The sequence below is a fragment of the Castor canadensis genome, chromosome 13 (assembly GCF_047511655.1).
Source record: "Castor canadensis chromosome 13, mCasCan1.hap1v2, whole genome shotgun sequence".
Classification (NCBI taxonomy): domain Eukaryota; kingdom Metazoa; phylum Chordata; class Mammalia; order Rodentia; family Castoridae; genus Castor; species Castor canadensis.
In genome coordinates this window covers 125,857,256-126,138,481 of record NC_133398.1, presented here as the reverse complement: position 1 = coordinate 126,138,481, position 281,226 = coordinate 125,857,256, and the positions used below count along the sequence as shown (strand labels likewise).

Genomic DNA, 281,226 nt, shown 5'->3' with positions numbered 1-281,226 from the left:
CACACAGATGGCCAGTCCAGTACAAGTCAAGAGAGTCACTTTTTCTTGCTGGAAGTTAAGCCACCTTTGGCTTGCTCACTGTTTATCTGAGAATCTGCAGGAGAAAGGGGGAGGGAGGAACCCCAGCCCCCACCCCCGGGTGGATAAGTGCAGGGTCCCTACCTTTAGCCAGAGCCGTCAACCGGTGACCACTGCAGTGCACCACATCCTGTGGGGACTCAGGATCAAGGAAACAGGGGACAAAGCAGTGGTGTTCGAAGCTGGCTGGGTGGAGAGCTGCAAGAAACCCTCGGTCATCATTTCTACATCAAAGCCCAGACAGCCAGCAGAGGTGACTTGTTGAAATGGCTCCAGGTCACTGTTGACCTCCTGCCCCTAATCTGTCCATCTCTGCAAGGTCCTAAAACCTCTACCTACATCTACATCACCTTAAGGTATGAGGACAAATAAGGTTATTTGAATATCACTCTGACATTCCAAAACACGACCAAGGAAAATAATGGTGTTCCCATCCCGGACTGTTTTCTGTTCACCTGTTGACTTGTTCTGTATCTCTGCCCGTCGCCATTGTGCTCACCGCTCACCTTTCAGCTCCTTCCAGAACATTTCCTCACATTCACAACTTGGCTGACTGTGGCACAAGAGGCCTTGCTCCCGCCTCAAATCATGACATCCTTCCTCACCGAGCTTGATCAGGTCCGGCTTTTGACGTAAAGTGAGGGACGTGCAACTGGTCCTCTCATTTGAACACTTAGGGGCCATGGCGGGGTTCTTAACTGGGCAGTTTAATAGCGAGGTGTCTCAGGAGAGGGACAGAGCTGGGGGACGCGCCCATTGCTGGAGCAGGCAGATCACACACCTTTGTCCGTCAGCTCCATGGGGCTCTGTGCTGGGGACCGTGCAGGGGGGTAGCGGTGGCGTTCATGGCTCCCAGAAGCCACCAGAACACGCACATCGGAGATCACTGATCACAGATCTGATAATCATGAAAGATCTTGGGATGCGTGGCAATTACCAAATGTGACAGGGAGACACGAGGCGAGCACAGGCTGTTGGAAGAGTGGTGCTGAGAGACTTGCTCTGTGCGGGATTGCCACAAACCTTTACAATACCTGCAAAGCCCAGCAAAGCAAACCCGATGCAGTGATCATGTCTGCATTGTCAGTGACTTAAAGTCTGCGGCAGTTGACTGACACTTGAGTCTCTGAAGCTGTTTTGTCTCCGAGCAGCCGGGGGATGTGACCCAGTCCTCACAGGTACTGAAAGACGACTTTGTGGCCATTTTCACCTGCTTGCCTCATCTCCTTCCTGCTCCAGGGCACAGATATTTGGGTCAGGGATGCATGGTTTACTGTACCATGTTCCCAGCTGTAACAGACGCTCACAACACTGCTTTGTAGACAAGTGACCATTGCTGCTACCATCATAACCCATCCAGCCGGTCTCCCTCCGTCACTGCTGTCTTCATCTCAGGCACTGGGAAAGGGGACAGTGTCTTGTGTGATCCACACATGGCAGTGACACCGATTGCTGCCTCTCCTTGTGGAGTTGTGGCTAGACTGACTCCTGGACATCAACAATGTGGTTTAGTGTGAAATAACCAGCTGACTGTTGGAGCGTTCTGCAAAGAATCGCGTAGTTGGAATGTGAGGAAGGTCTGGCACCAGCTGATAATTTCCTGACACTGCTCGGGAACTGTTCCCGTCGGACTTGTGCACATCCTAAGACAGAGAAGGGAAGAAAATTTGCTTGAATTTATAATTTGCTCCTGTGCACCTGGCCACCCATGAGAAAACGTGACCTCCCAGGTGCTTACATTTCTACAAAACCTTGCCCAGGGTGTTAAACTAGTTCCTAATATCACAGACCAAAGCAGCAACCCTCAAGAGAAGAAGTGAATTCCACCCTACAGAGCTCCTTCTAGGAGTCAGAATTGTAAATCCTCAACCGACCCATCCAGGACTGGCTAGGGTGGGAGGAAGACAGGACCCTCACTCGACCTTGTCTGTGAGAGTGTGCATGAAATCAGTCTTTTACGGGGTAGTCTGGGAATTTCTGTGAACATGTCAATGAGTTCACCAATTGATGTAGCAACTCTCCCAAGGATCTAATGAAACATCCACACCAATATGGGAGACTACACGCCATTTCCAAATTTATAATAGAAAAACAAGCAAAGGGCACCAATAGGGAGATAGGCCAGGTATTTACCAGTAGGTAGGAACACGTGGTGGAAATTTATATGACCATTGCAGACAGAAGGAATGAGCTCGAGAGACATGGAGACTGTCATGCAACTGCAGCTCAGAATAACAGCACATGGTACGTCTGAAAATTGCCAAAAAAGAAATAGGGTTTTGTGTGTTCTCACCACAGATTTTAAGTATATGGAGTAGTGCACATATGTTCAATAGCTTGGTTTAGCCATTCTTCAGGTTACATAGATCAAAACATAATGTCACACACCATAAGTGTATATAATTTTACCACCAATAAAGTACGTAAATATTTTAATAAAGAATAACACAGATCTGTGTTTGCCGATATAAGTGACGAATGTGATGCATGATTGAACGAAAATTGTGGCATGCAGATTTTCACCTGATATGAATAAAAAAAGGAGGAAACCACTCGGGTTGACTTGTTCTCTCCTTAGACACCTCTGTCCATAGAAGAGGTGAGAACATTGTGGGTTGCATTTGTCTTTGGTTCTCAGTGGTTTCTCCATGTAAAGGCCTGGAGTTTCAGGATCACTTCAGCTATCTTCCCCTCCAATCCTGCTGGGAGGGGACAGCAGCCATCTTCATGCCTTCCCTTGTCTGAAAAGGAGACCAGGAGAGAGGCACTGTGTGTCCACTGTCTGCAGAGCTTTGCTGTCATAAGGAGTGATGTGGCATGGTGGACCCTATGTGTCCTTGTCTTCATCCACACTAGGCAACATCAGTCTCCACCTCCTTCAGTTTCGTATGGATTCGCTGAGACCTGGTCACTGCCAGGGCTGTGGCTTCACGGGCAGTAGTACAGTTTGTGGCTCAGACCTCTCTCTTCTCGTTCCTGCCTTCAGAATCAGAACGGTGGACTTTGGGAGGTCAAGAGGCATGGCCCAGCCTCCCACACTGATGAGGAGGCTGTCGGCCCTGGAACCTGCACTCGCCCCCCGATGGCCTCTCTCATTACTTGGGAATAAGCCAAGGAGCCCAGGTTAATTCTGTGACCATCTGTGGAGGCTCTGCCCACTACCTGGTGGCCAGTGAGTCAAAGAACCCAGAGAGACCTTTCCTCAGTCATTTACACACTTGTACAGATCCCAGGGTCCAGGGAGTGACTTGTGCTCTGCAAAACATGAACCTATTTCCCGTGGAGGAATTGCTTCTTCAGGATCCTGAAAGGTCCCCATCCACAGGCTCCTGTGAGGACACGGCAGCTCCCACAGCCCCTCACCTGGAAATGCACTGCGTGGTTCCTGGGCAGGTGCTTGACAACTGCCCAGAGACAACTGTCCACACCTGGTGTCCCATGGGCTCTTGCACAGCGACCTCACACTCCTTCCACTGCAGGGCGGCCTGTGGACCCCCTTCTTCAACACTATTTCCTACTGAAATTTTGTATCCTGTCACTGACATCTTGTGTTCCCCACCCTCCACCATCGGTGCTTGGCAAACTCACCTTCCTCTCTCTACTTCAGGAGTTCAACTTTCTTGGATTCCACGTATAAATGAAGTCCTTCAGCACTTGTCTTCTGGCGCCTGGCTTAGTTATTTAGCTAACGACCTCCGGATTCCTCCATGTTGTCGTAAATGACCAGAGTTACTTCTTCACTAAGACTCAGGCTTCATCGTGTAAGTACCACATTTTATTCACCATTGATGCATCGAAGGGCACTCAGGTGGACTCTGTGTCGTGCCAGTTGTGGTAACGCGTCAGTGAACTTGTGCTGGGATCTCTTTGACATACCGATTTCATCTGAGAAGTCTTTATATAGACTGGATTAAGACTCTCTGTCATATGGTATTTTCTACCAATTTGTAGCTTGATAGTTCTTTTTTATTTCAAATGACAGATAAAATTGAATGTGTTTGGTGTATGGACGATGTTTTGAAGTTGTATCTGCTTTGCAGAATGACTAAATGTAGCTAATTTTTTTGGCTTTTCTTTTCTTTTTTTTTAAAATGATTTTACTAGCAAATAATAGCTGTATGGGGGGAGACATTGTGACATTTACATAGGTGCTTACAATATATCTTAGTTAGATTTACCCCTCCATTGTTCTCCCTCTCTCTCCCCTCCTTCTCAGAACAATTTCAACAGGTGTCATTCTTCTATTTTCATATATGGATACAAAATACATCCACCATCTTTACCCTCATTCCCCCTTTCCTGTGCCCACCTACATCACCCTGGTACTTGCCACCAGAAAAGACCTATTTTTCCTTCCTGCCTTTCATTGTTTATTATATAACTTTTTATTAGGATATATTCATTATACGGGGGGATTCATGGTGACAGCTCTGATCAGGCTTACAGTGTACATTGGTTAGATCGTCCCCACTGTCTCTCCCCCTCAACCCTCTTCCACCCCACTTAAAGCAATTGCAAGAGGTTTCTTTATCCTATTTCACGTATGTATATGAAGCTTATCCACTATATTCCCTCACCTTAATCTCCTTCATTTACCCCCCACATTATCCTCCCACTGTACCTATTTTACAGTCCTGTCTTTCATTATTAATATTTAAGTTGAGGTTGAAAGGGGCTTTTAACATATGCATGACCTGTTTTGGCTTCATTTAATCTGGCGGCTTCTGACTGACACAGTGAGCTTCATCCAGTGAGCTGCTCACAGAGCTGGTTTGCTCTGTTTTGATTTCTGAGTATGACAATACTGCAGTGTGCTGTTCCATTCCCTGGGGACGGCCACCTGCCCATCTGTCTCCATTGAAGCTGTCATGAACCAAGCTTCTGTGAACACTGTCCCCTGATTGTGCACCTAGGACTAGCACTGCTGGGACATTGGGTGGGGTCCAGTTCAGTTTATAAGAAATTGGGGATCACCTCTCAGAGTGGTCCCACATTTTACACTCCCAGCCGTGGTACTTGAGAGTTCCAGCTGCTCCATGTCCTCACCAGGGCTGACCATTGCCATGATTTTAAATTTGATCCATTCTGGTGGGTGTGGATGTCCTCTCCTTGCAATCTTGACCACTTATAAGAATCCTTCAGGTGGCCTCCTAAATCCTGATAAGGCCAGGAGACTTAGCTCTAATTAAAAATGCTCTATCTCTCTGGGTACAACCTCCTCTCACCTGAGACTAACATTTCTCACTGATATTAATGTCAAAGGGATAGAAAATATTGTCAAAAATTTGAGACAATAAAAATGTGCAGAATATATTGTTGACTATATATTGTTGAAATACCAAGCAGAATATCATGTGCTGACTTTTGGAAAAGGAGAGGATAAAAACTTCTGACTTCTTAAACATGTAAGTTTGATTTTTAGATGTGTACAAGGATGCAGAAGAAACTAACAATGGATGTTATCTGGAGTGGGGTGTAATCTGAGATGGAAGAAAAGTATTTACTGTACTCCTTCTTATATTTGGAGGGTGTATTTAATTGTGTTCATTCCCTGCTACAAAAATTTTCACCAAAATATCTTAAATAAAATAACACTGAATAACAAAATGTAACATAAATATCAGTTTCTCTAAAACAGCCCACAACTCTTTCCCATTGCCAAATATAACTGCTAATGGTTTGCTGCATATTCTTATAGGCTTTATAAATAAACCTATGTCTGTTTCATGTAATATGTAGACAAAGCTTTTTAATCTTATTTTGGGCTTTAATATGACTATACTATGTATACTTCTGAAATTTGCCTTTTGGAATTAATGGTATAATGCTGGATTCTGTCCATGTTTGTACACATGTAAGCATAATTAAATAGTCCCTGATCAAAAAATATTTAGGGTTAGTTAAAAATGTTTGACTATGTGAAGTTTATAACACCCATGCTTATGTGATTATTTTTGAGGAAGAAAAGTATATATAAAGTATATATATGGTGAGAGAGAGAACAAATTGTCCATCTGGGGGAACTACAGGAGGTGAGACAGATAAAGAAAATGTTAGAGAATGAAAAATATTGAAAGAACCCATTTATATGTGAATATAATATAATGCACTGTGTTGTAAGTTGTTGAATATTAGGGGAGCATGGCGATAGAGAATGAGTAAATAATGGAGGACTTAATTTGATTAAAGCGCGATGTATACAGACCTGAGTACCAAGGAGAAACCCCCCTGCACTATCAATACACACTTAATCAAAAAAATGAAGGACAGGATGGAAAAATAGGTCTTTTCTGGGGGTGGTCGTAGTGGGAGGGGGTGAGCACAAGGAAAGTGGGAATGAGGGTGAAGATGGTGGATGCATTTTGAATTCATATATGAAAATAGAAGAATGAAACCTGTTGAAATTGTTCTAAGAAGGGGGAAAGGGGGAAGAGAGAGAAGGATGAAGGGGGTAAATCCAACAAAGATATATTATTAGCACATATGTAAATATTGCATGTGTTCCCATGTACAACTATGAAATGCTAATAAAGTCTTAAAAAGAATTTGATCATATGTACATGTGTAGATATTACGTTTGTGATAGTGGGACTGTTTGGGGAAAGAATACTAGTGAAAATGAGACACGCTTCATCTGTTTGAAGATGACATAGTGAAATGCACTGAAAGCTGCTGAATAATGAGTGTGTAGGGGAACAGAGAAAGAGTAATAGAGGGGGTTAACCTGCCATTTTGAAGGTCAAAAGAATCAAACGTAGCAGTCTCACACAGATCAAGAGTTTACCTGGAAGTGCATTCATTCCACAATCAATCGACAGTAAACTCTCCAGACCTTTTCAGGAGGCAAGGAACATGGCGACAGTCCCACTGAAGTGTTGGACTTCTCATCAATTCAAGCTTTTGCTTTTATTGTCTGACTCAGGCTCTGCTTCATCTTTCTGTTCATTTGATTCTCAACAGTGGTGGGAGTTTGGTAGCAGTTTTGGTGGCCCTGAACCAAAGGAAACAACTGTCCCTCACATGAAGGGTCTGCCTTCAGGGTCCTGGGTTTCCACAGCATTTCACTCCCTAGGAAGATTTATGACAGCATTGCCTTGGAAACCTGAAACTGGAAACTGTGAGTGCTGTGACCCTAACCCATGTTCCGCGAGGTGGGTGGCAGTAATCAAACCTCTTCCCTTTACTTTTCAAAGAGCAGGGGCCAATCCTGAAGGTACAAACCTGAGCGTTCTGCCGCTGCAGTCAGTCATCATTGAAGGTTATCTGGCGAGGAGGCCCTGATGATGGCTGTGGCAATGGTGGGGCTCATCTCTGGCAGTTTTGATTCGAGTCTGGATTCCTTCACATTCCATAAGAAAGGTAAGGTTCTTTGTAGAAACTAATGCAGAAGAAGTTGTAAAATTATCTTGACATGTGGCATGATTAAGCCTTCAGTTTGTAAGTGTGAGCATAAATATTCTAGTGCATGGCTTGCACATCGTTTTGAAATCTGTGTATGCGATAATTTGTGCCTCATGTTTCTATGTGCCATTACCTCGTGTGTCCCCATGTATGCAGCTCATGAAATTTCAAAACAGCCACACCGTTGAATGTATAGCCAGTTACTAAGATTTTCTCTGATTATTGGATACTTTGGACATTTCCAAAGATTTAAATTCTGTATTTAAATCTGAAAAGATCCTCTTGATTCAAGGAAGTCTGCATTCTATCCAACTTCCTGCAATTCATCTCCTGGCAGTAGAATGGTAAGATTTCAAGCAGAGGTCTCCCATGCATTTAACAAGCCTTTTACCTAAGAATGGATGCTACTTGGTATTTCTGCCCACGTAAGAGGAGTCTAAATCCCTAGCCTTGAAATGATAGCTCTTAGTCTAAGTCTTACCTGGAGTTTATGTCATTTTGGTGAATTACTGTTTCTCACAGTGGGTCACTCTCAGCTCCCCGGAGGCCCTCACCCAATCTGTGGTTTTATTTTCCAGGAATTTATTATATCCAAAGTGTAAAAGCAATGGCCATAGTTATTCTGTTCTGGTGGACTATGGCTTTGACAGAGCAGAGTCAGACAACAATAAATACTGGCTGGTCAAGAACAGGGAGAAAAATGCCACAAATATTTATACTGGAAATTCAATCGGGAAGAGTTGTGTGGAGCGAGTATTTGCATACAAGTCCCTGATATCGTTATCCCCCTCAGTGTTAAGACAGAACTATGAAGGTGTGATTATGACATTAGATTCTGTCACATGCTTGCTGAGGTAACGACATGGCATTTGTACCACTGTGTTTCTAAGTTCTGAAAAGTTTCTTACTTCTCTATCAGATGTGGCTGGAAAGGCATCCTCTCCTTCCTCTGTCTCTGATTTTGGAATCCTTTCTAAGGTAACCATTTTGGAGGCAGGATAAAGTTATGTGCAGATGAAGAGTAGACTATTTACAAAGGATAAAGGAGGACATCTGCCTTTCTCAGTTCATTCTTCTAAGCCTCTGTCACAATTGAAATCACAAGTCAGTTGTTACTCTTATTAAAGTCAATGTGCTTCATTCTTTCTATTAAATGGAGAATTTGCTCTTTTTATCACCTGGGGTAAGAAATGGGGCATGGATGGCTATGTTAAAATTGCCAGAGACAAGAACAACCACTGTGGGATTGCAACTTGGGTCAGCTATCCCAAGCTATCTTGTCTGAGCTTCTAGATGCTGATAGGAAGGACTTGACAGAGGACATCATGCTCAGAGGAGGGACTTTGTCTTCAAAGTGACCAGCCTCTACTGCATAGGATCCAACTCTTGAGTCATCCGTAAGTTGTGATGTGAATTCTCTGACATTTTTGTAGCAGTAACAGGATACCACTACTCTAATAATTGATTGGTATTACTGATTTGCCTAAATAATGCATTGATTCATTTGATTAATAAAATTTAAATTTTGTCAATGTTGAGACATCTTTCTGTTTCTAATGCACTGTCATTCTTCTGTGAAGACAGAACTGAATGTGCCAATGCTTCACCAGGAGAAAGAATGGGTGGCCTTCTGGCTCTTGCAGTCAAACATATGCAGACATTATTTCAGGTGAACAGAGGCTCTGTCTAATCCAATCCTTGATTAGAGCAAAATTTGACAAAGGATCTATGAGTAGAAAAGAAAGTTTCTTGAATTAAAAAAATCACTTTTTAGAAAAGCAAACAGAAAGATAAGTGATTTTACTACGCTAAAAGGAATTGGGGGATCATTCTTATTACACTCAAGATGGTTGCAGCCATCAGTTTTTGGGAGTTAAAGACTTGGATCTAGCTTCTGGAACATCTTCACAACATTGGATGAAAACCTGGTGGCCATGCCCAAGTCAAGGAAGAAAAGGACACTGGTGGGTTGTCCAGGTTGATTATCATTCAAGAGATAAGATATAATTCCTGGGTGATGGCAGGGCTTCACACATGGCGCCATGGCCTTGTAAGGTAGAAGACGGATGGAAGGATCAGAAATGAGAGTCTGAAGCTGCATTAAACCAAGCTGCCTTGAAAAGGCATTAAGCCAACACTTGAAATGGACAAAAAATACTCTCCATACTGCATTGGTATAGAGCACATAGTTCCATCAAATGCGTGTCTCCAAAGTTAATGAGGGGGGAGAATATTTAGTGAATAGACTCCATCATCCCTGAGGAGGGAGTGATATGGAAACTAAGTTTGCAACCGATAGAGGCTACAGATTCTATCCAAGTCCATCTGCATTGGACCTTGTGCCAGGCTGGAATTTTCTCTCCCTTCTCTACTAGTCTACATTTAACAAAAGTGACAAATGTACCATTAGGATCAAATTTCCTTGGGTTTTGTACATAAGTGTAGAGTATGATAGGAAGAAAATGTGAGATTCCCTTACTAATTTCCCTCTCCAGGGTGGGGCCTAGATTTGATAGGACTACAACTAATGTAGTGCCTACTATGTGCCAGTCATCCTCACTATGGGAGAGATAGTTCCCATCTCATTGAGTGAGTGCTCGTGGGAGAGTGAGGAAGTCAGGGAGGACTTCCAGGAAGAAGAGATGTCAGAGTAGACAGTCACTGAGAAAAGGAGAGCTGAGTGTCTTAGCAGAGACCAGAGGACAGACTCTGAGACAGGAGACCAAGTTTAAAGACCCTGTGAAAGAGACTGTGTTTCTAAGACGCTGGGCCATGAGGTTGGTGAGAGATGCATTTGTAGGACACAGGGACTGCAATGGGTAGTACAGTGAAGAAAACAAATTCCAGTTATCTCTTACTGTTCAACAAATGACCTAGACACACAATCACTTGAAAGAAAACATCTTTCACATTTCTTGGCTGGACTCAACTGTGTGTTTGTCATTGGGAGTTCTGTCTTTCTGGTGGAGACATCTGGAGGTTTGGCTGGGCTGGACATCCATGAGCGATCACTTAGTGGAAAGTTGTGGATGGTGGTGTTGATGGGACTTCAGCTCTAGCTGGTAACCAGACTCCACAAGAGGCCTCTCTGTGACTGGCCCCCGCAGCATGAAGCTGTGGGAACTGTACCTACTTGTGCATCTACTCCAAGTGGAGAAACTAGACGAAGGCTCTCATGATGAGTATGATCTTCTCTATTTGGAACCAGTAAAGAAAAATATTACCAAAGAAACACAGCCTCTCTTCTCTATTAGGACATTTTACACTTTCACAATTCATGTATTTAAATGGCTATCCTTTTTGCTTGTATGCATTCAAAAAGTGTCCATAAGTCACCTTCATGAGGTGGTTGTTGCTGGACCTGGGGACACTAAAGTGAACCAGATAACCCTGGTCCCTCCCTTTGGAGCTTCCATTCCCCTGGGGCAGCCCGCACATCCCAGCATGGCGGGAGTCCAGGTGCAGTGGTCATAGGCTCTGAAAGGAGGGCAGAGGACACTGTGGTATGCGTTAGGGATCAGTGCCCTCTAGGGGTTGGTGAAGGAGTGATTAAGTGCCATGTATTAGAATTTCAAAAGTCCTGTGTCATCTGTAATACTTGAGATGAGGACAGTGTTTCACTTTGTGCTGTGTTATTTTCATTTCGAAATAATGAACTCTGTTTTATTTCATGGGATAATATATTCAGAAATATGCACTTCCAGAAAATAAAGAATTGATAAACCAAAGAGGAAGAAGAGATAAGGACAAAAGTGTCCTTAGTTCACAAAGGCAAGTATCCCATCTGACAGTTTGTTCCCATGACTCACAGTGACCATGTTCAGCCATTCTATCACAGCATGGACAGAGGGACCTCTAATAGCCAGATTACCCCAGTGCAGCTATGCAGGTGTCAGCACCCGTAACTCCCCGACAATGGGGGTCTGAGGCTTCCAACTTACTATTCCCAGTCAAGAAAAATAGGGACAGAGCTTTGCTAAGGGCTGAAGGAGGGTTCTAACAGGACTACTTTACTGGTTTTGCTAGTGCTCTCTTTGGTACCAATCAGAGTTAAGTAATTGTCTCATTTTCTCTTGTAAAAGGTGAGTGACTAGTTGTGGCTGACTCAATGAGTGCTCAAAAAATATCCATCTTTCTGGGCATGCTGGCTCACACTTGTCATCCTAGCTTCACAGGGTAGATCATGGTTCCAGGCCAGCTTGGACCAAAAAAGTTTCAAGATACCATCTCAAAAAAAGAAAATAGCTCTTTGGTGGCAGGTGACTGTCATCTGTACAACAGCAGGAAGTACATCATAAGAGGACTGTGGATCAAGCGGCCTGGGAATAAAGCAAGACACTATCTCAAAAATAACCAGAGTTAGAGGGTTGGAGGCACGGCTCAAGTGGTAGAGGGCCTGCCTCTCAAACACGAAACCTGAATTCAAGCTCCAATATTGTAAAAAAAAAAAAAAAAAACTAAAACAAAAAAAGCAACTTTAGTTAAATATCAGAATCGTGGCTATACACTGTCATAGGGCTCTCACCACATGACAAGGTAAGAGTGGAAGTAGCTACCTCTCCAGAGAAATTTCTGAACTACCATCAGAGGTAACATCAGTGTTACAGTAGAAATCTTCCTGTCATAATGGTCTAACTTCATCAAGGGAAACCTCTATGCACCCACACCCTATATTTGGTCCCAAGGGATGACTTTAAGTCATGTGATTGAATTCTAAATGGTAACAGCGTCCTCTCTCCCTCTGAGGGGGGAGATGGTCTTCTGTTAGAGAAGCTGTCCCTGCAATGTCCGGCAGCCGCTGGCTTCCACTCAGGCTTCTTCCTTATAGATGGAGGCTGGGCTCCCAACACAGCAAAGATGCTTTAGCATCATGGCCTCCTCAGGACTCCTGCCTCAGGGCCAGGGAAAATGTTCCCTGCCACCTACTCCAAGTCAGTTTCTCTTTGTGGCAGGTCATTCCATTGGAATTCACTTTTTTGACATATTTTATAACATTTTTAACCAGGAGGCTCCATAATAGTGAAAATTTTTTTTAATTCTTAAATGTGTCATTTAATTCATTTCAAAGATAAAGCAGCTCATTTTACTAGACTACACAGGCTTATTGGAGGTCTTTTTATTTCTGCATTTGCTGATAGGGTCCCAGAGAGCAGGCCTTCAAAGGAAGTTGAGGGTTCTCTTCACACTGAACTGTCACCTGACATAACAGATCTCTATCACTGAATTTTGAAAAGAAAGGTCTTTAAGTAATTAAAGAGAAGAACTCAAGGAAAAATGACAATGTGGGAGAATAGATGGACAAGGTAAAAAGAACATGGAAAGTTCTCCCAAAACTTCAAGCACAAATGGTAATCCCGAAAAAATAAGAGAGGGGCACTTCCTCAACATGATAAATTACATCTGTGACAACCCTACTGGCAACATCGTACTTGATGGGAGAAGCTAGACGCTTTCTCACCAAGATCAGGGGCAAAGCAAGAGTGGTGCCTTTCACACTCCTTTCAGCACAGTACTGGAAGTCCTGGCTAATGCAATAAGACGTGAAAACAAAATAAAGTTCCACAAATTAACAAAGAAGAAATAAAAGTGCCTTCTTTCACAGATGACACAGTGGTCTAAGCACAGAATACAAAAGAGTCAACCATAGACAAACCCTAGAACTCAAGACAAATTATAGCGAGGTTGCAGAATGCACGATTAATATGTATAGGTCAATTCCTTTCTCATGTATCAGCAATGAGCAAATGAAATTTGAAATAAAACTACAGTACCATTTATATTAGTATGAAGATAAATGTTAGGTATTTATTTATTTAGCAAAAAAATGTACAAGTTCTATATGAAGAAATTACAAAACTGACAAAATGACAAAGAACTACATAAATGGAGAGATGTTCCTTGTTTCCTTGTAGTGGATAAAAAAAAAATCTCATTAGTAGGAAGACATTCATCCTACCTAATGTGAAAAATCAATGCAATCCCTTGCTTGGCAAACTCAACTGTGGGAGCACAAAGACAGCAGAAGCAGAATGTGACTGCTGAAGCCATGGGATGGATGGAAGGCCCCAAGGCTCCCTGGGCCATTGTCTCCACATTGACACACATGCTGGCTGTATGTGGGAAGGAAGAAGACAGGTGTGACGCGTCCAAGAAAAATTATGAATGACACTTGTTCAAGCACAGCTGGGAAGGCCTTATAGGACCTTGGAAATAAGTATTATAAGGATCACTGCAATGGGGTCCTGAAGTGAGGAAGATTGAGCTCAACTCCAAATACAGTGTGGTCAATTGGAAATTCATAGCCAAGCAGCAGGTTGGGGGTCAGTGGATGTAAAATGATTAAGAAGAAATCAGGGTAAGTGGGAATCCAGCTAAACAGACCTAACAGGATCCTTGCTGAAAGACAGACCAAGGTGATCAGATGTCATCTGGGGCTTAGTGGAGGAGCAGGAGGAAATTGGGCAGATATCCAGGGCGACCTGATATCCAGGATCAGATATCAAAATGACTTAGCAGGTTTCTGTGCTAAAACTGGATGTTACAAGGAAATGAACAGACAGGGAATGAACATGCCTTTGTAAATAAGCTGGTGTTTTTTTCTTTTGAGCTTTCAATACTCCTTCTTTAGTCTTAGTATTTTGAGTACAATGTGAAATAGAGAGATCCTTTTCTGCTCTATTTCCTGTATTTGGATATCCATAACTTTCCCTGGATTTGGGACATTCTTTGCTACAATTTCATCGAACAGGGTTTCTGTACCTTTAGTTTGTATCTCAGCAACTTCTTCAACTCCTAAGATTCTTAGGTTTTATCACTTGATTGTGTTCCAGGGATCTGGAAAGGCGTGATCATGCAGGTTCATTTTTTTATTGTTACCTGAATGTAATACCTCTTCAACTTTGTCCTTAATACCTGATTTTCTTCCTTCTCCTAGGTGTAGTCTGCTAGATGAAATAATTGGTAATAATTTTAATTGATTGAGTTTCCCATTTCCTACATTTCGGGATTACCTTTTTTTTTTTTTCAGAATCTCAATATCCTTATTGACCTTCTTATCAATGTTGCTGACTTTGTAATCCAGGACTTGGATTGACTTCCTACTTGATTCAGCTATTTGTGTGAATCCTCTTTGAGGTTATTGATCAGTTTTTGAAGTAGACATTTGAATTCTTTGGCATTTCAGAAATCTCAGTATCTTTGATTCAGTAATTAAGAAGTTATGGGCATTTGAGGACTCATGATTCTGCTGTTTGTATCTCTTGTGTTTCTAGGGCTGTGCTTTGGGTGTGTATTGCTATCGGTTTCTCCTCCAGTTTTATTTGGTTGTTGTCTTAGTGACCACTTTTTTCTTGAGGGCTCAATCTCCAGTACCACTCAGAGAAGTAAAATAAACCACCATAGCAGTGATAACTGCATTCACTTTAGAAGCTTCCTCTCTGTTTACTTCTTTGTGTACCAGGAGTCGCAAAGATCTGTAAAGCCCGTGAGCTAGGCAAGTTCCCACTTGTGACACAGCAAACCCAGTAGAATATGCTCCTAGGGGCAGCAAGTGTACAAGTCCAGGGGTGCCCCCAAGTGCATCAGAGTTGTTGAAGAAAGCAGAGCACTGACTTCTGCACTTAATGGGGTTAAATAAGGGAACCAGCTCACTCCTTGTCAGAGACAGCAGGGCCACTAGTTACCATTCCCAACAATGCCTCAGTGCTCTGCTGCTTACACTTCTCAGTGCATCTGTGTCAGCCCTTCCTGTGTCTGTAACCACCTCCCATGGCCATCTCTTATCCAGACACTGTAGCAGGGTGCCACAACTGTTCTTTGTTTTCAGATCCCCCTAATAGCTCAGTGTCAAACAAGATACCCTCTCAAAGCTGTGCCTGATTTTAGCACTCAGAGATAATGGGGGTGGGGGTGACAAAACGATTGCTTATCCAATGCTAGTCTTCAGATCGAAGGAGTCACTGCCACTCTAAAGGTTTAAGGCTAGTAAGAGGTGTGGGCTTGTCTGCCAACCCATACTCCACAGGTTTGCCTAGCCATCTTGTACTTGAGGCTTTGGGTTCTAGGCCCATCACAGAGCCAGGATTTCAGCTTCTCACTGTTCTTCTTTGCCTTTGTGTCATGTCTGTTTCTCCATGCTGTCAGCAGCTCTTCTTTGTTACACTGATTCTTCTAATTCGCAAGTTACATGGGAAAAGTATCAAATCAAACCCAAATCTCTTGCAACTTGTCCTTCATCTCCCAACTTTTATGCACCAATATGTTTTTGTGTGTAGTCAAATATGCGACTACGTTCTAAAGACTGAACTCAAGGTGCCAATGGTACACTAGGAGAAAGACTGGAAGTCATACTGCCTCTTCTATAACGAGAAATTCAAGATCAAATTACCAGCACTGGATGAGGACCTTCTTTCTGGGTCATAAGGGCACAGGGAATCATATGGAAAGGACAGTAAGAGGGTGAGCACCAGACACAGAGGAAGGCCTGAACAAGTCCTTGTGAGGAACACATTCTCTAGATAACAAACCATCCAGGGACAGGCTGCCTATAAGCTTCACAATGCCCAGGAAGCTAGAGGACACAGAGACTCTGCCCTGTGTCCAGGGCAGCCAATCCCAGTTTAAGAGGTAGGGAAGGAGGCAGGCCTGATCTGAGGCTTTAAAGCCTGAGTCCACAAAGCAAAGCCAGATGCTTGCAGGATAGCCATCTTGAAGAACTGAGTCTTGGGCATGCACCTGCACCTGAACAGCTGCAGTCAAATCAGGTGAGCCTCCCCAGCTCCACTGAGTCATGGTGGGAACAAGGAATGGAGCAAGGGACCTCTGCAGGGGTGGTCAACCAGGCAGATGCAACCTCCAGAAACAAGAGTATCTGGCCCAGCACTGCTAATGGAAACTGGGAAAGGATGGGAGGGGAACCCAAGGTGGTGTCATCAGCACCCAAAGGATCCTGAGTTGTGCAATTCCCTCAGGCTCATGGTCTGACCAGATGGGATAAGGCAGCTGGTTGCTCAGCCCTTCTTCCACCACCAGGTCTATCCATTGTCTCTCTGTACCAGAGAATATTCTCTGAACTCTAAGGGATATTCTGAGGGCAGAAAAATTGGTAGTATGTCCTTTTACAGTCTCTGCCCAGAATCCCACAAGGGAGAGTTGCCTGAGACTTGAGCCTGAAGCTCTGGGAGCTACCTGCCCCTGTTCAGGTGCTGGCATTGGTGACTTTGACTTCCATTTTCTTGGCCACATAACTGTGTCCCTGGATGGGGCAGCAACTGGGGAGTTGGAGGCTGATGTGTGGAAATGTGGGAGTGCTGGGTGCTATTTTTCGAGTTTCTCTAGGAAGGGCATTCCAGAAGGGTTTCACTCAAGAAGGGGAGGTTCCAAGACATAGCTAATTCACCTTGATGTAAGTGTGAGGTGTTCTCCCAACTCTTGGGGATATCTTTGCCCATATGTGGAATCAAACATCTCTATTAGGGAGATTTTCTTTGAATGACAAAAACCTGAACCAACCATTTCCTACTTGTAAGTCATTGACAAGCTTCTTACCAATGGGTGCATTCCTGCTATACTCATATCCTAAATTATCACTACATACTCTGTATATTCTTAGAGATCTGGGCAGGCTGCTCTTCATTTTGGTGTGTCAACCATATACTTCCATATGGCTATTTTATTATTCATTTTAATACCCATCTATTAAGGTCATTTACTTTCTCAACACAGATACCAAATTTTGAATTGTCCCTTTGGATTGCCCTGAAAGTTTTTTTTTTTTTTTCCTACATCTTGGGTCACCTTAGTATTGGGTGAGTATTTTGACTTTCTTTTGAACAGAGATGCTGGATCCTCAGCTGCCTTCTCAAGATGAACAATTTTAGAAGCTACCATAGTTCATATGGTAGTGGAAGATCTGGAAGTAAGTTCCTTTAAATGTAGTCCAAAGCCTCAGGGCTCAGGGAGCACCACTTTGAAGATGACAGCTTCAGGGGCTTTCCGGTAGAAGAGAGACGGGATGGGCTATGATGGCAAGGGCAACCTGTGACTGGGAGAAGGTGTGTACAGTTTCTGGGCAACACTACCTAGGAAATAGCTTAGAACTGTCTAATCACTAGTCTTGGAGGGACCCTGATGGCAGTGTTTCCTGATTGGTCAAAACAAATCAAAAACAAAAACAAGACCCATGTAGTTAGTATGTATCCTTCTGGAACTTATTTTAAGAAATAGTATTCTTTGCTTTACCACTGAGCTACACCCTCAGCCTGACACTTTTTAAATTCCAAAAGAAATGCACACGTCCTATGAAATTATCAAATAAATTAAGTAGAAAGTCAGAGATTATGCTTTTCCCCACCCAATGAACCTTTTTTTCTACTTTGGTTTTGGTTTTGCTGGGATGGAGGCCAGCCAGGCCTACACCGCAAGCTACTCCCCCAGTCCAGGCAACCTCCTTAACCTGTGCACAGGAGCCTCCAAAGTCGCTTCCAACTCGGCGATTCCCCTACCTCTCTTCCAACGAGAGCCACACGCCTTTCGTGACAGCTGGCCAGGCTCCTGGCCCGTGCAAAAGTCCCTGCAGTCGAAACACTACGGAGTCCGTGATCCGGAGCTGCCTGGAAGGGAAGGAAGGTGCCGCCATCGCCCGTTTCTTCCCCAAGTGCAAGTCTAATTCTTGTGCCCGCGCAGGTCCTAGGCAAAACAGATACCACGCTGAACTCCCTCTCCCGCTCTGCTCAGGTACTCTTTTGCAAAGGGATGCCATTTTGCATGACGTCACCCCGGCCCGGAGCCTCTCAGCTTGGACCCGCCCCGCCCAGGCCGAACCTCACAACGGCTCCCGGACGCCCGCAGCCGGCGAGCGCCTGCGCAGTGCGACCCCAGCGGCTCTCGCGGCGGAAGGCGGAAGCGGCCGGGGGAAGAGAGGAATGCTGGGGCAGGTGCCCGGATGTGGGCTGGGCGCGTGCGCAGTGGGCTCCCGCGCAGTGGGCTCCCGCCCTGGTAGGTCGAGCCCATTACCCCAAGCCGTGGCTCCGCGGCCGTCCTGGAAGCGGGAGCTGGTGCGGGAAACCGGGCGTTCCGTGAGAGCTCAGCGGGTCTGGCCTGCGCGGGAACCACTCCGAGGAGGGGCGGGGACGAGGAGTGCGCGGAGCTGCCAGGAAGAGCCAGGTTCGTGGCGCGGACGAGCAGCTGCGGGACACCGAGGCCCTGGAGCCCAGGTGCCGCGCCACGTTCCCGGCCCCTTCGCCGTCAGGCCCGTGCGCCCTCCGCATGGCTGGGTTAATCCAAACGACACCCTCAGCCTTCTCCACGGTGCCTGGGTCAATACTTACAAGACCAGTTTGAATATTGCTATTCCTCCATCATGGCTTTAATTTCTCAGGTATAGAAAAAATGCTGTTTCAGAAGCATGGGTCTAAATGAGATTCTCATTTCTTTCTTTTTCTCTTCTCGTTTTTCAAACAGGAATCCTTTTCTCTTCCTCGCCATCCTTTGCTTGGGAATGGCGTCCGATGCCCCAACACTTAATCACACTTTGGATGTGCAGTGGGAGGAGTGGAAGACAAAACACAACAAAATCTACAGCAAGGTTGGTGACATCAAAAGTGTTCCTGGGAAACAGAGAGAGACTCCATAGCTGGGGAGGAGCTCCCAGAAGCCAGGTCAAACCAAGGTAGTAACCTAATGACACCTGTTTGAGCACCATGTGGAAACAACCCTGCTGTTTCTGGACATTTGTATCTCCTAGGAAGTTCAAAGCTATCCCTGGCCGTAGTGTGTCTTCATCTTTTGGGGTGGGTTTTAAAAGCAAGAGAGACCATCACTTGTACTTATTTCTAGAATGAAGAAGGAAAAAGGAGAGCAGTATGGGAGGAGAACTTGAAAATGATTGAGCTGCACAATGAAGAGTACAGACAAGGGAAACACGGCTTCTCCATGGGACCTGGTGAGTGTGGTGTGCATTGTGTAATCTGTGCTTCCTCTCCTCTGTTTCCTACAAAATGCTCTCTGCTCTGAACATGTTCTTTACTCTTCCTTGAAGACCCATGAAGAATTCAGGAAGACAAGACTTGGCTATCAAACCATGGAGGACGATTGTGTGGATTGTCAAGGTGATGTGACTGGTGTGAAGGATCAGATATGACACTGTCACATTCAGCCCTTCCAGTGCCCACAGGAAAGACAAGAAGGTATTGCCATTTCCTTTAGGAGACTACAAAGTGACCTTAGGTTTACCTTTTCTTTTTAGAGAATAGCAGACATCAGAGCTGCTGTTCAGGTCTTGGTATTTGCTTTGTGGTTGATGCCTTTTATTCCCTTTTTAGGGTTAGTGTGTTTCTTGCTAAGCTTTTAGTGTGATTGGGACCCTAGGAGGACAGATGTTCAGGAAAACTGAGTGAGTAGAACCTAGGGGATGTTCTTCCTCTCAAGGAGATTGTGACTGCACAGATGGGCAAGTCAATACACACTTCCTGTACCCGATAGATGACGGAGGGCAGGACACAGAGGAATCACCTCTTTAGGACTGCAAAGTAAATGGATCTCTTCACTTTGGTGTCATTCCTGCTCTGGTTGTGCAAGGTGAAACAACCTCAGAGATAAAAGACTCCTTCCTCAGAATTCCCCTCTAGATGGGAGAATCTGGATATGTCCTAAGTGAGTTCACTCATGAAAAATTAACCTGGCAGAGCTCTAGGGCGGTATGGGTAGCACACAGGCGATCTTATTTCCCTGTAACACAGAGCACATGCACACCGTGTATATGTAATGTGTTTCTCCACTGTGGAAAAATTCCTATAAAACGGTAGATGAAGCATGTCTTATTAAAGACATATTAGCTATGTTTCAGTATCAAACAGCAGCACGGGATGATTTATAACAGCATTGATTGGAAACCCTAAGCTGCAAACTTCTGAGTCCTGGGAACCCAACCCATGTTCAGCAAGGTGGACAGCAATAATTAAGTCTCTTACTCTTTACTTTTAAAAGGGCCGATCCTCAGATTGTTTATCTGAGATCTCTCTAATTTGCTCTTGTGGGTGCTCCCGGCTGTGTACTTCCCTCTTAAGTTAGTTACTTTTATGAACACAAATGCTTTGTTCTTCCTATTAAATGGAGAATTTGCTCTTCCTTTAGCTGGAGTAAGAAATGGGGAATGGACAGCTGCATGAAGATCTTAAGAGACCAGGACAACCACTGTGGTAGTGCCACAGCTATCCCACTGTGCAAGCTCCTCGTTGGCGATAGGAAGGTTTCGATTGCGGACATCATGCCCAGAGGAGGGACTTTATCACCAAGGTGACCAGCTCCTACTGTGTCGGATCCAACACTTGATAAGTTGTGAGCTCTGACATCTTTGTAGAAGTAAAATGATACCACTACTATTATAACTGATGTAAACACAGTAGTATTAGTATACATAATGCATTGACTCTCACTTGATTAATGAAATTTAAATTTCGTAAGGATGATACAGCTTTCTCTTTAATGCACATTCCATTCTTCTCTGAAGGCAAAATTGAATGTGTCAGTGGTACACCAGGAGGAAGAGAGGGTGACTTCCAGCTCCTCCAGTCATACATATGCAGACCTTATCTCAGGTGCCCTGTGTCAAACCCTAACCTTGAGTGGAACAAAATTTGACAAACGATCTATGAGGATAAAGGAAACTTGTTTGAATAAAGAAAAAAATAATTTTTAGGAAGCAAACAGGAGGATATATGATTTCACTACTATGAAAGGGCCTGGGAGATCGGGTTCATATACCAAGATGGTTGTAGCTGTTGTTACTGGAGTTCTCGTTCCCTGCTGGAGACATCTGGAAGTTTGGCTTCCAGACTGGACATCCACCAAGATCACACAGAGTGTGGTGTGGGTGCTGATGTAGTCTGGTCCTCAGCTCAAGCTGGTGATCAGAGATCCCCCAAGAGGCCTGTCTGGGTCTTTGACTCCCACAGCACGGAAATGTGGGAACTCTACATACTGTATACATCTGTTCTAAGTGGATAAACTTTAAACAGAACTTTTATGATGTGTATGAGATTCTCTATTTGAAATGACACGAAAAAGTATTACTGAAAAACATAGCCTCTTTTCTCCAGTAGTGCGTGTTTAAAGTTTCACCATTCATGTTTTTAAATGGCTTTTGTTTTATATATATGTGTTAAAGATATATTTAAATGGCTTTTGTTTTATATTTATATAATCAACAAGTGTCTGTACATCACCTTTATGAGGTGGTGCTTGCTGGATCTAGAGACACAAAAGTGAACCAGAAAATTCTAGTCCCTCCTCCTGGAGCTCCCATTCCCCTGGGGCAGCCAGCACAACCCAGCATGGCTGGATTCCAGGCCAGTGGTCATGGGCCCTGAAAGGAGAGCAGAGGACTCTGTAGTATGTGTTAGGGACGCAGTGCCCTCTAGGGGTCGGGGAAGGTCCCAGCAAGTGACACCTGGTCAAATTGCAGGAGTGCTGTGCCATCTCACCTGAGATGAGAGTGTTCCCCTGATTCTCAGTGGCCATGCTCAGTCAGTCCATTCACATAGCATGGAAGAGAAACCTCCATGACCAGCTGACCCCAGTGCAGCCATGCACGTGTCACCACCCAGAACTCCTCTGACAACGTTGGATTTGAGGCTCCAACTTACTGTTCTAAACCAAGAATGTTTTTCCCTCACGCTCTCTGGAGATCAGGTAGTTGGCTGTGTCAACGAGATTTAAAAAAAAAATACCCATTTTGCCTAACACAGTGCCTCGCGTGTGTAATCCTTGCTACTCGGGAGGCTGAGATGTGGAAGATAGTTATTTGAGGCCAGCCTGGGCAAAAAGAACAGGCCTCTATCAATTCTTTCTGCTACCTTTGGGGCCTCTGGTACCATGGAGCCAGGCATCTGTTAATAAAGCCACATGCTTTATATTAAATGGAGAGCTTGCTCTTCTTTCAGCTGTGGGTAACGCTGGGGTGTGGATGCCTACAAAAAGATGGCCGGAGGTCAGAACAACCACCGTGGAAGGCCTCAAAAGCCAGCTTTCTCATTCTGTGAGCTCCTGAAGTGATATTACCTGCTTTTTCTTATTTCTTGTGTTTCTAAGGAGGGATTTGTGTGGTGTAGGAATGGGTGTTTCCTCCAGTTCATTTGGTTGACCACTCTTCTCTTGAGGGCTCACTGTCCAGTACCTCCCAGGGAGGAAGGAATAACCCACCACAGCAGTGATAACTGCATTCATTTTTGAAGCTTCCTCTTTTGTGAACCTCTTTGTGTGCCAGGGGTCACTGCTGGTCACAAGGAGCTTTAAAGACCATGAGCTGGGGAGGAACCCAGCTTGTGCCCCTGGGAGCAGAAAGTGTCAAGCTTCAAGGTGACCCCAAATGCATCAGAGAGATGGGGAAAAAAGCTGAGCACTGACTTCTGCACTGGATAGGCATAAATGAGGGAACCAGGCTCTCTCCTGGCCACAGAGAGCAGGGCTACCAGTCACCATTCCATCGCTACCTCAGTGCCCTGCTGCTTACACTTCTCAGTGCACCTCTGTCAGCCTTTCTGTCTCTGGTCCATCTGCAGAACCATCTCCCACCCAAACACCATGGCAGGGTGACCCGAGATCCTCATCCACAATTGTTCTCTGTATCTTTTTCAGGTCCCCAAAATAGTTCAGTGACAACAACAGGCCCCTCTCAAGGCTGTGCCTGGTGTTATCACTCAAAGATGTTGGGAGTGACAAAATTGTATTTCATCCAGTGCTAGTCGTTGGACAGGAGGGGTCACGAAGTGTAAGTTGTCCTCTGGTTAGATCTGTACATCTGTTCACTCCAGATTTGCCTGGCTGTCTTGTAGTTGTAACCCTGGATTCCAGTTCTTTATGAAGCCAGGATTGCAGCTTCTCACCGTTTCTTCTTTGCTTCTCTGTCACATTTCTGTTTCTCCATGCTTTTCAGCATTGCTGTCACCTTTTGTCTTAATTCTCAATGCTCTTCCTCTCTCCCTGTCTTTGGAGTAGAGTTCCTTCTTTGTTACACTGAGTCTTCTCATTCACGAACCACATGGAAGAAGTGTTGAACCAACTCTCTTTCCACTAGCTTACCATATTTCTGTTTTAAATGCACCAATTTTCTTTTGTTTGTGTTTAGAACCCAAACATGCAATTGGGTTCTAAAGACAAAACTAAAGGAGTCATTGGTACACTAGGAGAATGAATGGGTGGCCTTCTGACTCTTCCAGGATGAGAAATTCAAGGTGAAAGCACCAGCATCTGATGAGGGCCTTCTTCCTTGGTCATAGGGGCAGGAGGGCAAAAAAGAAGACCACCAGATACGAAAGGAGGGCTGGACTTGTCCTTGTAAGGAACACATTCCCTAGATAACAAACCATCCTGGGATATGTTGAGTTCAAACTTCATCATGTGTATGGAGTCAGGTGACCCACAGACTGCACCGTGTCCAGGGTAGACAATCACAGTTTAGGAGGTGGGGAGGGAGGCAGGCTTTAAAGCTTCTGAGTCCAGGTAGCAGGGACAGATGCTTCCGTGATAGTCACCTTTGAAGAGCTGGGTTTTGAGAGTGCACCTGCACCTGGCACAGTACACTGGCACAGTCACGGCCTTCTCAGGTGAGTGTCCCTAGCACCACTGAGTCACGGAATGGAGGAAGGGACCCTTCAGGGATGTGGTCAAACAGGCACATGCACACTCCATGAAGAGCATCTGCTCCAGCACTGACAATGGGACCAGCGAATAAGGGTGGCAGGGGAACCCAGGTTGTGCAATTCAGTCAAAGTCATGATCTGGCCAGCTGGGGTAGATGCACACCAGGCTGTGGTGCTCTGCCCATCTTACACCACCAGGTAGTATGCACCTATTGATCACTTCCAGGTTACATCCTCTGAACGCTGAGGGATGTGCTCAGGGCAGAAAACTAGGTTGCATTTTTCCTTCAGAAACTCTTTGTAATGCAGCCTTGTGGACATGAAACTACTCTAGCTTGTACTTGTGTTGAAAGGTCTTTATGTCTTCATCGAGGCTGAAGGACAGCTTTGCTGGATAAAGGACTCTTGGTTGGCAGTTACTCTCTCACAGCTTGAATTGTTTGCTCCATGCTTTCCTGGCTTTTAGGATTTGTGCTGAGAGGTCTGAGGTGATTCCTACGTGTTTACCTTTGTGTGTGAGCTGGCATTTTTTTTTTCTTGATGCTTTCAGTTTCCTTCCTTTGTTTTATAGATTTGAAATTTTAGTTTTGATGTTTCGTGTTGGTGTTCTTTTTCTGATCATGTCTATTTGGAGTTCAAAATGCCTCTTGCACATGGGTGTCTGCTTGGTTACATAAATTTGGAAATTCTACTAGAATTCATTGAGTAGATTTCCTGTGCCTTTAGTTTGTATTTTACCTCCTTCTTTTAACCCAGAAATTCCTGGGTTTGGTCTTTTGGTCATGTCCCAGAGTTCTTGTATGTTGTATTCATGTGTATTCATTTTTTTCTTTATGATTGTTTTCATGTCCTCCATCTCTGATATTTTCTTCTGTTTGATCTTATCTACTGATAATACTACCTGTTGTGGTTTGTATTTAATTTATTGAGGTTTTCTTTGATTATATCTCAACTTGATTATTTTTCATAATTTCTATTTCCTTGCTGAATTTTTCTTCCATTATGCTGACTTCATTTTATAGGACTTGTATTGATTGCCTAACTTCATTTATCTGGTTTTTTTTAGTCCTCTTTAAGGTTTCTGATCATTTTTGACAGTAGGCTTCTGAATCCTTTGTCTGACATTTTGGCCAATTCATTATCCTTGGATTCAGATGTTGAGTTGTTGTGGTGGGAGTTTGGAGATAAAACATTGCCTTGATTTTTCATATTTAAATATCCATGCTGTATTTTGCTCATCTGTTGGTCTTTTGCTTCTTTGTGTGAGTGGAGAACCTACTTCAGAATCAAGGTAAACAAGTCAGCACTAAATCAGGTATTTGATTCGTGCCTGAATCTATCTCTCCAGTAAGGCTGTATGGGAGCAGAATTCTTATTTCTAAGAGGATCATCTGGGAGCTTAACACTGGCTGAAGGATAGAGGGATATATGGATTGAGTGTTGTGGGGGTTGGATGGGGGAAAGAGGAGGGATGATGAGAAGAGAATGGAGGTGTGGAGATAGCATGAGAGGGTTCTCTGTGTTAATAACTATGAAACAGAGAATGAAAGAAACAGGAGAGAAGAGTCAAATAAGAACAAATTGGCAGAGAGGAAATAAACAAAGAACCCAAACAAAAACAAGATCAGATCAACAACAAATAAACAGAAAAAGAACCAAACAGATTAAAATTTTTAAAACGCACATTTCTTGTCCCTGAGGGCACTTTTCTCTTGGTCCTTCTTGGCCTGGTTGTTACGGGAACAGCTTCAGAAAGGCAGAGGTGAGCTTTTAGCTAGGGCCACAGGGCAGGACAGCTGAGACAGTTAATTCTCATAAAGAATCCGAAGATAGGGTGCTGAGACTTCCCTGCCCAAAGTCCCTCTGTGCAGACCTGCCCCAGACCTGAGCCTGGAGCTCTGGGAGCTACCTGCTCCTGTTCAGGTGTTAGCATCGGTGACTCAAACTTCCATTTGTTTGGCCACATGATCCTGTTCTGAGTTGGAGGTTGATATGTGACATGTGGGAATGTTGGATATTGTCCTTCCCAGTGTCTCTAGGAAGGACGTTCCAGAAGGGTTTCACTCAAGAAGAGGAGGTTCCAAGACATAGCTCTTCTCCTACCGGATGTTAGGAAAGATGATGGTGCGAGGTGTTCTCCCAACTCTTGGGGATACCTTTGTTCCCATATGGAATAAAACATCCCATTAGTGAGGTTTTGTTTGAGTGACAAAACCTGGACCAAGGGTTCCTACTTCTAAGTTGCTGACCAGCTTCTGACCCCTGGCACATTGGTACCATACTCACTCTAAACTAACCCTGCATTCACTGTTCAACTCCTAGACATCTGGCAGGTTGTTCTTCATTTTGGTGCATCAGCCAAACACCTCCATGTGTCTGTTTTAATCCAAACCCTATCCTCAGTCAATGGGCCAATACTTATAAGAACAGTTTAAATATTGTAATTCCTCCATGGTGTCTTTCGTTTCTCAGGTATAAAAAAGAATGCTGTTCTAGATGCACTGGTTCAATGAGATCCTCATTTATTTCTTTTTCATTTCGCAGCTTCAAAATATGAATCCTTTTCTCTTCCTCGCCACCCTTTGCTTGGGAATGGCCTCAGCTGCCCCAAAACTTAATCACTCTTTGGATGCACAGTAAAAAGAGTGGAAGACAAAACACAACAAAACCTACAGCAAAGTTGGTGGCATCAAAAGTGTCCATTAGAACCCCAGAGAGACTCCATAGCCAGGGAGGAGCTTCCAGAAGCCAGGTTTTACCAAAGCAGTAACCTAATGACACCTGTTTGAGCACAATATGGAAACAACCCTGCTGTCTCTGGACATTTGTAGCTCCCAGAAGTTCAAAGCTATCCCTGGCCAAAGTGTCTCTTCATTTTTTGGGCGTGGGTTTTAAACAGAATGAGAGACCATCACTTGTGCTTATTTCTAGAATGAAGAAGGACAGAGGCAAGCAGTATGGGAGGAGAATTTGAAAATGATTGAGCTGCACAATGAGGAGCACAGCCAGGGGAAACACGGCTTCATTCACCTTGTCGATGAAAGGACATGGTGCGTGTGATATGCTTTGGTTTTCTGCATTTCTTTCCGTGGTCCTTAGAAAATCATCTCTTGCATTCAACATGTTCTGTACTGGGCTTTGGAGACCACAGAGGAATTCAGACAGGTGAGGAATGGCTTTGAAATCCAGAAGCACAAAACAGAGAGAATGTTTGAGGAATTATTGCACGAGGAACTTGGCTCCTGATGGTACATTTGTCACTTTTGTTAGAATGTAGACTAGGCACCTGACATAAACTCTGCATATGTATGACGGAGTAATATATTCAGGTCTATGTAGTTTCACAAACGTAAGAAGAATTGACAAGCCAAAGGTACAAGAAATGAGAACAAAGGTTCATGTTCATACAGGCAAGTGTCCCACCTGAGAGAGTTTCTTCCCGTGCTTCACAGTGACCGTGCTCAGCCGGTCCATCCACACAGCAAGGACAGAGGAAGCTGCACTGGCCAGGCGACCCCAGTGCACCCATGCAGGTGCCAGCACCCAGAGCTCCTCTGAACATGGTGGCCTATGGACTCCAACACATTGTTCCCAGACAAGAAAAACAGGAGAGAGCTTCACTAAGGTCTGAAGCAGGGAAGGACAACTAGAGAGTGCAGTGTTCTAATAGACCACTTTGCTGGTTTTGTTAGTGTTTCCTTTGGTACCAAGGCAGGATTAATTCTCATTTTCTCATGTGAAAGATCACTTAGTCATTGTTGGCTCACTCATTGAGAGCTTGAAAAAAATACTCACCTTGCTGGGCACAGTGGCTCACTCCTGTAATCCTAGTGACTTGAGAGGCTGAGATCCAGAAGACAGCTGTTTGAGGCCAGCCTGGGCAGAAAGATCTAAAGGCCGTATGTCAACCAACAGCGAGGCATGGTTAGCTCAACCCACCATCCTAGCTTCACAGGTGGCATTATGGTTCCAGGCCAGCCCAGGCCAAAAAATTTGCAAGACGCCATCTCAACAGAAAAATGCTGGGGTCAGTGACAACAGCCTGTCATCCTAGCAAGAGCAGGAAGTAATCAATAGAAGGATTGGGATTTAAGGCATCCAAGACATAAAGCAAGACCCTATTTCAGAAAAAAATACTGCTGTCCAAGGGCTGGAGGCATTGCTCAAGCAGTAGAGTGTGTGCCTCATGCGCTTAAAGCCATGAATACCAATTCCAGCACTGCCAAAAGCCAACCAAACCAGAAAGCACCTTCAGTGCACTATCAGAAGTGAGGCTATGCCCTGTGACAGGGCTCTCACCACATGGTGAGGTAATAGTGGAAGTAGCAAACCAGTAAGAAAAAATCTCTGAAAGTTGAGAACTACCCATCAGAAGTAGCATCAGTGTTACAGCAGAAATCTTACCTGTCATACTGTCTAATCAAGGGCAACCTGCTATGCATCACCATCCCAGATTTAGTCCCAGGGGATAAGAATAAGTCCCAGGATTGAATTCTAAATGGTAACAGTGTCCTCTTGAAAAAAGGAGATTGGTGACGTATAAGACCACGTCATCTGCAAATAGGGATAGTCTCACTTCTTCATTTCCTATTTGAATTCCTTTTATTTCATCTTCCTATTGTATTGCCCAGGCTGGGAATTCCAGGATTATGTTGAAGAAGAGTAGAGAAAGTGGACATCTTTGTCTCATTGTGACTTTGGAGAAAATGGTTTCGATTTGTCCCCATTTAGTATGATATTGGCTGTGGGCTGTTGTATAGAGTAGCTTTCTGTTTTTAATGCACCGATTTAATGAATATGTTGTTCTTCTCTGAAACAGAATGGAATGTCCTAATGGTGTGCTAGAAGAAAGAGTGGGTGCCCACTGGCTCCCCCCAGTATATATGTGCTGACCTTATGTCAGGTGCCCAGTCTATATTTTAGCAAAAGTGACAAATTTGCCATCAGGACAGAAGTTCTTTATGTTTTATACATAGAATGTGGGGTAGTGGGAAAAAGATTCCTCTTCCAGGGTGGTACCTAGATTTGACCCAACCACAATTTATGTAGTGCCCACTATGAGCCCGTCATCTTCACCGTGAAAAGGCAGCTCCCCACCTCATTGAGTGAGTGCTGGTGGGAGAGTGAGATGGTCAGAGAGGAACTCCAGGAAGAAGGGATGCAGACACACCAACCTGTCATTGAGAAAAGAAGAGCTAAGTGTCTTAGCAGAGACCAGAGGTCAGCACCCTGAGAAGAGACTGTGGTTAGGGACTCTGTGGCAGGACTGGGGTTGTTGAAGTGGTGATAAATGTTTACTAGGACACAAGGACCCCTGGGTAGTGCAGTGAAGAGATCAAATTCCAGTTATCTCTTCCTGTACAACCAATAACCTAAAATCACAGCATCTTGAAAACTGTCTTTCACATTTTCTGACTGGACTCAACTGTGTAGTTGTCATTTGGGATTCTGTTTTCCTGCTGGAGACACATGGAGGTTTGGTTGTGTCAGACATCATTGAAGGATCACTCAGTGGTGGTTGAGGATACGGTGTCTATGGTCTTTCAGCTCAAGCTGGTGAGGGGACCTCCACGAGGGGCCTGTCTGTGGCTCTGTCCCTTATGGCATGAAACTGAGGGAACCATACGTAGTATAAACATACATTCCAAGTGGAGAAACTTTCAGCAGTGACTTGAAAGCTCCCAGTGTGTATGAGCATCTCTATTTGAAAATAATAAGGAAAAGTCTTACCGAGGAACACGACCTCTTCCTCAGGAGTTCATTCTTTTTTTTTTTTTTTGGACTCACTGCACACATCCTCTTCCAGATCTTTTATTTAAATAGTAAAAAAAAAAAAAGATTAGCTGTAATTCTTTTGGAGCTTACATCCTCCCTTCTCCCTATCCAGAAGACTGTTTAGTCATTCACACCTTTTGTTTCCTGTCTTTGTCAGCTCCTTATCGATGAGAAAACAGTTGCTTCAAATTCCAGATGAATCCACTTCTAAGATACACTTGCACAGGAGAGTCACATTCCAAAACACTTCACACACCCACACTTTATCAAAAGCATCATTTATACAGATGCTGGCATTCTCAACCCATGCTTAGGTGCACAAGTATTTACCACCAAACCCACGGCTCCCTCCCAGCAGTCACACACCTGTGTGTGACTCAGGGGCTATGCTCTGAAAAGCCCAGTTATTTCATATGTTTGACAGGAGGGAAGGGGATGGAGCCAGGCAGGGAAATGCCAGTACAGGAGAGAAATGCATCAGGGGCTGCAAAGCATCTGGAACTGTTGGGAGAGGATCAGGGAATCTCCTGAAATCAGAATTCGATGGTCAGAGAATCCTGGCTGAGGACCCCTCTCGGTCACAGGCGGGGACCAGGCTAGCTGCCCAGCACCCATGCCATGGAACATTCTCTTAAAACAGGCAAGCCTGGCAGGTGGCCCTGCATGCCCCAGGGCTGGAGCCTGCTTCCAAGCCTAGCCATGCAGCAAGGGCACAAGTGTCCTTGGTCATACTAGTGCCCATGTCCAGCTCTAGGGGTACAAGCCAGCCTCTGGCCAGAGGCCCCATCCCCAGACTCACACACTGACAACACCTGTCACTCCAACAAGTCATACTGAGGCCACCTCTCCCTGCAGATTACAGGGCCTGCCACCGCGCCTGGAATTTCTGAATCCTTCCACGAGATGCAGCTGTCACCCGCAATCCCAAAGGGGTGCAGCCCCACCGGCCTTCCCACCCCAGAGTTACGCAACACCAGCTGGGGCCGCGCACTGCTGTTCACCTCTCTCACGCATCTGCCTGTGGCTGCCATGCTGGCTCACCCCCCTCTCCACCACCTGGCACAGGATGGGTCCAGCCTGCCGGCCACTGTGGCCCAGACACTGAGGCTGGTCCCCACAGGAACCCTGACGGCCAGCGTGTGGCTCCTCGGGAACCTGGGAGGCGAGGGGGAGGGACACTAGCAGATTGAGTTGTAATCGGGGATGTCATCTCCCAGTACCTGGGGACAGCTTCTCCCTGGGAGGCAGGAGGCTGGCGGCGGGGTGCGCTCTTGTTCCTGGAGGGCCACAGGCAAAAGGGTGGGGGGAGGGGAGCAAGAGCCCTCAGAGGACACAAGGAAAGGCAAGGGGACATTTACACCGCAGGACAAAGGCAACTCGGCAAGTGGGCCCTGCTCCCTTCTGCATCTGTCCGTCTGCTTGGGGGTTCTGAAGTCAGAGCTGTCTTGTTCTTTTTTCTCATCTCCTGGTATTTTTCTTCCCTCAGGGTCCTCAGAGCAGAACAGATTCCACAGAAAGAGCTTTAAATGAATGGCCCCTCCCGGGCCCTGGGGAATACATTAGCGTCTGAAGTGATGACCAAAATGTGGCAAGTGATCCAGGGAAGACAGGGAGACACATTGGGCGGCCTGGGCCACTAATGCCGACCGTGGGTCTTGGCAGGGCCACTTCTCACATGCAGACAGCACAGGGATGGAGAGGAGAGAGGAGGGAGGTCCTGTCTCAGTTGCTTTGCGTGTAATTATTTCATTCCTTCATTTGGTCGCGGGCGCGGTGCCGTCGTCTGCACTGGAGCATCAGCTCCACGAGGGCACGCCTGCAGCTCCGGCAGCCCTGTGTGCAGCTCGGAACCCGGCGCAGACATGGTACCCGACACACGGGTCTCAGCAGACGTGCCGGAGACGTGAGTGGATGCGTGGAGAAGCCCCACGCCATCCCAAGCAACGGCCTAAACATTCTTGCCTTGGACCTCTCTACTGCGCCTTAGCGTCAGCTCCACGGGTTCCTGCTGTTCCCTGGGCCTCAGTCCGTCACCCGTGCCCTGCGCGTGAGACTGGACATAGCACATGCCGGGACCATGACTGGCGCTTGGCAGCAAGGGAACCAGGCGGCGAGGACTATGCCCGGGAGTGCTGGCCACAGGCCGGCGGGCTGCTGGGCGCACGCGGCGCGGGGCTCCCCTGGGCACCCGGAGCGCAGCAACGCAGCCGCCGCCGGGAGTTCATCCTTAAGGTTTCACAACTCATTTATTTAACTGCCTATTATCCTCTTGCATATCTGCATTCAGCAAGTGTGTATAGGTCGAAGCTCCCCTTTGCTTTTAAAAGAGCAAAATCTTAGATTATTTCTGAGATCTGGTTTTCTGATGTGGGTGCTCACAGCTGAGGCCTTCCCTCAAGTCAGGAGTTAGTCTTATCAGTGTCGATGTGCCTCATTCTCTCTATTTAGTGGAGAATTTGCTCTTCCTTTAGCTGGAGTAAGAAATGGGGCATGGACAGCCACGTGAAGATCTCAGAGGCCAGGACGACCGCTGTGGGATTGCCACATGGGCCAGCTACCCCACTGGGTGAGCTCCTGGATGGTGATAGGAAGGCCTCGACTGTGGACATCATGCCCAGAAGAGGGACTTTTTCTTTAAGGTGACAGCTCCTACTGTGTAGGATCCAACACTTGAGTCACTGATGAGTTGTGATGTGAATTCTGTGACATTTTTAGAGCAGTGAAATGATTCCACTACATAGTAACTGACATAAGTAGATTGGAATTATTGATTCACATAAGGAATGCATTGACTCATTTGATAATAAAATTTAAATTTTGTAAGGGTGATAACAGCTTTCTCTTTATAATGTCATTTATCTCTGAAGACAGAATTGAATGTGTCAACTCTGCACCAGGACAAAGAAGGGGTGCCTTCCACCTCCTCTAGTCAAACATATGCAAACTTTACGTCAGGTGCCCAGGAGCTGTGTCAAACCCTGTCCTTGAGAGAAGCAACACTTGACAAAAGCTGTGTGAGAACAAAGGAAACTTGTTTGAATAAAGAAAAAAAATCAATTGTTAGAAAAGCAAACAATAGATCTATTATTTTACTACTATAAAAGGGCCTGGGAGATCCAGTTGTAGCAAGGTGGTTGTAGTCCCGTCAGGTTATGGACCAAACATGTGGATCTTGATTCTGGGATATCGTCACCAACTGTGGGTAAAGACCTGCTGGCCATGTTGCAGCCAAGGAAGGCCAGGACACTGGTGGGTGGCCAAGGAGGATAGGATTCCTGGGTGAAGGCCGGGCTTCAAACATGGTTCCATAGTCGTCTTAGAAGGTGGAAGACAGATGGAAGGATCAGAAGTGAGGGTCTGAATATACATTAAACCAAGCTGCAGGTAATCTTAGAAAAGTGCATCTGTATTTGAACATAAATTAATAAGTGCTGCCCAGAAACACGGCCTCTTTTCCAGTGAAATTTGTAAAGTTTCACAATTCGTGTATTTAAATGGCTGCTATTCTTTTGCACATGTACATTCAGCACTGTCTATTGCTCACCTTCATGAGGCGGTACTTGCTGGGGCTGAGGACACAAAAGTGAACCAGATAACCCTGGTCCCTGCCCTTGGAGCTTCATTGCCCTACAGCAGCCAGCACATCCCAGCATGGCAGGAGTCCAGGGCTCTGAAAGGGGAGCAGAGGTAACTGGAGCACGTGTCAGGGACACAGTGCCCTTTTGGGATCACAGAAGGTTTGACAAATGCCCTCTGATCAAATCATAAGAGATCTGTGTCATCTGTAGTACATGAGATGAGGAGGAGGTTTCTCTTTGTGCTATTTCAATTTTGAAATAGTGAACTTTTGTCAGTTTCATGAGCTGATCAGCTCAGAAGTACATAGTTCCAGAAAAAAACATGAATTGGTAAATCAGTAGGAACCGTAGAGGGAGAACAAATAGGTCCTTAGTTCATAAAGGCAAGTGTCCTGTTTGTTCCCATGTTTCACAGTGACAGTGCTCAGCCAGTCCATCCACACAGCAGGGACAGAGGGACCTCCACTAACCAGATGATGTAAAAAGACAAAACTACAGAGTGTGGTACAAGAAAGTGTGTCTTAGTGTACTTTAGGATGCTATCAGAAAATGCCACAGACTGAGATTGACAGGAGTGATTCTATTGAACAAAATGGTGAGTTTCCCAGTTGCAGAGGCTGGGGGTTCATTATCAAGGTGACAGCATTTGGCATGGGCCTTCTTGCTGGGTCCTGACATTAGAGGACTGTATGACAGCAGGGAAAAGGGAGTGATCACCAGAGACAAAAGGATCCTGATCTTGTCCTTGGAAGAAACCTATAGACATGATAAGAAACCCACTCCCCTCCCAGGATGGAACAGATCCTTCTAAATTCCCAAACACCCAATGTCTGGGGCAGGTGACGGCAGTGCAGGAAGCAGGCCATCCCCAGACTCTGGGCCTTAAAACCTGAGTCCAGGGGTTGCCATGACAAATGTTTGCAGGATAGTGGTCCTTTCGAGAGCTGTGTCTGTGGAGGCACCTGCAGCAGCTGAGGCCACACCAGGTGAGTGAAACCAGACCCACTGAAGAATGGCAGGCCCAGGGACTGGGAGAAGGGGACTTCTGCAGGGACAGGGTCTAGGTGGCAGATCCAACACCTGAGGAATGAGAACTTCTACCCCTGCCCTGCAGCTTTGTGGTGAGGATGCAGAAGAGGGTGACTGGGAACCTAGGGAGGCTTTGGGACCACTCAGTTGATCTCAGCTTGTGCACGTCACTCAGCCTCTGGATCTGGACAGGCCAGACAGGGCAGCTCCACTATGCAGACCTGGCACTGTTGCCATGCTCCCTGCATCACCAGGTAACCATACCTTGCCTTTAGCCTCTTGTAAAATCCTCCTGCCTCAGGGGGCACATACAGAGGGGGGAATCAGGGGGTGTGTCTTATTCCAGACCATCAAAGTACATCCTGAGGGACCCAACCCAGACCTCAACCAAGGGTACTGTCCAGAAGCTGAAACTGGTGGCACTGGCTTCCTGTGGCTTGGCTACATGACCCAGCACCTGGTTGGGACAGTGATGTAGGAGGCCTTTTCTCAAGTGTGGGATGGACAGACTACCAGATGCTGTCCCTCCCAATTTTAATAGGGAGAAAGGTTTCATCCAGGAAAGGGGTTTTTGCAAGAACTATCTCATTCTTGGTATATGTTAGCCAACAAGAGGACATCAGGTGTCTGCCTAACTCTGAGTCTGTTAGGATAAGACACTCATTAGCCAAGTGTGTCCTGGGTGATCTCTGCTCCATTGGTACAAAACCTAGAGCAACAGTTTCCTTGTGTTCTTGTACGTTACATTCAGCTTCTGACCCCATGGGAACCTTGACACCCTTCTCATCACACAAATTGTGATTGCATGCACTGTTTCAACTCCTAGAGTTCTGAACAGGTGCCCTTTATTTTGGTGACTTGACTAAATACACCTACTGGCTGTTTAAAACCAACAATATCTTTAACAGTTGGAAGCCGGTGGGAATCAGAAGGCTTACAAGCATCGGTCTAATCAGATCCTTATTTCTTTTCCCTTTCTGGGTTTTGAAACATGAAATTTTTTCTCTTCCTCACCATTGTTTGCTTGGGAATGGCCTCAGCCACTCCAGCACTGGGTTGAACCCACCTTGTGCCTTTGGGGGCAGCAAGTGTCAAGCCTAGGAGTGACCCCCCTAATGCGTGGGAGATGAGGGAAGAAAGCAGAGGACAGTTTCTGCTCTGAATGTGGATGAATGAAGGAGCCAGGCTCACTCCTGGCCACAGAGAGCAGGTGCTGCCTGATCTCCCTCCTGCTTGACTTCTCAGTGCATCTATGTCAGCCCTTCCTCTCTCTGCGACCACCTTTCAGGGCCATCTCCCATTCAGACACTATGGTCTGTGCCCCAAACCCCGAATCACATTGTTCCTGGTTTTTAGGCCCCCAGAATAGCTCAGTGTCTAGCAATAGGCCCCCTGTCAGGACTGTGCCTGGCGCCTGGCATTAGCACTCTGAGATATGGGGAGGGACACAGTGGTTACTTTTCCAATGCTAGTCTTCAGAAAGGAGGTGTCACAGTCACACAAAATCTACACGGTGAATTTGAGGCTTATAAGAAGTGCAGGCGTACCCTGTAGCTTGGTTTACCAATCCATTATTTTCAGGTTTGCCTGGTAGGGCTAGAGTCACAAAAGCAACACAGTTGATGCTGGTCCTTCTCTCTGGAGATTGCATTCCTCTGGGGCAGCAGGCACATCTGAGCATGGCAGGAATCCTTAGCGTGAGCTCTGAAGGGGGCATGTGTCTGGGACTCAGTGCCTGCCAGGAGTCACAGAAGTTCTGAACAGGTGTCATCTGTTCAAATCTCAAGAGTCCCGTGTCATCTGCAGGACACGAGATGAAGAGGATGTTTCTCTTTGTGCTGTGTTACTTCAGTTTAGATAATATGCTTTCCTCCACTTCACAAGCCAATCTTTTCAGAAGTGTGCAGTGCCCGAAAAAAATAATTGATAAACCGAAGGAAGAGGGAAAGGAGCTGAGAATAAAGAGTCTGTAGGTCTGAAAGACAAGTGTCCCATCTGCAAGAATTTGTTCCTATTATTCACAGTGACAACACTCACCAATTCACCCACACAGTATGGACAAAGGAACCTCTGCCGGGCAGGTGACTTGAGTGCAGGCCTTGCAATTGTCATAACCAGGAAATCCTCCCACAGTGTTGGACTGTGGTCTCCAACTTATTGTTTCAAGCCAAGAAAAACAGGGAGAGAGCTTTGTAAGGGCTGAAAGAGGGAAAGACAACAAAGGAGTGCAATGCTCTGATAGACCCCTTACTGGTTTTGTTAGTGTTCCCCTTGGAGCCAAGAGAGAGTTAAGTAATTATCCTTTTTCTCTTGAAAAAGGAGATCAGTTAGTTGTTGTAGACTGACTCGATGAGGGCTTGAAAAAAAAATCCATCTTGCCAGGTACAGTGGCAAACTCCTGTAATCGACCAACTTGGGAGGCCAAGATGGGGAAGACAGATGTTTGGAGGCCAACCTGGGCAAAAAGATTGAAAGATTCTACCTCAACCAACAGCTGGACATGGTGGGTCAAGCCCCCTCCCTAACTTCATGGGAGGCTGAGATTGGGAGGATCATAAATCCAGGCCAGCCTAGGCCAAAAAGGTTTCAAAACACCCTCTCAACAGAAAAACGCTGAGCGTGGTGGCACATGCCTGTCATCTCAGCAAGAGCAGGAGGTATAGCGTAGGAGAATTGGGGTTTAAGACAACCAAGGCATGAAGACCTCGTCTCAGAAATAACCAGAGGAAAAAGGTCAGGACTCATGGCCCCAAAAGTCGAGTGCTTGCCTCACAAGTATGAAGCCCTTGAATTCAAATTATAGTATTCTCAAAAAAGAAACGAAAATCCATCTTTAGTGTAATATCAGAATTGTGGGCATCTGTTACAGGGCTCTCACCCATGGAAAGGTAGAAATTGAGATAGCTCACTTGTCAGAAGAATCTCTGAGAGCTCAGAACCGCCATCAGAGGAAGCAGAGGTGTCACAGCAGAAATCTTCCTGCCACATCTGTCTGATGTCATCAAGAAACCTGCTACACACCCCCACCCTGTATTTGGCCCCAGGGGATGACTCTAGGTCATGTGATTGAATTCTAAATGGTAACAGCGTCCTCTCCCTCTGAGGGGGGAGGTGGTCTTCTGTTAGAGAAGCTGTCCCTGCAATGTCCGGCAGCCGCTGGCTTCCACTCAGGCTTCTTCCTTACAGATGGAGGCTGGGCTCCCGACACAGCAAAGATGCTTTAGCATCATGGCCTCCTCAGGACTCCTGCCTCAGGGCCAGGGAAAATGTTCCCTGCCACCTGCTCCAAGTCGGTTTCTCGTTCTAGCATGTCATTCCATTGGAATTCATTTTTTTTAATATATTGTATAATTTTTTAAGTGTGAAACTCCTTAAGTGTGAAAAAATTTAAAAACTTCTTAACTGTGTCATTAAACTCATTTAAAAAATAAATCAATTAATTTTACTGGACCACACAGGCTTATTGGAGGCCTTTTTATTTCTGCACTTACTGCTTGGGCCCCAGAGAGCAGCCATCAAAGGTGGATGGCAGGTTCTCTTCATCCTGAGTTGTCACATAACATAACAGATCTCTAACACTGAACCTTCAAAATAAAGTCCTTTCACTTATTTAAAAAAACTGAAGGAAAAGTGACAACGTGGAAGAACAGATGGAGAATGTCAAGAGACATGAAAGTTTTAACAAAGCTTCAAACACAAATGGTAATCTCCAGCAAATAAGAGAGGATACATCCTCAGTGTGACAAATGACATCTACAACAGCACAACTGGCAGCATCACAGCTGATGGTAAAAGCTAGATGCTTTCTCTCCGAGATCAGGAGCAAAGCAAGAGTGGTGCCTTTCACACTCCTTTCGATATACTTCTGGAAGTCCTAGCTAATGCAATAAGACATGAAAAGGAGTTAAAGTTTCACAAATACACAAATTAACAAAGAAGAAATAAACCTGCCTTTGTGAACAGATGACGCGGTGTCTACATACAGAATCCAAAAGAATCAACCCCAGCCCAAAAGCTAGAATTCAAAAGCAATTATAGCAAGGTTGCAAGATCCATTGTTAACATGCAAGGTAAATTGCTCTCTCGTGTATCAGCAATGAGCAAATGGGATTTGAAATAAAACCACAGTTCCATTTATATTAGCATCAACATAGATTAAATGACTAGGTATTGATCTAGCAACACGTGCAAGGTCTATGAGAGGAAGCTACAAAACTGATAAAAACTCAAAGAACTAAAAAATGGAGAGATGTTTCATGTTATTGGGTACGAAACTCATTTGTAGCAGGACAGGGATTCATTTCACCTCATGCAAAATCAATGTCACACCAGGGATGCAGATCATATGGGATAAGGGAACTCTACTTTGAGAACCACTGCCTAGAAGATGGGTTCTTCTCTGCACCCCCATTTTATAGGTGAAGTAGGTCATGGCAATGGGGTGAACAGAAACAATGGTAAGTGCCTGGTTCCTTCCTTGTGGTCCGTACAAGTCAGGCCAGCAGGGCTTAGAAATGGAAGCTGAGCTTTGGGGCCATCCTTTTCTACATATCTCAGTCCCCATCACTTGTTTGGCAAACTCCACTGTGGGAACCCCAATGCACCAGGAGAAGTAAATCCTTGGCAAGTAACACTTCAAGGCTCCCAAGGGCTATTATCTCCACTTTGATACAGATGGTGGCTCAGCTGTTGTCATTAGGAAGGAAGAAGAGAGGTGTGTCACTGTTAAATAAAACTTATGAAATGACACTTGTTAAAGCAGTAAGGAAGGCCTTGTTTGGACCTTGGAGATAAGAGTTATAAGAGCCATAGCAGTCGTGTTCTGAAGCGAGGAAAGAAGATTGAGCCCAACTCCCAATACAGCATGGCCAAGTGGGAATTCATAGCCAAGGACAGAGTAGGGGTCAGGAGGTGGAAAACTAGTAGGAAGACACATAAAAGGGATTCCAGCTACACAGACCTAACAGGACTCTTGCCGAACACACACCAGGGTGTTCAGACATCATCAGGGGCATGGTGGAGGTGGAAGAGGAACTGATGGAGGATGATTAGAGGTAAAGGAAGAGGGTTCCTGCTTAACTGAATGAGCAGGGCTCTTTGCCACAACAGGACGTTACAAGGACGTGCCCAGATGGGGCAGCAGAAGGTTCAGTAGCCAGATGGGTTTGCTGTAGTAGAGAAACTGAGTTTTTCTTTTGAGCTTCCCATCTTCCCTCTTCAGTCTTAGTATGCTGACTGTAATGTGACACAGGTACTTTTCTGGTTGTGTCTATTTGTGGTTCTATAGGCCTCATGTATTTGTATATCCATATATTTCCCTAGATTTGGAAAACTGAATAGGTTTTCTGTGTCTTTACTTTATATCTCAGCTCTTCTTCTACCCCTGTAGCTCCTTACATTTTAACTCTTGATCATTCACAGAGTTCTTGAAAGTCTTGGTCATGCAGATTTATATTTTTGTTGCTGCCTGAATATAATATCTCTTTAACTCAGGCTAAAATAATTTCTAGAATAATTTCTTCTACTTGTTCTAGTATTTTGGCAAAAATTTCCACTGGTTTTTATTTGATGAATTGAGCTTTCATTTCCTACATTTCTGGGTTGTTTGCAGAATCTCAATATCCTTGGTGAATTTCTCATCTATGTCACTCACTTTCTAATCTATGCCTTCAGTGAATTTCCTACTTCATTCAGCTTTTTCTTTGAATCCTCTTTGAGGTCATTGATCATTTTTAGAAGTAGGCATTTGAATTCTTTGGCATTCCGGTCACTTCAGTACCATTGGATTCAGTAACTGAGGACCTATGAACTTTTGGAGGAGTCATGTGACCTCATTTTTGCATACTTCTTGTGTTTCTGGTGTGTGATTTCTGCCTGTAGTGGGATGGGTATCTGCTCCAATTTTACTTCATCGACATCTTAGTGATCACTTTTCTCTTGACAGCCCAATCTCCAGTACCTCATAGAGAGGATAAAACAAGGCACCCTAGCAGTGGTAACTGCACTCACTTTAGTGCACCAGGAGTCACTGCTGGTCACAAGGAGTTTTAAAATTCATGAGCTGCACAAGTGACCTCTAGTGCCACAGGAACCCAAATTTTACCCCTGAGGGCAGCAAGTATTCAAGCCTTGATGCGTCTGCCAAGTGCTTCAGAGAGTAGGGAAGAAGGCAGAGCACTGATTCCTGCACTGAATGGGCACACAAGAGGGAACCAGGCTCACTCCTGGCCACCAAGAGCAGGGCCACCATTATCATTTCCAATGTTGCATGAGCTCCCTGCTGCTTACACTTCTCAGTGCATCTATGTCAGCCTTTCCTGCTTCTGTAACCAGTATCATGGCCCACTCCCACCCAGACACTGTGGCAGGGTGCCCCAGAACCCTGAGGCCACAACAGATCCTTGTTTTCAGGTCCCTGGAATAGCTCAGTGTCAAACAATGAAGACTGTGCCTTGCGCCAGCACTGTGAGATATGGAGAGTGACAAAATGGCTGTTCATCCAATGCTTGGCTTCAGAGAGGAAGGGTCGTGGTCACACTAAGTCCACACACTGGGTTTAAAGTTTGTAAGAAGTGTGGGTTTTTCCTGTGGTTAGGTCTGCCTAGCCATTCTCTCCAGGTTTGCCTGGCTTATCTTGTATTGTGCTTTCGGATTCCAGTCCCACCATGGAGCCAGGATTGGAGCGTCTCACCTTTTCTTCATTGCTTCTCTGTCACGTTTCTACTTCTCCATGCATTTCACCAGTCCTGTCACCTTTTCTCCTAATTCTGAAGGCAGTTCCTCTCTTCCTGTCTTTGGATTACAGTTCTTTCTTTGTTACACTGAATTCTTCTCATTCACAAATCATGTGGAAGAACTGTCAAACTAACTTTCCTGACACTTGTCTCCTAACTTTCTGTTTTTTAATGCATTGGTTGTTTTTGTATGTAGTAAAATACTCAATTAGGTTCTAAAGACAGACCTAAAAGTGTCAATGGGACACTAAGAGAAAGCATGGGTGGCTGTCTGGCTCTTCCAGGATGAGAAGTTCATGAGCAACATGCCAGCACCTGATGACAGCATTCTTTCTGGGTCACAGGAGCACAGGGGATCATAGGTCAGAAGGGCAAAAAGAGGGTGAGCACAAGACACAGAAGGAGGGCTGAATTGTCCTCGTAAGGATCTCATTCCCTAGATAACAAAAGATCCAGGGACAGGTTGGCTTCGAGCTTTATCAGACGCAGGGAGTCAGAGGTCCCACAGATGCCACCCTGTGTCCAGGAACGCCAATCACTGTTTCCAAGGTGGGGAGGGAGGCAGGCCAGCTAGCAGACCTGGGGCTTTAAAGCCTGAGTCCAGGTAGCAGGTCAGATGCTTGCAGGATAGCTGTCATTGAAGAGCTGATTCTCAGAAGTGCTCCCACACCTGGGGAGTGCATCTGCAAAACTATGGCCAACTCAGGTGGCGTCCCCAGCCCCACTGAGTCATGATGTGAACAGGGAGTGGAGGAGGGGATCCCTGTAGGGACACAGTCAACCAGATAGATGGGACCTCCAGAAACAAGGGCATCTGTCGTGTACTGGCAATGGGACCAGTGGGTAAGCATGGCAGGGGAGCCCAGGGTGACACCATGGCCACACAGAGGTTATCAGATTGCACAATTCAGTCAGGCTCATGTTCTGGCCAGGTGGATAAGACACCTGGATCTCTGTGAACCAGACTGTGACCCTCTTTCGTCCTGCACCACCAGGTAACATCCTCTTGTCTGTCCCTTCCAGATAATATCCTCTGAACTCTAAGGAATGTGCACAGGGCAGAAACTGTTGACATGTCCCTGGACAGTCCCTGCCCAAGTCCTACGTGAGACACCAGAGCTCTGGAAGCTACCTGCTCCTACCCAGGTGCTAGCACTGGTGGTTCTGGTTCTAGTCGCTTGGCCACGTGACCCTATCCCTCAATGGGGAAGTAAGAGGGAAGTTGGAGGCTGGTGTACGAAATGTGGAAGTGTTAGGTGCTGTCCTCAGTTTCTCTAGGAAGGACATTCCAGAAGGGTCACTCAAGAAGGGGCAGTTCCAGGACACAGCTTTTCTCCTGCTGGGTATTAGGAAAGATGAAGGTGTGAGATGTTCTCCCAACTCCTAGGAATATCTGTACCCATGCATGGAATGAAACATCCCAGTTACATTTTGTTTAAATGAAAAAACCTGGACCAACCATTTCCTCTCTCCCAGTGTAGACTTAAGCTTCTGGCCCCTGGACTCAAAGAAAAAAGCAAGAGAAATTACTGGCGACACAGAGGGATTGTGTAATGATAACAGGATCAGGTCACCAAGAATACATGGTAACCCTAACTGTGCATCAGTGTCAGAGCTTCAAATTAATGTGAAAGGAAAATAAAGAGAAATTTAAAAATCCATTGTTGGCTGGAGAGCTCAACAACCTTCTCTTCATGACTGGTAAAAACAGACCAAACATCAGTAAGACCTCATTAACACCACTGACCAAAATTATCTAGTCATTTATAAGATATCTCACCCCACAATATCAAAATGCATATTCTTTCCAAGTGCCCATGGAAACATGCAACAAGATAGATATGTCCTGGGACATAAAACACAAAAATCTGTCTACCATAACAAATTAAAAAAACCTGAAATCATACAAAGAGCTTCTCCAGTCACAATGGAACCAAAGTTGACATCAGTAAGAGAAAGATAACAGGAAAATCTCTACTGTGTATACATCAAAAAGGACGTCTCGAGGGGAAATAAGAATGAATGAAAATTTAAATATAGTATATTAAAATATGACCTAGAGCAAGTGAAGAGAGGAAAACAGTGCTGAGAAAAAAGGAAAAGTCTCAAGTCAATAATCTATGCTTCCACCTCAAGAACCTAGAAGAATAAGAATGGGAATGGTGGCTCACGTGTGTAATTCCATCTACTCCAGAGGTGGAAATTGTCTGAACTACTTTGAGGCCAGTTCAGACAAAAAGTTAGTGAGACCCCATCTCATTCACTAAGCTGGGCACAGTGGGGTGTGCCTAGCTGCATGGGAGGCTGTAAGTAGGACAAAAATGGGAGACCCTGCCTGAAAAACAACTAAAGTGGAAAAGGTCTGGGAGTGTGGCTCAAGTGACAAAGCTCATGCTTAGTAAGTGTAAAGCCCTGGGTTCAAACTCTAGTACTGCAAAGGAAAAAAAAAATCCTGGAAAAATAAGAGCAAAATAAGTCTTAAGTAAACAGAAGAAAATGACAGCTTGTGGCTCTAGGGAGAAATCAGTGAAACTGGACGACTGAGAGTAAAGTCAATGAAACAAAGGAATACTTCTTTGAAAACATCAGTAAAGTAGACAGCTCTCCAGCAAGACTAAGGAAAAAGAACAGACATAGGTTATGAGTATCAGGATGGCACAAGGTGACCTTGTGGCCACCTTAGAGGTTTTAAAGAAGGCAAGTTTGCTCTTATTACCAACTTATTTGGGGAAACCCACAAATAATCTGAGAAATGTGCTACAGTCCTTTCCATAGTGTGTCTGGCCAGAACTGCTATGGCAAAGATGTAACTCCTGTATGTTGGCTCTGTATATTAATATCTTTCCAAATCAGAAAGCAATGAGCTTAGCCTAAGAACCAGTCAGTTAAATAAATATGGCTGTTCCCAAGAAAAACCTATCGGCTGAGAGGGCTGCCAAGAGGACAACCCTGACACTGTAAGTGCTGATCTGCCCTACTCTGCCTGCTTGAGCTTTAGGACTAAGAATTCCCAAAACCCTTGTAATATGAGAATGGGTAACAGAGAAGCCCAATCCTTTTATAGCTGATAAGAAACTGTCTGTTTTAGGAACAGCTGTTTTAAAAGTATTATTCATACACTCACAAAATCGTACTCATTTTGCTATGACTATATTCAGCAAAGTCAATGTCATCATTAACTGAAAGAATTCTAGATGCAAAATGCTGAAGAATGCTAACCAGATTCTTTGTTTTTATTGTTTTATTATTCATATGTGCATACAAGGCTTGGGTCATTTCTCCCCCCTGCCCCCACCCCCTCCCTTACCACCCACTCCACCCCCTCCCTCTCCCCCCACCCCCTTAATACCCAGCAGAAACTATTAACCAGATTCTTGATTTAAACTCTTTAATACGTTTAAGTATTTGATAGTCTTTTTGTAAGCTGACATCCCATACAAAAAGTGATTACCATATATAGTTATTTGTCAGTTCTTTAAAGGATTCAGGCATTTGAGACAAGAAAACTCTTTTAGGATAGTCTGTTTGTTTTCTTAAACAGTATTGGTTTCATTCAGACACTTTCAAAGCCAACAAAGCATGTCAGTTTTAATTATCAACTTTACTTGGCAGTTTGGACAGTTGGTATTTGTAAGTTTAGTTTGAATTACTCCTGTCCCTCTGTAGTGGAGAATTACTAAGTAACACCAAAAGTCAGAAAGCTTCAGGTGACAGATGAGAAGAATTTGAGTTGTTTTTGCTTCCTCTCTGTGAGTGGCTTTGAATGACTGAAACTAGTGTGGAAGTAGATGTTAGTCTGCCTGCCTCACCCCAATTGAAGGCTGCTAATTTCAAATAACTCATGATTAATTACTTGTATCAAGTTCTATACAAATTTATGAGCTCTATAAGCCATCATTTAAGCTTCCAGTAAAGTTGGTTTGTAGAATGCATTCTTCTTCAAATTAACCAAAGGACTTTTTATTCAGTGTGCTCCATATGTCACATAAGGAAGCTTTGTGCCTTGATATGGCAGGCGAAATAACACTGTCAGTTTCATTGCTGTTTCAAGTCTGTTTCAATCAGAACTACTGGGTTGTCTGAGGAACTGAGCAAAGCCAATTGGTATTATCGTAATGTCATCTGAAAAATGATTTTTCATTCAGAAAATCCATGAATTGTTAAGGCGGTAAAATGCTTCTGATATGGAACAAAGAAAGTGCAAACTGATACTCAGCAGGGGAAATAAAGTTAGCTTGGATTAAAGTGGGCACGTTTAGTTTTGAGAATTCTACTTAAGTCCCCCTGTCCACAGAAAAGCTAGTATTGCTTGAACATAAGAAAGTTCCTATGGTAGCCATACCTTGAAGCACAGTATTGTACATAAGTAAGTACCTTGATTCTAAATTAAATCCAGATTTAACTAGTATATATTATTTTATATCTTTGTTGTATTAAAATATTTAAAAACACTAAAAATATTTATAAGAAAAAAATAAATTATCAGCATTATAGCCACACCTTCACCGAAGACAGTATCATAGTTTAATTAACTACTACTATGTAACAAACCATCTCAAAACATAGTGACTTCAAACATTGCAACTTCAGTGCTCATGAGTCCTGGTTTGGTTGAGTTTCTTTCAGCTGGTCTTGCCTGGGCCATTCATGGAATTACATTCAGTTGGTGGACTAGCTGAACCTAGATGTTGTAAGATGACTTCACCCACTTCTATGGGGTTTTGAAAGAGTTGCTGGAAGGCTGAGGTCCATGTTTCTCTATGATCACTCATCCTCTGCCAGGACAGACTGACCTACAACAGATGACAGCAAGCCCAGTGTGTAAGCTGTTTTTTAGTCTCTTTTCCATTATAGTGTGTGGTGGCCCAATGGCCAGATAAAAGCATGTGTTCAAGCCAGAAGTCACTGTGTCGGGGAACCACAGAAGCATGTAAATACTGGGAGGAATGAGTCATTGTGCATCATCAGTGTCACAGTCTACCCTGACCACATCACATATGCCAGGCAGCCCTAAGAAGATGAGTGACGAGTCCTAAGTCATGGGGGAAATGAAATAAACAATGTGTAAAACATGACAGGAGTACCTCTGGTTTCAGTCTTGTATATAAAGGGTGTAGAAGTTACCAATGTCCTAACAACATGTAAGAACCTAAACAAACTGAACAACAGGACAAACTCTTACCACAAAACTTGGAGAGATAAACAGGTACATACAGATACAGTTTCTTGGAGCAGAAAGCCACTAGCAGAGATATCTTTGGGATACAGTACTAGAGAAGGAAAACCTTCTCTAATAGCCAGAGGCTCAGTGTGGACAGGCTGGGTATTTTAAAACTTCAGGAAGATCCAACCTTATAGGGCTCCTCACAGTTAGGTGAATTTTGCTTCCAGCTCAGTCAGGTTCTCATGGTAAGCATAAGGGAAAAGTAACCAATTCTGAATCCAAAAACATTCCATTTGTAAGGTCTGACTTCAGGAGAAACTACTTTTTAAGGCGTAACTGACTGAAGGTTTATCACAGCCTGAGTGACCCAGGGGAAGGGGACTCCTGAACTCAACCTGTTCAGGGTTTCATTTGGGAGAGGCCCATACTTAACCCCAGATGCCCCCTAGTCTTCCCTGTGAATGTGGTGGGGGTGTGGAAATATCTAACTACATGCCTCTAGACATCCTGTTCCAACAAAAAGGGGGGAATGAGGAACGCTTTGCTGTTCGGTCACAGAGCACAGATTCACTAAAGGTCTGAGACCTCATCAGAGAACTGGAACTATTTCTCTTCCCCCAACACCCAACCACCACAATACTAAATGTCTATTTAGCACAGTTTCTTTCACACAATACAGCACGTCTGGCTTTCAACAAAAAATTAGCAAGGTCTACTGATAGACAAAAATTGTGTGAAGAGACAGAGTAGAAATGTTGGAATCATCAGATCAGAAATAAAAAGTACCAATAATTAATAAGCAAAGGGTTCGAGCATAAAAAGTGGTCAACATGCAAAAGCAGATATGTAAACAAAGGGATGAAAATTCTAAGAAAGAATAAAAAAGGCCTACTAGAAATTAAAAACATAGTGACAGAAATGGAGACTGTCTTTAGGGTCATTTATAGACAGAACTCCAACAGAAAAAGTCTGAACTTGAGAATATGCCAACGGGAACTTTGAAAACTGATAAGCAGAAAGAAAATCAAAGACTATGAGATAACTACAAATGAGTACAAATCAAAGACTATGAGATAACTACAAACATGCATAATAGGAAACTAGAAGGAGAAGACTGAAAGGATAAAGTATTTGAAGGAGTACAACTGAGAACGTCCCCCAAAATTAATGTCAGACACAAAACCATAGATCCAGTAAACTCTCAAAGAACAATAAACAAGGTAAATTCAAAACCACAAATGAAACAAAAATAATACCCACACATACAAACAGAAAATCATGAAAAAAGCCAAAAGAACAAAACACTTTACATAAAGAGCAGTAAAAAATTAAATCCAACTTCTCTTCAGAACCCATGCAAGTAAAAAGAGAGTGAAATAAAATATAAGGTAGAGGGTTAAAAAAGAATCTAGAATTCTGTATCTTGTGCAATTATCCTTCAAAAATGGGGAAAAATAAGGACTTTCTCAAACAAGCAGTGTTTCTTAGTACACTGGCCAGCAGCAAATGTTAAAAGAAGTTCTTCAGATAGAAGGGACATGATAATAGTCAGAAATTTGTAACTACATTAAGAAAAGAAGAGCAAAAGGGAGAAAAATTAATGAAGACAAAATAACAACATTTATTTCCCATTTGCTAAAAACAATAGCAGCAACAATTTGTTCTATATGTGTATAGATAGGTGATAAGCAGGTAAGTCGATAAGTAGATAGAGGTTGTGTTTGCTTGCATATAAGTGAAATGAACAACATTAATGGCAGAAGGAATGAGAAGAATGAACTGTGATTATTTCTAATAAGTTAGTTTTATTGCATGTGAAGTGGTATGGTTTTATTCCAAACCAAACTTGGATTAGTTGTAATTGCAAACTCTAGAGCAACCAGTAAAGAAAAATGAAAGAAAGTTAGCTGATACAGTAAGAAATAAGAGAAAATGGAAATATATGAAATGGTCAATTGAATCCACAAAAGGTAGAAAATGAATACAAAACAAAAAAAGAAACAAAGACAAAGACAAAGACTAGAAAATGGTAACAAATATGGACATATTAAAATACATTTGTCAATAATCATTTGAAAGTTCAATGGTTTAAAACAATGGATCTTACGGGTACATAGATCATAATTTTACATTGTACTTCATGAGCATACATGATCATTATTCATCAACTAAAAATAAAATAAAATGAAAACTCAAACAATCAATAAGACTCTAGACAAGCTAATAAAAAGATATAAATCACCAGCAATGAAATTAAGAAAGTGACATCAATAATTATCCTATGGACATCAAAATGATCATAAGTGAATACTATGAATAACTCTGCACACAAATTCAATAAAGTACACGAAATGGAACAATTTCTTGAAAGACAAATCTGCCAAAATTCACACAAAAAGAAATAGACTATCTGAGTAGGAGTATATCTATCAAAAAATGGAATCAATAATTAATAACCTTCCAAAACAGAAATCACTTGGCCCAGGTGAGTTCTGGTTACTCCTAACAACCATTTAATGAAGAAATTATATTAACGCTGTACAGTATATTCCAGAATACAAAAGCAGAGGGATTACTTCCTAGCTCATTCTATTGGGTCAGCATTGATCTAATACAAATCAGACCAAAATATTAGAAGAAGAAAAAGTAACAACCCCATAAAAACTCAACAAATTCTTAGCAAATATCATTCAAACCTAAATAATAACAATTATATGGTACAACCAAGGGCAATTTTTCTCTAGTGTGAAAGGCTGGTTTAACATTTGTAAATCAATTATTGTAATATATCATATCAGCAGTCTAAAGAAGAAAAATCACACGATCATACAAATAGATGCAGACACTCTCAGTGTACAAGCTTCCTCACCTGAAAAAATAAAACATGTAGAAGACACTAAAAGATAACACCATCTTGAATGGTAAGAAACTCAAAGGTTTTCTGCTAAGATCAAAAACAAGGAAAAGATTTCTCATCATTTTTTTCAACATCATACTGGAAGCCAGAGCTTATAAGATAAGGAAATTAAAAAGTATACAGGTTTGGAAAGGAGATATATGTTGACAGATAACAGGGATGTCAAGGAAAATCTGACAGAATCAGTAAGCAAACACCTTGCATGAATAACTGATTATAACAAAGTTCTAAGCTATAAAATTAATATGCAAAAATGAATCTTATACACCAGCAATGAGTAAGTGAAATATGAAATTGAAAACATGAAGCCAAAATTAAATACTCTAATAAGAATATAAAAGCTGTGTTTGAGGAAAACCATAAAACTGTGATTAATAAATCAGGAAACTAAATATGTGGTCATATATTTCATGATGTTTGCAGGAATAAGAAGATTCAATCATTGTTTATTTATTTATTTTTTAGCTGGAGAACTTACTTTTATTCTTGCAGTTTTATACTAGAAAATCATTTAATAATCCACTTTCACAATTGATTTATAAAAAATTGAATCCTTAAATTGTACATTAACATCCTATGATTCCAAGTTGTATTATCACTCTCCTTCAAGTCTGAAGAAAATGATAAATTTACTAAGTTCCACAGACAGCACAGTCCCACCGACACAACATTTAGTGTGAAGTTCTACACTCATATGAGAATTAAGAATAGCCAGTCTCAAACTGGCTTGAAACCTGATTGTGTTCCTGGCGCGGGATACCTGCAGTAAGTCTGTGAGTCCACACTAAGACACAAAATTAAAGTAGGGTATATGTATCTCAGAAAAAAACTTTTCACAGCAGATTAAAAACTTTCCCAAATTTCAACTGTTTTATGGTGTTTTATCCAATGAAACTTTCAAAATGCCAGTAACTTTGAATTAATTACAAATAACCTTAGATAGAATTTATTTTTTAAAGTTTGCCCAGCATTTCAAAATGATTGTGGCATTAATACAAGTTTTAAAATGTCAAAGTGTGCTATACATATTGCACTTTTCTACTGGGACTGGGCTAGAATCTTCTGTGGCAAGATACCAAAACTACAGAACAAAATACATTTTAAAATCAATAGGTACTTGATTAATTTCCCTGAAATTATCAGAATCATTACCAAAATCTTCCAGGATTTTGTAAGATTTGATTACTTACACAGTTTTTTAAATTACTTACGGAGGGAATAAAAAAACAAAACCCTCATTTAATGACTGTTTATGTCCTTTTTTGGTTCCTCAATGACGAAAGAGAATTTTAAACAAATTACGTTTCATGTTTCCTGACTTAATAAAAAACTAAAAATTTTCATTATCCAAATCAATAAATACAATAATCAGAAACTATTAACTTTGGAATGTCTATGTCTGTCTGCCTGTAGGTCTCCTTAGAACCCTTCCAAGCTTTTATAATCAAGAAATTTTAATCAATTATGTACTAGAATCATTTTAGGTAAAGAAAAACTTATTTTGCAAAAATAAAATCCCAATATGCTTGACAAAAACAAGCTATTCGTTGTCATTTGTGCGCCCCTGAAGACATTACTGAAATCTGTCCAATGGTTTATTTCCAAGGGGTCCACCATAAACTTCTTCGGAATGTTTTAAGATTGCCTGTAGCTAGAGTGGACCCTGCTCTCCTTCACTGTTTGGAGGTGGTTTTGGTCTTGGCATCTTACTAAGAATAGTTGCCATCTCCTTTCTCTCATCAAAATTCTTCCACTGCTCATATAGTTTTAAAATAACCCTGATCATTTCCAAAATCTTCTCCATATCCACAGAAAGCTCAACAAAGCACTGCCTGGCACCTTTCTGCTGCACAACACAGGCTAGGTGTAGGCAAGCTAAAGCTATCATGAAAGGAGGATACAGTAGGCAAAGATCCGTTCGGCAGGTGCCATTCACTATCCTCCATGCAAGGGAAGCAACATGTCTTCTTGGCCCATGTCCTGCCCCTGCTGGAGCAAAGGTCTGCAAGGATGCTACACTATCAAGCCACAATCCATTGGTTCTCAGAGATGAAATTCACATTCTGATAGATGATTCATCCTATAAGGAAATTCCTTTGGAAAGGCATATGAAAATCTAGTTTTTAATACAGATGTAGCAGCAGAAATCAATCTTGTATTTGAGACTACTCCAAATTCCTCTACTTGGATGCCAAAAATACACACGCAGGAGCCATTAATACAGGATCTACACTTTGCGGAGAATACCTGGCATAGAATCTCCTGAAATCATCTGTAGCAGTGGCAATAACTTGTTGTCTTAACTTGAGATGTTCACCTAATGCTTGAATAACATTTGTAAAAAAAAATTTGTAACTTCCAGTACTCTTCTTCTGAGAGAAACTTTAACTCCTTTTGGCGCTCCTTCAACAGATCTTGTTTATCCAAAATCCATTGCAAATAATGGGAGCGCTGCCAGAAGTTCCCTGCCATGGAACACAGCTCGCCGCGATAAAAAAGCACCAGCCGGCGGAGCGGCCCGCGGCGCGACCATAGACCCGGCCCGTCGTGTACCCGCGACCCCGGATCAGATCTGCTCGACTCTGCTCCGCGACGGCGACCGGCGACCGAAAGAGCTCAGTCATTATTAAGATGCCAGTTGTTTCCAGCCTGCTCTGTAGAGTGAATGCATTCCAGCAAGTTAATTGCTGGATATAAACAACAACAGAAAAAATGGTTATGAAAGTTTATGGAGACACAAAAAAGACCCCGAAGAGTCAAAACGACACTGGAAAAGAAGAAACTTACAAGATGGTAATACCAGACTTCAAGACTTCTTATAAAGCAACAGTAATCAAGACAGTGTGATTTTTGAGAACAAGACAAGAAAATCAGTGGAACAGAAGACAGTCCCTTAGTAGACCCATCTGAATGTATTAACTGATTGTGAAGAAAGGAACAAGAGCAATACAGTACAACAGGGCAAAGATCCTTTCTGCAAATGATGCTGGATCACCCAAATAGTCATATTATCAAACAGAATCTCAGAAAGAAAATAAATATAATGATTGAAAACCACATTTGATGTAAAACATTGATCTATAGATTCGATGTTTCCCCTTAGCAAAACAAAAACAAATATATCCATTCCTAGATATATCATAGTTAAACTGTGAAAAAAGAATGTTAAAAGCAACAGAGAAAAACTCCACTTCATGTATAAGAGGACAATAGTGAGATTTCCAACTGACTTCCACTCAGAAACAATGCAAGGATGTTGGTGTGATGGTATATACAGAGCTAAAGAAAAAAAAAGTTGAGAAAAGATTCCAAAGAAAAAATGAGGATATTCCAAGATAAACAAATTGAAAACATTTGCTGTTAGCAGTACTACCTTACAAGCAACACTAATGAAAGGCATTTGAATGGTAAGAAATGGTTAATTCTCTGATTTGAGTATAGTGGATCGATTAGGTAAAGGTGTGTGTATGTGTGCACAGAAGTTCCCAAAACTTCTTTTGCAGCTTAAATTTGATTTTACAAGCAAAACTGCTAGAAACAAGCACAAATATCCCTTGAAGGTTTATTTTAATTTTTATGAATTTCAAATAATAATGTTTTTTGCTTAAGAACTTTTAGCTGAAGATAGTAAATTAAATACAAAAACAAGATTTTTATTAAAAATTCACAAAACTATAAGAGAAATTGCAGGCTGATGTCTGAGTTGACACAAGGCAAGAACATATCGTGTGGGAATGTTGGAGTTGTACACAGAGCTCTTGAGCATAGAAAACCATGTGAAACAACAAAATTTCCAGAGACAAGTCAAAGTTACAAAATCTATGAAAGAGATGGTCTTCAGAGATCTCCAAGGAAGCAGCTAATGTCTGGGATCAATGGAGAAGTAACAGAAAATGAACAGAGGTTCGTCTCTAACAAAACCAGCAGGTAGAGTTGGAGGTAGGGGGGATGTGCTGGGCTGGAGGCTGGGGGAGGGGCTGTGGTGCAGCTTCTTCTTCCCCTTCCCCCTCCCCCCTCTCAGCACCCCTTTGTGATGAGGGCACAGCTCTGTGATGCAGGCCTGGAACCTTACTGCCTATTCCCCAAAAGAATTTCCAGAACTCAGTTGCTCGAGAACAACAGTGCAATGCAGATGTTGGAGAATTTTCTCTTTTCTCTGAATAGCATTAGTGCCACATGGCTGATCCCCAGCTCCACCACTTGGGCAATGGATATGATCCTTGCCTTTGTGTGTGGACTAGGACTTTTCTTACTATTAATTCCTTACCTCCAGAGTAAGCCACCCTCACCACCAGTTGGGAAAAAGAAGAAACTGAGGAAGGTAAGAAACCTATAGGCCAGACCCAACAAATGATAGCTCTCTCTTTTTTTTTTTTTACTATGTTCACTTTTCCAAATCAAATACAGACAATGTCAGAAGGGAAATCTCAGGACAGAACATCCTTCTCATAACCATTGACAGGTCAAGGCAGGGCTAGCATGAGAACGCAGTCATCTACTTGAGCTCTCAGACCCATCTGTGTAGCGTGCTGCAGGTGCAAGAGTGAAGTCAATCACAAAGACTCCTGAGGGAATAAAGGCCCCAAGCACTGGTTCATCTGTTCACTTCTCATGGAAGGAGCCTGTGGGCCACACCAATCCTCCATGTTGGCCTGATTCAGAGGGCTGTGCTGAGTCCCTGAGAGACTCTCATCAGTGAATGATGAGTCAGAGAATGGTCTCATGAGTGAATGATGGTCTCATGAGTGAACGGTCTCATGAGTGAATGATGAAGTCAGAGAATGGTCTCTGACTTCAGGAAGATGACAACTGGCAGCTGAGAGGCACCTACAGGGCTGGGTCTGTTGCTCTGAGCAGCAAGACAGTGACTGAGTATATCCATGGTGGATCTCATGGAGAAATCCCATGTGTGTTGTCCAAGAAAGACAGAAAACATTTTTACCCATATTAAAAATAAGTAAAAGGAAAGGCAAGGATATGGAGTTCCCATAGGTAAATGTAGTAGCGTTGTATTATCCAGGACAGGGAATGTCTGCACCTTGTTTAGGGAGAGGAGAGAGAGAACGAAGCCATAGCCTTTTTATTCTCTTTCAGCATCAGGTAAAGTGGGCACAGAGCAAGAGGAAAAGGAAGACTGGTGGCCTGAAAGGTAGGCTCTGTGCTTCCTTTCTTGAGGGGACTTTATCTCACCTGTTGCTAGGATCTCATCCAAGTCTCCTAGGATGTCAGTTGCAGGGCCCTGAGACAGAGTGTCCTGGGAAGGAAATCAGATTATGGGATACTTCCCATGTCCTGTGAATACACAGCTGTGATGGTTCTGGGGATGGTTGTGACCCAGTAGAGGTTGGGTTGGGAGGCTTTGGAGCAGTATTTCCTTGATTGGAGGTAGGACCTGCAGGTCTACCAATGGACAAACTCCTACTCCATTAAAGACTCATTCTTCCTTGAAATGACCCACCCTTTCTCCCTCACAGGGCTGTTATAGAGGTAATAGAGGGTGGATAGGTGCGAACACCCTATCAATGATGAAATGAGTTCACTCTATGTTTGTTACTAGCACTCTCACCAGTCACATGGCCTTGGACACTGAGGCTTGAGCTGCAGAGTTTAATATCCAGTGGTCTCTACCAAGTGGACATTTCATTCAGCCTTCTATAGGATCCCAGGTCCTTCTGTTCCCCACCATAACAATTCTGTCTCCATTTCCAGTTTGCAGACATTGGAGGAAAAAAGTGCACAAGATTCGGGACCTGGTTTCACTTCTGCACAGGTGAGGACTTTCCTCTTCTCCTTACCCTCATTCCTACCTCATGGAATGGAGTGGTAATGGGGTTGGATGGTACTCAGATTTGGGGGGATATGATAAAAGCTCTGAGTTGTAGGATAGCAAGGGCTCTGTAAAACTCAGGATGGTGGGGCAGTGGAAGGGGCATAGAGTACAGGTGCCTATCTTATCCACTCTGCCCGGTCTTCTGGCCCATCTCCTGCTGACTTCAGGTTGTACCACCTGTTTCCTGCAGCCACCTAGGGAAGCTCCATGAGAACAGCAGCTTTCAACTGCCATTAAGAGGAAATGCCCTGGGTGAAATACTCATACAAGAGTCTGCTAGAATCCACCAGCCACCTGGACAGCCTATGGAGGATGGCTTTGTCACTACCTTGTCCCCTTTGGCTTCTCCAGCTCCTCTGACTGAGTGTCTACTGCCTCTGGCCTCTACCTTGTCAACAGTCGCACTGACTCCCCCAGTTTCTTTTGGATCACACTCATTCCAGAGTGCCACTAGGTCACCAGAGACTTTGATTCCTCTAGGAAGACTTTCACCCCAGCCACCTGCACATCCCCCACACCCATCTCATTCTAATGAACACATTACCTGCCCGCTGTCCATGCCAGATCCAAGCCTGGCTCTTCCTCCAGGTGCCTCAAAGGAAATCCCACTGACGACCATCCCAGAAACCTTCTCTCCATCCAACAGCTCTTGGTTGCCTTCTCCTAATCCTGACATCTCAGGCCCTGGTCGCTCTAGCTGTCCTATCTCAGCACCCTCTTGGTGGCAGGTGGCTGCCAGAACCTGGTGCTTCTCCAATTCATCACATCGTGAATCCCAAGGAGTCCATCATTCCCACCACCCACTAGAGGACTCATTCAGGCAGATAGAGGTTGGGGGTCCCTTTTTCATTAATCCTGATGTCCAGAAGCTGCTGGAGATAATGATAAGCAAGAGAGCCAAACTTAAAGTTTGTAAGGGAAGAGGAAAGGAGGGATCAAACGAACTACTGGAGTCACTGGGTAATACATTAAAGACACTCAGTGAGCAGGAAGCTATGACCCCCCAACCCTTCTGGAACACAAATGGCAAACCAGAGCAGCTTCTTGGTTCTCAGCAGCAATTTTGCCCCAATCTGTTAGGGAACCATTTACAGCAGAAATGTAGCCAGCTTTTCTGGGGCTTGCCCTTTCTACACAGCGAGTCCCTGGTAGCTACCATGTCTGCTCCCCCACCAGAATTTCCCTGCATTTTATTCAATGGACTCTCTAATTACATTCCATTACAAGTTCAAGGTAATGGACCTCCACAACTGCTTTCCCCTCAGCCCTTACTCCACCACTTGGTCCAGCCTCAACATTTGACTCCAGTCTTACCCTGGTCCCAGCCTCCATCAGTGGCTGTGAGCCATACCCAGACTCATCTCCCATCCTCTCTCTCAATCCCACCATACCACTCATTCCCAGTGAGAGCCTGTGGAGTTTCTTGCTCTATAATCCAGAATGGGACCCAATTTCCTATTCCAACTACTGTTCAACATCTAGAACGTCACTTTTTGAAGAAGCGTCTAGAAAGTAAGAGGGTTTTACCCTCTGTGATCAAAAAATCTCAGGATGTCTTTAGCCAATACACTCCCAAAAATTGGGCTTCCCAGGACCAGGGGTCCACTGTAAACCTCCCAGGGGATTTTATCAACCCAGAGCTCCGAGACCATTTAGAGCAACACCTTCGACAGAGGTTCACACAACACCGGTACAGACTACCATGCAAGATCCAGCTGTCTCCGGACTTGATGGATTCCAGGGGCAAATTCCCAGGGGCAGGTCAGGCAAAGAATAACAGGGGGACTTCGCAAACCTCCATGTTTGCAAATGACAGCAGTCAGAATATACAGAAGACTATCTCAAGGGGTCCAGAAACTCTCCAGAGATGGGAGAACTCCAGCAAGGACCTGGGTCATTGTCTGGGGAGGGTAACAAAAGGTCTATACAGGGATCCAGAAAACTCCCAAGTGAGGGTTCTAGAAACCATCTCTGAGATAGAGTCAGAAAGGGACTTTATGAGACTCACAAGAAGTGACTCAGGTAATGCTTCCTTGATGGGTCCAGACAAGAAGCATTTAGAGGACCTCTTACATGTCCATTTAAACCCAAAGATGGGGCAGATCAATACGGGCAGGATGCCTGTGGGTGTTTATCATTCTGGGCACACTATGGACCATGCCTTGTCCCCTTCTGAAAACTCAAACATTGACATGGGAACTGGGAATGAACTGTCCTCAAAGGTTTGGGAGACCTGCAGAAGCCCATCCCAGAAGCTTTTCCTTCTTCACCCTGACACTGAACAGGTGCTGGAGGCACATGTTAAAAGGCTTTGGGTGAGGCACAGGTGGGGCCTACTCCTCAAGGTCCTCAACTCCATAAACCTCCTCACCCTTAAGAAGGCTCCAGCCTTGCCCCCTCCACAGCCTGCCTCTCCCTACTTAACCTCCTGTGACTCCAGGGCAGACTCCAAGGCCAAGGTGTCCAATTTCCTAGGAGACGCTCTTGAAAAAGGTCCAGAAGAGGAGGTGACAGGAAAAACTGCAATTACAACCATGCAGAGTCCTTTTCCTGCCTTCCCACTCAAGTCCCCAAAAGAGACATCATCTAGTGACAACTGTGAACTCTCTGAGACCCCTGTAATTGCACAGGAAGGGAGCCTTCTTTCTCAACCCAGAACTTGCAGCCTTGTGGGAAGAACCTGGCACATTGATACTGTCCCGGGGTCTGGGAGAGGCAGTCCCAAACCAAGTCCGGGCCCAGTAACAGGCATGCATGAGCTGCAGGTGAGAAGACGCGCGCTCTCTCGAGACTCCTTCCATGGTGTATCCATACACGAGAGGTCTGTAGGACCCAACTTGTCAAGGCCAGAAGACATCAGGGAGCTAGTGGAGGACAATGAGGAGCTGTCCTCTGATTGGGAAGTCACATTGGGGACCAGTGTGATGGCAAGCTCCCGATCCAATAGTGTGAATATGAGAAGTTTGGAATTTCTGGGGAGCAGCAAAAGCCCATCCCTGTCCAGAATATCTAATTCCCAGAATCCATTAGACTCATGCCTGAAAGAACAGGCAGGGTCAGTCAACACACCACATGGCCAGGCTGCTGGTGGTGTCCTGCAGGACTGTGCCACTAGCACGTACCTGCAAAAGTCTGCTCCTGAGGTGCTCTTTACTGCAGACATCCTGGCTTCCCAGGGACCTCAGTCAAGTTCACAGAACATTTCTGGTAGCAGCACACACATTTCCCAGGGGCTGTGCCCTCCCTTGTCAATGAGAAGTTACAACCGGGAACAACAGGAGCTCAAGACCTGCAAGTTCCAAGACCTATGGTATAACAAGTTGTTTTGTTCACTTGAGAAGAAAGAGAGCTGTTGGAATCCCATAGCAGGAGAGCAGGAAGACAAGTTGGCAGGGGTGAAGCTCTTCCAAGCCTCAGGGATGAATTCTGCTGACCAGGTTAGGGAAATAAATGCCGATGGGAGCAATTCCTCCCCATGTCCACCAGAGCAGGGACAGGATTCTACAGAAAGGCATTTCATGAACAGGATAAGGAAATTTCTGAAGTCAATTTTCCCCAATAAAGGCAAAGAGCAGGCAAAATCCATGAAAAATATCAAGGACCCATCAGCTGCTCCCAAGACCCAAGGGTCAGTCACAAGCAGACACATGGATAGTGGCGGGGGTGAAGCCCAAATGCTCATGACTACTACTGGATTGATGCTAGAGGAGAAAATGAAGTTACGCCATAAATCTTCTGGCTCCAGGAAAAATCTGCCCAAACAAGAATCCCAGACTCCTTTGGGTAGGTGTTCCCACTATCACAGGACTCCTTCCTTCCCTAAGCCAAGCAGAGTGATGAGTAGGGCCTGTGATCCCCAAGCTAGCCCCAAAGGTAACAGCTATTCTGTCAGCAGTAGGTGGATCGGTCCCTGCCAACATAGGCCAATGGGGGTAGTTGCCTCAGGTTACCTTGTCCACTGTCCCAGGCATTGTCTTCTTTGGAGAGGGGTGTTGTACGATCACCCACACCATTCACCTCACATAAATGTTGGTAGGAAATCTTTTCCCCAAGAAAACATTCAGTCCACACAGAACAAAACTGTTTTTTCTCACATGTGTGCATCTGCTGTGTAATAATGGCGTCTTCCTATCCAGATGTCTATTGCTTTCTAATAAATGTTTTTGTCTCATCAGAAGTACTGGCTTTTGTCTGCACTGTGCTGGGCATAGGGAAAGGTCAGCAACTGGTCTACCTCAGAGAGGTTCTAGAAGGAATGTTCACATACAGAAGGGACAGTGGCACTGAGGACTCACCCTCACCCCAAATTCCCTTACTGCACTTTAAGTGTCCATCATTTGGTAACTATAGAAACATACTATATATAGAAAGCCTTTAGGACTTTTGGATTCCTGAGGAATAGAAGATAACTGACTGCTCCAGGAGCCTCTGCTGTCCCTGATGGAGACTAGGATGGCTGCTCAGTACTGTGTTGTCCCCGGCCATGGTCACCTGCTTTCTCTTCTGGGCACAACCTATCAGTAGTGGGACATGCTGGGGTATAGAAAACAATTGAAAGAGAACCAAATGGTCGCACCTGTTCTCTTAGCCTGGAGTGATAAGACCACAGGGACTGAGCCACTCATTCTGACCCCTCGCCAGGGCTCTCTGCTCTGGGGCCACAGGCCTCAGGAAGCCCCTTTACTTTCAACACAGACTGGAAAGGAAACAGAGACTTGAAACAGGGAAGATTAATTTCCTAACAGTTATTTTAAGATGTTTGTTTGGTGTCACCTCTTGAATTCCAGGAAGGAGTTGACAATTGGTGGAAAAGTGGGGTCCAGTAAATTCTGGCTGTGATTCACAGGCTGGTGACCTTTATACACACACATGGCCCCAGCACTCTTCCCAGGGGAAAGGTTGGGTAATAAATTGGACCAATCGGCTGACCTGGGGTTGCACAGCACATCTGTCCTGGCCCCTAGCCCTCATTTACCCCAGAGACTAAGCTGGGGAAGAGGCATTAGAGGGAAAGTGACTTATCTAAGATGCCTGAGCTTCCAACATTGGTGGCAAGACAGGAATGGCACTGCTTCCAGCTTGGTTTCCTCATCAGGTGACCTGTCTATGTGGGAAACAGGAGGGGCCAATGCAGGGAAAGTAGCAGCCAATCCTCCAAAGCATACCATGCTGTGTCCCATGAGAGGCAGATAGGGTCGCCATTCCAGAGGCTTCCTTTTTCCCAGTGGAAGGCCCTGTGCCAGGAACCACTACTGACACAAATGAAACGGCATAGCCCTGCTCCCATGCCTGCTTCAGACAGGGAGAAAGGGACAATGGGCCAAGACTCAGCCTACTTTCTCCCCTGGCCATGAAACCCACTCCAATCCAGTTGGGCCTATAAGAGGCTCTCCTACGGTCATTTCTTGAGGGTTAAAGGATCTGGAGTTGGTGGGCGAATACAAGGTCCAGGCTAAGATGGATAAGAGGGCGGCTTTGCGGGCTTGGCACTGGGTATCAGCGTCGGGGCAGATTCCTCAGATCCCTGCTGTGGGGAGAGGCTTATTTGGTCTCATTGGGCATTTCCCCCTCTCGCTCTCCCCGCAGAGTTCCTGGTTTTTACAGGAGATTTGATGCACCCTTGCACCTTGTGCAGTTAACACAGTGTTATCCTTTTCATTATTGTCACTCACATTTACTTCTTTCTGTTTCTTATATATATAGAGACTGATGCCCCAGAGATGCATCCTCACGGCTCTGCCATGGACAGTTTGCCCCAGCAGAATGCCTGAGCATCCCTAGCACTGCTTCCTCCTTGATTTCCCCACCATTCTCCAGACTCTTTCCCTGCTTGTCCAGTGGGATGGTAATCTGGTGAAGGGTTCTGTTGACTCTGCACTAAGGCAGAGCCACTGGCCCCAGGAGCAGAGGCCTCGGCCAGAGTCTCTATCTCAGTGGCCTGGAATATCAGTACAACATGCTGAAATTAAACAACTACCAGCGATTGTTTAGACTCTGTTAAATTTTTTTCCTGTTTTGTTACCCATTTAAAGTACTTTCTAGAAAAGAATTCCAAGTCACAGCTGCTACAAGTGTTGATCTTCAAAGCAAAGGAATCATTAGAAAGGACTTGGGCAATGGAGATTATTTGTGAGATGCATTAACCAGAGAAATACTTTAAAACATCAGTCAACCCGCTCTTCTGGTTCTGAGTCCACTTAGCCAGTGGCTGGAATTCTGTATCACAGGTGTGCCTTTATCTTTTGTTCCTGATTTTTTTTTTTTGAAACAGTACCTGGCTATGTAGTCCAGGCTGGCCTTGAACTTGTCATCCTCCTGCTTTAGCCACCTGAGTTCTGACCTTCTTCACCCGAGAGGACTTATTGCTGACAAGAAGTAGGGATAAACCATAACTGAAATTGAAGTACACAAACAATGCTGCAAGGTATTTTAAACTGCTGAAGGAGAATTTCTATAAGCCAAGTTTCATCTAGAAAACATGTCTTAAATCTGCATAATTCTGAATATGAAACCCATTTTTTTAGAGAACTTAAGCATCCAATGGATGCTCAAAAAAATTCCAGGAATGTCTTTTTTGTTACAAGGTAGTAATGAGTTATTGGTTATAGTTCAGGGAATATTTTGAAAACGTATAGTAAGTAGGAGTTAAGACTTGACTTTCATTGACATTTATAGGCAAATGTGAATGAAGTGGAGTGAGAATGCATTGAGATTACTTACATTTTTCCCATTTTCATTGTATTCATGAGCTTTTATAAGGTTAGCAAGATAAAGGCATGAAGGTTGGGAAAGATGGTGAACTGCTGATAATTGCCACATCCAGGAACCTCCACAAACCCGAAAGAAACACTCAGGTTCATAGCTTCTAGGGTTGTTTTTTGGATTAGTTTCCTACTAATGAGGGAGCCAACATAAAGCAGACCATAGCTAGAGACACAAGCCTCCAAATAAGGCTTCAAAAGCACAAATTCACCACAGCAGGCACAAGGTTCTTGGTACTGACTGACCCCACCCCACACCACTGCTACTGGCAGGATTTTTCCTTTTCTTTTTTTCTTCTTTTCTTCTCCTCTGTTCAGACCTGAGCTGCCTCTAATCCATGAAGATCACGAGGAGGATCAACATCAGCATTCAGGGCTAAGAGTCTAGAACAGGTCAATAGCTGAGTTACATAGACAGAAGACATTCGCTGACCTTAGCTCTGCACTCCTGCCCATACCAGACAGATGAACCTGCAAACCATTCAGGTGAGATAGTTGTTGCTCTCAGTCCCTGAGGGCTACCACAGGGGTCAGCTCAGCTCTCTGGCCTGGCTCCCCCCACCACCATGAAACAGGCTTTGGTCACAAGGATAGAGAGAACAGGCCCACAACAGCCTAACAGGAATGCACCTGCTGACCTGCCTGGTGGGAGGAAGGTCACAGCCTTGCTGCCAAGTCCAGCTCATCTCTTATCCGTAGGACAGGCAGGGGTCTGAGAGAATGCATCCACACCAGCCCAGCTGGAACAATTCTGCAGACTTGCTTGACAGGGGAAGGGCACAGCCTGCTGCTGAGTGCAGTTACTTCCTTGTCCATAGGTGGAGCCAGGCGATAGTGGGCAAGCCACTAGAACACATTCAAGTCTCTAACCAAAAACAAACCATTGCAATACCTTAACAGAAAAGAGGGAAGACACTGAGAAATCAGAAAAGTGCTTTCTAACTTAGTATGTATGCTCTAAGAATCCACAACTAACAAAAATTGGCTACCTCTCATAGGCAACAGCTCACAGAATAGGGGGAAATCTTTGTCAACTATACATCTGACAAGAGATTAATAACCACAATTAAAGGAAGCTCAAAAAAAAAACCTCCCAAAGAATTAATGAGCCATGAGGAAATGCATAAATGAATCCAACAGAAATTTCTCAAAGGAAGAAGTAAAAATGGCCCAAAAGCATGAAGAAATTCTCAACATCCCTGGCCTTAAAGGAAGCACTAATAAAAACCGCATTAAGATTCCACCTTACTTCTGTTAGAGTAGCTATCATCAAGAACACAAACAACAACTAATGTTTGCAAAGATGTAAGGGGAAAGGAACCCTTAACTGGTGGTGGTGGTAATGTAAATTAGTACAACCTCTATGGAAAGCAGCATGGAAGAGCCTCAAAAAGCTAGAAATAGAGCTGCCATTTGATCCAGCATTACCACTTCTACACATCTATCTGAAGGAATGTAAGTCAGGGTACAGTAAAGACGTTTGACACTTATGGTTTTTGCAGCATTAGTCACAATCGCTAACTTAAGGAAAAAGCCCAGATGCCATACAACTGATGAAAGGATTAAAAAATGTGGTATGTATATATAATGGAATATTTATTCATCCATAAAGAAGAACGAAATTTTCTAGTTGCAGGTAAATGGATGGACCTAGAGAACATCAAGTTAAGTGAAGTAAGCCAGGTTCAGATAAACAAAGGTTGCATGTTTTCTCTTATATGTGGAAGATAGATCCAAATATAAATACAAACTTTATTTTATATATATCATATGCCATATATCACATACATATATCATATAAATATTGTATATATGCTACATATATACAATAATGTCTGTATATATACATATGATATATACAGAGAGGGAGATGACCAATACAGGGTAGGTGGAAAGGATGATATTAAGCTGACTAAAGTATAATATATTTGCAGGTAAAATACCACAGCAAAACCACACTGAAAAATGAACAGAACAGGAATGTAAAACAGGTCATGTTACAGAGAGGCTAAGAACATGAGTGGAAGAGTTAATGAGGATGTTAAAGGAGGGTGAATATTGTAGAGATACTTTGTATACATGTATGAATATGGAGAACTGAAACTTGTCAGGCATTTTAAGAAGGGGAGTGGCAGAAAAGAGAATATTCGAGGACATGAACCAAAATGGGGTACTATACATATATGTGGAAATATCACAACAAAACCCTCTGTTAAACTATCATATACTAATAAAAACATAAAAAAAAGTAAAGACATCAGAATTTACCTCTTGGTTATCAACACACTTCAGTAAGATAGAAATTTACTTGTTATTTTAATTAATATCATCAACATTTATGTTATTTATCATTTATAGGCTGCCAGATAGAAGATATTGTGTTTTGTTAATGATCCAAGTTAATTCCCGACTGATTGTCTCAATCTCATAATAATTATTCACAATTCCATAGAGATGGGCTTTACTTTCCTTTGTAGTAGAAACGATGAAGAAGAAACTGACATGGTTCCAGTATTTGTTTCTGGTACCAAAAAATTCAGACAGTGTGCACACTCTTGAATGTTCACAATTGTTAGTTGTAGATCTTAAAAGTTGCTATAGTTTCAATTGCTGAAAACCAAAAGATTCATCTGCAAGCAAGTTCTCTATAATTAAGCACACTCTACTGTGTGCTTTATATCATTAATGTGACTTTCATTGTCTCTGGAGTCTTGTTTCTTAGGATTTTTTATGGGGAAAATTCCTTTTAATAGAACTACTGTTATATTTTATCCACAATATTTTAACTTACAGAGAAAGGGAATGTACTCCCAGATATAAATGAGATAGGAGGCAATAGAATTTATAGGATAAAAATGACTAAGGAGGCCAAAAATAAATACAGTTATGGTTTAACCAACGGAGGGTCTTGAGAAAGAATGTCAGTGCATCTGGTAGGCACCACCCCGCTTCCTCTCATGAGCAGTTCCAAAAGCATCAAGGTGCCTTGGGATGGCCAGGAGTGACGAGGACTGAAGACTTTGTTCAGGAAACACCATGTGTTCAGCCTCAATTAGGGAGGCAAGACCATATCTATAGCTCTGCTCAGGACAGGATCTACATCCCAAGCATCAGCTTTTCTTGAAGATTTTTCACAACTTCAGGTTTCTTCTGCATTTGAAGTACACTCTGGCTGTACAAACACATGCTTGGTATATAAAACTTTTTTAATTTAAAAATTTAAAACTATCATTACGTTATCTTCTTTAAAAAACTGAAAACTACATATTAAGTCGTAGAACATACTGCACATGGCAGGTCTGCATTTTCTGGAATGTCAGTGCGGATGTTTGCCTTAGCACCTCGCTCTAGACCCTGTGAAAACAGCACTAACACAGAACAATGAGAGGACTTTGGTTTATAGGCCAATGCACGTCATAATGAGACTGTAATTAGCATTTAGGATTCCACAGCTGGGGATGTAGCTCAGGGAGAGAGGCCAGCCCAACGTGTCCAAGTGAGAAACTTCTGCCATGCCTGGTTCTCTGAATCTTACTGCTCATAGATGTGCAATCTCAACAGACCAGAGATGTTACTTTCTTGTAATGAGGAAGTGTCCACAACTTTCAGTCTGTGAATGGGTGGATTGTTGAAAAATGTTCTTGGGCTGCCTCGTTTGAGCAGGAACAGGATTGTCTCCTGAAATGAGCTCTGTGGGAGTCTTTCCTGATAGCCAGGGTGAAGCCCAGCTCTCAGCCTGAGGTTTCCTGAAGCCTGTTGTCCATTCCTCATCCCTCCCCTGCCCTCTTAGGATGAATTTGGGTTCTATAAGTGCTTTACACCAATGTGTGTCAGGGGTGAAATGTAACTTTTAGGGGGAGATTTTAGAAAGTTTGTTGTCAATGACTTTAGGAAACAATGATCAAATATCAACTGTATGCCAGGTAGGCTAATAAAGTTGAGAAAATAAAAATCAATACCGGTGCTTTACAAAATTATGTGGATCCTATAGGATAAATGTGTTCATTTACTTAGGAGCACTGTCTGTGATTATAAAACCACCTGGACTGTTTGCATCCTGTTCCTTTTGCTGAAAAGGTTTCAGTGACCATTTGGGAATGATAAATGGAATGATTAACATTTGCCTTTCAGCAGGACTAAATCCTTTTCTTCTCAGCTAGACAGTCATTGAGGACACAGGGACAACTGTCTCTCCCATGTTTTGATTCCCTGCCGGTTTTGGTAGAATCACCCAGCTTTTTAACACTTTGAAAGAATAGATTTGAATCTTTCTGTTGTGTGGCAAGGTAAGTTCCTAGACATCAAGATGGAAAAGCAGCAAACAGACATAGAACTTCAGGTGGTGAAGTTAAGTTTTTCCATCCTTCCTCTGTAAAGTGGTTTGCATTATAGCATTTTTAAAATTTATTTTCTTTTTCTTTTTTTTTTTTTGTACTGTTGGAACCCAGTGCCTGGAGCAGGCCATGCATTCTCTACCACTGAACCACATTCTGGTATCTCTTTTTTTAAATGAATTTACAGGGCTGTAGATAAAGAGGAACCTTTTAAAAATACATACCTGTTTTAAAACACAGACGCTGAATAATTGTTTCACTATTCAGTCTCAAGCTGTTTTATGACAGGTCAAACAATAGACTATTGATTGAAATGGATTCACCATTGCTTTAGAATGCATGGGAGAATGGAAACATCACAAAAAAACCTTTGGTAAAATTAATCTACTCTAATGAAACAATGTAAAATAAAACAAATGCAGACCGAAGGTGTGGCTCAAGCAGTAGAGGGCCTGTGCTGCAAACATTGAGCCCTGAGTTCAAACCACAATCCTACAAAAAAACCGCATGCAAGGATATCCATGGCAATCTGGTCTGAATCATTATAAATCATGAATGATTACAATGCAATTGTGTTGTCTATAAAACACCTTGTAGCAGATCATTACTTTCCCTTTATAATTCTTAATCTTTTCAAAAACCTGATCTGAGAACATTTGACTCTGTGAAGGAATAAGTAAATTTTGAAGTTGAGAATTTTTCCATAAGATCATTATATTTTAGGCATTTATATTATCATGTATTAGTTGTACATGGTTGTATTGTGACATTGCCATGTTTGCTTACAATGTACCTTGGTTGCATTCATCCCCACCACCATTCTCCCTCATCCCCCTCCCCCTGAAAAACAATTTCTACAGGACACAATGTTCTTTTTTTCATATAAGCACGTAAAGTACATAGACTTCTCCATTCCTCTCTCCACTCTCACTAGTACCTGTCCCTGAACAGGACGTGTTTTACATTCCTGTCCTGTATTATTTAAGTGCATATTCATTGTTCACAGGGGTTTTACCCTGTGAACTTGAATCCGTCTAAGGGCCTCTCTTACACTTCCTTACCAGTTTTCTCCCATCCTCTATTATTCAATGGAATTCAGTGTGATTTGTCATCCCTTCTTACTCGTTCTCTGTTACTGTCTTTTCCTCTCCCTTCTCTCTCTACTGCCATGAAACAGTTCCACTATTGTAAACATGAACTCTCCCCCTATGTATAGACAGACAGATAGATAGACAGAGAGATAGATTTAGACCTGTACAACTATCTTTTTGATGGTAACGTAAGTGGTATTATTCTTTTAACTTTGAGTTCCAGTTGCTCATTGCTGGTATATAAGTAAGCAACTCGTTTTCACTTATTAATTTTGTATCTTGAGATTTTACTATAATCTTACTTCACAGATTTTTTGGTTGAGTTGATAGGCTATTCTACATAAACTATCCTGTCACCTGTGATCAGAGAGTCTTATTTCTTCCTTCCAGTTCTGTGCTATGTCCTGTCCTTGTCATGGTTTACTTCTTAGCGAGGGCCTCCAGAATGATGGTGACAGGAGGCAGGAGAGCAGATGTCCTCCTTGTTCTTCATCTTACTGGGAAAGCATCTAACTTCTCACTTACACAATATTAGCTGTGGATCTTCTGTAGATACTTTTCTTCATTTTGAGGAAGTTCATATTTTTTCCATAAATTTTGATCATTAACGGATGCTGGATTTTGTCAAATATTTTTCTATCAATATGATCCTGTGATTTTTTTTTTCTGTGATGGTTTGCATCAATTGCTTTTTGATGTTGACCCAGTTTTGCCTGAATTCTTTCATTCTTATTTTATCGTTTTTACACTTACTCACCTGTGTGTACATTGTTTGGGCCGCCTCCCTGCCTTGTCTCCCGGCCAGAATTCTTTTTATACATTGTTGAATGCAATTTGCTAACATTTTGTTCATGATTTTTGCATCTATCTTAATCAAAGCTATTATTCTGTAGTTTTCCAATCTTATAATGTGTTTGGGTTGGATACTAAGGTAATGCTGACCCCACAAAGTGAGTAGTAACCCCCTTTGTCATTTTTCAGTTTGTGACCTAAAATGTCTAAAATAGACTTCTGCTATCTTTTGGTTTCTGTTTGCATGAGATATCTTTTTCTGTTCTTCACTTTTAGCCTAGCAGTGTCCTTTAAAATTAAGTGAGTCACTTGTAGGGAGCATATAATTGGGGTTTGTATTTTAATCCATTCAGACCTCTGCATCTTGGTTCACACATTTTAATAAACATTAGCATCCAATTTAATTATTATATAGGTAAGGACTTACTTGTGTCATTGAGTTATTTTATTTTTTTAGTTTGATGATACTTTGTTCCTTTGTAATGTGATTATTTTCTTTAGTGGCGTGCTTCAGGTATTTTCTTTTTATCCTCTGTGCTTGAATATTGCCCCAAGGCTCACATAAAACATCTCAGCATGTACAACCAGCAATTTTAAGAAGATAACTTTGATTGCATAGCCACACTTGACACTCTTACACCCCCTCCTCCCCATCACGTGTTTTAATGTCACAATTTGCTTCTCTTTATTATTTGCATCCCTTAGCAAGTTTATTGTAGCTTTAGTTGTTGCTAGAATTTGCATGTCCTCCAAAGTTCTGGTTGGTTGTGTTTGGAGGAGTGGGTGTAGGGGGCTTTAGCAGGGAATTGGGCATGGTCATGAGTGTGGGCACCCATGGTGGCATTGGTGGCTGTATATAAAGGACGAGATCCAACCTAGCGCACTTGCTGTGTCTCAGTGTACAATGCAGCAGGAAGGCTCCTGCTAGAGAGGCGAATGCAATGCTCTCAGACTTCCCATCCTCCAGAACCAAGAGCTAAGTTAACATCTTTGTAAATTATGCAGTCTCAGGTATTTTGTTACAGCAACAGAAAATGGGCTGTGATGGTTGCTTTGGATAGTTTTGCCTTTCTTTTTCCATTGCTGAGGATTGAACCCAGGGCTTTCTGCATGTGAGGCAAGCACTGTCCCATCGAGCTATATCCTAAGTCATCCCCTTATTGTACAGCATGGGGTTTGAACTTGGGGCCTTTCCTTGCTAGGCAGGTGCTCTACCACTTGAGCCACACTTCCAGCTCATTTTTGCTTTGGTTATTTTTCTGGTAGGGTCTCACTTTTGACTTGGGCCGGCCTTAGGCCACAATCCTCCCACCTATACCTGCTGTGTAGCTGAGATTGCAGGCATGCATGACCACACATAGCATCAGCTTCCCCTTGGCATTTTGAAACGGGGCCTTACTACACCAGCCCAGGTAGGCCTTGAACTCATAACCCACCTGTCTCTACCTCCTGAGTGCTGGAGTTACAGGTGGGCGCTACCATGCCTGGCAAAGTTTTGCCTTTTCATCTTCACACTAGCAGTGTAATTGATTTATCCACCAACGCTGTGGTATCACAGTGCTTGGAGTTTGACAGGACACTAACTTTTACCTGTGAGTTTTGCACATTTTCATGTAATTAGCATCCTCCCCCTTTAGCTTGAAGAACTGTTAGCATTTCGTATAAGGCAAGTCTAGTGGTGATAAACTCTCAGCATTTGTTTTTCTTGGAAAGTCTTTAATATGCTATCATTTTTTGAAAGACAGACTTGCTGGGTATAGTATTCTTACTTGGCAGTTATTTTTCTTTTAGGATGTTGAATTTATCATCACAATCCTTCTGATCTGCAAGGTTTCTGTTAAAAAAGAAAAAAAGACCTGCTGGTAACTTTTGGAGAGGTCCTTGCATGCAACACTTTGCTTTTCTCTGGCTGCTTTCAAAATGCTCTGTTTGTAACTGTTAACAACTTGATTATTCTGTGTCTCAGTGTGGGTCTGTTTAGGTGGATCTTATTTGGTGTCATATGGGCTTCCTGGATTTCTATTTAATTCCCCAGGCTTGAAAAGTTTTCTATTGCTACATTTTTTAATATGTTTTCTGACTCTTTTTATCTCACTTCCTCTGATATACCAGTAAGGTACATGCTCCACTCAATGATGTCCCATAAGTGTCTTCAGCTGTTGTCACTCTCACTTCATTTCTTTTTGTTTTGTCTCACCAGCTTATTTAGTTTCAGAGTTCACTGATACCTTTTTCTTCTTGAGTCAGTCTGCTACCGAGCTCTCTATTGAGTTTCTCAGTTTAGTTATAGTGTTCTTCAGCTCTATGATTTCCGTTTGGTATATTTTCATACCTTTTATCTCACTGTAGAGACTTTCTGTGTTTTCTTTTTTCCTTGCATTGCTTTCTGACTTGGTGAACACTTTTATGGCCAATGTTTTCTTTCCTTGTCAGGTAAGTCAAGGGTCTATTCTTCATCACAATTTGTTTCTCGAGATTAATTTTTTAAGATTAGGAATATATTCCCCTGTTTCTTCATTTTCCTTCACTTTTGATGTCAGTGTGTGGGCATTTGACAATACAAGTGCCTAGTCCCATCAGAGTTCCTCATGTAGGAGAAGGATCTTGCAATTTGTCTATCTAGAATTATTAAGGGGACTTTCAGATCTTTGTGTCTGTCTAAACTGTTGACTTTGTGTTTGATAACCTCCAGACATTAAGATGTGCCATATCTTGTCTGTGCCCTGAGAACAGTAACATAGAAGCCAGACTCTCTAGATATACCTGGAAAATTTATAGCATCAGACGTGTGTTCCAGTTCCTTTTATTTTTACAGAGAAGCTGAGCATAGACGTTTATCTTCTACATTAAGGAGGGAGGGGAGAAGGTCTGAGTCAAATACCTGTACTCATATTCAAGTTGTACCCTCTGTCCCTGGGGAGAAGTTGCTGGAAGAGTGCCCATTGTAACCTTCACTTTTTTGAATTCTGTGGTCCAGGAACACTTAGGGATTCAAAATCCCATCAGCTCCAAAAGATAGATATTTAAGCATAATTTGGTATAGGCTGTAGAAGTTATAGTTGTCCCTTAACACATGGATTAACACATTCTAGGACAAATAGGTAGACTCGGATTTATCATTGTGAGTGACCCCGAGGACAGGCTTGGGAAATGCCCAGCTTTTGATCAGTTTGCCAGAAGGCTGATGTCTGTGCACCCCGGTACCCCCAGTGCAAGCTTGTTAGAGCCAGGTTATCAAGTGGAAGAGGGTGCTGCACAGGCCTGACAGACACAAAGTAGGGGCTGTCTATACCTGTCAAAGGGGCTGCAAGTCCAGATATGTGTGTACCTCTATTTAAAATCACCAATTTGTTATTTGTGACACAGGGAAACTTGGATATGCCTGCTCCTCCTATTCCAAGAGCCAGCAGATTTGGGATAGTTTATTGGGACGGAGCTGTAAATGTTCGGGTCCTTGATGCATGACATACACCCCTTCCAGGAAGAGGGAGCTGCAGGTTTTTTGTAGTCCCTTCTCTGCACTGGTGAAGGAGAATGAAATCCCTGGAAGTACTTGTGTGCTTATATCCCTGTGGTTTACAGAGACTTACATATACTCTCTCCCCTCTGCTTCCAGAGCTGTGAGGTTTTGGGTGTGATTCCTTCTCGTGGAAGCCAAGAAAGTTGAGTGCTCAATGTACAGACAAACTCATTCGCAGAGGTGGAGTTTTCACTGGGCTGACAGGCCAAAGGCTCAGGACTTGCTGATCTGCTTCTCAGGCTGCTGGCTGATTAACATTTGTCTGTCCACAAACTTCCTAAGGCAAGTTAGAAGCCAGGTGACCAAGTAGCCATTGGAAGAGGGTGTCCTAGTTCCCACAGGAGAGGAACATAGGGCTGCATTTTAATGCTACTTACCTGCATTGCTCCTGGAGGATGGAACCTCCTGAGGATGTAAAATAAAACTTCTGCTAGTTTCCTATCGTCTAGAGACTCTAGACTCAGAGTCCTATCCATTCCCAGAGTTGGTGAATTAAGAAACAAACCATGAGCAACCTTAGTTAGCATGGGATCTGTGAGGTCCAAATCTTTGCTTTGAATAGTTGGGAATTTTTTTTTTGTAACTTCCTTCTTACCTCTTTTGATCTCCTTATTAGTCTTTAAACTTTTTAGAAATACTAGTGGTTACTTAGGGTAGATATGTTTATTTAACTTAATCCCTTGTAGACCCCTTTTCATTTCCCTGTCCCTTTCCTTCCCCTTTCCCTTGCACTTCTCTTCCCCTTCCTTTCCCTTCCCCTCCTCCACATCCTGTTACCCTTCCCTTCTTTTCCTTTTGGTGGGGCTGGGGAACTTTTTCAAAAAATAGGCTCCTCTCCTCTTCTTTCCCCTCCCATTCCACTCCCCTCCCCTCCCTTCTATTGGGCTGGGGATTGAACTTGCAAAGTAGGTGCTCTACATTTTGAGTCACACTGCCAGTTCCGTTTGCTCTGCTTGTTTTGGAGATGAGGTCTTGTGAATGATTTAAGTGTGCTGACCTCAATCCACCATCTTCACCCTCATTCCCCCTTTCCTGTGCCCACCTACGTCACCCTGGTACTTGCCCCCAGAAAAGACCTATTTTTCCTTCCTGCCTTTCATTGTTTATTATATAATTTTTTATTAGGATATATTCATTATACGGGGGGATTCATGGTGACAGCTCTGATCAGGCTTATAGTGTACATTGGTTAGATCGTCCCCACTGTCTCTCCCCCTCAACCCTCTTCCACCCCACTTAAAGCAATTGCAAGAGGTTTCTTTATCCTATTTCATGTATGTATATGAAGCTTATCCACTATATTCCCTCACCTTAATCTCCTTCATTTACCCCCCACATTATCCTCCCACTGTACCTATTTTACAGTCCTGTCTTTCATTATTAATATTTAAGTTGAGGTTGAAAGGGGCTTTTAACATATGCATGACCTGTTTTGGCTTCATTTAATCTGGCGGCTTCTGACTGACACAGTGAGCTTCATCCAGTGAGCTGCTCACAGAGCTGGTTTGCTCTGTTTTGATTTCTGAGTATGACAATACTGCAGTGTGCTGTTCCATTCCCTGGGGACGGCCACCTGCCCATCTGTCTCCATTGAAGCTGTCATGAACCAAGCTTCTGTGAACACTGTCCCCTGATTGTGCACCTAGGACTAGCACTGCTGGGACATTGGGTGGGGTCCAGTTCAGTTTATAAGAAATTGGGGATCACCTCTCAGAGTGGTCCCACATTTTACACTCCCAGCAGTGGTACTTGAGAGTTCCAGCTGCTCCACGTCCTCACCAGGGCTGACCATTGCCATGGTTTTAAATTTGATCCATTCTGGTGGGTGTGGATGTCCTCTCCTTGCAATCTTGACCACTTATAAGAATCCTTCAGGTGGCCTCCTAAATCCTGATAAGGCCAGGAGACTTAGCTCTAATTAAAAATGCTCTATCTCTCTGGTTCTGATGCCATACCCATAATCCCAGAGGTAGAAGGATGCAGCAAGACCCGACATAAATAAATAAATAAATGCCATCTCTCTGTTAGGACTGGTCACACAGGTTACAATGGATTGTATTTTAGGTTCTCTGGGTGAATTTGTTGCACACATTTTCCTAATTCGATCAGAGTGGGAACATGATTTAATAATAATCTTAACTAAATGAGTGTTTGCTTTTAGCATTCATGCTTACTCAAACCAATGACTTCATTGAGTTCACCAATTTGATACCCTGCCTCATGACGTTAGTATATAAATGAGATTTTTTTTTTGTTCTGCATTACTGGGGCTTGAACTCAGGGTCTACACCTTAAGCCACTCCACCAGCCCTTTTTTGTGATGGGTTTTTTTGAGATAGGGTCCCACAGAACTTTTTGCACAGGCTGGCTTTGAACCGTGATCCTCCTGATCTCTGCCTCCTGAGTAGCTGGGATTACAGGTGTGAGCCACTGGTGCCCAGCTATAAATGAGATTTGTATGTACACCCAATGCTGAAATAAATATTCTCCTAACCAAGATTTGTGGAAGAATTTGATCTTTGACTTCACAATAAAGCAATATTAAATCAGCCCTACTATAAACTCAGACTTTACCTCTGTCATTTTTCTTCATGTCAATTTTATGAGGAAAGTGTAATTTTTACCCCATTTCCTGCGATGAAGCTGAGGCTCAGGGGGGGTCTATAACCGGCTGGGGTCCACTGCCGGCTGCCCACGTCCTAACCTGCCCTGTTCCCTGCTGTGTGGCCCAGAGCAGAGCTTAGGGCAAAGGGAGGAAAGAGCCATGAGTGCTTCAGGAGAGGAATTTCAGGATGAGAAGCCTGGAGGTGTGGAATGGTGTCCTAACTGGAGAGAAATCAGTACACAAGGGCAAACGTGTCACGTCCTGAGATAACGTCCTGCTTGAAGGGCTCTTTTTGCCTCAGTGTAACCACTGCAGCCCACACCCTGCTGTGCACCTCTCCCGCCCGCCCGGCATGCGACACCCCTCACTGAAGTTAATTCCACAGGGATATAGAGCGACGTGAACTATTTCACCAGTAATTCAAAAGTGCACAATATATTGCTGAGTGGGGGAGACAGGGTGGGAAGCAAGACACATCTGTCCTAGTGCTTTTTTTGGAAAGAAGGAAATAACCTATAACTTCATTTTATTTATTTAATTTATTTATTATTATCATGATAGAATATGAGACATTGTAATATGTACAGAATACTTACAATGCATCTTAGTTGAATTCACCTCCATCACTCTCCTTTATCCTCCCTCCCCCCATTCCTGGAACAGTTTCAACAGACTCATTTTCCGTTTTCATTCACGAGTGCATAATATTCCACCATATTCACCTCCCACACCCTTTCCTTATGTCCTCCTCCCTTCCATTGGTGCCAAGCCCCAGACAGCACCTGTTTAACTTCCTGTTCTCCGTTTTTGGAAAAATAAAATGACATTTTTGTTGTTTAAGGTAGTTCTGCAGGAAGTTTCATTGCAACATTTCCATGTATAGATGTATTATATCCCAAATTGATCCCTTTGTTTCTCTCCTTTCTACCTTAGTCCCATTCTTATGGTGATTTCAGCAGGTTTAAAATCTTATATTCAGCCGGACACTGGTAGCCCACGCCTGTAATCCTAGCGACTCAGGAGGCAGAGATCAGGAGGATCCAGGTTTGAAGCCAGCCCAGGTAAATTGTTCACAAGATCCATTGCCAAAAAAAAATTAAATAAATACATAAAAAGGGCTGGTGGAGTGACTCAAGGTGTAGGCCCTGAGTTCAAGCCCCAGTACTGCAAAAAAAAAAAATTCCATATTCATTCTTGAATAGAAAGTACATCAACCATATTCACCTTCCTAACTTCCTTCTTTCACCTCCCCCTCCCCTGTAGGTGACATCCCATTAGTGTGACCTATTTTTCATAATATTGCTGCATTTGCATTGGGTCTGTATTCCACATATGAGAGAAAACATGGAGGCCTTTGGCTTTCTGAGCCTGGCTAACGTCACTTAAGTTGATGTTCTCCAGTCCCATCCATTTACCTGCCAATGACCAAATTTCGTTCTGCTGCTGCAGTAAACATGGGTGTGCAGGTGCCTCTGGAGTAACCTGACTACATCGCTTTGGCTTCATCCCCAGGAGTGGGTATTGCTGATCATTCGTGAATGCATGAACAAGTGCAAGTGTGGGGCCGAGGTGGAGGGAAAGGTTTTACAGTGCACCTTCTTGCATTTAGGACAGAACAAAGTCCTGACTTTATTCCCAATCACAGAGATTGTAATTTAAATAAAGAATACTGAATAACAGAAGAACATAAAAACGTTAGTTCCTTCCACACAGCTCCTGTTCATTCCCATTATCCAAGAAAACTGTGAAGAGTTTCTTACACATTTTCCTAGACTTTCTGTGCACCCAAACCTATGTCTACATATCAAAACATAGGTGATAATGATTTTATTTGGGATTTAATTGGGTTATGCTATGCACGGTATTCTGGTATTCACTTTTTGTGCTTAGCAGCATAAACTGACCGCCTCCTAATTAAATATTCCCTTGTTGATAAATATTTGGGGTGACTTAAAAATCCTCGAGTATGTGACGTTTTTAACGTCCATACTTCCATGATTACAAAAGTCGATTTGCTGGGCCCGAGAATATGTTCATCCAAAAAATGTGGTAGCCCCAAAAACTCACACCAATCTCAAGAGTAAATATAGGAAGTCCAATTCTCCACGCTCTCACCAACCCCAGAGAAGACCAGTCTTTAAATCTATGGCGAACCGAGTGGTTAGAAATACAGAGGTTTTACTTCATTATGGGAGGGCTTAGTTTGTCTCCTGCTCACACCTGAGAACAGCCACGACCTGGAGGAGAAAGGTGCAGAGGGAGCACAGGTCCTTCCGAGGCTTTGACCTTGAAACTTTTCATACATTGGAGGAGCCTCGGGCATCGCGTCCTCTAAGGTGGAGCTGAGTCTGTGGAGAGAGGAAGGCCTTGGGGACCAGAGGATGCAAACAAAGTCGCCTTTCGTAAGGAGCTCTTCACTGAGCAGACTGAACGCCACCTGTCGTGAGTCAGTCGGGACCAGGTGGCACCTGGAACTAAACACAATCTCGTTGACCAAGAAAACACATACACCATAGATTAAAAAAAAATGTCATGTTCAAAATTCTAGTTTTCAACCTTTTTTTTTTGTTTGAAGTTAGCGTTTTACCTTACTGCTAAGATTCTAAAGTTAAACTTTAAACACATGAAAAGTGTAACGTTTATCTACCTCACCTTGACTTAAAACGGAAGATCTAGAAAGAGTAATGGTGAATTCACCATCCTTTCTGTCTCTACCTCAGTGGTTCTCTTCACACTGGAGGAACACGAGATGTCAGTGGTCCCCCACAGACGCCCCCAAGCCTCCTGTGAACATGTCCACTCCACACTTTATTGAAAAACGACCAGGCCTCTGCACAGGAGGTGTCATTTCCAAATGATACCACTTTCATGGTGGGCCTCCTCCCAACCTTTGCTTTATTGTCTGAGTCAGACATCTCCGCCATCTTTCTGTTCATTTGCTTGTCAACAGTGGTGGGAGTTTGGTAGCAGTTTTGGTGGCACTTGAACCAAAGGAACCAGCTGTGTCCGTCACGTGAAGGGTCTGCCTCCAGGGTCACTCACGGGCTTTCAGAGAGGGGTTTTGGACTCTGACTTCAAATAGTGACTAAGCACTGAAGAAGACTCTGTGATGCCTGAATGGCCATTTGTGTTGAAACACAGGGTGAAGCCCATGCTCCCCCCCACAGAAGATGCTGGAAAAGGCTCCCAGTCGCTTTGGGGATCTCTGAATCAGAATCAAGGTTTGGAAGGGCCTTTGTTGACCTAGACAAACTCTCCAGATCACTCTTATGATGCCCCTCACCACTGAGTGACTGTCAAGTCTCTAAAGATTTGGGGAATTTGCAATTTTGGGGAAATTTCCATAGATTTTTTTTTTTAAATGGAAATTTTTGGAGCGTTCCATAAAGAAATTTTGAAAAGGAAGCACAGTGGGAATTATTAAAAGGAAGACCATTACATAATCAGTTTCCACTTAGCAGCTTGGATTAGAGTTTAGATGGGTGTTGGAGTCAGACCAACACTACTTTCGTCCAAAGTCACCATCCTTGTTTCAAATTCATTTCCTTCCTGCTCAATCAAGGCAGAGTAGAAGGAAAAAAAAAGAATAACAAAACCCATTTGTGGCTACTTGGGAGTGTCAACCCCTGTCTGAGAAGCTCATTCCAGCTCTCCACCAAATTTGACAGAAACATCAAAGTTTGTAAACAGCGTGTGTGTCCTGAGTGTGTGGCCAGTCACTGTTTGGAAAACAAAAGGGGATTTCCCAGACTCTGTGTCTTCTCAGTGATCTTCCTCTTCAGGTTCCAGGTCATCACAGGAACAATGCACAGGTGTCTTAAACACCTGACAGCATGGGAGGACTTCAATTTTTGACATATCCTGTACATAGATATGATCATTTATATTTCTCTCTTGGAAAATTGCAAACACAGAGTGCTCACTACTTGCACATGGGCACATGAGTAAGTTACCTTTTGTTTTTCAACTATACAATGGATTTGTCACTTCTGCTTCATGGAGTAATGGGAGAAGGTAAAGAAAATTCAATAAAGCCTGAATGGAAAGTACCCGGCTCGTGGGCTCTCAATACAGCGGGTAACATCAGTTTTTGTATGATAACAATCTTGATAACAAGCATGATGGTGTAAGCAGTCATGCTTTGAATTTGTTATAATAATACTTTTGAAATTAGGAGAAATGAAATTCAAGCCCATTGGACTACATTTTGCCTGTAGAATGAGATAACTTACAAATTTTGTGAGGAATTGGACACCCTCTCTCGCTGCAGGTGTGAGCATCCATTGGAAGGATTTTCTTCAGCAGACAGTTCCATTTCCAAGAACTCACTTTATTACAAGATTGACAAAGATATGTACTGCATACTGTAATTTTTTAAAAAAAGGCTGAGTATGGTGATGCATGACTGTAATACCAGCAGTGCAGGAGATTAGGTAGGTAGATCAAGAGGGTAAAACCTGAGATCCTATCTAAAAAATAACTAAACCAAAAAGAGCTGAATGGCATAGCTCAAGTGGTAGCTTCAGCAAATGCAAGGTCCTGAGTTCTAACCCTGGTATTGTTTAAAAAAGTTGTCACGTCCATCAATAGGTGAAGAGGATGTTTTCAAGTGGTTAAGATTTGGTTTAACAATGCAATGATGCATGAATTGGCAAAGGACACCCAAGCTGCCATATTGGATCTAAAGTTGAAGAGTTTGCATCATCTGATGTCACGTAAGACCCTAGACATTTTGCTACTTCCTTTGGTGGTGGACAGGGATATCTTCTGTACCATTCTGCGAACATGAGCACTTTGGGACCAGAGAAAGCCCTGTAAGGAGTATGGTGTCTGGGTTAAATTGCAAAGGCTGCAAGCTTCCAAGAGCTGTGCCATCTCCTCCATCACCTGCTCTCTCTGAGAAGGACAGCTCTCTTTTTCTCGATGTCATCACCAGGACTCTCCAGGATCCTGAGGTTCAATATGCAGGAATATAACATCAGGTCACAACAGGGTGAGTTGGGCAGAGCCAAGTGACAACCCTGGGCTCTTATGGTTAGGACAGAAACCCCTGAATGAGCAGACACTGTCCATCTGTGATGAAGGGCACCAGGTAGCCTTGGTCAGAATGTCTGTTGAGACAATGACTTACAAGGGGAACTTTTATGTGATGTCATTTGGGATTTCTGCTCCTGATGAAATCTGGAGAAGGGAGTGGTCACATTTTCTGAGGTTCCCTCATTTAGTGTGATGAGACTGCTAGGTGAGCCTTGAGGACCACAAATAAGAAAACAGTCCACATCATCACATCTGAGGGGGACCAAGGAAGAATTGCAGAGTCCCTATATTCACTGATTCCCCCTACCTGTCAATCTGACGGGAAGTTCCTCAGTACAGGGGATTTACCATGTTGGTTCACACTGATTCCCTGGCATAGGGTGTAACATGAAAGGGACTCAAGCATTTCAAAATGAACAAGCAGGAAGCCATCTTCACCTGTGTCCACCCATCGTGCCTCATTTCCCCTACTCTGCCCTGCCCTTCCCACCGAACACTCCATGGGATTCCCTTAGGAGCAGAGTGGAGACCATTTGCAAAGGAAGAATTGGAGCTGACATTGAGTCCCAGAGATGTGACTAATGGGCTGGGTGTAAGGGCAAGACCTGTCATTGGAGTCTGCATGGACTAAAGCCAGGTCCCCTTGCTCAGCAGTCTCTGCTGCCTCACACCTGCCACCTTTGCCACGAGCGATTGGATGAGCGTTTACAATTCCATCGCCTTCTTAGACGATCTCAAATCCATTCATAGGTATGTGTACTTCCAGGAAGGAAGAATTTCCAGTGACAAAAAGGTAAAAACAATGGGAAAACACTGGCAAAGACCCATCCTAAATGGGAGTGAGTCAGCTCCTGTGGTTTTATGGTAATGGGGACTGTTTCCTGGGGACCAAGATAAACACTATAATGCATTACAGTAGGATTCCAGACTGAAAGAACACTCAGGTTCCATTTACGGTTCCTCAATGTCACCAGTTCTTGCGGCAGTGTTAATATGTCTTTGGCCTGGATGTCATTTCTCAAGGAATTTCAAGTGAGAAATTCCAGAGTTGGCTGGTTACAACGACTCCCCGTGTTAGCTCCTTTAATTTTTAACACAACTTTGTGAGGGTGTTCTCCACATTTCATATTGGATGAAAGCAAGGTTTGGAGATGGTACATCATTTCCCCAAAGCTTGTGCTTACCAGAAATGAGGTAAAGCCAGTGATGGAATAGTGTATAATTTGGGTTATCAAAGGTTAGTATTTATAGCAAAATAGTCTTATTTGTCAAGTCCATCTCAATAAAAATAATACACAGGGTTTTTCCTGCTGTTACAACCCCAAAAGAAAACCAAAAAGGATCAAGCAAATGAAAGTCCAGGGAAGATACCAATTTTCTTCCTTTTCATCAACGGTATTTGGAAATAAAACAAGTTAGCCATTGTGGAGCTAGTCTGGTAGTTTCTCAGAAAGTTATACATATCGATATCTTGCTGTGTATTTGTCCAAGAGAAATAGCAATTCACATTTATGCAAAAAAAAAAAGAGCATGTTCACACGTGTTCAAAGCATTGTTTGAACACATATAACAGCCCAAGTGTGTGAGCAGAGAGCTGTTCATCAACTGAAGAATGGTCAACCAAGATGCTGGGCACTCAGACAAAGTGTGGGTATCCAGCCATTTATAAAAAAGAAGGAATCACTCATACGTGCCACCAAATGGAAGAACACTGAAAACACCACAGTCAATTTAAAAAAGTCAGACACTTTTATGCTTTTTACGATTCCGTGTATATAAAATATCCACCACAGACAAATCCATAGCGACAATAAGAAGGTTGTGGGACTGGAAGTAAGGGGAGTTGGAGCTGAACTAATACATATGGGGTTTCTTTCTGGGGTGTTGGGAAGGTTCTGGAAATAGATGTGATGGATGAATAACAGTGAGTATACTAAAGACCACTGAAACATTCATTTGAAATGGTGAATTTTGTGTTGTATGATGTATAGCTCAATGCAATGATTATTTATATATGAAACATGCACGAGTAAAACCCAACCCATGTGTCGTTATGGTCAATGATAAAGACAGGGAAGACTTTGTACTGAGGTTCAAGTGCATAGGCACCTGCCATGGGGTTGTGCAAGAGGAAGGGTGACCCCATCTGTGAGCGTTACTGGAAGATTCCTGCCATGTTGCTCTCGGTGGTGGTGATGCTCACAGCTGAGTGACACCGAGGTGACAGCACCGCTCTGAGCACCTCACATCCCCCGTTCACACCATCTTCACAGCCTGAGACAGTGGTTCTCACAGTTTGCCATCAGAAGCACCGGGAAGGCTCAGGGAAAACTCAGATTGCTGAGCCCACCCCGTCCCCTATCCCAAGCGTCCCTCCTTGGTCAGGGACAGCGATCCAGAATTTGCTTTTCTGACAACTTCTCAGGGGATGCAGAGGCTGTGGGACCAGGACCCTACTTTGAGAAGCACTGCCCAGGAGATTGGTGCTCCTCTGTGTACCCCATTTTACAGGTGAGGGTGGTCATGGCAGGGGGGTGAGAGCCAGGTCCTTCCTACTGTGAAGGAAGAACGCCAGTGCAAGTCGGGTCAGCAGGGTTTGTAAACGGAAGCTGAGAGCCATCAGAAAGTGGGCATCGTCTCCACCTCGGTACTGATGCCAGCTCACCTGGTATCTCAGGTGAAAGGCAGGTGAACAACTGTTAAGGAAAAATTACTCCACGGTCACTCTGAAAGCATAGAGGGGAAGACTTTATTCAGGACCATGGAGGCAGGGATGGGTTCCATGGCAATGGAGTCTTGCAGTTGGGGAGAAAGAGGGGCTCAGCTCTGAACTCAGCCCAGGCAGAGGGGGTCATTGAAGGAAAGCGACTAAGAAGGAACAATGGGGTGAAGGGCATTCTAGCTAGTCAGAGCTTAGAGGGTTCTTGCAGAAGACAGGCCAGGGTGATCAGACACCCTCGGAAGGTGGCGAAGGAGATCAGATATGGAGGATGGAGGTTCTTGCTTAACTGACTTAGTAAGTCTCCTTTGTGACATGTAAACTAACTTTCAGGTTCAAATCGACTAATAGCACGTCACTTCCTGAGATGACGCATGACAGCATTGACTTTGAAGCAGACCTGCTGAGTGCTGTGATTCTAACTCGTGTCCCAGGAGATGGGTGTGAGTTCCCAGCTCTCTTCCCCTTACTTTTTAAAGGATGGACCCTGTAGGTCCGGTCCTGAGGACTCTCTTGGGCAGTGGTTACATTCCCCAGGACGAGATGCCCTCACGAAGGCAGCAGCAGTTTTAGGGTCCATGTCGATACAAATCATGATTCCTTCAAGTTCTGTACGGAAAGAAAGCAAGTTCTTTTCTGAAATTGTCTCTAGTGACTGGGTAGCTAACAACTTTGCAAAGAGTTTTACTTCTGTATTTAAATCTGAAAAGCACCCATTGATTCAAGTGATGTTTTGTTCTGTGCTGTTCTTATGTGGATGTCATATGAATGGAATTATAGGATTGCAAAGGGGAATCTGGAAGCTGGGAGGGGTGGGTTCTACTCCAGAGAGTGAGGCAGAAGGACCGCTTGGGCCCAGGGGTTTGCTCCCAGCCAGGGACAACATGGTGATGCCCATCTTAATAAATAAATAATAAATACCAAAGAGCTCTCTTTATATCTCTGGACAAGCGTTTGGTACCAGGATATGCTAACCTGCATTTCTGCCAGTTTTAGATGAGACCCTAAGTCGCTAGGCTTGAGAACAATAGAACCTGAGACTTAGGTCATTTCTGTGAATTTAAGGATGGGGGACAGAGTGGGTCTCTGTCGGGTCCCTTGAGCTCTCGCCCTGGCATTTTTTCACTCTGCAGGCATTCATCATGAGCCAGCCTGTACCGATCACTGAGTCGAGCTCTTCTGGTGGTTGTCTGTGGCTTTGATGGAGCAGAATCAGAAAACAGAAAATACTGACTGGTCAAGAACAGGTAGAAATTGTCAAAAAATATTTGCATTTGAGTCTCAGAATGCATTTCTCGCTTGTCGTCAGCATTTGGGCACACGTCACAGAAGTCTGTGTCCCACTGGGTTGTACTCAGAACTAAGAATGTGTGATTATAACAGATTCTGTCACAAAGCGTCCTAAGGATACGACTATGGTATTTGAGCCATTGTATTTCTAAATTCTGAAAAAAAGTCTGACTTCTCTGCCAGATATGGTTGGAAAGGCATCCTCCCCTTTCTCTGTCTCTGATTGTGCAACCGACTATAAGGTAATGACTTTGGTAGCAGGGGTAGAAGTGATTTGCAGATTAAGACTCAACGATTCATAAAGGATGAACAAGAGTGTCTCTCTTGATTCTTTCTGCTAACTCCGGGGCCTCTGGCGCCATGTTTAACAAAGCCGTTGTGCTTTTTTCTTTGTATTAAGTGCAGGACTTGCTCTTCTTTCAGCTGTGGGTAAACGTTGGAGCATCAATGGCCACATGAAGGTGGTCAGGGATTTTAAGAACCACCGTGGAATTCAGGCTTCTCACTGTGTGAGCTGCTGGATGGCGATGGGAAGGCTTTGCTGTATTTTGACTGCAATGTGACATAGATTCTCTTCTGGTTGTGTCCATTTGTAGGTTCCACAGGCCTCTTGGATTTGGACACCCAGGTCTTTCCCTAGATTTGGGGAATCCTTTGCTACGATTTCACTGAGCAGGGTTTCTGTGCCTTCAGTTGGTCTCTCAGCTCCTTCTTCCAGCCCCACGTGCTTAGGTTTTATCTCGCGATCACGACCCAGAGTTTCTAAGAGACGTGGCCAGGCGGCTTCATTTTTTAAATTGCTGTCTGAATGTAGTATGGCTTCAACTTTGTCTTCCATACCTGAAATTCTTTTTTTCTGTTTGCTTTTTATTTGATTTATTGACGTTTTTCATTTCCAATATTCCTGGTTGTTTGGTTTTTTGTTTTGTTTTTTTTTCCAGAATCTCGATATCCTTGTGGCCCTTTCTCATGAAGTTCCTGACTTTCTAATCCAGGATTTGAGTGACTTCTTACTTCCTTCAGCTGTTTGTTTGAATCCTCTTTGAGGTCATTCATTGATCAGTTTTACAAGTGGAGGGTTGAATTCCTTGCCCTTTCAGTATCTTTGGATTCAGTAATTGAGGAGTCATGACCTTTGGAGGACTCATGTGATCGTGCTTTTCATATCTCTTGTGTTTTTAGGGTGTGACCTGTGCATGTGCTGGGATGGGCATCTCCTCCAGTTTTATCTGATTGACATCCTAGTGACCACTCTTCTTTTGAGGGCTCAACCTCTGCGACCACTGAGAGAGAGAAAACCAGCCACCCTGGCAGTGGTAACTGCATTTGCTTTAGAAGCTTCCTCTCCTGTGTAGCTCTCGTGTACCAGGGGGTCACAGCTGCCTGGAGAGCAGGGCCACCAGTTTACTCCTCCTAACGCTGCCTGAATGCCTGCTGTTTGAACTTCTCAGTGCATGCATGTCAACCCTTCCTGTCTGCAGTCCACTCTCGTGGCCATCTCCCATCCAGACACTGTGGCACAGGTACCCCAGAACCCTGTGTCACAACCATTCCTTGTTTTTGGGTCCCCAGAAGAGCTCAGTGAAAAACCATTGCCCTCTGCCCCTTACCCACCCCCCCAAGGCTATGTGTGGCTTTAGCACTGAGAGATATGAGGAGTGACACAATCTTTGCTTATCCAAAGCCAGCCTCCAGGCAGGAGGGGTCACTGTCACACTAAACCCCTGCAGTTGCTGTGAGGCACACATGAAGTGTGGGGTTTTCCTGTAGGTAGGTCTGCCAAGCCATTTTCTCCAGGTTTGCCTGGCTTATCTTGAACTGCAGCTTCAGATTCCAGTCCTTCATGGAGCCAGGATTGCAGCTTCTCACTCTTTCTTCTTCACCCCTCAGTCACGTTTCTGTTTCTTTGTGCTTTTCAGCAGTCCTGTCACCTTTTTTCTTAATTCTCAGTGCTCTTCCTCTCTTTGGGCTATGGTCCCTTCTTGTTACATTGAGTTATCTCATTCACGAGTCATGGAAGAAATGTCAAATCCACTCTCTTGCCACTTGTCTCCATCTTTCATTTTTAATGCACTAAATTTTTTGTGAGTTACAGTCAAACATGCAATTAGGTTCTAAACACGAAACTAAAGGTGACAGTAGTTCACTGGGAGCAAGAGTGGGTGGCTTCCTGCTTCTTCCAGGATGACAAGTTCAGTATCAAAATAGCAGCACCTGATGCCAGCCTTCTTCCTGGTCATAGGGACAAAGGAGATTATAGGTCAGAAGGACAAAAAGAGGGTGAGCACCAGACACAGAAGGAGTGTGGAGCATGTCCTTGTAAGGACTGCATTCCTTAGATAACAAAAGATCCAGGGACAGGTTGGATTCAAGCTTCATCACGTCCGGGGGCGGGGGGGGGGTCAGAGGACCCACAGACCCTTTCTGTGTGAAGGGCATCCTGTCACAGCTCAGGAGTTGGGGAGGGAGGCTGGTCAGCTAGCTGACCTGGGACTTTAAAGAGTGAGTCCAGGTAGCAGGGTCAGATGCTTGCAGGACAGCCATCTTTGAAGAGCTGAGTCTTGGGAGTGCACCTGCATGGCTGCAGTCACCTCAGGTGAGCGTCTTCAGGCCTGTTGAGTCATGATGGCACCAGGGGATGGAGAAGGGGACTTCTGCAGAGATGTGGTCAATCAGGCAGATGCAACCTCCAGGAACAAGAGCAGAACTGGCCCGGCACTGGTAATGGGACCTGTGGGTAAGGGTGACATAGGAACCCAGGGTGGTGACATGACCACCCAGAGGATCCCAGGTTGTGCAATTCAGTAAGGCTTAGGGTCTGGCCAGGTGGGATAAGGCAGCTGGATCTCTGCAAACCAGACCGTGATGCTCAGCCCTCCTGTGCCACCAGGTAACATCCTCTGAACTCCAAGGGGCGTCTGAGGGCAAAGCAGACATCCCCGTCCATGGACAGTCATATGGGATGCCTGCCCCAGACCTGAACCTGGAGCTCTGGGAGCTACCTGACTCTGTCCAGGTGCTGGCACTGGTGGTTCTGATTCCAGTCCTTTGGCCATGTGACCCTGTCCCTCAATGGAGCAGCAACTGGGGACTTAGAAGCTGATATGTGGAATTGCAGGAATGTTGGTGGCTGTTCTTCCTGGTTTCTCTAGTAAGGACATTCCAGAAGGGTTTCCCTCAAGAAGGGGAGGTTCCAAGACATAGCTAATTCACCTTGATGTAAGTGTGAGGTGTTCTCCCAACTCTTGTGGTTATCTTTGCTCCTTTAGTGAGGTTTTACTTGAGTCACAAAACCTGGACCAACCATTTCCTCCTTCCCACTGTAGACTTAAACTTTTGGCCCATAGGTGCATTCATCCCACTCATACCCTAACTTATCCCTGCGTGCTCCATTTCATGTCCTACAGATCTGGCCGGATGTCTTTGATTTTGGTTTGTCAGCCAAACACCTACACATGGGTGTTTTAACCCAAACCACAGCTCAGCCTTCAAACAGTCTCTGCAGGAAGGCCTGGATTGGGGACAGCCTGCCCAGAGGAGGGACAGTGTCTTCAAAGTGACCAGCGTGGGATCCATCACTTGAGTCATCAGTGATCTGGGTGAAGCTGAGATGTGAATTCTTCACATTTCTTACTTATAACATGGTACCACTGCTGTAAAACTTGCCATAAACAATCTATTATTGGATCCCTTAATAATTTATTGACTTACCTGATTAATAAAATTTAAATTTTGTAAAGGTGAGATATCTTTCTGGTTTTTTAAAATTATTGTTGTACTAAGAATACATTGTGACATTTATCAAAGTTCTTACAATATATCATAGTTGAATTCACTCCCTCCCTCATTCTCCTTTATCCTCCCCTCCCCTCATTCCTGGAATAGTTTCACCAGGTCTCATTTTTCCCTTTCCACTCATGAGTGCGTAATATTCCACCACATTCACCCTCCCACACTCTTTCCTTATATCCTCCCCCCTCCCACTGATACCAAACTCCAAAGAGGACCTGTGTTACCTTCTTGTTCTCAGTTTTTGAAAAAAGACATTTTTGTTTGTATAACATAACTACACAGGGAGTTTCCTTGTGACATTTCCATGTATATGTGGGTTATAACCTGAATTAGTTCATCCCCTCCATTTTTCTTCTTTCTACTTAGTCCCCTTCTAAACCTGTGCTTTCAAAAGGTTTAAAAAATTCTACATTCATTCTTATATAGAAAGTAATTGACTGTTTTCACCTACTTAACTTCCTTCTTTTACCCTCCCTCATATGTGACCTCTCTTAGTGTGACCTGTTTTTCATAATACTGCTGCATTTGTGTTAGGTTTATATTCCACATATGAGAGAAAACATGGTGACTTTTGGCCTTCTGAGCCTGGCTAACTTCACTTAAGATGATGTTCTCCAGTTCCATCCATTTACCTGCAAACGACAAAATTACATTCTTCTTGATGACTGAATAAACTTCCATTGTATTTAAACACCACGTTGTCTTAATCCAGTCATCAGTTGTGGGGCATCTTGGCTGTTTCCATAGCTTTCTGGGTTTAAAGCACTGATGTGATGAACTTTCCTTCTTCTCTGAAGACAGAACTGAATGTGTCAATAGTGCACCAGCAAGAAGAATGGGTATTTCTGGCTCTTCCAGTCAAACATAGCTCAGATGTCCAGGGGCTGGTCGAACCCTATCCTAGATGGGAGGAAAACTTGACCAAAGATCTATAAGGACAAAGGAAAATTGTTTGAATAAAGAAAATAATCTCTTTTTCGAAAAGCAAATGGGAGGATATGTGATTTTACTACAGTAAGAGAGCCTGGGAGATCAGGTTGATTACACGCAAGATGGTTGCAGTCCCGTCCACTTATGGGACAAACAGTTGAATCTGGTTTCTGGGGCATCTTCACCAAGTGTGGGTAGAGGCCTGCTGGCCGTGTTGCGCTCAAGGAAGGACAGGACACTACTGAGGTGACAAGGCTGATGACCACACGAGATAAGATATAAACTCCTGGTTCTTCACACATGGTTTCGTGGCCTTGGAAGTTAGTGAGACCCCATCTCATTCACTAAGCTGGGCACAGTGGGGTGTGCCTAGCTGCATGGGAGGCTGTAAGTAGGACAAAAATGGGAGACCCTGCCTGAAAAACAACTAAAGTGGAAAAGGTCTGGGAGTGTGGCTCAAGTGACAAAGCTCATGCTTAGCAAGTGTAAAGCCCTGGGTTCAAACTCTAGTACTGCAAAGGAAAAAAAAAATCCTGGAAAAATAAGAGCAAAATAAGTCTTAAGTAAACAGAAGAAAATGACAGCTTGTGGCTCTAGGGAGAAATCAGTGAAACTGGACGACTGAGAGTAAAGTCAATGAAACAAAGGAATACTTCTTTGAAAACATCAGTAAAGTAGACAGCTCTCCAGCAAGACTAAGGAAAAAGAACAGACATAGGTTATGAGTATCAGGATGGCACAAGGTGACCTTGTGGCCACCAAACGGATATATGGGAACATTAGGAAAACTCTGCACCTCGCTAAATTTGACAATTTAGATGAAATGTACTTGAAACACACATTCTGCAGTGACTCGCTCAGTCTGAAATAGGTCATTCCAAGTGTCCTGTAACTATTAAGGAAGTCCAATTTGTAATTTCCGAATTCCCACACAAGAAATCTACGTGCTCGGATGATTTTTACTGTGGAATTCTGTCAAGCGTTAAAAGCCTGCACATTAAAAAAACAAAGAACAAAACACAGACTCGGAGGGAACAGTTTCATTCACTCTGTGAAGCATGCAAAAGATGACTGCGGGTGATCATCTGTCATGAATGCTTACGTGGACATCCTTACCAAAATATTAGCAAATGCTTCAACTATGTATAAAAGCAGTTCTTTACCATTGCACACCGGCTCTGTAGGGAGAAAAGGCTAGCTCCATTTTGGGGAGTCCACCATCTTAACTGGCTAAAGGTGAAAAACTACAGTTAAGTCAGTCGATGCAGTGGAAGCATTTGACAGAATTCAACAACCATTTGTCTAAAAAGAAAGAAAAACTCGCTCCCAGGAAAGTTGGAACAGAGGAGAAATTCTGTACAAAAAAGTCTGCATCTAATAACTGTTAAATTGCGGGAATACACAACATACCATAAAAGTTACTATTTTAAGTGTACAACTTAGTGGCAGGAGGTACAGTCACCGTGTCATGTACTGACGATTGAGGTCTGTTCTTAGTCTTGCTAGAGTTGTCAATGTCATTGATGTTTTCAAAGAAGTAGCTCTTTGTTTCATCACCACTAGCCATTTCCAGAAGGTTTTCATTATACCACTGTGCCCGTCGATTGGTTGAGATGGGGTCTCACACACTTTTTTTTTTTGCCCAACCTGGCCTCGAACAGAGATCTTTCCAATCTCAGCCTCTTAAATAGCTAGGATTATAGGCAGGAGCCACCAGTGCCTGGCTTTGTCTCTCCTATTTGTCTGTGTCTCCTGCAGTCAGTCCATCTCTTGTTCTCCCACCAATTCATTTACACCTGTGTCTGTATGCCAGCAAACATCCTAGATGTTAACATCTAGGTACAGACATGCTGAATATATCCAGGTCCTGTTTTGCCCTGGAATGGTTTCCTTAGCTTCTTTCCCTGTGGATAGAGATAGACACCCCCATCCACACCCCTCAAAGCTGCCCAGTGTTCCCTGGTACCTGTGGACCAGGTTTTTCCATCCATAAACTCCACATGGATGTTGCTGAGGGGTCTGTTTCCCAGTGCTTCCACAGTGCTGTGAAGAAGTCTTGCACAGACCTCTTCCAAAGTTGTGCAACCCTAATAAATCCCTAGCATCAGCACTGCTAGGTAGGTAAAGAGACACACTGGGAACTCTGATGGCTTTATTAGTACTTCCACACAGTTGTCATAAGAGAGAGGAACTGGATACATGACCCTGTCTGCCAGGGGATCTCCCAGGACCTGTGCCTAATACATTTCTAACCAGTGGCTATGAGGACCTGCCAGTCTCTTGGGGACAAATGACTTCTAAGGATGGTGTGCATTGCTGTGTAGTCCTTGTCAGGAGGATGGTGTGGTGTTTGCCAGCCATCTCTGGTGATCCACTTTTGAATAGCAGGAGGTTGTCCTTTGTCCTTCTAAACAAATGGACTCCTGAGTGTTCTACATGGCCCAGCGTAAGGACCTTGGTGGGCTGTGGGTTCTGCAGGACACTGTGACCACTGGGGTTTGTCTGTCTACCTGCTCATGTTGCTCTGGCATGTCGTTTGGCAGTGGCTGAAATCAGACATTGCATTTGTGGCTTCTGACACTCATGTCCTAGAAAATACTTCCTGCCCGAGGAGGATGAAAATACCCACCAAGCTATTGCTTTTTTGCATAAGGCCTTTATTTCATGAGGGCTTTACCTTTGCAACAAAAGGAAAATGGATCTGGCTCTCCTTTGTGGCACTTTGGGGGCCAACAGAAATCACACAATGGTGCAAAAAATGCAGAATAGGGAAATGACAGAGAAAGAAAGGCTCCTGGCTGTCAGGGACGAGGAGGGTGTAAGAGAAGGAGTGCTTAGGGGGATGAAGATTAATTGTCCTCAATCCTCATGCCCGCCCAATCTGAGAATGCCTTCATGTTGCTGAAGTGAACATTTGAAGAGAGGCATGAATTAGGAAGCGCGTGCTCCAGGTGGGAGCTGGCATGCTGAGCTGCATCTTGTCAGGGTGACTTTTGGGGTTGCAAATCAAATCCTGATGGAACTGCTCTGTCCTGGACTCGTGGGGCAGGTGCATCATCAGAAGGAAGCCATGGGCCGGCAGGGGAGAGGCCTGGTCCGTTACCCCACTTGCCTGCCCGGGCGGGGCCTCCTGCGTGGCCGGGTCAAAAATTACTTGTGGTGACCATCGCGCACCAATGTAATTTTATAAAAGGTGAAAACTGGGTCTTGAATTAGGGACCTGCGCAGTGTCACAGCTAGCAGCGTTTTGGTTGCCTCATCCGTCATCATAAGATCATTTCAACACAGCAGGGAGGTGGGGAGGCAAGCGGTCCTCTGGAGTCAGAAAGATCTCAGGCCCTTGCTTGATCCCCAACTGCGCTCCTGAGGTCAGACAAGGGCGTTAACGACCTTCCTCTGGGGCTCTGTGCCTGCCCCTCGCGCTCGCGAAGCCACGCCCGCTGCGCCCGTCACTCACGTGGCAGGACCAATTGCGGCCCCGTGTCGCGGGCCGAGAGGCGGGACCTTGGGCGCTTCTGCTTGAGCCCCGCCTCCAGCCCTTTTCCATTTGTCTTGCCTGGGCTGTTGAGAAAGCCACGCCCACTTCCCCCGTCAGTCACGCGGCTGGACCAATGGCGGCCTCGTGTCCGCCGGCGCGGGGCGGGGCCCGGTTCTCCGACTGCCGCGCGGGTCTGGGTGAGAGGCTGAGGTGCCGGGCTTTGGGCACAGACACCGGGCGCCGGGTCGGGAAGATGCGGGCTCCGTTGTCCGGGCCACTGTCGGGGCGGCGGTGCGCAGAGGAAGCTGCAGCCGCCGGCGCCCTCGCTCTGGTGAGCGTCCATGGTGGCGGCGGCGGGGACGTTGTCCGCTACACCGGCCGGCGGGATGGGGCGGGGCTGCTCCGTCCTGGGCGACCCCCATCTCCGTGTCCTGCAGGCCGTGCGCGGCGGGCGGGGTACGGGGTGGGGAGTGGGGTCAGCGCGAGGACAGCGACCCCTGGCCGCGGGTTCCTCCCGGGTGTCGTGGGCGGTCAGGCCTTTGACATGGCCGCGAGAGCCCGCAGCCCGGGTCTGCAGAGGACCCGGGAGCGGGTGTCCCCTCCTGACCCCGCCATGTCTTTAGGCGGGAATCCAGTTTCCAGAGTGCACGTGGTCCAGCCTTGGCCTCAGCCGCGGCCACTGCGCACCAATGGCGCGGGCAGCAGAGCCGCGGGGGCGGGGCGGGGCGGGGGTGGGGGTGGGGCGGTGCTGGAGGGGAGGGGCGAGAGGGGGCGGGGCGGGGGCGGTGCTGGAGGGGAGGGGCGAGAGGGGCGGGGCGGGGGCGGTGCTGGAGGGGAGGGGCGAGAGGGGCGGGGGTGGGGGCGGTGCTGGAGGGGAGGGGCGAGAGGGGGCGGGGCGGTGCTCGAAGGGAGGGGCGAGAGGGGGCCGTGGGGGAGGGGTTATGTGGGGGTTGGGGAGGAGGAGAGGGAGGCTAGATGGGTGCAATGCTGGAGGAGGGGGAGGAGGGCGACTGCTTCCTCCTGCTGGACAGTGGGTGGGTGACCCTGGAGTGCTCAGCACAGGTGGACCCGCGGTGGCCCAGATCCGGAGATGCTGCAGCTGAGCCTGCACAGGAGAGGCCTCCCGGTGCTGGGCTCCCCGTGGGCCTACCAGGGATAACACACACGACACACACACATGCACACACACATATACACACACATACACACACACAGAACACACACATATACACACACACATATACACACACAGAGAACACACGCACACATATACACACACATACACACACACAGAACACACCAATACAGACACATACAACACAAACATACACATCACACACAATACACATGCGCACGCAACTAGGCATACACAGAGACACATACATGACACTCACATGCACAGAACAAAGATACACAGCACACATACATAGCACACACACATACTTACACAAGACACACAACACACACATTCACACATAGAAACACAACATACACACAACACACATATACAACACACAGATGCACATGCACACACACCTCCTACACCCACAACACACACCACACGAACACATATACAAAATACACACACAAAACACGTACATACACAACAATACACATAAATAAAGATGCACAAACATACAGACAACACACACAGACACACACCTAATATCCCCACAAACCTAAACACATACACACACTGGCTGAACACAGTAGACACACACACCAAACACACACACCTGACACACACACCAAACACACACAACACACACATACAATTCTGCTACTGGTACAGCCTGCATCTGTGCTGTTCGGAGCCCAGGTGCCTCCAGGAGCCCTGCAGTGCGTTCAGCAGATTATTTCTGCAAGGCAGAGCTCGCCACAGACTGAGCGCCCTGCCTGACCACACAGGCAAGGATGGCTGTAGGGCGCCATAGCCCAGGGACATTGGACCCAAACAGGACAACTCTGGTGACTGTGACCCACATGGACTTCCGGAGCAGCCAGTGCTCTCTGGAAACCTCATCAAGAGGCCTTTGGGAGGATACAGGGAGCCGGTGCCCAGGTTGCAGACACGAACACTGCGACCTCCTCTGGAGGGGGTAAGGGCATCTACAGTGGACCAGACCAGTCACCCTACAGACCTCAGGCATTGCTCTGACCCAGGCCTCTGGGGGAGGAAGAGGACCTCACTGCTCAGACCCCAACAGGGTTCGGCTCCCATCAACCCTCAGACAGCCCACACTGGGAGAACTATGGCAGCTACTTGCATGGACCTGTACCTGACCTAGCCCTTGGGGACTTTGTGTGCTTGAATTGTCTAAAGATGGGGTGCTGAGGGGCAGGAATGGTGAGGCTTTCTAACAATACTTGAAACCTAATGACAAGCAACACTTCCTCATTATTTTCCAGTGACCGACCTTACTGAAATGGTGCCACAGTTGCTGTGCAAAGAAATTCTGGGGTGAAGAAGCATGCAAAAATCTACCTTCTGTGGTTCAAGGTCAGGTTGGGTGTAAGTGGGAGGCTGTGGGGTTCCTGGGAGAGCTAACTTAGCAAAGCTGTCTTTAACTTTTTCTTGCTCCAAGGAGCACCCTGACTGCTTTGCCACTCAGGCAGAGGGGACATGTGGGGAGAATTATTCGATTTTTTTTGTGCTTTTTTCTTTCCAGAAATCCACAGCCAAAGTATATGTCTTGAGCTCCAGGTTCTGCTCTTGGATCACCTTGCTCAGAGCTCACTCCATCTCCCTCTCACGGAGTGTACTTTCTGCTTTCACTGTCAATAAAACTTGGCTGCTGCTTTGCAATCTGTTTGTTCCCATCCAATTCTTTGTTCAGGATGCCAAACACCTGAGATCTTCTCAACTAGGGTCTTTTGCGACCACCCTCTGGGAACACTATGAATACATCTGGGACACATTCATCTAGAGTGCCTTTCCCCACAATTTCTTTCCTTTTTTTTTTTCTTAATTTTCATTTTTCTCTGTTCTATTTTATCACCTTTACATTTATTTACATATGTATACATTGTTTGGGCCACCTGCCCCTCCTCCCACGCCCCCCAATACCTCCAGTCTGGGCAGAACCTGTTCCACCGTCTTGCTCTCCGATTTTGTTGACGAGAAAACATAGGAGATAGTAAGAAAGACATAAAGTTTTTGCAAGTTTGAGATAAAGATGGCTGTACAGAGAGATTCCTAGTGTTGCTTCCATGCACTTGTGTATTATAACCCACATTGGCTCATCTCTGCCAGACCTCTTCTCTACTTCCTGGTCCCCTTCCCATACTGGCCTCTGCCAGGTTAAGATTACTTTATTTGCTCCTCTACAGAGAGCACATCAACCACATTCAAATTTTAGGTTTCCTTCCTTTTTCCTATTCCTCCCACGCACGTTCTCCCCTTATTGTGTGACCCATGTCCAATAATAGTATTGAATTTATTTTGGGTCAACAATCTGCATATTAGGGAGAACCTGTGATTTTTGGTCTTCTGAGCCTGGCTAACTTTGCTTAAGATGGTGTTCTCAACATCCATCTGTTACTTGTGAATGACAAAATTTCATTCTTCTTTGTGGCTAAGTAAAATTCCATTGTGTATAAATACCACATTTTCTTAGTCCATTCATCCACTGGGGGGCATATTGGCTGTTTCCATAGCTTGGCTGTTGTAAATAATGCTGCAATAAAGATGGGTGTGCAAGTGTCTTTGAAATAACTTGAGTCGCATTCCTTTGGGTATATTCCTAGGAGTGGGATTGCTGGATCATATGGCAAATTTATGTTTAGTTTTTTAAAAGCCTCTATATTGTTTTCCAAAGTGGTTGTACTAGCTTGCATTCCTACCAGCAGTGTATGAGGATAAATGTATGCATGCTTGCTGGGCACCATTGGGTCATGCCTGTGATCTTAACTGCTGGGAGGCTGAGAACAGGAGGGTCAAGTTCAAGGCCAGCCCAGGTGAATAGTTTGTGTGAGCCCATCTACAAAACACTCAGAGATAAATGGACGAGAGGTGTGGTTCAAGCAGTAGAGCATGTTGAATTCAAACCCCAGTCCCAACAAAGGTATCCATGTCATATTTTGAAAATAGCATTCATATTAGTGAAATTTTAAGAGGTAACAGCTAAGCATGTGGGTTCCATTTATTGTCTTCAACAGTATTTAGGACAACTTGGTCCTAGTGTATGTGGCCCACCCTAGGTGCTGTGAGACCAAAGTACGAGGGCTAGACATATCTACAGTTGCACAGAGTAGAATTTATTTAGGGGAGTTACTGCCAGAAGCATGGCTCTGGGTGGCAGCAAGACCACTTGGATTCCCTAAATATGGGTTAGAAAGAATGGCATATTTGTGAGTTAGGACAAAAGTGACTTCATTCTGGCTGGAATGCTCTCAGTTTATCTTAATATTGAGAGTCAGGTGTATCTGGGAGCCAGGATCCCTATTTAAAGCTCCATGAATGTCTCTAATGGTTTTGTCTAATAATGATTGTTGGAAAAACTGACTAGGGTTACTCTGGGACCACCATAGTGGTTATGAACCAGGATGGCTACAGTCATGTCAAGCCAAATCCATACATGAACAAGATAATGATGACAAACAGAAAAGAAAGAAGGACATCAAACAGTGAACATGTTTCAAACTTACTTAGGGTTTTCTGTGTATATTTCTGTTTACCTTGACTGTTGGTATAATTGAGCACTAGAAGTATAAATTGATATTGATCCAATTTTGTAAGGCTAATCAATTTGATATATATTCTTCCAGATTTTTAAATACAATTGGTAATGTACACTTTCATATTTCTATATATGTTGTAGATACTCATACAAAATAATGGATATCTGAAGACAGTTGTTGTTTGCATATAAAATGCTTGTTTTTCTAATTTACAGATGTGAAGAATGTTCTACAGAGACACCGATTATCAGAAAGTGGCCACATGGTTACATTTCAACTTGAATTTCAGATTCTGGAAATGCAGGTAAATTAAGGAGCATGTTGAGATAACAGAGATCTTTCTTCTATGAGAGAAACAATTCCCACACCCCAGCTTCTAGCAGTGACTGAGCTGAGGAGGAGTCCATGAGGCAGAGCTCCCTTAGCACACTTCATCACTTCAGTTTTGTTAAGTATCAACCCCCATCAGATGCACGTGGTAGGGTTGTTGCTGAGGCCATAAGCACTTTCTTGTAGAGCAGGTGTCACGATGAACCTGGGCTCCCAGTGTGAGACCCTGAGGTTGCAGAACAGTGCTGGATGCCACCAGTAGTTAGCATATGGCCTGCCATCTGTTATCTGTAAGTTCCCTATAGCTGTGTAAGAGATTTCTCTAACTTTTAGCGTAGTAACACAAGAAAAAATACTACTTCACTCATTTTCTGTGGGTCAGGAATTTGGAAGCAGCCCAGTTGAGTGTCCATGCTCAGGCCTTCTCTTGAGCTTGTAGTCATCATCTAGGACCATAGCCTCCGAAGGCTGCTTTGGCTGGATGACTCTGCAAGTCGTACTGGAGTGCTGAGACGCAAGACAGGGAGGGAGACACCTTTATTAAGATATTAATACAAGATCATGAGGCAGACAGAATAATAACACATAGCCCTACTGACTGGGGATGGGCAGTGCAGGCTGAAGCATCTTCAAAGGCTGTTTCAGGAAGGGCAGAATTCAGGCATAATTTTGAGAACTGACAACGTTTGATGCCTGAAAGCAAGTTTCAACCAGTAGATTTTACCACTTGGAAATGTGTACAAAGAAGAGGAATAAAACAAGTCCAGGAAGGCTGACTTGGCTTCAGCTTTTCAAATGAATGTAAGTGTAGAGCAGATGTTAGTCAACCTTATGGACAGGCTGCATTTTTGTACTCAGGCAGCCAGAATTCCTCATCCTTGTCTGTGTCCTCAGCCTCCAAAAAGACCCCCAAGTTGATCCGTGTTGTATAGGACAGGAGTTGTTCAGGGAGTCAGGACCCTGTGTCTCTAGGTGTCAGGTACCCACCTCATCAAGACATCTAAGGGTGAGGTCCAGGTATTTCGGCTTGGAGGGTTTGCTTTTCTTTGCCCTTGAAGTATCCATTTGATATCACTGCCCTGAGTAGGCCTAGGATGGGCTGGAGGATGTCTGTCTCTCATTTGATGACAGAGCTCCTCGCTTGCACTCAACCTCAGTATTATCTTTCAACACTGCCAAGGTGACTAAGACATTGCAGTGTGGCCTTCCAAGTACTGTTGAACAGGATACAGCACATAGTTCAGCATTTTCTGTGTCAAGGGCATGGATAGTGGCCTTGAAAGAGTTATAATGTTCCTAGATAAGGCCTTAGGGCCCTTCAGGGTCACCAAGGTGATATCACTGCTCTGCATGACTGCAAAGATCATCTGTTGAAGGTTGAAATTGAGTAGATTAGTATAATTGACATGTCAGTCTATACCAGGAGCTCTGTCTGTTTCGAGGGTGGTCCATGGATTTCTGGGTTTTTTTACCCCACTGTAGATGGTTGTACAATCTGACAAACTGTGGTTTGTTTTTTATTGTTGTTGTTTGTTTATGGCTGACATGATCCTGACCTCAGACTGGTGTACACCATTTGTTCTCAAGCATGCTGGCATCCATTAGTGTTCTATGCCTGCATCCCAAGGCAGGTGGTGTCATAAGCCTGGAGTCCACTGGCTTCTCTGAGAACTTCTGTACTCTTACTATATACATCGTCCAGAAAACCACTCAGAGGCAACCTAGCAGTTTTTGGACTTTCAGGTCCTTTCTGTAATAGATATTCATCTTTTTCACAGTTGCCTCATGAATTATGTGGAGAGAAATTAGTGGAAAATTCGTCTGAGCCTTATGGAGCTTGTCCATGAATCCAACTAAAAATAGAAAGACTGTCCTCAGGTTGAGTTGAACAAGCTGCTCAGGGGAGTTGCACTTCCCAGCATGAGTTGTGCCCAAAGATTGTTTGCTATGCTTATCAGTGGGGCTGTGGCCTAAGAGATGGCTAGTCTACAATCTTTTAACCACACTCTGTTTAAATTGCATACTTCTGTCACCTTAAGACAGGGCAATTTCGATGTAAGGAAAAGAATATGTATTGGTGGCAACTAATGGTTTCTGTCTAATATGCTTTAGGGGATACAGGAAGAAAATTCTGAGAAATGTTGATAGTCTTTGAATGAAAGGACACTGTAATTACTGGATGTCTAAGAGACTTGAGTTGCTATTGCTCACTTTATTCCCTGGCCCTGTGAAGTGGAGTTTGAGCTCAGGGCTTCATGCTTGCTAGGCAGGTGCTCTGCCACTTGAGTCTATCCTCCCACCCTCCTTGTTCACATGGAAAAGTTCATAGGTGTTGTGGGGCTGCTCGGTTCTACTAAGTCCATGCTGCTAAAAACATAAGTATTGTTCACCTCCCATGCATGTGATTAAAATACCTAAGAACTAGATTAAGTGCATGCATAGGGTAACTGTTAGTCACCCTAGAGTTGTGGTCTGTGCCATCCTCCTGACCTCTAAGGACAATTGTAGTTAACTTGTGGTTGGAGTACTCCTAAGTGCTATAGTTTTTATAGAGAGAAACTAGGGTGTTTGTGTGAAAGGGCTGTTGTAACCTACTGAAGAACAAAAAGTTCTGTTGAGTTTGACTCTTTGGAAAACTTACCTGACTAATCTGCTACTAAGAATGCTTCAATTGACATTTTGTCATGCCTGAGTTAGAACATCCTTGGGACGGTTCCTAAACTACTATTGCACAGTAATGTGTAAAGTTGTTGTCTCTTCAAATGTTATCTAAAATTCTTATCCTGAGCAGGCCTAACTAAAATACATACCTTTGCCTTACGACTAAAGGAGAATTCATGAAAGAAACCTTAATCTGTTCATTCTATCATAATCTTGGAGAAGAGGAACCAAAATGCCCAGTGGGCAAAAATCTTCAGAGCAACTGACTGTGCAGAAAAAAGACTGTTTACTAGAACTATAGCTTTAAAGGACAATACAAAAGCAGTGCCATCCTCTGGATCTAATTATCTCACACCTCTAAAAAAATTATCAAAGCTGAGAGATTTGAAGAAGGGCTTTTTATCAATGTGCTATCTGGCAAAAGGCAATCTCATGTCTCTGTTAAGGCAGAAGTAGTATGAGTATTTGTACTGGCTCCAGATCTTTTTAATAGTTCTCATGGAGTTTTTTTTAAACTCCTCTTGTATTCAACTTGATAGTAGTGTTTAATTTCTACCTACAGACACCAGGGCTCTTCTTTCAGTGTGGGACTGGCTCCTAGTTATGTTCACTATTGTGTTACTAGGTGCATCCATGTGCATTTGCTTGTGGGCCTGTATTCACATACATGCTCATGCATGTCTGTGAGTCCATGTGTGATTGTCCGTATATAGCTCTCTGTCCATGTGATGTAGATGTTCATAATAAGCCTGTGTGTCTGTACGTACACATCCCTATGCATACAATTATGATTTTCTCTAGATAGCCCTGTGGTATTCAGGTCTGGGATGAGTTGTGTTTCAGTTTTATTTTTATAAGAGATAAGGACTGGTTATGGACCCCAGGCAAGCCTTTGTCTAAAGATGCTCTTCCCTTAGCCTCTTAAGTGTGGGCACCACCACACTTGTTCCTCATTATATTTTTTTCCTCCTTGTTGTCATTGTCCCATCTCTAAGTTAGTGCATGTGCATCAGGTGGCAGCTCTCTCTGAGTGTTCCAAACTAAGAAAGTTAAGACAGGCATGGCTGAGGCCTTTCTATGAGAAAGATAGTAGGCTCCCAACAATACAGGTAATGGAATGAGGAAAGGCATGAGAGGCAGAATAACCTGTCTGGGGTCACATGCCTTGTTGGAAAGATGCACTGGGTGTGAATCTAACTTGATCTCCTCAAAGTTGGGCACTGGCACCTTCAGACCCATCTGGAGACAGTGGTGTGGAGGTTGTGGGTGTCACAGTATCTAGTTTTCCACATGGACCAGGTCAATAAGCATTTAGCAGCATAGTGAACCTAGGATGTCTTGTCTGAGATAAAGGGACAGTTGAGGAGAGCTTCAGAGATTACCTCATTTCCTGAATACGGGCCAGAGAATTTAGAATCCTGTTGGCCAGGCAGCCACTGTGCTGATCAACTGTAGTAAACTCATATCTCTCTAAACCTTATAGAGTAAATGATGTTTTCTCGATGTCTCCCATTGCTCAGAGCTCACGTCCCAGGAGAACCAACCCCAGAGGCCAGCCTCTGTCTGGAGAAACTACATCAGTACTTGATCACAATGCCAGTGGAGATTATTCCAGAGGACCACAAAGGTGAGAGAGGGCAGGTTGGGGAAGTTGAAGGGATGGCATCCAAACCACTCTAATCTTCCAAAGAACACAGCTGATCCCGCCTCTTTTTATGTATGTGTGTGTGTGTCTGTGTGTATAGGAAAATTCTATTCTCCTGTTTCCTTTGACTCTATGGCAAAGTCCTTTTTCTAGGTAGCTACTGTCTTCCATGTTTGATCTGTCCCTGTTTGGCCCCTAATGAAGGGAGAACATGTGTCAGCCAACTTCCAAGATGCCTACGGGAAGAAACTCCTCAAGGCAGAAATTCTGGAGAAAATGGTGCCTTCCATGCTATTCTGGGACACATTCTTCATCCCCCCCTTCATCCCCACCTTCCTGGGCATCAACCAAAATTGCACTGGAACAGAGCATGAGCTTGATAGACTGTTCAAATGGTGAGCCCAATGGATTTCCACTGCTGTGAAAATGCAATGCAGTGTCTTGCTCTTGGCCCAGTTTGCTTGTCCAGAGTAGGTAGCTCAGGTTATTACGCCCAGAGGATGATTCCAGGACTCAGTAGGATGATCCCTGTATGTGATAGCCTAATGCCTAGTCCTACAGAGTCAACTAACTAAAAGTAGTGGAAGGCAAGGCAGAAATAGGGGTTCTTGTCTCTTCCTGCAGCTCTCTCACCAGATCAAGGTGTGGAACCAACTTCAGAACCTGAGCAAGCTCCTTTAGAGGATGCAGAACTCAAATTAGCTCATTCAGAGGCTGTGGAGTTCGAGACAGCTCCTGAAAAGGACTCCAGAGCTGCAGAAAGCAATGATGTGGTTCCATCATGAGAGTCTACCTGGCCTCCACCTGTGGCCATGGAAAAGGTGCTGATTAAGTATAAAATTCAACTCTTGACATTCCAGTCCAAACTGGTGGCAGAACAGTTCATGCTAACAGATGTAAGTGGTTGTGCAATCATAGTGGAGGCAGGCATTCTTGTGACCCCTTCTGCCCAAATCTGGCATTCTCTGGTGCAGGGAGATTTTTCCCATTCAAATCCAGGAAGCAACCTAAACAGGGCCATTTTCTTAACCTGAAAATTCAACTGCACTTTGTACAATGCACAAGGCCTACCCAGTTAGTATATAGATTTAGGATTGGAAAAGAAAAGCCAGTCCCTGATTGTTCACCTGTGCCAGAACTCTGATTGAAGCCTGAATGATTGGCCTCACTCCTTAGTAAAAGTGAGAGGGAGTTTGAGTCTGAGGGTTTGTGTAAAAGGATAGGTTTGGTAGTGGGTGGACCAGGCCCAAGAAACTGAGCATGACCGGAAGCTGGAGAACTTCCTGATGGCAGAAAAGCTGACTTAGAGTCACCATGGTAAGTCTTTGGAGTGTGAATGTGCAGGGCATATGACTGATTGGCACTACAGGGTCCCAAGGTTCTGGAACAGCAACCTTAACCTTGATCCCTAGAGCTGACAGGTCAGTTTAGCTTTCAGGAGGACAGGAATGATAAGGGAACCTGAATCAAGGAAGCCATATCCCATACAGCTGCCAACTTGTGCTCATGGCACCATTCATGCAAGGGTGGTTCTGGGTAGTGCAGGTGCCCTCCTGGATGACACACCTCCTCAGAATAGCTTAGAACACAGCCTACGCAGAATCAGTTGAGTGATGAGTTGCAGGTCCATGAAGCCATCTAATTGTCCCTTCTCCATATTAGTGCATATTAGTGCTACATCTTCCAACTGTCCCCGAGGGTCATAAGTACTACAGATAGCTACGGCATGTGAAAGCAAACCCTTCCAGCTAGCAGGTGCTAGGGTGACAGCTCAACAAGAAAGAGGGGTAGTGTGGAGGATGTGAGAAGCACAGTGACCTGTCCAGGGTAACACACTTGGCTGGAATAGGGCCCAGTTATGAACCCAGCTCTATCACCTCAAAATTGGGTTACTGTCTAGCCAGGCACGTCCGAGGTCATTGTGGGCTAGGGTGTGAGTGTGGCTGTGTGTAGCTTTCCACATGGTCTGGGTAGACAGGTTGGTCAGAGTACCAGTGGACCTGGGGGAAGTTTTCTCTGAGGCAGAGGTTCAGTGGAGGAAACCTTCAGAGATGACCTCACTTACACTATTGAAGACTCAAGACAATGCAGAACTTTGATGACCTGAACGTACAATGCAGAGCAAATACAGCAAGCTCATTTCTCTGGAGGCACTAAAGAGTGAAGGATGTTCTCTTTGTGTCTCCTGACTGGCATATGGTCAGGCCCCAGGCGAGGCCAGAATAGAGGCCTCATCCACATTTTGAGACACTGGATCAGCCCAGGCACACACAGCCTCTGGTTTTCCCCAGAGGATGCCAAAGGTGACACAAAAAGGATAGATGATACCAGCTATCAAATCTACCTGTTCCCCCCACATAAAGCAACAGATATCTACTGATATGTCTGTTTTTGTGGATGTCCACGTGTATGTGCCTGAGTGTGAGCAAAATTCTTTTTGGCAAGTTTCACTTCAGTATAGGGTAATATTTTGCCTGTTGCTGCTGTTTGTTTAAATTACTTCCTCCTTTTTCCCCACCCAGAATGAAAATAAATGAGCCTCCATGTTGGATGAGCCCTGCAGTGAGCTGAAATTCAAGGCAAGAATTCTCAAGAATTTGGTGACCAACCTCTTGAACTGTCCCTCAGGTGAGGACACTGTGTGTGTCCACAACTTTCTGGTAGGGTATAGATGCTTTACTACGACCAAGCAGGTGCTGGACAAACTTTTCAATTGGTAAGCTGTACTTCAATTCCCAGAAGACAAACCAACTCCTAGCTGTGACTTGGCAGTGCCCTGCCTTGCTCTTGTCCTGGTTTAATTGTGGAGACTGGGGTCCTCAGTACAAACCCCTCTTAAGGACCAAGAGGAATGAGCCATAGAAGTGCCTCTGCTGGGCATGATCCTGTGAAGTAGGCCACTCAGGTCTGTTGACTATGCTGGGTATCCCCAGCCCTCCTTGGAGAATCTCTCTGACCTGGTTCTCACTTACCATTGTCCTCGGCACAGCAGTCTCTGCATTTTTAAAAGGAAGTTTCCCATTTTTTGAAGCCATATCAGACCTAGCTGTAGCAGATCAGGGACTGTTCCAGGTTTCGAGGAACCTAGACCCAGTGTGGCATGTGTAAAGGAGCTAAGTGACTTCATTCCTTGCACAAATATACATGAGTCACCTACTGTATGGGATTGTGTTTCCAGCCACTTTGCACAATTCAGTGAAAGAGCAGGCAAATTGCTGAAGTCCTGGGCTCCATTCCCCTGGGAAGTCACCCAGTAACACTGGGTGCCATAACAGGTACAGTAGATGTGACACTTTTATGGACTCCTCTAGGTTTGATGACAATGCAAATGACAGACCAGAGGAAGAAGTGAAAATGTAAGCAGATGTTGGGTCAAGTTGGGTGGGCACCTGTCTAAAGAGTGGGGACATTTTGGGGCTGGATTTGGTTAGTTATGGACACACTCTGTGTTCCAAAACTATTGTGACTCCAAAAGAGGGCTCAGGTCTAGGGATCCACTGAATACAGTGAAGCCAAAAGAGCTGTGAGTGTCATTCTGAGCATTTGATTGGTAGATGAGGTGTAGGACCTGGAACAGAACCCTATGTTAACACACCATCCAAATCCCTGTAGGGTTTGTCCACCCTGTTGCTTGTCAGGTCCACCGAAAAGGTTTTATGTCCTCATTCCTCAGTAGTGGGAGTTTAGCTGACACCCAGGGACCAAATGTGTGCTCAGAAAGTAGATTTTGTCAATCAGGAGAAAAGTTATGGATAGACAGACCACACGCATGGTCCTCAGGGTATTGAGGCAACTGGAAATACAATCTGAGGGTTCCTAGAGCGATGTGGGTGCCAGGCAGGAGTACATGCCCTAGTGGACTTGGCATTCCAGAGGGCAAGGGCCCCAGAAACACATGGTGCTGTGTGTGGAGAGTCCCTGGAAAGGAAGAAGTGCTCAAATTATTTAGTTTTTGCTCCCTCCCATATAGGAGAAGTGCAGCTCCTGCTTTTTTTTTTTTTTAACCCTGCCAGCCATGGCCTGGACAGACATATAGCATAGTCTAGAGTGTGTAGTACTCTGGGTGAACAGGGGCAGGCACAGGAACCTTGCACCCATAAGTCCACTGTGGCAGGGAAGGGAAAGGCAAGAACAGGCGTGTGATTCTATTGTCCTTCCATTTGCCTACAGGGCCTTGTCATTAATACTTGGCACCTGGCTGGATCACTTCTCTGAGGATTTCTGTGAAACACACTTTCCATGCCTGAAGTTACTGCTGAATTACCTGGTGATTTATATGCCAGGACCAGAAGATGAGGGCTGAGTGTTCCTTCTCCTGGAAGAGTGGGAGAACATAGAGTCCAATGAGACAGAAGCTAAAAGTGAGAAGGCTGGGGACAGAGAGCACATGAGGAGGGATGTGTGCACACAGCCCCACCTTGTGTATATTCCTAGTCTAACACTAGAGCAGGAGTAAGGATGAGCTTTGGACCCCACAGGGATTGGACCACAGTCTAGGAGGATGTCCTGCTGTGGGTTTAGGGCTCTGACTTCTCAGGGAAGCTGAGAGATCATCTCTGAATTTCCAAAGCTTCAGGGCAAGGTGGTCATGTGGAGTTCTTATCTCCTCTTGCAGATCTAGCTACAGCTCCAATTTTGGCATTACAACCAAATCCAGAGCTTGAGCCAAATTCCTCAGGAGCACCAGAGGTGGAGCTGCCTCCTGTGAAGACCACAGAATGTGAGAAGTTTGGTCCCTAGGAGAGCCTTCAAGGACTTCATCCTTGGACATGGAACCTGACATAGTCAGGGAGAACCATTTTTCTTGGCTTCCCCTCATGACCTGGTGAATCACCACTTCATCCTGATGGAATCTGTGAGTGGCTCTGCAGGGCAGGGTGGTGGCAGGTGTCCTTCTGACTTCCTTGTGCAGACCTGGTGTTCCATGGCTCAGAGCCATTTTTCCCCATTCAGATTCTTAGATCTACATGAACATGGCCATTTTCTTAACCAGACCTCATTTCCTCCCTTCAGTGCCTGAAATTTGGCCCTCTGCAGTAATAGAATCAGGGTTGAGAAAGAGGTGCAGCAGAAAGGACTTCATTTGTACATGTTTTAGAGCTTCAGGCATTTATGTGAGTTCCAGGGGCCTGCCCCTACACACTTTGAGCAACACATGGAGGTTATACTCTAGAGGTTTGTGTTAAAAGTTAGCATTGCTCAATTCACCAGACTAGGAGTCTATGAGCCAGACCAAGAGCTGGACACCACCCCAAGACAGAAAAGGATGATTTAGAGTCATAATGGGAAAACTTTGAGGTCAGAATTTATAGATCCAGGTGAACTGGAAGGACCCACAGTTCCTCAACAGCATCCTTGACCTTGAGCTGACTTTGGCACAAGGTCAGTTTAGCCTTCTTGAGGAAGAGAGCAATGACAATGGAATCTATATCCACAAAGCCATATCCCACACAAATAGTGTCAACTCAGCTTCTCTGAATCTTTGATGAAAGGAAGGGGCTGGTCAGAACAGGGGCCCTCTTTGGTGACCAACCTCTAGGAGATTGGATTGCCCCTCACAGCCTACTCAGAAGAAGCAAGACCTGAATGCTTGAAACATATAGCATCGAATCCAGGACTGACTGGATCACAATGAGCATGGTGTGACAGGTCAATCCCCATCTCTGTCTTCTGTGGCTTCTGCTTTGTCCTCCTGTCTCACCCTCTTACACCTCAGTGATGAGGACTGACCTGGTGAGGATTGATCTCTCCAGGGCCGTCAAAGTTCATCAAGATTTTAGCTCAAAACTTTGGAAAATTCATTGTTTCTAAGAGAGAGCCAAATGTGGGCATTTCATTGGCTATAGAAATTCTTGATACAGTCTTATCTGATGACCTGACAATTGGGCCGAATGACAATCAGATGTGTGTGTGTCATGACTGGCTTGACCTAAACTACAGACATTCTGTGGATACCTGCTCATGTAAACTATTTTTTCTCTCCCAGTGAAATGATAATCAGTATTGTCTTTTGGGACTACTCAGTACATTCTCCTCTGTTAGGGTGAACCTGTTTCATAACGTAGGACATCCTACCTATATTTACCTGTTAGTAAATCCAGCAGACTGATATCACAGGACAGGGTCTTGACTTTGGAATCTAGAGTCAGATGCTCATTCCTTCACTGGCCTGTCACCTCCTCCAAGAGGATATTAGGAAGTGGAGGCAGTGTGGCTCAGCCACAGAGGGAAAACAGACATGTGATCAACAAGAGCACTTCCTCATCTTCAGTTCTACCTCAAGGCCTTTCTGCAATTGCCTGTAGTTGATTCTGCTGTAAGGAGCACACATCTATACCTGTGCAAAAGTCCACCCTCCATTGTCTGGCTGTGAGGATAGTTTAGTTGGAATGGATATGAAAAAAGAGGCCTGATTTGTGAAGTTAGCCATCTTGAGTGCTTTGATACTCTCTGAGGAGTCCTTGAACAAGAGAGAGATTTGTGAGAATGTCAAGTACTCTACTAGTGATTGTGGCACCAAGAGGATATAGAAAGGTCACTTTGTGCTCCCTGACTCCTAACAATGGAGGTTCAGTGCTGGGCCTGAACAACACTCCTGGAGGCCCTGGTCCAATCCCAAGCTCTGGTCCAACCATTATTGGAGTTCTAACACCCCCTAATCCTGAAGATCTTCAAGTAACAGGTACATCTCCAAATACCTCCATCCATACCTAGTGTTAGAAATGTGTGTGTGAATGCTCTTGATCACCTGAAGTATTTTGACAACATGTGTGTGTGTGTATACACACACAGATGAATATAACATGCACTTGTCCTTATTTCTCAGTTCCATTGTGGAACTCAGGCTTCGATTGAGTCATCTGCCATTTTTGCAGTTGAATGACTGACATGTTCTGGGTGTGTGGCCCAGGCTGTCCTTGAAGTCAACATTCCCATCCATTAGCTCCAGTGTATGGAACTTACAGGCAGGCATCACCACAACCTCATCTACATTATATTCTTTTTTTCTAACTTCCTGCAGCTATTCCTTGTCTGTGATTGTGCATTAGCTTCCTGTTCCACATGTCCCTAAGACTATCAGGAAATATGAAAGCAAAGACTTCCTAGGCATCCAACACCAGGGTCATGTATAGCAAGCCATGGGGAGAGTGTGGAGGACAGGAAATGTGCGATACCTGGCCATAGTCTCACACATGCTTAAATAACAGTCTAGGTGTAAACCCAGATCTGTCCCCTCAGATTTGGAAAATGGGCTACCCAGAGCTGATGTGGCATAGCGTGTGGGTATGACTATGTCTGGTTTTCCACACAGACTGGGCATGCAGGTTGGTCAGCGTACCAGTTATCCTTGTGGAGGTTTTGTCTGAGGGCAGAGACTTGGTAGAGTAAAACTTCAAAGAACAAACCACTTATACCACTGAGGACCAATAACATTGTAGAACCCAGGGGAACAAGCACCTGCATTCCAGAGCAACCTCAGCAAACTCATTGCTCTGTAGAACCTCCTGGAAGAAGGGGATTCAATGGGTTTCTTGTAATTTGCACTTGCTCAGTACCAAAGAGCACCCAAAAGGAGGCCTAGTCCAAATCTTGAGACTCATTCTCCATAAGCCCATGATGCCTCTCTATTTTGGCAGGTGACACCAAAGATTACACAGGGATGGGAGGATAGTTAGCAAAGGACATCCAGAACAATTTGATCCCCCACCTAAAGCAACAGATCCCTACCAATGTGTGAGTGCATGTGCATGTGTTGTTTGTGGGGAATACCTTTGGGTATTTTTTGAGTACACTCTAAAGAAAATCCTTTTGCTATTTGATACTGCTTTAGTGTATGAACATCTGGTCAATTGTGCCCACCTAGATTGAAACTACACCAGTGTCTAGCTAAGAAGAGTCCTGCCACAATGAAATTCCTGAGGCAGACATCCTGGGGAACTTAATGAACCAAATTTGGACTGCCCTGCTCTTTGGGGACACTGTTTTTGTGTACAGTGTCCTATGGAATTATGGATGTTTCACTACCACCAAGCAGGTGCTGGATGTTCTTTTTACATGATGAGCAATACTTCAATACCCAGAGAATCCCTAACTGCTGGCTGTAATTTGGTCATGCACCATCCTGCTCTTTTCCCCCATTAGATTGTGGAGACTGGTGGGCTCCCTTGGTAGAGCCCTCTTAAGAAGTGTTTCCAGGATGCAGAGGAATGAGCCACAGAAACTCTTATCTTGGGCCTGATGTTTTGTAGTCAGCTACCCAGGGGTTTGGCTCTTCTGTGTGTCCTTTTGTTTCTCTAGCAGAATCATTCCCCTTGTTCCTCACTTATCCTTGGCCATTTTTAAAGGAACTTCTCCATACTATGGAGCAGTCTCTGACCACGGAGCTCTCAGGTATGGGTGTACACAGGCCCAGCAAAGTACCTGGGAAAGAGTCAGGTGGTCTCACTCATTTCTGATTTTAACATGTGGCTTTACTGTGTTTTGGCAGGATTCCAGACACATAGTGTATTTCAGTAAAAGAGCAGGCAAATCAATAAATTCCTCAGCATCATTCATTTGGGAAGTCACCATGTGTCAGCACTAGGTGTCATCCCAGGAACAGTAGATGTGACAGCCTCATTAACTCCACAAGGTATGACTCCAGTGAGGAAGAAAGACCAGAGCAGAAACTGAAAAAGTGACCAGCTATTGGGTAAAGAGGGTGCACATCAGTCTCCAGAGTGAGGTCATTTAGGGTCCGCATTTGGGTAGTAGTAAAGATGCAGTAGTAAAGATCAATGTCCCCTCACAGCCTGCTCAGAAGAAACAGAGCTGAATGACAGACAAGGCACACACACCATTGTGAGTGGATCACAATGAGCATGATGTGACAGCTCAATCCCCATCTCTGTCTTCTGTGGCTTCTGCTTTGTCCTCCTGTCTGACCTCAGTGATGAGGACCTGGTGAGGGTTGATCTCTCTGGGGCTATCAAAGCTCACCCAAATTTTACATCCAACCTTTGGAAAATCCATTGTTTGTAAAACAGGGACAATTGTGGGCCTTTCTTCGGTAATAAACATTCTCAATAGAATCCTATCTGATGAAGATCCAACGATTGGGCTGTTTGAGAAGCAGGCATGTGGGTGTCATGACTAACAAGACCTACGCTAGGGACACTCTGTGGATACCTGCTTATTTAGACCTTTTATCTCTCACAGTGGAGTGACCATCATATATATGTCCTTTGGGGGTCACTCAGATGATTCTTCTGCCTCCCAGTCCTTGCAGACCTTCCAGCAACAGGCACAGAATCCATCTCCTCTCCAAATGCCTCCATCCATACCCAGTGGATGAATGTGTGTTTGAATGTTTATGTTCACATGAGGTATTTTGACAGTATATGTGTACATGCATATATGTTTATGGATATGGATATATATGTATTTATGTGTGTGTCTGTGTGTTTGCACATTTTTCGCAATTCCGTTGTGGAACTCAGGCTTGGTTTCAGTCGTGTGCCATATTTGTACTTGAATGAATAACATCATATTCTGGGTGTGTGTCCCTGGCTGTCCTTGAAGTCATTATTCACTTCCATTACCCTCCAAAGTATAGAAATTATAGGCAGATATCACCACAACCTTGTATGCATTTTATTCTTTGTCTTGCAGCTTAATTTGTTCTTTCTCTGTGATTGTGCATTAGCTACCTATTCTACATGTCCCCACAGTCACAGGAAAAATAGCCTCTTTGGGATATGTAAAAGCAATGATTTTGTACACGGCCAACACAAGGATCATGTCTAGGAAGCAGGGGGAAAATGCAGAGGACAGGAAATGTGCAATGCCTGGCCATAGTCACACACCTACATAAATGATGGTCCAGGTGTAACCCAGCTCTGTCCCCTCAAAATTGGAAAACAGGCTGCCAGATTTGCCTGGGGCTGATGTGGCATAGCATGTGGGTTTGACAGTGTGTGGTTTTCCACATGGACTGATAGGCAGGAAGGTAAGCATACCAGTAGACTTTGGGGAGGTTTTGTCTAAGGGTAGAGATTTGGTAGAGTAAAACCTCAGAGAATAAACCTCTTACACCACTGACCAAAAACATTGCAGAACCCAGGGGACCAGGTACTTACATTCCAGAGCAACCTCAGCAAACTCACTGCCCTGGAGGACCTCCAGGAAGCAGAGTGTTCTCTTGGGGTCTCTCAACTTGTGCAAGCTCTGTCCATATCACCACCCCAAATGATTCCTAGTGCAAATCTGGAGACTTCGGTTCACCCGATCCCATGATGCCATTTGATTCCCAAGGTGACACAGTGATGCCAGGATAGGTGGCAAGGGTCCTTCACACCATACTGAACCTCATTTAAAGCAAGTGATTGCTACCAATGTGTGTGTGTTTGTGTGTGGACTATATTTTGGATATTTTTCTCTACGTTCTAAGGCAAATAGTTTTTCTGTTTGATAGAGCTTCAGTATTTGTAATACACCTAATTATCTCCAACCAGATAGAAAATGCACCACTGTCCATACAAGATGAGGCCTGGAGCATGAGATTCCCGTGGTTAACTCACTGGAGAATTTATTGGAGGAAAATTAGATTGCCCTGTTCCTTGGGGACATCACCTTTTTCAACCACTACTTAGGCGAGTATGGCCACTACACAACTGCACGGTATGTTCTCAATGTCCTCTTTATGTGGCGAGCAATGCTTCCATACCCAGTGGAATCCCAAACTCCTGGCTGTGATTTGGCCATGAAGTGTCCTGCTCTTGTCCCAGTTTGACTGTGGAGACTGGTGTGCCCAACAGAACACCCTCGTGAGGTGTTTCCATTGCCTATGGGGATGAGCCATAGAAGCACTTGTCTTGAGCCTGATGTTGTGTAGACAGCTAGCCAGGGCTGTGGCTCCTCTGTGCGTCCCCAGTCCCCCTGGGAGAATCATGCTACCTTGGGCCTTGCTCACTCTTGGCCTCAGCAAACAGTCTCGCCAGTTTTAAAAGAAACTCCCCAGTCTATGGAGTACTATCTGACCTATCTTAAGCAGATTGGCAGCTCTCAGGTTCTGAGGAACACAGGCCCAGCAAACTGTCTGGGAATGAGCCAGGTGGTCTCCTTCCTTGAACAGCATAAGATGAGGCACCTAGTTTCTAGGAATGTAGTATATTTCAGCAAAAGAGCAGGCAAATCACTGATGTCCTGAAATCCATCCCTTTGGAAAGTTACTCAGTAATGCTATGTTTCATCGCAGGTTCAGTAGTTGTGATAGGTTATGTGATTCCACATGGTGTGACTCCAACGAGTATGACAGGCCATAAACAAACTGAAAAAGTGAGCTGCTGTTGGGTAAAGTGAGTGGGCAACTGTCTCAAGACTAGGGACTTTCACTGGCTGTTTTTGGGTAAGAATCTGCACACCCTGGGTCCTCAAACTCTTGTGATTCTGACTAGAGGGCTGAGGTCTAGATCTTCACCTGAATTAAAAGAAATCCAAGAGAACTGTGGGTGGGGCCCTGAGCACCTGAGAGGGAGAGGGGTTTCGAAGGCCTCAGTGACGGCCCCTTTCAGCATTCATCATCACTTCATAGCCTGTCTCTGTGGGGCTTGCCCATCCTGTTGCCCATAAGGTTTCAGAGAATCTGCGGGGGCTTCCCTCCTCCCTAGTGGACATTCCTTGAGTGCTCACAGTCAGGCTGGGCATGTCAATTGAACAGTGTAATTGGTGGGCAGCCGACACCCATTGCTTAGGGAAATGAAACAGCTTATGTATTAGGGTCAATATATGAGGGACAATATCTGAGGGACGCTAGTGCCCTGTGGAGGGTCATCATGCCCTAGTGGAGTTGACATCACAGGCAAGGGGGCCCAAGACACACAGAACAGTGTGTAGAGATTCCCTGAAGAGGGGAGATGTGCTCACAGCACCTAGCCCTGCCCCTCTCCCATGGTGGCTCCCAGCATCTCCCCCTTCTTTTCTTTTTGTCACTGCCTGCACAGACAAAAGCTTTGGTCTGTCTTTTGCTGTCCTCTGAATAGATAGGGACAGGCACAGGATGTGATGCCTAACAGATCCACTCTGCCAGTGCAGGGAAAGGTAAGGCAAGTTCTCTGATTCTGTGGCTTGACATGTACGGGGAGGATGTCTATGAACCTCATGAGTTTCCATGCCTGAAACTGCCGATTGCATACTTGAACTCCATATGCCTGGTTCAGAGGCAGAGCACCTGGCCCAACGTCTCCTGTTGCAGTGGGTCTTTCTAGCTCCCAATACAACAGCCTGTGAAGGCGAGGAGCCTGGGTATGAACCTTGAGCATGTGTGGAGTGGTCTGTGTAGGCCCCATGTTGTGGCTTGTCTATTTCTGGAGGTGGGCAAGGAGGAACGAGGAGCCTGCAACCCACAGCAATTGTTCCACAGTCTAGAAAGTTCTCCTGCTGAGAGGTCAGAGCTCTGGCCTCTCTGGCAACCTGGGTCATTTCTGATTTTTGGAAGCATCAGGGCAAGGAGGTCATATGGGGGTCTTGTTTCCTCCTGCAGGACTTTTAACCTCTCAGGTCCTGATGCTACAGCCAAAAGCACATCCTGAGCCACCTCCCTCAGAGGCCCAAGGATATGAGCCAAATCCTATGCCAGGACCAACAGTAAATTCTCCCAGGCCTATGCCTGAGGACACAGAGCTGGAATTCTTCAATGAGGACAGCCACCTCTTTGCTGTGCTGCAAGACCATGATGAGCACTTCATGCTAATGGGTGGTGTGAGTGGCTGTGTGGGGCAGGATTGTTGTAGGTTCTCCCCTGTGCTGTTCAGATGTGGCATTCTTCAGCTCACAGTCATTTTTCCCTCAGAAGATCCTTCCTGCCCTTTGCATATTGCCATACAGAATGAGCCAGTGGAGAAGCTTTACTCCATTTTCTCTTAGTTACTTTGTTTTATTTGTTCCTTTTGTTCTTGTTATGTAAAATATGAGTCTATAAAATTACTTACATGCTCTCCACTGGCTCAGTAATTCATTAAAATGTTTACATAGTTTTCAAAATGAATATCATCCTTTGGCGTAAATAACCATAATTTACTGTACTCTTTGATTGACATTAGATGCCTCACTCCACAGCATTTCCTCCAGACCTAGTAGCATAGCACTTCATGCTGACAGATGCTTTGAATGGCTGTGCAGGGCAGGGTGGTAGCAAGTGTCCTTCACACTTGTTCTGCACACCTGCATTGCCTGGCTAAGAGCCATTTTCCCCATTAAATTCCCAAAAGCACCTTGCAGAGGGCCATTTTCTAGTGCAAAATTTCAGGTCAACCTTTGCAATGTGGAGGTGGGCTCCCTACAGTTACTGTGTGGTTTCAGGGATGGAAGAGAGGTACAGCTATGCACACATTGATCTTCTGCACTGAGACCTCAGGCCTTTGTTTGAGGCCAGACATGGCTGACCCACTCCTTTTGTAATATAACATGAAACTTAGAGTGTAGGGCTTTGTGTGAATGGGTAGAGATGGCTGCTGTGTTCACCAGGCCCAGGAGTCTGTGAGCATGGCTGACAAATAGGCAGATCCCCGAGAGAGGAAAGGACTTTTGAGTCATACTGGGATGACCTTGATGTCAGAATTTATAGACACCATGTTGGGTTTGTCATTAGAGGGAATCACAGTTCCTGGACAGCATCCTTGACCTTGAGCACTGTTTGGCACCAGGTCCAATTAGCCTTCAGTAGGTGGACAACAATGATAAGTGAACCTGCATCCAGGATGTAAGACCCATATGCCTACTGTCAACTCAGCTTCACTGCATCATCAATGGATGGGAGGGACTGGGCAGGACAGGGAGCCTCCTGCAGGACACATGCTTGGAAGAGCTCAGCCCAAGGGCCCCTCATAGGCTGCTCAGAATGAGTTGATTGCTGAAAGGCAGGTCCATGTACCGTCTAATATTGGAGTCAGTGGAATATTGCAATCTGCACTGTATGACAGGTCAACCCTCTTCTCTGTATTCTGTGGCTTCTGCCTTGTCCTCCTGTCTCCCACTGTTACACATCATTGAGGAGGACTGGGTGGTAGCTGTTCTCTCCAGGGTCATGAAAGCTCATGTCAGTTGTTGGGCAAAAACCTGTTTTAGAAATTCAGTGTTTGAAAGAAATTGCCATTATTGAGCATTTTCTTGGTAATTAAAATTCTGAATAGAATCACTTCTGAAGAAGAGAAAGAAACTTCTCTGGAGCCTACAATTGAATAGAGGGGATATCAGGAGTGTGAATGTCAGGGCTAGCAGGACCCTGATAAAGGACACGCTGGCGAGGCCACCTTAAGCCAGCCCATGTTGCTCTACCATAGGAGGAAAAAGTCAGTGTGTGTCTTCAAGGGACCACTCAGCAGCTCCTCTTATGGCAGGCCTACACAGTTGTCATAACACTGGGCATTATACCTATGTCTACCTGTGACTCCTATCCACCAGCCTGAGATTATGACCCAGGACAGGTTTCTGACATTGGAATTTCACATCCCACCCTCATTCTGTCCTAGGGTTGTCAAGACATAGGGCAACAATGGGAGGTAGCATGGATCAGTCACAGAGGAAAGCTCAGCCCGACAGTCAGCCAGAGCAGCTGCCTGGTCCCAGTAGAGCCTCTGGGTCTTCCTGCCACCTGCAGCTCATGCTTGTATGTGGCTCTGAACAGGACCTCCCTCACCTGCACAGAAGTCCACCCTCCATTGTAGGACGGTGTGTAATTCATTTGAATGGGTATGAATGGATTGCACTAGTTTGTGGCATTAGCTATCAGGTAATTATCAATCTTTCCCTGGATCACCAGTTACCTAATATCACAAGCTGTCCACCTAAGTGATATGCTCAATTTCTGACTTTGAAAGATGAGTGCTGCTACATACTCCAGAGCCCCTCTCAATGTTTTTTCTCCTGCCTGGAAGAAGGGAGTTCATGCTGTTGATGCTGCCATCCCTTCAATCCATCTTTACTTTAGCCTTTCCTTGTCCTCGTGCCTTCTGTTGGTTAGTGATTTGAGCTTGAGGCATTATGAAATGTAGAATAACTGATATGGCACAACCTGACTGATTCAAAAGTGCCCTAACATAATCTAGAAGCATGGTGGTCTCTAGGATGCTGGCCAGACCTTTACCTGTGTCAATCTTTTGATTGCTGGACTGTAGAGAGGTGCTGAGGGTCCCATGAGAGGCCACAGCAAGGGTATGGGGCATTGCACAAGGCCAGAGAGTTTCACCAACAGTTTCAATGTTTGCAATAAGGCTTTTGTACACTCGTACAAGTGGCTGAATATCAGCTCTATTTCAGGATCTTAGCTCCTGGCAGCTGGGATGAAATGAAAAGACCATAGTCAAGGCAGGTTTGGTAACCTAAAGTTCTCATCTGCTTGAGAGAAGCACCAGGGATTTTAGCGTGGTTCCCAGGATGTAGCCTTGGGAGGAAGAGACAGTGATCCCTCTTTGTTTAATGACTTCTCACTGATGTTTACTAGGTGGCTGAGTGCACAATCTCATTTTGGTTTTCACTCAAATAAGATAATACAGAGTATAGAACAATTTACAGGACAAGAAGCTTTCCAAAATGTCCATCAAAGGCCAAACAAAAGGTATGGAAACTCTTGTAGAAGAACAAGCCTAAAGATTTCTGATAGCCAAATGTAATGCTTGATCCTTGATAGGATAGTAGAACCAAAACAAAAGTTGACACAAAACTCATCCCCTAGGTTGGAGGCATGGCTCAAGCAGTAGACCCCCTGACTCAAAAGCATGAAGACCTGAGTTCAAACACCAGTTCCACAAAAACAGCAGAATGACAAGAACAAAACAACAGTTAGAAGGCATATCTTGGAACTACTTGAAGACATTGGGTGTTGGAGAGAATATAGGTCAGACTACGTGCTGGTGTTCAAATTGTGTGTATTGTGGCTATGTAGCCAAATGCCCTTAGTCTTAGGCAGTAACTTGTTCAAGTATTTACGAGTATTAAAAATAGGTAATTCCTGTTGGAAGATCAATTAGATAACTAGATACATAGTTAATTTTTCTCTTTCTACAATTTTCTGCTTTTTGATGGTTTTCTAAATCAAGCATCAGGGGTAAAATTAAGCTATTCTCATGTAACCTCAGCTACATGGGAGGCTGACACTAGGGCAGTATGGTTCAAAGCCAGCCTAGCAAAAGGCCCCATCTCAAGCAATAAGCCAGGTGTGTGGTGGTATCCTCCCGTCATCCCAGCTGTGTGGTAGGTATAAGGAAGATCACAGTCATGGCTAACCTTGGAAAAACTTGATAGCGTATTCAAAGAAGTAACTACAGCAGATGGACTGAGGGCTTAGCTCAACCAATAAAAGTGCCTGCCTGGAAAGGTTGAGGCCCTGACTCAAACCCCAGTACTGCCAGGTAAAAACTAAACAGAAGAAAAGAGTTTTCAAAATTATTCCACCCATTCAAGCACATTGCAGAAATGGTTTTGTGTTACTAGAATGCAAAATAGAGCAGTTTGAAAAGACAAAAGTTATTTAAAATAGCAGTGTGAAGTATAGACAAAGCTCAAAGCTAATGTCTGGCATATAGGAAAAACAATAGAGTGAATTCATGGGAGAAAGAGAGTATCAAGAATCTGCGTGTGTACAAGTTCTCAGACCCCCATGGTACCCATTATTATTGAACCAGTGGCCCTCTGTGAGATGAAGGGTGAGGGGAAAGCCTGACCTTGGTTTATGGACCAGCATTGTAACTGAAGGGAAAGTAGTGTACAGAAACGTTTTAATAGGGCTGTCCCTAGGACCTACGCCTTCTTCCCTAAGAGTAGGAAGCTTGTGGTGAGAGGGTGAGGGTAGCAGAAGGGAAAGGGAAGGAAAAGGCAGAAGGAGGAAGTATGAAGTTATTCTGTCAGCATTCTCTGCTTCTATTAATTTGTCTGACTGCTGGGAAGTGATCCCTAGACACAGTGCAACATAAAATCCCTTTGTGCATCTCTGCATGGGGCTTGATTCTCATCCTTGGGACCAGAGTTTGATGCTTTTTTTTTTTTCCTCCTTCCTACAAAACTCAAAGTTCCAACCACAGAGCAACCACAAGATCGAGGATCATCCTTTTTTTTCTTAAATGGTAACAATGTTTCTTTCTCAAGCCTGAAGAGAAGCTCTGAGATGCAGGCCATGCATGATTGATGTTGGGGTCATATTTTTGAAAACTCAGCGTTTCCTAAGCAGTGGAAGACAGAGGTTCCTAAGTATAGAATAAATTTTGGAAAATCATAGAGCTTCCTCTAGACAGGAAACAAATTATGATTCATTCACATCTAATTTATTTTCTTTCTGCTGCATAAGTAGTCCCTTCTCAGCATCACATTTCTTTCTCAACAAATCAAGGAAAATTTAGCAACCTAAACCTCTGTTTTTGCCCACCCCAGGGGCCATCACATGCTTCAGTATTGATAGTCCATCTGAGGAAGATGGGCTCTTTCATCGGGAATTGGAAACGGTCTCATTAGTCACCTGCGCTTAGTCTTCGGGTGAATTTTTTTACTTATTTACACATAGGCACTGTATTTCTCGGGCATTGTGCTTCTTTAGTGTTCTGGACACTAGCTTTCTTCACCACGACACAAAAGATTTTGACCCTGGCCTCACGCCTGGGCTGTGCCCCAGTGGGCTCCAGATGCTCCAGGTGGGCATGAATTAGGAAGCGCGTGCTCCAGGTGGGAGCTGGCATGCTGAGCTGCATCTTGTCAGGGTGACTTTTGGGGTTGCAAATCAAATCCTGATGGAACTGCTCTGTCCTGGACTCGTGGGGCAGGTGCATCATCAGAAGGAAGCCATGGGCCGGCAGGGGAGAGGCCTGGTCCGTTACCCCACTTGCCTGCCCGGGCGGGGCCTCCTGCGTGGCCGGGTCAAAAATTACTTGTGGTGACCATCGCGCACCAATGTAATTTTATAAAAGGTGAAAACTGGGTCTTGAATTAGGGACCTGCGCAGTGTCACAGCTAGCAGCGTTTTGGTTGCCTCATCCGTCATCATAAGATCATTTCAACACAGCAGGGAGGTGGGGAGGCAAGCGGTCCTCTGGAGTCAGAAAGATCTCAGGCCCTTGCTTGATCCCCAACTGCGCTCCTGAGGTCAGACAAGGGCGTTAACGACCTTCCTCTGGGGCTCTGTGCCTGCCCCTCGCGCTCGCGAAGCCACGCCCGCTGCGCCCGTCACTCACGTGGCAGGACCAATTGCGGCCCCGTGTCGCGGGCCGAGAGGCGGGACCTTGGGCGCTTCTGCTTGAGCCCCGCCTCCAGCCCTTTTCCATTTGTCTTGCCTGGGCTGTTGAGAAAGCCACGCCCACTTCCCCCGTCAGTCACGCGGCTGGACCAATGGCGGCCTCGTGTCCGCCGGCGCGGGGCGGGGCCCGGTTCTCCGACTGCCGCGCGGGTCTGGGTGAGAGGCTGAGGTGCCGGGCTTTGGGCACAGACACCGGGCGCCGGGTCGGGAAGATGCGGGCTCCGTTGTCCGGGCCACTGTCGGGGCGGCGGTGCGCAGAGGAAGCTGCAGCCGCCGGCGCCCTCGCTCTGGTGAGCGTCCATGGTGGCGGCGGCGGGGACGTTGTCCGCTACACCGGCCGGCGGGATGGGGCGGGGCTGCTCCGTCCTGGGCGACCCCCATCTCCGTGTCCTGCAGGCCGTGCGCGGCGGGCGGGGTACGGGGTGGGGAGTGGGGTCAGCGCGAGGACAGCGACCCCTGGCCGCGGGTTCCTCCCGGGTGTCGTGGGCGGTCAGGCCTTTGACATGGCCGCGAGAGCCCGCAGCCCGGGTCTGCAGAGGACCCGGGAGCGGGTGTCCCCTCCTGACCCCGCCATGTCTTTAGGCGGGAATCCAGTTTCCAGAGTGCACGTGGTCCAGCCTTGGCCTCAGCCGCGGCCACTGCGCACCAATGGCGCGGGCAGCAGAGCCGCGGGGGCGGGGCGGGGCGGGGGCGGTGCTGGAGGGGAGGGGCGAGAGGGGGCGGTGCTGGAGGGGAGGGGCGAGAGGGGGCGGGGGGCGGTGCTGGAGGGGAGGGGCGAGAGGGGGCGGGGGGCGGTGCTGGAGGGGAGGGGCGAGAGGGGGCGGGGGCGGTGCTGGAGGGGAGGGGCGAGAGGGGGCGGGGTGGGGGCGGTGCTGGAGGGGAGGGGCGAGAGGGGGCGGTGCTGGAGGGGAGGGGCGAGAGGGGGCGGGGTGGTGCTGGAGGGGAGGGGCGGGGGGGGCGGGGGTGGTGCTGGAGGGGAGGGGCGAGGAGGGCGGGGCGGGGCGGTGCTGGAGGGGAGGGGCGAGAGGGGGCGGGGCGGTGCTCGAAGGGAGGGGCGAGAGGGGGCCGTGGGGGAGGGGTTATGTGGGGGTTGGGGAGGAGGAGAGGGAGGCTAGATGGGTGCAATGCTGGAGGAGGGGGAGGAGGGCGACTGCTTCCTCCTGCTGGACAGTGGGTGGGTGACCCTGGAGTGCTCAGCACAGGTGGACCCGCGGTGGCCCAGATCAGGAGATGCTGCAGCTGAGCCTGCACAGGAGAGGCCTCCCGGTGCTGGGCTCCCCGTGGGCCTACCAGGGATAACACACACGTCACACACACATGCACACACACACGCATATACACACACACACATACACACACATACACACACACACAGAACACACACATATATACACACATATACACACACACATATACACACACAGAGAACACACGCACACATATACACACACATACACACACACAGAACACACACATATACACACATATACACACACACATATACACACACACAGAACGCACCAATACAGACACATACAACACAAACATACACATCACACACAATACACATACGCACGCAACTAGGCATACACAGAGACACATACATGACACATGCACAGAACAAAGATACACAGCACACATACATAGCACACACACATACTTACACAAGACACAGAACACACACATTCACACATAGAAACACAACATACACACAACACACATACACAACACACAGATGCACATGCACACACACCTCCTACACCCACAACACACACCACACGAACACATATACAAAATACACACACAAAACACGTACATACACAACAATACACATAAAGATGCACAAACATACAGACAACACACACAGACACACACCTAATATCCCCACAAACCTAAACACATACACACACTGGCTGAACACAGTAGACACACACCAAACACACACACCTGACACACACACCAAACACACACAACACACACATACAATTCTGCTACTGGTACAGCCTGCATCTGTGCTGTTCGGAGCCCAGGTGCCTCCAGGAGCCCTGCAGTGCGTTCAGCAGATCATTTCTGCAAGGCAGAGCTCGCCACAGACTGAGCGCCCTGCCTGACCACACAGGCAAGGATGGCTGTAGGGCGCCATAGCCCAGGGACATTGGACCCAAACAGGACAACTCTGGTGACTGTGACCCACATGGACTTCCGGAGCAGCCAGTGCTCTCTGGAAACCTCATCAAGAGGCCTTTGGGAGGATACAGGGAGCCGGTGCCCAGGTTGCAGACACGAACACTGCGACCTCCTCTGGAGGGGGTAAGGGCATCTACAGTGGACCAGACCAGTCACCCTACAGACCTCAGGCATTGCTCTGACCCAGGCCTCTGGGGGAGGAAGAGGACCTCACTGCTCAGACCCCAACAGGGTTCGGCTCCCATCAACCCTCAGACAGCCCACACTGGGAGAACTATGGCAGCTACTTGCATGGACCTGTACCTGACCTAGCCCTTGGGGACTTTGTGTGCTTGAATTGTCTAAAGATGGGGTGCTGAGGGGCAGGAATGGTGAGGCTTTCTAACAATACTTGAAACCTAATGACAAGCAACATTTCCTCATTATTTTACAGTGACCAACCTTACTGAAATGGTGCTACAGTTGCTGTGCAAAGAAATTCTGGGGTGAAGAAGCATGCAAAAATCTACCTTCTGTGGTTCAAGGTCAGGTTGGGTGTAAGTGGGAGGCTGTGGGGTTCCTGGGAGAGCTAACTTAGCAAAGGTGTCTTTAACTTTTTCTTGCTCCAAGGAGCACCCTGACTGCTTTGCCACTCAGGCAGAGGGGACATGTGGGGAGAATTATTCGATTTTTTTTGTGCTTTTTTCTTTCCAGAAATCCACAGCCAAAGTATATGTCTTGAGCTCCAGGTTCTGCTCTTGGATCACCTTGCTCAGAGCTCACTCCGTCTCCCTCTCACGGAGTGTACTTTCTGCTTTCACTGTCAATAAAACTTGGCTGTTGCTTTGCAATCTGTTTGTTCCCATCCAATTCTTTGTTCAGGATGCCAAACACCTGAGATCTTCTCAACCAGGGTCTTTTGCGACCACCCTCTGGGAACACTATGAATACATCTGGGACACATTCATCTAGAGTGCCTTTCCCCACAATTTCTTCCCTTTTTTTTTTCTTAATTTTCATTTTTCTCTGTTCTATTTTATCACCTTTACATTTATTTACATATGTATACATTGTTTGGGCCACCTGCCCCTCCTCCTACGCCCCCCAATACCTCCAGTCTGGGCAGAACCTGTTCCACTGTCTTGCTCTCCGATTTTGTTGACGAGAAAACATAGGAGATAGTAAGAAAGACATAAAGTTTTTGCAAGTTTGAGATAAAGATGGCTGTACAGAGAGATTCCTAGTGTTGCTTCCATGCACTTGTGTATTATAACCCACATTGGCTCATCTCTGCCAGACCTCTTCTCTACTTCCTGGTCCCCTTCCCATACTGGCCTCTGCCAGGTTAAGATTACTTTATTTGCTCCTCTACAGAGAGCACATCAACCACATTCAAATTTTAGGTTTCCTTCCTTTTTCCTATTCCTCCCACGCACGTTCTCCCCTTATTGTGTGACCCATGTCCAATAATAGTATTGAATTTATTTTGGGTCAACAATCTGCATATTAGGGAGAACCTGTGATTTTTGGTCTTCTGAGCCTGGCTAACTTTGCTTAAGATGGTGTTCTCAACATCCATCTGTTACTTGTGAATGACAAAATTTCATTCTTCTTTGTGGTTAAGTAAAATTCCATTGTGTATAAATACCACATTTTCTTAGTCCATTCATCCACTGGGGGGCATATTGGCTGTTTCCATAGCTTGGCTGTTGTAAATAATGCTGCAATAAAGATGGGTGTGCAAGTGTCTTTGAAATAACTTGAGTCGCATTCCTTTGGGTATATTCCTAGGAGTGGGATTGCTGGATCATATGGCAAATTTATGTTTAGTTTTTTTAAAAGCCTCTATATTGTTTTCCAAAGTGGTTGTACTAGCTTGCATTCCCACCAGCAGTGTATGAGGATAAATGTATGCATGCTTGCTGGGCACCATTGGGTCATGCCTGTGATCTTAACTGCTGGGAGGCTGAGAACAGGAGGGTCAAGTTCAAGGCCAGCCCAGGTGAATAGTTTGTGTGAGCCCATCTACAAAACACCCAGAGATAAATGGACGAGAGGTGTGGTTCAAGCAGTAGAGCATGTTGAATTCAAACCCCAGTCCCAACAAAGGTATCCATGTCATATTTTGAAAATAGCATTCATATTAGTGAAATTTTAAGAGGTAACAGCTAAGCATGTGGGTTCCATTTATTGTCTTCAACAGTATTTAGGACAACTTGGTCCTAGTGTATGTGGCCCACCCTAGGTGCTGTGAGACCAAAGTACGAGGGCTAGACATATCTACAGTTGCACAGAGTAGAATTTATTTAGGGGAGTTACTGCCAGAAGCATGGCTCTGGGTGGCAGCAAGACCACTTGGATTCCCTAAATATGGGTTAGAAAGAATGGCATATTTGTGAGTTAGGACAAAAGTGACTTCGTTCTGGCTGGAATGCTCTCAGTTTATCTTAATATTGAGAGTCAGGTGTATCTGGGAGCCAGGATCCCTATTTAAAGCTCCATGAATGTCTCTAATGGTTTTGTCTAATAGTGATTGTTGGAAAAACTGACTAGGGTTACTCTGGGACCACCATAGTGGTTATGAACCAGGATGGCTACAGTCATGTCAAGCCAAATCCATACATGAACAAGATAATGATGACAAACAGAAAAGAAAGAAGGACATCAAACAGTGAACATGATTCAAACTTACTTAGGGTTTTCTGTGTATATTTCTGTTTACCTTGACTGTTGGTATAATTGAGCACTAGAAGTATAAATTGATATTGATCCAATTTTGTAAGGCTAATCAATTTGATATACATTCTTCCAGATTTTTAAATACAATTGGTAATGTACACTTTCATATTTCTATATATGTTGTAGATACTCATACAAAATAATGGATATCTGAAGACAGTTGTTGTTTGCATATAAAATGCTTGTTTTTCTAATTTACAGATGTGAAGAATGTTCTACAGAGACACCGATTATCAGAAAGTGGCCACATGGTTACATTTCAACTTGAATTTCAGATTCTGGAAATGCAGGTAAATTAAGGAGCATGTTGAGATAACAGAGATCTTTCTTCTATGAGAGAAACAATTCCCACACCCCAGCTTCTAGCAGTGACTGAGCTGAGGAGGAGTCCATGAGGCAGAGCTCCCTTAGCACACTTCATCACTTCAGTTTTGTTAAGTATCAACCCCCATCAGATGCACGTGGTAGGGTTGTTGCTGAGGCCATAGATGCTTTCTTGTAGAGCAGGTGTCACGATGAACCTGGGCTCCCAGTGTGAGACCCTGAGGTTGCAGAACAGTGCTGGATGCCACCAGTAGTTAGCATATGGGCCTGCCATCTGTTATCTGTAAGTTCCCTATAGCTGTGTAAGAGATTTCTCTAACTTTTAGCGTAGTAACACAAGAAAAAATACTACTTCACTCATTTTCTGTGGGTCAGGAATTTGGAAGCAGCCCAGTTGAGTGTCCATGCTCAGGCCTTCTCTTGAGCTTGTAGTCATCTAGGACCATAGCCTTCCAAAGGCTGCTTTGGCTGGATGACTCTGCAAGTCGTACTGGAGTGCTGAGACGCAAGACAGGGAGGGAGACACCTTTATTAAGATATTAATACAAGATCATGGGGCAGACAGAATAATAACACATAGCCCTACTGACTGGGGATGGGCAGTGCAGGCTGAAGCATCTTCAAAGGCTGTTTCAGGAAGGGCAGAATTCAGGCATAATTTTGAGAACTGACAACGTTTGATGCCTGAAAGCAAGTTTCAACCAGTAGATTTTACCACTTGGAAATGTGTACAAAGAAGAGGAATAAAACAAGTCCAGGAAGGCTGACTTGGCTTCAGCTTTTCAAATGAATGTAAGTGTAGAGCAGATGTTAGTCAACCTTATGGACAGGCTGCATTTTTGTACTCAGGCAGCCAGAATTCCTCATCCTTGTCTGTGTCCTCAGCCTCCAAAAAGACCCCCAAGTTGATCCATGTTGTATAGGACAGGAGTTGTTCAGGGAGTCAGGACCCTGTGTCTCTAGGTGTCAGGTACCCACCTCATCAAGACATCTAAGGGTGAGGTCCAGGTATTTCGGCTTGGAGGGTTTGCTTTTCTTTGCCCTTGAAGTATCCATTTGATATCATTGCCCTGAGTAGGCCTAGGATGGGCTGGAGGATGTCTGTCTCTCATTTGATGACAGAACTCCTCGCTTGCACTCAACCTCAGTATTATCTTTCAACACTGCCAAGGTGACTAAGACATTGCAGTGTGGCCTTCCAAGTACTGTTGAACAGGATACAGCACATAGTTCAGCATTTTCTGTGTCAAGGGCATGGATAGTGGCCTTGAAAGAGTTATAATGTTCCTAGATAAGGCCTTAGGGCCCTTCAGGGTCACCAAGGTGATATCACTGCTCTGCATGACTGCAAAGATCATCTGTTGAAGGTTGAAATTGAGTAGATTAGTATAATTGACATGTCAGTCTATACCAGGAGCTCTGTCTGTTTCGAGGGTGGTCCATGGATTTCTGGGTTTTTTTACCCCACTGTAGATGGTTGTACAATCTGACAAACTGTGGTTTGTTTTTTATTGTTGTTGTTTGTTTATAGCTGACATGATCCTGACCTCAGACTGGTGTACACCATTTGTTCTCAAGCATGCTGGCATCCATTAGTGTTCTATGCCTGCATCCCAAGGCAGGTGGTGTCATAAGCCTGGAGTCCACTGGCTTCTCTGAGAACTTCTGTACTCTTACTATATACATCGTCCAGAAAACCACTCAGAGGCAACCTAGCAGTTTTTGGACTTTCAGGTCCTTTCTGTAATAGATATTCATCTTTTTCACAGTTGCCTCATGAATTATGTGGAGAGAAATTAGTGGAAAATTCGTCTGAGCCTTATGGAGCTTGTCCATGAATCCAACTAAAAATAGAAAGACTGTCCTCAGGTTGAGTTGAACAAGCTGCTCAGGGGAGTTGCACTTCCCAGCATGAGTTGTGCCCAAAGATTGTTTGCTATGCTTATCAGTGGGGCTGTGGCCTAAGAGATGGCTAGTCTACAATCTTTTAACCACACTCTGTTTAAATTGCATACTTCTGTCACCTTAAGACAGGGCAATTTCGATGTAAGGAAAAGAATATGTATTGGTGGCAACTAATGGTTTCTGTCTAATATGCTTTAGGGGATACAGGAAGAAAATTCTGAGAAATGTTGATAGTCTTTGAATGAAAGGACACTGTAATTACTGGATGTCTAAGAGACTTGAGTTGCTATTGCTCACTTTATTCCCTGGCCCTGTGAAGTGGAGTTTGAGCTCAGGGCTTCATGCTTGCTAGGCAGGTGCTCTGCCACTTGAGTCTATCCTCCCACCCTCCTTGTTCACATGGAAAAGTTCATAGGTGTTGTGGGGCTGCTCGGTTCTACTAAGTCCATGCTGCTAAAAACATAAGTATTGTTCACCTCCCATGCATGTGATTAAAATACCTAAGAACTAGATTAAGTGCATGCATAGGGTAACTGTTAGTCACCCTAGAGTTGTGGTCTGTGCCATCCTCCTGACCTCTAAGGACAATTGTAGTTAACTTGTGGTTGGAGTACTCCTAAGTGCTATAGTTTTTATAGAGAGAAACTAGGGTGTTTGTGTGAAAGGGCTGTTGTAACCTACTGAAGAACAAAAAGTTCTGTTGAGTTTGACTCTTTGGAAAACTTACCTGACTAATCTGCTACTAAGAATGCTTCAATTGACATTTTGTCATGCCTGAGTTAGAACATCCTTGGGACGGTTCCTAAACTACTATTGCACAGTAATGTGTAAAGTTGTTGTCTCTTCAAATGTTATCTAAAATTCTTATCCCGAGCAGGCCTAACTAAAATACATACCTTTGCCTTACGACTAAAGGAGAATTCATGAAAGAAACCTTAATCTGTTCATTCTATCATAATCTTGGAGAAGAGGAACCAAAATGCCCAGTGGGCAAAAATCTTCAGAGCAACTGACTGTGCAGAAAAAAGACTGTTTACTAGAACTATAGCTTTAAAGGACAATACAAAAGCAGTGCCATCCTCTGGATCTAATTATCTCACACCTCTAAAAAAATTATCAAAGCTGAGAGATTTGAAGAAGGGCTTTTTATCAATGTGCTATCTGGCAAAAGGCAATCTCATGTCTCTGTTAAGGCAGAAGTAGTATGAGTATTTGTACTGGCTCCAGATCTTTTTAATAGTTCTCATGGAGTTTTTTTTAAACTCCTCTTGTATTCAACTTGATAGTAGTGTTTAATTTCTACCTACAGACACCAGGGCTCTTCTTTCAGTGTGGGACTGGCTCCTAGTTATGTTCACTATTGTGTTACTAGGTGCATCCATGTGCATTTGCTTGTGGGCCTGTATCCACATACATGCTCATGCATGTCTGTGAGTCCATGTGTGATTGTCCGTATATAGCTCTCTGTCCATGTGATGTAGATGTTCATAATAAGCCTGTGTGTCTGTACGTACACATCCCTATGCATACAATTATGATTTTCTCTAGATAGCCCTGTGGTATTCAGGTCTGGGATGAGTTGTGTTTCAGTTTTATTTTTATAAGAGATAAGGACTGGTTATGGACCCCAGGCAAGCCTTTGTCTAAAGATGCTCTTCCCTTAGCCTCTTAAGTGTGGGCACCACCACACTTGTTCCTCATTATATTTTTTTCCTCCTTGTTGTCATTGTCCCATCTCTAAGTTAGTGCATGTGCATCAGGTGGCAGCTCTCTCTGAGTGTTCCAAACTAAGAAAGTTAAGACAGGCATGGCTGAGGCCTTTCTATGAGAAAGATAGTAGGATGCTCCCAACAATACAGGTAATGGAATGAGGAAAGGCATGAGAGGCAGAATAACCTGTCTGGGGTCACATGCCTTGTTGGAAAGATGCACTGGGTGTGAATCTAACTTGATCTCCTCAAAGTTGGGCACTGGCACCTTCAGACCCATCTGGAGACAGTGGTGTGGAGGTTGTGGGTGTCACAGTATCTAGTTTTCCACATGGACCAGGTCAATAAGCATTTAGCAGCATAGTGAACCTAGGATGTCTTGTCTGAGATAAAGGGACAGTTGAGGAGAGCTTCAGAGATTACCTCATTTCCTGAATACGGGCCAGAGAATTTAGAATCCTGTTGGCCAGGCAGCCACTGTGCTGATCAACTGTAGTAAACTCATATCTCTCTAAACCTTATAGAGTAAATGATGTTTTCTCGATGTCTCCCATTGCTCAGAGCTCACGTCCCAGGAGAACCAACCCCAGAGGCCAGCCTCTGTCTGGAGAAACTACATCAGTACTTGATCACAATGCCAGTGGAGATTATTCCAGAGGACCACAAAGGTGAGAGAGGGCAGGTTGGGGAAGTTGAAGGGATGGCATCCAAACCACTCTAATCTTCCAAAGAACACAGCTGATCCCGCCTCTTTTTATGTATGTGTGTGTGTGTCTGTGTGTATAGGAAAATTCTATTCTCCTGTTTCCTTTGACTCTATGGCAAAGTCCTTTTTCTAGGTAGCTACTGTCTTCCATGTTTGATCTGTCCCTGTTTGGCCCCTAATGAAGGGAGAACATGTGTCAGCCAACTTCCAAGATGCCTACGGGAAGAAACTCCTCAAGGCAGAAATTCTGGAGAAAATGGTGCCTTCCATGCTATTCTGGGACACATTCTTCATCCCCCCCTTCATCCCCACCTTCCTGGGCATCAACCAAAATTGCACTGGAACAGAGCATGAGCTTGATAGACTGTTCAAATGGTGAGCCCAATGGATTTCCACTGCTGTGAAAATGCAATGCAGTGTCTTGCTCTTGGCCCAGTTTGCTTGTCCAGAGTAGGTAGCTCAGGTTATTACGCCCAGAGGATGATTCCAGGACTCAGTAGGATGATCCCTGTATGTGATAGCCTAATGCCTAGTCCTACAGAGTCAACTAACTAAAAGTAGTGGAAGGCAAGGCAGAAATAGGGGTTCTTGTCTCTTCCTGCAGCTCTCTCACCAGATCAAGGTGTGGAACCAACTTCAGAACCTGAGCAAGCTCCTTTAGAGGATGCAGAACTCAAATTAGCTCATTCAGAGGCTGTGGAGTTCGAGACAGCTCCTGAAAAGGACTCCAGAGCTGCAGAAAGCAATGATGTGGTTCCATCATGAGAGTCTACCTGGCCTCCACCTGTGGCCATGGAAAAGGTGCTGATTAAGTATAAAATTCAACTCTTGACATTCCAGTCCAAACTGGTGGCAGAACAGTTCATGCTAACAGATGTAAGTGGTTGTGCAATCATAGTGGAGGCAGGCATTCTTGTGACCCCTTCTGCCCAAATCTGGCATTCTCTGGTGCAGGGAGATTTTTCCCATTCAAATCCAGGAAGCAACCTAAACAGGGCCATTTTCTTAACCTGAAAATTCAACTGCACTTTGTACAATGCACAAGGCCTACCCAGTTAGTATATAGATTTAGGATTGGAAAAGAAAAGCCAGTCCCTGATTGTTCACCTGTGCCAGAACTCTGATTGAAGCCTGAATGATTGGCCTCACTCCTTAGTAAAAGTGAGAGGGAGTTTGAGTCTGAGGGTTTGTGTAAAAGGATAGGTTTGGTAGTGGGTGGACCAGGCCCAAGAAACTGAGCATGACCGGAAGCTGGAGAACTTCCTGATGGCAGAAAAGCTGACTTAGAGTCACCATGGTAAGTCTTTGGAGTGTGAATGTGCAGGGCATATGACTGATTGGCACTACAGGGTCCCAAGGTTCTGGAACAGCAACCTTAACCTTGATCCCTAGAGCTGACAGGTCAGTTTAGCTTTCAGGAGGACAGGAATGATAAGGGAACCTGAATCAAGGAAGCCATATCCCATACAGCTGCCAACTTGTGCTCATGGCACCATTCATGCAAGGGTGGTTCTGGGTAGTGCAGGTGCCCTCCTGGATGACACACCTCCTCAGAATAGCTTAGAACACAGCCTACGCAGAATCAGTTGAGTGATGAGTTGCAGGTCCATGAAGCCATCTAATTGTCCCTTCTCCATATTAGTGCATATTAGTGCTACATCTTCCAACTGTCCCCGAGGGTCATAAGTACTACAGATAGCTACGGCATGTGAAAGCAAACCCTTCCAGCTAGCAGGTGCTAGGGTGACAGCTCAACAAGAAAGAGGGGTAGTGTGGAGGATGTGAGAAGCACAGTGACCTGTCCAGGGTAACACACTTGGCTGGAATAGGGCCCAGTTATGAACCCAGCTCTATCACCTCAAAATTGGGTTACTGTCTAGCCAGGCACGTCCGAGGTCATTGTGGGCTAGGGTGTGAGTGTGGCTGTGTGTAGCTTTCCACATGGTCTGGGTAGACAGGTTGGTCAGAGTACCAGTGGACCTGGGGGAAGTTTTCTCTGAGGCAGAGGTTCAGTGGAGGAAACCTTCAGAGATGACCTCACTTACACTATTGAAGACTCAAGACAATGCAGAACTTTGATGACCTGAACGTACAATGCAGAGCAAATACAGCAAGCTCATTTCTCTGGAGGCACTAAAGAGTGAAGGATGTTCTCTTTGTGTCTCCTGACTGGCATATGGTCAGGCCCCAGGCGAGGCCAGAATAGAGGCCTCATCCACATTTTGAGACACTGGATCAGCCCAGGCACACACAGCCTCTGGTTTTCCCCAGAGGATGCCAAAGGTGACACAAAAAGGATAGATGATACCAGCTATCAAATCTACCTGTTCCCCCCACATAAAGCAACAGATATCTACTGATATGTCTGTTTTTGTGGATGTCCACGTGTATGTGCCTGAGTGTGAGCAAAATTCTTTTTGGCAAGTTTCACTTCAGTATAGGGTAATATTTTGCCTGTTGCTGCTGTTTGTTTAAATTACTTCCTCCTTTTTCCCCACCCAGAATGAAAATAAATGAGCCTCCATGTTGGATGAGCCCTGCAGTGAGCTGAAATTCAAGGCAAGAATTCTCAAGAATTTGGTGACCAACCTCTTGAACTGTCCCTCAGGTGAGGACACTGTGTGTGTCCACAACTTTCTGGTAGGGTATAGATGCTTTACTACGACCAAGCAGGTGCTGGACAAACTTTTCAATTGGTAAGCTGTACTTCAATTCCCAGAAGACAAACCAACTCCTAGCTGTGACTTGGCAGTGCCCTGCCTTGCTCTTGTCCTGGTTTAATTGTGGAGACTGGGGTCCTCAGTACAAACCCCTCTTAAGGACCAAGAGGAATGAGCCATAGAAGTGCCTCTGCTGGGCATGATCCTGTGAAGTAGGCCACTCAGGTCTGTTGACTATGCTGGGTATCCCCAGCCCTCCTTGGAGAATCTCTCTGACCTGGTTCTCACTTACCATTGTCCTCGGCACAGCAGTCTCTGCATTTTTAAAAGGAAGTTTCCCATTTTTTGAAGCCATATCAGACCTAGCTGTAGCAGATCAGGGACTGTTCCAGGTTTCGAGGAACCTAGACCCAGTGTGGCATGTGTAAAGGAGCTAAGTGACTTCATTCCTTGCACAAATATACATGAGTCACCTACTGTATGGGATTGTGTTTCCAGCCACTTTGCACAATTCAGTGAAAGAGCAGGCAAATTGCTGAAGTCCTGGGCTCCATTCCCCTGGGAAGTCACCCAGTAACACTGGGTGCCATAACAGGTACAGTAGATGTGACACTTTTATGGACTCCTCTAGGTTTGATGACAATGCAAATGACAGACCAGAGGAAGAAGTGAAAATGTAAGCAGATGTTGGGTCAAGTTGGGTGGGCACCTGTCTAAAGAGTGGGGACATTTTGGGGCTGGATTTGGTTAGTTATGGACACACTCTGTGTTCCAAAACTATTGTGACTCCAAAAGAGGGCTCAGGTCTAGGGATCCACTGAATACAGTGAAGCCAAAAGAGCTGTGAGTGTCATTCTGAGCATTTGATTGGTAGATGAGGTGTAGGACCTGGAACAGAACCCTATGTTAACACACCATCCAAATCCCTGTAGGGTTTGTCCACCCTGTTGCTTGTCAGGTCCACCGAAAAGGTTTTATGTCCTCATTCCTCAGTAGTGGGAGTTTAGCTGACACCCAGGGACCAAATGTGTGCTCAGAAAGTAGATTTTGTCAATCAGGAGAAAAGTTATGGATAGACAGACCACACGCATGGTCCTCAGGGTATTGAGGCAACTGGAAATACAATCTGAGGGTTCCTAGAGCGATGTGGGTGCCAGGCAGGAGTACATGCCCTAGTGGACTTGGCATTCCAGAGGGCAAGGGCCCCAGAAACACATGGTGCTGTGTGTGGAGAGTCCCTGGAAAGGAAGAAGTGCTCAAATTATTTAGTTTTTGCTCCCTCCCATATAGGAGAAGTGCAGCTCCTGCTTTTTTTTTTTTTTAACCCTGCCAGCCATGGCCTGGACAGACATATAGCATAGTCTAGAGTGTGTAGTACTCTGGGTGAACAGGGGCAGGCACAGGAACCTTGCACCCATAAGTCCACTGTGGCAGGGAAGGGAAAGGCAAGAACAGGCGTGTGATTCTATTGTCCTTCCATTTGCCTACAGGGCCTTGTCATTAATACTTGGCACCTGGCTGGATCACTTCTCTGAGGATTTCTGTGAAACACACTTTCCATGCCTGAAGTTACTGCTGAATTACCTGGTGATTTATATGCCAGGACCAGAAGATGAGGGCTGAGTGTTCCTTCTCCTGGAAGAGTGGGAGAACATAGAGTCCAATGAGACAGAAGCTAAAAGTGAGAAGGCTGGGGACAGAGAGCACATGAGGAGGGATGTGTGCACACAGCCCCACCTTGTGTATATTCCTAGTCTAACACTAGAGCAGGAGTAAGGATGAGCTTTGGACCCCACAGGGATTGGACCACAGTCTAGGAGGATGTCCTGCTGTGGGTTTAGGGCTCTGACTTCTCAGGGAAGCTGAGAGATCATCTCTGAATTTCCAAAGCTTCAGGGCAAGGTGGTCATGTGGAGTTCTTATCTCCTCTTGCAGATCTAGCTACAGCTCCAATTTTGGCATTACAACCAAATCCAGAGCTTGAGCCAAATTCCTCAGGAGCACCAGAGGTGGAGCTGCCTCCTGTGAAGACCACAGAATGTGAGAAGTTTGGTCCCTAGGAGAGCCTTCAAGGACTTCATCCTTGGACATGGAACCTGACATAGTCAGGGAGAACCATTTTTCTTGGCTTCCCCTCATGACCTGGTGAATCACCACTTCATCCTGATGGAATCTGTGAGTGGCTCTGCAGGGCAGGGTGGTGGCAGGTGTCCTTCTGACTTCCTTGTGCAGACCTGGTGTTCCATGGCTCAGAGCCATTTTTCCCCATTCAGATTCTTAGATCTACATGAACATGGCCATTTTCTTAACCAGACCTCATTTCCTCCCTTCAGTGCCTGAAATTTGGCCCTCTGCAGTAATAGAATCAGGGTTGAGAAAGAGGTGCAGCAGAAAGGACTTCATTTGTACATGTTTTAGAGCCTCAGGCATTTATGTGAGTTCCAGGGGCCTGCCCCTACACACTTTGAGCAACACATGGAGGTTATACTCTAGAGGTTTGTGTTAAAAGTTAGCATTGCTCAATTCACCAGACTAGGAGTCTATGAGCCAGACCAAGAGCTGGACACCACCCCAAGACAGAAAAGGATGATTTAGAGTCATAATGGGAAAACTTTGAGGTCAGAATTTATAGATCCAGGTGAACTGGAAGGACCCACAGTTCCTCAACAGCATCCTTGACCTTGAGCTGACTTTGGCACAAGGTCAGTTTAGCCTTCTTGAGGAAGAGAGCAATGACAATGGAATCTATATCCACAAAGCCATATCCCACACAAATAGTGTCAACTCAGCTTCTCTGAATCTTTGATGAAAGGAAGGGGCTGGTCAGAACAGGGGCCCTCTTTGGTGACCAACCTCTAGGAGATTGGATTGCCCCTCACAGCCTACTCAGAAGAAGCAAGACCTGAATGCTTGAAACATATAGCATCGAATCCAGGACTGACTGGATCACAATGAGCATGGTGTGACAGGTCAATCCCCATCTCTGTCTTCTGTGGCTTCTGCTTTGTCCTCCTGTCTCACCCTCTTACACCTCAGTGATGAGGACTGACCTGGTGAGGATTGATCTCTCCAGGGCCGTCAAAGTTCATCAAGATTTTAGCTCAAAACTTTGGAAAATTCATTGTTTCTAAGAGAGAGCCAAATGTGGGCATTTCATTGGCTATAGAAATTCTTGATACAGTCTTATCTGATGACCTGACAATTGGGCCGAATGACAATCAGATGTGTGTGTGTCATGACTGGCTTGACCTAAACTACAGACATTCTGTGGATACCTGCTCATGTAAACTATTTTTTCTCTCCCAGTGAAATGATAATCAGTATTGTCTTTTGGGACTACTCAGTACATTCTCCTCTGTTAGGGTGAACCTGTTTCATAACGTAGGACATCCTACCTATATTTACCTGTTAGTAAATCCAGCAGACTGATATCACAGGACAGGGTCTTGACTTTGGAATCTAGAGTCAGATGCTCATTCCTTCACTGGCCTGTCACCTCCTCCAAGAGGATATTAGGAAGTGGAGGCAGTGTGGCTCAGCCACAGAGGGAAAACAGACATGTGATCAACAAGAGCACTTCCTCATCTTCAGTTCTACCTCAAGGCCTTTCTGCAATTGCCTGTAGTTGATTCTGCTGTAAGGAGCACACATCTATACCTGTGCAAAAGTCCACCCTCCATTGTCTGGCTGTGAGGATAGTTTAGTTGGAATGGATATGAAAAAAGAGGCCTGATTTGTGAAGTTAGCCATCTTGAGTGCTTTGATACTCTCTGAGGAGTCCTTGAACAAGAGAGAGATTTGTGAGAATGTCAAGTACTCTACTAGTGATTGTGGCACCAAGAGGATATAGAAAGGTCACTTTGTGCTCCCTGACTCCTAACAATGGAGGTTCAGTGCTGGGCCTGAACAACACTCCTGGAGGCCCTGGTCCAATCCCAAGCTCTGGTCCAACCATTATTGGAGTTCTAACACCCCCTAATCCTGAAGATCTTCAAGTAACAGGTACATCTCCAAATACCTCCATCCATACCTAGTGTTAGAAATGTGTGTGTGAATGCTCTTGATCACCTGAAGTATTTTGACAACATGTGTGTGTGTGTATACACACACAGATGAATATAACATGCACTTGTCCTTATTTCTCAGTTCCATTGTGGAACTCAGGCTTCGATTGAGTCATCTGCCATTTTTGCAGTTGAATGACTGACATGTTCTGGGTGTGTGGCCCAGGCTGTCCTTGAAGTCAACATTCCCATCCATTAGCTCCAGTGTATGGAACTTACAGGCAGGCATCACCACAACCTCATCTACATTATATTCTTTTTTTCTAACTTCCTGCAGCTATTCCTTGTCTGTGATTGTGCATTAGCTTCCTGTTCCACATGTCCCTAAGACTATCAGGAAATATAAAAGCAAAGACTTCCTAGGCATCCAACACCAGGGTCATGTATAGCAAGCCATGGGGAGAGTGTGGAGGACAGGAAATGTGCGATACCTGGCCATAGTCTCACACATGCTTAAATAACAGTCTAGGTGTAAACCCAGATCTGTCCCCTCAGATTTGGAAAATGGGCTACCCAGAGCTGATGTGGCATAGCGTGTGGGTATGACTATGTCTGGTTTTCCACACAGACTGGGCATGCAGGTTGGTCAGCGTACCAGTTATCCTTGGGGAGGTTTTGTCTGAGGGCAGAGACTTGGTAGAGTAAAACTTCAAAGAACAAACCACTTATACCACTGAGGACCAATAACATTGTAGAACCCAGGGGAACAAGCACCTGCATTCCAGAGCAACCTCAGCAAACTCATTGCTCTGTAGAACCTCCTGGAAGAAGGGGATTCAATGGGTTTCTTGTAATTTGCACTTGCTCAGTACCAAAGAGCACCCAAAAGGAGGCCTAGTCCAAATCTTGAGACTCATTCTCCATAAGCCCATGATGCCTCTCTATTTTGGCAGGTGACACCAAAGATTACACAGGGATGGGAGGATAGTTAGCAAAGGACATCCAGAACAATTTGATCCCCCACCTAAAGCAACAGATCCCTACCAATGTGTGAGTGCATGTGCATGTGTTGTTTGTGGGGAATACCTTTGGGTATTTTTTGAGTACACTCTAAAGAAAATCCTTTTGCTATTTGATACTGCTTTAGTGTATGAACATCTGGTCAATTGTGCCCACCTAGATTGAAACTACACCAGTGTCTAGCTAAGAAGAGTCCTGCCACAATGAAATTCCTGAGGCAGACATCCTGGGGAACTTAATGAACCAAATTTGGACTGCCCTGCTCTGTGGGGACACTGTTTTTGTGTACAGTGTCCTATGGAATTATGGATGTTTCACTACCACCAAGCAGGTGCTGGATGTTCTTTTTACATGATGAGCAATACTTCAATACCCAGAGAATCCCTAACTGCTGGCTGTAATTTGGTCATGCACCATCCTGCTCTTTTCCCCCATTAGATTGTGGAGACTGGTGGGCTCCCTTGGTAGAGCCCTCTTAAGAAGTGTTTCCAGGATGCAGAGGAATGAGCCACAGAAACTCTTATCTTGGGCCTGATGTTTTGTAGTCAGCTACCCAGGGGTTTGGCTCTTCTGTGTGTCCTTTTGTTTCTCTAGCAGAATCATTCCCCTTGTTCCTCACTTATCCTTGGCCATTTTTAAAGGAACTTCTCCATACTATGGAGCAGTCTCTGACCACGGAGCTCTCAGGTATGGGTGTACACAGGCCCAGCAAAGTACCTGGGAAAGAGTCAGGTGGTCTCACTCATTTCTGATTTTAACATGTGGCTTTACTGTGTTTTGGCAGGATTCCAGACACATAGTGTATTTCAGTAAAAGAGCAGGCAAATCAATAAATTCCTCAGCATCATTCATTTGGGAAGTCACCATGTGTCAGCACTAGGTGTCATCCCAGGAACAGTAGATGTGACAGCCTCATTAACTCCACAAGGTATGACTCCAGTGAGGAAGAAAGACCAGAGCAGAAACTGAAAAAGTGACCAGCTATTGGGTAAAGAGGGTGCACATCAGTCTCCAGAGTGAGGTCATTTAGGGTCCGCATTTGGGTAGTAGTAAAGATGCAGTAGTAAAGATCAATGTCCCCTCACAGCCTGCTCAGAAGAAACAGAGCTGAATGACAGACAAGGCACACACACCATTGTGAGTGGATCACAATGAGCATGATGTGACAGCTCAATCCCCATCTCTGTCTTCTGTGGCTTCTGCTTTGTCCTCCTGTCTGACCTCAGTGATGAGGACCTGGTGAGGGTTGATCTCTCTGGGGCTATCAAAGCTCACCCAAATTTTACATCCAACCTTTGGAAAATCCATTGTTTGTAAAACAGGGACAATTGTGGGCCTTTCTTCGGTAATAAACATTCTCAATAGAATCCTAACTGATGAAGATCCAACGATTGGGCTGTTTGAGAAGCAGGCATGTGGGTGTCATGACTAACAAGACCTACGCTAGGGACACTCTGTGGATACCTGCTTATTTAGACCTTTTATCTCTCACAGTGGAGTGACCATCATATATATGTCCTTTGGGGGTCACTCAGATGATTCTTCTGCCTCCCAGTCCTTGCAGACCTTCCAGCAACAGGCACAGAATCCATCTCCTCTCCAAATGCCTCCATCCATACCCAGTGGATGAATGTGTGTTTGAATGTTTATGTTCACATGAGGTATTTTGACAGTATATGTGTACATGCATATGTTTATGGATATGAATATATATGTATTTATGTGTGTGTCTGTGTGTTTGCACATTTTTCGCAATTCCGTTGTGGAACTCAGGCTTGGTTTCAGTCGTGTGCCATATTTGTACTTGAATGAATAACATCATATTCTGGGTGTGTGTCCCTGGCTGTCCTTGAAGTCATTATTCACTTCCATTACCCTCCAAAGTATAGAAATTATAGGCAGATATCACCACAACCTTGTATGCATTTTATTCTTTGTCTTGCAGCTTAATTTGTTCTTTCTCTGTGATTGTGCATTAGCTACCTATTCTACATGTCCCCACAGTCACAGGAAAAATAGCCTCTTTGGGATATGTAAAAGCAATGATTTTGTACACGGCCAACACAAGGATCATGTCTAGGAAGCAGGGGGAAAATGCAGAGGACAGGAAATGTGCAATGCCTGGCCATAGTCACACACCTACATAAATGATGGTCCAGGTGTAACCCAGCTCTGTCCCCTCAAAATTGGAAAACAGGCTGCCAGATTTGCCTGGGGCTGATGTGGCATAGCATGTGGGTTTGACAGTGTGTGGTTTTCCACATGGACTGATAGGCAGGAAGGTAAGCATACCAGTAGACTTTGGGGAGGTTTTGTCTAAGGGTAGAGATTTGGTAGAGTAAAACCTCAGAGAATAAACCTCTTACACCACTGACCAAAAACATTGCAGAACCCAGGGGACCAGGTACTTACATTCCAGAGCAACCTCAGCAAACTCACTGCCCTGGAGGACCTCCAGGAAGCAGAGTGTTCTCTTGGGGTCTCTCAACTTGTGCAAGCTCTGTCCATATCACCACCCCAAATGATTCCTAGTGCAAATCTGGAGACTTCGGTTCACCCGATCCCATGATGCCATTTGATTCCCAAGGTGACACAGTGATGCCAGGATAGGTGGCAAGGGTCCTTCACACCATACTGAACCTCATTTAAAGCAAGTGATTGCTACCAATGTGTGTGTGTTTGTGTGTGGACTATATTTTGGATATTTTTCTCTACGTTCTAAGGCAAATAGTTTTTCTGTTTGATAGAGCTTCAGTATTTGTAATACACCTAATTATCTCCAACCAGATAGAAAATGCACCACTGTCCATACAAGATGAGGCCTGGAGCATGAGATTCCCGTGGTTAACTCACTGGAGAATTTATTGGAGGAAAATTAGATTGCCCTGTTCCTTGGGGACATCACCTTTTTCAACCACTACTTAGGCGAGTATGGCCACTACACAACTGCACGGTATGTTCTCAATGTCCTCTTTATGTGGCGAGCAATGCTTCCATACCCAGTGGAATCCCAAACTCCTGGCTGTGATTTGGCCATGAAGTGTCCTGCTCTTGTCCCAGTTTGACTGTGGAGACTGGTGTGCCCAACAGAACACCCTCGTGAGGTGTTTCCATTGCCTATGGGGATGAGCCATAGAAGCACTTGTCTTGAGCCTGATGTTGTGTAGACAGCTAGCCAGGGCTGTGGCTCCTCTGTGCGTCCCCAGTCCCCCTGGGAGAATCATGCTACCTTGGGCCTTGCTTACTCTTGGCCTCAGCAAACAGTCTCGCCAGTTTTAAAAGAAACTCCCCAGTCTATGGAGTACTATCTGACCTATCTTAAGCAGATTGGCAGCTCTCAGGTTCTGAGGAACACAGGCCCAGCAAACTGTCTGGGAATGAGCCAGGTGGTCTCCTTCCTTGAACAGCATAAGATGAGGCACCTAGTTTCTAGGAATGTAGTATATTTCAGCAAAAGAGCAGGCAAATCACTGATGTCCTGAAATCCATCCCTTTGGAAAGTTACTCAGTAATGCTATGTTTCATCGCAGGTTCAGTAGTTGTGATAGGTTATGTGATTCCACATGGTGTGACTCCAACGAGTATGACAGGCCATAAACAAACTGAAAAAGTGAGCTGCTGTTGGGTAAAGTGAGTGGGCAACTGTCTCAAGACTAGGGACTTTCACTGGCTGTTTTTGGGTAAGAATCTGCACACCCTGGGTCCTCAAACTCTTGTGATTCTGACTAGAGGGCTGAGGTCTAGATCTTCACCTGAATTAAAAGAAATCCAAGAGAACTGTGGGTGGGGCCCTGAGCACCTGAGAGGGAGAGGGGTTTCGAAGGCCTCAGTGACGGCCCCTTTCAGCATTCATCATCACTTCATAGCCTGTCTCTGTGGGGCTTGCCCATCCTGTTGCCCATAAGGTTTCAGAGAATCTGCGGGGGCTTCCCTCCTCCCTAGTGGACATTCCTTGAGTGCTCACAGTCAGGCTGGGCATGTCAATTGAACAGTGTAATTGGTGGACAGCCGACACCCATTGCTTAGGGAAATGAAACAGCTTATGTATTAGGGTCAATATATGAGGGACAATATCTGAGGGACGCTAGTGCCCTGTGGAGGGTCATCATGCCCTAGTGGAGTTGACATCACAGGCAGGGGGGCCCAAGACACACAGAACAGTGTGTAGAGATTCCCTGAAGAGGGGAGATGTGCTCACAGCACCTAGCCCTGCCCCTCTCCCATGGTGGCTCCCAGCATCTCCCCCTTCTTTTCTTTTTGTCACTGCCTGCACAGACAAAAGCTTTGGTCTGTCTTTTGCTGTCCTCTGAATAGATAGGGACAGGCACAGGATGTGATGCCTAACAGATCCACTCTGCCAGTGCAGGGAAAGGTAAGGCAAGTTCTCTGATTCTGTGGCTTGACATGTACGGGGAGGATGTCTATGAACCTCATGAGTTTCCATGCCTGAAACTGCCGATTGCATACTTGAACTCCATATGCCTGGTTCAGAGGCAGAGCACCTGGCCCAACGTCTCCTGTTGCAGTGGGTCTTTCTAGCTCCCAATACAACAGCCTGTGAAGGCGAGGAGCCTGGGTATGAACCTTGAGCATGTGTGGAGTGGTCTGTGTAGGCCCCATGTTGTGGCTTGTCTATTTCTGGAGGTGGGCAAGGAGGAACGAGGAGCCTGCAACCCACAGCAATTGTTCCACAGTCTAGAAAGTTCTCCTGCTGAGAGGTCAGAGCTCTGGCCTCTCTGGCAACCTGGGTCATTTCTGATTTTTGGAAGCATCAGGGCAAGGAGGTCATATGGGGGTCTTGTCTCCTCCTGCAGGACTTTTAACCTCTCAGGTCCTGATGCTACAGCCAAAAGCACATCCTGAGCCACCTCCCTCAGAGGCCCAAGGATATGAGCCAAATCCTATGCCAGGACCAACAGTAAATTCTCCCAGGCCTATGCCTGAGGACACAGAGCTGGAATTCTTCAATGAGGACAGCCACCTCTTTGCTGTGCTGCAAGACCATGATGAGCACTTCATGCTAATGGGTGGTGTGAGTGGCTGTGTGGGGCAGGATTGTTGTAGGTTCTCCCCTGTGCTGTTCAGATGTGGCATTCTTCAGCTCACAGTCATTTTTCCCTCAGAAGATCCTTCCTGCCCTTTGCATATTGCCATACAGAATGAGCCAGTGGAGAAGCTTTACTCCATTTTCTCTTAGTTACTTTGTTTTATTTGTTCCTTTTGTTCTTGTTATGTAAAATATGAGTCTATAAAATTACTTACATGCTCTCCACTGGCTCAGTAATTCATTAAAATGTTTACATAGTTTTCAAAATGAATATCATCCTTTGGCGTAAATAACCATAATTTACTGTACTCTTTGATTGACATTAGATGCCTCACTCCACAGCATTTCCTCCAGACCTAGTAGCATAGCACTTCATGCTGACAGATGCTTTGAATGGCTGTGCAGGGCAGGGTGGTAGCAAGTGTCCTTCACACTTGTTCTGCACACCTGCATTGCCTGGCTAAGAGCCATTTTCCCCATTAAATTCCCAAAAGCACCTTGCAGAGGGCCATTTTCTAGTGCAAAATTTCAGGTCAACCTTTGCAATGTGGAGGTGGGCTCCCTACAGTTACTGTGTGGTTTCAGGGATGGAAGAGAGGTACAGCTATGCACACATTGATCTTCTGCACTGAGACCTCAGGCCTTTGTTTGAGGCCAGACATGGCTGACCCACTCCTTTTGTAATATAACATGAAACTTAGAGTGTAGGGCTTTGTGTGAATGGGTAGAGATGGCTGCTGTGTTCACCAGGCCCAGGAGTCTGTGAGCATGGCTGACAAATAGGCAGATCCCCGAGAGAGGAAAGGACTTTTGAGTCATACTGGGATGACCTTGATGTCAGAATTTATAGACACCATGTTGGGTTTGTCATTAGAGGGAATCACAGTTCCTGGACAGCATCCTTGACCTTGAGCACTGTTTGGCACCAGGTCCAATTAGCCTTCAGTAGGTGGACAACAATGATAAGTGAACCTGCATCCAGGATGTAAGACCCATATGCCTACTGTCAACTCAGCTTCACTGCATCATCAATGGATGGGAGGGACTGGGCAGGACAGGGAGCCTCCTGCAGGACACATGCTTGGAAGAGCTCAGCCCAAGGGCCCCTCATAGGCTGCTCAGAATGAGTTGATTGCTGAAAGGCAGGTCCATGTACCGTCTAATATTGGAGTCAGTGGAATATTGCAATCTGCACTGTATGACAGGTCAACCCTCTTCTCTGTATTCTGTGGCTTCTGCCTTGTCCTCCTGTCTCCCACTGTTACACATCATTGAGGAGGACTGGGTGGTAGCTGTTCTCTCCAGGGTCATGAAAGCTCATGTCAGTTGTTGGGCAAAAACCTGTTTTAGAAATTCAGTGTTTGAAAGAAATTGCCATTATTGAGCATTTTCTTGGTAATTAAAATTCTGAATAGAATCACTTCTGAAGAAGAGAAACTTCTCTGGAGCCTACAATTGAATAGAGGGGATATCAGGAGTGTGAATGTCAGGGCTAGCAGGACCCTGATAAAGGACACGCTGGCGAGGCCACCTTAAGCCAGCCCATGTTGCTCTACCATAGGAGGAAAAAGTCAGTGTGTGTCTTCAAGGGACCACTCAGCAGCTCCTCTTATGGCAGGCCTACACAGTTGTCATAACACTGGGCATTATACCTATGTCTACCTGTGACTCCTATCCACCAGCCTGAGATTATGACCCAGGACAGGTTTCTGACATTGGAATTTCACATCCCACCCTCATTCTGTCCTAGGGTTGTCAAGACATAGGGCAACAATGGGAGGTAGCATGGATCAGTCACAGAGGAAAGCTCAGCCCGACAGTCAGCCAGAGCAGCTGCCTGGTCCCAGTAGAGCCTCTGGGTCTTCCTGCCACCTGCAGCTCATGCTTGTATGTGGCTCTGAACAGGACCTCCCTCACCTGCACAGAAGTCCACCCTCCATTGTAGGACGGTGTGTAATTCATTTGAATGGGTATGAATGGATTGCACTAGTTTGTGGCATTAGCTATCAGGTAATTATCAATCTTTCCCTGGATCACCAGTTACCTAATATCACAAGCTGTCCACCTAAGTGATATGCTCAATTTCTGACTTTGAAAGATGAGTGCTGCTACATACTCCAGAGCCCCTCTCAATGTTTTTTCTCCTGCCTGGAAGAAGGGAGTTCATGCTGTTGATGCTGCCATCCCTTCAATCCATCTTTACTTTAGCCTTTCCTTGTCCTCGTGCCTTCTGTTGGTAAGTGATTTGAGCTTGAGGCATTATGAAATGTAGAATAACTGATATGGCACAACCTGACTGATTCAAAAGTGCCCTAACATAATCTAGAAGCATGGTGGTCTCTAGGATGCTGGCCAGACCTTTACCTGTGTCAATCTTTTGATTGCTGGACTGTAGAGAGGTGCTGAGGGTCCCATGAGAGGCCACAGCAAGGGTATGGGGCATTGCACAAGGCCAGAGAGTTTCACCAACAGTTTCAATGTTTGCAATAAGGCTTTTGTACACTCGTACAAGTGGCTGAATATCAGCTCTATTTCAGGATCTTAGCTCCTGGCAGCTGGGATGAAATGAAAATGACCATAGTCAAGGCAGGTTTGGTAACCTAAAGTTCTCATCTGCTTGAGAGAAGCACCAGGGATTTTAGCGTGGTTCCCAGGATGTAGCCTTGGGAGGAAGAGACAGTGATCCCTCTTTGTTTAATGACTTCTCACTGATGTTTACTAGGTGGCTGAGTGCACAATCTCATTTTGGTTTTCACTCAAATAAGATAATACAGAGTATAGAACAATTTACAGGACAAGAAGCTTTCCAAAATGTCCATCAAAGGCCAAACAAAAGGTATGGAAACTCTTGTAGAAGAACAAGCCTAAAGATTTCTGATAGCCAAATGTAATGCTTGATCCTTGATAGGATAGTAGAACCAAAACAAAAGTTGACACAAAACTCATCCCCTAGGTTGGAGGCATGGCTCAAGCAGTAGACCCCCTGACTCAAAAGCATGAAGACCTGAGTTCAAACACCAGTTCCACAAAAACAGCAGAATGACAAGAACAAAACAACAGTTAGAAGGCATATCTTGGAACTACTTGAAGACATTGGGTGTTGGAGAGAATATAGGTCAGACTACGTGCTGGTGTTCAAATTGTGTGTATTGTGGCTATGTAGCCAAATGCCCTTAGTCTTAGGCAGTAACTTGTTCAAGTATTTACGAGTATTAAAAATAGGTAATTCCTGTTGGAAGATCAATTAGATAACTAGATACATAGTTAATTTTTCTCTTTCTACAATTTTCTGCTTTTTGATGGTTTTCTAAATCAAGCATCAGGGGTAAAATTAAGCTATTCTCATGTAACCTCAGCTACATGGGAGGCTGACACTAGGGCAGTATGGTTCAAAGCCAGCCTAGCAAAAGGCCCCATCTCAAGCAATAAGCCAGGTGTGTGGTGGTATCCTCCCGTCATCCCAGCTGTGTGGTAGGTATAAGGAAGATCACAGTCATGGCTAACCTTGGAAAAACTTGATAGCGTATTCAAAGAAGTAACTACAGCAGATGGACTGAGGGCTTAGCTCAACCAATAAAAGTGCCTGCCTGGAAAGGTTGAGGCCCTGACTCAAACCCCCCCAGTACTGCCAGGTAAAAACTAAACAGAAGAAAAGAGTTTTCAAAATTATTCCACCCATTCAAGCACATTGCAGAAATGGTTTTGTGTTACTAGAATGCAAAATAGAGCAGTTTGAAAAGACAAAAGTTATTTAAAATAGCAGTGTGAAGTATAGACAAAGCTCAAAGCTAATGTCTGGCATATAGGAAAAACAATAGAGTGAATTCATGGGAGAAAGAGAGTATCAAGAATCTGCGTGTGTACAAGTTCTCAGACCCCCATGGTACCCATTATTATTGAACCAGTGGCCCTCTGTGAGATGAAGGGTGAGGGGAAAGCCTGACCTTGGTTTATGGACCAGCATTGTAACTGAAGGGAAAGTAGTGTACAGAAACGTTTTAATAGGGCTGTCCCTAGGACCTACGCCTTCTTCCCTAAGAGTAGGAAGCTTGTGGTGAGAGGGTGAGGGTAGCAGAAGGGAAAGGGAAGGAAAAGGCAGAAGGAGGAAGTATGAAGTTATTCTGTCAGCATTCTCTGCTTCTATTAATTTGTCTGACTGCTGGGAAGTGATCCCTAGACAAAGTGCAACATAAAATCCCTTTGTGCATCTCTGCATGGGGCTTGATTCTCATCCTTGGGACCAGAGTTTGATGCTTTTTTTTTTTTCCTCCTTCCTACAAAACTCAAAGTTCCAACCACAGAGCAACCACAAGATCGAGGATCATCCTTTTTTTTCTTAAATGGTAACAATGTTTCTTTCTCAAGCCTGAAGAGAAGCTCTGAGATGCAGGCCATGCATGATTGATGTTGGGGTCATATTTTTGAAACCTCAGCGTTTCCTAAGCAGTGGAAGACAGAGGTTCCTAAGTACAGAATAAATTTTGGAAAATCATAGAGCTTCCTCTAGACAGGAAACAAATTATGATTCATTCACATCTAATTTATTTTCTTTCTGCTGCATAAGTAGTCCCTTCTCAGCATCACATTTCTTTCTCAACAAATCAAGGAAAATTTAGCAACCTAAACCTCTGTTTTTGCCCACCCCAGGGGCCATCACATGCTTCAGTATTGATAGTCCATCTGAGGAAGATGGGCTCTTTCATCGGGAATTGGAAACGGTCTCATTAGCCACCTGCGCTTAGTCTTCGGGTGAATTTTTTTACTTATTTACACATAGGCACTGTATTTCTCGGGCATTGTGCTTCTTTAGTGTTCTGGACACTAGCTTTCTTCACCACGACACAAAAGATTTTGACCCTGGCCTCACGCCTGGGCTGTGCCCCAGTGGGCTCCAGATGCTCCAGGTGGGCATGAATTAGGAAGCGCGTGCTCCAGGTGGGAGCTGGCATGCTGAGCTGCATCTTGTCAGGGTGACTTTTGGGGCTGCAAATCAAATCCTGATGGAACTGCTCTGTCCTGGACTCGTGGGGCAGGTGCATCATCAGAAGGAAGCCATGGGCCGGCAGGGGAGAGGCCTGGTCCGTTACCCCACTTGCCTGCCCGGGCGGGGCCTCCTGCGTGGCCGGGTCAAAAATTACTTGTGGTGACCATCGCGCACCAATGTAATTTTATAAAAGGTGAAAACTGGGTCTTGAATTAGGGACCTGCGCAGTGTCACAGCTAGCAGCGTTTTGGTTGCCTCATCCGTCATCATAAGATCATTTCAACACAGCAGGGAGGTGGGGAGGCAAGCGGTCCTCTGGAGTCAGAAAGATCTCAGGCCCTTGCTTGATCCCCAACTGCGCTCCTGAGGTCAGACAAGGGCGTTAACGACCTTCCTCTGGGGCTCTGTGCCTGCCCCTCGCGCTCGCGAAGCCACGCCCGCTGCGCCCGTCACTCACGTGGCAGGACCAATTGCGGCCCCGTGTCGCGGGCCGAGAGGCGGGACCTTGGGCGCTTCTGCTTGAGCCCCGCCTCCAGCCCTTTTCCATTTGTCTTGCCTGGGCTGTTGAGAAAGCCACGCCCACTTCCCCCGTCAGTCACGCGGCTGGACCAATGGCGGCCTCGTGTCCGCCGGCGCGGGGCGGGGCCCGGTTCTCCGACTGCCGCGCGGGTCTGGGTGAGAGGCTGAGGTGCCGGGCTTTGGGCACAGACACCGGGCGCCGGGTCGGGAAGATGCGGGCTCCGTTGTCCGGGCGGCGGTGCGCAGAGGAAGCTGCAGCCGCCGGCGCCCTCGCTCTGGTGAGCGTCCATGGTGGCGGCGGCGGGGACGTTGTCCGCTACACCGGCCGGCGGGATGGGGCGGGGCTGCTCCGTCCTGGGCGACCCCCATCTCCGTGTCCTGCAGGCCGTGCGCGGCGGGCGGGGTACGGGGTGGGGAGTGGGGTCAGCGCGAGGACAGCGACCCCTGGCCGCGGGTTCCTCCCGGGTGTCGTGGGCGGTCAGGCCTTTGACATGGCCGCGAGAGCCCGCAGCCCGGGTCTGCAGAGGACCCGGGAGCGGGTGTCCCCTCCTGACCCCGCCATGTCTTTAGGCGGGAATCCAGTTTCCAGAGTGCACGTGGTCCAGCCTTGGCCTCAGCCGCGGCCACTGCGCACCAATGGCGCGGGCAGCAGAGCCGCGGGGGCGGGGCGGGGCGGGGGTGGGGGTGGGGCGGTGCTGGAGGGGAGGGGCGCGAGGGGGCGGGGCGGGGGCGGTGCTGGAGGGGAGGGGCGAGAGGGGGCGGGGGGCGGTGCTGGAGGGGAGGGGCGAGAGGGGGCGGGGGGCGGTGCTGGAGGGGAGGGGCGAGAGGGGGCGGGGGCGGTGCTGGAGGGGAGGGGCGAGAGGGGGCGGGGGGCGGTGCTGGAGGGGAGGGGCGAGAGGGGGCGGGGCGGTGCTGGAGGGGAGGGGCGAGAGGGGGCGGGGCGGTGCTGGAGGGGAGGGGCGAGAGGTGGCGGGGTGGGGGCGGTGCTGGAGGGGAGGGGCGAGACGGGGCGGTGCTGGAGGGGAGGGGCGAGAGGGGGCGGGGGTGGTGCTGGAGGGGAGGGGCGGGGGGGCGGGGGTGGTGCTGGAGGGGAGGGGCGAGGAGGGCGGGGCGGGGCGGTGCTGGAGGGGAGGGGCGAGGAGGGCGGGGCGGTGCTCGAAGGGAGGGGCGAGAGGGGGCCGTGGGGGAGGGGTTATGTGGGGGTTGGGGAGGAGGAGAGGGAGGCTAGATGGGTGCAATGCTGGAGGAGGGGGAGGAGGGCGACTGCTTCCTCCTGCTGGACAGTGGGTGGGTGACCCTGGAGTGCTCAGCACAGGTGGACCCGCGGTGGCCCAGATCCGGAGATGCTGCAGCTGAGCCTGCACAGGACAGGACGGCCCGGCCTCCCGGTGCTGGGCTCCCCGTGAGCCTACCAGGGATAACACACGACACACACACATGCACACACAGAACACACACACACATATACACACACACACATATACACACACAGAACACACACACACATATACACACACACACACAACACATACACACACACATATACACATATACACACACAACACACACAGAACACACACATATACACACACAGAACACACACATAAACACACACACATATACACACACATAGAACACACATATATACACACATACACACACATATACACACACACATAGAACACACATATATACACACACATATACACACATGACACACAACACACACACACACGCTACACAAAGACAGAAAACACACAAATCACACACATACAAAACAGTCACACAGCACAGAGAAAATGCACACACAATACACAGCTCCAACACTCACAGCACACACAGACATACACAATACACACCACATACACAACACACACTTATACATAACACACACAGACAAAACACACACATATACAAAACACAGACACAAAGCACAGAAAGTATGCACACACACAACACCCCCATCACACACAAAACACACATAATACCCTCACACCACACACAAAACAACCACACAGAGACACCCACGTGCGCACAGAACTCACAGACACAACACACACATACACACAGACAAAGCACACAACGTACACACAGAAAACATACAAACACACAGAAAACACATACAGCAAACACACACAATTCTGCTACTGGTACAGTCTGCCTCTGCCCAGGCTGGAGCCCAGGTGCCTCCAGGAGCCCTGCGCTGCGTCCACCAGACCATTACCTCAAGGCCGAGCTCACCACGGGCCCCAGCACCCTGCCTGACCCCACAGGCAAGGATGGCTCTAGGGCACCAAAGCCCGGGGACATTGGACCCAAACGGGGCCACTCTGATGACTACGACCCACAGGGACTTCTGCAGCAGCCAGTGCTCCCTGGAAACCTCATCAAGAGGCCTTTGGAGGCTCCAAGGAGCCAGCACCCTGGTTGCAGCCACGAACCCCACAACCGCCTCTGGAGGGGGTGAGGTCATCTGCAGAGGACCAGATGAGTCGTCAGACTCTACAGACCTCTGACCCAGGCCTCAGGAGGAGGACGAGGACCTTGCTGCTGAGACCCCAACAGCGTTCGGCTCCCATCAACCCTCAGACAGCCCACACTGCAGGGAGGCATTTGGGGAGAGACTTCAAGCCCAGATGTCAGCCCTGGCAGAGTTGTCAGAAAATGTGCAGCATGGAGCTTGCATGCCCCATGAGGATTTCCCTGGCCACCCCGGGCTGAGTACCTGAGATAAACTGGGAGAACTATGGCAGCTACTTGCATGGACCTGCACCTGACCTAGCCCTTGGGGACTTTGTGTGCTTGAATTGTCTAAAGATGGGGTGCTGAGGGGCAGGAATGGTGAGGCTTTCTAACAATACTTGAAACCTAGTGATAAGCAACACTTCATTATTTTCCAGTGCCCAACCTTATTGAAATGGTGCTACAATTGCTGTGCAAAGAAATTCTGGGGTGAAGAAGCATGCAAAAATCTACCTTCTGTGGTTCAAGGTCAGGTTGGGTGTAAGTGGGAGGCTGTGGGGTTCCTGGGAGAGCTAACTCACCCCAGGTGTCTTTTTCTTTTTCTTGCTCCAAGAAGAGCCCTGATGGCTTTGCCACCACTTGAAGTCTCTCCAGGACACTCAGGCAGAGCCGGGCACGTGGGGAGAGTTATTTGCTTTTTTGGTGCTTTATTCTTTCCAGAATTCCAGCGCCACTCTTGACCATACCACCATCTTTCTCAGAAACAGTCATAAACAATCTCCTGTCCTTCCAGCCAGCTCTCCTTATTTCTGGTGTGTGTGGGATTGCATGGAAACCCTTGAAGGGTGAGCTGTTTCTCACCTCCCTCCCTTGCTGGAGCGAGCTTTCTCCTTGGTTATTACTAGGCCTAACAGGGCTTAACTGGGGGCGAGTGGAGATTTTAGAAAAGACACAAGATAGACAGACAAACAGAAAGTTGGAGACAGGTGTGTTGTACGCTCGACTGGAGATGCACAACTCTCAGTGCTTCTCTTCTCCAGATTCTTTAAGGTCTTACTCCATGCAGTTCTTTAAAACCTTGCTTCAAACTTCATTCCTTAGGCTGGCAGTGTCGCATGTTTGCTCTCAGCTGTCCTTTAGCTTAATTGCTCTTAAAGTCTTTTGCCCCAGGCTTGCACTGTCCCCTCTCTCTTTAGCTCTCTTAAAGCTTTGGTGCTCAAACTTGCAAACAGCAGCGCCTACAACCTGCACATGCGTAACTCCTAAGGCCTTGGTTCTTAGACTTGCACTGTGCACTGTCCTGTGGTCGCTTTGGCTTTCCTTTAGCTTCAGCTTTCCTAAGGGCTATGTATGAGGTTCTTTCTCAGCTTTGCTTTCTGAAGCCTACATTAACTCAGTGCAGACTTTCTGTCACCCCTCTTTAGCATTTTCCCTTTAACAATTCTTTTCCCTTCAGCAATTTTTCCCTTCAATAATTCTTTTCCCTTCCAAAAGCTTCCCATACCAAAAGGCCCAAAGTAAAAGTTTCTTCCCAACATTCAAAGGCAAAAAGCCCCTCAAAGCAAAAAGCCCAAATTAAAGCCCCCAAAAGGCAAAACCCCTGTTCCTCCTTCAGGGGTCTTTTATAGCAGCATACAGGGTGGAGGCACTGGGAGAGCCCTGACTTTGTAACAGGAGAAACCTGCATTACAGCTTGTCAGAACACAACTTTCCCTTTCCCTATTTCCTAGCCTGAGCTGTGCCTATTTTGGCCTACAGGTAAAAGCAATTAACTGCATCTCGCCTTGCTTGTGCCCAGTTCTCATAGGCTTAATCCGCTCCCCACAAACCCTGGACTCTTCTGCTCTGTTATGGACTCTGGAGCCATCCATGGGCATGATCTCTACAGTTCCAGTGAGGAGCCATGTCTTTGTGAGTGACTGAAAGTTTTTTTTCAATCTGACTCTCCAGGAGAAGAAACCATTGGCTTTACCATTGTGAACCTTAACCCTTTAGTAAAGTGTCCCCAACTTAACTGTAACCAAACCAGTTTTTTAAAGTTTGATCATTCTCCAGGTATTGCGATCGACTACACACTTTACAACAGAGTGTCTGAAACTATACTGGTCCTCGTTTTTAGGATTTCTTAATTAAAATATGTGTTGAATAAATTTGGGTTTTGTTTTGCAGGGGGAAAAGTGCTGTACTGTGGATCCCACAAGAGGTTGGTCATCAACAAGACTGGGTCAAGTTATTGATGACATGAAAACATGAGTTGATATTTTCAGCATCAAATTATCTACATTGACTGATGTTAATTCTGGAAAAGAACAGTGATTGCTGCAGTGTAGGATTTACACTGGTGATAGGCAGCCCAGGAATCTTTTTTGCAAACCAAGAGTGGCCCCTTGATTGTGTGATCAAAGCCTCCAGTCTGCCACATCATTGTGAGTATCCTTGGATACTTGTAGAGGACATCCAGGGACAATGGGTTGCCCCTGTTCCCCCTCCACACACATACCCAATTTCCTCACATAACCAGGAATTTACTAATGGAATTGAATTTGTAGGGACCATAGTAAGATATGAGTAAAGAACACAAAGATAGCTGACAGGCACCTTTATTTCTATAATCGTAAAAAACTAAATTAGTATAATCATAATTTAGGATTAGAGATGGCCCACAGTGCATGAAACACAACCAAAGTTCTGTGAGAATGATGGGGTACAAACAGTGTAAGTAGGACTTTTCTGATTTTTTTCTTTTTTGGCAGCACCAGGGTTTGAATCAGGGCCTCACACTTGCTAGGTAGGCACTCACTTGAGCCACTCTGCCAGCCCATTTTTTGTGATGGAGTTTTTAGAGATAGGATTTTGTGAACTATTTGCCTGGGGCTGGCTTTGAACCACACTCCTCCTGGCCTCTGAGTAGCTAGGATTACAAGCATGAGCCACTGCTGCCCAGCTATAGCATGTCTTTGTATTGGAACCTGGTTGCAAAGGGCTGAGAAAACATGTTAATTCATTGGACTAGGACAAGAAGTCCTTTGGAACAGTGACTAGAGCAAGGATTTGCACGTGAGGGCTAAGTGCAGAGCTGTTACACAGAAAACATTGGGAAGGATACTGGGGACGTAGTTCAGTGTTAGAGTATGTGCTCCACATGAACAGGGCCTGGATTCAATCTCAGCAACAAAAAGCAAAGAAAAAAGCAAAGAAAGCATTGAGCGAAGCCAAAGGCAATGGTTAAATACCTTGCCGTAGATACCGTTGATGAAATATTGTGCTGTCATTTTGAATGATGATTTTAAAAGTTTTAGAGTCCTAACTCTTCATTGTTTGACTCTATGTAAATTTTTCATCTTTAATCCCTAAATCACAGAGTTGTATGAATAGGAAGATGATGGAAAAAAAGAAGGTACTCAATAAGTAGTGAGTGCATGTTTATTTCTACGTATCAAATGAGAAGAGTGCATTTGATTTTTAAATTTTGATACAAATTATGTATTTACACTATGGTTACAAACATTATGTATGTGCACATGTATTTATACATGAATAGTAAAAGACAAAACAATAACAGCACTGTCATGCCAACCATAGGTGACAAAGGACTAGTTTAACAAAATACATTATAACTTGTTCATTCACTGACATTTATTTGCCATCTTTTAAACATTAAAATGTCACATTTATAAAGAAATTAAGTTATAGTTGTCTCACGTTTGTTATACATACTCATGTTACAAAATTTGAATTTGAATTTTATTTTCCTGAACACCCAAAAAGAAAGTTGGAGTGTTACTTAACACCCCAATACAGGACTGAACATAAACATTTCTCCTAGAAGAAATAGAAATCAGTTGGTGTTCAGTATGTTGTTACTGAGGCAGGAAATTCAGGGAAAGTACACAAACCAGCACATTGGGAACAGGTGGCCTCATTGCAGATTGCCTGGCAGGTAACAGGTGGACTAGCTCTCCCCAAAACTACTCAGAAATCCCCCTTTTGTGGTAAAAGTAAGTACAGCTAGTCACAGCATCCTGGGTGGCTGTGATGACTAAACTAAAGGGTTTAGCCAAACTGGGTCATGCACATAAGGGAAAACTCTTGGTGCTAGTGACCTGTTTGTCCCAGATCCCCTAGTTATAACCTAACGAGTATGGACTGCATCTCATGCATACAATTATGAGTGAATTCACATGCACAATACACCTATCAATCAAATCTGTCAATCACCTAAAGCTACTCCTAAGTACCACCCAAATGCCCCCCATCTCACTCACCCGTTATATAAGCCTACAAATTCGCACCTTAACCAAAGTATATGTCTTGAACTCCAGGTTCTGCTCTTGGATCACCTTGCTCAAAGCTCACTCCATCTCCCTCTCATGGAGTGTACTTTCTGCTTTCACTGTCAATAAAACTTGGCTCCTGCTTTGCAATCTGTTTGTTCCCATCCAGTTCTTTGTTCAGGATGCCAAACACCTGAGATCTTCTTAACCAGGGTCTTTTGTGACCACCCTCTGGGAACACTATGAAGTACATCTGGGACACATTCATCTAGAGTGCCTTTCCCCACAATTTCTTTTTTTTTTAGTCTTTATTTTTCTTTTTATTTTATCATTTTTACATTTACTTACATACGTATACGTTGTTTGGGCCACCTGCCCCTCCTCCTGCACCCCCAAACCCCCATTCTGGGCAGAACCTGTTCCACCTTCTTGCTCTTCAATTTTGTTGAAGAGAAAACATAGGAGATAAGAAAGACATAGTGTTTTGCTACTTGGAGGTAAAGATAGCTATACAGAGAGATTCCTAGCATTGCTTCCATGCACTTGTGTATTGCAACCCACATTGGTATATATCTGCCAGACCTCGTCACTACTTCCTGCTCCCCTTCCCATACTGGCCTCTGTCAGGTTAAGATTACTTTATTTGGTCCTCTAGAGAGAGCACATCAACCACATTCAAATTTTAGGTTTTCTTCCCTTTTCCTATTCCTCCTGTGCATGTTCTCCCCTTACTGTGTGACCTATGTCCAATGATATTACTGCATTTGTTTTGGATGTATCATCCACATATTAGGAAGAACATGTGATTTTTGGCCTTCTGAGCCTGGCTAACTTTGCTTAAGATGATGTTCTCCAGTTCCATCCATTACTTGAGAATGACAAAATTTCATTCTTCTTTGTGGCTAAGTAAAATTCCATTGCATATAAATACCACATTTTCTTAATCCAGTCATTGGCAATGGGGCATCTTGGCTGTTTCAATAGCTTGGTTATTGTAAATAGTGCTGCATAAACATGGGTGTGCAGGTCCCTTTGTAAGAATCTGAATCGCATTCCTTCGGGTATATCCCTAGGAAAGGGATTGCTGGATCATATAGCAATTCTATATTTAGTGTTTTAAGAAGCCTCCATATTGTTTTCCAAAGTGGTTGTACTAGCTTACATTCCCACCAGCAGTGTATGAGGATTCCTTTCCCCCCTCATCCTTGCCAACAATTGGTGGTGGTGTTCTTGATGGTAGCTATTCTAACAGGAGTGAGGTGGAATCTTAGTGTGCTTTTGATTTGCATTTCCTTTGTGGCTAGTGACGGTAGGCATTTTTTCATGTGTTTTTGGCCATTTGGGCTTCTTTGAAAAAGTTCTGTTCAGTCAGTTGCCCAATTCTTTACTGGTTTATTCATTTTTGGGGAGTTTGGTTTTTTTGAGCTCTCTATATAATCTGGTTATCAGTCCTTTGTCTGATGTATAGCTAGCAAATATTTCCTCCCAGTCTGTGGGTGGTCTTTTCAGTTTAGAGACCATTTATTTTGTTGTGCAATAGCTTTTTAATTTCATGTAGCCCCATTTGTCTAGCCTTTCTCTTAGTTGCTGGGCTGCTGCAGTTCCTCTGAGGAAGTCCTTGCCTATATCTATTGCTTCCCTACTCTTTTGTGTACTACCTTCAAGGTTTGGGGACTGATAATAAGGTCCTTAATCCACTTTGAGTAGATACTAGTACAGGGTGACAGGCATGGATCTAGTTTCAGTTTTCTGCAGGCAGATAACCTGCAGAAACTTTTCCCAGCAACGTTGTTGAAGAGGCTGTCTTTTCTCCATCTTTTTTTTTTTTTTTTTGTCATCTTTGTTGAAAATAAGATGGGTGCAGCTGTGTGGATTCATATCCAGGTCCTCTATTCTGTTCTGCTGTTCTTCATATCTGTTTTTGTGCCACTCCCATGCCGCTTTTATTGCTATGGCTCTGTAGTATAGTTTGAAGTTGGGTATTGTGATACCTGCAGCATTGGTCTTTTTGCTCAGTATTGTCTTGGTATTCATGGTCTTTTGTGTTTCCAAATGAACTTTAGGTTTTTCAATTTCTATGATGAATTTCATTGGGATTTTGATGGGAATTGTGTTGAACCTGTAGATTGCTTTTGGTAGTATAGCCATTTTGGCTATGTTTATTCTGCCAATCCATGAGCATGGGAGATCTTTCCATCTTCTATAGTCTTCCTTGATCTCTTTCTTCAGTAGTTCCCCTTACAGAGGTCACTTCTTTTTAGTTCCCATAATAGAGTTTGTTTATGGCCTTTGTTAAGTTTATTCCTTGGTATTTGAATTTTTTTGAGGCTATCGTAAATGGAATTGTTTTCCAAATTCTTTCTCAATTGGTTCATTGTTGGTGTATAGAAAGGCTAGTGACTTTTGTAAGTTGATTTTGTATCCTTCTATATTGCTGAAGCTGTTTATGATGTCTAGGAGTTTTGGGGCCAACTTTTTTGGACATTTGTAAGGTAATAGTTTATAAAATTTCAAAGGTTCTCCAAGTTATTAAGTGTTAGTTCTTGTGAAATAGAGCATACAGCAATTAGTGTCTATAGTCTTTGCAGTTGAAAGCTATTACTCAATGTAGCATTCACATGTGATGCATTTACAGTCATTCGCTATTTTATGACCTGTGCTCCTGAAAGAAGCCCAAATTGCAAATTTATCAAAACTACCTTCCTTAATTTTGAATTTTTATCATTTTTGAATTTAATAAATTTTAAGGATATATGTATATATGTATGTATGCATATATATTCATATAGTGTTTATATATAAATATAGCTTCTTAAAATAACCTAAATCTTTACACTTGTGATTTTCCAAATATTTGGCAACTACAGCTGCAATATTCTGTATTCTATATTCTTTCATTTCACAAAATACTTTGATGTCAATTATTTCCAGAAATACTTTCTGTGACCAGAGATCAAGTTAAATTAATGTACTCCACTGGTTGAATTATTTGAAAATGTGAAAACATATCACCACAGTGCTTGTAATGTTAGGTCATCCTCATAACCATGGAATTAGGGATGTGGACATGAAGTTGACAGGTGAGATTAACTTCATGATGTAGTTCACCACCTTGCAGGTCAGAGACATTCAAAGCTACCTGTGCTCAGCTCCCACTGCGCTGCAGTCCTGGCATCCTGCTCTACAGCCATGGCTGCTCAGGGCTCCTCTCGATGCTGTTTTGAGAAAATGTTTGTCACTATGTCACCCAGGTGTCCAATACAGTAGTGTAACTGGGTGTTTTTGGTTGAAACTTGAAATTGTGGTGTTAGTAGTCACATTGGTTTTGAGGAAATCCTCAGGTTAATGTGAAGAGGTAATGAGGAACAAAATGAGAATGTTTTGAGGAAAATTGGGTATTAGGTGAAATAATTATTAGCAGTTGGAATAACTTTTTCTGATACTTGCTTTTTTAGAAAATCATTTCAGGAAATACACAAATCAGATTCTGCGTGATGGACCCTTCAGAAGATCTGAGAAGCCAGCTTGGACATTTAAAATCAGAACTGTCATTTCTACATGTGCTGGCTGACATCAGTATGAGAAATTCTTCTGGAAGACAAGGACTGCTGACCTCTGAGATGACTAAAAAGGGTGAGCATTATTTTAATGTGGAAGTAGTTTTGAAGTTCACCTTGTTATGCCCAGGAACTTGGTTGTCATAATGTTGAGTTAAGATTCTGCACATTCACTGTCACGGTGTACTTGTGCAGTGAGGCATCTTTTGAACATCATATTTGCTCAGTACTTTTTTTGTGTGTCATTAGGGTGTGAATTCAGGCCTTGTGCCACCTAGGGAGGTACTCCAACTCTTGAGCTGCAGTTCAGCCCCCAAACTCTTAAAAGTCACCTGAGGTAAATATTAAAGAACAGAACAGTGTCCTTGACTACCTTCCTGGTCAAGTAAGAGTGATATGGTATTTGTAATTTTAACACACCCCAGGGCCTCGTGCATGCTAGGCAAGTGCTCTACCACTTGAGCCATGTTGTCAGCCTATTTTAATTTTTTTGAGACAAGGTGTGCATCATGGCCCAGGCTGGCCTCCTGCCTCAGCTGCCCAATTGCTGGCATTACAGGTGTGACCACTACACCAGCATTAATTTATAAATCTTACAATTCATCACTCACATGAAAGCTGCCTCACTATACTGTACTACTCCTAACTGTCATTACCTAGGCTCAATAATCGACCATCAGCTGAAGCTTTCCCAGAAGGAAGCCATCTGGTCTTAATGACTAAGTTTTATTGCCAAGGATCTAAGGTGCCGTGACAGGTGAGAGGAAGGTAATTTACTGTTGCAAGTGAATGTTAGGAACTTTGTTTGATCAAGAACAACATTCTTTAGCAGAAATCATTTTTGGAAGTGCTTTCTGATTTTTCTACTGAAATAACTCTTAGGAGAGGGAGAGTGCTCAGTGGGTCTTCAGCAGCTCACTGCAAGGGTATTTTCAGTTACTTATATAACTGAAGTGATGGGATTTAGAGACTTGAAAAGATTTGAAAGGAAAAATGGGATTCAGAAAGTACAGCCAGGTAGGGTTTGCAGAACAACTTGAGCAGTAGAGTGCCTGCCTAGCAGGTGGAAGGTCCTGAGCTCAAATACAGTCCCACAAAAAAAAAAAAAAAAAAAAAAGTAAGGCTAGCCCTGTGTGAAACTCTTTATCTATCTATTCATTGGTGGTACTGGGGTTTGAACTCAGAGCCTCTCATTTGCTAGGCAGGTGCTCTACCACTTGAGCCACTTCAACAACTCTTTTTTTGTGTCTGTGTTGAGTACTTTTGAGATAAGGTGTCATGAACTATTTGGCCAGGCTGGCTTTGAACCACAGTCCTCCTGATCTCTGTTTTGTGTGTAGCTAGGATTGCAGAGATGAGCCACCAGTACTCAGTTGACAGTCTTGAGTAGTAGTCACCCACCTCGGGTGGGTCTCAGACCTCAATCCTCCTCACTGTGAGACCTCATGCAGAAGGATTACAGGTGCATACCACCATGCCTAACTTGTTGATAGAGATGGGGGTCTTGCAACCTTTTGGGGTTTGTTTGGTGGTACTGGACTTTGAACTCAGGGCCTTGTGTTTGCACAGGCAGTCTACCACTTGAGCCACACCTCTAGACCAGGTCTTGCTAACTTTTTGCCTGGTCTGTACTAGAATTGTGATCTCCTAATCTCTGCTTCCCAAGTAGCTGGGATTTGTACAGGCATGAACCACTGTGCCTGGCCTCTGTTCTTTACCTTTTATTTTTTCATGATTTCTCAGCACTATAGAATGAGGACTGCGCTTACCTTTTGGTCTGCTCTTACCTTTTGGTCAGCTCTAAAAGCATGTTGTGAAGAGTAAGTGCTTTGGCTTGATAGTTGATCATTTTGAAAGACAAATCTTCTGGTGTTCTTTAATTTTGATAAAAAATATACTCACTGTTTAAATTTTTTTTCTAAATTTTATTAAGAGTATAGATCTTTAAGGAAATTCAGTGAACCCCCAAAAGAACAAACACAGCAAAAACATACAAAACTAATTGCTATCTTGTTTAGGAATAGCTAAAACATGATAAAAACAAAGAGCAATGTCCAGATTTCCCAAAGTTCACAAGAGTGGTTATGTTTGGGGAGAAGAATGGCAAGGCTTCAAGTATATTAGTAAATTATTTTCTTCAAGTAATCTAAAGAGTACGTAAGTATTTATTATTCATTAAATTGTGTGTACACATTTGTGCATGTAGTATAGAGATCACAATAAATAGAATATTAATGAAGTCCATCTTTTTTTGTGTGTGTGTGGTTCTGGGGAAGGAAACCAGAGCCTTGTACATGTTAGGCAAGTGTTCTCCCAGTGAGCTGTATCCTCAGCCCTCCATTCTTCTTCTGTTACTTACAAGAAGAGAAGCTATTCCTAATCACAGTTCTTACTCATTTAAAAAATTCTGGGGCTGGCAGAGTGGCTCAAGTAGTAAGAGTGCTTGCTTACAGAGCATGAGGTCTTGAGTTCAAACCCGTGTCACCAAAAAAAAAAAATCTGTGTTCAAGTTAACAAGTACTGACATTACAATTTGGCACAATTCTAATTCTTTAGAAGTAATTATCCATGCATTTTATACTTCCATAAAGAAAAGAAATGAAGCCTGGACCTCAGATAATTCAGAATATCTCTATGGGCCTGAGTTTGTTGTCTACAAAATAAAGTGTTTACAGTAGGTTATTTTAGATTCATCCAAAATTCAGTGTTTACTGCATTTTGACACATTTTTGTGGAGAAAGCCCAAGGTCACCTAGGTTTTCTTCTATGTTATTTTCATAACATAAGTTTTACATGTGTCTCTGTGGTCCATTTTGCATTAATTATTGTAAAAATTGTAACTCAGTGTCTAGATTTACTTATTTACTACATGTGGATATCCAGCATCTTCTATGGAATAGACTGTCCTTTCTCCATTGAACTTCCTTTGCTCCTCTGTCAGGAATCACTTTATAGCCAGAGGTGGTGGCTCATGTTTTTAACCTCAGCTGCTCTGGAGGTGGAGATCAAGAGGTAGTGGTTGATGGTCAGTGGGAGCAAAAATTTAATGTGAGTTCATCTTAACAAATAAGCTGGGTGTGAAGGTGCGTGTCTCTAATCCCAGCTACATAGGAGACTGTCCATAGCAGGATCACTGTCTGAGGCCAACCTGGGCAAAAAGCACCAGATCTTATGCGAAAAACAACTAAAACAAAAAGGACTGAGGGTGTGACCCAAGCTAAGAGTGCCTGCCTAACAAATGCGAGGTCCTGAATTCAAACTCAGCACTGCCACACCCCGCTGCCAAAGAAAATCACTTTTCTGTATTTGTGAATCTATTTCTGGACTCAATTGTGAACTTGTGATCCACCTTCTATGCTTTCACTAACACCACACTTCTTATTAGTGTAAATGGTAAGTCTCAAAATTGGGTAGTGTCAGTTCTCTGACCTCATTCTTCAGTATCATGCTGGCTGATCTGAATCTTTTGCCTTTTTTTTTTCCTGCTGTGCTGTGATTGAACTCAGAGCCTTGTGGCTGCTAGGCACACAGTCAACCTCTGAGCTATATCCACAGCTCCTGCCTTTCTAGTCCATGTAAACTAGAGATTTTCTTTTCTCTTCTTCTCATTTATTTACTTTTTAAAAATTTTTTACTGTTTTATTATTCATATGTGCATAAAATGCTTGGGTCATTTCTCCCCCCCTGCCCCCTCCACCCACTCCGCCCTTTCCCTCTCCCCACCACCCCCTCGATACCTGGCAGAAACTATTTTTATTATAAAAAATTTTTATTGTGATGTATTTGTTATATGGGGGGAACTCATAGTGTTAGTTCTGATTAGGATTATATTGTACATTAGTTAGATTGCCCTGATCATCTCTCCTCCTAAAAATCACCTCACTTAAAGCATTTGCAAGAGATTTCTTTGTTCTATTTCATATAAGTATATGAAGTCTATTTCATATAAGTATATGAAGTCCATCTAAGGTATATGCTCATATTAATCTCCTTTATTCACCCTTCCTCCTCCCACTAGTACCCCCAGACACACACTGTACCTGTTTTATAGTTCTTGTTTCATTATTAATATTTAAGTTGACGTTCAAAGGGTTTCTCTGTGTTTCCCCTCTGTGAGTGTATTTTGTTCTGTTCAGTCCCTTCTGTTGCTCTCCCTTACCCCTTTACCTCCCACCCCCCCTTTTTCAACAGCTTTCAGTACACACCCTCATATCCTCTACCTTCACAGATGTTATGTTTTATGATATTACTGATGCTCTGTCATTCTCTTTTCCTTTCCCTCTTTCCCTGAGTTCCATGGAACAGTTCTACTATGACAAACACGTTCTACATCTGAGTTTGTATGTTTTTCTTTTGGGCCTATCTTCCACGTATGAGAGAAACATACGGCCTTTGTGTTTCTGATCCTGGCTAACTTCACTTAACATGATGTCTTCCAATTGTATGCATTCACTTTCAAACCACACATCATTATCCCTTCTGGCTGAGTAAAACTCCTGTGTGTATACACCACATTTTCTTATGCATTCATCAGTTGCAGGACACCTGGGTTGTTCCCACAGCTTGGCTATTGTGAGTCATGCTCTGATGAACATGGGTGCACAGGTGTTTTTATTGTATCCTGTCTTATGTTCCTTTGGGCAGATGCCCAGGGGCAGTATCAGTGGATCATATGGCAGTTCTAGCTTTAGCTTTCTGAGGAATCTCCAGACTGCTTTCTGAAGTGGTTGTACTAATTTGCATTCCCACCAGCATGTTTAAGGGTTCCATTTCACCACATCCTCGCCAGCATTTGTGGTTATTATTGCCCTTGATTACAGCCATTCTAACCGGGGTGAGATGAAATGTAAGTGTTGTTGTGATTTGCATATCTGTTGTAGCCAGGGAAGTTGAACATTTCTTCTTGTATATACTGGTCATTTGTACCTCTCCCTTTGAGAACTTCCTGTTTCATTCATGTACCTGTTTTAAACTCTTAAGTCTGCTTGTCATTATCTATAAAGCAGCTTGCTGGGGTTTCAGTTGGGTTGCATGGAATCTATAGGTCACGTTAGGAAGAACTGACATCTCAACCTCATTGAATCTTTATCTTTTCATAAAATCATGATCAGGCATTCCATTTAGCTGTCATGTTTCTTTAGTTTCCTTTAATCTGGTTGATCCTCCTTTGTCTTTTGTGACACTGACTTTTTTGAAGTTCACTTACGTTATAGATTATTCTTTTTTTTCCTTTCTCCTTTCCTTCCCCTTCCTCTTTCCCTTCCTTCTCCCTATGTAGTCCAGGATAGCCTTGATGTGTGATTGTTTGGCTTCAGCCTCCTGAGTGCTGAGCTTACAGGTATGTGCCATTACACTTGGAATCTAAGTTCACAATCATCCTGTTAGAATAACTTGGTTCTACTAATTCTGAACACCTTCCTAGCATTCTATTTAAATTGACTTCCCTCTGGGCTTTCCCCATTGCTGTCTTAGGTTTCAATTTTCCTGGATATGCCAGGTCAGTTCTACTTGTCCATGTACTATTCAATTTATCCCAGTGAGCTCCAGCTTCCAAAATTAGGTTGCTCTTATCTTTCTTTTCTCTTTACCCTTGTAGAATTGTGCCCTTCTAAAAATAATCTCATTCACAAACTGCATGCCAACCTAACATCAAAATTGTGCTTATGAGGTATAATAAATTTCTGCTTCTTGATCTGAGTGGTGGTTGCATGGATAAACATATATGTAGAAAATGAGTCAGCTTTGAACTTCAGAATAGGGCATGTTGGCTGGCTGTGGTGGCAAATGCCTGTAATCCCACCTACCCTGGAAATGGAGAAAAAGATTGAGTCTCAGGCTCAACTTGATTAGGAACTAGCAAGACCCTATTATAAAATCAAGCTTTGTTACGTGGTTCAGGCTGGCAATCCCAGCTATTCAGAAGACAGAAATAAGGAGGATTGAGGGACCAAGTTGGCCCAGGCCAAAGTGCAAGAGTCTACTTGAAAAAAAAAAAACTAAACTAAAAGCCAAAGAACTGGTGAGTCTACCCAACTGGGCATACATTGAGAAACCCCTTTGAACACTAACTTAAATATTAATAATGAAAAACAGGACTGTAAAATGGATACAGTGTGTATTGGTGTACTAGTGGGAGGAGGAGAGTAAATGAAGGAGATTAACGTGATGGTATATGGTTGATGGACTTCATGTACCTCTGTGAAGTAGAACTGAGAAAACTTGCAATTGCTTTAAGTGGGGTGGGGAGAGGGTTAATGGGAAGAGATAATGGGGACAATGTAACCAATGTACAGTACAAGTCTATTCGGAATTGTTGTCAATCCCCCCATATAACGAATATCCTAATAAAAAGTTTATTAAAAAAAACCTTGTTAACAACTCCCTCAAAGAAAAAAGGAAAAGAACTGGCTCAAGGGGTAGTTTGCTTGAGGTGTTGAGGTAAATCCTCAGTGCTGCCAAACTAAATAGATGCATAACAAACAAACAAAGGGCTTGTTGGGCAACAGTGGCTCATGCCTGTGATCCTGGCTACTGGGAGGCTGAGAACAGGAGGGTCATAGTTTGAGGCCAGCACAGGAGAATACTTTGTGAGACCCCATCTCCAAAATACCCAGAGAAAAATGGTCTGGAGGTGTGGTTCAAACAGTAGAGCATGTTGAATTCAAACCCCAGTTCCACAAAAATGTATGCATGTCATATCTTGAAAATAGCATTCATATTAGTGAAATTTTGAGAGGTAACAGAGCTAAGCATGTGGGTTCCATTTATTGTCTTCAACAGTATTTAGGACAACTTGGTCCTAGTGTATGTGGCCCACCCTAGGTGCTGTGAGACCAAAGTACGAGGGCTAGACATATCTACAGTTGCACAGAGTAGAATTTATTGGGGGGAGTTACTGCCAGAAGCATGGCTCTGGGTGGCAGCAAGACCACTTGGATTCCCTAAATATGGGTTAGAAAGAATGGCATATTTGTGAGTTAGGACAAAAGTGACTTCATTCTGGCTGGAATGCTCTCAGTTTATCTTAATATTGAGAGTCAGGTGCATCTGGGAGCCAGGATCCCTATTTAAAGCTCCATGAATGTCTCTAGTGGTTTTGTCTAATAGTGATTGTTGGAAAAACTGACTAGGGTTACTCTGGGACCACCATAGTGGTTATGAACCAGGATGGCTACAGTCATGTCAAGCCAAATCCATACATGAACAAGATAATGATGGCAAACAGAAAAGAAAGAAGAACATCAAACAGTGAACATGATTCAAACTTACTTAGGGTTTTCTATGTATATTTCTGTTTACCTTGACTGTTGGTATAATTGAGTACTAGAAGTATAAATTGATATTGATCCAATTTTGTAAGGCTAATCAATTTGATATACATTCTTCCAGATTTTTAAATACAATTGGTAATACATGCTTTCATATTTCTATATATGTTGTAGATATTTATACAAAATAATGGATATCTGAAGATAATTGTTTGAATATAAAATCCTTGTTTTTCTAATTTACAGATATGAAGAATGTTCTACAGAGACACCGATTATCAGAAAGTTGTCACATGGTTACATTTCAACTTGAAAAAATTTCAGATTCTGGGAATGCAGGTAAATTAAGGAGCATGTTGAGATAACAGAGATCTTTCTTCTATGAGAGAAACAATTCCCACACCCCAGCTTCTAGCAGTGACTGAGCTGAGGAGGAGTCCATGAGGCAGAGCTCCCTTAGCACACTTCGTCACTTCAGTTTTGTTAAGTATCAACCCCCATCAGATGCACGTGGTAGGGTTGTTGCTGAGGCCATAGATGCTTTCTTGTAGAGCAGGTGTCACGATGAACCTGGGCTCCCAGTGTGAGACCCTGAGGTTGTAGAACAGTGCTGGATGCCACCAGTAGTTAGCATATGGGCCTGCCATCTGTTATCTGTAAGTTCCCTATAGCTGTGTAAGAGATTTCTCTAACATTTAGCATAGTAAAACAAGAAAAAATACTACACTCTTTTTCTGTGGGTCAGGAATTTGGAAGCAGCCCAGTTGAGTGTCCATGCTCAGGCCTTCTCGAGCTTGTAGTCATCTAGGACCATAGCCTCCGAAGGCTGCTTTGGCTGGATGACTCTGCAAGTCGTACTGGAGTGCTGAGACGCAAGACAGGGAGGGAGACACCTTTATTAAGATATTAATACAAGATCATGAGGCAGACAGAATAATAACACATAGCCCTACTGACTGGGGATGGGCAGTGCAGGCTGAAGCATCTTCAAAGGCTGCCTTCAAGAAGGGCAGAATTCAGGCCTAATTTTGAGAACTGACAACGTTTGATGCCTGAAAGCAAGTTTCAACCAGTAGATTTTACCATTTGGAAATGTGTAAGAAGAGGAATAAAACCAGTCCAGGAAGGCTGTCTTGGCTTCAGCTCTTCAAATGAATGTAAGTGTAGAGCAGATGTTAGTCAACTCTGTGGACCGGCTGCATTTTTGCAGTCAGGGAGTCAGAATTCCTCATCCTTGTCAGTGTGTCTGCTTGTGAGCCTGTGTTCACACACATGGCCATGCGTATCTGTGAGAGCATATGTGATTATCTGTGAATGTAGATGTTCATAATAAGCCTTTGTGTGTCTGTATGTACACATCCCTATGCATACAGTTGTGATTTTTCTCTAGCTAGCACTGTGCTATTCACGTCTGTGTTGAGTTGTGTTTCAATTTTATTTTTATAAGAGATGAGGACTGGTTATGGAGATCAGGGTAGCCTTTAACTCTAGATGCTCTTCCCTTAGCCTCTTAAGTGTGGAGACTACCACACTTGGTCTGCATTATATTGTTTTCCTCCTTCTTTTCAATTGTCCCATCTCTAAGTTAGTGCATGTGCATCAGGTGCCAGCTGTCTCTGAGGGTTCCAGACTATGACAGGTAAGACAGTCATGGCTAACTCAGGCCTTTCTATGAGACAGATACTAGGATGCGCCCAAAAGTACAAGTAATGAAACGAGGAAAGTCATGAGAGCCAGAATAACCTGTCTGAGGTCACATGCCTTGTTGGAAAGAGGCACTGGGTGTGAACCTAACTTGATTTCCTCACAGTTGGGCACTGGCACATTCAGACCCATCTGGAGACAGTGGTCTGGGGGATGTGGGTGTGACAATGTATAGTTTTCCACATGGAGCAGTCCAGGAAGCATTCAGCAGCATAGTGAACCTAGGAGATGTCTTGTCTGAGACAAAGTGTCAGTTGAGGAGACCTTCAGAGATGCCCTCACTTCCTGGATATGGGCCAGAGAATTTAGAACCCTGTTGGCCAGGCAAGCACTGTCCTGATCCACTGTAACAAACTCATATCTCTCTAAACCTTATAGAGTAAAGGATGTTTTCTCAATGTCTCCCATTGTGCAGAGGCTCACGTTCCAGGAGAACCAACCCTGGAGGCCAGCCTCTGTCTGGAGAAACTACATCAGTATTTGACCACAATGCCAGTGGAGATGTTTCCAGAGGACCCCAAAGGTGACAGAGGGCAGTACAGGGCAGTTGAAGGAGGGGCACACAAACCAGTCTAATCTCTCAGAGACCACAACAGATCCCTCCTCTTGTGGGTGTGTGTTTGTGTGTCTGTGTGTATTTGTCACTTGACTCTATGACAAAGTCCTTTTTCCAGTGAGCTACTGTCTCCATGCTTGAACTGTCCCTCTTTGGCCCCAAACCAGGGAGAACATGTGCCAGCCAACTTCCTCTGTGACGTCTCCCAGGAGAAACTCTCCAAGGCAGAAATTCTGGATAAAATGGTGCCTTCTGTGCTGTTCTGGGACCCCATCTTCATCCCCACAACCAGGGACAGCAACCGAAGGTTCACCGCAACAGAGCATGAACTCAACAGAGTGTTCAAATGGTGACCCCAGAGGATTTCCACTGCTGTGACTTAGCAATGCAGTGTCCTGCTCTTGGCCCAGTTTGTTGTCCAGAGTAGGTGGCTCAGGTTATTACTCCTAGAGGATGATTCTGGGACTCAGTAGGATGATCCCTGTACGTGATATCCCAATGCCTCATCCTTCAGAGTCAGTCAACTAAGTAAACCTAGCATAATCTCTGCCTTTGGAAGGCAAGGTAGAATTATGGGATCTTGTCTCTTCCTGTAGTTGTATCACCACATCAAGGTGTGGAACCAACTTCAGAACCTATTTTGGAGGATGTGGAGCTCAAATTATCTCGTTCAAAAGCTGTGGAGTTTGAGACAGCTCCCAAAGAGACTCCAGAGCTCCATCAGGCAACGATGCCGGTTCCATCATGTGAGTCTACCTGGCCTTGATCTGTGACCGTAGAAAAGGTACTGATTAAGTATAAAACTCAACTCTTGACATTCTAGCCCAAATTGGTGGCAGAGCAATTAATGCTAACCGATGTAAGTGGTTGTGCAATCATAGTGGAGGCAGGCATTCTTGTGACCCTTCTGGCCAAATCTGGCATTCCCTGGTGCAGGGACATTTTTCCCATTGAAATCCAGGGAGCAACCTGAGCAGGGCCATTTTCTTGATCTGATAGATAATTCAACTCCACTTTGTACACTGCACAAAGGCCGACGCAGTTACTATGTAGATTCAGGAATGGAACAGGACAGCCAGTCCCTGATTGATCACCTGTGCCAGAACTCTGAGTGAATTCTGAATGATTGGCCTCACTCCTTTAGTGAAAGTGAGAGGGAGTTTGAGCCTGTACGTTTGCGTGAAAGGATAGATTGGGTAGTGGGTACCCAAGAGGCTGTGAGCATGAGCAGAAGCTGGACAGCTTCCTGAGGGAGGAAAGAATGACTTAGAGTCACCATGGTAAGGTCTTGGAGCATGAATGTGAAGGGCATATCACAGGGTCCCCAGGATCAGGAACAGTGACCTTAACTTTGATACCTAGTGATGACAGGTCATTTTAGCTTCAAGGAGAATGGGAATGATAAGGGAACCTGAATCAAGGAAGCCATATCTCACACAACTGCCAACTTGGCCTCACAGCACCTTCCATGGAAGGGTGGGTGTGGGCAGGGCAGGTGCCCTCCTGGGTGACACACTCCTCAGAATGGCTTGGATCAAGGGCTCCTCACAGTGTGCTCAGAAAGAGTTGAGTGTTGAATGGCAGGTTCATGACACCATCTGATCTCGTACTCACTGGGTGACTACAGTCAGTGTGTTATAACACATCAACCTCCATCTCTGTGTTCTGTGACTTTGCCCTTGTCATTTTTCTCATCCTCTTATACATCACCCAGGCCTTCCTGGGTGATGTCTGATCAGTTGATGGACATAAAGCTCACGCCAATTTTTAGTCAAGAATTGTAGAAAATATTTGGTTTGAAGGAGTGGGCCATGCGTTAACAATTTATTGATAATAAATATTATATGTAGAACTCTATGTGATGAAGAGAAAGAATCTTCTCTGGAGACCAAAATTGGGCAAGGAGAGGAAGCAGATGTGTGGGTGTCAGGGCCGGCATTACCTGGGCCACTTACACTCTGGGGAACCCTCCTGATAGCAGTCTTTGTTGCTCTCTCAGAAGAGAGAAAGCGAAAGGTGGACCTTGGGGATCACGCAGCAGCTCCTCCTTTGGCAGGCACACCAAGCATAACCCAGGGCGTCCTACCTAGGACTGCCTATAGTGTAGCTCCTATCCATCAGCCTGAGATTCTCCTTCAGGACAGAGCCCTGATATTGGAATCCTGGGTCCTAGCATCACTCCTTTCTAGGGTTGTCACCTCCTCTGTGAGGGCAGGAGGAAGTGGAGGCAGTTGATGTTGCACAAAGAGGGCAAGCTCAGCCCTGCAATCTACAAGAGCAGCTGCATGGTTCACTTTGCTGTTTCTGTGCATTCTTACTGCTGCCTGCAGTTCATTCTGCTTTGTGGCACTGGGAGCAGTATTTTTACTTACCTTCATGAAAGCCCATCCTCATTTGTGTGTCTGTGTATAGTTTTGTTTGGATGGCATTACTGTGTGAAGTTAGCCATTCTCAGTGCCCTTGATGCTCTCTCAAGTGGCCTTGAGTAGAGGAGACGTTCATCAGAGTGGGAATCTGGTACCACAAGGATAACAGGAAGGGTTTCTTGTGATACCTGCCTCTCCCAAAGCCAGGATCAGCCCTAGTCCTGACAGAGAACCTGTCTGTCCAGGTCCACCCAGGACCTTGTTCCCACCATAAGGGTGGTCTCCACACCTCCACATTCCTCCCAGATCTTCAAATATCATGCAGTGTCCTGAATACCCTCAAACACTTCCAGGGGTACACAGGGCTGTGAATGTGCATATAAATATGTGAGCTTGCATAAGCCATTTTGTCCATATGTTTCCATTTCTATATACACATTTATGATCTTCCCTTCATACCATTATGGAACTCAGGCTTGGGTAGAGTTGTGTTTCATTTTTTATTCATTTGAGGGACAGCATCTTCCTATGTGGCTCAGTATGGCCTTGAACTTGAGATGCTCTTCCCCGAACCTCCAAAGTATGGCAATTGAAGATGTGTACTGCAATGCCTGCATTTCATTTTTTTTGTTGTTGCCCTTATCTACCCTTCTAATTGTCCCTTCTCCATATTAGTGCATTACCTACATCTTCCAACTGTTCTGAGTGCCACAAGTAACACAGGTAGCTATGGGCACGTAAAAGCAAGGGTTTCCTAGCTAGCAGATGCTAGGGTGACTACTCAATGAGAAAAAGGGGAGAGTGGGGAGGACGTGAGAACCACAATGACCTGTCCAGGGTAAGACACTTGGCTGGAATAGGGGCCAGTTATGAACCCAGCTCTATTACCTCAAATCTGTATTATTGTCTAGCCAGGCATGTCCGAGAACAGTGTGGGCTACTGTGTGGGTGTGGCTGTGTGTAGCTGTGCAACAGTTAGGACTTCATTTGTCCATGTGCTAGAACCTCAGGCATTTAGGTGAGTGCCCAGGACCTGCCTCCACACTCTTTGAGGAGGTTATACTCTGGAGGTTTGTATTAAAAATTAGGGTTGCTCAATTCACCAGATTAGGAGTCAGTGAGCCAGACCAAGAGCTGGACACCACCCTGAGACCAGAAAAGGCAATTTAGAGTCCCAGTGGGAAAACCTTGAGGTCAGAATGTATAGGCCCAGGTGCACTGCAGGGACCCACAGTTCCTCAACACATCCTTGACCTTGAGCTCTCTTTGACACAAGGTCAGTTTATCCTCCAGGAGGAAGAGAGCAATGACACTGGAATCCATATACAGGAAGCCATATCCCACACAGATGGTGTCAACTCAGCCTCTCTGAATCTTTGATGAAAGGAAGGGGCCCTCTTTGGTGATGAACCTCCTTGGGTTAGTAAATACCAATATCCCCTCACAGACTACTCAGAAGAAGTGAGAGCTGAATGCCAGAAACATACAGCACTGAATCCAGGACTGCCTGGATCACAATGAGCATGGTGTGACAGGTCCATCCCCATCTCTGTCTTCTGTGGCTTCTGCTTTGTCCTCCTGTCTCACCCTCTTACACCTCAGTGATGAGGACTGACCCAGTGAAGGTTGAGTTCTCCGGGGCATCAAAGCTCATCAAGATTTTAGCTGAAAACTTCAGAAAATCTATTGTTTCTAAGAAAGGACCAAATGTGGGCATTTCATTGGGTATAAAAATTCTCCATACAATCCTATCTGGTGAAGAGCTGACAATTAGGCAGAGTGAGAAGCAGGTACGTGGGTGTCGTGACTGGCAAGACCTGGACCAGGGACATTCTGTGGATACCTGCTTATACAAACTGATTTTTCTCTCCCAGTGGAATGATAATCATTCTGTATCATTAGGGACTAACTCAGTAGATTCTCCTCTGTCAGGCTGACCTGGTATCATAACATAAGTCATCCTACCCATATTTACCTGTGGGTAAAGTCCAGCAGACTGATATTATCACAGAGGACAGGGTCTTGACTTTGGAATCCAGGGTCAGATGCACATTCCTTCACTGGCCTGCCACCTCCTCCGAGAGGATATTAGGAAGTAGAGGCAGTGTGGCTCACCACAGATGGAAAACAGACCTGAAAAAAAGCTAGAGCAATGTCTGGTCCCAACTCTCACTCCAGGACTTTCTGCAATTGCCTCTAGTTTTTTCTGCTGTGAGCAGGACACTCCTTCATCTGTACAAAAGTCCACCATCCATTGTTGGCTGTGGATGCAGTTTAGTTGGAATGGATATGAAAAGAGGGCCCTGATTTGTGGAGTTAGCCTTCCTGACTGCCTTGATACTCGGAGATTCCTTGAACTAGGCAGAGATTTGTCAGAATGTCAGGTGCCCTCCCAGTGAATCTGGCACAAGGAGGATGATAGAAAGGGTACTTTGGGCTACCTAACTCCTGAGAATGCAGGTTCAGTGGTGGGCCTGAACAACACTCCTGGAGGATCTGGTCCAATCCCAAGCTCTGGTCCAACCATTATTGGACTTCTAACACCCTCCTAATCCTGAAGATCTTCAAGTAACAGGTACATGAGTTGTCACCTACTTCTGGAGTTGGGCAAAGTGGAATGAGGAGCCTGCAACCCCACAGCATTGGGACCACAGTCTAGGAAGGTTTCCTGCTGTAGGGTCAGGGCTCTGGCTCCTCCGGCAGCCTGGGGTTATCTCTGATGTTCAAAAGCATCAGGCCAAGGTGGTCATCTGGGGATTTGTCTCCTTCTGCAGCTACATTAATAGGTCTGGTGATGGTTCCCCAGCCAAATGCAGAGGCTGAGCCACCTCCTTCAGAGGCCCAAGGATTTGAGCCAAATGCTATGACAGGACCAACAACAAATTCTCCTGGGCCTATGGCTGACGACATGGATGTGGAGTGGATCGATGAGGACACTAAGTTCATTGCCATGCCTCAAGACCTGGTGCAAGAGCACTTCATGGTAATGGATGGTGTGAGTGGCGGTGCCAGGCAGAGTGTTCACAGGTGTCTTTCAGACCTCCTCTGTCCAGACCTGGCATTCTCTGGTCATTTTAATAACCAAGAGCACCATGGAAAGAGTTGATTTATAACCGAAGACCTGAGTTCTCCATTTGAACAGTGGAGATAGGCCACCACAACCGGCTGTATGCACTCAGAGATTGCACAGAGGGGCAGCCAAGCATACATTTGTCTTCTGTGCCAGGACCTCAGGACTTTGGGTTAAGTCTGAATTGACTGACCCCACTCAATGTGTTACGTAGATAGGAGGTGAAAGTCTAGGGGTTTGTGTGAAAGAGTAAAGCAGGGTGCTGGGTTCTCCAGGCCCAGGCAGCTTTGAGCATGGACACGAGGTGGACAGCACACTGAGACAGGAAAGAAGTAGTAGGACTCAAATGGAAAAATCTTGGGGGTCAGAAATTGTACCCCAAGGTGCTCGATGTGTCACTAGAGATACTCACAGCTCCTAAACAGCTTCCTTGACCTTAAGCCCTGTTTGTCACCAAGTCACTTTAGCGACTTGTGGGAGGACAGCCATGGTAATGGAACCTAAATCCATGCAGCCATATCCCACACCCATACTGTCAACTCAGTTTCTCTGCATCATGCATGGATGGGAGGGGCTGGGCAAGGGCATGGGGACACTTTGGTGACAAATTCCATGGAGTAGTAGAGATCAGTGGCCCCTCCCAGCCTTCTCAGAAGAAGCTGAGAGATGAATGTCAGGCAAGGCACATACACCATTGAATCCAGTACTGAGTGGATCACAATCATCATGGTGTGAAAAGTCAATCTCTGTCTGTCTTCTGTGGCTTCTGCTTTGTCCTCCTGTCTCACCCTCTTACACCTCAGTGATGAGGCCCTGGTGAGGGCTGATCAATCCAGAGCTAACGAAGCTCACACAAATTGTAGGTCCAAACTTTGGAAAATCCCTTGTTTCTAAGAGCGGGCAGTTTGTGGGCATTTGATTGGTAGTGAACACTCTCAGTAGAATCCTATCTGATGAAGAGATGACAACTGGGCAGTTTGAGAAGCAGGTGTGTGGGTGTCATGACTAGGAAGACACGGACTAGGGACATTCTGTGGATACCTGCTTATGTAAACCATTTTTTCTCTCCCAGTGGAGTGATAATTTTTAATGTCATTTGGGGACCATTCAGAAGATACTCCTTTGTAAGGCTGACCCAGTATCGTAACACATGTTATCCTACCTATATTTATCTGTGGGTAAAATCCAGCAGGCTGATACTATCACAGAGGTCAGGGTCCTGACTTTGGAAAGCACAGTCAGACCCTCATTCCTTCACTAGCCTGTCACCTCCTCCGAGAGGACTTTAGAAAGTGGAGGCAGCGGGGCTCGCCACAGAGGGAAAACAGACCTGCCAAAAGCTAGAGCAATGTCTGATCCCACTTCTAGCTCCAGGCCTTTCTGCTCTTGCTTGCAGTTCATCCTGCATCACCCTGGGAGCAGGACACTCCTTCACCTGTACGAAAGTCAACACATATTGCTTAGGGAAATGACACAGCTGGAACCACAATATATGAGGGACACCAGGGCCCTGTGGAAGCCAAGCAGGTGAACATGCCTTAGTGGATTTGACATCACAGAGACACACAGAGCAGTATATAGAGATTCCCTGAACAGGGGAGATGTGCTCAGACCATTTAGCCTTGGCACTCTCCCATGGTGGCTCCCAACATCTCCCTCTTCTTTTCCTTCCCTGCCACTTCCTGCACAGACAAAGGTTTGGTCTGGTCTCTCTGTCCTCTGGATAGGTAAGGATGGGCACAGGATGCCATGTCCACCAAATTCACTCTGCAGTGCAGGGAAAGGAAGACCAGTTTCTGATTCTGTTGCCCTTCTATGTGCTTCCAGGGCACTCACCTACATCCTTCACACGTGGCTTAACATGTACTGGGAGGATTTCTATGAACCTAGTCAGTTTCCCTGCCTCAAATTGATGGTAGTGTACTTGAACCTCCATATGCCTGGTTCAGAGGAGCTGCGCCTGGCCCAACATCTCTTGTTCCAATGGGAGTTTCTGGAACCCAATGAAACAGCCTATGAAGGTGAGGAGCCTGGGTTTGCATGCTGGGCACATGAGGAGTGGTCTGTGCAGGGCCCCCACCGTGTGGACCTTCCATTTTATGAGGTGGGCAAGGAGGAATGAAGAGCCTGTGACTCCACAGCACTTGGACCACAGTCTAGGCTGTGTTCTTCTCTGCAGTCAGGGCTCTGGCTTCTCTGGCAACCTTGGCCTTTTCTGATTTTTGAAAGCATGAGGGCAAGGCGTTCATATGAGGATCTTGTCTCCTCCTGCAGGGCTTTTAACTGCTCAATTGCTGACTCTTCAGCCCAATGCAGAGCCTGATCCATCTCCCTCAGAGGCCCAAGGATTTGAGCCAAATCCTATGTCAGGACCAACAATAAGTTCTCCCAGGTCTATACCTGAGGACATGGAGCTGGAGATGATCAGTGAGGACACTCAGCTTCTTGCCATATCTGAGGGCCATGAAGAGCACTTTATGGTAATGGGTGGTGGGAGTGGCTGTGCAGGCCAGGATGGTGTCAGCTGTCAACTGTTCTGTGCAGATGTGGCTTTCTTTGGTTCACAGGCATTTTTCCCATCAGAGGATCATTCCTGCCCTGTCCTTATTTCCAAAGAGGATGAGCCAATGGAAAAGGAGCTTTACTTCCTTTTTTCTTAGTTTATTTGTTCTTTTTGTTGTTTTTGTGGTATAAAAATGAGTCTATGAAAATTACTATTGTTCACCTGATATTTACAGACTCAATAACACATTATTGTAATTTCATCATATAAAAGGTTTACTTAGTTTTCAAATTGAATAACATCATTTGGCATAAATAACCATAATTTTCTTTACTCACTGACAGTAGATGCCAAACTTCATGGCATTTCCTCCAGGCCTGGTAGCATAGCACTTCATGCTGACAGATGCTGTGAATGGCTCTGCAGGGGGGGTGGGGGGGTGTAGCAAGTGTCCTTTAGACTTGTTCTGCACACCTGTATTGCCTGGCTAAGAGCTGTTTTCCCATTCAATTTGCAGAAGCAACTGAAGAGGGTCATTTTTTTAACACAAAACTTCAGATCAACCTTTGGACTGTGGATGTGTGCTCCCTCCAATTACTGTGCAGGGATGGAAGAGAGGTGCAACTATTCACACATTGGTCTCCTGCACTGAGACCTCAGGCCTTTGTTTGAGGCCAGACATGGCTGACCCACTCCTTTTGTAATATAACATGAAACTTAGAGTGTAGGGCTTTGTGTGAATGGGTAGAGATGGCTGATGTGTTCACCAGGCCCAGGAGTCTGTGAGCATGGCTGACAAATAGGCAGATCCCCGAGAGAGGAAAGGACTTTTGAGTCATACTGGGATGACCTTGATGTCAGAATTTATAGACACCATGTTGGGTTTGTCATTAGAGGGAATCACAGTTCCTGGACAGCATCCTTGACCTTGAGCACTGTTTGGCACCAGGTCCAATTAGCCTTCAGTAGGTGGACAACAATGATAAGTGAACCTGCATCCAGGATGTAAGACCCATATGCCTACTGTCAACTCAGCTTCACTGCATCATCAATGGATGGGAGGGACTGGGCAGGACAGGGAGCCTCCTGCAGGACACATGCTTGGAAGAGCTCAGCCCAAGGGCCCCTCATAGGCTGCTCAGAATGAGTTGATTGCTGAAAGGCAGGTCCATGTACCGTCTAATATTAGAGTCAGTGGAATATTGCAATCTGCACTGTATGACAGGTCAACCCTCTTCTCTGTATTCTGTGGCTTCTGCCTTGTCCTCCTGTCTCCCACTGTTACACATCATTGAGGAGGACTGGGTGGTAGCTGTTCTCTCCAGGGTCATAAAATGCTCATGTCAGTTTTTAGGCAAAGCTTTTAGAAAATTCATTGTTTGAAAGAGGTTGAGATTCATGAGCATTTTCTTGTTAATTAAAATTCTGAATAGAATCTGATCTGAAGAAGAGAAAGAAGCCTCTCTGGAACCTACAATAGAGTACAGGAGAAAATCAGGTGTGTGGATGTCAGGGTTGGCAGGACCGTGACAAAAGATACTGTGGGGAGGTCTCCTTAAGCCAGCCCTTGTTGTTCTACCAGGGGAGAAAAAGTCAGTATGTGTCTTCAAGGGACCACTCAGCAGCTCCTCTTATGGCAGGCCTACACAGTTGTCATAACACTGGGCATTATACCTATGTCTACCTGTGACTCCTATCCACCAGCCTGAGATTATGACCCAGGACAGGTTTCTGACATTGGAATTTCACATCCCACCCTCATTCTGTCCTAGGGTTGTCACCTCTTGGTGAGGGCAACAAGAATTAAAGGCAGCATGGGTCACCCACAGAGGGAAAGCTCAGCCCCACAATCAGCAAGAGCAGCTGCCTGGTCCCAATATAGTCTCTGGGTCCTTCTGCTGCTGTCTGCAGGGTATGCTTCTATTTGACTCTGGGAACAGGACCATCCCTCACCTGCACAAAAGTCCACCCTCTATTGTATGCCTGTGTGTGCATAATTTCATTTGGACAGGTATGAATGGATTACGCTAGCTAGTTTGAGTTAGTTGTCATGAGTGCCCTTGACACTCTGTTAGGAATCCTCGTGCAAGGGAGAGGTTTAAAAGAATGGGAAGTTCTCTACCTGTGAATCCGGAACCAGGAGGATGATAGCAAGTGTTCCTTGTGCTAACTCCCTCCCCAGTAGCCAGGATTAGCCCTGGTCCTGAGATATACTCTGGAGCTCTTTGTTTACTGCCAGGCCCTAGTTTCCAATGTAGGGAAATCCCCACACCTCCATGTTCCAGGTCTTTAAATCCTAAGCTGCTTGTCAAGCCCCTCTCCAAACACCTCCACTGATACCCAGTGTTAGGAATGTGCATGAAAATGCACATGTTTGTATAGGCCTTTGTGTGTGTGTGCATGCATCTCTATGGATACACTGGTGATTGTCTCTGGATTCCGTTGTGTTACTCAGACTTGGGTGAGCTGTTTTTGATTTCTTAGTTGTTTGAGAGGGATGGTCTTGTTACATGGTTCAGGCTGGCCTTGAACCTGACATGCAATTCCCTTAGCCTCCAAAGTGTGGAGATTACAGGTGTGAAAAACCATACCTGGGCTGCATTTCATTCTTTGTCATTCCCCTTCTTACAATTCTCCTTGCTCTTGTCCTGAGGAGATTGTATATTCCAATGTGCTCAGTAAAACCGCATACACTGTGTTGCCAGGACAAAGAGTGTTGAACACTGGGAGTTCTTGTCATGGGCCTAATCCTCTGAAGTCAGCTGCCTAGGGCTTGGGCTCTTCTGTGTTTTCCCAGTCTCCCTTTTAGAGGCTCTCAGCCTTGGTCCTCACTCACCACTGGCCTCAGCAAAGCACTCTCCTGATTTCTAAGGCTTTTCCCCATTCCATGGGGAATGTCATCTCGACTGTAAATGTAGCAGATCAGGGAGCTCTTACATTACTGAGGATCCCAGGCCCAGTAAAATATCTGGGAAGGAGTCATGCAGCCTCATCTCTTTTTGCACAAATATATTTGAGGCACCTACTGTGTGATGGCAAGTTTTTCAGGCACTTAGTATACTGTGCTAAGTGAGAAAACAAATCCTGTTATTCTTGGCTTCATTACCTTAGAAAGTCATCCAATAACACTAGGTGTCATAGCAGGTATAGTAGATGTGACAGTTTCATGGACTCTTCTAATTATGGTTCCAACAAGATGAACTCAAAAGGTGAGCAAGTCTTGTGTAAAGATGGTGGGCACCTGCCTCAAGTGTGGGGATATTTGAGGCCTGGGTTTGGGTAGGACTGGGCACACTCTGGGTCCCCAAACTCTTGTGGTTCTCACTAGAGATCAGAGGTCTTGGGATTATCTGAACTACAAAGAAGCCAAGAGAGCTGTGGGTGTGGTCCTGAGCACCTGCTGGGGAGAGCAGTTTCTAAGGCCTCAGTGCAGGCACCTATGAGAGTCCACCAACACAAGACAGCCTTTACCTGAGAGATTGCCCACCCCATTGACCCTCCAGACCACCAAATAGATGTGAGAGCCTCACTGCTTAGCCAAAGGGACTCAGCTGTCCCACAGGGGCAAAGGGAGGGCTCCAAGAGCAGGCGGTGCCTCTCAAGTGGACAGTTTTATGGGTGTTAGCGCAAATAGTGCTTATGGAGGTGAGGAAGCAGGAACCACAATTTGAGGGCCACTGGCACTATTTGCATGACAGCTAGTAGGACATGTCCTAGTGGGGTTGACATTTCAGCAGGAAAGGGGCCCAGAGGCACACAGAGGAGTGTGTAGAGAATCCCAGAACAGGAGTGATGTGTTCAAACCTTTTAGCTTGAGCTCGATTCCATTGAGGTTTCCTGCAGTTTCTGCCTATCTACTTTGTCTGCCAGACATAGGACCTGGGCTGAGGTTTGCTAGTCTTTGCATAAGCAAAGGACTCAAAAGTAAGTTGTGGCAAGGCAAAGAGAGGCAAGGCCAGGCCTCTGGTTCTGCTGCCCTTCCATTTGCCTTCAGGGTCTTCTCCATTCTTGCCATCTGGCTGGAGCAGAACACAGAGGCTTTCTGTCTACCTCCACACTTGTCTTGCTTCAAGCTTCAGATAGCTCTGCTGCAGCTCAACATGCCAGGCTTGGACGATTAATCCTGTGCTCATTTTCTCCTGGCCCAGTGGGAGCCTCAGGAACCCCAATGAGGCAGAAGCTGATGGTGAGGAGACTGGCGTGGGAACACCGAACACATGAGAATGGGTCTGTGCTGGGCCCCACCTTGTAGATGTTCTAAGTCTGGCACTGTGCCAGGAGAAAGATGAGCCTTCCCCAAAGGTCTTGGACCACAGTCTGGGCAGGCTTCCTGGTGTGGGTTCAGGACTGTGTCTTCTCGGGTCAATGTCGTGGATTTGCCTTATTATACTCTAGAAGGGAAGGGAAAGTTGATGGGGTTCAACTAGGTCCCGACTCACTCAGCTCAGGAACCGGGTAGTGGGTGATCCGCTTGGTGAGGATGTTCCCTTGAGGGCCTCCACGTCATGTTTTGTCCAGGAAAAGAATATCTCGGGGACACCCACCATATTCTTCCTTGGATAGGTTCTCATCATGGGGGCTGGACCTTCCAAAATTCCCTCAGACACCCCTCTGGGCTGTCTATTGGCCACCTCAAGCCCCTACAGCCCTCGCCTGATCTACAGGCAAAAAAACTCATTTTTCTTTCCAATGAGGCTTAGCCACAATACCAATTGGACAGTGACTCAAAATGGCCACTAGATGGCAGATTCGACCCAAAATTCTCAGGGATCTCTACACCTTCTGTGAAGGCACTGAAAAGTAAAAGGAGAGTCCCTATGGCCAAGCCTTCTCTTATCCCCACTTTAAGCCTTCTCTCTGCACCTCTTGCTCCCCTGCCCAACTCCTTCTGGCTCTGGGGAGCTCATGCCCCTCCCTGTGGGCTGAGACCAAGCCCCAGGTTTATTTGGGAACGCCTCATGCTACATTGACAGAATCCTGTTTAATTATGACATCTGATGACTGCTTCTCTTCCCCCCCCCCCCATCTAATGTCCCTTTTTCCTTTGACAGCGACTGGAGAATGGAGGTTTCATGTTGCTGAAAATGTTCCAGTACCAGTCAATGGGAGTGACCTAGAGACACAGGTGATGTCTGATCCCTCATGTGTAAGGTTCTGCCTTCCCCTCCCTTACCTAAAATGTCAGGACACCTTTTCTGCTTCCTCCATGGTCTCACCACATGTCCTTTGTCTCTATCTGCCTTCCCCTCCCTGGGCTTACTGGAACCCTGCCTCCCACGAAAAACTTGTAACATGGTCCCTTATGACTTAAGTTATTCCAACTAGTTTGCCAGGCCTCTCAATCTAAAGTAACTTTAAGTCAGCTGCTTTACAAAAGTGCTTACAAAACTGTGGCTGCCATGCTCACGCCGTAACTTCACCCCCACAAGGGAAGGAGGGAAAACAAACTGGTGCACTTGTGCACAGGATGCCAGCTCCTGGACACAGCAAAAATGCCTGCCATAGCTAAGAAACTCCATAGAGAGGCCCAACACATCCTGGGCTGCCAGACACATGTGGCAATGGCTGCAGCCCGCTGCCACTTCCCCTACAATAAACGCGCACAGAGTACACAGGAAGGGGGGAAGGGCGACAGGCCACAGGATCAGGCCTAGGCAGACAGACTCGCTTGTCCCAGGTGTGTGTGGAGGGAGTGGCACCTTGCACAAGTCCTGCTCCTAGCCCCACCTCACACCTGGCACCAGACCCAGCCCTTGTAAGCCAATTGTTAACTCAAGTTTATAGTCCCCAAAACAACACATTACTGTGGTCTCTAAACTTCCCACTTAAAATTTTCTATACTTTCAGCTTCAACATAAATTTTTCTCTTCAAACATTAACCCTAGTTGTCCCATATGGCACTGTTATTGGCCCAAAATGCCCTCTGAATGCCCTTCTCTAACTCTACAAAGGTTTATTTCTTTGTTAAAAAGGAGCCTTTACAGGTTTCTACAGAGGCACCTGCACACCCATGTTTATTGCAGCACTATTCACAATAGCCAAGTTATGGAAACAGCCAAGATGCCCTACCACTGACGAATGGATTAAGAAAATGTGGTATCTATACACAATGGAATTCTATGCAGCCATGAAGAAGAACGAAATGTTATCATTCGCTGGTAAATGGATGGAATTGGAGAACATCATTCTGAGTGAGGTTAGCCTGGCCCAAAAGACCACAAATCATACGTTCTCCCTCATATGCAGACATTAGATCAAGAGCAAACACAACAAGGGGACTGGACTTTGATCACATGATAAAGCAAGAGGACATTTTCTTCTATATGTTTTCCCAGTGTGGTTTGTACAGTTAGGATTTGAGTTCTGTGGACAGGCCAGAAGTAGAGATGCAAGATTATAATTTCTAGGGCTGCCAGTAAAGTATTTGTATAACTCAAAGAAAGGAAGAAACAAGGAAATGAGAAACAGAGGCACAATTGACAAATACTTAATAACACATGGAGCTAAATACAGATACATCTTGGCCATTAGTCAGAACAGATTGGCAGAATGCTCTTTAAAACTCTAAACTGCTGCTTTACAACAGTGAAGGTAACAGAGGGTGTCAGAACTAAGTTTAAAAAATAATTTAGAGCCAGGTGTTATGGTGCATGCTTCTGACGTCCCAGCTACTAAGGAGGCGAAGATGGGAGAATTGTGAATTTGAAGTAGCTTAGGCTTCAGTAGTTCAAGTTGTAGAGGCCCTTCTCTCAATAGTGTAAAAAACAAAAATAAACAGAAAACAATCTTCTATTCTCTCCAAGAAACTTATTTCCAATGTGATGATACAGATGATAGTGAAAGGATGAGAGAATTTATCCCAAGCAAAGAGTTAGAAAAGCCAGCTGAAGTGGGGGCATTCATATCGGACAAAGCTGACTTTAGAGCAGATAGCATTAGCAGGATTAGGAGGGAATTTACGTAATGACATCAGCACACAAATCAATCCTAAGTGTATATGCACTTAATGTTAGGAGTTGAAAATCACATGAGAGGAAACCAATCAAACTTGATGCAGAATTTGACAAATCCACTAGAAGAATCAAATATTTCAACACTCTTCTCTTGGTAATGAATAAAACTCATAGAAAATCAGCAAGGACAGAGGACAGAGCAACGCTATCACCCAACTGTATCAAGTAGATATACATTCTTTTCAAATGTACATAAGCATCCTCCCAGATAGGTGATATCTTAGTTCATAAACCAAATCTTTTCAGATTTAAAACAAATCATAGAAAATAAATTAGAATGGCAGGCAGAGTGGCTCAAGTGGTAGAGCACCTGCCTAGCATGCATGAGGCTTTGAGTTCAAACCCCAGTACCACCAAAATACATTAGAATGTATAATCGTGTTAACTGGAAATCACTAAGAGAAAGATGAAAAATATTTCCTAAACACTTAAATCTTAACCAATTCACTTGTAAATTGTTTATGTGTCACAGAGGAAGTCTCTTGTGAAATTAGAAAATAATCTGAACTAAACAACACTTTAAAATTTATGGGATGCAGATAAGTCAGTACTTAGAGGGAAATTTATAGCCCTAAATGATCATATTATTAAAATGTAAGTCTCGCTTCAAGTAATTAAGTTTCCCCTTTGGGGGACATTTATCTTAAGAGAAACAGATAAAACCAAAAAAGTAAATGCAAAACTAATACACGGAAGGAAACAATAAAGATAAGAACAGATGACAGTAAAATTTAAATAATGCAAAAATCAGTGGAAACAAAAAGTGGTTCATTGAATGTGAAAGTATTTCTAGGAACACAGGTGAAGAATAACACAAAGAAGCCACAATTTATCAATACCATGAAATAACAGATGTCATCGTAAGCCAGGAAGACCTCAAACAGATAAGGCAGGAGCACTACAAACAACTCTGCAGACATCAAATGAACAACTTAGAGAAATGGATGAGTTCCTCTTTGCTAACCACAAACTTCAAACACTCTTCAAGACAAGCTTGAGACCTGAAATAGTTCTTTACCCATGAATGAAGTTGAATTTTCAGTTGTGACCTAAGGAAAAGGAAATCTCCAGTCCCATAGGGTTTCACTGTCAATTCTACCACACGTGAAAAAACTAACCTCAATTGCACTTTGTCTCTTTCATAAAAGCAGGGCAGGAGGGAACATGTTTAAACCCTACCTTTGTGGTTATGGTCACTCTGATCCCAATCTAAGACAGTATAAGAAGAGAAAGCTACAGAGACCAAGGTCAGTGGTCTATCTGTTGGAAGAGGAAGAAGCACCAAGACAGCAGATGAAGAAGGCAGCCCTCCTGCTTGCCAGCCTTGGCCCTGCAGCCTTCCCTTGATGACCAGCTATGCCCAGGAGAGATGCTTACCTTTCAGTGCCAGGTGCCTGGAGGGGACACAGGGTAATGACTGCTGTCAGACCTCTTCTTGTTCTTTGACATAACCAACTCATTTTTCTCATCTGAATATGAACAGCTAAGCCATGGGCACCCCAGATTTCACCAAAACCCTGGGGAGCCAGCACGAGGGTACAGTACAGGTGTTAGCAGGTAGTGTGGAGAAAACAAGAGTTAGTTTTTATAACCCCATGATTATAACTTGTTCAAAGTCAAGGCTGGGATTGCAGAAGACTCTTTTAACATCAAAGTCAATTAGTAGAAACCAGCTAAATATCACGTGCCCAAAAGTGGTTTGAAAAATTACTTGAAAGGAGATTTACTTAGGCAACACTAAGTTTCAAATACATACAAAACTCTAGTTTTGTGCTATAAAATTACCTTGCTTCATTCTAGGTGAAGACATTGACCTTGGAGACACTGAGTGAGTTGCTAATGACAAGTGCATATTAGTCCAGGGACCACAGGGAACAAAATCAATTGAGACACCTTACAAGGATTTTCTGGGCACTGTAAATAAGTGTGTAATGTGTTACTGTAATAAAAAGGATGACCTCTGAGCTGAGAGAAATGTCCCTGAGTTAAGTAGGAATGATAGACAGAGTGGACGCATCAGGGCTCAGACGTTGGCGATTCCAAGTTCTGGACAAAGAGGAGGCAAGAGTGGTAGGCATTGCACAGCTGGGGGACGTTGTCATAGTGAATGACGGGGAGAGTTGCTAACACACACACTGGCAGAACTGAAGAACTGTGCCACCTCCCTTCCTAGACAGGGTGACAGCTTTCTCCAGTCCTCATCTACTGTGCTGGCTCAGCACTGTTGTAACTTCTGGGTCATTTGTGACACTGTGGTGTTGTGGCTATGAGGCGCACAGAGCACATGTCTGTGATGCAATGAGCTATTCTTATGACAGAGTGACCGAAGGAGTGGTGGATCCTCAGCAAACCTCTGAGGAACCATGGAAACTGAGCCTACTTGGAAAATGCAACAATCCACATTTGCCATGGGCACAAGTACAACAAAGGATTGTGCTCCAAGAGGGATTATGAGTCTGACCAACCTTCCAGAACCTATTCGGGAAGCCATTAGGGAGCCCCTGACTATCTGGATCTGGATGCATTGTCCTTTGGTAATGTTGTGAGCAGGACAGAAAGGGGAGCAGAGCTGTGGGTTTCTGGGAAAGCCTGGAGAAATTTCTTCTTGTGGGAGTCCCCTATTGAGAGTAAAATTGGTGAAACTGTCACTATGGCAGTCTATAAAGGGAGTGACTCTTTGGAATAACAATGTGAAAGCCCCTTTTTTATTATTTGGAAATATCTTTGTTCCTCAGTGCACTCATAAGTCATCCTATGTTGCAGCATTTCACCCCGTGTTCTGGAGCGTCTGACCCTTTGAAGTTAGTGTGAGACCTGAGACCTGCCTTAAATAAAAACTATCTCAACACCAAATTTGTAATACATGTTGAATGTCATTTAGAAAGACATTGATCTGGTCACATTAAAATCACTTCAGGGGCTAGGGATGGTTTGATCACTACCTCAGGGGAAAAAACCCACTTCATTAGCAGCAAAATATTTTCAGGTAAAAAAATCTGAAAACAAAGTCAATGTATTTTTGTTATTTTCTCCATTATCTCATATTTAATACCCATTTCTTCTTGGTATGTATAAAATGGAAAATGTTTACATGATTTACAGTAGATGAATTTATTAAAATAAATTACTGATGGTCAGAAAATCTGGAAAATTTGACAATGTCTTATAACAGATTGAACCCTTGACCATTTCTTCTAGGGTGAAGGCACAAGTTATAGCCAAAAAAAATTGGACCCAGAAGTCATTTAGGCAGGATGTGACAGATGTGTGCGCACCGACTGGGTTTCATGCCCAGTGATCATTGTAGGTTTCCTGTCCCAGGGTCTTGGGCTTGCAAGGCTGGGGCTCCACACTTGAGCCTCCCCTCCAGCCCACTTGCTCAGCTTTTCCTTGCCACAGAAGAACAACATATATAGCAAGTCTTAGGAATAAACAATTTATTATGATATTTGTCTATTTCAGACTTTAAACCCATTCCAGACAACTTTAATTCAAAAGATTGAAGAATAACACTTAATTTAATCATGATAAAAATCTAATTGAAGCTGGACGAACTTATGCATGATTGTCATCCCATACTTAGAAGGCTGAGGCCGGAGGCTTATGAATTCCATGCAGCACTCACTGAAGAGGGGAAACCTGTCTTAAAACAAAATCCACTTGAAAATGGTGACAGTACTCTTTGAAAAGCATTTTCTGTATGGAATCTCCCTAATTGTTCCTCTTTTGTGCTGATCACTTAAAATTTACCGGGGTAAGTTCCAGTATCATAAAAATGTAAATCAATGTAATAGGAGAAGACATCCATGCCCATCTGCCATTGTTTTATGATTCAGTGCTATTACCAGAATAAAGTAGAAATTAAGAAATGTAAATGTGTAATTATGGAAAAGAGAAGGGAACTTCTTGTTGGAACAAATGGGTCAAATGTGCACTGGTGTCACCTTATTTCTGCTTCTGATTAGAGGAAGGACTGAAGCTCTCCTCCTGATGGATACTTTGAGAGACTGAACTACTGACCCATGGTGAACAAATGTCATCGAAATAGGTTTTAACAAGGCAAGTAGTGGATTTGCTCTTGAGTAATGAGAATAAGTAGTCTTTCCCCTTTGGAAAGTACTGGAGATGTCATAGTGCGGGCTTTCATTATTGTCTAATATAAATGTTAATTAAATGTACTTATTCTTTAATTCACATGTTTCAGTGATCCTTCCCAGGAGTTTCATGTATCTCAGACATGTATTAAGTGATCTATTTTGAAAATTTCCAAACTGTTTGAAACATGGTGCCCCTTTTAAGCCCTGTAATGAATCTGACTGAGTGTTAGGAAATACGCATTTCCTACTATTTTTTTAAATGAGATATTGTAATTATTCTATCAGTTTAAGCTATATTCACTGAACATTGAGACTTTTACATAGATAACATAGATAATATGTATAATAGATAAAATATTAGAAACATATAATGTATATCACCTGAAGACATTAGGATATTTGAAGGAACAATATAATATTGCTGTTAAGGATTCAGTATAATTTTGTAATAATGCCAGGAATATAACTTTTTTAAAAATTTGGCAGAACTGAGGTTTGAACTCAATCTCCTCTTGGTTAGCAAGTTCTCTACTACTTGAGCCAAGGCCCCTGGTCTCAGGAATCTGACTATTTTGTAACAAATAGAAACATTCTGATGTTGGTCAACTTGTTTCAGTTGAAAATAAAGCAACCCCCCAAACCTGACAGTAGCTGCCATGTGTAGAGCAGTGTGCTCTTTCTTTGCCTGCCTCCTGGGGTGAGTGTGAGTCCAGATGCCTTTTTGCTGGCTTATTTCATCCTCTATTAATTTATCTATTATCTTGTTTTTCATGTCCATCACTTCTTCTGTGTATAAAATGTCAAATTGTTTAGGAGATTTACTGTTGGTGCAGCTTATTAAAATTCAACTGGCCTCCAGTCTGGAAAGATTGCCAGTATCTTTGTAATACAACAAATAGTTTGTATTGCTCTCACTTCCTGCTGGTCTTTATTTGGTTTTTCAAAGTAGTCAGTTATCTTGAGTTCAGGTATTGTCCGCAGTGAAGAGAGAAAACATGTGGCATTGATACCATTTGACTAGATGCTAAATAATCTTGGACAAATAAGATATTTTCTCTCACTGGAGATCAGCAGCATTTTGTTCATATAAAAACTTGTTATTCTCTAACTATAGATCAGATATTGAAAACCTGTGCAAAAGAGGATTTTGTAGGTTTACACTCAGGCTGCACTTTGGAATGTGTAATTCTTCTGTTCAGAGGCAAGGGAACAAGCATTGCTGAGCTTTTGCCCAAGCAGAGAACGTCATGTTGGGGCCATGTGGACGATGTCTGAGTGTCTCAGGGTTCTGGGTACGGGACCCAGCTGATGGTATGAGGAAGAAAGTATGTAGGGGTGTCTGCAGGAATTCTGTGTGTCTTCTCTATGTGGGATCTCTGGAACAAGGTGATGTCTCTATGGCAGTGAGATGTCTCATTTGACTGTCTCTAAGGTCTCTGTAGGAGGAGGTCTCCGAAGACTATGAGATTTGTGTAAGTCTAAGAGGTGCTGTGGAAGGTGTGTGAAAGAGATCTCCTGTCAGGACTCTGTGGGCAGGGACAAGTCTGTATATTGGGTTGGGTGAATTGTGTGTGAACTCTGTGGAAAACCATAAAAGATCTGTGGTAAGTTTCTGTTGGGCAATGTAAGGTCCTGTGGGAGTTTGTGTGTAAGGCCTTACTGCAAGGTCACAGTGTCATCCCTAGTGACTACATGTGGTCTCTGAGGGAGGTCAGTTTGACTGTTTGTAGTGACTGTGTGTGTAAATTTTGGGAGGTCACTGTGACATCCCCTAGTGACTGTGTGATTGCTGTGGAAGGTCAGTGTGCCATCATATACTGACTGTGTGTGGTCTCTGTGGGAGGTCACTGTGATATACCCTAGTGACTATGTGTGCTTTCTGTGGGAGAACATTGTGCCCATACCCTCCCTCCTGTGTGCCGTCTCGATGGGAGGTGAGTCTGCCATCCTCCAGTGACAGTGTGTGGTCTCTGTGGAAGGCCACTAGGCCATCCCATAGAGACTGCTGGAGATCACTCTTATATCCCCCTGAGGCAATCTGTGGCTTCTGTGGGAGGTCACTGTGACATCCCCTAGTGACTGTGCTACTGCTGTGGAAGATCAATGTACCATCCTATGCTGACTGTGTTTATGGTCTCTGTAATAGTTGACTGTGAAATTCTCTGGCGAACATATGTGGTCTCTTTGGGAAGTCATTGTAACATACACTAGTGACTGTATATGGTCTCTAGGAGAGGTCATTGTGACAAATCTGGTGACTTTGTGTGCAGTCTCTGTGGGAGGTCACTGTGACATTCCCTAGTGACTGTGTGCAGCTTCTGTTGGAGGTCACTGTGACATTCCCTAGTAACTGTGTGCAGTTTCTGTGAGAGCTCACTGTGCCATCCCTGTGTTATTGTGCGTGATCTCCCTCAGAGGTCACTGTGACAGGCTCTATTGACTGTATGATCTCTGTGGGAGATCACGGTGACATCCTCTAGTAACTATGGGTGGTCTCTGTGGGTGATAAGTGTGCCATACCCTAGTGACTGTGTGTGGTCTTCGTGGAAATCATTGTGCCATCGCCTAGTACCTATGGTTGTTCTCTGTGGGAGGACTCTGTGACATTCCCTGGTCAGTCTCTATACATTCTCTGTGGCAGATCACTGTGCCACCTCCTAGTTACTGTGTGTGGTCTTTAGGGGAAGTCACTGTACCATCCCCTAATGACTGTGTGCTCTCTCTGGGAGATCACTGTGTCATCCCTTAGTGACTATGTGTGATCTCTGTGGGATTCACTGTGGTATCTCCTAGTGACTGTGGATGTTTTCTGGGAGAGGTCATTGTCACAACCCCTTCTGACTCTGTGTGGTGTCTGTGGGAGGTCATGGTGATGTTGCTAGTGACTGTGTGTGATCTCTGTGGAGGTCATTTTGCCATCCCCTAGTGCCTGCGTGGTCTCTGTAGGACGTCATTGTGACACCTTCTGTGACATCATTATGATATATGTGGCCTCTGTGGGAGGTAACTCTGCCATTCTCTAGTGACTGTGTGTGGTCTCTTTGGTGGTCACTGTGCATCCCCTGGTGACCTTGTGTGATTTCTGTGTGAGGTCACTGTGACATCCTCTCATGACTGTGTGTTCCCTGTGGGAGTTCACTGTGAAATCCCAGATTGATATGTATGGTCTCTTTGGGATGTCACTGTGATATCCTCTAGTGACTGTCTAGAGTCTCTGTGAGAGGTTACTATGTCATCCCCTAGTGACTGTGTGTTGTCTCTGGGAAGGTCACCCTGGTGCTCTGTGAGAGGACATTGTGAGATCCTCTAGTCCCTGTGTATGCTGTCCCTGGGTGGTAATTATGACATCCCTAGTGAATGTGTTTGGTCTCTGTGGGATGTCACTGTGCCATCCCCTAGTGACTATGTGTATGGTTTCTGTGGGAGGTCACTGTGACATTCCCTAGTGATGTGTGGTTTTTTGAGAGGTCATTGTGATATATCCCAGTGATTATATGGTCTCTATGGGAGATCACTGTGACATCCTCTGGTAACTGTTAATCGTCTCCTTGAGAGTTAACTAACATTCCTAAGTGAACTTGTGACCTCTGTTGGAGGTCACTATGACATACCCTATTGACTGTATATGGTCTCTGTGGGAGTCATTTTGACACATCAAGAGACTTTGTATGAGGTCTCTATGGGAGGTCACTGTGCCTCCCCTATTGACTGTGTGTGGTTTCTTTGGGAAGTCACTGTGCCTTCCCCTGATGGCTGTGTTTGGCCTCTGTGGGAGGTTGTTGTGCCATCCTTTATTGACTGTGTATGGTCTCTAGGGTAGGTCACTGTGACATCCAAGAATGAAGTGCCTGTGCTCTCTGTGGAAGTCAACCTGTCATCCCTAAGTGACTGTGTGACTGGTCTGTGTGAGGTCATTGTGCCATCCCCTAGTGACTATGTGTATGGTCACTGTGGGAGTCACTGTGACTTCTCCCAGTGACTATGTGTGTGGTCTCTTGGGGAGACCCCTATGTCATAACCTAGAGTCTTTGTTCGGTCTCTGTTGGAATCGCTCTGATATCCCCTTGAAACAATCTGTGGTTCTTGTCGGTGGTCACTGTGAAGTCCCTTAGTGACTGTGTTTGTGAAATCTCTGTGAAAAGTCACTGTGGCATCAACCAGTGACAGTCTGTAGTCTCTGTCGGAGCTCACTCTGCCATTCCCTAGTGACTGCCTTTGGTCTGTGTAGGAGGTCACTGTGACATATCCTAGTTATTGTGTGTGATGTCTGTGAGAGGTCATTGTGACATACACCAGTGACTATATATGGTCTCTGTAGGAGGCCACTGTGCATCCTCTGTTTATTGTGTTTATGGTCTCTAAGAGTTATCTTTGACATTCCTTAGTGAACATGTGTGGTCTCTTTGGGAGGTCACTGTGACAAATCTTGTGACTTTGTGTGTGGTCTCTGTGGGAATTCACTGCAACATGCCCTAGTTACTCTGGGTGTGATCTCTGTGTAAGGTCACTGTGATATCCCTCATGACTGTGTGATCTCTGGGGGAGATCACTGGGATATACCCTAGGGACTGTGTGTGTGATCCCTGGGAGAGGACACTGTGACATCTTCCAATTACTGGGTGTGTGTGTGTGTGTGTGTGTAGTCTCTGTGCAAGGACACTGTGCTAGGAACCATGTGACTATGTGTGTGGTCTGTGTGGGATGTCACTGTGCCATTCACTAGTGCCTATGCCTAGTCTCTGGGAGGACACTGTGATGTCCTGTGTATGTTCTCTATGGGAAGTCACTGTGTCATCTCGTAGTTACTGTGTATGGTCTCTGTGGGAGGTCACTGTAACATCTTCTAGTGACTGTATGGTCTGTGTGAGAGACATTATGTCATTCCCTAAGACTCTGTGTGTGATCTCTTTGGGAAGTCACTGTGACATCCCCTGGTGGCTCTGTGTGGTTCCTGTGGGAGATCACTTTGCCATTCAGCAGTGACTGTGCGTGTGGTCTCTGTGAGAAGTCACTGTGATATACCCAGTGGTTTTGTATTGTTTCTGTGGGAGGACATTTTGCCATCCCCTTTTGTCTCTGTGTGTTATCTATGGGAGGTCACTGTGCCATCCTCTAGTGAGTGTGTATGTGGTCTCTGTGGCAGTTCAGTGTGATATCACCTGGTGACTGACTGACTGTGGTCTCTGTGGGAGGTCACTGAGCTCTCCCTTAGTGACTGTGTGTGGTCCCTCTGACATACCCTAGTGACTGTGTGGTCTTTGAGAGGTCATTGTGACATACCCCAGTGACTATGTATGGTCTCTGTTGGAGGTCCCTTTTCATCCTCTAGTTACTGTGTTTATGGTTTGTGAATGTTGACTGTGACTTTCCTTAGAGTAAATGTCAGGTCTCTGTGGGAAGTCATTGTAATATACCCTAGTGATTGTATATGGTCTCTGTGGTAGATCATTGAGACAAATCCATTGACTTTGTGTATGATCTCTATGGAAGCTCACTGTGACAAACCCTAGTGACTCTGTGCATGGTCTCTGTGGGAGGTCATTATGCCATTCACCAGTGACTATGCATGTGTTCTCTGTGTGAAGTCATTGTGCCATCCCCTAGTGACTGTGTATGGTCTCTTTTAGGAGTCACTGTGACATCCCCCAGTGACTCCATATGGTCTCTGTGGGAGGTCACTGTGACTGACCACCCCTAGTGAGTCTGTGGGAGGTCATTTTGACATCCCCTATTGACTGTGTGTGGTCTCTGTGGGAGACCATTGTGTCAGCCTGTAGTAACTCTGTGAGTGTGGTCTCTGTGGGAGGCCACTGTAATAACCCAAATATTGTGCATGGTTTCTGTGGGAGGACATTGTGTCATCCACTTGTACCTGTGTGTGACCTCTGTCAGACATCATTGTGACATCCCTAGTGACTGTGTCATCTCTGTGGGAGGTCATTGTACCATCTCCTAGTGCCTCTGTGTGGTATCTGTAGGAGGTCATTGTGACATTCCTAGTAACCATGTATGTGGTCTGTGGGAGATCACTGTGCCATCCTCTAGTGACTGTGTGCTCTCTGTGGCAGGTCACTATGATATCCCCTAGGGACTGGGTGTGGTTTCTGTGAGAGGTTATTGTGACATACCCCAGTGACTATATGGTCTTTGTGGGAGGTAACCGTGCCATCCCTTATTGTGTTCTCTGTGGGAGGTTACTGCAAATCCCAGAGTGATGTGTCTGTGGTTTCTGTGGGATCTTACCCTGTCATCCCTAAGTGAATGTGTATGGTCACTGTGTCTTCTCCTAGTGACTATGCATGTGGTCTAAGTGGTGGCCACTATGCCTTCTCCTAGTGACTGAGTGAGATCTCTGAGGAAGGTCATGGTTTCATTCCCTAGTGCCTGTGTGTGATCTCTATGGGACGTCATTGTGAAATCCTCGATTGACTCTGTGTGTGATCTCTGATGGAGGTCACTGTGCCATCCTCTAGTGATTGTGCATGTGGCCTAAGTTGGAGGTCTTTGTGACATCCTCTAGTGACTGTGAGGTCTCTGTGGGAGGTACTGCGACACTCCTTGGTGATTGTGTGCTGTGTCCTCAAGGGAAGCCACTGTTACGTTGTCTAGTGACTGTATGTGGTGTCTGTGAGAGGTCACTCTTACACTGCCTAGTGGACTGTGTATGTGGTCTCTCTAAGAGGTTACTGTGACACCCCAACTGACTGTGAGTATGGTCTCTTTTGGGAAACTGTATGTGATCTCTGTGGGAGGTCACTGTGACATCATCTAGTGACATTGTGTGGTCTCTATTTGAGACCTCTATTCAAGGTCACTGTGAACCCCCCAGTGACTGTGCATGGTCTCTGTTGGGAAGTCATTGTGCCATCCACTAGTGTCTGTGTGGTCTCTCTGGGAGTTCACTGTGAAATACCCTAGTGACTACATATGGTCTCTGTTGGAGGATATTGTTCCTTCCTTCAAGGTGGTATCTGTCAGTGGTCATTGTGCCATCCCTTAGTGCCTATGTCTGGTCTCTGTGGAAGGTCACTGTGCCATACTCTAGGGATTGGTCATGTGGTCTCTGTCACATGTCATTGTGACATCCCCTAGTGACTGGTCTCTTTAGAAGGCACTGTGATGCTCTATAGTGGTTGTTTGTTGTATCCATGTTGGGGGGGGGATCACTGTGATATCTTAATGACTTAATGACTGCTTGCATGATCTCTAGTGACTGTGTGTATTCTCTATGTCAGATCACTCTGCCTTCTAGTGACTCTGTGTTTGGTCTCTGTGGCACATCAGTGTCCCATATCCTCGTGACTATGCATGGTCTCTGTGGAAGGACATTGAGCTTTCCTCTGGTGACTGTGTGTAAAGTCTCTGAGGGAGGTCATTGTGACATATTCCAGTGACCATGTATGGTGTCTGTGGGAGTTCAACATGCCAACCTCTAGTGACTGTGTTTAGGGTATCTGTGGGAGATCACTGTGACATATCCTAATGAATATGTGTGGTCCCTGTGAGAGGTCATTGTGACATACCCTAGTGTGTGTGTGTGTGTGTGTGTGTGTGTGTGTGTGTGTGTGTGTGTGCGCTCTGTGGGTAGCACTGTGATATCCCCTAATCCTGTTGGGGACACTTCATGCTCTGCCTGTGTAGGTTTCTTTGTGAGGTCTGTGCATGTTCTGCATGGTGGTTTTCAGGGAAGTTCTATGGAGGACGATGTGTCTGATGTCTCTGGGAAATCTCTCTGGGGTATGTGTGATTCAGTGAGATCTCTCTCTGCCTCCATGGGAGGTCTTTGTAACTGGTCCTCATTCAGGGGTTCCTGAGTTCCTCTCAGGAGAGTCTGTGAAGTTGCCAACTCCTTTCAGGAATTCAAGGTGCAATGACATACAGGCTTATTAAATCCATTATTAAGAAATTAATTTTCCCTTCTTCAAGGCTGTGCTTCCTCTCTAGTCTGTGCTAGAGCTAATGTGGCTTCTTGAGGCCTGCAGTCGGGTGGCCAAGCAGTAGGGCTTGAGTAGTGACTGGGGTGAGTGGCTCAGTCCCTACAGTCTGATCAATCCAGGCTGAAGGAATAGGGACTTTCTGTCCTCAGCAAACCTTATGGCACCTCAGTCTGTGTCTGCCTAATTCCTTGACTAAAATCATTACAATTCTTCTTCCATATTTCTTTCTGGGCCTATATTGTCCCCACCATGTGATGGTTACTATATACTCTGGGTTACTCAGAAGGGAAGACAGGTGACAGTGGAGGGTCACGTGCCCTCCAGCAGCTTTCCTGTGGCTTCCACCCCAACACAGGCAGAGCTGCAAGTTCAATCCTGGTCACTGCTATAAAGAGAGAAGACAGAGAGGGTGGTGGTGACATTGCCATGAGATCCAGGCTAGGCTAACAGGGGATGGGAAGGTCCATTATCATCCCATTCTCTATCAGAGACATCAGGGACTCCTTGGCAGGTGGCCTCTATTCTTTATCAGGAAATGCAGGGGGTAAGGTTCTCCCAACTCTGAACTCAGGGTCACTCAGAGTCACCCTTTTGTGATTTATAAATCTACATGACCCTCTAGAGTCTCTGTACACCCAGCCCAGAGTTGCACAAGTTCAAGGTAGAGCTAAAGGGAAAGACAGGTTGTACTAGACCTGTAGGTAGAGTCTTTCTGGATCGGCTCATCCTGACTAATCCTAAAGACTTTCTATGGTTCGTTTCTGAGGTGACTGAAGGATGGACACTTAAGGTGCAGTAAGGGAATTTGGGGTGAGGGTGAGTCATCGATGCCACTATCCTCTCCCTGTGTGTCCCTTTCCTTCTTCTAGCCACTTTGAGGAAGACATCTGAGATGCTGACCCTTCCCTACACCCAGCGCAATGCAGAGAGAAGCTCATTCCTCTGATGTGATAAAACATCTTTATTAGGAGATAATGCATTTTCATGGTAAGAAGCCATTACCACATAGACCACTTGCTTATGTGAGAAAACAAAGCTTTTCTCATCAGGAAATTTGTGAGAAATATGATCTCGTTTACCAGACAGGATACTTTTTTGAAGATGAGATATTGGGTAATGGCGAAGGTAGCCTAATGTACCAGTCACACCTGGCCTATGCTGAGAGACTGGCTGGGGCCCCAGACTTCCTGGGCAGCACGAATTGATTTCTGTCCCTGTCTCTGGTCCACCTGCTCTTGGTAGGGTGACTGGCCTTTGTGACTGTCTTGCTGACCAGAACACATTTGTCTCAGCACTTGACTTGGCTCTTGGTTAGATGGGCCTCGGGGGGAGTGATGTTTGCTGAGCAGGGCTTGGGCTTCATCTTCATGACAGTGAATCTCTGATGGGCCATTTCCATGCTGAAGCCCCAGCTTGGCCACCAGGATTTGTCCAACAAGTGACGTGAGTGCCTGGGCTTCAGCTGCTCCACTGTCCTTGAAGTGTCTGCTTGTGGCTGACCCTTGGCTCTGGTTAGTGGCTGATGGGTGCTTTACTTTTGGGAGGGCGTCTTCCTGCCCTTTGCCTGTTGTATGGGGGTTAAGAAAGTGCTTCATCTTTGTCTTCATGTGACTTTCTGGAGGAGCCTGTCCCTTTTTTGGAGGGCATGGGAATGACTTGTTCCCAACAGTGCCTATTTTCCTGACATTTACACGGGCGCTTACAGGCCTCACCCCTTCAAGCCTTTCTTCCTGCTGCCCTGGTATGGAACTTCCACAGTTCTCACTCTCATCAGGATTACCTAACATCTTGGGGTAATTCCTTCCTAGAAACTTAACTCTGGTGACACTGGGGTTCTTCTGGGCCTGGCTGTGCCCTCCCCTCATTGAGAAGTCACATGGGCCATTGAAATTTGCCATCTTGCTGTTGGACATTCTCTGGTAGCTAGACAAAGAAGCCTGAGCTGGAAGGCTGTCTGTGGTGGGGAGCATGTTAGTCTGGCAGGCTTGAAGTGTGCCACTGGTTGGGCCCTGAAGCTGGTTTTGTGACTCAGGCCCTACTATGAATTCAACATCAGTAACTCCCTGTGGTTTTAGGCCTGAATCTGCTGGGTCCTGCGAAATAGAACTCCTATAGGGGGAGGGGCTTTTACTGGTCCCCAGAGACTCTGAACTCTTCGGATTGACATTTTCAGAGTTTGCAATCATGCTGGTTCCTGTGGATATTTTCCATGCAGGTGGCATCTTCTTCTTCACCTTCACTGTCTCCCTTTTCTCCTTAGCCATTGAAAGCTGGGACTCTATTTTGATCTTCAGTGATGTTACACTCAGACAGGGCTCTACTGAGGCCATATGTTCTCTTTTCTCCAGTGAATCATGCCTGACCATTGCTGGGCTCTGGCATAGCAGGAAGTTGCCTCTTCTGGACTCCATAACAGTCCTGATCTGCTGGGTTTGGCTCGAGACATTGGAGATGCTGGACTGAAAGGGCATGCTTTCCTTCTGTCCAGATGGATGGGACTCTGCTGGTGCACATATGCCACCAAATTGGTTTATTGTGGGTGCCCTCTGAAGCTCTGAGGTTGAGTGGGCAGTAAACAGACTCTGCAGGGTAGCAACTGACAGTTTTCTTGTCGCCTTCTCTTTTGGACCTTTGTGAGGAAATTCCTCCAGGGAATTGGCAACATTTGCAGTATAGTCAGCTGAGGAAGGAATGGCAGGCTGTGGAAGGGGTGAGACTGGGATCTCACTTAAGTTGACATGCTTTTGTTCAAAGGCCTGCATATGAGGATCCCATTTGTGTCTCACCCGATACCTCACAATATGTGCTTCTAACAGCAGGCGACTCTGGATCAAGAAAGGAAAGCTCCTGGGAGGTGTTTACCTTGGATCGCTGACCCTTACGAGAGCCCTGATTCATGGGTTTTGTTTGAGTGTTGGATTTTGGTAAGTCAGTGTTGGCGACAAGCCAGGATCTCCACACACACACGGGGATCATGCCCTTTTTGATTAGCTCCAACTTCCTACCCAGGTGATCTTCCTCGACTTTTGCCAGACGTTCCTTGTCTGAGCTTGTAGCCAAGTGGGGTCCTGAGTTACACTTCTTGGGCCTCAAGTAGCTTTCTACCTCTTCTATCAGGCCCTTCAGTGATGGACTTCCTGAACTCCAGGGCAGATCTTCTGGGTCCCTTCTCTGGTCTTGCTCTAGACTCTTGCTTGGGTCAACTCGTTTGAACATTACTAGTCCCTTCCTAGAGGGTCTTTCAGAGTGTGAGGACTCCACCTTCTGCACACCATTGCTGCTATTGTAAGTAAGAGCATAGGGCTTGTTGGGCTGGGAGGGCCCGTGTTTGTCCTTCGCCTGGCACTGAGTCTTTCCTGGAAACTTGCCCTTAGGCTGCACCAGTTCCTGGGATGCTGGGAATCTTCTGGGAGGGCAGTAAAGCTGTTCATCTAGACTCTGTTTCTCTTTATGCTTGTGGACCTCAGGGCTCTGAAAATTATCAGGAATGTAGGAGGCTGACTTAATGGTATGAGTGTCCTGGCTGCCCTGGGGAATGTGGAGTGTGGGTTGGCTAATGGCTTCCTGAGGTATTTTGAACTTAGAAACTAAAACCTTCCTGCATTTCAATTGCCTCTGCAAGGGCCATTCAAGATTCTGGTGCTCATTTGGGATGAATGATTGTGCCTGATGCTGGGATATAGGGCAAATTATTGTACAGGACCTATTATGACATGGAGAAGAAGGTGGTCGGTTTGGGAAAGACCATTGGAACTTGTCCTGGGAGTGCACCTTGGCCACTGATGGTGACAAGGGTTGTGTCCAAAGTTGGGGTTGGGACACTTCCTGGGGTAGTTGTGGAGGTGCTTCAGCTAGAAGTTGAAGTAGGCAAGAGCTAGAGACATTGAAAAATTCAACAGTTTCAGGACATGCAGAGAAAGACCTCTTATGGACCCAGGCAGTAACTACCAGGTACTTGCTGGGCAGAGAGGGCAGGCTCCAGAAAAGCTGGCTGCATCCCTCCTGGAAAGGATCAGTCAAGTTCTTGAGCCATGAGAACTGCTGAGAACTGACAAGCCTTTTTTGTTTCCCTTTTGTGTTCTGGAATGGGTTTAGTGTTGTGTCTTGCTTGCTGACCTGTGATTTCACTATGTTGTCTAGAGAATGCAGGGAGTGGTCTGGACTTAGGGGTTTGAAAAATGATTGATTTTTTTCTATTTCCTGCCCCAGTTTCATTTTAACTCTTTTAGTGATGAGTATCTCCCAAAGGTTTTGGACACTGAGTTTCCTGAAGGAGAGTTCCCCAGTGTCACACTACTTGGATGTGACATCTCCCATGGAGCCTTCAGCTTGTTGCGGGGAAAGAAATTTTTGGTGGTGTTTTGCATGTGTACATGAGGGGAAAAATAAGGCTTGAGAAGTTGCCCACCACCAGAGGAGGCATGAAACAAGATGGTTGCAGTGGTCAAGGCCTGAGATGTTCCTGACGAGAGATGTCAGGTAGGAGATACTTAGGATGCAGCTCTGGGGATCAGTCCCCAGTATGATTCTTTTCAAGTCAGGCTGATCTTCTTGATATTGTATTGATAGGGGTGAAGTAGGAGGCAGGGGCCACTGAGTCTGAGGACCCAGGGATGCCAATGTCGACAAGGTGCTTACAGAAGGATTTTCCACACTCTGCCTATGTGGCCGGTGTGCTCTAGCAGGCCCTGGTTTCAACACCTCACTTGTAGCATCTTCATCTAATAAATGATGATGGCCCTTTTTCTTATGTAGTTTCCCTAGGTTGCTACAGGAGACAGAAGGTAAAAGCTGCAGCTAGCCTGGGCAGGGGTGGACCCCTGCAGCCCCAGACCCCTCCACTGCTCAACACATTCACTTCAGAGAGCCCTTTATCTCCCATACCCTAGAACTGTAGTCACATCTCACTGCAACCTTGAATCTGCCCCTAGGTCACCCCAGTCACACCATATAGGTTCCAATAGGAAGAAGGGCACAAAGAAGTGGCAAATTACTTACCTTTGCAAAGGTAGAGCCAGGTTCTTAGTCTCCTCTAGTTTTCTGAGGACACCTCTAGTTACTGAAAATGGAGATTGGGTTATGGTGAAAAGAGGAACTTGGGATATTCCAGGAGGATCAGTGGAATGTCCTTTAGAGAACATGATATTACATTCTGGATCCCAAGCATCAGGGTTCAAGGCCACAGAGTACCACCAGTGATTGCAAGGCACACGGGGGACTGCATTTTACCATTTTCAAGGTCCTCCAATTCCACCAACCACCATTGCCTTTATAACCTCCCCTTCAGGGACAAAGAATGTGTTATGTCAAACAAGAATGGGACTTTTTGGAAGTGAAAGAGTTTGGCCACAGGGGGACCTGGAAGTTCTACCTTCAAGTCAAGGCAGTATCATTCCACAGCCCCCATCCCACCCTCTACTGGGTCACAATTGTCCCATGGCCCATCACAGCTTTGCCATTCACAGAACCTGGAAATTGTCCTGGGTTCTGATTTCCTTTCCATGAACCTCCCTCTCTCGGCTGTGCAACTGACAGAGCCCTGACCTGTCTGGTTGCTCAGGGACAAGTGAGATCAAGTCCCTCAGGGGAAAAGCACAGAACATACCTTTTAAAGTACCACTTTTCTTGCTCTTTTTCTGGCTCCACTTCATCTGACACTGAAAGAAATAAAAGGGCTCAGGCCACATTCTCCCTCTCCTCTTTCTATACAAACTGCAGATATTCCTTGTTCCTGAATAACATGATGTTCTACATTTACCTATGGGAGTTCCGTGTCCTTTCCTTTCCTTTACTCCTTTTTAATGTGTGTAAAAATGTGTTCTGTCTTCCTTGGAAAGCACAAATGGGATTTCTCCATGAGATCCATCACTGATGCCCTCAGTTACTTGCTGCTCTGGGTCCTGCAGGTGCCTCTCAGCTGCCAGTTGGGGTTGATCCCTGAGGCCAGAGGCCATTCTCTCCTCTCATGGGAGGCTCTCAGTGGTTCAGCACAACCCTAGGGGTTAGCTGAACATAAAGGAAAGGTGTGGCCCTAAGCCCTTGCCATGAGAAGAGGACTGATGAACCAGTGCTTTCCCAGACATCTTTACCAGTCAGGAATCCAGTCGGTGACCCCTGAGTCATGGTGATTGACTTCACCCTGGCACCTGCCCCATCCCACACAGAAGGTCTGAGAGCTCATAGGGAAAACTGAGTGCCCACTCTTGCCCTGCCTTGTCTTGCCAGTGCCTAGGAGAAGGATGCTCTGTTTCTGAGATTTTCCCTCTGACAGTGTCTATACTTGATTAGGAAAAGTGAAGAGAGCACAAAAGAACAGAGAAAAACATTGTGGGTTTCTTACCTTCCTCGGGTACTTCTCTTTCCCAGCCTGTGGTGAGGGTGGATTATTCTGCAGGAAAGACATTAATGGTAAGTAAAGTCCCAGTCCACACACAAAGACAAGGATCATATCCATTGCCCAGGTGGCAGAGCTGGGGCTCAGCCATGTGTCGCTAACGCTATTCAGAGGAAAGAAAAAATTCTCCATCATCTGAATCGCACTGTTGCTCTCAGGCAACTGAGCTCAGGGAGCTCCCCTTGGGAGTAGGCAGTAGGTTCCAGATGTGTGTCACAGAGCTGTGACCTCTTCATCACAAAGGGCTCCTGAGAGGGATGTGGCATGATGTGAAGAAGAGGCTGCACCACAGCCCCTCCCCATCCTCCAGCCCAGCATATCCAAACTACCTCCAACTATACCTGCTCAACTTGTCAGAGATGGATCTCTGTCCACTTTCTGTTCTTTCCACCTTGGGCCCAGACATTAGTTGCTTCCTCCATATCTCTTCTTGAAGTCTATCTCCTTCATAGTGTGTATATTTTGGACTTGTCTCTAGAATTTCTTGTTTCACATGGTTTTGTACTCTCATGATCTTTGTGTCCAAATCCAAATTTCCCACATAATATGCTTATTCATTATATTGATTCAGGAAAAATTAATTTATTGTACATTTATGTAGCTTTGTGAAGTTTGAATAAAATTTAAATGTAACTTTGATTTCATTTTATTATCTCCAACTGTACAGTCCTAAACAAAAATGTAATAATTTATTCTTAACTCACAAAGCTAAATATAAAAATTGAAATAGACCTTCAAAGGATATTTTTGATGTATCCCAGTATTTGCTTTGAAAATCAATGAAAAGATGCAGAAGAAACTTTGGAAACTTGTACATGTGCATAGACAGCTTTTGATAAATCAATTCTGTATTTTAAAATTTGAGAATGAACTATTTCTTGTCACTCAATGTCTTCTTTTAGTACTTTTTTGCATTGAATTGTAACTTTTTAATTTACTTTAATTTCATTATCATATTATTCTTGTACTAAGGGCACATTGGAACATCTAAAAAGTGCTTGCAATATATCTTAGTTAAAAAATATTTCCACCATATTCACCTTTCTTCACCCTTTCCTTATATCCTCCCTGTCCCACTGGTAACAACCCCCAGACAGGATGTGTTTTACCTTCCTGTCCTCCATTTTTGGAAAAAGACATTTTCATTTGTTTCAGATTTCTGTACAGGGATGTTCATTGTGACATTTGCAGGTATATATGTTTTATATCCCGAATTGATTCATCCCCTCCACTTTTATCCTTTGGATAGCATTTCCCTTCTTATGGCCATTTAAATGGGTTTAAAACATTCTGTATTCATCCTTGTATAGAAAAGGACATCAACTATATTCACCTTCATTATTTCCTTCTTTTTCCCTTTCACTCCTGTTAGTGCTCTCCCCTTAGCATGACCTGTTTTTCATTCTTGTCTTTGGTTGTTTAGTTGTCTGTTTATTTTCTTTTAGTATTTTTCAATACTATGTAATATCCAAGCAGCAAAATTTTCAGTCTCTTTTCTCTGGGAATGTATTTTTTCTTTCTGTTTTAATGTATTTACTGCACATGGAATTATGGATAATGTTTTTCTTTTTTCTCTTTGTGCCGCTTCACAGTCATGCTTCTCTTGTTCTGATTGGAGTACAGCCATTGATCTTACTGCTGTCCCCTTGTAAATGAAAAGGTGTTTTCATCTGTTGTTTTTTAAATCTTTCTTCGTCATTCCACGCTTTGAGTGAGATACACTTAGGAATGGATACATTTACTCTAGTTTTACTAGGAGCAGTCATTGAATCTATGGATCAGCGATTTCCAGGAAATTTGGTAAAACATCAGACACTATTTCTACAAATATATTTCTACCCCCTCCATCATATTGTCTTTGCTGTATATCTGCAGTTATGTTCCTGTGCTCTCTATTTTTTCCATTGATATGTTTGTTGTCTGTTCTTATTCCACTGTCACATTGTCTTAGCTACTGCTGTTTATAGTCGTCTGGAAGTCAGATACTGTTAGACCTCCCCAACTTTGTCTTCTGCAATACTATTTTGACTCTTCTTGGTCTTTTCTATGTCCCTATAAATTTTAAACAGGTTTTCAGTATCTACAATTTAGATTGGTGGGATTTTGTTGGGGTTGTAATGAATTGATAGAACAATTGGGGAGCAATCATACCTCAACAGCATCCAGTCTTTCTATCCAAGTGAACATGAACCATCTCTGTGTGAGTGGATGCTTGTATCTCTGTATGCACTGGTGATTTTCTCTGGATTCCATTGTGTTACTCAGGCTTGGGTGAGCTGTCTTTGATTTCTTAGTTGTTTGAGAGGGATGGTCTTGTTACATGGTTCAGGCTGGCCTTGAACCTGACATGCAATTCCCTTAGCCTCCAAAGTGTGGAGATTACAGGTGTGAGCAACCATACCTGGGCTGCATTTCGCTCTTTGTCATTCCCCTTCTTGCAGTGTGTAGAGAGTCCCAGAACAGGAATGATGTGTAGAAACCTTTTACCTTGAACTCTCCTGCTATTCCCTTGAAACCTTATCAGATGCCCGATGGTGAGACTTGTGCTAGACCTCTTTCTACAAGAGGGCTTCTCTGACTTTCAGAACTTAAGGTCCTCTTCACCCAGAAATTTCCTATCCATTTTTTCAACTTTTCCTACACCACTACAAGGAACTCATTTTCTATCACTGATCCTCCGCTTTATTTTCCAAAGGTGTTTTTCTTTTTGTTCTGGGGTTTGGGCTCAGGGTTTTGTCCTTGACAGGCAGGCGCTCTTAACACTTGGGTCACACCTCCAGCCTGTCTACTTTGTTACATAAACAACACTGTTAACAGCCACATCTCTCGGGGTCATTGCCTACAGTACGGTTCACAACATTGGCCTTACCTACAATCAGACCACTCCTAGGAATTAAAATTGCTCCAACTCTTTCTATTCTCACTCCTCTTCATCCTTACTCCATAATTATAAACCATACTGTAACACTACTTCAAGCTACCGATACCTCTGTTTACATGGAATTCTGGCTTTGCACACACATTACTCAGTCAGGGTTCACCGCTTTTGCTGCACCTCCCACAGTGTGGTCAGATCTCTCTCTGACTGTGCACGCTCAATTAGGCCCACGCTCCTGGGGATGAATTTCTACACATTCCTATCCAGATGGTTACATAAACACCTTTGGATTCACTCCCTCTAACTGCTATGTATATCAGGGCCCCATCTTTCAAGATGGCCAATTACAAACCCAGGCCTTATTTGTGTAAAGGCTAACCTTATTTCATGGCAGATCCCACCTCATTCCTCCTTTTCTGTACAAGCTTATAACTGAGACCTTTCAGTGGTGGAATCAGTCAGTACTCAAGACTGTAATCAAAGCCTTTATCTACATTCTTTTGTCAGAGGAACAGGCTACAAATCACACTTCCAACTCTCCAGTAGCTGGGAGCTTGCCTAAACTGGGTCATTGGACTTTGCCTCCAACCTTCCAACAGCAGTCTTACACAGAAACCAGTGTGCCCTCCACCTGATTTAACTCACTGCCCATTAAAGTACCCCAATTTTTGGTATCTACCTAATCAAAACATGCACAGTGCTTCCTGTTATAAATATAAAGGTTCTTTTTTCTCTTCTTTTTTTTTTTTTTACAAGTTTTAGCAAGGATTTGTTTTAGTATAACAGAACCCCCTTCTCTTAATCAGTCCTCCCCACCTGATGCATGGGGATATAACCTCTATCATCAACTTTTCTTTGATGGTACAGGGCTTTGAACTCAGGGCCTTATACTTGCTAGGCAGGTGCTCTACTGCTCAAGCCACTCCACCAGCCCCTATTGCCTACTTTTAACTTGGGAATACAAATTTAATGGTACCATCAATCTCCCATCCCAGTCAGCATGCCTCAACCCCCTTGCAGGCCTTGGTCTATCTGCTATGTACTCGGACAAATATTAAAGACCCCCTTAAGGTCTTTAATAGGTAGGTTTATATTTTCTTCATGGATCTTTAGCCTTTCTTTTGCATGCCCCAGTGGGTGGGCATCTGCACACTCGTATCTGTCATGCCAGCCATCATAATCCATCTCTCTCCAGTTCCCCTCCCTGCCTATGATCTGCCTGGAAGAACAAAAAGAGAACCCATCACCACCTTATAGTCTTGGCCTCCCTCATACCTCTGGGGATTGGTGTCTATACTGTTCCCTGTCTCCTAAACATTTATCTGAAGAAATAGCTTTATAAATGACAGGAATAATTGAAGAAACTAGGAGGATATAGTTTCAATTAGACTCTCTAGCAGGGGATATCCTCCAAAACAGAAGCATTCTTGATCACCTAACTGCTGCATAGGGAGGCACGTGAGCCATGCTAAAAGAGGAATGCTACTTTTATGTAAATCAGTCTGGAATTGTACAAACTAACTTCTTTTTGGTGGTACTGGGGTTTGAACTCAGGGGTTCATACTTGCTAGGCAGGTGCTTTACCACTTGAACCACTCCACCATCCTCCTGTACAACCTAACTTAAATATGCTTTTAAAATGGACCAATGAATTCAAAGAAAAAGGCCTCCACTATGGATGGAATTTGTTTAATTGGAAGCTAAACATCTGACCCTGGTTTTCTTGGCTAACTTTTCTTTCTGGGACTTTTTGGCTGCCATTGTGTGTCTTCTCATTTTCGAACCCTGTATTATCCATTTCTTAATCACTTTTTTCCAAAAAAAAAAAAAACCCTGTATGATCTAATTAATAAAGAGCTTACTTACTCCTAAAATCAACCTGGCCTTTCAAACTGTTCAATTGTGGTCCTTACCTCAGAGTGACCCCCTAACCTCTCAGAGACAACTCTAAGGCTGTACTCAGCAGGAAACATTACAGAAGAAGGACCTTCCTCTCTCAACTCCTCTAGAGTAGGGGTCACTCTAGGTAAGTTCCTTCCCTCCAAAGAATTGGCCCCCCAAAGTCTGAAGGGAGAAATGTAAGACCCCAATTAGCCTAACCTACTCTATTTTGTAAAGGACTCCATTTTGTCTGGCAAGAAAGCTATTTTGTTTTCTGTTTTTCTGAACTCTGTCAGAACCCTACTTTCATCTTGTTGACAACAGATCTGACCTCATGATGTCATAGAAAAGAATGTACAAGCTAACAAACAACCACCCTGGCAGAACACTGAAAAACTGAGCACCCCAGCTGCTTCCCGGAACAGGTAGCTGAACCAAGAAAGTAAAGACATCAGCAGTACATTTCTTCTAGACTTTGGGGGGGGTGGTTTCACAATAGGGTTTCAAGAACTATTTGGCCAGGCTGGCTTCGAACAGTGATCCTCCTGATCTCTGCCTCCTGAGAAAGTAGGATTATACACGTGAGTCACTGGCACCCAGCTCCTCCTACATCTTAAATGCTTATAAACTCCAGCCCTAACCTCATTCTAGGGGTGACACCTCTTAGTCTCAGCGAATAAAACACTGCTTCTGCTTCAATTCCTGCTTTTCTGTGAAATCTTTCACACCCAGCACACTAGCCTCACGGACTGGGTCCTAACACTCATCTCTGCTCCGTGTGGTGTCATTGGGCTGGTTCATCTGGGGATTAAGGATCTAGTTCTTAGATGGCCACCTAATCAAGGTTTATCCATTGGCTTCCTAAAAGCACGGCAGCTAGAATCCAAAACTAAGTGTTCCCAGAGGCAGGAAGTGAATGCTGCCCATCTCCTAAGGTCTGGGCCCAGAAACGGGTTCAGTCACTTCTGTATTCTACAGGTCAAAGAACATAGCCTTAGCCAGGCACCAGATGCTCACGCCTGTAATCCTAGCTAATAGGGAGGCAGAGATCAAGAAGACTGAGGTTCGAGACCCTGTCTCAGAAATACTCAACACAAAATAGGGCTGGCAGAATGGATCAAATGGTAGAGTACCGAGTACCTGCCTAATCAGTGTGAGGCCCTGAGTTCAAACCCCAGGGCTGACAGTCTTTTTTTTTTTTTTTTTTTTGGTGGTACTAGGGTTTGAACTCAGGGTCTACACCTTGGGTCATTCCACCAGTCCTTTTTTGTGATGGGTTTTTTTCAAGATAGGGTCTCGTGAACTACTTGCCCAGGCTGGCTTCAAACCTCGATCCTCCTGATCTCTGTCTCCTGAGTAGCTAGGATTACAGGCGTGAGCCACGGGCGCCCGGAGAAGACATTAATTTTAGATGTGATTTACGTGCAGTGGAATGCACAGATCTGCAATGTCGCTTAGAGGAATACTGACTCACGGAAACAAGATAAAAACCTAAGTCTCTGCCCACCAGCCCAGGGGCCGGGAACTTGGGCAAAAGACCGACCCCCGCAGGGGCTACAACAAGCCAGGACACAGTGTCCACTGCTCCCGCCCCGCCATCGCGTCCTGGTTCCAGCCTTCCCTTTCCTTCCCGGAGCCAGGCTCCCCGCAGGCACCGAGGGCCGGCGTTCCATGGTGGGCGTGGCCGGAACCCATGCAGCCAATCGCTACCTGGATCGTTCGTGGGTGTTTGACTGCGCGCGCTGATTGGCCAGCGGGCTTCTCGTCCCACCCCCCCCCTCCCCGCCCGCGTTGCGTCATCTCCGGGTGCCCGGCGCCGCCGCGTGGAGCCCGACTCTCCTGGCCGGCTGGCTGGCTGGCTGGCTCTCGGCGTCGTGCGGTAAGTCCGGTCCTGCTCGCGGTCCCCCATGCCCAGCTAATGCCCGCAGAAGCTCGGGTCACGCCCTCGTGACAACCCCGAGGCGGTAGGACACGCGTTTGCGTTGTAAAGAGAAGCTCCTTCGGGCCTTACCGCAGGCCCATCTGCTTCTGCGTGCGTGTCTATCGGCGAAGAGGAGGACGGGAGGGCTGGGGCAGCGCTGCACAGCGCAGCCGAGCACGGAGCCTGCCCTGACTCGCTGGGCGAGGGCGGTGATGCGCGGAGGCCCTCGGCTGCGCCCGGGGACCACGGTGGTCTTGAGCATCGCGTGTGGGAGAATTAGAAATCCAGACGGTGGACGAGCGGAGTATTCGGGGTCTGAGTCTGAGCCCCGAGCGCCCCCTTCCTGTCCCTGCGTCCCGTGAACGCGCATTGATCGCCGGGAACCGGGGGGCCCACGGGGGCTGTGGTGGCCTCCGGGTCCTCCTCGTTCAGTGTGACGACGCCGTGGCCCGGCGCACGGCTCACCGGGAGCACAGCAGAAAGCCGGCGTTGCGGTAGGGGTTTGCCGGTGAGAGGAGGGGAAGCTTGTCAGGAGCTGCCGTGGGGCTCGGGCCTTGAAGATGGGCAGTGACCGTAGCTGCAGCAGTGCAGGATTTGCAAGCGCCATCAGGCTGCCCAGGAGATGAGGCGTCGCGGTGATTGCAGCTGAATGTGGGTGTGGGGAATCAGGTGGGAGGTGCGCTGCGCTTCCAGCCTCTCGGACTTGAGGCTTCCTTTTCCAGTGAGGCAGCGAAATCAGTAGAAACTCCTGACAAGTGGTGCGGCACATGTAAATTCATACATCTGGGATTCGCTCTTCCTTTTCAGTGCACACACACCCGGTCTCTCTCTCTGTCTGCACCTGGGATGCTGTGCTGTGACTACGTCTGTACCGAACGTGCAACAGACTGTTTCCTTAAACAACACAGCGTTAGCATGTATTGGTATTGTAAGTAATTGGAGATGATTTAAACACGTAGGAGAGGATGCGTGTACGTTCTAAGAGGTGCTGGAACTAATCTTCTTGTGAATGCTGAGGGGTTCGTCTTTGTGTTCTGGTGGTACTGGGTTTTGAACTCAGGACTTCATGCTTGCTAGGCAGGCACTCTCACTTGAGCCACTCCACCAGCCCTTTGTGCGTTGGGTATTTTTGAGACAGGGTCTTTCTAACAGTTTTCCTGGGCTGGGCTGGAACTGAGATTAAGGGTATGAGCCACCAGCACCTGTTCTGAGGGTTTTTTGTTTGTTTGTTTGTTTTAGTTTTTGGCATTGCTGGTTTTTGGCAACCTAGGGTTTTGCACATGCTAGACTTCATGCTAGTCATCAGTGACCTCCAACCCTAGCCCAGGGCAGCTATATTTTATATATTCACCAGTTTATTATTCTTACTGGCTGCATAGTTTACTTCAGTTATCTTTAAATTGTTTTCCGTTATGTGTCTTTAGGAATTAATGCTTTCATGTGCCAGCCTAAATAATGAAAGGGAGCTTCTCTAAAGGATAGTGACATGTCTTTGGGAATAACAGCGCATTGCAGGAAGGAAAGAAGGAGGGAGGGAGGGAGGGAGGGAGGAGGAAGAAAGGGAGGAAGGAGCAAGCCTGAGATTTTTTAAAACAGAATGTTTCAGTATGCTTTTTCGAGGTAGGTTGAGATACTCAAGTGGTGGTTCAGGAATGTAGTCTAGAAACTTCTGAGCAGAAAGTTGAGGCAAAGGTGGCCCAGGGAGTTGTGGAACAGGGAAGGGTAGAAGGCCTGGATTGTAGTAAGAGGGAAGAAAAGGAGGAGGCATCCGTGGCCATGACCTGGCAAGGTTCACCTCCCCCTCCCTCGCCCTGTGGTTGCTGGAGGCTGTTGGTCAGGTATGGCTGTCCAGTGGATACAGTGGGCTAGAGTAATCCTGTGATTTATGCATGGCAGCTGTTTCTCCTCAGCAGCTGCCATAGCCCGGTCATTGGTACATGGTTCTTCCTGAAACAGTCTCTGCATTTGACATTGTTCTGGGATTCTTAATCTTTTAGAACAGCAGAGACACCCTAGAAAATTCAGTTGCAGAAAGCTATGCTCCGTCTTCTTAGAAAGCTTAGATCTTGTTTTCTCAAGAAAGAAAAAAAGCTTCAGATAGATGCTGTAAATAATCATCAAGAACCGTATGAGAGTGGTAATGCTCAAACTTTGATCTTAATGCTAATCTAGGGGTCTTGGTAAACACAGGTTCTGACTCCAGGGTCCTGGCTGGGGATAGTGAGTCTTCATCTCTAATGAGCTCCCATAGACAAGGGACACCATAAGAGCAGATTAGAGAGATTAGAGGGGGAAGAGAACCAGGCACAGTGGCTCATGCCTGTAATCCTAGCTACTTGGGAGGCAAAGATCTGGAAGACTGAGATTTGAGGCCAGCCCGGTCAAAAAAGTTCAAGTGGCTGTAGTCAAAGGTGGACAATAAGGAGTGTTGTGGAGGATATGGAGAGTTTGGCATCCCTGTCCATACAGAGTAACATATGACCCAGAAATTCCACCTAGTTAGACACCCAAGAGAAGTGAAGACGTTTGTCCACGTGACACTGTACCTGAGTGTTCATGGCGCGTTCATCATAGGAGCCAAAAAGTGGAAACCATCCCAGTGCCTAGGGACCGAATAAGCAAAATGTGGCATTTCCAAACAATGGGATGTGATTCAGCTATAGAAAGTAAAGAGGTATGAATAATGTTACTGCATGGATGAAAACATGCTAAGGAAATGAAGCTGGAAGCAATAGGCCACGTACAGATGGTTCATATAAATCTTACCATTTATAGGAAGTGTCCAGAATAGGCAAATCTCTACAGAGTCAGAAAGAAGATTCGTGATTGCCAGGGGTTAAAGGAGGAGAGGATGTGATTGCTAAAGGTTGGGGTGGGAGGGATTAAAAATGTTCTGAAATGAGATAGTGGGGATGGCTGCATAATTTTGTGAATATACTAAAAACCACTGAACTGCACACTTTCAGAGGGTACACTTTGCGAGATGTGAATTTAACCCTGTAAAGGCTTTAATTTTAATGCATTTGGTATGGGTAGTGATGCGTGCACCCATTTTAATGTACTACACTGCAATTCTAGATTTCTCTGTGACAAATAAATTTGATTTCTCTTACAGCAACAGAATGGTTCAGCAAGTTCCAGAAGACATCAGTGTTCCTGCTGAAGAAGAGAAAATCTTGCAGTTCTGGTCCAAATTTAATTGTTTTCGGGAACGTTTAAAGCAATCAAAACATAGGCCCAAGTATGTGAATTTGTTTGGTGAAGGTAGAATTTTTAGAGTAGTTGTTTTGTAGACTAGTTTCATTAAAGCAGGAACCCTTTATTCATCAGCACGTTCCCAGAGTCTCCCAGCTTTCTATATAATGGATATTTGGAAGCAGATAAACATTGAATGTGTGGGTTTTTAGTTACGTGGGCAGTTTGAAGAGGTCATCTGCATGGAGTTTCTATACCACCTTCTTTCCCACCTCTATCAGCTCCACTCTCCCTTAGCACTGAAACCTAAGTGTAAGACTCCATAGATGTCTTCCACACGACTTCCTGCCTCTACTCTCCCTTCCCCTAAAACCTAATCCTTTAATCACTGTTTTTATTATGTCTTCTCTGCTCAAAAACTTTTATGAGATCAATGTCTACTGCCATGTTTTACTAATGAGATAACTCAGGGTTAGGATTAATAACTTGTTTTATGTCACGGAAATAACAAATTAAAAATGGTTAGTAGAATGGCAGTCTCCAGAGCTGTCACAAGTGGTAGTCTTCCTGAGGGCAGGACCTCCAGTAAATACTAATTAATTATGTCTGAATTTCCTGTTCTTCCTGCTTCGCTTCCCTTAAACACGTAACTGTGATAGGAGCTACTTACAGAAAAATGTTATCCTAATTTTTTTGCTATATATTTTTAAATGACTTTAATTTTTTTATTACTTCTGTTAGATTTACTTTTCATGATGGGCCTCCTTTTGCAACTGGACTGCCTCACTGTGGACATAAACTTGCAGGGACAATTAAAGATATGCTCACCAGAGGGGGTTTCACGTTGACAGATTTGGATGGGATTGCCATGGCTGACCTGTGGTATGCTTGAGTCTCCAGCCTTCTGGTGTCCTGATAGTTTTATAAGCATTACATTTCATCATGTAGTATGTTAACATATGACGGATTTTAACTCTGTCAGACTTTCTTCATTTCCGTACTATTATTTATAGTTCATTTTCTCGGTAGATTTTCTGAGAACTAGTGTTTTTCAAAGGCTGTGTTATTCTAGTGTTGCTTAGTTGTATCTGTTTCATAAGGCAGGGATGTTAATGATCTTACCACAGATATTCAGGAATATAAAATTGATAACACTGGGAATCAAGAGGACCCGGGGATGTGCCCAAAATTGGGACTGCAGAGTATAACAGTTGTAATGAGATACTCTAGTGAGTGGAAGGTATGTTTGGGTTTTAAGTGGGAAGTGAAATGGTTTGGGCTCCTTTGTTCTTGGTATGAGGTGTTCTCAAAAGTATGGTTGTCCACGTGAGGTTGTGACACAGAGGGGCTGACCCTCCTCCTGTGTGTACAGTTTCTACCTCCAACCCTGTCGGCCTAAACTAGACCCGCTTTTTTCCTAATTTCTTTATGCTTCGTTGGTCTTCCACACTTACTGTCCTGCCTGCCCACAGTGTATATGAGAGTCACACTGCTCTTAGCAAATAGAGTTACTTGAACAGTCCAGTGTAACAACTCATAGTTTCACAAATTCAAGTTGACCTCTTTTTGTTATGTTAATTGGACTCCTCTGTTGCCCGCTGCTAAGTAATAGAGCTCCACAGCTGCAGCTTCCTGTCCTCGTATTTTTCTGCCACCTAGATTAGCTTGGTGTGTCTGTCCAACAAAAGCATGTCTGCCTTTACCTTAAGCCTCTCAACTTGGCTGTTGTTTAGAATTCCCTAATCTGCCGATGGATCATTCCCTGGTCTTTAAACATTACTCACTGTGATCACACCAGGCACCAAATCCTAGTGAGTCTTTCTTCATGGTGCAGCCGTTCTCTAGGCTGTCACACACCCTCATCTTCTGTAAAACAGTCTCCTCATCAGCTTCTTCCTTCTTCCGCTCAGGCTGCCACTCTCTCTTGACACTGTTCCTCATGCTTTTGTGTCCATAAACCTTGAGTGGCTTCACTCCATTGGCACATCAGGTCTGATTTCACTAGCGTGAAAGTCAGAGCTCATTTCTCTCCCAACATAACTTTCTGACTTGGTCACTAGTGGAGAAAATCACGATGAGTATGAGTGTAAGCTGAATATAGGCCTTTTCTTTTTTCTCCTTTTGAAAAAAAAAGTTTTTAAAGCAGATACCTTAAAAGCAACTGAGGCCAATAGGAGAAGGGGCCCAGGAATTACAGAAAATGTTAGATCAAAAAGAATTAATCTAGAAGGTAAGACACATGCACAGGAGATTAATGTGAGTCAACCCCCTGAATAGCTATCCTTATCTCAACCAGCAAAAACCCTTGTCCCTTCCTATTATGGCTTATACTCTCTCTACAACAAAATTAGAGATAAGGGCAAAATAGTTTCTGCCCCGTAGCAAGGGGGTGGGGGGAGAGGGAGGAGGTGGGGTGGGGGGTAAGGGAGGGGGTGGGGGCAGGGGGGAGAAATGACCCAAGCCTTGTATGCACATATGAGTAATAAAACAATAAAAAATAAAATAAAAATATATAAAATAAATAACTGAAAAAAAAAGTTTTAACTTTCATTTTGAAATAGTTTCTTAAACATTAAAAAATTGCAAGCATGGTTTGGAACACTTCCCTACACCTTTCATCTACCTTTTCCTATTGCTCACATCTTCAGTGATATCACTTAATTGCAAAAGCAGTAAGTTAATCTTGATAACATATTGCAGATCTTACCTGAATTTCACCAGTTTGTCCCACTTGTTTTTATTTCTGTTCCAAGAAATCTGTGTAGAAGGACCCCCTTCTACATGGTTTCTTTCCTTATGGAGCACAGAAAAAAAAAATCTTTCCTTGTCTTTTCTGAACTCGCTGTGTGTGTGTGTGTGTTTTGCTGGGGATTGAATCCAGGGTGTGTGCTCAACCACTGAGCCACACCCATCTGCCACCTTGTCACTTAAAGAATGCAGACATGTTATTTTATAGTTTAGGATATGCACTTTGGGTAAGAGTATCTCAAAAGTGATGTCATGCCCTTCTCAGTGGATCCTGTTCCGAGGCATGTGTTGTTGGGCGTCTCATTAATGATAACTTTGCTTCATTAATGTGTTACCTGTCAGGTTTTTCTTTTGTAAAGTTGTAGTTTCTCCTTTGTAATTAATAAATATCTCATAGGCATATTCTTTGCAAATATTCGTATGGTACTTTCAGTAATTTTAACATCATTGATGATTCTTCATAGCAAAGGTTATTTCTCTGGTGTTTGTCAAATGGTGGTTTTGTAGACTTTCATACGTGAATATTTATACTTGTAAATAACAGTATCTGTGTATAAGATGAATGCCAAGAAGACTGGTTTTTAATCTTGCCTAGTGTGTTGTTTGAAGTCGAGATTGACTTGAACCGCTGATTGTTCTACTTCTGAAGAATGCATGCAGTGATAAAGTAAACATGGCATGCAACAATAGACATCATTTTCTGATACTGCTTTAATACTCAGGCTTTTAAAGTCTACTGGGACAAGACTTGGCCGGTGGGTTGACTTGGACAATGACTACAAAACTATCCACAATACATGGAATCTGTCTGGTAGTTTCTTTACATTTGTAAATATGATGACTATTCTATTGCATTGGTCAGTAGAGAGGGGTGCTAGAATGAATCAGTTACTTGATTTGGGAAGCTGTTTTTGAATTCAGAAGATTTTGGATTTAAAATACAGTAGGGCATGCTTATATTCTGTCGTGCATAAGAGCCCCAGAAGGCTGAATTGCAGTATTTCTATGTCATTCAGTAGAATGAAGAATATAAATGTCCAAATGCCAACTAAAAGTTTTTCTGTGAAAATTTTTTTTGTCAACATTTGCTGTGTTTGTGCCAAACTTAGGAAAAACTGGTTTTCAGAAGTTTAAAAAAAAATTTTTTTTGGAAATGCTGGGGTTTGAACTTGCTAGAAAGGTACTCTACCACTCGAGCCGTGCTTCCAGCCCTTCAGAAGTGGTTTTATTCTAAGGGTTGAAGCAGAAGAGATAGTGTGCTTGAATTTAATGCTGAAAGAAGCTATGTAGGGAAGTCTTACTGTTCCATAATGGTTCCAAGTGAAATTGGTTTTTACCGTCCTAAGACGGTGGCAGCAGGGCCTATGTTGATAGGTGTTTATGTTGGACCTCGTGCAGTAGTCTAAGAACCATTGCTGGACACAGGCAGTGTCAGTATGATTGCAAAATGCCTAAGGTATATAATTCTGCCTTAAGGAAGTCCTACTTTTATTAAATTATGTGTACAAGTACAGATAAGTTGCAAAGCTGCTTTTTGTTTGTTTGTGATTTGGCTTTCTTTTTGCACTGGAGATTGAATCCAAGGCCTTCCAAATTCTAGGCAGGCACTCTACCACTGAGCTAGTTTTGTGAGACAAGGTCTCAGGTAGCCCAGTCTGGCCTCAAACTCATAACCCTCCTGCCTCTGTGACCCAAGGTCAGGGGTGTGCCAATATGCCTGGCTGCAACGCTGTTTTGTCACATTAACTCCTTTACATTGCCTTGTAGCTGCTTGTGGCTCTTATTTCCTTCTTATATACCTTCTCACATTTCTCTTAGCATCTGTTGCAAATGCTTGACGTAAGTCCTTTGATGAACTGGATACCCTGGGAAGGTTCTTCAGACCTTCCAACTCTGACATGCTCCTTGGGATCTATTTCCAGGCCCATTTATCCCAGAGTGGGAAGCCAGTCAGATTCTCTGGCATCTGAGACTCTGCCAGAGAATAGGGAGAGGGGGATCCCTATTCACCGAGCAGGTGGAATTCCCACAATTAGAGCACGTAAAGATCTTGTTTTGCCAGGCCTAGTTGCACACACTTATAGTGCCAGTTACTTGGGAGGCTGATCACTTGAGCCTAGGAGTTCAAGACCAGCCTGTGTGATACAGCTTAGTGGTAGAACACCTATCATGTGCAAGGCCCTGGGTTTGATCTCTAGTATTGTGAAAGTGAATAATTTTTTATTTTTAAATTGCAGGTTTTTTGTTAAGCGTATCAAAAAGAAGCACTAGATTAGGGCTTTAGATTAGATTTGAGCACCTAAATGTGGTTAGTGCGAGAAACTGAATTTTTTAGTTGAATGAATTTAAATGTCTAAATTTTTAAAAATTAAAAATTCCATGGCTGGGGGCATGGTTCAAGCAGTAGAGTGCCTGCCTTGCAAGTAAGAACCCCAGAGTTCAAATCCCAGTACCACCAAAAAAAAAAAAGAAAAAAAAATTGCATGTAGATGTGGTTAGCGCCTATCATGTCTATCAATATGGTTGTAAATCCTACTCCTTGATTTGTATAAAATAGGCTTGGATCAGGAGGAAAAATTTATAAGACTCTTGGAACCAGGTGTGGTGGAGAATTAAGAATCTGAGGCCAGTCTAAGCTACATAGCAAGACCCTGCCTCCAAAAACCAAGAATTGGGGGGTGTAGCTCAGTGGTACAATGCCTGCCTACCATGTGTAGGGCCCTGTGCTGCCTCCCCAGCAGCATGTGCACACACACATGTGCACACCCATGCACAAACATACACAGACATACACAACACATACGCACATACACAGACGTACACAACACACATGCACACACATACACAGACATACACATACACAGCACATGCACACACATACACAGACATACACATACACAGCACATGCACACACATACACAGACATACACATACACAGCACATGCACACACATACACAGACATACAACACAGACATGCACTGCACATGTGCACACACATACACAACATACACACAGGCACAGACATACACAACACACAGGCACACACATAAACACAGGCACACACAACATACACACATACACAGACATACACAACATGCACACACACAACACACACAGATACATGCACACACAACACACACACACAACACACATATACACAACACACATGCACACACACACAGCCTCTTGATATTACAATGCCTCTTGTCCCCAGGGAACATGAGACATACAGTAAGGCACATAGACCAATGGGATGTAGAAGTAGCAGGCGATATCTTTATGATAATTACAGCATTAATAGTGGTGACAGTTTTGGGTGTTATCAAGTATTTCCATGTGAATTTTCCTGTGTGGTCTAGAGAGTACTATGGGTTGGTCCTGGATTGGATTTAGATTCTGCTTGAGAGAAAGGCAAGTGCAGCTTGTTTGAGATCACATAGCTAACTTTATGGCCCTTTTTTAAAAAAAAAATTTATTTTATCCTTTTTACAATTACTTACATGTGTATACATTATTTGGGCCACCTCCCCCTTCCCATCCCTTGGCTCTTATGCTTAAACGCTGGTCTTACATCAAATCCATTCTCTTTCTTTACTCCGATGAGTGCCCTTAGGGTAAAAGATATCATTTAAAATTGAGTTTAAACTTGGGGATTTTTTTATTTTGAGACGGTGTCTCCCTATGTAATCCAGACTGGCCTTGTAGTTGTGATCCTTCTGCCCCAACCTCTCAAGTGCTGAGATTACAGGCAGGTGTGCATGCACCACCACACCCAGTGAGAATTTTGTTTTAAAATACCAAGTTTTTTTTTTAGCTTTATTTAAGGCCATGGAGTGAGGATGGCAGGCCTGAGCCCCGGTGCCCAGCACCGATGTTTTTAATGTCCACGTTTAGATACATCCTTAGATAGCACTTTATTTTCTACTTCTCTAGACAAAAACTCTAAATAGAAATTGGCATGAATGTTTGTGTTTGAACAAATGGTTTTTGTTTATATCATTGTAAAATTTCATCTCTTCACTTCCTAGGTGGGTCTTTAACAACTGTGATAAAGGCCTTGTTTACAGAGGTGTGAAAGCCATGCCTTTCTCCACCACGTGAAGCACTCCCTTTTCTAACTTCAAATCACACCAGAATTACAAGGTATGTGAAATGCTGAGCTGTCTTTTAGCACTGAGGCTGGAGGTCGAATGGTTGTGACCCAGGTAAAATTCTCTGGTATTTCTGATGTGGAATGTCAGCCCCAGGCATCAGTCATTATGTAGTGCTGCACAAAGGCTCTGTTAAGACAAAGGCAAGGGATAGTCCCCCCAATGGATTTCTTTTTTTTTCTCTTTATTTATTTACTTTTATTCGTATGTGCATACAATGTTTGGGTCACTTCTCCCCCTTTCCCCTCATTATCCCCACCCCCCCACCTTGCTACCTGGCAGAAACTATTTTGCCTTTATCTCTAATTTTGTTGATGAGAGAGTATCAGCAATAATAGGAAGGAACAAGGGTTTTTGCTAGTTGAGATAAGGATAGCTATACAGGGCATTGACTCACATTGATTTCCTGTACATGTGTGTGACCTTCTAGGTTAATTCTTTTTCATGTAACCTCTAGTGCCTAGTCCCCTTTTCCTATTGGTCTCAGTTGCTTTAAGGTATCTGCTTTAGTTTCTCTGCGCTAAGGGCAACAAATGCTAGCTAATTTTTTAGGTGTCTTACCTATCCTCACCCCTCCCTTGTGTGCTCTCGCTTTTATCATGTGCTCATAGTCCAATCCCCTTGTTGTGTTTGCCCTTGGTCTAATGTCCACATATGATGGAGAACATACGATTTTTGGTCTTTTGGGCCAGGCTAACCTCACTCAGAATGATGTTCTCCAATTCCATCTATTTACCAGCAAATGATAACATTTCATTCTTCTTCATGGCTGCATAAAATTCCCTTGTGTATAAATACCACATTTTCTTATTCCATTCATCAGTAGTGGGGCATCTTGCCTGTTTCCATATCTTGGCTGTTGTGAATAGTGCCGCAATAAGCATGGGTGTGCAGGTGCCTCTGGAGTAACCTGTGTCACAGTCTTTTGGGTATATCCCTAAGAGTGGTATTGCTAGATCATATGGTAGATCAATGTTTAGCCTTTTAAATAGCCTCCAAATTTTTTTGCAAAGTGGTTGTACTAGTTTACATTCCCACCAACAGTGTAAGGGGGTTCCTTTTTCCCCCGCATCCTCTCCAACACCTGTTGTTGGTGGTGTTGCTGATGATGGCTATTCTAACAGGACTGAGGAGGAATCTTAGTGTGGTTTTGATTTGCATTTCCTTTATTGCTAGAGATGGTGAGCATTTTTTCATGTGTTTTTGGCCATTTGAATTTCTTCTTTTGAGAAAGTTCTGTTTAGTTCACTTGCCCATTTTTTTATTGGTTCATTAATTTTGGGAGAATTTAGTTTTTTAAGTTCCCTATATATTCTGGTTATCAGTCCTTTGTCTGATGTGTAGCTGGCAAATATTTTCTCCCACTCTGTGGGTGTTCTTTTCAGTTTAGAGACCATTTCTTTTGTTGAGCAGAAGCTTTTTTTCTTTTTTTTTTTTATGAAGTCCCATTTATCTTTGCACTCTCTTAGTTGCTGTGCTTCTGGGGTTCCATTGAGAAAGTTCTTACCTATACCTACTAATTTCAGAGTATTTCCTACTCTTTCCTGTATCAACTTTAGAGTTTGGGGTCTGATATTAAGATCCTTGATCCATTTTGATTTAATATTGCTATAGGGTGATATACATGGATCTAGTTTCAGTTTTTTGCAGACTGCTAACCAGTTTCCCAGCAGTTTTTATTGAAGAGGCTGTTTTTTCTCCATAGTATATTTTTACTGCCTTTGTCAAAGACAAGTTGGTTATAGTTGTGTGGCTTCATATCTGGGTCCTCTATTCTGTTCCACTGGTCTTCATGTCTGTTTTTGTGCCAGTACCATGCTGTTTTTATTGTTATTGCTTTGTAATATAGTTTGAAGTCAGGTATTGTGATACCTCCTGCATTGTTCTTTTGACTGAGTATTGCCTTGGCTATTCATGGCCTCTTGTGTTTCCATATAGATTTAATGGTAGATTTTTCAATCTCTTTTATGAATGTCATTGGAATTTTGATGGGAATTGCATTAAACGTGTAGATTACTTTTGGGAGTATCGACATTTTTACTATGTTGATTCTACCAATCCATGAGCATGGGAGATCTCTCCACTTTCTATAGTCTTCCTCAATCTCTTTCTTCAGAAGTGTATAGTTTTCCTTGTAGAGGTCATTCACATCTTTTGTTAGGTTTACACCTAGGTATTTGATTTTTTTTGAGGCTATTGTAAATGGAATTGTTTTCATATATTTCTCAGTTTGTTCATTATTAGTGTATAGAAATGCTAATGATTTTTCTATGTTGATTTTATATCCTGCTACCTTGCTATATAGCTATTGATGGTGTCTAGGAGCTTTTGAGTAGAGTTTTTTGGGTCTTTAAGGTATAGGATCATATCATCTGCAAATAGGAATATTTTGACAGTTTCTTTACCTGTTTGTATTCCTTTTATTCCTTCTTCTTGCCTAATTGCTCTGGCTAGGAATTCCAGTACTATATTGAATAGGAGCGGAGATAGTGGGCATCCTTGTCTAGTTCCTGATTTTAAAGGGAATGGTTTCAGTTTTTCTCCATTAAGTATAATGCTGGCTGTAGGTTTGTCATATATAGCTTTTATAATGTTGAAGTACTTTCCTTCTATTCCTAGTTTTCTTAGAGCTTTTATCATGAAATGGTGTTGGATCTTATCGAAGGCTTTTTCTGCATCTATTGAAATGATCAAGTGGTTTTTGTCTTTGCTTCTGTTAATGTGGTTTATTACATTTATTGATTTTTGTATGTTGAAACACCCCTGCATCCCTGGGATGAAGCCTACTTGGTCGTGGTGAATGATCTTTTTGATGTGTTGTTGAATTCGGTTTGCCATTATTTTGTTGAGGATTTTTGCATCATGTTCATTAAGGAGATTGGCCTGTAGTTCTCCTTTTTGGAGGTGTCTTTGCCTGGTTTTGGGATAAGTGTAATACTGGCTTCATAAAATGTGTTTGGGAGTTTTCCTTCCCTTTCTATTTCATGGAACAGGTTAAGGAGGGTTGGTGTCAGTTCTTCTTTAAAGGTCTGATAGAATTCAGCAGAGAATCCATCAGGTCCTGGACTTTTCTTTTTGGGGAGACTCTTGATTGATGCTTCAATTTCATTTTGTGTTATAGGTCTATTCAGGTGATTAATATCCTCTTGGTTCAGTTTTGGATGATCATAAGTATATAGAAATCTGTCCATTTCTTTAAGATTTTCGAATTTACTTGAATATAGGTTCTCGAAGTAGTCTCTGATGATTTCCTGGACTTTGATGGTGCTTGTTGTTATCTCCCCTTTTGCATTCCTGATTCTACTAATTTGGGTTTTTTCTCCTCATTTTAGTCAGGTTTGCCAGGGGTCTGTTGATCTTGTTTATTTTTTCAAAGAACCAACTTTTTGTTTCATTAATTTTTTGTATGTTTTTTTTCGCTTCTATTTCATTGATTTCAGTTCTTATTTTTATTATTTCTCTCCTTCTATTTGTTTTGGGATTTGCTTGTTCTTGTTTTTCTAGGAGTTTGAGATGTATCATTAGGTCATTGATTTGGGATCTTTCAGTCTTTTTAATATATGGTCTCATGGCTATAAACTTTCCTCTCAGGACTGCCCTTGCTGTGTCCCATAGGTTCCGGTAGGTTGTGTTTTCATTTTCATTGACTTCCAGGAACTTTTAAGTTTCCTCTTTTATTTCCTCAATGCCTCATTGTTCATTAAGCAAGGAATTATTAAGTTTCCAGGTGTTTGCTTGTTTTTTGTCTTTACTTTTGTTGTTGAGTTCTAGTTTTATTGCGTTGTGATGAGATAGAATGCATGGTATAATTTCTATTTTCTTACATTTGCTGAGGCTTGCTTTGTGCCCTAGGATATGATCTATTTTGGAGAAGGTTCTTTGGGCTGCTGAGAAGAATGTATATTGTGTAGAGGTTGGATGAAATGTTCTATAGACATCAACTAGGTCCATTTGATTTATTGTATATTTAGATCTAGGATTTCTTTATTGATTTTTTGTTTGGATGACCTATCTATTGATGAAAATGTGGTGTTAAAGTCTCCCACAACCACTGTGTTGGAGTTAACATATGCTTTTAGGTCCTTCAGGGTATGTTTGATGAAATTGGATGCATTGACAATGGGTGCATATAGGCTGATAATTGTTATTTCCTTTTGGTCTATTTCCCCTTTTATTAGTATGGAATGTCCTTCTTTATCTCGTTTGATCAATGTAGATTTGAAGTCTACTTTGCCAGAGATAAGTATTGCCACTCCTGCCTGTTTTAGGGAGCCAATGGCTTAGTAAATCTTCTTCTAGCCTTTCATCGTAAGCCTATGCTTATTTCTGTCGGTGAGATGGGTCTCCTGTAAGCAGCAAATTGTTGGATCTTCCTTCCTTTTTAATCCAGTTCTTCAAATGGTGCCTTTTGATGGGTGAATTAAGTCCGTTAACATTAAGTGTTTGTACTGATAGCTATGTGGTGATTCCTGTCATTTAGTTATTTGAAGGTTTGCTTGTGTGTACCTAAGTTGAGGTTACTCTCTACTTTCTTGCTTTTTCTTTTCCTGCAGTTTGGTGCTGCCTGTGTTTTTTGGTTATGTTGGGTTTCACTTTCTGTGTGCAGAAGCCCTTGGAGAATCTTTTGTAGTGGTGGCTTTGTGGTCACATATTGTTTTTGTTTCTGCTTATCATGGAAGACTTTTATTGCTCCATCTATTTTGAATGATAGTTTTGCTGGGGTTGGAAGTTATTTTCATTCAGTGCCTGGAATTTCTCACCCCAAGCTCTTCTTGCTTTTAATATTTCTGTTGAGAAGTCTGCTGTGATTTTGATGGGTTTACCTTTGCATGTTATTTGTTTTTTCTCTCTTATAACCTTCAGTATTCTTTCTCGGGTCTCTGTATTTGTTATTTTAATGATAATATGCCGTGGGGTAGATCTATTTTGGTCTGGTCTGTTTGGTGTTCTGGTGGCCTCTTGCATCTGTATGGGCATAGATTTCTCTAGATTTGGGAAATTTCTGTTACTATTTTGTTGAATATATTGCGCATTCCCTTTGCGTGCACCTCTTCTCCTTTTTCGATACCCATGATTCTCAAGTTTGGTCTTTTGATGGAGTCAGTGAGTTCTTGCATTTTCTTTTCACAGGTCTTGAGTTGTTTAATTAATAGTTCTTCGGTTTTTCCTTTGATTACCATTTCTTCTCGAGTTCTGACATTCTGTCTTCTGTTTGTTCTATTCTGCTGGGTTGGCCTTCCGTTTTGTTTTGCAGTTCTGTTTCGTTCTTTTTTCTGAGGTTTTCCATATCCTGGCTGTTTTCCTCTTTAATGTTCTCTATTTTTGTCCTGAGTTTGTTTATCTCTTTATTAATCGTGTTCTTTGTTTCACTTTGGTGTTTATACAGTGCTTCTATGGTTTCTTTTATTTCTCCTTGTGCTTTTTCAAATTCTCTATTTTTGTTGCTTTGGAATTTCTTGAGTGTCTCCTGTACATTTTGGTTGACCATATCCAGTATCATCTCTATAAAATTCTCATTGATTACCTGTAATATTTCTTCTTTTAGATTATTTTTGTAGGCTTCTCCCCAATGAATTTCTCATGTGCCTTTTGCAATATGATTTTTGGTTATTTTTGGTGGGACTAGAGTTTGAACTCAGAGCCTCATGTTTTTTAAGCAGGTGCTCTACCATTTGAGCCACTATGCCAGCCCTGATTGTATTGGGTTTTTTTCAAGATACGGTCTTCAGAACTATTTGCCTGGGCTGGCTTCAAACTGCGATCCTCCTGATCTCTGCCTCATGAGTAGCTAGGCATACGCCACCGCCCAGCTCACTTTTTATATCTTAGTACTTACTGCCTGGTTTAACTGGCTTTGTCTTGTAGTATTTTCTCTACTCAAAAATATCTTGCATTATCCCATGAGCTTGGAGGGCTACTTTGATCGTAATAGAGGCCTTTTAAGTGTTTTTTTCTAGGTGACTCTGAAGACTCATGCATTTTAGGTTCTCTGTGCATATGCCCACCACTAGCACTTAACTGCACGTTATCTGCTGCTAACGCCTCTTCCTCAAGGACTAGAGGCCCTTTGGCTATTTCATGCTGGTTTGCGGCATAGGCCTAGGTCAGGAGTCTCGAGGGGGACAGCTGGGATCCTTTAGGAATCGTGAGCAGAAGTAGTTGTGTAGAAGGAAGAGCCATGCTCAGAGTTTGGTTGAGTTAGCCCTTGAGCCGTATCACTTGTAGTCTCTGCCCTCTGTATTTTACGTATGTTCATTTGCTTATTTGTGGCCTGTGTCACATCCTGAAAGTTATCCCCATGTTGAATTTGGTGTTCATTCCACACCTATTTTTATACTGTCATTATCTACATAAGTATCTCAGAATTTACATTCTGCATGTTTTTAAAATCACTGCTCCTCTGTACCTTACCTTGTGTGTTGAACATATGTCTTAAAGATTCTCCATGTGATGTGGGTAACCTTGAGTTTGTTTACCACCTTCCATACAGTGTTTTTATAAAAAAGCAAATGGTCTACAATTTATGCATTCTTTCTTAATGTTATTTTTATGTTTTGGTGGTTCTGGGGTTTGAACTCAGAGCCTCACCCTTGCTAAGCAGGCAGTCTAACACTTGAGGCACTCAGACAGATCTGTTTGGTGTTGGGTGTTTTTGAGATAGGGTCATGCTAACTGAACTAATCCTCCCTATCTCTGCTTCCTGAGTAGCTAGGATTACAAGGCAGATCTTTTGATACACGTTGTAGAGTTGTCCGATTTTTTATGATAAACAAAGTTACTGTGAGCATTTTATAATATGGATCTTTGTGCTTTTACTCTGGGTTTCCTTGGGCAGCAATATTTTTACCTGCAGCTGGGGATTGATCCCTGGGCCTTGGGCGTGCTGGGCAGTCCTCTCCTCCTGGGTCACGGCCCTAGCAGCCTCAACACATTACTTTTAAATGACGTGTGTTATTTGTGTCTTCTATCCAAAACAAAATGTCAGATTTTAATAATGAAATTATATTGTTACTAAGTATCGCAGGATGTTTTAATGACTAAATTTTTCATTTTTTTAACAGGACGCTGACAAAAATTTCATCAGGACCTTGGAGGAACAGGGCCGACTTCTTCTTGCCAGTACCTTCACTCACAGCTGCCCTTCCTGCTGGAGGAGAGAGGAGACAAGACTTTTGTTGCTGGAGCTTCAAGTTTGTGGATATACTTGTGTGTGCCATGCCTTCATGTTTGTGGTGTCCATCGCTTGGCTGTCCTGTACAGTTAGTGTCAGAAATTGCTCTCTTACCACATTTTGAGTTTTATGAATGCGTGAAGCTGTCTCTTTCCTCAGGAGTTGTGCGACAAAAAGACATACAGAAATCTGTTTTGTGCTGTGGCCACGTTTTTTTAGGATGAGCATCATCTCTGAAATTTTACAGTGGAATTTATTGAGAAGTTAGTATATCGAGTGTAAATACCCAGATGGAAATATAACATTCAGCACCCTGAAATTCAGTCCCCCCATTTCCTCCTCTGTGCTGATGTTCACATTATACCTCAGAAAACTGTCATCAACCGAGCTGTGTTTTTCTTTGTAGTCTTGTTCTTTATTGGCTTTTACCACTTTGTGGATATCATGAAGAGATATGGACAGTTTTGTAGACTTAGATGTTTGTAGGCTGAGTAGTAATGGTGGTAATGTTATTAAGAGGATAAAAGCCAGTCTTTTTTTCTTTATTTTATTATTCATAGGTGCATACAAGGCTTGGGTCATTTCTCCCCCCTGCCCCCACCCCCTCCCTTACCACCCACTCCGCCCCCTCCCTCTCCCCCCCTCAATACCCAGCAGAAACTATTTTGCCCTTATCTAATTTTGTTGTAGAGAGAGTATAAGCAATAATAGGAAGGAACAAGGGTTTTTGCTGGTTGAGATAAGGATAGCTATACAGGGAGTTGACTCACATTGATTTCCTGTGCGTGTGTGTTACCTTCTAGGTTAATTCTTTTTGATCTAACCTTTTCTCTAGTTCCTGGTCCCCTTTACCTATTGGCCTCAGTTGCTTTTAAGGTATCTGCTTTAGTTTCTCTGCATTAAGGGCAACAAATGCTAGCTAGTTTTTTAGGTGTCTTACCTATCCTCACCCCTCCCTTGTGTGCTCTCGCTTTTATCATGTGCTCATAGTCCAATCCCATTGTTGTGTTTGCCCTTGATCTAATGTCCGCATAGGAGGGAGAACATACGATTTTTGGTCTTTTGGGCCAGGCTAACCTCACTCAGAATGATGTTCTCCAATTCCATCCATTTACCAGCGAATGATAACATTTCGTTCTTCTTCATGGCTGCATAGAATTCCATTGTGTATAGATACCACATTTTCTTAATCCATTCATCAGTGGTGGGGCATCTTGGCTGTTTCCATAACTTGGCTATTGTGAACAGTGCCACAATAAACATGGGTGTGCAGGTGCCTCTGGAGTAACCTGTGTCACAGTCTTTTGGGTAAATCCCCAAGAGTGGTATTGCTGGATCAAATGGTAGATCAATGTTTAGCTGATAAAAGCCAGTCTTGCATGGGCACCTGCATGTGTCCTTCTGACCAGCTGTATCTGCCTTTCTGCCTCCACATGTCAGATCTCCCCTCATTTACAAAGCAGTACCCAGCTGGTTTGCACGTGTGGAGCATGTGGTGGACCAGCTTCTGAAGAACAGCGACCTTTGTTACTGGTGAGCATGAGCTGTTTTCTTCACACTGTCCTTTGCAGGTAGTTAGTAAGTGGAATTTATACTCTCTCCAAAGTAATAGCCATCTCTTACATTTATTGTAATAGCTATCTCTTCTGTATGTTAAGGAATACAGCCTAGCATTTAATCTTACACAACAGAAGTAATTGCCTTTTTCTTTTGCGGTATTCGGATTTGAACTCAGGGCTTCACTCTTGCTAGGCAGGCATTCTTACCACTTGAACCACTCCACCACCCCTGTTTTGTGGTGGTTTTTTTCAAGATAGGGTCTTATGAACTATTTGCCTGGGCTGGCTTCAAATTGCAATCCTCCTGATCTCTGTCTCCTGAGTAGCTGGGATTACAGGCGTGAGCCACTGAAACTTGGCTAGTAATAATCTTCTTTGACATAGCATGTAAGGAAGCATTTGTCTTATTTAAAACCTAATGGAAATAAGCAGCTGCCACTTAGATGATTTACAGGATAGAATAACTTTTTTAATATACAACTTAATTTTTTAATTGGAAAAATACAGATTAGATTCTACAACATATTACTCATAAAAATTAATTCCAGAAGGTTAAAGAACTAAGTGAAAGGATTGATTGACTTTGGAAAAAAATCTGGTTATGCTCCAAATCTAGTAACCTTAAATAATAATCTTCAAGATAAACATCATTTTGGGCTGTATCTGCCCAGCCATTTATACTTAAGCCCTTTGGGTGCTTCAGTTCCTGGAGTAGATGATGTCTCCTGCCCTTGGCTTAATAGAGAAGCCAAAGCACAGACTTAGGATAGCCCACGCAGGGTCCTTTCAATGTGTGTGCAAAATGAAGCAAGGCTCAAATATATGTGTTTCAGAAGAATGTTTTTCACTGAGAGTTTAGTGTTTGCTCTGTGCTTCTCTCAAGGACGCAGCATTCAATGTTGAGAGAATCAGAAAACCCTCAGGGTAGTAAAGGGTATGCTTATAAACTCTAACTTTCTAATACTTCCTTTTGCTTTTTTTTTTTTTGTGCAGTACTGGGGTTTGAGCTCAGGGCCTACACCTTGAGCCACTCCACCAGCCCTAGTTTTGAGATAGGGGCTCTCAAACTGTTTGCCTAAGCTGGCTTCTAACTTTGATCCTCCTAATCTCTGCCTCCTGAGCAGCTGGGATCACAGGCGTGAGCCCCTGGCCTGGCAGCTTTTGCATTTTTAAAGCTATCAAGCTCGTTAGTTCCCCACAAGTGTAAGGTACCACGTAGAATAGAATGCTAGGAAGATAGCCTGGAGAGGCTGTGCACATGAGAACTGGGCTGCATAAGGAAGGGTGGTAGGTGTGGTGCCAAAAGGAGTGGATAACTGGGAGCCTGGGGGTGATAGAGTACCCTGATTTAGCCTGGCGCTTGGGAAGGATTTCTGTGGAGCTGAACCTTCAGGGATAAGGAACAGTGGGAGGGATGGCAGAGGGAAGAAGGCCTGCCTGGTAGCAGAGGCAGTTTAGTGAGGAACTGCATGCTGAGTAACTTGCTTCATTTCAGAAGATAATGTCCTGGCAGTAAGCTCAGTGTTTCCATAGTATTCACTTCACAAAGCATTACACAAAAGTTATGTGGTTATAATATGTCTTTCTAATGTTCTTACATGATTGGTGATCTGTTTGTGGCAGGGTCCCAGAGTTTGTGCAAGAAAAGCAGTTTGGAAATTGGCTGAAGGATGCACCTGACTGGGCAATGTCTAGAAACAGATCCTGGGGCACCCCCATCCCACTGTGGTCAGTGAAGACTGCGGAATGTGGAGAGCGGATTATGGGTGAGAATTGGACATAAGCAAGGCAAGAAGTGGCTTAATTGCTTTTAGCATGTGTAGGCCAAGATAGGCCCAGCCCCTGGCCACAAACAGAAAAAGCAGAACAGCTACGTCTCCTAAGCTTGTGTTCAGAGAAGCAGGAACGCAGGTTTCTCCTGTTACAATGTCACATCCCTCCCCGAGAGCCTCTGCTCCACCCTGTTTGCCACTGTTCATAAAAGGCCCCTGAAGGAGGAAGAGGGGCTTTGGCTTTTGGGGTTTTACTTTGGGCCTTTGGATGTGGGAGGCTTTTGGGAGGGAAAAGAATTACTGAAGGGGAAAGAATTGCTAAAGAGAAATTGCTGAAGGGAAAAGAATGGCTAAAGGGGGGTTGATAGAAAGTCTGCACTGAGAACTTTAACATAGGCCTGAGAAAGCTAAGCAAAGAAAGAACTTTAACATAGGCTTTAGAAGCTAAAGAAAAGCCAAAGAGAACATGGGACGGAGACTTTGGAATCTGAGCACTGAGGCTTTAAGAAAGCTAAAGAGAGAATGCTAAAGAAAAGCTGCAAGCCTGGGGCAAAAGACTTTAAGAGCGATTAGGCTGAAGATAAGCTAAGAGAAAACATGGGACAGTGCGAGTCTCAGGAAAGAGGTTTTAAAGAACTGCAGGGAGTAAGGCCTTAAAGAATGAAAGAGAAAAGAAGCATTAGGGTTGGGCATCTCTACCTGAGCATCCAACACACCTGACCCCACTTTCTGTCTGTCTTCTATCCTGTGTCTTTGCTGAGTCTACGGTTGTCCCCAGTTAAGCCCTGTTAGGTTCGGTAGTAACCAGGAGCGAGAAAACAGTGCCCCTCCTGAGGAGGTGAGGTGTGATCATTCATCCCTGTGTTGACTTTGTTTATGCCGTGTGAATATGGCGTAAATTTTTGTTTAAACGTAGCTTTAAAATTTTCCTCTGTTAAGTGAAGAATATAGTTTGTATTTTTCTCAGGAACATCTACACATTAAGTATTTCCTTCTTGTGTTGCTCTGCTCTCCTTCCAACACCCCCACATCTAGTTTTAGCATTAACTTAAGGTTAAACTGACCTTGTAGATAATTAATAGGGGAAACTTAAAAAAAAAAAGTTAACCCAAGCATTGCAGACTTTCTAAAATTGTGTGTGAGGACTGGAGATGTGGCTCAGTGGTAGAGCATTTACCTAAAATTGTGTGTGTAAAGGTTTAGGTAGACAGACAGACATATTTCCACTGTGGGACCTTCTGTCCAGTGCTGAGAACTTTGCAGCACTAATGAGCGGTGGGAATTACATTTCCTGTAGGGACGTATAAGGCAACGTGAAGTAGGTTGAGTCAGAAGGCCTTTCAGTTTTGAACACAAAGTGCAGAGAGAGGCCATGGGTGCCAGTAGGTAGCAGAAGCCTGTTCCCTGAATGATGACTCATAGTCACTGTTAGTGGTGTACCCCTGTGAGAAGATCATCCCAGTCTAGGTGTCCCAGCTGGCTCCTTCTCTCAACTCCTTACCCAGACAGAAGCCCAACATCCTGTCATTTAGGCTGATTATTTTGGTATGGTTCAAGCACAGTAATTTAGTTCTAACTTCTCCTTGGGAAAATTCTAGTTAGAGCCAGATTTAGGTGCCAGGAAGGAACTAAGATGCCTTAAAACCACAGTTTATGGTATATCACTTATGCTGGTTGTTTTTGGCAAAGACTCGTGCATATCCTCCAGAAGGTAGCTGTTGAGATGATGGCTATGAATGTTTAAAATCCTCTCCATGTAGGGACCCTCTGATAGTAGGGATAGTAGGATGTCTGAAAGTAGACAAGCAGCACTTTTTTTCAGAGACCAACTTGTGGCCTTTTATGAAGTAAGCCATCCATATTGGTGATAACTGTCCTTCAGCCCAGATTGGCACATTAATGAGCTTTTAAAAGACATCAGAGATTTCTAAAATGAAACATGCCTGCACTTACATTAACTCAGCATGACCTCTTTGGCTCTAAAGTGCTGCTTTTAACTTTGTTTAACTTAGTTTGCATTGGGTCAGTGGCAGAGCTTGAAGAACTACCAGGAGCAAAGGTCTGAGATCTCCAAAGAGAGAGCTCAGTTTGTGAGTGTTTGATTCACTTCACTCCTAACATCTTGTTAGAACACAATCTGTAGCAAGGTTCAGATCTGCACTCAGACGGCATGCTGGCCGTGTAGCAGCAAGCTGTTTTGAAGTTGGAGTAGGAAAGAATGAGGAGTATAGTAAACATGTAAACCAATGGCATGGCCATCATCAGTTCTGTGCCACATCTCGTAGCACAGTGCGTTTGCTTGCATCACCATCACCACAGGCACACAAGGAGCACATTGTGCTTTGCCCTCGTGATCAGTATAAAGTCGCCAGTGATGAACTTTTCCAGCTACACTGTAATCTGTGGAACCACTTTGCATAGAACTTCCTTGTTGACCAAATCGGTAGGACACCTGACTGCAATATCTCGTCAGGCTTTGTGTTTCGTCTTGGCAGTTAAACTTCGAATTCTCCTGTGCTTAAATTAACAGAAGTGGCCATCTTTCTGTTTGATGGCATTGACCACCTGACCATTCCATCACACTGGGGATGAGAATCTCCGAGGTGTTTGACTGCTGGTTCAAGAGTGGCAGCATGCCCTGTGCTCAGGTTCTTTATCCATTTGGAAACAAGGGAGCTTGAGGATGCTTTTCCTGCAGACTTCATTGCCGAAGGCATTGACCAAACCAGAGGATGGTATATATGGTATACCCCTTCTCATGTTTTTGTTGATTTTATTTTATTGAGCAAGTGTCTTAGTGAGTACCTGCTTGGGACTCTGTTGGGTGCTGGGGTTGTAGAAAACAAGACAGACTCTGTTCCTCCCTTCTGCTCTTCCCACCCAGCATGGACACAAACATGTCTTTCAGATGTTTCTTTCTCTCACTACAAATAAGTTGCAGTGTTAAAATTTGAACTATTTCACATTTTGTACCATTTGTATGTTAAATAGGAAGTTAAGTGATACAGTATTCTTAATATGTGTATTGTTTACTTGAAATCATTTACTTAAACTTTTTGTGTGTGTGTGCAGTACCATGGCTTGAACTCAGGGCCTACACCTTGAGCCACTCCACCAGCCCTTTTTTGTGAAGGTTTTTTTCGAGATAGGGTCTTGCAGAACTACTACTCGTGCTGGCTTGGAACCACGATCCTCCTGATCTCTGCCTCCTGAGTAGCTGGGATTATAGGCATGAGCACCAGCGCCTGGCTCTATTTACTTAAATGTTTAATGAATATTTTCAACAAGGCAGTAGAGTAGGTGCTGGAAATGTGGAAGGAAGTTGGAAATGTCTCAAATGTTGAGTCTATAGGATTATAAATTAACACTCCAGAAAATCCAGAGTAGAGGAGTGTGGGTGTGGGTGGTGGGCAGAGAGAGGGAGACAGAGGCATTAGGGCATTGGTTTTTCACCATTGCCCTGTTAAAGCAGTACCCTCATATTAACTAGAAAAAAGATTAGTTTTCTTCTTTTGGTGGATGGGTTTTTCTGGTTTGCTGGTCCTTGTGTAGGACAGTGTTTAAAGAATTGTTTTGAAGTCATTTTCTGTTTTTATAGGATATTCGTGCAGGGAAAGAGGACACCAAGGCTTTTCAGGAAGCAGTATTTATTAGTGTGCTGGTGGCTTAGAAGATTCACATCCAAAGGCTGAGCCCCAAGAACAAAGGGGCTCTCACCTTACACACCCTTGCAAGCAGGTTACAGAAGCAAGAAGCAAGGTTTAACCCATCTATGGTTGCATGTGAGTCCATTGGCTACTTCACCCCCAGTGCCGTGTGACCTTCTTCACGTTCAGATTCTTTAAGTTTTCTCTTCCTGCTATGCCATCCCCTCCCCCTGCTACATTATCAGAACACAGCCTTGCTTGCTTCTTTTCTGGCCCTCCTCCCTGCTACATCATTCCCCCTTTTGATGCTGGGCCCCACCTAGGGTCAAAGAGCATCATCCTGATTCAGGGGTTTGTATTTTCATAGCATCATTACAGGGGCGGCTGTTTTTTCTCTGCAGTGGCCTCTGTAATGGCCCCCATGGACCACAGTACCAAGGGAACCAGGCAGGGTAACATCAGACATGCTCCCAAGACAAGACCCATCGCCCCACTTTCCATGACAAACATGGCCTGCATTGTTTTCTTTACTCTGGAGCGTCCAGTATCGCTTACCAGCAACTGGCAAAGGTGGAGAGTGTATGAGCCGATGTAACACCTGACCCGTTGGTGGGTGTGTGATACAAAATATAGCTGTGTGGAGGTCCAGACATGGGGGAAACCTTGCAAGTGTCAACTAAAAGGTAAGAGTCCAAATGTGTAGAGGAGAGCAGGGGTGCATCCCATGTTTGAGCTTCCACCATGTGTAGACTAGTCAGATTCCAAGTGACTAGAGCAGGGCTGTTGTCCCATTGTTCATGGTCCCCTGTTGTTTCCTGGGAAGTGGTGTCCTGCCAAGGAAGGGCACAGGTGTTCTGGAGGGTGATCTTGCACAGTGAGGCTGGGGCAGGGATGCATTCCTACTCAGGAGAGGCTGGCTGTACTTGGCTGTGGTGGATCCAGCTAGCAATTTTTGCTACTTTAACTGTAGGGGGGATAGACAAAATAACAACAAAAGGGCCCCTCCAATGAAGTTTTAATGGTTGAACATTTTATTCTTTTACCCAGACAGTATCTTTTGGGTTTTTGTGGGGTTTTTTCTAAGTAGAATTACCATGGCAACAGTATATTATCAGCATACATATCCAAGAAAATGCTCTGCTTAAAATAAAAAACACCATCTTTAAGTATCAAAGGACATGTCTAGAGCCAGTAAAAATAATCATTTTGTCTCTAAGTAAAAGACCCTGTCTAAAACAAAAAAATGAGTTTGTGCCTGGAAGGCTTTAATGCCAGACAGCCACACATGCCTAAGAACCATTTTTTAAAACCTCTCAGCCTTGGTTACTTTGGAGAGGTCTGGCACCAGTGACTCCATTTGAACTTTGATGGTGTTTCCCCGCTTTGTCTCCAAACTGCTTGTCTCTGAGCATCTCTGAAGATCTTTCTCCTAGCCAAGTACTAACCAGACCCAACCCTGTTTGCTTCTGAGACTGAATGAGATTGGGTGCACTCAGGGTGGTATGATCTTTCTTGATTGGTTATTTTTTTCATCATGAGGATTTGTTCTTTCCTAGATTTTGTTTGTTTGCTTTTGGCCCACATCAGGGGAGAAGTAACAAGCAGATAAGGTGGAAGTTAGTGCCAACGAGACCCTTTTGTCCGAATTTAGGCAACAAAGAGGCTTAGAAGGAGTGGCTCTTAGGCAGTGGGCTTCTAGACAAGGACAATACAGAACAAAATCTAACAACACATCTGAAAAGCTAACCTGGTTGACACATAAATACTTATTAGGGTCATTTTCCATGGACTTGATTATAAATGCCCCAGAAGGATCAGAACTATAATGACGAAAACTTAAAAGAGCCATGGTTAAAATTCTGATGGGCAATTTAGCAACTAACAGAACAGTATATCAGTACCACTAACTTTTTTGTTACAGTGTTTATCTAAATTTTGTATTTTAAAAGGCTTGATATACTTGAAAATAAAAATATTTAATATACAGGAACCAGCAACAGCATCACAGCTCTGTAGAGGTCATATATACATATTAGTTTAGTTGTTGCTCTTGAAGTAAATCCTTAGAGTTTCTCATCAGTTGGGAGTGGGGAAAACAGTGTCAGTGACCCCAAATAGCCCAGTCACAGACACATGTAGGGTACTGACTGCATTAGAATCACCCAAGACAATAGTTGTTTAGCCATTATTGCGAGGTCATCTAGAAAATTTTCCATAAACCAGCTTTTAAATGAACTTTTATTCAGTTATGACTCAGTTACCTCAGTAGTCAAAACCCTGACAAAAATCACCAGAGAACACAGGTAAATATTTACGGGGACTAAGTGTGGAGTTAGGAAACATAGTGGCCAAGAGTCATAGCTCAGATGTTGATAAGAGATCACATCCCAGACTGTTGATATTAGCTTATGGCTCATGACATACAGCAGGATCCCACCAAGCTGTACTCAATGGAGGCCCCCTAAAATAACAGGCCCAATCTGGCCATCCCAGGCCAAAAATTTCCCCACCTGACATGTGGAGGGAGTAGGACTAACACCTCCACTCTGTTGAGTCCAATAGAAACTGGAGGTCTTGACCTCCAGTGTAGTGCTCCTTTTTGAAGTTTTATGAAAGTAAATCTGTGCAGTAGCACCCGGTGCTCAGCTGCCTCTTGCCTGTCTGTGTTTTAATAAACTCTTGTTGTCTTGATAAATTTTTGGATTAACCTGTAGCACCAAAACTTCCTGACAGTTACCTTGCTAAAACAAAAACCTTTTTTAAGACAGTTTTTTAACTGTCTTTTTTTTTTCTTAAGACTGCTTGCCTTAGGCAAAAGAAATCTTTATATATTCTAGATGCAAGTCCTTTGTCAAAATACATGCTTTGCAAGTATTTTCTGTGGCTTGCCTATTTATTATCTTACCAGTGCCTCTTTTCTTTTGAGACAGGGTCTAACTATGTAGCCTTCGTAGTCCAGTCTCACCTTGAACTCGGGATCTTCCTACTTCAGTCTCCTGAGTGCTGAGATTGCAGGTCTTTCTACCATGCCTGGCTTTATCAATGCCTTTTGATGAACAAATGTTTGTAATTTTGATAGAATACCTCCCCAGTTTCCTTACCTATTGCTAGGGCTGCTGCTGTTCTTAGCATCACCATCATGGGCAAGAAAGTCTTCCTTCTGTCTTCTTCCTTCCTGCAGAACTGTCCTGCATGGGTTCTGCACTGTGGCTCTTGCCTGGGGCTATGCTGTCATTAATTGCTTCTTGTCCTCGTGTTTCAAGAAATGTTCTGTTTATTGAGGTAGTATTCTTTTTGTTTTCAGGTGTAAATTTGTAATTTAAAAACTTGATAAAGACATTGCCCACAGATATCAGCAACATCCCTGTAGCCAAGGAGATGTATTTATTTACTGCAGTAAAGGAGTACATTGAAAAGGAAGTGTGTGGGTTGTCTCAAGGCAATGTCTGTGTGTGGGTTGGGGGTGGGGTTGTCAGAATAAATCTCGGAGCTGGAGTTGGTCACAGGATGGTATTGACGGGTATTACTCAGTACTTATAAATTAGGAGTGTAACAAATTGTGGTCTTGTCTTTAGACTACATGAGTTTGTTTTTGTTATACTTTGATCAGTTTATCTCAGAACTGATAAGTAAAACTTAAGGAGGCCATGAACTGGACTGAGCTGTTACACTAGGCTCCAACAGAAACCACTCCAAACCAAAGTAGAGTCACTCCTGCTAAAGTTCCAGTTCACCAATCCAAAACTAAGTTATTAATTTGAAATCAGAAGAAAGATGGTAGCAAAATCCCAAAACAGGCTTTAAAAAAAAAATTCAGTCTTAACCAATCAGTAACTGACATTACCAATCACCTTTTGTATTATGCTATTTCCTTGTTTATACCCAGCTTATCGCTTCTCTATTTTTAGATGAGATGCTCCCTGATTCATGACTTGCAAATAAAGGCTAATTATATCATTTAATAAATGAATTGGTGTTTTGACTAAGAGAATCTACAATGACATTGCAGTAGTGTTTGGTTGGTTCTGTTTCGTGAATCAGGGTGGGTTTTGTAAGTTGGTTTCCTTTTGTTTTTATCTTTTATGTCACTCCCATGTATTTGTAGGAGGAGAAAATACAATCTGTGGTTATGGATGAAGATCCATCCACTTCTGTTTCATTTCGGAGTTGTTTATAGTGTATTCAGTGATGGACAACAGACAGACAGGCTGTAGGGTACATTGCCTAATTGGCAAAGCTGCTTTTGAGAGCTGATGGACATGTTAGTGCTGTGTGACAAAACGCTCTGGCTCAGTGTCCATGACTGACTCCATCCATCCATCCATCCATGCTTCTTAAAAGGTGGTGCTTCACGAGCAAGCCCATGTTTTGCAGTTCAAGCATTGTTGTACCCTTGCCATTTTATCTTTGCTCAAAATCTGAAGAATGGTGGCATATTTAATGGTTTTCTGTTTATGCGAATGCATGTTTTAACATGATAGACACAATGCATTGTATAATTGCAGCTTTCTGGGAAAGTCAGTATCTTAGGAATTGTTTTTCAGATATTCCATAATTTTTTTCTTAAATAGGAAAACATTTGAGCCAGATTCCAGTGGCTGACACCTAGCTACTCAGGAGGCAGAGATCAGGAGGATCGAGATCTGAAGCCAGCCTGGGCAAATAGTTCACAAAGCCTATCTCGAAAAAACCCATCTCAAAAAAGGGCTGGTGGAGTGGCTCAAGGTGCAGACCCTGAGTTCAAATCCCAGTACCTCAAAAAAAAATTAATATGACAAAGTATTAGCAGTTGTTATAAAGAAAAACTATAATCTAATAAGAAAAAGGCAAATAACTTGTGACAGAGATGTCCACTTCAGAGCTCCCTTCAAGAGAGGACTACTAACTGCAAGGAGTGTGGTTAGCTAATGGCCTCAACTACAAATTCCTTCAAGTTCACCTAAACTTTGGAGCTGGGATCGCCTTGCTCTTGGGTGGCCCATATCAACAAAGGAGCAGCATTGTTGCAGAGGGCCTCACCCATTTCTGTATAATGTGAGACTTTTCTCTTTAACAGTCATTGCTTTGGAATCCCCCATCTGGCCAGCAGAGATGCCATCAGATTTGTGTCCCATTCGCACAGCTGTCCTTACCCAATCCTGCTTTCTCCCATTTGCTTTGATGGGTGTTATTCCTTAATAACCCATTTCACTCCTAACTCTATCTCAGCATCTGCTTCCTTGAGGACTCAACTGACATGCAACTTCAAAAGGCAAACTTACAGATAGAAGAAACATAAAAAGATACCCACTACACTAATGGTGAAATAATTAGGAAAGTGAAAATTGAGGGAACAATAGGTAGAAATTTTTATCACAGGTGAAAGTTTAAAGAAGTTGAATAGTATGTTGGGTAGCATGAGTTAGAATGTAAATTGTGAAGGGTGTGGTAATTTGAATTGGCACAGCCATTTTGAGAAACTGCTTTGCAAAATAGTTTATACGTAAACATCTTGTGACTCAGAACTTTCACTTCCTGAGAGGCAAGTGCTGTATCACTGAGTTATACCCCTATCTTCTAGAAGTTTGACTTCTTAAACATTACTGTTTTTCTGGGGGAGAGTACTGGGGTTTGAACTTGGGGCCTTCACCTGAGTCACTCCACCAGCCCTTTTTGTGTTAGGTATTTTCTCCCTGAGACCTTTTCTATGCCCATCCTTTTTTTCCTGGATAGAGCAGTGAGTTTGTAAGTGTTCCTGTATGCATAGTGACATTTGAATGTCCTAAGCTTTGGGTATCTGGCTCCCAACATTGATAAAAAGGGACAAAAGAGAAAAGAAAGACATCCCCCTCAAAATCAATATGCTATTTTTTAAATCCTCCTGGAGGGTGCTTCTAATGGTGGGTGTTGAAACAGTGGCTTCTGTCCTCTGTGTCTGCATTTCCTTCATCAGAAGCATCAGTCAGCAGTTTGACCACAGAACCCTGGTACTGAGAAAATGAAGTGTTTATTGACCACCCTGGCTTCTGCACATTTCATCAGGAATGCAGGTAAAGCTGATTGCTGTGGGATTGAGGTTGGAAGATTAGTAGTTATTATCACACTAGTGACTGTAATTGACTGAAATATTCAGTGGCCAAGCCTTTTTTGGAAGCTACAGATTCAAATGGATTCAAGTTCCCAAATAATTACCTCAGTAACTATTCAGTTAGCTGATCATTTTCCCAGTATAAGTGTTACCTGTGTAAAGAGATGGGCTCCACTGTTTCCTAACTTTGCTCATCTTTGAAGTCACGCTATACAGATTTTTTTTTCTTTTTTTTTTGCAGTATTGGGGATTGAACCCAGGGCTTTGTGCAAGGATTTTATGCCTAAGTCACACCCCCCCCGCTCTTTAATTGTTATAAAATTGTTTAAAAGAGAGCATTCGAGCACAGGATATTGAGTAGGGTCAGTGACTTCATGTCACATCAGTTTTAGCCATGCAACGTTTACATGCTGTCAGTACTGGTCTTATGCCTCTGTCGTATGCTGGGGTAATTCACACTGAGGACCAAAACCTGGTAGAACAGGCAAAAAGGTGCAAATGCCTGTGTCCCAGGAATGCTCACTAACGGGCAACTTCAGAAGAGGAGAATTTTAATAATCAAGTGATAGAATGACCTGTTCTGTGAATACCAGTCATTGCCACACCTGTCATTGCCCCATGGGTTTGTGAATAGAATGCCCATGGCGAGAGGGATGGAGGTGACGAATGGGCATAGCATCACAGACATCCACTTAGCAAGACTGACTTGGTCAGGCCTGCTGCTGTCCAGTCTGCAAATAACAAAGGTCATTTGGAGCCCCCAGTATGGCACCATTCCTCAGGGTGAGCACCAGGTTGATTATGTTAAGCTGCTTCTGTCATAGAAGGGGCAGCATTTTATCCATAACTAAATAGACAATTATTTTGAGTATGTATTTGCCTGCCTTCCTTGCATGCAGTGATTCTTCCTAAAATCCATGGACATCCATGGACTTACAGAATGTTTTTTCTCTTTTTCATAGTATTCCTTTGATCAAGGAACTAACTCACTTGACAGTAAACGAAGCCTGGCAGTGGGTCCCATGTATGTGGAATGTGCTGTTCTTACCCCGTTCCACAACACCCTGAGGCACCTGGCTTGACAGAATGGCAGAATAACCTTTGAATACTCAGTTACAGTAGTGCCAGCAGTACCAGCCAGGTTGAATATCTTGTAGGGCTGGACTGATAAAAGGAAAATTCTGGCTGGGCATGGCAGGTCACGTCTGTAATCCCAGCTACTCAGGAAGTAGAGATCAGGATCACTTAGTCTCCAGCCAGCCAGGAGCATTGCGTTTCAGATTCTCAGGCTCCAGAACTGGGAGAGTGCATTCCTGTAGTATTCCACTTGCCTTTTCTCTGGAGAACCCTAATAACAGTGTTAAATGAATTCTGTGCCTATAAAGTTGTTGCGGGATAACTTACAGGACAAAGGACAGGTGGAGCAGTCCACGATTACAGTTGGACGCTTCAGCCCTCATCTCTCATTTACTGGAAATTATGCAAGACACAGAACTGGACAACACCCTCAGCTACCGAGGTCAAATTCTCACTCATACAACCTTACACCCAGCAACAGCAGTACTTCTTTTAAAAGTACACAGAACATACAACAAGATATGTCGTATTCCTAGGCCATAAGACATCTCAAAACAACTGGAACAGAATGTTCTCATGCATTGCTAGAGCGGGTGTCAGAGTGCAGACAGCAGAAGGAAAATAACAAGACAGGGAGTGGGGGACCAGTGAGTGACCGAGCACCATGAAGGTGGCTCGTCATGTTGGAGAGGACTAGGGGGCAGGGAGGGATCAATTACATGCAAAAGGATTCATATTAAGGCTGATGGGGAACCTGGCTTCTCCGTGTTCAGAAGAAAGTTATAAGAATGGAAAGGGAGAAACTAATTAGACACAGAGAGGGATATGCAAACTGGAGTGAGTGTTTGTCTGTCTGTGTGTGTGTGTGTGTGTGTGTGTGTGTGTGTGTGTGTGTGTGTCAACACACACCTCTGGCTCCACTCACTAAGATGACCTGGGGCAGCAATAAGCTTTGTCTTAACAAACAACTACTGGATTCAGTAATCATATCTGCATTAGACAAATACTGTTTAATTTCTAATCATGACATCTCTCTAAGCATCTTAATGTTACTGGTTTCTGTCTCAGTTTGTCTGGAGTGAAGAACACAATACTCTTTTTAAAGCTTAGTCCTTAGAGACCGGAGCCTTGTTTTATGTGCCTCAGCATTCAGTCCACTCCGGTGATTATTCTTGGTGCGGTTATAAAGAATATGTCTTGTGTTCCTGTTGAGTTTAATGTTCTGTAAATGTTCCATTTCCTTATCAGTTCATTGTCAGTTTGTTTTTTCAATAACTGAAGGAGAAGTTGTAAATTCTCTTAACTGTGGTTATTCGTTTTTCTGCTTCTCTTCTTCCATTCTGTTATTTTTTCTTCATGTCTTTTCTTCAGGCTGGCCTTATCTTTTCATTATCTTACCAGTATTTTTGGCAGTGTCAAAATTTGTAATTTTAAAGGAATGAAACTTTTCAAGGTCTTTTTTCATGGATTTTTCTTTTGGTACCCTGTCTAAAAAGACATTGTAAAACCCAAGGTCGCCTACGGTTTTATCTTATCTTCCAGGGGTTTTACAGTTTTGTGTCTTACAAGTAGGTCTGCGATTCATTTTGAGTGTTTTTTTTTTTTAAAGCTGTAAGATCTGTATTCTGATCCTTTTTGTTGTTGTTGTTGCACGTGGATATTCAGTTGTCCCAGTACCATTTGCTGGAAGGACTTCTTTCTCCATTGAATTGCCTTTGCCAGAATTGACTCAATTTGTGAGGATATATTTCTAGGCTCTCTCTATTGAGGTATTCCTTGTGTCCCTCCTCTTCTTTTTATAATACCAGAACCCCAGAACCACACTGTCTTTTTTGTGATTTTATTAGCATATAATAATAGTTGTACAGGGGGTTACACTGTGATATTTTACATATGTGCTTACAATGTAGCTTAGATTTACTCCCAGCCACCATTCTCCCTCTCCCTCTCCCCTCCTTCTTAGGACAATTTCAACAGGTTTCATTCTTCTATTTTCTTTTATGGATACAAAACACATCCCCCATGTTCCCCTTCGTTCCCCCTTTCCTTGTGTCCTACCCCTCTCCCACTGGTACTCACCCCTGGAAAAGATTTAATTTCCCCTCCTGCCCTTCATTTTCCACTCTGTCTTAATTACCCTTGCTTCAAAGTAAGTTGTGAGTTCTGGTAGTGTCTAACTTGGTTCTTCGTATTGTGTTGGCTCCTCTGTGTCTTTGCCTTTCCATGTGAATTTTAGAACGTTTTTTGGATATATGCAAAGTAATTTACTGAGATTCTGATGGGATGTCTTTGAATCTATAGCTGAGCTTGGAGAGCACTGATATCTTCACTGTGCTGAGTTTCCCCATTGTACGGAATACATCTTCATTGTTTTACATCTTTGATTTCTTTCAGGGATTTTGTGCTTTGCTTCATAGAGGTTAGAGTTACACCCAGTATTACTTTGTTTAGGTGTTAATATAAATGCTGTAGTGTTTTCTAGTTCAACTTCCAATGGTTCATTGTTGGTATATAGGAGAGCAATCAATTTTTGAATATTAACCTTTCCCACTGCAAGCTTATTGTAACACCTTTCTTCAGGGTTTTTGTTGGTTATGGTGTGTTTTGATTTTCTACAGACAGCCATACCAGCTGCAGGCAAAGTCAGTTTTATTTTTCTCTCCTTTCTAGTCTGTGTACCTCTGTCTCCATTTCTTCTTACCTAAGTACAGTGTTGAATAGAAGTGGCAAAGGCTTCACATTAAACAAAAAATGACAAGCATGTAAGTTCACCCCTTAGAACACCATTTCTTTTTTTTTTTTTTTTTTTTGAGGCACGGTCTCACTGTAACTCAGGCTGATCTTGCACTTGCCATCCTCCTGCCTCAGTCTCCTGAGAACTGGGATTATGGGTGTCCCCCTTCCCTCTCCCCCTCCCTCTTCCCCCTCCCCCTCCTCCCCCACTTCTTCCTCCTCCCCCTCTTTGCTTCATTTCTTAATAGTGATTGTTGATTTCCTCTATGTCCAGAATGTCATGACCACACCTAATGATATTAACAATAATTTTCCAGCATCGTCTTACACCTGGTTCATATTGAATGGTCCTTTGTACTTCCCTCTTCTTACTCATCTGTGTAAGCCAGGGCCCAGTCTAAGCTGTGCATGTTGTGTGAGGAATGATTTATGATACTTTTGTAATTAAGGAAAAAAATCTCCCCTCTACTTCTCCCTTCTTAAAAAGGAATCTCTTCATAAAATTGACTTGTTGTAGAGGTTGGTGACGACACAATCCTAAATTCCAAGTCACATTTCAAACTTTGGTTTGTGAATTGGTGCAGCCTCCACCCTGCTTCAAGTCTCCCCCCAAATACATCTCTGGAGTCTTCTAGAACTGTTTCTACTTTGGATCAGTAGTCTAGAATTGAGAGTCCCAGAAGAAAACTCTCAAATACATTGGCAGTTCACTTTTAACAAGGGTGCCAAGACCATTCAATCAAAAATAAGGTGGAGCACCCTGTAATCCCAGCTTTGTAGGAGGTGGAGGTAGGAAGATCGAGGTTCAGGCTTGGCTCCAGGCAAAAAAGTACAAACCCATTTCTGAAAAGTAAACTAAAGCACAAAGGGCTGGAGGTGTGGCTCAAATGGTAGTGTTTGCCTAGTAAGCACAAGGCCCTGAGTTCAAATCCTAGAACCACCCCAAAAGAGAAAGTGTCTGGGGGGCAGAATTGGGGACTGAGCCCTCAATCTGTGGAATATGCACTATCTGTAGGTAGACAGTGTCTGCACTGAATTGGATTAGAGGACACACAACTGGTGTCTGCTGCAGAATTGATTGCTTCTGTGTGCATGTGTGTGTGCGCGCGCACATATGTAACCCACATCTGGTTTCAAAAATTTTCTGTATTGATTGTTATGTAATGGGCGTAGAGGAAAACCAAGACACTTTGTTTTTCTGACAGTCAGATAAAGATTCAAGTGAACTAGAAGATAGAACCACAGAACTAATTCAACCTGTAAACAGACAGAATATGCTAGAAGAAACAAACAGAACCTTACAAATTATAGTAGTACGACAAATGATCTCTTTCTTATGTCACTGGAGTTTGGGAGGTGAGGGCAATAATAAAAAGTACTTGAAAGAATGATTTAGGGCTGGTGGAGTTGCTCAATGGTAAGAGCACCTGTCTAGCAAGCGTGAAGCCCTGAGTTCAAACCCTAGTACCATGAAAAGCGAAAAAAAAAAAAAAAACAGAAAAAGAATGACTGAAAACATCCCAAATTTGGTCAGAGATATAAGCCTACAAATTTAAAAAGTTTAGCAAATCTCATACATATAATAAAAGCAATTCCAGACCATATTATAATTAAACTTCTGAATGCTGAAGTAGAAAAAAAGCCACCTTGAAAGTAGCCAGAGGAAAAAAGCATGTTACTCACCAGTTAGGATTCCAGAAGATTGGAAGCTAGAAGTGAGACGGTGTCCAAGGGTTGAGGGAACGGGATCGTCAATCAGGACTCTACGCCAAGTGAACCTATCCTTGAGCAATGAAGAGGGAAGTCAGGACGCTCTCATGTAGGGAAATGGAAAGGATTCATCTCCAACAAACAGAAAAATAAAAGAGGGAACTTTGAGGTATCTGCGTGCAGTGAAGAGTAAGCACAGCAGGACTGGCAATCACTGTCCTGCTTGCAAGATTATCCCCTGGCCAGATTGAGGATATCGTCTTTTGAGAGGGTCCCCACCATGTCCAGAACTTATCAGGACAGCCTATTGTGAAGGCAGGCAGCGTGGGACGTGCCTGGAATCCTGAAATCCCAGCACTCTGGAGCCTGAAGCAGAAGGGTCAGGAGTCTGAGGTGATATGCGGCCTGAGCTGTGTACTGAGTGTGAGGCCAGCCAGGGTGGGAAAGAGGGGAAGGGAGCCCAGACTGAGACACATGGTGCCTGGACTGTGTACACCATGGTCTGTGCTCCATTCCTGCTTTGCTGCTCATCTGTGGAGTCTTGGTCTGTGCTAGGCACAGGGTGCCTGTGTGGCTGGCCCTTCTAACGACTGGGCACTGAGTCTGATGAGCTGCTCTGGGACACAGCACAGAAAATCATCACTGAAGGAGTGCAGTGGGTCACCTGTGAGTTTCCTGGGAAAGGATTTCCTCCAGACTTTGTCTCATGTCCCATTTCCCTGCTTTGCATCCTATCATTATAGAATCATAGACATCTGTGTGATGAGGCTGGGAGCCATTCTAGTGAATCTTCAAACCCGGCGGTGGTCCTGGGGCTCCCTGACACAATCAGGAAGAAAAGAACACGGTAAGAAAACATACAGGTAGTCATGGAAGACAGTCCTACTTCATGTAAATTTTGTAAGCTTTCTGATGATTGAAGCAAAAATTGTGACACTGTCTGAGGTGGTTTTAAAAGTATGTAGAGGAAGTGCTGAAGAACATTACATTTTAAACAAGAAAAGAAAGAAGATGTAACAGAGGCAAGGTTTTTTGTATAATTATTCAAGCTGGTAAAATGAAAACAGCATGGACTGTGATAAGCTACCTAATGTAGCACCTAGAGCACCCACAGGAAAAGATACACAGTTAGGCACACTAAAAACACTCCAGGTAATTAAAACAAAATTCAGGGGAAAAGTTGAGGTAACTCACAAGAAGTCAGTAACAAAAAACAGAACAAATGGAGATAGAAAATAAAATTTAAATGGCAAACTTAAGCCCTACCAATAATAATGATGTTAATTTTTTGATGGTGTGGGAGTTTGAACTTAGGGCCTTGCACTTGCTAGGCAGGCACTCTAACCCTTAGCCATGTCCTTTGGCCTTTTTGCACTGGGGAGTTTTGACATAGGGTCTCACTCTATGCCTGGACTGGCCTGGACTGCTAGCCTCCTATTTTTGTCTCTGTGTGTAACTGAGGAGACAGGCATGTGTCACTGCATCCAGCCCTTGGTTGAGATGGAGTCCTGCTAGTTTTTTTTTTGCCTGGGCTGACCTCAAACCATGATCCTTGCAATCTCTGCCACCAAGTCTACCTTCATTTCATTGAGTTTAACTGACCTAAAAACACCAACTACAAAATGCATTCATTCCACTCTCATATCCTAACTTATCACTGCGTGCTCGATTTCAAGTCCTACAGATCTGGCCAGATGTCTTTGATTTTGGTTTGTCAACCAAATACCTACACGTGGCTGTTTTAACCTAAACCACAACTCAGCCTTCAAATAGTCTCTGTGTAAACACTTTCAAGAACACTTTAAATATGTTATTCCTCCATGGTGTCCTCTTCTTAAGTAGGAACCAGAAGGCTGTAATTGTAGCATTGGGCTGATCACGCCCTCATTTCTTTTCCCTTTCTAGGTTGTGAACCATGCATTTTTTTTCTCTTCCTTGCCATCCTTTGCTTGGGGGTGGCGTCAGCTTCTCCAACACTTACTCACACTTTGGATGCACAGTGGGAGGAGTGGAAGACAAAACACAGCAGAACCTTGGCTGGAACAGTCCTAGCCTAGCTCTGTCTCTGTCTCTGACATGCAATCCTTTGTACGGTCTTCGTCTTGGAGGCAGGGTAGAAGTTACGGGCAGATTGAGACACAACCATTTATAAAGGATGAAAAGAACGTCTACCTCCCTGAGTTCTTTCTGCTAAGTGCGTGTGGCCTCTGTCACAGTGTTGAAATCAGGTGTTGACTCTAATGAAACCCAGTGTGCTTTATTCGTTCTACTAAATGGAGAATTTGCTCTGCCTTCAGCTGGGGTAAAGAATGGGGTGAGCCTGGCTCCCTAAAGATGACCAGAGATCGGGATAACCACTGGGATTGGCACCTGGGCAGCTGCCCCACTGTGTGAGCTCCTGACGGTGACAGGAAGGCATGGATTGAGGACATCATGTTTAGAAGAAGGACATTGTCATCAAATTGACAAGCACACACGGTGTCGTAGCTAACACTTGAGTCATTGATGATCCAACCTGTGATGTGAATTCTCTGACATTTTCTACTTGTGACATGGTACCACTGCTGTAAAAGTTGCCATAAACAGATTATATTACTGAATCACCTAAATAAATTGTTGACTATATTTGGTTAATAAAATTGAAAGTTTGTAGAGGTGAAAATTTGTTCTGGTTTTAAAGCACTGATGTAATGCACTGCCATTCCTCTCTGAGACAGAACTGAATGTGCCAGTGGGGCACCAGGAGGAAGAGGGGGTGCCTTCTTTCTCCACCATTCATACATATGCAGACCTTACCTCAGGTGTCCAGGGGCTGTTTGAACCCTATCCTAGATTAGAAGAAAACTTGATCAAACAATCTATTATTGAATCCCTTAATAATTTATTGACTTACCTGATTAATAAAATTTAAATTTTGTAAAGGTGAGATATCTTTCTGGTTTTTTTTTATTAATTATTGTTGTACTGGGAATACATTGTGACATTTATCAAAGTTCTTACAATATATCATAGTTGAATTCACTCCCTCCCTCATTCTCCTTTATCCTCCCCTCCCCTCATTCCTGGAATAGTTTCACCAGGTCTCATTTTTCCCTTTCCACTCATGAGTGCGTAATATTCCACCACATTCACCCTCCCACACTCTTTCCTTATATCCTCCCCCTTCCCACTGATACCAAACTCCAAAGAGGACCTGTGTTACCTTCCTGTTCTCAGTTTTTGAAAAAAGACATTTTTGTTTGTATAACATAACTACACAGGGAGTTTCCTTGTGACATTTCCATGTATATGTGGATTATAACCTGAATTAGTTCATCCCCTCTGTTTTTCTTCTTTCTACTTAGTCCCCTTCTAAACCTGTGCTTTCAAAAGGTTTAAAAAATTCTACATTCATTCTTATATAGAAAGTAATTGACTGTTTTCACCTACTTAACTTCCTTCTTTTACCCTCCCTCATATGTGACCTCTCTTAGTGTGACCTGTTTTTCATAATATTGCTGCATTTGTGTTAGGTTTATATTCCACATATGAGAGAAAACATGGTGACTTTTGGCCTTCTGAGCCTGGCTAACTTCACTTAAGATGATGTTCTCCAGTTCCATCCATTTACCTGCAAACGACAAAATTACATTCTTCTTGATGACTGAATAAACTTCCATTGTATATAAACACCACGTTGTCTTAATCCAGTCATCAGTTGTGGGGCATCTTGGCTGTTTCCATAGCTTTCTGTGTTTAAAGCACTGATGTGAACTTTCCTTCTTCTCTGAAGACAGAACTGAATGTGTCAATAGTGCACCAGCAAGAAGAATGGGTATTTCTGGCTCTTCCAGTCAAACATAGCTCAGATGTCCAGGGGCTGGTCGAACCCTACCCTAGATGGGAGGAAAACTTGACCAAAGATCTATAAGGACAAAGGAAAATTGTTTGAATAAAGAAAATAATCTCTTTTTCGAAAAGCAAATGGGAGGATATGTGATTTTACTACAGTAAGAGAGCCTGGGAGATCAGGTTGATTACACGCAAGATGGTTGCAGTCCCGTCCACTTATGGGACAAACAGTTGAATCTGGTTTCTGGGGCATCTTCACCAAGTGTGGGTAGAGGCCTGCTGGCCGTGTTGTGCTCAAGGAAGGACAGGACACTACTGAGTTGACAAGGCTGATGACCACACGAGATAAGACATAAACTCCTGGTTCTTCACACACGGTTTCGTGGCCTTGGAAGGTGGAAGACAGATGGAAGGATCAGAAGTGAGGGTCTGAAGCTGTATATTGAACTGAACTCTCCATATTGTATTGGTACAGAGCACGTGCTTCTATCGAGTGTGTGTCATCAAAGCCTCGTGTTCCCACACTGGAAGGAATAAGGAAGGGGTTGAGATGGTTAGTGGACAGACTCCATCTTCCCAGAGGAGGGAGTGAGGAAACTGGGGTTGCAGCCCACAGAGCCTACAGAAGAGTCCATCCAAGTGCATCTGGTGGACCTCCTGCCATTCCAAAGTCTCATCTGTCCTTTCCTACTAGGTCACAAATGCGTACATTTTAACAAAATGACAAATGTACCATCAGGAGTGAAGTTCCTTGGGTTTTGTACATAAGAATGGAGTGTAGTGGGAGAAGATGTGAGATTCCCCTGCTAATTGCCCTCCCCAGGGTGGGACCTAGATTTGATCCAGCCACAATGAATGTAGTGCCCACTTTGTGTCTGTCATCCCCACTGTGGGAGAGACAGCCCCCTCCTCATTGAGAAGGTGCTGGTGTGAGAATGCGAGTCAGGGAGGACTTCCAGGAAAAGGGACGTAGACACTTGTCAGAGCAAACAGTCACTGGGATAAGAAGAGCCGAGTGTCCTAGCAGACACCGGAGGTCAGCACCCTGAGACAGGAGACTGTGGTTAGAGATCCTGTGGGAGAATTGGGTCGAGGTGTTGAGATGTGAGACTAGGAAGGGGTGGGTTGTTAGGACACAATGCACCCCGGGAGTTGTACAGTGAAGAGACCGATTTCCTGATATGTCTTACTGGAAACACAGTGGCTTGTAAAAAAGTCATTTTCACTTTCTAGCAGGACTCCACTGTGTGGTCATTTGGAGTTCTCTTCCTGCTGGAGACATCTGGATGTTTGCTGGGCTGGGTGGTTGTGGATGCTTGTGTTGATGGGTCTTCTCCACTAGTTACCAGAGCACCCTCAGGGGTCTCTCTGTGGCTTTGCCTCCCACCACATGAATCTGGGAACTCTACATACTGTCCGCATATATTCCAAGTGGATAAACTTTAAACAGCAACTTTCACAATTATTCAGGATATCTCTATTTGAACATAAATTAATAACGAACAGTACTATCCAAAACATGAACTCTGTTCTCCAGTAGTACATGTTTAAAGTTTCACAAATCACGTATTTATTTGGCTACTATTCTTTTGCATATATGCATTCAGCAACTCTCCATAGGTCACCTTCATGAGGTGGTGCTTGCTGAGACTGGGGACACTAAAGTGAACCAGATAACCCTGTTCACTCCCTTTGGACCTGCCATTCCCCTGGGGCAGCCAGCACATCCAGCATGGCGGGAGTCCAGGTGCAGTGGTCATGGGCTCTGAAAGGGGAGCAGAGGTCACTGGAGCAAGTGTCAAGGACACAGTGCCCTCTAGGGGGTCACTGAAGATCTGAACAAGTGCCCTCTGGTCAAATCTCAAAAGTCCTGTGTCTTTTGACAAACGATTTACTTGTATGATGAGATGAGAGGCGTGTCTCTCTCTCTACTGTGTCATTTCAATTTTGAAATAATAAACTGTCCTTTATTTCATGAGTTAATTTATTAAGAAGTATTTTATTTCTGCTTCTGGAAAATAACTGATAGACCAAAGGAAGAGGAAGTGGGAATGAAAGTGTCCTTAGTTCATAAAGGCAAGTGTCCCATCTGAGAATGTTTGGTCCCAAGATTCACAGTGACCGTGCTCAGCCCGTCCATCCACACAGCAAGGACAGAGGGACCTCCCCTGGCCAGGTGACCCTGTGCAGCCATGCAGGTTCAGTGCTTGGAACTCGTCCAACAGTGGTGGCCTCAGGTTTCCAATTTACTGCTCCCAGCCAAGAAAAATAGGGAGAGCTTTGCTAAGGGTGAAGGAGGGGCAGGCAGCTATGGAGTGTAAAGTTCTAACAGGACTGTTTTACTGGTTTTTTAGAGCTGCATTTGCTACCAATCAGAGTTGAGTAATTGTCTCAGTTTCTTGTTAAAAGACATTGTTTTCACATTGTTGGCTGAATCAACGGGAGGTGGTAAAAAGTACTCGTCTTTCTGAAAAAAGTGGCTCACTGCTGTCATCCCAGCTGTGTGGAAAGCTGAATGGGACGATAACTGGTTGAGGCCATCCTGGGTGAAATGTCCTTGAGACCCTACCTCAAACGATAGCTGGGCATGGTGACCCATACCTGTCACCCTGGCTTCATAGGAGGCTTACATTGGGAGGATGGAAGATGCCATCTGAGCCCAAAGAGCTGGGTACACTGGCACATTCCTATCATCCCAGCAAAGGTGGGAAGTATCTGATGGGATGAATGTGGTTTAAGTCACCTTGGGCATGAAGACAGGCCATACCTCACAAGAACCAGAAGAAAATAGGGTGGAGGCCTGGCTCAAGCACTGGGGTGTGTGCCTCACTGGCAGGAAGCCTAAATTCAAGCTGCAGTGCTGCTTGAAAACAAAGAAACAAAAAACCATGTCTAGTGCAATATCTCATGTGTGGCTAGACCCTGTGGCAGCTGGAATTGTGGAAAGTCGCAAACTACTCCCTACTACAGAGGAAGCTGTCATAACGGTCTCACTTCATCAAAAGAAACCTGCTATGCACCCCGCCCTGTATTGGGTGCCAGGTGATGACTTTATGGCAGTCATGTGATTGAATTCTAAATGGTAACAGCGTCCTCTCTCCCTCTGAGGGGGGAGATGATCTGCCCTTAGAGAAGCTGCCCCTGCACTGTCCTGCAGCCACAGGACACCTAGACTTTTCCACAGTGCCTGGGTCAATACTTACAAGACCAGTTTGAATATTGCTATTCCTCCATCATGGCTTTAATTTCTCAGGTATAAAAAAAATGCTATTTCAGAAGCATGGGTCTAAATGAGATTCTCATTTCTTTCTTTTTCTCTTCTCGTTTTTCAAACAGGAATCCTTTTCTCTTCCTCGCCATCCTTTGCTTGGGAATGGCGTCCGATGCCCCAACACTTAATCACACTTTGGATGTGCAGTGGGATTTGGGGTGGGTTTTAAAAGCAAGAGAGACCATCACTTGTACTTATTTCTAGAATGAAGAAGGAAAAAGGAGAGCAGTATGGGAGGAGAACTTGAAAATGATTGAGCTGCACAATGAAGAGTACAGACAAGGGAAACACGGCTTCTCCATGGGACCTGGTGAGTGTGGTGTGCATTGTGTAATCTGTGCTTCCTCTCCTCTGTTTCCTACAAAATGCTCTCTGCTCTGAACATGTTCTTTACTCTTCCTTGAAGACCCATGAAGAATTCAGGAAGACAAGACTTGGCTGTCAAACCATGGAGGACGATTGTGTGGATTGTCAAGGTGATGTGACTGGTGTGAAGGATCAGATATGACACTGTCACATTCAGCCCTTCCAGTGCCCACAGGAAAGACAAGAAGGTATTGCCATTTCCTTTAGGAGACTACAAAGTGACCTTAGGTTTACCTTTTCTTTTTAGAGAATAGCAGACATCAGAGCTGCTGTTCAGGTCTTGGTATTTGCTTTGTGGTTGATGCCTTTTATTCCCTTTTTAGGGTTAGTGTGTTTCTTGCTAAGCTTTTAGTGTGATTGGGGCCCTAGGAGGACAGATGTTCAGGAAAACTGAGTGAGTAGAACCTAGGGGATGTTCTTCCTCTCAAGGAGATTGTGACTGCACAGATGGGCAAGTCAATACACACTTCCTGTACCCGATAGATGACGGAGGGCAGGACACAGAGGAATCACCTCTTTAGGACTGCAAAGTAAATGGATCTCTTCACTTTGGTGTCATTCCTGCTCTGGTTGTGCAAGGTGAAACAACCTCAGAGATAAAAGACTCCTTCCTCAGAATTCCCCTCTAGATGGGAGAATCTGGATATGTCCTAAGTGAGTTCACTCATGAAAAATTAACCTGGCAGAGCTCTAGGGCGGTATGGGTAGCACACAGGCGATCTTATTTCCCTGTAACACAGAGCACATGCACACCGTGTATATGTAATGCGTTTCTCCACTGTGGAAAAATTCCTATAAAACGGTAGATGAAGCATGTCTTATTAAAGACATATTAGCTATGTTTCAGTATCAAACAGCAGCACGGGATGATTTATAACAGCATTGATTGGAAACCCTAAGCTGCAAACTTCTGAGTGCTGTGATTTTAACCCACGTTCAGCGAGGTGGATGGCAATTTAATAAGGAAAAGTAATACCCAGAAACACAGATTCTTTTCAACAGATACACATTTTTAAAGTTTCACAATTCCTGTATCTGTAGAGCTTTTTTTTTTTTTTGCATATCTGCATTCAGCAAGTGTCTATAGGTCACCTTCATGAGGTGGTACTTGCTGGGCAAGGGACACAAAAGTGAACCAGGTAATCCTGGTCCCTCCCTTTGGACCTGCCATTCCCCTGGGGCAGCCAGCACAACCCAGCATGGGAGTCCAGATGCAGTGGTCATGGGCTCTGAAAGGAGGGCAGAGGACAGTGGAGCAAGCATCAAGGACACAGTGCCCTCTAGTGGTGACAGAAGGTCTGAACAAGTGATATCAGGTGAAATCTCAAGAGTCCTGTGTCATCTATAGGACCTGAGATAAGGAGGAGGTTTCTCTTTGTGCTGTTATTTAAATTTTGAAATAATGAACTTTCATCTATTTCATGAGCTAATCTATTCAGAAGTATATAGTTCCAGAAAAATACATGAATTGATAGATCAGAAGGAAGAGAATCTGGAGAAGGAAAAGTTCTCAGTTCATAAAGACAGGTGTTCCATGTGAGAGCTTGTTTCCATGACTCACAGTGACCATGCTCAGTCAGTCCTCTCACACGGCATGGACGGAGGAACCTCCACTGGCCAGGTGACACACGAGGACAAGTACTGTGTGCTTCCACACAGAGTGTGGTGCCAAGCAGTGTGTCTTCGTGGGTTTTGAGTTGCCATCAGAAAATACCACAGACTGAGATGAACACAAGTGACTCCAGTGAACACAATGGCTGATAGTTTCCTAGTTGCAGGGCTGGAGGTCCATTGTCGAGGTGACAGCATTTGGCAAGGGCCTTCTTGCTGGGTCATGACATGGTCATAGAAGGGCAGAAAGGGGAGAGCACCAGAGACAAAAGGGGTCTTGAACTTGACGTTATAAGAAACCCATTCACTTGATAAGAAACCCACTCTTATCCTGGGTTGGACAGATGCTCGTCCCTTCCCAGGGAGGCACCTGCAGCAGCTGAGGCCACCCCAGGTGGGTGAAACCAGCCTCACTGGTGAATGGCAGGTCCAGGCACTGGGAGGGGTGGAACTCTGCCAGGCCAAGGGCTAGGGAATGGGGATGTCTGCATGGAACTGCAGCTTTGTGGTGAGGATGCAGAGAGGTGATTGGGAAACCCAGGGAGGCACAAAGACCACTCGGGATCTCAGCTTGTGCACGTCATACCTTTGGAGCTGCCATTGCCCTGGGGCGGCCAGCACACCCCAGCATGGCGGGAGTCCAGGTGCAGTGGTCATGGGCTCTGAAAGGGGAGCAGAGGACACTAAAGCAAGTGTCAGGGATGAGGTAACCTGTAGGGGTCACGGAAGGTCTCAACAAGTACCCTCTGGTGAAAATAGAGACCTGCATCATCTGTAGTACATGAGAGGAGAATGGTTCTCTTGGTGCTGTGTTATTTCAGTTTTGAAATAATGAACTTCCTTTACTTCATGAGTTAATCTATTCACAAGTAGAAAGTAAGTTCCCGAAAGTAAAGAAGACTTGATAAACCAAAGGAAGAGAAGATGGGAACAAAAGGGTCCTTATTTCAAAAAGACAAGTGTCTCATCTGAGAGAGTTTGTTCCCAAGATTCACAGTGACAGTGCTCAGCCAGTCCAAGGACAGAGGATGTTCCACTAGCCAAGTGACCCAGTGAAGACCATATATGACAATGGTGGCCTGAAAGCTCCAACTTATTGTTCCCAGCACCTCATTCCCCCCCAAAAATAGAGAAAGCTTTGCTAAGGCTGAAGGAGAGAAGGACAGCTAGGGCATATGATGTTCTAACGAGACCGCTTTACTGGTTTTGTCAGTGCTCCCTTTGGTACCAAGACAGAGCTAAGTAATTGTCTTATTTTCTTGTTAAAGGAGATCGATTTGTCATTGTTGGATGATTATCTGAGAGCTTGAAAAACAAACACCCATCTTCCTGGGCATGCTGACTCATACCTTCTAATCTTGGCTACTTTGGGAGCCAGAGATTGGGGAGTTAGTGGTTCAATGCCAGCCTGGGCAAGAAGTTCTCAAGACCTCATCTCAAATAGCATCTGGGCACTGTGGTGTGTTCCTGTTATCCCAGCTGTGAGGGAGGTTGGGGATGGGAGGTTTGTGTTTCCAGGTCAGCCATGGACCAAAAAGTTTGCAAGATCCCATCTCAAGACAGGAAGCTAACGTAGGTCCTCTCCTGGGGGGCCGGGGAGGGGTGTGTTCCACGAGGGCATAAGGAAAAGGTGAAGGAAGACAGAGTTGGTCGAAGTATTTTGTATTTACGTATGAAAACAGAACAGTGAAACTTGTTGACATTGCTCTAAGTAGGTTGTAGGGGAGATAAGGAAGAAAGATGGAAGGGGTGAAATCTGATTAGGATATATTAGAAGCCCTTGTGTAAGTGTCACAATGTACTCCCCTCTACAGTATAATATGCTAATAAAAAATCCCATCTCAACAGAATAGTGCTTCTGGTGGCATGCTCCAGTCATCCCAGGAAGCATATGCTAGGAGGGTCGCTGTTTAAGCCAGCCTGGGTATAAAGCAAACCTTATCTCAGAACTAATCAGAAGAACAAAGTGCTGGTGGCGTGGTGCAAGCCAGAGTGACTGCCTCGTGAGCATGGAGGCCAGAATTGAAACTGCCGTACTGTCGGAAAGCAAACAAAAAGCAGACGGGTTAGAAAAAAGAAAACAGCTTTAATGCACTATCAGAACTGTGGGTGTGACAGGGCTGTCACCCATGGTAAGGTAGAAATTGAGATAGCTCACTTGTCAGAAGAATCTCTGAGAGCTCAGAACCGCCATCAGAGGAAGCAGCAGTGTCACAGCAGAAATCTTCCTGCCACATCTGTCTGATGTCATCAAGAAACCTGCTATGCACCCCCACCCTGTATTTGGCCCCAGGGGATGACTCTAAGTCATGTGATTGAATTCTAAACGGTAACAGCGTCCTCTCCCTCTGAGGGGGGAGATGGTCTTCTGTTAGAGAAGCTGTCCCTGCAATGTCCGGCAGCCGCTGGCTTCCACTCAGGCTTCTTCCTTACAGATGGAGGCTGGGCTCCCGACACAGCAAAGATGCTTTAGCATCATGGCCTCCTCAGGACTCCTGCCTCAGGGCCAGGGAAAATGTTCCCTGCCACCTGCTCCAAGTCGGTTTCTCGTTCTAGCATGTCATTCCATTGGAATTCATTTTTTTTAATATATTGTATAATTTTTTAAGTGTGAAACTCCTTAAGTGTGAAAAAATTTAAAAACTTCTTAACTGTGTCATTAAACTCATTTAAAAAATAAATCAATTAATTTTACTGGACCACACAGGCTTATTGGAGGCCTTTTAATTTCTGCACTTGCTGACAGGGCCCCAGAGAACAGCCCTACAAAGGTGGATGGCAAGTTCTCTTCACCCTGAACTGTCACATAACATAACAGATCTCTAACACTGAACCTTGAAAATAAAGTCCTTTCACTTATTTAAAAAAATGGAAGGAAAAGTGACAATGTGGGAGAATAGATGTGGAAAGAGACAGGAAAGTTCTGACAAGGCCTCAAGCACAAATGAAATCCCCAGCAAATAAGAGAGGGTGCCTCCTCAACTTGATAAATTACATCTATGACAGCCCTACTGGCAACAGGGTACTTGATGGGAGAAGCTAGACGCTTTCTCACCAAGATCAGGGGCAGAGCAAGAGTGGTGCCTTTCACACTTCTTTCAGCACAGTACTGGAAGCCCTGGCTAATGCAATAAGACGTGAAAAGGAAATAAACAAATTAGCAGAAGAATGAACTCTGCCTTTATGAACAGATGGCATGGTTTGTCTATGTACAGAATCCAAAAGAATCAACCACAGCCCACACCCTGGATCCCAAAAGCAATTGTAATGAGCTTGCAGGATGCACCATTGATATGCAAGGTTAATTGCTCTCCCGTGTATCAGCAATGAGCAGATGGAATTTGAGATAAAGCAGCAGTGCCGTTTATGTTAGCACCAAGATAAGTACAATGAGGAGGCACTGAGCTAACAAAATATGTACCAGGTCCATATGAGGAAGCTACAGAACTGACACAGAGTCAAAGAACTAACTACGGAGAGATGTTCCTTGGTAGTGGGGAAGAAACTCGCTAATAACAAGACAGGATTCATCCTACCTCATGTGCAAACTCAAAGCCACCCCAGGGGATGCAGATGGCACGGGTGGGGAGCCCTACATTGAGAACCACTGGTGCCCATTTTATAGATGAGGGAGTCGCAGTGGCAGCAGGGTGCAGAGTCATAATGGTCAGTGCAAGGTTGCTTCCTAGTGTGAAGGAAGAACTTTCATACACGTCAGGCATCAAGGTTTAAAAATGGAAGCTGAGCTTTGGGACCATCCTTCTCTATACATTTCTGTCCCCATCACTTGATGGCAAACTCAACTCTGGAAGCCTGAGGGGAAGTGGAACGTGACTGCTGAAGCCATGGGATGGATGGAAGGCCCCAAGGCTCCCAGGGTCATTGTCTCCACTTTGATGCACATGCTAGCTTGCCTGGTGTCACGTGGGAAGGAAGAAGACATGAGTGCCACTGTTAAAGAAAAATTATTATATATATTTTTGATGGCACTGGGGTTTGAACTCAGGGCCTCACGCTTGCTAGGCAGGTGCTCTACCACTTGAACCACTCCACCTATAAACTAGATATAGTGTGTTTGGAGGGTATTTGTGGGAGGGAGGAGGGTGAATGAAGGAGATCGAGGTGAGGGAATATGGTGGATGGACTTCATGAACTTTTACAAAATAGAACAATAAAGCCTCTTGCAGTAGTTTCAAGAGTGGGATGGGGAGAGGGTTGAGGCGGAGTGATGGTGGCGGTGATCAAACCAATGTACAGTGTAAGCCTATTTGGAATTGTCACAGTGAATCCCCCATACAACGAATATATCCTGTTTCAAAAATCTGAAAAAAAAGAAACATGAAATGACAATTGTTGAAACACATCCGGGAAGGCCTTATAGGACCTTGGAAATAAGTATTATAAGGACCACTGCAATGGGGTCCTGAAGTGAGGAAGATTGAGCTCAACTCCAAATATAGCATGGCCAAGTGAGAATTCATAGCCAAGGCGCAGACCCCAAAGGCGTCAATGGATATAAAACTTTTAAAAAGAAACACCAGGAGGATTCTGGCTAAACACACAATAGGATTCATTTTTTTTTTGCAGTACTAGCATTTGAACTCAGGGCCCACACCGAGAGCCACTCCACCAACCCTTTTTGTAAAGGGTTTTTTTTCAAGATAGGGTCTTGCAAACTATTTGCCAGGGCTGGCTTCAAACCATGATCCTCCTGATCTCTGCCTCCTGAGTAGCTAGGATTACAGGCATGAGTCATGGTACCCAGCCCTATCAAGAATCTTGCTGAAGACAGACCAGGGTTTCAGGCATCAGTGGGGCTTGATGGAGCTGGATGAGGAAACTGACCAGATACCCAGGAAGATCAGATATCAGGAATCAGATATTAAGATGACTTAGAAGGTTTTTGTGCTGGATGTTCAAGGAAGTGGACAGATGGTGCTGGCAGAAGACTCAGAAGCTTGATGAGTTTGCCTCATTTTCTTTTGCAGCTTTCGGCATTCCATTTTTAGTCCTCGTATCTTGACTACATGTGATGTAGATGTTTCTGTGGTTGGGTCTATTTATGGTTCAACGCACCTCGTGTATTTGGATATCCATGTCGTCCCCTAGATTTGGGAAAATCTTTGTTACAGTTTCATCGCATAGGATTTCTGTGCTTTATTTGTGTCTCAGCTCCTCCTTCTACCCCTATGGATTGCTAGGTTTTATCTCTTGATCACCCCACAGAGGTCTGGAAAGCTGTGGTCATGCAGGTTTATTTCTCTGTTGCTTTCTGAACGTAATAGCTCTTCAACTTTGACTTCAATATCTGAAATTCTTTCTTCCACTTGCTCTAGTATATTGACAAAAATTTCCACTGTTTTTATTTGATTGATTGAGGTTTTCATGTCCAACATTTCTGATTACTTTTTTTTCCAGAATCTCAGTGTCCTTGCTGAATTTCTCACCCCTGTTGCTGACTTTCTAATCCAGGTCTTCGTTGGACATTCTCCTTCATTCAGCTGTTTGTTTGGATCCTTTTTGAGGTCACTGGTCATTTTTAGAAGTAGATGTTTGAATTCTTTGGCATTTCAGCCATTTCAGTACTTACGGTTTCACAATTAAGCAGTTGTGAGCTTTGGAGGAGTCACACGGCCCTGCTTTTCATATCTCCCGTGTTTTTAGGGCGTGATTTGTGCGTGTGTTGGGATGGGCATCTCCTCCAGTTTTATTTGATTGACTTCTTGGTGACCACTCTTGTTTTGAGGGCTCAACTCCAGGACCGCTGAGAGAGGAGAAAACCAGCCACATAGCAGTGGTAACTGCGTTCACTTTAGAAGCTTCCTCTATTGTTTACCTCTTTGTGTACCAGGAGTCACTGCTGGTCACAAGGCTCTTTAATGCCCATGAGCTGGGCAAGTTCCTTCTAGTACCACAGGAACTCCAGCGTGTGCCCAGGGGGCAGCAAGTGTCCAAGCCTAGAGGTGACCCCCAGATGCATCAAAGTATAGGTACAAAAGCAGAGCAATGGTTTCTGAACATTCTAAATGGGTATAAATGAGGGAACCAGACTCAATCCTAGCCACAGAAAGCAGGACCACCGGTCACCATTCCTAGCCCTACCTGTGTACCTTACTGCTTACACTTCTCAGTTCTTCTATGTCAGCCCTCCTGCTTCTGCAACCACCTCTTATAACCATCACCCCCTCAGACTCTGTGGCAGGATGACCCAGGGACTTCAGCCACAATTGTTCTTTGTTTTCAGGTTCTCAGGATAGCTCTGTGTCAAGAATAAGCCCTTTTCAAGATTGAACCTGACTTTAGCACTCTGAGATATGGGGAGAGACTTTTTTTGCTTTTCCAGTGCTTGTCTTTGGAAGGAAGGGGTCACTGTCACACTAAATCCACACACTGGGTGTAAGGTTTACATGAACTGTGGGTTTTTCCTGTGGTTAGGTCCGCCAAGACATTCTTTCCACATTTGCCTGGCTTATTTTTTAGTTATGGCTTTGGATTCCAGTCCTGTCTCTGAGCCAGGATCGCAGCTTCTCGCTGTTTCTTCTTTGCTCCTAGGTCACGTGTCTGTTTCTTATGCTTTTCAGAAGTCCTGTCGCCTTTTGTCCTAATTCTCAAAGCTCTTCTTCTCTTTGGACCACAGGTCCTACTTTGTTTTGCTGAGTCTCCCATGCATGAGTCACGTGGAAGAAGTGTCAAATCCACTCTCTTGCCACTTGCCCCCCATCTTTCTGTTTCTAATGTATGAATTTTTTGTGAGTAGAGTCAATCCTGCAATTATGGTCTAAAGACAGAGCTAAAGGTGCCAGTGGTTCACTAGGAGAAAGAGTGGGTGGCCTTCTGGCTGTCCCTGGATAAGACTTCAAGATCAAATACCGGCACCTGATGAGGGCCTGCTTTCTGTGTCATAAGGCAGGAGGGGAAAAAGAGTGAGCACCAGACACAAAAGAGGCTGGACTTGTCCTTGTAAGGAGCACATTCCCTAGATGACTAACCATCCAGGGACAGGATGTGTTCAAGCTTTATCACGCCTAAGGAGTCAGAGGACCCACACATCCCTCCCTGTGTCCAGGACAGCCAATCGCCTTGTAAGAGGTGGCGAGCGGGGCAGGGCAGCTAGCAGGCTTAAAAGCCTGAGTCCAGGCTACAGGGTCAGATGCTTGCAGGACAGCCATCTTTGAAGAGCAGAGTCTTGGGAGTGCACCTGCACCTGAGGATTACACCTGCACAACTTCAGCCACCTCAGGTGAGTGTCCCCAGCCTCACTGAGTCATGGTGGGAACCGGGAATGGAGGAGGGGACCCAAGCATGGATGTAGTCAACGAGGCGGATGCACCCTACAGAAACAAGAGCATCTGGACCAACACTGGCAGTTGGGAACTTGGGGAAGGATGGCAGGGGAATCTAGGGTGTCACCATGACCGCACAGAAGCACAAGTCCTGGCCAGGTAAGATAAGAGAGCTGGGTGCTCACAAACCAGGCTGAGATGCTTACTGTCCTCGCACGACTAGGTCATAGCCTTTCGCTGACCACTCCCAGCTAACGGCTTCAAATTCTAAGAGATGAGCTAAAGGCAGAATCTGGTGACATGTCCTTGGACAGTCAATACCCAGAATCCCACAGGGGAGACCTGCCCCAGGCCTGAGCCTGGGGCCCTGGGAGCTACCTACCGGTGTTCAGGAGCTGCTGTTGTTGATGCTTCCATTTGCTTGGCCCCATGACCCTGTCCCCAGCTGGGGTAGAGAGTGGGGAGTTGGAGGCTGATAGGTGAAAATGCTGGAGTGTTGGATGCTGCCCTTCCCAGACTCTCTAGAAGGACATTCCAGAAGGGTTTCACTCAAGAAGGGGAGGCTCCATGGCATAGCCCATCTCCTGCTGGGCATTCACCTTGATGAAGGTGGAGGTGTTCTCCCAACCCTTGGGGTTACCTTTCCCCTGCCTCCCAGCTAGTGAGGTTTTGTTTGATTGACAAACCTCTGTTTCCTGGACCAACTGTTTCCTACCTTCTAGCTGTTGGCTTGAGCGTCTGACCCACAGGCACGTCAACACCGTACTCACTCTAACTGACCACTGCATACTCTGTTTCTACTCCTAGAGTTCTGGACAGGCTGATGTTCATTTTGTTGTGTCAACCAAATACCTCCACTTGGCTGGTTTAATCCAAACTACATCCTCAGCCGTTTACAAAGTTTCTAGGAAAATACTTTCAGGAACAATTTAAATACTGTTTTTCCTCCATGGTGTCCTTCATTTCTCAGGTAGGAAAAAGAAGGCTGCTATAAAAGGCTTGGTCCAATGAGTCCCTGATTTCTTTTTCCTTTCTAGGCTTTGAAACAGGATCCTTTTCAATTCCTCGGCATCCTTTGCTTGGGAATGGCGTCCGATGCCCCAACACTTAATCACACTTTGGATGTGCAATGGGAGGAGTGGAAGACAAAACACAACAAAACCTACAGCAAGGTTGGTCACATTGAGAGTGTCCGTGGGGACCCCAGAAATGGAATAACTTCTAGGAGCCAGTTCTTACCAAAGCAGCAAACTAGTGACACCTGTTGTGAGCAGAATGTGGGAAGCACGCCTCTTGTCTCTGGATATTTTTGTTTTCAGAAGGTCAAAGCTATTCCTAGCCACGCTGTTATGTCATCTTTTTTGGGCGGTGGGTTTTAAACGAGAGACCATCACTTGTCCTGATTTCTAGAATGAAGAAGGACAGAGGCGAGCAATATGGGAGAACAATTTGAAAATGATTGAGCTGCACAACGAGGAGTACATCCAAGGGAAACACGACTTCACGCTGGCAATGAACGCCTTCGGAGACATGGTAGTGTGGTGTGCCTCGCTGAACCTGTGCTTTCTCTCCTCCGCTCTTTCCAAAATCGCCTCTTGCTTTAACGTGCCCTGCACTCTCTTTGAAGACGAATGAAGAATTCAGCGAGCAGTGGAATGGCTTTGGAATCCAGAAGCAGGAGCTGGAAAAAGTGTTTCAGGAATGTTTGTCACGAGATGTGTCCAACACTGTGGACAGTCGAGAAGAAGGTGATGTAACTCCTGTGGATGACGAGGTATGGCATCGGGTACGACACTGTCACATTCAGCCCTTCCAATGTCCACAGGACAGCCAAGAAGGCATTGCCACTTCCTTTAGGTGACTGTGGAGCGACTTGCAGTTCACTTTTTCTTTTTAGAGACTAGCAGACATTGCTGTTCAGGTCTTGCTTTGTGCTTGATGCCTTTTATTCCCTCTCCAGGAGACATGTGATTCTTGCTGTGCTTTTAGTGAGACTGGGGCCCTAGAAGGACAGCTGTACAGGAAAACTGACGACCTGTTCTCAGTGAGTGAGCAGAACCTACTGGACTGTTCTTCCTCTCAAGGAGATGGTGACTGCACAAGCAGGCAAGTCGGTACAGACTTCCAGGACGTGAAAGACAATAGAGGACAGGACACGGAGGAATCCCAGCCTTATGAAGGCAAGGTAAATGGAGCTCCTTACTGTGGTGTCGTTCCTGCTCTGGTTGAGGAAAGAGAAACGACCTCCGAGATAAAAGTCGCCTTCTTCAGAATTCCCCTCTAGATGGGAGAATCCGATGTGCCCTGAGTGAGGTCACTCATTATGAAAGATTAGCCTGGCAGAGCTCTGGGGTGACATGGTTGACACACAGGCGATCTCATTTGTGTCTCATTTGTGTGTAACACAGAAAGCATTTCTCATTAGCATGTCTTATTAAAGACACGCGAGCTGTTTTTCAGTATCAAACAGCAGCGTTTCACTTCCTGGGATGATTTATGACAGCACTGACTTGGAAACCCTGAGATGCAACCTGCTGAGTGCTGTGCTCCCAACCCATGCTCCACGAGGTGGAAGGGAGCTCCCCTTTGCTTTTAAAAGAGCAAAACCTTAGATTATTTCTGAGATCTGGTTTTCTGATGTGGGTGCTCACAGCTGAGGCCTTCCCTCAAGTCAGGAGTTAGTCTTATCAGTGTCGATGTGCCTCATTCTCTCTATTTAGTGGAGAATTTGCTCTTCCTTTAGCTGGAGTAAGAAATGGGGCATGGACAGCTACGTGAAGATCTCAGAGGCCAGGACGACCGCTGTGGGATTGCCACATGGGCCAGCTACCCCACTGGGTGAGCTCCTGGATGGTGATAGGAAGGCCTCGACTGTGGACATCATGCCCAGAAGAGGGACTTTTTCTTTAAGGTGACAGCTCCTACTGTGTAGGATCCAACACTTGAGTCACTGATGAGTTGTGATGTGAATTCTGTGACATTTTTAGAGCAGTGAAATGATTCCACTACATAGTAACTGACATAAGTAGATTGGAATTATTGATTCACCTAAAGAATGCATTGACTCATTTGATAATAAAATTTAAATTTTGTAAACGTGAGCTAGCTCCTTGTTTTTCATGCACTGGTCCAATACACAGTCAGAGTTGAAGGTGTCAGTCGTGCACCAGGACGAAGAGAGGGTGACTTCCGGCTCCTCCACTCATGCATATGCAGACCTTATCTCAGGTGCCCTGTGTCAAACCCTAACCTTGAGTGGAGCAAAATTTGACAAAGGATTTATGAGCACAAAGGAAAATTGTTTGAATACAGAAAATCACATTTCTGAGAAACAAACAGGAAGTTATATGATTTTGCTACTATGAAAGGGCTTGGGAGATCCGGTTCATTAACGAAGGTGGTTGCAGCCCCATCAGGTTATGGGACCAAAGATGTGGATCCAGTTTTTCCCAAGCATGTATAAAGTCCTGGAGGCCATGTCACAGTCAGGGAAGGCCAGGACACTGGTGGGTGGCCAAGGAGGATAGGATTCCTGGGTGAAGGCTGTGCTTCAAACATGGTTCCATAGTCTTAGAAGGTGGAAGACAGATGGAAGGATCAGAAGTGAGGGTCTGAATATACATTAAACCAAGCTATTTATAATCCTCGAATTATGAAATAAAAGTAGGAAAATCTCTCCACATTGTGTTGGTTTAGAGCACATAGTTTTATCAACTACGTATTTCCAGAATCTCACGTTCCCACACAAGAAAACACAAAGAGGGTGTGGAATTACTCAGTGGACAGACTCCATCATCCCTGCGGAGGGACAGAGGAGGAAACTGGGGCTGCCGCCCACAGAGCCTACAGCAGACTCCAGCAAGTCCTTCTGGGCTGGACCATGTGCCAGGCTGGAGTCTCATCCGCCCTTCCCGACTAGTTGACATAGCCTCTAAATTTTAACAAATGTTCCATTAGGAGTGAATTTCCTTGGGTTTTATACATGAATATGCAGTCAGGTTGAAGAAGATGTGAGAGTCCTCTGCTGATTCTTCTCTCTAGGGTGGAGAATAGATTTGATTCAACCACAACTGATGTAGTGTCCACTATGAGCCAGTCATCCCCACTGTGGGAGGGACAGTCCCCACCTCATTGAGTGGGTGCTGCTGGGGGAGTGAGGCAGTCAGGGAGGACTTCCAGGAAGAAGGGATGCAGACACTTTTCAGAGTAGCCAGTCACTGAGAACAGAAGAGCTGAGTGACTTAGCAGAAACAGGAGGTCAGCACCGTGAGGCAGGACACGGTTAAAGACCCTATGGGCGTGATTGGGTTGTCAAGGTGCTGAGGCGTGAGTACGGGAGGACACAAGTTCTTAGGACACAGGGGACCTCCTGGATAATGCAGTGAAGAGATCAAATTCTAGCCCTCACTTCTTGTACCACGAATGCCCTGGAAACACAGCAGCGTGGAGAAAAACGTCTTTCACACTTGCTGGCAGGACCCAGCTGTGTGGTTGTCATGTGGAGCTCTGTCTTCATGCTGGTGACATCGGAGGTGTGGCGGGCTGGGCATCCTCGAAGGCTCACTCGGTGGTGATGGATGCTGGTGCTGATGGCCTTCAGCTCAAGCCGGTGACCAGAGCTCCCCCAGGGGCCTCCCAGTGGTTTGGACTTCCCACACCGTAAACCTGGGAGCTACACCTAATTCATACAGATATTCCACCTGGATCAACTTTAAACAGCAACTTTCACAATTACTCATGGGCATCCGAATTTGAACACAAATTAAGAAGGAAAAACACTTCCTAGAAATACAGTCCCTTTTCACCAGTAGTACCTTTGTAAACTTTCACAATTCATGTGTTTAAATGGCTATTTTTTTTTTTTTGCATATATGCCTACAACTGTCTATAGGTCACCTTCATGAGGTGGTGCTTGCTGGGCTGGGGACACAAAGAACCAGGTAATCCTGGTCCCTCCCTTTGGACCTGCCATTCCCCTGGGGGCAGCCAGCACAACCCAGCATGGCGGGAGCCCACGTGCAGTGGTCATGGGCTCTGAAAGGAGGGCAGAGGACACTGGAGCAAGTGTCAGGGATGCAGTGCCCTCTTGGGGTCACAGAGGGTTCGAACTATTATCATATGGTCATATCTCGAGAGACTTGTGTCATCTGCAGGACCTGAGATGAGGAGGACGTTTCTATTTGTGCTGGGTTATCTCAATTTTGATGTAATAAACTCTCATCTGTTTCATGAGCTAATCCATTCCAGAAAAAATACAAATTGATAGATCAGAAGGAAGAGAATCTGGAGAAGGAAAAGTTCTCAGTTCATAAAGACAGGTGTTCCATGTGAGAGCTTGTTTCCATGACTCACAGTGACCATGCTCAGTCAGTCCTCTCACACGGCATGGACGGAGGAACCTCCACTGGCCAGGTGACACACGAGGACAAGTACTGTGTGCTTCCACACAGAGTGTGGTGCCAAGCAGTGTGTCTTCGTGGGTTTTGAGTTGCCATCAGAAAATACCACAGACTGAGATGAACACAAGTGACTCCAGTGAACACAATGGCTGATAGTTTCCTAGTTGCAGGGCTGGAGGTCCATTGTCGAGGTGACAGCATTTGGCAAGGGCCTTCTTGCTGGGTCATGACATGGTCATAGAAGGGCAGAAAGGGGAGAGCACCAGAGACAAAAGGGGTCTTGAACTTGACGTTATAAGAAACCCATTCACTTGATAAGAAACCCACTCTTATCCTGGGTTGGACAGATGCTCGTCCCTTCCCAGGGAGGCACCTGCAGCAGCTGAGGCCACCCCAGGTGGGTAAAACCAGCCTCACTGGTGAATGGCAGGTCCAGGCACTGGGAGGAGGGGACTTCTGCAGGGACAGGGTCTAGGTGGCAGACACAACACCTGAGGAATGAGAACTTCTACCCCTGCCCCGCGGCTTTGTGGTGAGGATGCAGAAGACGGTGACTGGGAACCCAGGGAGGCTTTGGGACCACTCAGTTGATCTCAGCTTGTGCACAACACTCAGCCTCTGGATGTGGCCAGGCCAGACAGGGCAGCTCCGCTTTGCTGACCTGGCTCCCCGTGTCACCACAGAGACTGTGTAACACCCTTCTGCTTCAGTGGATCGTACAGAGGGTGAGGCAGGGGTATGCCCTATTCCAGGCTATCAGAGTACATTTTGAGGGGCCCAACCCTGACCCCCTCCAACCAGAAGCTGAAACTGGTGGCACTGGCTTCCAATGGCTTGGCCACATGACCAAGAAAGGTTTCACCCAGGAAGGGGATGGCTGCAAGAAGAAGAAGGTGTCAGGTGGCTGCCTAACTCTGAGACTATTAGGATAAGACGCCTGTTAGCCACATGTTTCCTGGATGACCTCTGCTCCATTGGTACAGAACCTAGAGCAACAGGTTCCTAGGGTCCTTGTATGTTGCATTCAGCTTCTGACCCCATGGGAACGTGGATGGACGCCCTTCTCCTCACATGAACTGTGATTGCCTGCACTGTGTCACCTCCTAGAGCTCTGGACGGGTGCCCTCTATGTTGGTGGCTTGACTGAATACATCCACTTGGCAGTTTCAACCCTGCCTTTTCCATAGCATTTGGGTTAACACTTGAAAGAAGAGCTTCAATATTTCATCCACCATGGCGTCCTAATGTCTCAATGGGAATCAGAGGGCTGTGATGGAAGCACTGGTGTCATCACACCCTTGTTTCTTTCCCCTTTCTAGGTTGTGAAGCAGGAAGCCTCATCTCTTCCTCGCCACCCTTTGCTTGGGGGTGACCTCAGCCACTCCAACACCGGATTGCACTTTGGATGCACAATGGGAGGAGTGCAAGACAAGACACAGCAGAACCTACAGCACGGTCGGTGACATTGCAACTGCCCAGATGGAGCCCAGAGAAAATGGTCATTGCTGTTGGGATTTTACAGCCAGTGAGGAGCTTCTAGAAGCCAGGTCTTACCAAAGCAGTAAACTAAGGACACCTGTTGTGAATGCAAAGTGAGCAGTGTCTCTGTTGTGTCTGAGCGTAGAGAACAGCTTCCGGAAGGGCTTAGCCCTCCCTAGACGACAGTTCCCTTCGTCTTTGTCAGCAGGTCCACGTGGTAATCTTGGGTAAGAGAGACCATCACTTGTACTGATTTCTAGGATGAAGAAGGACAGGGGAGAGCAGTGTGGGAGGAGAATTTGGAAATGGTTGAGCTGCACAATGAGGAACGCAGGCAAGGGAAACACAGCTTCACCATGGCAACGAACGCCTTTGGGGACCTGGGGAGTGTGACATGCGTTGCTTAATCTGTGCTTCTCCTCGGTCCTTTATGTAATGACCTCTTGTTTTTCACAGGTACTTTGTTCTCTTTGAAACCAATGAGGAATCCAGGCAAGCGAGGAATGGCTTTGAACTCCAGAAGCCCGAGGAGGAGGGGAAAGTGTTTTAGGAATTTATGTTACAAAATGTCTCCAAATCCATGGATTGGAGAGAAAAGGCTTTGCGACCCCTGTGAGGGAACACGTATGACACTGTCACATTCAGCCCTTCCAGTACCCACAGAAAAGCCAAGAAAAATGAACATCTTTACTTTGTACACGGTGGCTCGGCCTTCAGCTCACTCTGTTCTTTGGCAAGGAAATTCCTGAACTGGGTGTGGTGGTGCAAACCTGTAATTCCAGACCTCTGAAGACTGAGGTGGGAGGGCCGTAAGGGTGAGGTTCAGCCTGCACTGCAAAGCAAGACTGTCTCCAAATTTCACAAAAAGCTCAAGCAAAGTCACGTGAGCTGTTGTCAACGTCACGCTGCCTGATGCGAAGGAGAGACTCGCATTCGGTTCCCAGGGCAGGTGTGATGCCTGTGGGGCTTTCAGTGTGACTGGGACCCTAAGAGGGCAGGTGTGCAAGACTGGTGTCCACGAGCGAGCAGAGCCTACCGCGCTGTTCCTCGTCACGGGGAAGCCGTGGCTGCAGTGGTAGGCACGTCGGCAAGGCCTTCTGGACTGAGAGGAGTCCCTGCAGCCTGCGTCCGAAGCCTCATGGAAATCTGATCGCTTTGACTTTCTAGATAAGTTGCTATTTTTCTTTTGAAGTTGTCGATTGGTCTTTCTTTGCCTCTCAGTCTTTTGAATATACTGACACAGGGAAATTCTTCCCGGTTGTGTCCATTTGTAGGTTCCACAGGCCTCCTGGATTTGGACACCCAGGTCTTTCCCTAGATTTGGGGAATCCTTTGCTACGATTTCACTGAGCAGGGTTTCTGTGCCTTCAGTTGGTCTCTCAGCTCCTTCTTCCAGCCCCACGTGCTTAGGTTTTATCTCGCGATCACGACCCAGAGTTTCTAAGAGACGCGGCCAGGCGGCTTCATTTTTTAAATTGCTGTCTGAATGTAGTATGGCTTCAACTTTGTCTTCCATGCCAGAAATTATTTCTTCTGCCACTGGCAGTAATTTATACTGCTTTTGACTCGATTTGTTCATTTACAACATTTCTGACTTCTTCTTGTTGTTTGCAGAATCTCAAAGTCCCTCCTGAATTTCCCATCCGTGTCGCTCACTTTCTAATCCAGGTTTTAGTTGGCCACCTACTTCATTCACAGTTTGTTTGGGGTCACTGATGGTTTTTAGAGGTAGATATTTGGGTTCTTCGGCTTTCAGCCATTTTAACACCTTTGGATTCAGTAATTGAGGAGCTATGAGCACGTGGAGGAGTCACGTGACTGTGCTTCTCATGTCTCCTGTGTTTTTAGGGCGTGATTTCTGCGTGTGTTGGGATGGGCATCTCCTCCAGTTTTATTTGATTGACTTCTTGATGACCACTCTTTTCTTGAAGGCTCAATCTCCAGGACCACTCAGAGAGGAGAAAAGAAGCCACATAGCAGTGGTAACTGCGGTCACTTTAGAAGATTCTCTTTTTTAATTTTTTATTTACTTACTTTTATTGTTGTGCAGGGTGGGAGTACACTGTGGCATTTACAAAAGTTCTTACAATATATCAAATACATCGTACTTGAATTCCCACCCTCCACCATTTTCCTTCATTCCTCTAACCCCCACACCCCATTCCTGGAATAGTTTCAACAGGTCTCATTTTCCCGTTTTCATTCATGAGTGCATAATATTCCACCATAGTCACCCTCCTATACCCTTTCCTTATGTCCTCCTCCCTCCCACTGGTGCCAGCCTCCAAATAGGATCTGTTTTACCTTCCTGTTCTCTGATATTGTATAGGAAAAGAAGAAATAAATGACATTTTGTTTGTGTAAGATAGCTATACCGGAGTTTCCTTGTGACATTTCCATGGAATGTGTTATAGCCTGATTTGGTTCATCTCCTCTATTTTTCTCCTTTCTGTCTTCCTTTCTTGTGATTTCAACAGGTTTAAATATTCTATATTTATTCTTGCACACAGAGTACATCAACCATATTCACCTTAACTTCCTTCTTTCACCCTCCCCCTCGCTTATGTGACCTTTCTTAGTGTGACCTGTTTTTCATAGGATTGCTGTATTTGCTTTAGGTCTATATTCCATACTAACTTCACTGAAGATGATGTTCTCCAGTTCCATCCACCTACCTGCAAATGGCAAAATCTCAGTCCTCTTTGTGGCTGCATAAAACTCCATTGTGTATAGATACCACATTTTCTTAATCCATTTGTCGGTGGTGGGGCATCTTGGCTGTTTCCATAACTTGGCTATTGTGAATAGTGCCGCAATAAACATGGGTGTGCAGGTGCCTCTGGAGTAACCTGTGTCACAGTCTTTTGGGTAAATCTCCAGGAGTGGGATTGCTGGATCATATGGCAGATCTATGTTTAGTTTTTTAAGAAGCCTCCATATTGTTTTCCAGGGTGGTTGTACTAGCTTGCATTCCCACCAGCAGTGTATGAGGGTTCCTTTTCCCCGCATCCTCACCAACATTTGTTGTTGGTGGTGTTTTTCATGCAAGCTATTGTAACAAGGGTGAGGTAGAAGCTTAGTGAGGTTTTGATTTGCATTTCCTTTATGGCCAGGAATGTCGAGCATTTTTTTTTGACTAGCTGGACTTCTTCCCTTGAAAAAGCTTTGCTCCGTTCATTTGCCCATTTCTTCATTGGGTGGTTCATTTTGTGGAAGTTTAGTTTTTTGAGCTCCCTGTATATTCAGGTTATTAATCCCTTATCGGCTGTATAGCTGGTAAAGATTTTCTCCCATTCTGTGCACTGCCTCTTGAATCTGGTGACGCTTTCTTTTGTTGTGCAGTAGCTTTTTAGTTTCATGTGGTCCCATTTGTCCATCCTTTCTCTCAGTTGCTGAGCCACTGGAGTTCTGTTTAGGAAGTCATTGCCTATGCCTGTAAGTTCCAGAGTATTCCCTACTCTTTCCTGAACTAACTTCAAAGTTTCAGGTCTGATACTATGGTCCCGAATCCACTTTGAGTTGATATTTGCACAGGGTGAGAGACGTGGGTCTAATTTCAGTTTTCTATATGTGGATAACCACTTTTCCCAGCAATATTTATGAAGAGGGTGTCTTTTCTCCATCGTATGTTTTTGGTGCCTTTGTCAAAAATAAGGTAGGCATAGCTGTGTGGCTTCATATCCGGGTCCTCTATTCTGTCCCACTGGTCTTCATATCTGTTTTTGTGCCAGTACCACGCTGTTTTTATTGCTATTGCTTTGTAATGTAGTTTGAAGTCAGGGCTTGTGATTCCTCCAGCGTTGCTCTTTTTGCTCAGTATTGCCTTGGCTGTTCCCAGACTTTGGTGCATCCAAACGAACTTTAGGGTAAAATTTTTCAGTCTCTATGATGACTGTCATTGGGATTTTGATGGGAATAGCATTGAACGTGTAGATTGCTTTTGGTAGTATTGCCATTTTCACAGTATTGATTCTGCCAATCCACGAGTATGGGAGATGTCTCCATCTTCTGTGGTCTTCTTTCTTTCTTTCTTCAATGGTGTATAGTTTTCATTGTAGAGATCTTTTGCTTCCTTTGTTAAGTTTATTCCCAGGTATTTTTTTTGAGACTATCATAAATGGAATTATTTTCCTATATTATTTTCCAGTTTATGCATTGTTGGTGTATAGAAAGGCTAGTGATTTTTGTAAGTTGATTTTGTATCCTGCTACTTTGCTGAAGGTGTTTATGGTTTATGTTTGAGTTTTTTGGTGGAGTTTTTTTTTTTTTTTTTTGGATCTATTAGGTGTAAGACAAGTCATACAAAGAAAGGTAGTTTGACTTTTTCCTTTCCTATTTGAATTCCTTTTATTTCTTCCTGTCTCATTGTTCTGGCTAGGAATTCCAGGACTATGTTGAATAAAAGTGGAAAGAGTGGATACCCTTGTCTTGCTCCTGACTTTAGAGGAAATTATTTCAGTTTTTCCCCATTTAGTATGACATTGGCTATAGGCAATATATATATATATTTAATATATTGTCATATATAGCCTTTATTGTGTCAAGGTACATTCCTTTTAATCCTAGTTTCATCAGAACTTTTATCAGGAAATTTTGTGGAATTTTGTTAACGTCCTTTTCTGTTGAGGTGATTTTATAGTTTTTGTCTTTGCTTCTGTTAATGTGCTGTGTTATATTTAACAATTTGTGTATGTTGAACCAGGCCTGCATCCCTGGATGAACCCAACTCGATCATGATGGATGGCTTTTTATATATATTGTTGAATTCAGTCTGCAGTATGTTATTGAGATTTTTGCATCTAAGTTCATTAAAGACATTGACCTATAAATCTCTTTTTGTTGTGTTTGGGGACAATGCTGGCCTCACAGGATGGTTTGGGCAGCATTCGTTCCCTTTCTATTTCATGGAATGGCTTGAGGGGGGTTGGTGTCAGTTCTTCTTTAAAGGTCTGGTAGAACCCAGCAGAGAATCCATCAGGTCCTGGACTTTCCTTTTTTGGGGAGAATTTTTATTGCTGCTTCATTTTCATTGCTTGCTATAGGCGTGTTTAGGTGATTTATATCCTCTTGGTTCAATTTTAGTTGATCATATGTGTCTAGAAATTTAGTCATTTCTTCTAGATTAATCCTATGTATTTGAATATAGGTTTTCAGTGCAATCCCTAATGATTCCTTGGATTTTGCTGGTGTTATTTCTAATTTTATTAATTGGGATCTTTTCCCTTCTCATGTTGGTCAGATTTGATAGGGGTTTATCAATCTTACTTTGATAGGGGTTTATCTTCAAAGAACCAGCTTTTTATTTTGTTGATTCTTTGTATGGTTTTTTTTTGTTGTTGTTTCTATTTCATAGATTTTGGTCCTTATTTTTATTATTTCTCTCCTGCTTATTTTGGGTTTAGCTTGTTCTTGTTTTTCTGAGTTTGAGATGCAGCATTAGGTCATTTATTTGAGATCTTTCTGTGTTTTTAATATATGCACTCATATATCAACTTTCCTCTTAGGACTGCCTTTGCTGTGTCCCATAGGTTCTGGTAGGTTTTACTTTCATTTGCATTAAATTCCAGGAATTTTTTTTATTTCTTCCCTCATTTCTTTGGTGACTCACTGGTCATGGAGCAATGTGTTGTTCAGTCTCCAGGTGATTGAGTATTTTCTGCTGTTTCTTTTATTGTTGAGTCATAGGTTTATTCCCTTGTGGTCAGGCAATATGCAGGGGGTTATTTCAGTTTTCTTATATTTGTTGATACTTGCTTTGTGACCTAAAATATGATCTACTTTGGAGAAAGTTCCATGGACTGCTGAGAAGAATGTACATTGCAGGATGGAATACTCTGTAGACATCTGTCAGGTCCATTAGATCTATGTTGTCATTCAATTCTAGAATTTCTTTGTTGATTTTTTGTCTGGATCACCTATCTATTGGTGATGGTGGAGTACTGAAGTCTCCCCCATCGCTGGGTTAGGGTCTGCCTGTGTTTAATGAAGTTGGGTACACCAACATCGGGGGCATATAAGTCAGCAATTGTTATTCCTTCTTGATGTATTGCTCTTTTTATTAGCACGAAGTGACCTTCTTTGACTAATTTAGGTTTGAGGTCTACTTTAGCTGATATGGCCACCCAGAGGTTCCCAGATTGTAGAATTCGGTCACACTCAGGATCTGGTCATGTGGGATACAGCAGCTGGGTGTCTGGAAACCAGGCTGTGATGCTAGCCCTCCTGTACCACCAGGTAACATCCTCTTGTCTGTCCCTAACAGGTAACATCCTCTGGACTCTAGGGTACATACAGAGGGCTGAAACTGTTGACATGTCCTTGGACAGTCCCTGTCCAAAGTTCCACATGGGCGATCTGTCCCAGACATGAGCCTGGAGCTCTGCTGCCTGCCCCTGTCCGATAATGGCACTGTGGTTCCAATTCCACTTGGTTGGCCATATGAGCATCCCTCAAAGGGGTGGCAAGTGGGGAGTTGAGGCTGGTGTGGGAAACTGAGGGAGTGTTGGGTGCTGTCCTTTCTCCAGGAAAGGCATTTCAGAAGAGTTTCACTGACAAGACATAGCTCATCTCCCCCCATGTATCAGCCAAGAGAAATGTGTGAGGTCTTCTCCCAACTCTTGGGGATGTCTTTGCTTCTAAACAGACTCCAGCATTCCAATTAGTGAGGTTTTGTTTGAATGAAAAAAATCTGGACCAACCTTTTCCTACTTCCCAGTTGTTGACTTAAGCTTCTGGCCCATGGGTGCATCCCGCCATTCTCAAATCCTAAATTATCACTGCACATCCCATTTCAACTCCTAGAGATCTAGTGGACTGCTGTTCATTTTGGTGTGTCAACCAAATACCTCCACGTGGCTACTTTAGTCTAAACCAGATCCTCATCTATCCCGAGAACAGCTGAAATATTTATATTCCACCAGGGTGTCCTTCATTTCTCAGAAGGGAATAACAAGGGTGTTCTAGCAGCACTGGTCTAATCGCACTGGTCTTCTCTTCCCTTTCTAGATTCTGAAGCATGAATCCTCTTCTCTTTTCCTCACCGTCCATTGCCTGGGGAAAGCCTTGGTTGCTCCACTCACACTTTGGATGCACAATGGGAGGAGTGGAAGACAAAACCTACAGCATGGTAGGTCACATTGAAAGTGTCCAGAGGGACACTTTTTTCCCTTCTTTTTGGGACTTTAATGCCAGGGAGAGGCTTCTAGAAGCCAGGTCTTAACCTAATGACACCTGTTGTGAGCAGAATGTGGGAAAAAATGCTGTCATCTATTAGACATTTGTAGCTTCCAGAAGTTCAAAGCTACCGTCCACACTGTCACTTACCTCTGTTGGGGTGCGTTTCAAGTGAAAGAGACTATTGTTTGTACTGATTTCTAGGATGAAGAAGGACAGAGGCGAGCGGTATGGGAGGAGAATTTGGAAATGATTGAGCTGCACAGTGAGGAATGCAGACACGGGAAACACGGCTTCACCATGGGGATGAAGCCTCGGGGACCTGGGGAGTGTGGCGTGCATTGTGTAGTCCGTGCTCCCTCTGCTTGGCACGTTGCAGAATGGCCCCTTGCTTTAACGAGTTCTTGTAGACTAGTCAGGATTCAGGCAGGTGAGGAGTGGTTTTCAAATCCAGAAGCAGAAGAAGTTGGAGAAAGTGTTCCAGGAACTTCTGTTTCAGCACGTCCCCAGTGGTATGGGCTGCAGAGAGAAAGGCTCTGTGCTCCCGGGAAGAATCAGGCGTGACGCCGTCCCTTCCCGCTCTTCAGTGCTGCAGCAACGCCAAGAAGGCATCGATGTTTCCTTTAGGAGAGTGCGGAGCGACATGTGAGTCACTTTTGCATTTTAAAGGATATTCAAATGCATGAGTCATTGTCGAAGTTTTGGTATTTGCTTTGAGAATGACAGCTTTTTATGCCCACCCCAGTGTGATAGGGCGTTTAGTGCAACTCAGTCCCTAGAAGGGCAGATGTTCCAGAAAACTGGCAAACTGTTCTCAGTGCATGGACAGAACCCAGTGGAATGTTCCCATCCTCCAGGCAATAATGGCTGCTTATTGCATTATTGTTATTGGATTATTATTATTATTATTATTGGATTATTCCCCTGCCACATTACAGACAACGGGGACCTGGACATCAGGGACACCTAACCTCACGATGCCAGGGTCAGTGGAGGCCCTTCCCATGGTGTCGTTCCTGCTCGGGCTGTGGAAGCTGAAACGACCTCAGAGATAAAAGTCGCCTTCTTCAGAATTCCCCTCCAGATGGGGGAATCCGATGTGCCCTGGCCTGGCAGAGCTCTGGGGTGACATGGTTGACACACAGGCGGTCTTGTTCCCATGTACCACAGCGCACAAGCACACTGTTCTACAGCTAATGCGTCTCTCCCCGTGAAAAGTTTCCAGGAACAGGAATATGTAGTGAACCTCATTAAGGAGAGTTGAGCTAATCTTCAGTCGCAAATTACACACAGCATTTCACTTCCTGGGGTGACTTATGACACCACTGATTGCAAACCCTCAGCTGCGAACTGACGAGTGCTGTGATCCCAACCCATGTTCCAGGGAGTGGGTGGCACTCATCGAATCTTGTCCCTTTAGTTTTCCAAGGACCGACCCTGCCAGAAGAAGCCCAGGCACTGCTGCTAGTGCCACAGGGGACGTCCACGTTCCTCCCGATGAGGCTTGGCCACCCCGGGAGCCATCTCTGCTGGTCTTGATGAAAGCCTGCCTTCCTTCATGTTCTGTAAGCCAGGTAAACGTCTTTGCAGAAACTGATGCAGATAAATTGCAAAAGTACGGTGACAGCCAGCGCGACTGACTTTCGTGTGCAAACGTGAGTGTAAATGTTTTAGTGCGCGGCTTAACATCATTCTTCAGTCTGGGTGTCCTATTTCCTAGTACTGGAGAAATGTCCCCAGATATGCTTTTTATAACATTTTTACATAGCTCTGTCATTAAATGTATCTCTTATTTCTTAAACTTTCTCCAGTGACTGCATATTTTACACATTTCCGGTGATTTTAATTTTTTATTTAAATCTCAAAAGAGCTTCACGATTCAGGGAACTCTGCATTCTGGACTCTTTCCTGCAAATTGCATGCGGGGTGCCATGACAAGGTTTCAGACATGCATCTAGCCAAGCCTTTCGCCAAGGAATGTGTGCTGACTTGCACTTCTGCCAGTGTCAGATGACAGCTGACACCCTAGCCGTGGGAACAGAGGTCTCAGTCATATGTCATTCTTATAGGGTTGGAAATGTGTCCCTTCTGGTGGCAGCAGGTCACAGCCAGGATCCTGGAACCTTACCCTTAGCTGCAGTTTTATTTCCAGGCATTTATTTGGATGAAAACTGTAGCAAGATTCTCCATGGTCTTTCGTTGGCTATGGCTTTGAAGGAGCCGAGTCGGAAAACAGAAAATACTGGGTGGTCAAGAACAGGTAGAAATTGCCAAAAAAACATTTCCACTGGGAAACGAAAAGAGAAGAGCTGTACGCAGTCAGAATTCACATGCAGGTCCCAGAAACCTTTGTCCCACTTAGGCTTGAGGTGGAATTGTGACGGTGTGATGGCAACATCAGGTTCTGTCTCACACTCCCAGGGTGTGTGGCGTATGTGTCATTGCTTTTCTAATTTCTCAAAAACTTCTGTACCAGATGGGGCTGGAAAAATCTTCTACCGTCACACTATCTCTAATTTTGAAATTCAGTGTAAGGTAATGATTTTAGAATTAGGGATAGAAGTTACGGGCAGATTGAGACACAACCATTTATAAAGGATGAAAAGAACGTCTACCTCCCTGAATTCTTTCTGCTAAGTGCGCGTGGCCTCTGTCACAGTGTTGAAATCAGGTGTTGACTCTAATGAAACCCAGTGTGCTTTATTCGTTCTACTAAATGGAGAATTTGCTCTGCCTTCAGCTGGGGTAAAGAATGGGGTGAGCCTGGCTCCCTAAAGATGACCAGAGATCGGGATAACCACTGTGGGATTGGCACCTGGGCAGCTGCCCCACTGTGTGAGCTCCTGACGGTGACAGGAAGGCATGGATTGAGGACATCATGTTTAGAGGAAGGACATTGTCATCAAATTGACAAGCACACACGGTGTCGCAGCTAACACTTGAGTCATTGATGATCCAACCTGTGATGTGAATTCTCTGACATTTTCTACTTGTGACATGGTACCACTGCTGTAAAAGTTGCCATAAACAGATTATATTACTGAATCACCTAAATAAATTGTTGACTATATTTGGTTAATAAAATTGAAAGTTTGTAGAGGTGAAAATTTGTTCTGGTTTTAAAGCACTGATGTAATGCACTGCCATTCCTCTCTGAGACAGAACTGAATGTGCCAGTGGGGCACCAGGAGGAAGAGGGGGTGCCTTCTTTCTTCACCATTCATACATATGCAGACCTTACCTCAGGTGTCCAGGGGCTGTTTGAACCCTGTCCTAGATTGGAGGAACACTTGATAAAAGGTCTGCAAATACAAAGGAGTATTGTATGAATAAAGAAAATAATCTCTTTCCAGAAAAGCAAGCAGGATGAGACGTGATTTTACTACTATGAAAGGGCCTGGGAGAGCAGGTTGATTACACCCACAATGGCTGCAGCCCCATCAGGTTATGGAATGAAAGACATGGATCCAGTTTCTGGAGCTTCTTCACCAACATTGGGTGAAGATCTGGAAGCCATGTCACAGTCAAGAAGGGACAGGACACTGGTGGGTGACCGAGGCAGATAGGATTCCTGGGTGAAGGCTGGGGTTCAAACGTGGTTCCATAGTCTTGGAAGGTGGAAGACAGATGGAAGGATCAGAGGTGAGGGTCTGAGGTTGCATTAAACCAAGCTGCAGGGAATCTTTGAATGAGGAAATACAAAAGGAGAAAAACCACTCTCCATATTTATTGGCGTAGCGCACAGAGTTCATCAACCACGATCTTCAAAGGCTCGTGTTCCCACACAACAAAGCACAAAGATGGGGTGGAAATGCTTAGCAAATAGACTCCATCACCCCAGAGAGTGAGGTGGAAATCAGTTGAAGCCCATGAACTGAATAAACATGGAGTGGGTGCTGCTGGGGGAGTGAGGCAGTCAGGGAGGACGTCCAGGAAGAAGGGATGCAGACACCTGCCAGAAGAACGAGTCCTGAGGAAAGGAGAGTGGGTGTCTTGGCAGAAAATGGAGCTCAGCACCCTGAGGCAGGAGAAGGTGGGTAGAAGCCCCGTGGAAGAGATTGTGTGATCGAGACGTTGTGACGTGAGATGGGTGAGAGGTGGGCTCTCTGACACAGTGCCCCCAAATGGTGCAGTGAAGAGACCAAATCCCAGTTACCTCCTTCTGTACAACGAACGGCCTGGAAACACAGCAGCGTGGAGAAAAACGTCTTTCACACTTGCTGGCAGGACCCAGCTGTGTGGTTGTCATGTGGAGCTCTGTCTTCATGCTGGTGACATCGGAGGTGTGGCGAGCTGGGCATCCTCGAAGAATCACTCAGTGGTGGTGACGGATGCTGGTGCTGATGGCCGTCAACTCAAGCCGGTGACCAGAGCTCCGCCAGGGGCCTCTCTGTGGCCTTGACTGCCACGGCATCCAACTATGGGAGCAGTACATGCTGTACACGCACACACATGCACACACGTGCACACACATGCACACACGTGCACACAGTGCACACACATGCACATACACGCACACACATGCACACACGTGCACACACGCACACACATGCACACACGCGCACACACATGCACACACGTGCACACACATGCACACACATGCACACATGCACACGTGCACGCACATGCACACATGCACACACGCGCACATACATACACACATGCACATACTTGCACACATGCACACACGCGCACATACACACACATGCACATACATGCACAATGCACATACACACACACATGCACACGTGCACACACTTGCACACATGCACACACGCGCACATACATACACACATGCACATACATGCACAATGCACATACATGCACACATGCACACACAGGCACACGCGCACACACGCACATACATACACACATGCAGACACGCGCACATATGTGCACACACACATGCACACGCGCACACATGCACACACGCACACACATGCACACACACGCACATGCACGCACACTCGCGCACACACACACGCACATATGCGTACATGCACACACACGCACACATGCACACACACGCACACACGTGCACATACATACACACATGCACACACGTGCATGCACATGCACAAGCGCACACAAACGCACATACATGCACACACATGCACACACGCACACACACGCGCACATATGCGCACACATGCACACACACGCACACACACGCACACATGCACACACGCGCACACACATGCACATACATGCACACATGCACACACATGCACACTCGTGCACATGCATGCACACACACGCACACACACACACACATGGACATACATACACACATGCACACACATGCACACACGCACACACATGCACACACGCGCACACACACGCGCACATATGCGCACACATGCACACACATGCACATACACGCACACATGCACACACGCGCACACGCATGCACATACACGCACACAGGCGCACACACGCACATACACGCACACACACGCACACATGCACACACGCGCACACGCATGCACATACGCACACACACGTGCACACATGCACACACACGCACACGCGCACACACGCGCACACACGTGCACACACACACACAATGTGTGTGAGCTTCTCCATTTGAAAATAGTAAGGAAAAATATTACCAGGAAACACAGCCTCTTCACTCCGGTAGTACAGTTGTAAACTTTCATGATTCATGTACTTAAATGGCTATTTTTTTTTTTTTTGGCATATATGCCTACAAGTGTCTAACAGGTCACCTTTATGAGGTGATGCTTGCTGGGCAAGGGACACAAAAGTGAACCAGGTAATCCTGGTCCCTCCCCTTGGACCTGCCATTCCCCTGGGGCAGCCAGCACATCCAGCAAGGCGGGAGTCCAGGTGCAGTGGTCATGGGCTCTGAAAGGGGAGCAGAGGTCACTGGAGCAAGTGTCAAGGACACAGTGCCCTCTAGTGGTAACAGAAGGTCTGAACAAGTGCCCTCTGGTTAAATCTCAAAAGTCCTGGGTCGCTTGTATGATGAGATGAGGGGCGTGTCTCTCTCTGTCCTGTGTCATTTCCATTTTGAAATAATGAGCTTTAATTTATTTCATGAGTTAAAATACGTAGTTCAGAAATACGTAGCTCCCGAAAAATGAGCGAAGAACTTATAAACCAAGGGGAGAGGAAGAGGTGAGGGAGAACAAAAGTGTCCTTAGTTCACAAGGCAAGTGTCCCAGGTGAGAGAGTTTATTCCCCAGATTCACAGTGACTGTGCTCAGCCAGTCCATCCACACAGCGTGGACAGAAGGACCTCCCCTGGCCAGGTGACCCCGTGCAGCCATGCAGGTGTCAGCACCCAGAGCTCCTCTGACAATGGTGGCCTGAGGACTCCAGCTTATTGTTCCCAGCCAAGAAAAATGGGGAGAGAGCTTTGCTAAGGGCTGAAGGAGGGAAGATAGGGAGTGTAATGTTCTCACAGCACAGTGTGACTGGGTTCATCAGTGCTCCCTTGGGTTCCAAGGCAGACTTAAGTAATTGTCCCTTTTTCTTATTAAAGGAGATTAATTTGTATTATTGGCCGACTATTTGAGAGCTTGCAAAAAACGGCCATCTTCCTGGGCATGGTGGCTCACTCCTGTAATCTTGACTACTTGGGAGGCTGATATCGGGAAGATAGTGGTTTGAGGCCAGCCTAGGCAAAAAGTTTGCAAGGCCCCATCTCAAATAGCATCTGGGCACTGTGGTGTGTTCCTGTTATCCCAGCTGTGAGGGAGGTTGGGAATGGGAGGTTTGTGTTTCCAGGTCAGCCATGGACCAAAAAGTTTGCAAGACCCCATCTCAAGACAGGAAGGTAAAACAGGTCCTATGTGGGGGAGGGACGGGGCATAAGGAGAAGGTGAAGGAAGAGGATGTGACAGAAGGATTTTGTATATATGCATTGTGAAAACAGAATAATGAAACCTGTTGAAATCGTGGTACGTAGGTGGGGCGGGGAGGAAGAAGAAATACGGAAGGGGTGAATCCAGTTAGGATATATTCTAAGCCCCGGTGTAAATGTCACAGTGTACCCCAGGAAAACTTCAGCACCCCAGTAAAAACTCCGATCTGAACAGCAAATACCTGGCCACACTGACATGCTTTTCCAGAAAGAGCAGGTCGTGAATAAAAGGACGATGGTGGCCTCAGCCAGCCTGGGCGTCGAGCGAGACTGTCTCACAAGCAGTCAGAGGAGGGGGCTGGAGGCATGGCCCAAGTGGCAGAGAGCCTGCCTCAGGAGCACGCATGCCTGAATTCAAACTCCAGGACTGAAAAACAAACAGCAGACAAGCAAAAATGCATCTCCAGTGCAGCATCAGAAGTGGGGCTCTTGCCTGGGACAAGGCTGTGACCGCCTGGTAAGGCAACAGTGGAGTAGGAAACTCGCCAGAGACATGTCTGCGAGCTCAGAACCGCCATCAGAGGAAGCAGCAGTGTCACAGCAGAAATCTTCCTGCTGTGATCTCCAAAGTGACCATCTGAGGATCGTTGCGACCCATAGCCTAAAAACCTTCCAAACTTCAAGAAAACAAACTCCCTTTTAAGACTGGCCACAGACCTGACAGACACTTCAGCCAAGACCCAGGGATGGCAAATGAGCCCATGAGGAAATGCCCCATGCCATATGTCACCAGGGAAGTGTCAGTGAAAACAGCAGGGTCCTACCTGTTCTATCTTGCTGCTCAGAGTGCAAGATGGCACGGCCACTTGAGAAGACCTTTAGCTGCTTCTCACAAAGCACATTCTTTTTCCCCCACTTGTTAAACCATTTTTATTCGCGTATGTTATCTGTACAGGGGACCTCGTTGTGACATTTCCACATATGCTTGCAATGTGCTTGGGTTTGGTTCACCCCACCATTGTTCCCCCTCAGCCCCCTCCCCCTAATTAAATTGATTTTGAGGGGTGTCAGTGTTGTATCTTCACACATGCGTATAAAAACATCAGCCACAGTCGCCCTCCTGCACCCCCTCCCTTCACCCTCCCCCCCACTCTTGTTCTTCCCCCAACAGGACCCATTTTCCCTCCTGTCCGCCATCGTTCTAGTGGCTGGTCACTATTCAAAAGGACTTTGCCATGGTGTTTCACCCACGAATATATCTCTTTAATCGGTGTGACCCCTCAAGGACTCATCCCCAGCCTTTCCCTTATCTCGGATCTCTGCAAACGGCCCACTGTTGGAAACATGTCCACATATATATGTATATGTGTGTATATTCTGCATGTTGGGTATATGTGCTCAGGCTTATATTCATGCATAAGTTT

At 44.7% G+C, this 281,226-nt stretch overlaps 4 protein-coding genes, 1 long non-coding RNA gene, 1 other non-coding gene and 1 pseudogene across 29 annotated transcripts; 5 read left to right on the top strand and 2 right to left on the bottom strand.

Moving 5' to 3' along the window:
• The first annotated feature begins 17,374 nt into the window (after positions 1-17,374).
• LOC141415520 (uncharacterized) lies at positions 17,375-29,895 on the top strand. The gene is made up of 8 exons (XM_074052220.1): positions 17,375-17,395; positions 17,943-18,162; positions 18,294-18,474; positions 18,940-19,063; positions 19,315-19,420; positions 19,517-19,664; positions 20,611-20,772; positions 27,048-29,895. Exons 1-6 carry the CDS (start codon positions 17,375-17,377, stop codon positions 19,522-19,524), a joined length of 660 nt encoding a protein of 219 aa, XP_073908321.1. The 3' UTR covers positions 19,525-19,664; positions 20,611-20,772; positions 27,048-29,895.
• Positions 29,896-50,964: 21,069 nt separating this feature from the next.
• Positions 50,965-51,937, bottom strand: LOC109687920 (cyclin-C pseudogene; annotated as a pseudogene).
• A 39,746-nt stretch (positions 51,938-91,683) lies between these two features.
• On the top strand, positions 91,684-186,534 carry LOC109683420 (uncharacterized). 10 transcript variants are annotated; one of them, XR_012440599.1, is made up of 19 exons: positions 91,684-91,823; positions 93,902-93,992; positions 96,388-96,476; positions 100,684-100,790; positions 103,331-103,436; positions 105,424-119,354; positions 121,685-121,775; positions 124,171-124,259; positions 128,469-128,575; positions 131,116-131,221; positions 133,209-147,125; positions 149,748-149,838; positions 151,109-151,221; positions 151,480-151,736; positions 157,040-157,217; positions 164,656-164,748; positions 166,837-167,415; positions 173,933-174,126; positions 179,660-186,534. XR_012440599.1 is itself a non-coding variant. In XM_074052605.1 (5 exons), exons 1-5 carry the CDS (start codon positions 119,157-119,159, stop codon positions 166,866-166,868), a joined length of 609 nt encoding a protein of 202 aa, XP_073908706.1. In that variant the 5' UTR covers positions 117,996-119,156; the 3' UTR covers positions 166,869-168,526. The 10 variants fall into 10 exon arrangements, 1 of the variants encoding a protein (XP_073908706.1); XR_012440600.1 differs by having other exon boundaries at positions 151,069-151,221; XR_012440601.1 differs by lacking the exons at positions 149,748-149,838; positions 151,109-151,221 and having other exon boundaries at positions 133,209-133,448.
• An 8,093-nt stretch (positions 186,535-194,627) lies between these two features.
• On the bottom strand, positions 194,628-206,481 carry LOC141415519 (spermatogenesis-associated protein 31E1-like). Its single transcript, XM_074052219.1, is given in 7 exon segments — positions 194,628-196,481; positions 196,483-197,529; positions 197,953-198,423; positions 198,654-198,714; positions 199,261-199,312; positions 199,996-200,211; positions 206,464-206,481. Coding segments are annotated over 7 exon segments (3,549 nt in total). The 3' UTR covers positions 194,628-194,797.
• An 88-nt stretch (positions 206,482-206,569) lies between these two features.
• LOC109687925 (procathepsin L-like) lies at positions 206,570-262,023 on the top strand. 14 transcript variants are annotated; one of them, XM_074052600.1, is made up of 17 exons: positions 206,570-206,687; positions 209,845-209,970; positions 210,666-210,806; positions 216,702-216,816; positions 223,886-224,030; positions 225,436-225,528; positions 227,178-227,320; positions 229,857-230,070; positions 230,925-231,108; positions 249,867-249,972; positions 250,069-250,216; positions 258,706-258,879; positions 259,960-260,094; positions 260,333-260,455; positions 260,550-260,708; positions 260,883-261,107; positions 261,666-262,023. In XM_074052600.1, the coding sequence occupies exons 12-17, from the start codon at positions 258,790-258,792 to the stop codon at positions 261,672-261,674; spliced, it is 741 nt and encodes a 246-aa protein (XP_073908701.1). In that variant the 5' UTR covers positions 206,570-206,687; positions 209,845-209,970; positions 210,666-210,806; positions 216,702-216,816; positions 223,886-224,030; positions 225,436-225,528; positions 227,178-227,320; positions 229,857-230,070; positions 230,925-231,108; positions 249,867-249,972; positions 250,069-250,216; positions 258,706-258,789; the 3' UTR covers positions 261,675-262,023. The 14 variants fall into 14 exon arrangements, 4 of the variants coding, with proteins under 4 accessions (XP_073908701.1, XP_073908702.1, XP_073908704.1 ...); XM_074052601.1 differs by lacking the exon at positions 210,666-210,806 and having other exon boundaries at positions 260,550-260,696; XM_074052603.1 differs by lacking the exons at positions 210,666-210,806; positions 258,706-258,879.
• LOC141416049 (small nucleolar RNA SNORA84) lies at positions 208,538-208,670 on the top strand. Its single transcript, XR_012440974.1, has one exon. It is a non-coding gene; the product is annotated as a small nucleolar RNA SNORA84 (small nucleolar RNA).
• A 3,596-nt stretch (positions 262,024-265,619) lies between the features above and the next one.
• On the top strand, positions 265,620-276,057 carry LOC109687927 (uncharacterized). Of its 2 annotated transcripts, none has more exons than XR_012440596.1 (6): positions 265,620-266,027; positions 266,257-272,034; positions 272,806-272,926; positions 273,178-273,618; positions 274,394-274,547; positions 275,714-276,057. It is a non-coding gene; the product is annotated as an uncharacterized lncRNA (long non-coding RNA). The 2 variants fall into 2 exon arrangements; XR_012440597.1 differs by having other exon boundaries at positions 273,912-274,547.
• Positions 276,058-281,226: the final 5,169 nt, after the last annotated feature.

Coding starts and splice junctions, on each gene's coding strand:
- LOC141415520 (XM_074052220.1), top strand. CDS start 17,375: ATGGTAGTGGAAGATCTGGAA. Junction 18,163..18,293: donor TAATTCTTGTGCCCGCGCAG/GTCCTAGGCAAA, acceptor CGCCCCGCCCAG/GCCGAACCTCACAACGGCTC. Junction 18,475..18,939: donor CGCAGTGGGCTCCCGCCCTG/GTAGGTCGAGCC, acceptor TTTTTCAAACAG/GAATCCTTTTCTCTTCCTCG.
- LOC109683420 (XM_074052605.1), top strand. CDS start 119,157: ATGGCGGCCTCGTGTCCGCCGGCGCGGGGCGGGGCCCGGTTCTCCGAC. Junction 119,355..157,039: donor CCGCCGGCGCCCTCGCTCTG/GTGAGCGTCCAT, acceptor TTGCTTTTTTAG/AAAATCATTTCAGGAAATAC. Junction 164,749..166,528: donor TTCAGATTCTGGGAATGCAG/GTAAATTAAGGA, acceptor CCCATTGTGCAG/AGGCTCACGTTCCAGGAGAA.
- LOC109687925 (XM_074052600.1), top strand. CDS start 258,790: ATGCTTGCAGGACAGCCATCTTTGAAGAGCAGAGTCTTGGGAGTGCAC. Junction 260,095..260,332: donor ACAACAAAACCTACAGCAAG/GTTGGTCACATT, acceptor CCTGATTTCTAG/AATGAAGAAGGACAGAGGCG. Junction 260,709..260,882: donor ATGACGAGGTATGGCATCGG/GTACGACACTGT, acceptor TTCCCTCTCCAG/GAGACATGTGATTCTTGCTG.